Below are 288,358 nucleotides of genomic sequence, written 5' to 3'. Positions count from 1 at the left end.
CACAAAAAAGTATGTGGAAAAATGAAATGGCCAACAACACACATGAAAAGGCATCAAAATGACAGCACTAAAAACTTATTTATCTATAATTACGCTGAATGTAAATGGACTAAATGCACCAATAAAGAGACAGAGAGTCACGGACTGGATAAAGAAACACGAGCCATCTATATGCTGCCTACAAGAGACACACCTTAGACTTAGAGACACAAACAAACTAAAACTCAAAGGATGGAAAAAATATATCAAGCAAACAATAAGCAAAAAAGAAGAGGAGTAGCAATATTAATTTCTGACAAAATAGACTTTAGACTTAAATCCACCACAAAGGATAAAGAAGGACACTATATAATGATAAAAGGGACAACTGATCAGGAAGACATAACCATATTAAATATTTATGCACCCAATGACAGGGCTGCAAGATACATAAATCAAATTTTAACAGAATTGAAAAGTGAGATAGACACCTCCACAATTATAGTAGGAGACTTCAACACACCACTATCGGAGAAGGACAGGACATCCAGTAAGAAGCTCAATAGAGACACGGAAGACCTACTTACAACAATCAACCAACTTGACCTCATTGACTTATACACAACTCTCCACCCGAGTGCTGCAAGGTATACTTTTTTTTCTAGCAGACATGGAACATTCTGTAGAATAGACCACATATTAGGTCATAAAACAAACCTTTGCAGAGTCCAAAACATCGAAATATTACAAAGCATCTTCTCAGACCACAAGGCAATGAAACTAGAAATCAATAACAGAAAAACTAGGGAAAAGAAATCAAATACTTGGAAAATGAACAATACCCTCCTGAAAAAAGACTGGGTTATAGAAGACATCAAGGAGGGAATAAGGAAATTCATAGAATGCAACAAGAATGAAAATACTTCCTATCAAAACCTCTGGGACACAGCAAAAGCAGTGCTCAGAGGCCAATTTATATTGATAAATGCACACATACAAAAAGAAGAAAGAGCCAAAAGCAGAGAACTGTCCCTACAACTTGAACAAACAGAAAGTGAGCAACAAAAGAACCCATCAGGCACCAGAAGAAAACAAATAATAAAAATTAGAGCTGAACTAAATGAATTAGAGAACAGAAAAACAATTGAAAGAATTAACAAAGCCAAAAGCTGGTTCTTTGAAAAAATTAACAAAATTGATAAACCATTGGCTAGACTGACTAAAGAAAAACAGGAAAGGAAACAAATAACCCGAATAAGAAACGAGAAGGACCACATCACAACAGAACCAAATGAAATTAAAAGAATCATTTCCGATTACTACGAAAAATTCTACTCTAACAAATTTGAAAACCTAGAAGAAATGGATGAATTCTTGGAAAAACACTACCTACCTAAACTAACACATTCAGAAGTAGAACAACTACATAGACCCATAACAAAAAAAGAGATTGAAACGGTAATCAAAAAACTCCCAACAAAAAAAAGCCCTGGCCCGGACGGCTTCACTGCAGAGTTCTACCAAACTTTCAGAGAAGAGTTAACACCACTACTACTGAAGGTATTTCAAAGCATAGAAAATGACAGAGTACTACCCAACTCATTCTATGAAGCCACCATCTCCCTGATACCAAAACCAGGTAAAGACATTACAAAAAAAGAAAATTATAGACCCATATCCCTCATGAACATAGATGCAAAAATCCTCAACAAAATTCTAGCCAATAGAATCCAACAACACATCAAAAAAATAATTCACCATAATCAAGTGGGATTTATACCAGGTATGCAAGGCTAGTTTAATATCAGAAAAACCATTAATGTAATCCATCACATAAATAAAAAAAAACATAAAAACCACATGATCTTATCAATTGATGCAGAAAAGGCATTTGACAAAGTCCAACACCCATTCATGATAAAAACTCTTACCAAAATAGGAATTGAAGGAAAATTCCTCAACATAATAAAGGGCATCTATGCAAAGCCAACAGCCAATATCACTCTAAATGGAGAGAACCTGAAAGCATTTCCCTTGAGAACGGGAACCAGACAAGGATGCCCTTTATCACCGCTCTTATTCAACATCGTACTTGAAGTCCTAGCCAGGGCAATTAGGCTAGACAAAGAAATAAAGAGTATCCGGATTGGCAAGGAGGAAGTAAAGTTATCACTATTTGCAGATGACATGATCTTATACACAGAAAACCCTAAGGAATCCTCCAGAAAACTACTGAAACTAATAGAAGAGTTTGGCAGAGTCTCAGGTTATAAAATAAACACACAAAAATCACTTGGATTCCTCTACATCAACAAAAAGAACACCGAAGAGGAAATAACCAAATCAATACCATTCACAGTAGCCCCCAAGAAGATAAAATACTTAGGAATAAATCTTACCAAGGATGTAAAAGACCTATACAAAGAAAACTACAAAGCTCTACTACAAGAAATTCAAAAGGACATAATTAAGGGGAAAAACATACCTTGCTCATGGATAGGAAGACTTAACATAGTAAAAATGTCTATTCTACCAAAAGCCATCTATACATTTAACGCACTTCCGATCCAAATTCCAATGTCATATTTTAAGGGGATAGAGAAACAAATCACCAGTTTCATATGGAAGGGAAAGAACCCCCGGATAAGCAAAGCATTACTGAAAAAGAAGAAAGTGGGAAGCCTCACTCTACCTGATTTCAGAACCTATTATACAGCCACAGTAGTCAAAACAGCCTGGTACTGGTACAACAATAGGCACATAGACCAATGGAACAGAATTAAGAACCCAGATATAAATCCATCCATGTATGAGCAGCTGGTATTTGACAAAGGCCCAGTGTCAGTAAATTGGGGAAAAGATAGTCTTTTTAACAAATGGTGCTGGCATAACTGGATATCCATTTGCAAAAGAATGAAACAGGACCCATACCTCACACCATGCACAAAAACTAACTCCAAGTGGATCAAAGACCTAAACATAAAGACTAAAACGATAAAGATCATGGAAGAAAAAATAGGGACAACCCTAGGAGCCCTAATACAAGGCATAAACAGAATACAAAACATTACCAAAAATGAGGAAGAGAAACCCGATAACTGGGAGCTCCTAAAAATCAAACATCTATGCTCATCTAAAGACTTCACCAAAAGAGTAAAAAGACCACCTACAGACTGGGAAAGAATTTTCAGCTATGACATCTCAGACCAGCGCCTGATCTCTAAAATCTACATGATTCTGTCAAAACTCAACCACAAAAAGACAAACAACCCAATCAAGAAGTGGGCAAAGGATATGAACACACATTTCACTAAAGAAGATATTCAGGCAGCCAACAGATACATGAGAAAATGCTCTCGATCATTAGCCATTAGAGAAATGCAAATTAAAACTACGATGAGATTCCATCTCACACCAACAAGGCTGGCATTAATCCAAAAAACACAAAATAATAAATGTTGGAGAGGTTGCAGAGAGATTGGAACTCTTATACACTGCTGGTGGGAATGTAAAATGGTACAACCACTTTGGAAATCTATCTGGCGTTATCTTAAACAGTTAGAAATAGAACTACCATACAACCCAGAAATCCCACTCCTCGGAATATACCCTAGAGATACAAGAGCCTTCACACAAACAGATATATGCACACCCATGTTTATTGCAGCTCTGTTTACAATAGCAAAAAGCTGGAAGCAACCAAGGTGTCCATCAATGGATGAATGGGTAAATAAATTGTGGTATATTCACACAATGGAATACTACGCATCGATAAAGAACAGTGACGAATCTGTGAAACATTTCATAACATGGAGGAACCTGGAAGGCATTATGCTGAGTGAAATTAGTCAGAGGCAAAAGGACAAATATTGTATAAGACCACTATTATAAGATCTTGAGAAATAGTAAAAACTGAGAAGAACACATACTTTTGTGGTTACGAAGGGGGGAGGGAGGGAGGGAGGGAGAGGGTTTTTTATTGATTAATCAGTAGATAAGAACTGCTTTAGGTGAAGGGAAAGACAACACTCAATACATGGAAGGTCAGCACAATTGGTCTGGACCAAAAGGAAAGAAGTTTCCGGGATAAAATGAATGCTTCAAAGGTCAGCGGAGCAGGGGCGGGGGTCTGGGGAAAATGGTTTGAGGGGACTTCTATGTCATTTGGCAAAATAATTCTATTATGAAAACATTCTGCATCCCACTTTGAAATGTGGCGTCTGGGGTCTTAAAGGCTAACAAGCGGCCATCTAAGATGCATCAATTGGTCTCAACCCACCTGGAGCAAAGGAAAATGAAGAACACCAAGGTCACACGACAACTAAGAGCCCAAGAGACAGAAAGGGCCACATGAACCAGAGACCTACATCATCCTGAGACCAGAAGAACTAGTTGGTGCCCGGCCACAATCGATGACTGCCCTGACAGGGAGCACAACAGAGAACCCCTGAGGGAACAGGAGATCAGTGGGATGCAGACCCCAAATTCTCATAAAAAGACCATACTTAATGGTCTGACTGAGACTAGAGGAATCCCGGCGGTCATGGTCCCCAGACTTTCTGTCGGCACAGGACAGGAACCATCCCCGAAGACAACTCATCAGACATGAAAGGGACTGGTCAGCGGGTGGGAGAGAGACGCTGATGAAGAGTGAGCTAATTATATCAGGTGGACACTTGAGAGTGTGTTGGCAGCTCTTGTCTGGAGGGGGGATGGGAGGATAGAGAGAGAGGGAAGCTGGCAAAATTGTCACTAAAGGAGAGACTGAAAGGGCTGACTCAATAGGGGAAGAGCAGGTGGGAGTACGGAGTAAGATGTATGTAAATTTATATGTGACAGACTGATTGGATTTGTAAACGTTCACTTGAAGCTTAATAAAAGTTAATAATAAAAAAAAAAAACTAATGGATAGACATGATCCAGCAAACAGAGGGCTTATCTCAAAAAAACTGCTAGGAAAAGAAGTTCCCTCAAAGACAGCAAGGTCCACGCTTAACATTGCAGGGTCCTGGGCAAGATTACAAATAAGACCTACACAATTTATACCTAATTATTTAAAAGATATGAATCAAGCAACAAACCGTTCGGTAAATATGTACACTACCACCTTAGCAAATACAACCACATAACAACCTTATGTAAGAGAATGTCCTCATTTTTAAGAAACACATACTGAAGTATTTAGACAAAGAGAAGTAGCATGAATAACTATTTATATCTACCCAGAGAGAGGGAGCCCTGGTGGTGTAGTGGTTAAGAGCTCAGCTGCTAACCAAAAGGCCAGCAGTTTGAATCCACCAGCTGCTCCTTGGAAACCCAATGGAGCAGTTCTACTCTGTCCTATAGGGTGGCTATGAGTCAGAATCAACTCTACGGCAATGGGGGAGCCAATGATAGCCCTAACAGATATTCTTACGTTCATTCAAGTAAAACAGTGATGCTGGGGTCGGAGGAGTAGGGGGATCTCCTTTCCCGTGACTTCATGTTTCCAGGTAAAGGGTCTTCTGCTCTAGGAGCACTCCTGCCACCCTGACCCCCACCTTCACAGAGGAGGAGAAAGGTAAGCGTAATGGAGGAGTGACACCCACCGGCCCCCAGTTCTCGTTGAGTAGAGATAATATGAGAAATGGCTGCAAGCACTGGACATCTTTCTGTGTTTCTACCTTTCACCCTAGTTAGATGCCAGGACTTTATCCTGGGTAATTGTATCTGTTCTGCAGGCACGAACTGTCTCTCAGCTATCTAAAGCAGGAGGAGGGGGGTCAGGGAATAGTGTGGTTTTGTGGCCCCAAATCTAAAGCCACATTGTCCACGGAGAGTTGGGGGATTCATGAGCAACATGAAGGAAGCTGACTGGGCGCAACACGGTGCTAGCTAGAGGCAGTCCCCAGCCTCCACCCAGTCTTCCCACCTACAGGGCTCTTGGGATGGTTCCTTTCTTCTTAAGAGTAAGGGCAACATTTAAAATGTTTGGAAGCACCTTGTCCCTGACTAATATTCATATCTTCCCCAGCCCAGGGACACCAGAGAAAGAAACAATTGTAGGAAATAAAATCTAAGAATACCGGTAGGCTTGGAAGATGTCCCCTCTCTCCCGGTGCCTCGAAGGCTTGGAGGGAGTCTGGCTGTTCTCAGCTCTGGCTGTACACTGGAATCATGGGAGCAACTGCCTCAGACATTTTGGGTGGTAAGACCCAGAGAGGACATTTTCTTTAAATCTGCCCAAGGATTGAGAAAGCCTGGGTTCTCCGAGTTGTCCGGTGCTCAGACACCCAGAATGGCGTTACCCTCTTCTAGCAAATGTCCAAGAAGGAGGGCTCACCTCAATTCTTCCCATGCTTCTCCTGATACCCAGCTGCAGTTTCTCATCTCCGAAGTGTAAGCACATTAGAATAAAGCTACTAGATGTTGTCGGGAGACATGTGGCACTTTGACCCTTTCCACATTTGCTTTCTGGTCTCTGAGTTGGACTCAAGCCTGAGAGTTCCCAGCAAGGGTCAGAAAGGAAGGACCCATCTGTCTACAGCACACAGATGAACGTACAATTCTGTCGTCTGAATCACCCAGTTAAACAACTCTGTTTGAGGTAAAAACCATCCACTGGTGGCAACAGCTGAAACAAGAGAGGATACAATCCAGCATCCTGCCTCAGCTCTTCAACTTGGCTTTTACCTTGCACTCTGCTAGTTTAAAGCTATGTGCTTTTGTTTATTCCCCAGTTTCATTCTGCAGGACCATCTTCAAGGCTGGGTTGACGTGCCACATGAGTAAGTCCTAGACCAGCTGGCATGTCCCTTTGAAAGCCACTTTTCATAAGGCCCTGAAAAGTTTTGCCCAAGGTGATCTGGCTGTTCATACCATTTCCCAGATACAGAAGGCTGCTGATACACAGGGAATTCCCTTCCAGAGCAGAGTGGCCTCCTGGTGGAGAAATTCTGGGCAACAGTAAAGAATGCAAGGAGAATAACCATGTTGTAAAAATGCATTTGTCAATGAGCATGACTACAGAGTTCTGAGAAGTCTAGGTATTTTGTGGCTTGATTTCCTTCCTGAATGTCATAAATTGAATTATGTCCCCCAAAAAATGTGTGTATCAATTGGGCTGGGCCATGATTCCTGGTATTGTGTGATTCTCCTGTATGTTGCAAATCCTGCCTCTATGACGTTAATGAGGGAGGATGGGCGGCAGTTGTGTTAGTGAGACAAGACTCAACCTACAGGATTAGAATTTGTCTTGAGGCAATCACTTGAGATATAAAAGATAGAAGCAAGCAGAGAGACAGGGGGACCTCATACCACCAAGAAAGTAGCACTGGGAGTAGGGCATATCCTTTGGACCCAGGGTCCCCGTGTCTGAGAAGCTCCTCGACCAGGGGAAGATGGATGACAAGGAAACTTCCTCCAGAACCTACAGAGGGAGAAAGCCATCCTCTCAAGCTGACACCCTGAATTTGGACTTGTAACCTACTAGACTGTGAGGACATAAACTTCTCTTTGTTAAAGCCATCCACTTGTGGTATTTCCAGATGACTATACACTGATTAATATGCTGGAGAAAGCACGGGAGAACTCTTTCACTCAAAAACTGTATTTCCTTAATTGCCTGAACACATTTCAAACCATGGAGCATTACTGTTGAGGAGCTCATTTATTTCAAACCCCTAATTTTTCTTCCTGGTAAGACAGGGTGCCCCACCTCTTGTCAGTTTTGCTCCCCATGTGGATCACTTTCAACATTTCCCTGAAACCTATGCAAATGCAACCCAGTCAGGAACGCTGTGATCCATCACAAGGTGTTCCTTGAAGCCCAGAGAAAGCGTGCCGGGAGAGATCCCATTGAGAAAAGTGTCAACAGCCATTTCAAAACATGGCCAGATGGTTTTTTATCTTGCTCAAATCAGTCTAACACTCAGATAGGTTAAGCACTCTGCTAATCTCTCCTTTCAATGTCTTGTGGCAAAAATCAAATTGCATAGGATGCTAGAAGAACTCCAGAATGGAGCATTATGAAAAACTACGGTTCTCAATTCACCAGTTTCAACTCAAGGTGGGGGCTTTCCCACCTTGGAGTTATTTTTCTAGAATTGAGAAATAAGGAGAGGGGAGAATGAAGGAAAGTTTAGGACGATAGGCAGGCAGCTGTAAGGACCCACTGGAGGTTTGTGGATAGAATTTAAAGTGGGACCAATCAGCTTTGATGTGTTTTTCACCAGCCATGATCAACTGCATGGGTGCAATGGAGGAGAAGAATTTGGTATAACCTGAGTTGTGGTTTTGTAAAGCAAGTAAAAAGTAAGAAAGGGCAGGGGAATTAAGCTGTATACAAGGAGGGGTTAAAATTAATTATTGTAGAATTAAAGCTGGATGAGAATGGGAGTGAAGACAGTGGGAACAAAGGATAAAATCAGGATTGGGGTCCCAGAGGGAGTCAGCTGGGAAGATGAAACTTGTGGTCAGAGAGTAAGATATACAAAATTGAGATTATGGAGACATTATTGTTGTTGCTATTAATTCATTTGATCCTCATTAACAACTCCACTATTATACCCATTTTATAGATGGGTAAATGGAGTCACAAACATGTTAAGTAACTCCCAAGGTCACATGGCTGGTAGGAGGCTGAGTCTGGATTTGAACCCAGGCATTTTAAGTTTGACTCCAGAACTCATGCTCATAACCACTACACTACTCTTAGATCAAGAAAGAAGAGTACTTCAGGATTTTCAAAAACAGCCCCAGAAAGATTTCTTGGAACTAAAAACAATATTTGCATCAGGCAAATCTGCTGCAAAAGACCTCTTTAAGGTGTTAAAAAGCAAGGATGTCACCTTGAAGACTAAGATGTGCCTGACACAAGCCATGGTGTTTTCAATTGCCTCATACACATGAGAAAGCTGGAAAATGAATAAGGAAGACTGAAGAAGAATTGACTCCTTTTTTCATTGTACTTTAGATGAAGGTATACAGAGCAAACTAGTTTCTCATTAAACAGTTAGTACATATATTGCTTTATGACCTCTGTTAACAACACCACGACATGTCAACATTCTGTCTTCTTGACCTTGGGTTCCCTATTACCAGCTTTCCTATTCCCTCTTGCCTTCTAGTCCTTGCCCCTGGGCTGGTGTGCCCATTTAGTCTTGTTTTGTTTTATGGACCTGTCTAATCTTTGACTGAAGGGTGAGCCTCAGGAGTGACTTCATTACTGAGCTAAAAGGGTGTGCTAGGGCCATACTCTTGGGGTTTCTCCAGTCTCTTACAGGCCAGTAAGTTTTTTTGTGAGTTAGAATTTTGTTCTACATTTTTCTCCAGCTCTGTCCAGGACCCTCTATTGTGATTCCCGTCAGAGCAGTCAGCGGTGGTAGCCAGGCACCATCTAGTTGTACTGAACTCAGTTTGGTGGAGACCCAGGTAGATGTGATCCATTAGTCTTTTGGACTAATCTTTCTCTCGCATCTTTAGTTTTCTTCATTCTTCCTTGCTCCCTAAGGGGTGAGACTGGTGGAGTATCTCAGATGGCCACACACACGCTTTTAAGACAGCAGATGCTACTCTCCAAAGTAGAACGTACAGCATTTTCTTTATAAACTGTGTTATGCCAATTGAGCTAGATGTTCCCCAAGACCATGGTCCCCACAGCCCTCAGCCCAGCAATTTGGTCCCTCAGGGAGCTTGAATGTATCTGTGGAGCTTCCATGACCTTGCCTTGTACAAGTTGTGCTGGCTTCCGCAGTATGGTGTACTGTCTAATCCTTCACCAAAGTTACCACTTATCTATTGGAATTGATGTCTTTGAATTACGGTGTTGGCAAAGAATATTGAATATAACCTTGGACTGCCAGAGGAACAACAAATCTGTCTTGGAAGAAATGAGACAGATAGGGTTAACTGTGCTGACGGAACATAAAGGGTTGTTAAAAGATTACCATCTAGAAGTTGGGAAAACAGGAATCACATCCTGCCAACATAAGATTGAAACAACCTGTGAATCACTATCTCCTTCTTAGTGTTTTCTAGTCCCCCCCACCCCACAGGCTCCACATGCGCAAAAGAACAAAGTGTGAATGCTGTTTAACCTTCCTTAGCGTGCCAAAGATGGTGGTGTAGTGCCGAAGATCAGCGCGCAAGGGCTGCCAAGAGGACTCCGTTTTGAATATCTGTGGGTTCCGTCTTGGATTCCAGATGTATGTGTAACCTAATTAGTATGCGCTGCAATTCTGAGAAGTACCCACCCTTTGAAAGAAACCCACGAAATATTCATTATTCTATTGTTTCCACCAAACCCATATAAGCCCTAGCCTTCCCTTTTTGAATCAGTCTTTTGGAGAGGCATAAGACCCCACTGACTCCTTTTACTTGTCACAAGTAAAATAAATCTGTTAGAGCTGAACCCAAAATTGTCTTCTCTGTGTATTCTTACAAGAGAAAGACAAGGACCCACTGAGCCCAGAGGGCCTCTGTTCTCTCAGCGGTAACAGAAGTACAGCCAGAATGCACGTTAGAAGCAAGGATGGCAAGACGAAGTCTCACATAATTTGGACATATTATCAGGAGGGATCAGTCCCTGGAGAAGGATATCATGCTTGACAGAGGGTCAGAGAAAAAGAGGAAAACCCTCAACGAGGTGGATTGACACAGTGATTGCAACAACGGGCTCAAGCATAACAACGATTTTGAGGATGGCACAAGACCAAGCAGTGTTTCGTTCTTTTGTACATACGGTTGCTATGAGTCAGAACCAACTTGACGGCACCTAACAACAACAACAAAAACAATATTTCCAAGCCCCGAATTCAGTAGCCAAATTGAAGGAGAAGGTAGTCACCGTTGAAAACTGGAGTAGGTGAGCTGGTCGCTATTGGTGCCATGGAAAGTCAAGTGGAACGAACAGTTCAAATTGTTGAAGTTGTTAGTTAGTTACCAGAGTCAGTTCCCATTCATGGCCACCTTATGTATAACTGAATGAAGCATTGCACGGTCCTGAACCACCCTCACAATTGTTGGTGTGTTTGAGCCCATTGTTGTAACTTTAGTGTCAGTTTATCTCATGGAGAGCTTCCCTCATTTTCACTGACCCTGTACTTTACTAAGCATGATGTCCTTTTCTAGCAATTGGTTTTTCCTGATGACATGTTAAAGGTAAGCAAGGCAAATCTCATTTCTAAGGAGCATTCTGGCTGTACTTCCTCCAAAACTGATCTGTTCATTCTTCTGACAGCCCAGGGTGTACTCAATATCCTTCACCAACACCACAGCTCAAATGTGTCAATTCTCCTATCCTCCTTTTTCATTGTCCAGCTTTTACATGAATACAAGACAATTGAAAAGATCATGGCTTGGGTCAGGCACACCTTAGTTTTCAAAGTGACGTTTTGCTTTTTAACACTTTAAAGAGGTCAAACTATGGAATCCAAACATAAAGGGATGAAGCTCATTAGGAGACTCAAAAGAGGGCTGGAGGGCAGATGCAGGGTAACTAACATGCATGGATAGGAGTTCCCAAAGGAGGGACAGGGACATATGGAAGAAAGAGTAAACAGAGAGTAAGGAATTGTTTTCCTGAATTGAAAAAAAAGACTTATGTATGAGGAACGAAAACCTTCAGTGAGTCGCAGGGAAGATTTCTCAGAAAAGGTGCATGTCCAAGCACACGCTGGTAAAACTCATGAACTCCATGGGCAACGCTTACAAGCTTCCAGATGAAAAATCGAATTACTTAAAAAGGAAAAAATATATATATATAAAACTGATATTGGGCCTTCCTTTTCTCTGCAACCTTGGAAGCTGGACCACCATGGAATACCATCTACCGATTACCGAGAGAGAAAAACCACCTGCTAGAATCCTACACCCAGCCAAGACGTCCATCACACATTAGACAGAAAGAAAGATGTTTGCAGATAATGCAAGGAGGAGGAGGCCTCCTCATCCATGTGCCTAATTTGAACAGGAACCTCTCCACAGGCAACAGACAATAATCTCTAAAGATACAGAAAACAGTGCTGATCAATAAATCTCATGGCATGTGTATGTAATATTCTGCCTGGGAATTTAGGATAAAAGGTTTCCACATAAGAATTCTTGAAATAGAAAATATGTGTTCCAGGAAAATTCCAATTATTGTCTACAACTAGAATTACTAAATGGTTTCAGATAAACCTAGTTGTTGGAGGTTGGAGGAACAGAAGGGAAGGAAAAGCATGTCAAATCTCTTACCTAGTCTCATGGGAGGAGAATGGGAAGGTGAACATATTCTAAAGGTCTCATCCCTGGGGTTGGCAGCAAACAGAAAATGGAGATTTGGGCAAGGAAATAGTTGGTATATTATTTTCGTAGACAGTAAAGACATGTTTGAATATGAATGTCAAGCAGGAAAAGGGAAGACTGGTAGAAAGGAAATATACAGTAGAATGCCCAAATTAACGAAGGGTGAAAAAGAAATATATATACACTAATCACTGAGTCGATTCTGACTCATAGCGACCCCATATGGCAGAATAGAACTGCTCCACAGAGTTTCCAAGGAGTGGCTGGTGGATTCAAACTGCAGACCTTTTGGTTAGCAGCTGAGGTCTTAACTACTGTGCCACCAGAAAAAAAACTTCCAGCAAAAATAAGGAAGAGAAGAAATAGTAAATAACAGAACAAAATAAATAATAAGCATGAAGTTACATTAAAGCACTAAAATAAAATGGCAATTGTTCTACCAAATGTGAATAAAGTAAAATCTCCAAATGAAAGGGAGCTTGCCAGATGGAGTTAAAAACAAAATTCAGCCATATGCTGCTGATAAAACACTCTATAAACAAAAAGTTAAAGAACAGTTGAGAGTAAAGGAAAGGACAAAGCGATAGATTAACGTAGAAATGCGAACAACAAACAAAAAGAATGTGGCAATTTTTGTTCAGGAAAGGGTTAACTCAGCAGGCCTGGGCTACTTAAACTCTGTCCATTCACAAGAAAGGCCTTTCTTCAGGACTGGCCCTTGGCTGGCTCCTGGAGAGATGTTGTGTTTCTGATCTCAGGAGGAAAGCTTTCATTGAGCATAATGTTAAAAAAACAAACCCAGGTGACTTCAAATCAATCCCAACTCATGGCAACCCTATTTGTCTTTTTCCATCCTTTCAATTTTGAACTATTTATGTCTTTGGATCTTGTAGACAGGGAATTTCTTTTAGATAGTATACATAAATATATATACATATATATGTAATTATGATTATTATTATTAATCCATTCTGCCAAACTCTGCCTTTTAATTAGAAAGTTTAATCTATTTATATTTAAGGTAATTTCTGATATGGAAGAACTTACTCCTGCCATTTTGACATCTGTTTTCTATATTTCTTATATCTTTTTGTTTTTGAATTCCTCCTTTACTGGTTTTTTTTTTTTTCAAATGATTAATTGGTTTTCTGTAATATACCACTTTTATTTCCTTCTCATTTTTTTGTTTTGTTTTGTTTTGTTTTAGTGGTTACCCTGGGAAATACAATTAACACCTTAAGGTTATAACAATCAAGTATGAATTAACACCAATTTAGTTCCATTAGTACTCTTCGGCACTGGGTTTAGCATACAAAAACTCTTCTCATTTACAGCTTCATCCCCCCTTTATGTTGTTATAGTCACAATTTATATCTTAATACATTGTGTATCCAGTAACATAGATTTATAATTATTGTTTACGCATTTGTCTTTTAAATCATACAGGAAAAAAATAGCAGTGACATTTCCAAAAATACAATAATATTGGCTTTTATATTTACCTATCTAGCTACCTTTACCATTGTTCTTTATTTCTTTGTATGCTTTCTGTTATTGACTAGGGCCCTTTCACCAGAAAGGACTAAAGAACTCTCATTACTGAAGTATCCTTTCATGTCAGCCTGAAAGACACCTTTTAGCATTTCTTGTAGGGCAGGCTGACTGGTAATGAACTCTCTCAGTTTTTGTTTATCTGGCAGTGTCTTTGCTTCTTCATTTTTGAAGAAGAGTTTTTCTGAATATAGAATACTTAGTTGACATTTTTTTTTTCTTCAACACTTTACGTGTCATCCAACTGCCTCCTGACTTCTACGGTTTCTGAAGGGAAATTGACTGTAATCTGATGGAGAATCCCTTGTATGTGATGTGTGACTTCTCTCTAGCTGCTTTCAAAATTCTTTGTTTTGGCTTTCAACATGTCAACTATAATGTGTTTCTTTGAGTTTATCCTGCTTGGAGTTATTTGAGCATCTTGGATGTCTAGAATTTTCTTAAATTAGATTTGGGAAGTTTTGGTCATTATTTCATCAAATATTCTTTCTGTCCCTTTCTCTCTCTCCTCTGCCTCTGGGACTCCTATTATGCATATTTTAGTATGAGTGATGGTGTCCTACAAGTCCCTTAGACTTTGTTCATTTTTCTTCATTGTTTCTCTTTCAGATCATCAGACAGGATAATGTCAATGGAATTATTTTCAAGTCCACTGATTCCTTCTGACTGATCAAATCTGCTATAGAATGCCTCTAATAAAATTTTCATTTCAGTTATTGTACTTTTTAGTTCCAAAGTCTCTATTTGGTTGCTTTTTGTAATTTCTCTTGATGGATAGTCTCTCTTTGTGAGTTATTATTTTCCTGGTTTCCTTCATTTCTTTGTCCATAGTTTCTATAGCTCTTTGATCATATTTAAGACAGTTGATTTAAAATCATTTACTGGCAAGTCCATTGCCTGGACTTCCTTAGAGGTAAAAAAGTTTCTATTAATTTCCTTTTTTCCTATGAATGAGCCATACTTTCTTTTTCTTCTCCTTCTTCTTCTTTCATCTTGTCTTTATCTTCATCATCTTCTTCTTTTCTTTCTTTCTTTTTTTTTTTTTTTTTTTTTTGCATGCCTGGTAAATGTTCTGAAAACTGGGAAGTTGGAATAATATGACGTGTCAACCCTGGAAGTCAGACTCTCCCTCCTCACTAGGGCTTGTTGCAGGTTGTTGTGTGTTTGTTTAGTGACATTTCTAAACTACTTTTGTAAAATCTGTATTTTGCTGTATGTCCATTGAATTGTGTGCCATTAGCTTTGTGGTCAGCAAGTGCTTTGACGGAGCTTTCTTAAATGCCTGGAGCCAAAAAAATGCAAAAGAAAAAATAATATTCTCCCCGTCTTTCCACATTGGTGGTGTCTTAAGGAACTCATTCAACAATTAACCAGGCCACTTACAACTCTGTCTTGGCCTTCACTCCTGATTGCATGGAGCCTGAAGGTCAGCCAGAAGAGAAAACTTAGGGTATTCTCAGCTTAGGAGATGTCAAGCATGTACCCAGCATGTTCTGAGCATGTGCTCAGCTCTTGGATTGCATATAGCCTACTCAGTTCCCCAATATATATGAGGATTCTTAAAAAGACCTTATTCTCCTACATATCTCCTTTTCCAGCCTCTTCTTTTCCAAGCTTTTCTTCTCTGTCCTGACTTATCGTTTGCCCCAGGCTGCTACACTCAATACTTTCAGCAAATGCCCACCAGAAAGCCACGATAGAAATAGAATGGACTTGGGTGAAACAATGGCAAGACCTTGTGCTGGTCCTTTAGGCAACTATCAGTTTAAAAAACACAACCACGATTCTTGAAAATAAGGTCTGTATTGCTCCCTTTGGCACTAGCAACCTACACAAGGAGTGTCAGATGCTGTTTTTGTGGCTTGCTTCAATATGGGCAGAGGGAAATGTTAGGTGGGCAATTTAAAATGCCACAGCACACTCTTACCACAATGCAGCACCTTGTTTCTTCATTAAGCTTTTCCCAATTAACGTACATTTTAAACTAGATTCCAGAGTCCTGTAAAAGTTCAACCTGACAGGTTTTGCTAGCTTATGAATTGTTTTTGTGGAGGGATGGAGACTTGACATCCCTTACTCAACCATTTTTGATGATGTCACTCCTCTGTATTGTTCCTTACAACTGCTTGTGAATCTAGAATTATCACAAGTAAATTAATCTATTTTAAATAAATTAAAATATTATTTAAAAAAGGAGATTCTAAAATACCTGTTACAAAATTGAACAAGTTATAGTAAATAAGGACATAGACAAATTTAATAAAATAGGAAAGTCAGTTAGTAGATGCATATGGAATGTTAGATTCCTCAAAGAGAGAATATACATTATTTTAATTTGTCCATATAATACTGACAAAAATTAAGTTCTTGGGGCACAGATTAGGGATTTGACAGACCACATGTTCTGATAATATTCCAACAAAATTAGAAATTATTAATAAAAGGATAAAATTTATGAACTTCTTAACTACTTTGAAATTATGAAACACAGTGCTGAAGTTTGGATTAAAGAAAAAAACTGAAAGCACAATCCATACAAAAAATGAAACCTCAACAACTCACATTAAAAGCCAAGCTTACTCAGAATTAAATTTAAAATCTTAAGTATTTTCATTGTTGAAGTAGAAAAACTAAAAATAAATACACTTAATACTCATTTCAAGAAATTAGTAAAGAAAAAACAAACTAAACCACAAAAAGTGAAAGAGGAAGCTAATAATGATAAGGGCTAAAACTGAGCAAATAGAAACTAATACATAATGGAAAGGATAAAAACAAACAAACAAAAAACCTACCAGTCACCATCCAGTTGATTCAAACTCATGGTAACCCTGTATGAGTCAGAGGAGAACAGTGCTCCACAGAGTTTTCTTTTCTTTTTCTTTCTTTTCTTCGGCACATTTTTCTTTATTTATATTATGCTTTAATATAAAGTAAAAGCTATGAAACTATGGTCATCAAACAAACCTTGTAAGACAACCAACACTTAAAATCCTGTTACAAGGAAATGGAAACCGTATTTCCTCCTAATTTCCTTCAATGATACCCTGCCTTCCATAAGTGGGAAGAAAGAAAGCAAGGCATTTTGGACATTTAAATTTTATGTCCCTTTTTATCCTGTTTGTTGTTGTTGTTATGTGCCATCAAGCTGATTCCCACTCATAGCAACCCTATATGACAGCTCCATAGGGCTTTCAGTGGCTGATTTTTCAGAGGAAACCCTGTTGGTGTAGTGGTTAAGTGCTATAGCTGCTAACCAAGACTTTGGCAGTTCAAATCCACCAGGTGCTCCTTGGAAACTCTATTGGGCAGTTCTACTCTGTCCTATAGGGTCGGTATGGGTTGGAACTGAGTCAATGGCAGCGGGTTTTTTGGGTTTTTGATTTTTTTCAGAAGTAAATCACCAGGGATACAACTCCAAAAGCATTTCATTGAAAACACCCATAATTTAGATAAATACCATGTGAGACTGATAAAGGTAAAAAGAAAAATGGCAAAGATATGCACGAGTAGAATAAGAGTCAGATAATCATGGATATGGGGACCTGTGAAACAACTGTAAAAGAATAGTACTTACAACCCTATGGCAACTTCTGGAAATGGATGGTTTGCTTGCAAAATATAAATTACCAAAATTAAAGCAAGAAGTGGAAGCCCTGAATAAACCAATTACCACAGATGAGCCTGAAAATGTGATCAAAAATATACCATTGAAAAGGGCACCAGGGACCGGATGGTTTCACAACAGAGTCCCAGCTGCCAGATAATTGCAGTATTATTTAATTTATTCTAAACTATGGAAAAGAGAAACGTGGCTATACCTCCAATCCATTTTATAAAGCTAGTATAAACAGCTACTATACACATCGACCTCACCAGATGGAATACACAGGAATCAAATTGACTAGTCTGTGGAAAGAAACCATGGAGAAGCTCAATATCATCAGTCAAAACAAGGCCGGGGTCATCTGCGGAACAGACAGCCAATTGCTCACGTACAAGTTGAAATTGAAGTTGAAGAAAGTTAAAACAAGTCCACGAGAGCCAAAATATGACCTGGAGTATATCCCACCTGAATTTAGAGACCATCTCAAGATTTTACACACTGAACACTAATGGCCAAAGATCAGACAAATGCCTACCAGGAAGCCACCACAGAAATAGAATGGACTCAGGTGAAACAATGGCAAGACCTTGTGCTGGTCCTTTAGGCAACTATCAGGTCAAAAAACACAACCACGATTCTTGGTACTAGCAACCTACACCAGGGGTGTCAGATGCTGTTTTTGTGGCTTCCTCCAATATGGTCAGAGGGAAATGCTAGGTGGGCAATTTAAAATGCCACAGCACACTCTTACCACAATGCAGCAACTCTTTCTTCATTAAGCTTTTCCCAATTGATGTAAGTTTTAAATTAGATTCAGTTATGATGTCCTTGAAGGACATCATAGATGAAGAAAGCAAACAGTCATTCAAAAGACAGGAGAGAAAGAAAAGATCAAAATGAATGTCAGAACAGATTCTGAAACTTGCTCTTGAACATAGAGTAGCTAAAGCAAAAGGAAGAAACAATCATGTAAAAAAGCTAAAAAGAAAATTGCAAAGGGCAGCTAGAGAAGACAAAGTATCATAGTGAAATGTGCAAAGAACTGGAGTTAGAAAACCAAAAGAGAAGAACGCACTCAGCATTTCTGAAGCTGAAAGAATTGAAGAAAACATTCAAGCCATGAGTTGCAATACTGAAGGATTTTATGGGCAAAATATTGAACAATGCAAGAAGCATCAAAAGAAGATGGAAGGACTACAGAGAGTCACTGTACCAAAAAAAATTTGTCGACTTTCAACCATTTCAGGAAGTAGCATATAATCAAGAATCAATGGTGTTGGAGGAAGAAGTCCAAGCTACGCTAAAAGCACTGGTGAAAAACAAGGCTCCATGAGTTGACAGAACACCAGCTGAGATGTTTCAACAAACAGAAAGCTGGAAGCACTCACTTGCCTATGCCAAGAAATTTGGAGGACAGCTGCCTGGACAACAGACAGGAAGAGATTCCTATTTGTGCCCATTCCAGAGAAAGGTGATCCAACAGAATGCAGAAATTATTGACAATATCATTAATATTACATGCAAGTAAAATTTTGCTGAAGATCATTCAAAAGCTGCCGTAGCAATAGTTCAACAGGGAACTGCCAGAAATTCAAGCTGGATTCAGAAGAGGTTGTGGAGTGAAGGGCATCATTGCTGATGTCAGGTGGATGTTGGCTGAAAGCACAGAATACCAGAAAGATGTTTATCTGTGGTTTATTGATGATTGCTAGGTATTTGACTGTGTGGATAATAACAAATTAGGGGTAACTTTGTGAAGAATGGGAATTTCAGGACACTTGATTGTGCTCATGTGGAACCTGTACACAGAACAAGTGGCAGTCGTTCAAACAGAACTGGGAAATACTGTGTGGTTTAAAATCAGGAAATGTGTGTATCAGGGTTGTTTTCACCATACTTATTCAGTTTGTATGCTGAGGAAATACTCCAAGAAGGTGGATTATATGAAGAAGAATGGGGCATCAAGACTGGAGGAAGGTTCATTAACAACCAGTGATATGCAGATATCACAACATTGCTTTTTGAAAATGAAGATGACTCGAAGCATTTACTGATAAAGATCAAAGACTACATCCTTCAGTATGGATTACACCTTAAACCTTAACATAACAAAAATTCTCACAGAAGGCGGAGCCAAGATGGCAGAATAGACAGACGTTTCCCATGAGCCCTCTTCACAGCAAAGACCCGAAAAAACAATTGAAACAAATACACTTGTGACAAGCTCGGAGCTCTGAGCTTCAAAGGCAAGCTTAGAGAACGAACTGAGGGGCAAGAGGAGGAAGAGACCGTTCAGAAGCAGAGAGGGGTTACCAGACCTGAATCACAGGGAGCCCTCAGGCACCATTCCCAGAGTGGTGGCCATAGTTTCCTCAGGGAGAAGCAGCCAGCCTCATAGCCTGCTCACACGTCAGGAACCTGAGAAGAATTGTGCTCTCGGCAAAAGCTAAGAACTTGCGTATATTTTACTGCGCCCCCCATCCCCCATCCCCAAGCCGGCTTCAGCGCCTGAATTCCCTGGGCCTGAGATAGGCACTGTTCAGCACCTAGAGCCATCCTCCCAGCCTTGGGGAAGGAAAAAATTTATAATTGGAGGAAAAGATAATTTGCTAGCTCCACTAACCGGGGGAGCTCAGGACAGAAGCAGCTCCTGTCCAGGCATAAACCATCCGTGGACTTTGAGCATCTTTCCCTTCTGAACGGACCTGTGTGGGCCTATTTTGGGAGAACAGGCCCTTGTTGGCGGACTCCAACCGTTTCAGCTGTGCGGTGGAGAGGTGGGTATTTGATGTTTGACATTGCTTTGCTTATTAAACAAGGTCCTCGCCTACCCACATCAGGGACCTAAGGACTGGTGGCTTCACTCAGGTCACCTGGCCACCCGCGACAGGGGTCCAAAGATAACTGGTACCTCCCAGTCCTCACAACCAAAAACACTGGGTGCCCATGGTCCGTCTGCAGAACACACCCACCTGCACGGTTCAGGGAACAAGGACACGCTTTCCTCAGAGACACTCGGAGGTCGGTTCTCAGCTCCCTGCCTTGTTCAGGGCATGACCCCCTGCTGCAATCAGATACCGGTATATATGCCAATCACCCCTGCCCCTCTAAGACTGTAGGACAGAGCCTGTACCACACACTTGAGGATCAGCACCTGGAAACCTGAGCTGAATTCATACAAGAAAATGGAATGGATAAAAAAAAAAAAAAAAAAAAAAACCCACTGGAAGGGATTCTATTTAGTCCTTCTTACCAAACCGTGTGCAACAAAATTGAAGAAGCCAAACTCTGAATCCATCTATCCCAACTTAAGAAGACCAAAGCACCTTTCAGGACTGTTCAGTCTACCGAAGGACTTAAGCTACAATTCAAACGCTCTTATGACCAGAAGCAGAATAGTGCAGAAGTAAACAACTAGTCGCAAGATCACCAATCAAAACCTCATTCAAGTTGCTAAAAATCATAAACTTTGCTTGGTGATTGTAGCTATTCTTATGTTAATGGTCTTATCGTATAAGTGTAACCTTATTTCCTACTAGTTTTGTTTAATATACAAAGCCATTTTAGCCCTTTTTCTTTTCTGTTTAACCACTTCTTCTGGTGTTTAAAAAGAAAACACATTTGTCAAACAATTTAAACACCCTTACTTGTCACAAAAGGAATATTGCAAGAATTATTTTTGTACTGATCAAATTTTATATGACTGTTTTTCTAACATTTTGTAATGAAAGGATTATTTACTGTAAAAAAAGAAAAAAAACCAATCGTCAAAAGATATCAGCCTTATTCCTTGAATAAGCCCTTTTTGAATGCCAAGCTGTTTCTCTTAATGCGACCTTGGTCATTACATTCCCCATGCAGGAAGATCACAGAAGCAGAGTGTCTTAGCTATGGCATGGTGAAGAGTGGATAACTAGATGGTGCCTGGCTACCGCTTTTTAGTGAGGGATGTCTGGGATCTTAAAAACTTGCAAGCAGTCATCTAAAACCAACACAACAAAAAGCCCATGCTGAATAAAAAAATCTTAAAATAGTGGGCAAGGGATCTCTACAGATAGATTCAAGATCAGAAGGAGGAAATGAGATAGACCACTTCAAGTTTTAAGGTGCTTAGCATTACTGAAGGGGTTAAAGAAGTAGACCAAAACTCATTTTAGTTCTGTTCCTCTTTGTATTGCTTTGTTTAAAATTAACGTCTATATTGGTTTCACAAGTAACAGAAGGGATGTAGCAAGAATATGATTATGCTTAAGCCAGGAGAAAATGTTGCAGGAAATATATGATAATATACATTTTTCTTAAGATTATTTTTGTTCTTAGAAGAAAGTACATGATGAAACCATGTTTTGCCTAAAATTGTTTTGTTTTCAGAAAGTACATACGTAAGATCATGCCTTGCTTAAGATATTTTATGCTAAGACCACTCCCAGGAAGGTGTGTTCATATATGGAATGCGTTCCTGTAAGCAATCATATGTAAAGGTCTTGTGACCAGGACTCATTATTATTTTGTAACTATTTTATAACATCAATCATATCATGTAATTGTTTTCAGAATGTCAACCTATTCTATATAAAAGTCACTGTAAAAATCCTACCCCTGGGGGGCACTTAGCAGGGAGCATTTAGAACCTTGCTTAGTGTTTCCCTTAGCTATGGCTGCTCTATGGCCATGGATGCTCTTTATCCTCAATAAGAACTCCCTTGCTCCTAATTTTAAACAGACTTTGTGATTTTTAGCTCTTTGACATATTGGGGGTCAGAAGTCATGATTTTGAGCTCTACTACACACTTAATTCTTTTAAATACCACTATCTCAATAAAAGCTTCCATTTAGGACCTGAAAAAAAAAAAAAAACTGAATGGACTCCTAGACTGATATACCTGATAACAGCTCTAGCCAGCTGGGGACAGGACACCAGAGCTCCAAAGGTGAAAATAATCAGGCTAGCTCACTCAAGCAATCCATTGGGGTATACCAAAACAAAACAAAGCAAGAAGCTATGACACAGTATCAAGCATAAACTAATACAATAACTTATAGCTGGCTTGGAGACAACAGTCAATATCAAGTCACATAAAGAAACAGACCATGATCACCTCAACAAGCTCTCAGAACAAAGAGCCATGGATCTTCTAGATGAAAGTGCATTCCTGGAAATACCAGATGCAGAATACATAAGTTTAATATACAGAACCCTTCAAGACATTAGGCAGGAAACGAGGAAATAGGTAGAGCAAGCCAAGGAACACACAGATAAAGCAATTGAAGAAATTAGAAAGATTATTCAGGACCATAATGAAAAGTTTAATAAGCTGGAAAAATCCATAGACAGAGAGCAATCAGAAATTCAGAAGATTAACAATAAAATTACAGAAGTAGACAACTCAATAGAAACAGAGGAGCAGAACTGAGCAAGTAGAAGCTAGAATTTCTGAACTCTAAGATAAATCACTTGGTACTAATATATTTGAAGAAAAGTCAGATAAAAGAAATTTAAAAAATGAAGAAACATTAAGAATCATGTGGGACTCTATCAACAGAAATAACCGACAAGTGATTGGAGTACTAGAACACGGAGAGATTACAGAAAATACAGAGAGAATTGTTGAAGATTTGTTGGCAGAAGACTTCCCTAATATCATGAAAGATGAGAAGATATCGATCCAAGATGCTCATCGAACTCCACATAAGGTAGATCTTAAAAGAAAGTCACTAAGACATAATCCAGCTTGCCAAAACCAAAGGTAAAGACAGAATTATAAGAATAGTGAGGGATAAAAGAAAAGTCACCTACAAAGGAGAGCCAATAAGAATAAGCTCGGACTACTCGGCAGAAACCACGCAGGCAAGAAGGCAATGGGATGACATATTTTAAAAATTGAAGGAAAAAATTGCCTGCCAAGAATCATATATCCAATAAAACTGTCTCTTAAATATGAAGGTGAAATTAAGACATTTCCAGATAAACACAAGTTTAGGGAATTCGTAAAAACTAAACCAAAACTACAAGAAATACTAAAGGGAGTTCTTTGGTTAGAAAAACAATAATATTAGGTATCAACCCAAGACTAGAATACTGGGCAGAGCAACCAGAAGTCAACCCAGACAGGGAAATCCATAAAAAAAACAAAACAAAAAAAAAGCTCAAAACAGGGTAACAGCAATGTTATTACATAAAAGAAGACAACATTAAAATAATAAAGAAGGACTAAGAAATGTAATCATACACCTTCCATATGGAGAAGATTACACGGCCATGCAAAGAAATAAAAGTTAGATTTAAATTTAGAAAAACAGGGGTAAATAATAAGGTAACCACAAAGGAGACAAACTATCCTATTCATCAAAATATAATACAAGAAAAAAATAAAGACTCAGCAGAAAAAAATCGACAGCAACAAATATGAGGAAAGGACAATATATAAAGATAAGCTACTTAGCACATAAAATTAAGTGGGCAAAAGAAACTGTCAACAACACACACAAAAAAACATTAAAGTGATAGCACTAAGTACCTATCCATAATTACTCTGAATGTAAATGGACTAAATGCACCAATAAAGAGACAGAGAGTGGCAGAATGGATTAAAAAACAAGATCCATCTATATGCTGCCTACAGGAGACACACCTTAGACTTAGAGACACAAACAAACTAAAACTCAAAGGATGGAAACAAATATGTCAAGCAAACAACAATCAAAAAAGAGCAGCAGTGGCAATATTAATTTCTGACAAAATAGACTTTAAACTTAAATCCATCAGAAAGGAAAAGGAAGGACACTATATAATGATTAAAGGGACAACACACCAAGCAGAAATAACCATATCAAATATTTATGCACCCAATGACAAGGCTGCGAGATACATAAAACAAACTCCATCAGCATTGAAAAGTGAGACAGACAGCTCCACAATAATAGTAGGAGACTTCAACACACCACTTTTGGTGAAGGACAGGACATCCAGAAAGAAGCTCAATAAAGACATGGAAGATCTAAATGCCACAATCAACCAAACTGACCTCATAGACATATACAGAACACTCCACTCAACAGCAACCAAGCATGCTTTCTTTTCTAGTGCACATGGAACATTCTCTAGAATAGACCACATATTAGGTCATAAAGCAAGCCTTAGCAGAATCCAAAACACTGAAATATTACAAAGCATCTTCTCTGACCATAAGGCCATAAAAGTGGAAATCAATAACAGGAAAAGCAGGGGAAAAAAATCAAACATTTGGAGACTGAACAATACCCTCCTCAAAAAAGACTGGATTATAGAAGACAGTAAGGATGGATTAAAGAAATTCAGAGAATCCAATGAGAATAAAAACACCTCCTATCAGAACCTTTGGGACACTGCAAAAGCAGTGCTCAGAGGCCAATTTATATCAATAAATGCACACGTACAAAAAGAAGAAAGGGTCAAAATCAAAGAATTATCCCTACAACTTGAACAAATAGAAAGACAGCAACAAAGGAAACCCATAGGCACCAGAAGAAAACAAATAATAAAAATTAGAGCTGAACTAAATGAAATAGAAAACAGAAAAACATTTGAAGGAATTAACAAGACCAAGAGCCGGTTATTTGAAAAAATCAACAAAATTGATAAACCACTGGCCAAACTGACAAAAGAAAAACAGGAGAGGAAGCAAATAACCCAAATAAGAAATGAGATGGGTGATATTACAACAGATCCTACTGAAATTAAAAGAAACGTATCAGATTGTTATGAAAAATTGTACTCTAACAAATTTGAAAGCCTAGAAGAAATGGAGGAATTCCTAGAAATGCACTACCCAGCTAAACTAACATAGAGAAAGAACAACTAAACAGACCCATCACAAAAGAAGAGATTGAAAAGGTGATCAAAAAACTCCCAACAAAAAAAAGCCCTGGTCCAGATGGCGTCACTGCAGAGCTCTACCAAACTTTCAGAGAAGAGTTAACACCACTACTACTAAAGGTATTTCAGAGCATAGAAAAGGGTGGAATACTACCAAACTTATTCTACGAAGCCACCATATTCCTGATACCAAAACCAGGTAAAGACACGACAAGAAAAGAAAATTATAGACCTATATCCCTCATGAATGTAGATGCAAAAATCCTCAACAAAATTCTAGCCAATAGGATTCCACAACATATCAAAAAAATAATTCACCGTGGCCAAGTGGGATTCATACCAGGTATGCAGGGATGGTTCAACATTAGAAAAACAGTTAACGAAATCCACCACATAAATAAAACAAAAGACAAGAATCACATGATTTTATCGATTGATGCAGAATATGCATTTGACAAAGTTCAACACCAATTCATGGTAAAAACTCTCAGCAAAATGGGAATAGAAGGAAAATTCCCCAACATAATACAAAACCAAAACCAAAACCAAACCCAATGCCGTCGAGTCAATTCCCACCTATAGCAATCCTACAGGACAGAGTAGAACTGCCCCATAGAGTTTCCAAGGAGCACCTGGCAGATTCGAACTGCCGACATTTTGATTAGCAACCGCAGGACTTAACCACTACGCCACCAGGGTTTCCCCTCAACATAATAAGGGGCATTTATATGAAGCCAACAGCCAATGTCACCTTAAATGGAGAGGGCCTGAAAGCCTTCCCATTGAGATCGGGAACCTGACAAGGATGTGCCCTTTATTGCCACTCTTATTCAACATTGTGCTGGACGTCCTAGCCAGAGCAATTAGGCTAGATAAAGAAATAAAGGGCATCCAGATTGGCAAGGAAGAAGTCAAAGTATCTCTATTTGCAGATGACATGATCTTATACACAGAAAACCCTAAGGAATCCTCCAGAAAACTACTGAAACTAATAGAAGAGCTCAGCAGAGTATCAGGATACAAGATAAACATACAAAAATCTGTTGGATTCCTCTACACCAACAAAAAGAACATCAAAGAGGAAATCATAAAAGCAATGCCATTTACAGTAGCCCCCAAGAAGATAAAATACTTAGGAATAAATCTTACCAGAGATGTAAAAGGCTTATACAAAGAAAACTACGGTACACTATTGCAAGAAACCAAAAGAGACTTACATAAGTGGAAAAACATACCTTGCTCATAGATAGGAAGACTTAACATTATAAAAATGTCTATTCTACCAAAAGCAATCTATACATTTAATGCAATTCCAATCCAAATCCCAACGGCATTCTTTAACGGGATGGAGAAACAAATCACCAACTTCATATGGAAGAGAAAGAGGCCCCGGATAAATAAGGCATTACTGAAAAAGAAGAACAAAGTGGGAGGCCTTACTTTAACTGATTTTAGAACCTATTATACCGCCACAGTAGTCAAAACAGCCTGGTACTGGTACAACAACAGATACATGGACCTATGGAACAGAATTGAGAATCCAGACATAAATCCATCCACGTATGAGTGGTCGATATTTGACAAAGGCCCCAAAACAGTTAAATGGGGAAAAGGCAGTCTTGTTAACAAATGGTGCTGGCATAACTGGATATCCATCTGCAAAAAAATGAAACAAGACCCATACCTCACTCCATGCACAAAAACTAACTCAAAATGGATCAAAGACCTAAATATCAAGTCTAAAACGATAAAGATCATGGAAGAAAAAACAGGGACAATGTTAGGAGCCCTAATACATGGCATAAACAGCATACAAAACATTATAAAGAATGTAGAAGGAAAACTAGATAACTAGGAGCTCCTAAAAATCAAACACTTATGCTCATCCAAGGACTTCACCAGAAGAGTAAAAAGACTACCTACAGACTGGGAAAAAGTTTTTAGCTATGACATTTCTGATCAGCACCTGATCTCTAAAATCTACATGATACTGCAAAAACTCAAGTGCAAAAAGACAAATAACCCAATTAAAAAATGGGCAAAAGATATGAATAGACACTTCACTAAAGAAGACATTCAGGTAGCTAACAGATATATGAGGAAATGTTCACGATCATTAGCCATTAGAGAAATGCAGATCAAAACTACAATGAGGTTTCATCTCACTCCAACAAGGCTGGCATTAATCCAAAAAACGCAAAATAATAAATGTTGGAGAGGCTGTGGAGAGATTGGAACACTTCTACACTGCTGGTGGGAACGTCAAATGGTACAACCACTTTGGGAATCGATTTGGCGCTTTCTTAAAAAGCTAGAAATAGAACTACCATACGATCCAGCAATCCCACTCCTTGGCATATATCTTAGAGAAATAAGAGCCGTTACACAAACCATATATGCACACCCATGTTCATTGCAGCACTGTTTACAACAGCAAAAAGATGGAAGCAACCAAGGTGTTCACCAACAGATGAATGGATAAATAAACTATGGTATAGTCACACAATGGAATACTATGCATCGATAAAGAACAGTGAGGAATCTGGGAAACATTACATAACATTGAGGAACCTGGAAGGCATTATGCTGAGTGAAATTAATCAGTTGCAAAAGGACAAATATTGTATAAGACCACTATTATAAGAACTTGAGAAACAGTTTAAACTGAGAAGAAAACACTCTTTTGTAGTTACAAGACAGGGGAGGGAGGGAGGGTGGGAGAGGGGTATTCACTAATTAGATAGTAGATAAGAACTACTTTAGGTGAAGGGAAAGACAACACACAATACAGGGAAGGTCAGCACAACTGGACTAAACCAAAAGCAAAGAAGTTTCCTGAATAAACTGAACGCTTCGAAGGCCAGTGTAGCAGGGGCAGGGGTTTGGGGACCACGGTTTCAGGGGACATCTAAGTCAATTGGCATAATAAAATCTATTAAGAAAACATTCTGCATCCCACTTTGAAGAGTGGCATCTGGGGTCTTAAACACTAGCAAGCAGCCATCTAAGATGCATCAGTGAGTCTCAACCCACCTGGATCAAAGGAGAATGAACATCAAGGACACAATGTAATTACGAGCCCAAGAGACAGAAAGGGCCACATGAACCAGAGACTACGTCATCCTGAGACCAGAGGAACTAGATGGTGCCTGGCTACAATCGATGACTGCCCTGACAGGGAACACAACAGAGAACCCCTGAGGGAGCAGGAGAGCAATGGGATGCAGACCCCATATTCTCATAAAAAGACCAGACTTAATGGCCTGACTGAGACTGGAAGGACCCTGGTGGTCATGGCCCCCAGACCTTCTGTTGCCCCAGGAAAGGAACCATTCCTGAAGCCAACTCTTCCGACACGGATTGGACTGGACAATGGGTTGGAGAGGGATGCTGGTGAGGAGTGAGCTTCTTGGATCAGGTAGACACTTGAGACTATGTTGTCATCTCCTGCCTGGAAGGAGATGAGAGGGTGGAGGGGGTTAGAAGCTGGTGCGATGGACAAGAAAAGAGAGAGTGGAGGGAGACAGCGGGCTGTCTCATTAGGGGAAGAGTAATTGGGGGTATGTTTTTTTTTTTTTTTATAGCAAGGTGTATATAAGTTTTTTGTGTGAGAGACTGACTTGATTTGTAAACTTTCACTTAAAGCAAAATAAAAATTAAAAAAAAAAAATCCTCACAACTGGACCAATAAGCAACATCATGATAAATGGAGAAAATATTGAAGTTGTCAAGGATTTCATTTTACTTGGATCCACAATCAATACCCATGGGAGCTGCAGTGAAGAAATCAAAAGACGTATTACATTGGGCAAAGCTGATGGAAAACAACTTTTCAAAGTGTCAAAAAGTAAAGATGTTACTTTGAGGACTAAGGTGCACCTGAACCAAACCATGGTATTTTCAGCCACCTCTTAATGTGAAAACTGAACAGTAAGGAAGACCGAAGAAGAATTGATGCCTTTGAATTATGGTGTTGACCAAAAATATCGAATATACCATGGACTGCCCGAAGAAGGAACAAATCTGCCTTGGAAGAAGTACAGGCAGAACGCTCCTTAGAAGAGAGGATGGCAAGACTTTATCTCATGTACTTGGGACGTGTTATCAGAGGGACCAGTCAGTCCCTGGAAGAGGGCATCATGTTTGGTAAAGTAGAAGTTCAGTGAAAAAGAAAAAAAAGTCAATCTTTAATGAGATGGATTGACATGATGGCTGCAACAATGGGCTCAAACATATCATCGATTGGGAGGGTGGAGCAGGATCGGGCCATGTTTCCTTCTGTTGTACATAATGTGGCTATGAGTGGGAACCAACTCAACAGCACCTATCAACAGCAATGACAATGGTATCGTTTTACTATAAAACTGTATAATAATATCCACATTAAAAAGAAAAAGTAGACCAATGTCTCTTATAATTATAGGTGGAAACATTTTTAATTTAATATTCAAAATATAATCCAAATAATAAAGGAAGGTGCTAGCACAACTGCCTATCATCTGGAAAAAATTAAAGCTGTATCCCCTATCTCACTATATACAAAAATAAACTCCAGATGGATTGAAAACCTAAATAAAAAATAATAATAATAAAACAATTGCAAACGCAAGAAGAAAAGCCAGGAGATTCAATGTACATCCTAATTGTCTAGGAGACCTCGCTAAGAAAGAACCCCTTCCTTCTCAGTTGGCAATGTGAGCCCAGTGGAGCATGACAGACCATCTAACCACAGGCACCCTGGCCTGGGCATTGCACTAATCTCTTGTTTTGAAATTGGGCTCTCGGATTGGCCTGGTGAAATCTGTTGTTTCTGCAAGGTGCTGGGTTGTCTTTCATTTCCTCCTTTTGGACAAGGTGGAGAAATGTGGATCTGATGACCTTACTCTGAGAAGGATTTTTATCAATTAAACAGTGAGGAAGGGATTTCTGCTGACAGGCTACAAAGCTCCATCCTTGACCTTCTCCCATGAAGTCTTACTTCATGATTTGCCTCACAACCAAAACAACGTACCCATTTCTCAAACATGCACGTGACACACACAAAAGAAATGAAATTTTTGGATGGCAGCCTCAGAAGCCAGACATATTCTGATAAATTAGGATTATGGGCCTCAATCAACAAGACTGAATTTACCAAATCCCACATTTCACATTAAAGAGGCAAAAAAAAAAAAAAACAAAAAACTCACTGTTGTGTCTACATTGATGGTCACAAAACGTTTATGAATATAATCTCACTCTTGGACATCTGTCTAACAAAAATTCAAAGCAATAATAATGTACTTGCATAAAGGCAATCATTTGTATAATTATTAAATGAGTTTTCTATGAAATATGAAATAAAGTTACGGTTTAGTTCGAATCTGCCAGGCGCTCCTTGGAAACTCTGTGGGGCAGTTCTACTCCGTCCTAGAGGGTCGCTATGAGTTGGAATCGACTCGAGGTCACTGGGTTGTCTGGGTTTTATGATCAAACCATGAGTGTGTTGTTTTCTTGTAGTTAAAATTTTTAATGACAGATAATTTTTTCTCCCCTTGTTGATGTACCGAATGGGAGAGACCAGCTTGAAGGCAGCTGAAGTGAAAAAGCCTTAGGTATTTGATTTCAGAGATGGAGTCCCTGAGTGGTATAAAAAGTTAACTGAAAGGTTGGAGGTCCAAGGCCACCCAGAAGTAACTTGGAAGAAAGGCCTGGTGATTTATTTCCAAAAAGCCAGATATTGAAAACCCGATGGAGCACAGGCCTACTCTGACACACATGGGGTTGTCGTGGGTTGGAATTGACTCTGCTGCAGCTGATAATCTCGGAGACAGCCTGCTGTATGGTGTAGACACTCTAAGAACAGAGGCAAACACAGGTTGCATTGTTAACAACACATTGTTAGGATGGGAAAATTGAATCTTTTACTGGTTGGAACAGGTCTTGGGTGCTGTGGCACAGTGAATAACTTAAACATGGCCCTTCTAGCCATAGTCTTTGTAACTCCCACCAAATGACTGGGTGGGACTATGCAAATGAAGTGCTTGTGGCCTACCAAGGGGATTGGATAGCTTGCTAATAATGTAAATAAGGTATATGGCGCCCTTGTGGGGATGGGACCATGCAAATAAGATGTATGAAACCCTAAGAAGGAGATTGGCCAGTTTTGCCATCCCACTAAGCTTAAAGGGAGACATGGAGAGTGACAGGGAGGAGCTGTTCTAACAGAAGACAGCGAGAGATGGTGGCACGAGTCAGCGGAAACCAGGAGACTGGCTGCGGGCCCAGGAGGTGTGACACTGGCAAGACCTCAGCAGGGTCCAGCAGCAGCAAGGTCCCACCAGGTCCTGGCAGCAGAGGGCGAGAAGAAGCTGTCCTGATGGAGAAACTGCACCCTGAGTTGTTCCTGTTACTTCTAAGTTGATCCCGATCTCGATCCCGGTTTGTACCGTTACTTCCCTAATAAACCGCTTAAGTGTAAGTACGATCCATGAGCTCTGCGAGACGCTGCAGAGAATTGTGGAACCCAAAGAGAGTACTGAGAGGAGGCGGAATACTTAGTGTTACGGACAGAGTGGTCCAGCAGTTTGGAAAAGTTGGGCCTTTGGGACGCCTTTAACCTCTGCTTCATGGGAACCAGCTTTGTGCTGACCCTTATGAAAGAAATGACGCATTTAGGTGCTGTGTCCAAATATGAGCAGGGCCTTGGTAGCACTTCACGGCCAGGCCGGACACACAGCTTGCATGGAACAATGAGCCACAGTCAGGAGCGGCTGCTTCTTTAGGTGGGCCACCCTCCCAGCTGGCCACGGGCCCCAACATATCTGCACCAGCTATTTTTCTCCTGGTCCTCACCTGCCTATCATCTGGGGACATTTGCATTTGCCCTTACTGCTGGACACATCCATGCAGACACTCAGCGCTCTAACCGTTTTCTTTAGGGCCTGTCATGGCGGAGTTCATGATCCGACCACCTGGTTTTAGAGAACAAAGTGTCACTTGATGGCGATTCTGGGCCTTCTCACACCTCCCCTCGGTTCATTAAAAATAAATATCCTTAAAAGGTGGGGATGTTTGCACAACATGATGAACGTAACCAATTCATTGAATGATACGTGCAAAATGTGTCCAGTTAGCAAATGTTCTGGTATATATTTTCACCACAATAAAAAACAATGCTACGCAGAGGATTTTAAAAAATAAATATCCTCGCTCCAGAAAACACATGAAACACCTTAAGTTCCATGTAATACATATATTTTCCAGGAAGGAAAACTGGCAACTACCATCTGCTTACTGGTCTCAAATCTGCTGAGCCTAAATCACTTCCTGGAGCTTCAGGTTGGATTGAAGAAAGAAAATTTTATCAAATGGTCGACAGCAGCAAAGACTTCAGAAGGATCCAATGTTGGTTTGGATGTTTCAGGATGAAAGAAACAGAGACAGAAAGAAAGAGAAAGCCTGACTCAAATTGATCTGAACATGAAGGACAGGTGTCACATGACTGGATGGCCAGGCCCCGGGGCTGGAGCATCCTGAGGCTGGGCCACTCCCTGAGACTCTCTTGGTTGCTCTTTGAGGGTACTGAATCCTGTAATGGCAATAGCAGTGGCAGGCCTCTCATCTGCCACAAAGGCACTAAAGGAACAGAAATTAGCCGTCTCTTTTTGCAGCTCTTGCTTAAAAGTGAAGAGCTTTTGAGCTCTTTCCAGAAATCTCCAGCAAGTCTCCTTGTCCAGGGTTGGCCAGATGCCCATTCCTGATCAGTCCCCTGCAGAGATGGGGCACCCTCACCCACTCAAGCCCATGCCCCATGTGGGGTGGGGTCAGCTGCCTCTGCCGCCCCTTGATCTGCATGGGGTCAGATACTTGAACCAAATCGGGTTCAGTTTGGAAAGAGAAAAGGTAGGTGACTAGAAATATTCCCTCACATCTTTTGTACCAAGGGAATTGTTAACATTTTTTTCTAAGTTACAAATTCTATGTATCCTTACTGTAGAAAATGTGGAAAACCCAGAACAGCACCAAAAATGTGATAAAAATCCCTCAACGAAGAAAACAGCTTTGTAAATATGCTAGTTGTATAGTTCTTTAGTTTTTTTTTTTCTATGAATATATAGACATGTTTTACAAAACTCAAAACACCTTCTACACACTGCTGGTAACCTACATTATTCAATAAATAATACAGGGTACCCAGAAGTCTTAGCACTGCGTCAGGGTTTAGTAACTTCAGATGTTTAGTGCTATATATACACTTATGCAATAGCATCAGCTGAAAGATTGGGTTTTTTTTTAATTGTACTTTAGACAAATGTTTACAGAGCAAACTAGTTTCTCATTAAACAATTAATACACTTATTGTTTTGTGACATTGCTTACCAAACCCATGACATGTCAACGCTCTCCTTCTCGACCTTAGGTTCCCTGTTACCAGCTTTCCTGTCCCTTCCTGCCTCCTTGTCCTTGCCCTTGGTCTGGTATCCCCATCTAGTCTTGTTTTGTTTTATGGGTCTGTCTAATCTTTGGCTGAAGGGTGAACCTCAGGAGTGACTTCATTACTGAGCTATAGGGGTGTCCAAGGGCCATACTCTTGGGGTTTCTTCAGTCTCTTTCAGACTAGTAAGTCTGGTCATTTTTTTTGTTTGTTTTTGTAAGTTAGAATTTTGTTCTACATTTTTTTTCCAGCTCTGTCTGGGACCCTGTACTGTGATCCCTGTCAGAGCAGTCAGTGGTGGGCACCATCTAGTTTTCCTGGACTCAGTCTGGTGGAGGTTGTGGTAGTTGTGTTCCGTTAGTTCTTTGGACAAATCTTTCCCGAGTCTTTGGTTTTCTTCATTCTCCCTTGCTCCAAACAGTGTGAGACCAGTGGAATATCTTAGATGGCCGCTCACAAGCTTTTAAGACTCCAGAGTCTACTCACCAAAGTAGGATGTGGAACGTTTTCTTTATAAATTACGTTATGCCAATTGAGTTAGATGTCTCTGGAGTGAAAGATTTATTATTTAAACTTATTTTGTACTTATTTGGGAACCCTGGTGGCGTAGTGGTTAAGTACTACGGCTGCTAACCAAAAGATCAGCAGTTCGAATCGACCAGGTACTCCTTGGAGACTCTATGGGGCAGTTCTGCTGTATCCTATAGGGTTGCTATGAGTCAGAATCAATTCGACGGCAACAGGTTTGGGTTTGGTTTTGTACTTATTTATTTTGTAAGTAATAAACTTTGATTTTTTACTAAGTACCTCTGACTGGAGATGGCAAAATATTGACTAAAACAAAAAATTAAAAACTGATCTTCCAAATTCTCCAGTGCTTAAAACCACACTAAAACTGTTGCCAAGTATTTTCCTGTAATTCAGTTGTATTGGTGCATAATATTCCACCAGGATTTACTTAGCTGGTATCATTTACCAGATGTTTATATTGTCTTTTCCCACATCACATACGATGTAATGTGGTCCTGGGGAAAGTGGTTTAATTATAATTCAGTACAAATTCCAAGGAAAAGAACTATGAATTTTGTTACTGAAGACCTCAGCTTCCAAATCTTCTTCTTCACTCTTTACTTCTCTTTCCCCATTAGCCAGGGTGGCTCCGTTGTCAATTTAAAAAGCCAATTGAAGAGATCTCAGTAGGAATGCTGTATGTGAACAGCTCTGGTAGTGCAACCATTAAACGCTTGGCTGCTAACCGAAAGGTTGGCAGTTCAAACCCACCCAGCAGCTTCACAGGAAAAAGACTTGAAATCTGTTCCTATAAAGGGTACAGCCTAGAAAACCCTAAGAGGCAATTATACTCTGTCAAATAGTGTCACTATGAGTAGAAGTCAACTCTATGACACCCAACAACAATAACAATGTTGTATATGGTGATATGTTCAAGGGAAGCCTGGGGAAATGGCCGATCCCCTCTACTGATGAATTTGCGTTTTTGAAATAAAACATGTCGTTAAATGTAGTCCCTATTCCCCTATGAAATGGAAACGTCAAACTAATGGTTTCCCTAAGGGTTTTCTTTTTGTCATCAAATATTTCAACAGGGGACAAGGAATGTGGCAATAATTATTATTTTCTTTTCCTTCCAGCATTACTTTATTTATTATTATTATTATTGAACATTTTATTGTGGTTTGGATGAAAGTTTACTGAGCAAATTAGTTCCCCATTCAACAATTTATACACATTTTGTTCGGTGACATTCGTTGTACTCCCCTCAATGGGTTAGCACTCTACTCGCTCCCTCCCTGGGTTCCCCATTTCCATTCGCCCATCTTTCCTGCCCCTTCTTGCTTTCTAAGTTTTGTTTTTTGGCCAATGCTGCCCTTTTTCTCTTGCGTCATTAATTGTTCTGAGAAGCACATTCCTCATGGGTGTTATTGATCACTTTATAGGCCTGTCTATTGTTTGGCTGAAAGGTGATCTCCAGAAGTGGGTTCAGTTCCCGGTCTGCGGGGCGTCTAAGGGTCATAGTCTTGGGGTTCCGCCAGTCTCTAGCAGACCAATAAGCCTGGTCTTCTTTATGAATTTTAACTTTGTTCTACATTTTCCCCCCACTCTGTTCAGTACCTTCCACTGTGACCCCAGTCAGAGAGGTCTAGTGGGAGCCAGGCATCATCTAGTTCTTCTGGTCACAGGCTAGTGGAGGCTATGGTTCATGTGGTCCATTAGTCCTTTGAGCTAATTGTTTCCTTGAGTCTTTTATTTTCTTCACTCTTTTTTGCTCCTGATGGAAGAGACCAATTGTTGAATCTTAGATGGCATTTGCTGAATAAGTAGGAGGGCACCTGTGGCAGGTGTGGCTGGCTAGTAAGGACGAAGTCACCACCTCCTGCCAGATGGGAGGATGAGTGGCAGGCAGGTGTGTGCTTAGTGGCACTGCCACTGTGTCCCACATAGTGGGAAGGTGTGTGTGGCAGTTGGTTGTGCTGCCCCCACCTCTCACTGGATGTGGTGGGGGGAAGGAGAGGGAGTTGAGTTGGGTCGGAGGGCAGGAGGGGCAGGGTGAGCAGCCACCACTGCCCTGAAACAGCCTGCCACTGCTCAACCCAGTTGTCAGGTGGGGGAGGGGTGGCGGTCAGGGGGCAGGGAGGGTACGGGTCAGGGTGTGTGGGTTGTGGGGGAGGTTGGCAGTCGAGGTTGAGTGTGGGGGAAGGGATGGCTCCTACCTTGGTCCTCGGCAGTCGAGGCTGCAGGGATGGGGGTGTTTGTGCTGCTAATCACCAGGAGGGTGGAGAGAGGCAGAGTGTTCTCTGGTCACCAGGCAAGGGTGCCTGGACTCTTACCATTGGCTGCAGCTAGCAATTGGAACCTTATTTCACTCTAGGTATGTCTACACAGTTACTCTGTGTCCTGTTGGGAATTCCCTGAAGCTGCCTTCTGTGCTCCTCACTCAGGATGGTGGGTGTCTTTGTCTCAAGATGGCCACGCTGTGCTGGACCAGCTGGCAGGGCCCCTTGGCTCTGTCTCTTCTCATTCACTGTTTTCAGTCACTTTCTCCTGCCAGTCAGTGATTGGTCTAGTTCTTTATACTTCATTTGATGATCAGGGTTTCAGGGTTTCCTTCCATATATGCTTCACTTGGTTTCTTGGGTCTTTGCTGTAGAGAGATAGTGTGGTGTGTCTGGCTAAACATTCAGTGATTATTTTTTAAAGCAACATATTTTTTAAAAATTGAAACCCAAGTAAAAATTGCTCAAAGTCTGAGAATACTGTCACAATGTGGGATTAGATTCTGATTGTATTGTTTAATCTATACAATCATAGACATTATATTACCATATATCTACATTTAAACATCATAGTTTGGTCAGGTTTTCTTATATTTGTTTTCCCTTTGACAAACATTTAGACCTTGACTGTTCCTAAAAGGTTTTTGAGATGCCTCACCAAAGGATTTAGTAACAAAAAGTTAAATAAAATCAAAACAATAAGAATATGCAAAGAGGAAGGAAGTCAATATGCAAATCACAGAGGTTGACAATTTTGCTATGACTGAGTCCCCATAATCATTGCTATTGACTCAGAGTTTCCTTGAGCAAAAAGAGAAACGAGAAGTTACATTGCTTGGTTCATCACAAAGGGAAAAGCGTGCCAGTTCCCACACACCCATTCTGTCCAAATCCTGAAAGAAGCTTGTTATGTAGTGTATTGAACAATAAGTACCATAACAGATCCTTTTTTTTTTTTTCTTCCAACAGCATTGCATTGTGTAACAAACGTAGAATAGCTTTCCTGTGTGCTTCTGGTTCCTCAACAAGGTGCCCAGAGTCTAATACTTTGGGAAAAGGGTGGTTTAAACCAAGTTAAACAGGGTGGTTCCTTATCCCACCCAGTGCCGTTGAGTTGATTCCGACTCAGAACAGAGTAAAACTGCCCCACAGAGTTTCCAAGGAGCATCTGGTGGATTTGAACTGCCGACCCTTTGGTTAGCAACCATAGCACTTAACCACTACGCCACCAGGGTTTCCTGATTCCTTATGCATTTGGTTAATCGTGAAACTCCTTCTGTTCCTGAGGATCTACTAAGATCTGATAGAAATGGTTTTCCACAGAACAGAGCTTGGCAAATGCTATTTAGAAGATCTTACTCAAGATTGTTTTTCCTCGGCTGGATTGTGTGTGTGTGTGTGAAGTATGTATGTAACAGTGACGTTAATTATCTTCATCATGTTGTTCAACCATCAACCTTACCTGTTCCCAAATTATACCATCACCCTTAATGGAAGCTCAGTGTTTCCCAAGCACTGAGTCCTCTTTTCCACCGCCCTTCTGACCGAACCTGGTAACCACCAGTAAACTTTGGTCTTTATCACTTGCCTATTCTAGATAAAAAAAAAAAAAAAAAAATTTTTTTTTTTTTAATTTCATGTAAATGGGATCGAACAATATTTGTCGTTTTGTGACTGACCTATTTCACTCACATAATGTTTTAAGGTTCATCCATGTTGTAGCATATACCAGGACTTCATTTCTCTTCTGAGTAATATTCTATTTTTATGTATATGCCACATTTTGTTCATTCATCTGTTGATGGGCGTTCAGTCTGTTCCCAACTTTTGACCCTTGTGAATAGTGCTACAACAAACACTGATGTACAAGCACCTATTTGTCTTCCTGCTTTCAATTATTTGGGGTATATGCCTAGGAGTAGAATTTCTGGGGTGCTCTGGTGGGGCAGTGGTTAAGCACTTGGCTGATAACCAAAAGGTCAGCAGTTTGAACTCATCAGCCACCCTGTGGCAGAAAGATGCGGTAGTCTGCTTCATTAAAGATTACGGCTTTGGAAACCCTATGGGGCAGTTCTACTCTGTTCAGTAAGATTGCTATGAGTCATAAGCAACTCAACAGCAACCAGTTTCAGTGGGTTTTGTTGTTGTTGTTTTTGGAATTGCTGTGTCTTATGGTAATTCTATGTTTAACTTTTTAAGGAAACACCAAACTGTTTTCACATTGACTGTACCACTTTACAAACCCACCAGCAGTAGATGAGAATTCCTATTTCTTCACGTACATCCTCACCAACACCTGTTGTCTTCTTCTTTTTTTTTTTTTAATCATAGCCATCCTGGTGGGTGTGGCGTGATATCCATTGTGGTTTTGATTCGTACTTCCCTAATGGTTAATGACACTGAGCATCTTTTCATGTACTTGTTAGCCATTCGTGTATCTTCTTTGGTGAAATGTCTGTTGAAGCCCTTTGTCCATATTTTGATTGGGTTATCTTTTTTTATTAAACTGTAAGAGTTCTTTATATACCCTGGATGGTCAACACTTATCCAATACATGGTTTCCAAAAATTTTCTCTCAATCTGTAGGCTGTCTCTTTACTTCCTTGATAAAGTTCTTCCATGAATAAAAGTTTTTAATATTTAAATTTTAATATTTATGAGGTCCTATTTATCTATTTTGTCTTTTCTTGCTTGAGCTTTTGGTGTCATATCTAAGACTCCATTTTTAAAAACTAGATTCTAAAACATTACTCCTATGTTTTCTTCTAAGAGTTTTATGGTTTCAGTTCTTACATTTAAGTCTTTGATCCATTTTGAGTTAGTTTTAATATATGGTGTGAGGTATGGGCCCAGTTTCATTCTTTCACTTCTGGAAATCCTATTGTCCTACCTTGCTGGATTTTGATCAGAGTTGCATAGCTAAAACAAGTCAATATTATACTCTGTGATGCGGGCCAAGTGTTCTCTTTCACCTAGCTGAGTGAAGGCAATGAGATAGAGTTGAGAACTGATAGGTGGAAAGGTAAGTTAGCAATCTTTTCTGAAAATTTTGAAGCATAACCAGTGTTCTAGCCCTGCAGAGAATTGAGTTACAGGTGTAAGAGTGGACAAAACCTGAGTTTTTGCTGAAGCAGCTTTAGATTTGCTTTTCTGTTGCTGTTGTTAGGTGCAGTCAAGTCAGTTCTGACTCATAGCAACTCTATGTACAATAGAACGAAACACTGCCTAGCCCTGCCCCATCCTTGCAATCATTGCTATCTATTTTTGAGCCCATTGTTGAAGCCACTGTTTCAATCCATCATGTTGAGGGTCTTCCTCTTTTTCGCTGACCCTCTAATATACCACGCATGACGTCCCTTTCCAGAGACTGATCCTTCCTGATAATATGTCCAAAGTACATGAGACAAAGTCTCACTATCCTCACTTCTAAGGAGCTTCTGGTTGTACTTCTTCCAAGACACATTTGTTCATTCCTCTGGCAGTCCATGGTATATTCAATATTCTTCGCCAACGCCACAATTCGAATGCATCAGTTCTTCTTTGGTCTTCCTTATTCATTGTCCAGCTTTCACATGCATGTGTTGTTGTTGTTGTTGTTAGGTGCCAACAAGTTGGTTCTGACTCATAGCAATTGTATGTAGAACAGAACAAAACACTGTCCAGTCCTGCAACATTCTCATGATCCTTGTTATGTTTGAGTCCATTGTTGCAGCCACTGTGTTAATCCATCTAATTGAGGCTCTTCCTCATTTTTCACTGACCCTCTACTTTACTATGCATAATGTCCTTCTCTATTGACTGGTCCCTCCTGATAACACGTCCAAAGTATGTGAGATGAAGACTCTCCATTCTTGCTTCTAAGGAGCATTCTGGCTGTACTTCTTCCAAGACAGATGTATTCCTTCTTTTGGCAGTCCATGGTATGTTCTATATTCTTCACCTACACCATAATTCAAAGGCGTCAATTCTTCTTTGGTCTTCCTTATTCATAGTCCAGCTTTCACATGTATATGAGGCAATTGCAAACACCATGGCTTGGGTCAGGCTCAACTTAGTCTTCAAGGTGGCATTTTTGCTTTTTAACAGTTGAAAGAGTTCTTTTGCAATAGATTTGCCCAATGCGATGCATCGTCTGATTTCGTGACTGCTGCTTCTATGGGATTTCCCTGGTGGAAACACTGGTGGCATAGTAGTTAAGAGCTACAGCTGCTAACCAAAAGATCGGTGATTCAAATCCACCAGGCATTTCTTGGAAACTCTATGGGGGTGGCTCTTCTCTGTCCTATAGGGTCGTTGTGAGTCGGAATCAACGCGACTGCGAAAGGTTTTTTTTTTTTTTTGGCTTCCATGGGTGTTGATTGTGGATCCAAGGAAAATGAAATCCTTGACAACATCAATATTTTCTCCTTTTATCATGATGTTGCTTATTGGTCCACTTGTGAGGATTTTTGTTTTCTTTGTGTTCAGGTGTAATCCATACTGAAGGGTGTAGTCTTTGATCTTCATCAGTAAGTGCTTCAAGTCCTCCACTTTCAGCAAGCAAGGTTGCGTCGTCTGCATATCACAGGTTGTTAATGAGTCATTCTCCAATCCTAATATTGCATTCTTCTTCATATACTCCAGCCTCTTGGATTATTTGCTCAGTATACAGATTGAATAAGTATCGTGAAAGAATATAACCCTGATGCAAACCTTTCCTGATTTTAAAGCACGAAGTATTCCCTAGTTCTATTCTAACAACTGCTTCTTGGTCTATGTACAGGTTCCACACGAGTACGATTAAGTGTTCTGGAATGCCCATTCTTCACAATGTTATACATAATTTGTTACGATCCACAGAGTAGAATATCGTTGGATAGTCAATAAAACACAGGTAAACATCTTTCTGGTATCCTCTGCTTTCAGCCAAGATCTATCTGACATTAGCAGTGATATTCCTGGTTACATGTCCTCTTCTGAATCCAGTTTGAATTTCTGGCAGTTCCCTGTTGATGTACTGCTGGAATCATTTTTGGATTATCTACAGCAAAGTTTTACATACATGTGATATTAATGATGCTGTTTGATAATTTCCACAGTCTAATGCCTTCATTGCAGCTTTGACTTCTTCCTTCAACACCAATGTTTTTTTTTTCATTTTTTTTAATTAACTTTTATTGAGCTTCAAGTGAACGTTTACAAATCAAGTCAGTCTGTCACATATAAGTTTATATACACCTTACTCCGTACTCCCACATGCTCTCCCCCTAATGAGTCAGCCCTTCCAGTCTCTCCTTTCGTGACAATTTTGCCAGCTTCCAACTCTCTCTATCCTCCCATTCCCCCTCCAGACAGGAGATGCCAACACACTCTCAAGTGTCCACCTGATATAATTAGCTCACTCTTCTTCAGCCTCTCTCTCCTACCCACTGTGCAGTCCCTTTCATGTCTGATGATTTGTCTTCGGGAATGGTTCCTGTCCTGTGCCAACAGAAGGTTTGGGGACCATGCCCGCCAGGATTCATCTAGTCACAGTCAGACCATTAAGTATGGTCTTTTTATGAGAATTTGGGGTCTGCATCCCACTGATCTCCTGCTCCCTCAGGGTTTCTCTATTGTGCTCCCTGTCAGGGCAGTCATTGATTGTGGCCGGGCACCAACTAGTTCTTCTGGTCTCAGGATAATGTAGGTCTCTGGTTCATGTGGCCCTTTCTGTCTCTTGGGCTCTTAGTTGTCGTGTGACCTTGGTGTTCTTCATTCTCCTTTGCTCCAGGTGGGTTGAGACCAATTGATGCATCTTAGATGGCCGCTTGTTAGCATTTAAGACCCCAGATGCCACATTTCAAAGTGGGATGCAGAATGTTTTCATAACAGAATTATTTTGCCAATTGACTTAGAAGTCCCCTTAGAGCATGGTTCCCAAACCCCGGCCCTTGCTCCGCTGACCTTTGAAGCATTCATTTTATCCCGGAAACTTCTTTGCTTTTGGTCCAGTCCAATTGTGCTAACACCATTGGTTCTTGATCATATGCTACTTCCTGAAATGGTTGAACATTGACCAATTCTTTTTGGAACACTGACTCTGTGTATTCCTTCCATCTTCTTTTGATATCTCATACATCATTAAATATTTTGCCCGTGGAATCCTTCTGTATTATAGCTTGAAGCTTGGATTTTTTCTTCAGTTCTTTCAGCTTGAGAGATGCTGTGTTCTTCCCTAGACTTGGTAAAACTACTCAGTTGTTGAGATTTTCACCCCAGGGTTATGAGCATGATGATGCCTTCACTCCTATACTGAAACATGTAGCACGATGAAAAGTCCTACAAATGCGGATGCTGAGCTGGTTTTCTCCATAAAGGATACACGATTTTTTTTGTGTGGTAAGTATATGTAAGAAAACATTTGTCTTTTCAACAATCTTCATACGAGGTACAAGACTTTTAATCCTCTTAATGAGGTAGCACTCTTCCCACCATCTCCTCAAATCTATATAAAACACAATTTCTAAATGCATGTTCCATTTAGATGTCAATAGGATCCTATAGTCAAATAATTTTTACCAAACATTAGGCTGTTTTTGTTGTTAGATGCCGTTGAGTCGGTTCTGACTCATTTTGACCCTATAGGATAGCACAGAACTGCCGCTTAGGGTTTCCAAGGAGCAGCTGGTGGATTCAAACAGCCGACCTTTCGGTTAGCAGCTGAGCTCTTAACCACTACACCACCCAGGTTCCAAAAAGCATTAGGTTAAGGAAGTTAAAAGATGGATGAGTTAGAATATTCCTTTTCAAGGTGGAACATTTTTCTCCCTCAGCACCATTAAATAACAAAAAAAATGGGGCCTTGGTCTTCAGGGGATGAGAGAATGTAGCATATTTCTGGGAGAAGAATAGTGGATGGGAGTATGATAGTAGAAGAAATAGAGTGAAGGAAGCCTATACACAAAAGAAGGTTGCAACGGGTGAGGGAGCAGGTCTTTCTGGAGAAACTCAGGGAGGTTCAGACTCAGAAATGGCAGTTCCAAGGGATTTGCTATCTGGTGTTTATCACCACGCGGAGGAGACAGAGAGGTCTTCTCTAGAGGAACGGGCATGATTGCCTGTGGCTGGACAGCTGGTATAGAAATTGGTTTCCTATTCTGGCATTTGGAAGATTCTCAGCAAAAGGGTTGTCAGTCCAGCCATATTTCAGAGTTCACCATCAGCTTTCCTATCTGGAACTAATGAGGAAACAAACCTACCTATACAATAAGAGAGGAAACCTATACAAGCCACGTATAATAAACAATCAAGTGTTAGGAAGACCTAGAATCATCAGATGCATGTGGACAACCAGGAATATAAAAAAGTAAACAAACAAAATAAGTAAGCCTAGAAAGATTTTATTATTATAAAACATTAATTAAAAGGTTCTGATTCATATCACCATCAAGAAGATATACCCATACAACCAGATAAAGAGGCTATGAAAAAGGAATAAAAACCTATAAAGCCCTCATAAATATTTTACTTGCATGTGATATTAACAACAACAAAAAAAAAAAAACACGCCATCTTGTTGATTCCAACTCAGAGTGACCCTATAGGATAGAGTAGAACTGCCCCATAGGTTTTCCAAGGAGTGGCTAGTGGATTTGAACTGCTGACCTTTTGGTTAACAGGCGAGCTCTTAACTACTGTCCTAGGTCCCAATTATTTTCTCCTATGTTTTCTTCTAAAAGTTTATATTTTTATGTTTTACATGGAAATCTGTGATGCATTTTGATCTAAATTTTTAAAGGTGTGACTTTTGGGTCAAGGTTCTTTTTTATTCCTTTGTTGTCCAATTATTTTAACACTGTTGAAAAGACTACCCATCCTCCATTGAATTGCTATTGCACTTTTGTCAAAAATTAGTTGCACATAATTGTGTGGATCTATTTCTGGGTTCTCTCTTCTGTTGCATTGACCTATGTGTCTGTTCCTCCACCAGCATCACACTGTCTTGATTACTGAGGCGATACAGAAAGTCTTAAAATCAGATAAAGTGAGATTTTCCACTTTTATACTTTCCTTTTTGTTTCAAAAAAATTTTTAGCTGTTCCAGCTCCTTGGCTTTTCCATATAAAATTTGAAATAAGCTTGTCTAAATCTATAAAAATTTTGCTGGGATTTTGATAGGAATAGCATTAAACCTATGGATAAATTTGGGAAGAATTACCATCTTTACTGTGTTGAGTCTCCCAGTCCAAGAGCATGGTACCTTTCTCCATTTATATAGATCTTTCATTTCTTTCATTGGCATTTTATAGTTTTCAGCCTACCAGTTCCCTGCAAGACTCATTAGATTGTAGATGGCTTTGTGTATTTGAGTTCAGTTTCCACATATTCATTGCTAGTATATGGGATACTTGGATCCACAATCAACAGCCATGGAAGCAGCAGTCAAGAAATCAAAAGACGCATTGTATTGGGCAAATCTGCTACAAAGAACCTCTTCAAAGTGTTGAAGAGCAAAGATGTCACCCTGAAGACTAAGGTGCACCTGACCCAAGCCATGGTATTTTCAATTACATCATATATATGTGAAAGCTGGGCAATGAATAAGGAAGACCTAAGAAGAGTTAACGCCTTTGAATTGTGGTGTTAGCAAAGAATATTGAATATACCATGGACTGCCAAAAGAACGAACAAATCTGTCTTGGAGGAAGTGCGGCCAGAATGCTCCTTAGAGGCAAGGATGGCGAGACTGCGTCTTACATACTTTGGACATGTTGTCAAGAGGGATCAGCCCCTGGAGAAGGACATCATGCTTGGCAGAGTACAGGGTCAGTAGTAAAGAGGAAGACCCTTAATGAGGTTGGTTGACACAGTGGCCGCAACAATGAGCTCAAGCATAACAACGATTGTGAGGATGGCTGAGGACCGGGCAGTGTTTCATTCCGTTGTGCATAGGGTCGCTATGAGTTGGAACCGACTCGACGGCACCTAACAACAACAACAACATATGGGAATACATTTGTTTGTTGCATGTTGATCTGGTATTCTGAAACCTTCCTTGCTGAACTCAATTATTAGTTCTAGGATATTTTTAAACTACAAATACAATTTCTTTAGTAATGATCTATCTCCTAATGGATAAGTTTCTAGTAATTTGTATCGTTCAAGGAATTAGCCCATTTCATTTAAGATGCTGAATTAATGTGTGTAGAGTTTTTCTTGGTATTCCCTTATTATAATCAGGAAAAATAGCTGAACCTGGTTGCTGGGTCTGTAGTGATATATCCCATTTTATTTCTAATATCGGTAATTTGTGTTTTTTCTCTTCTTTCTTTGTCAGTCTTGTTAGAGGTATTTCAATCTTATAAATCTTTTCAAAGAACCAGATTTTTCTTTCATTGATTTTCTCTGTTATTTTTCTTTTTTCAGTTTCATTGATTTGTTGTCCTTCCTTCTGCTTCCTTTGGGCTTATTTTGTTCTTCCATTTCTAATTTCTTGAGTTAGCAAATAAGATTAACATTTTGAAATCTTTTCTCTTCTTAAATGTAAGCATTTAGTGCTATAAATTTCCCTCTCAGCACTGCTTTAACTGTGACCCACATTTTGATATTTTGTGTTTATATTCAGATCAGTACATTTTTGTTATTTTTGTTTGTTTAAGACTCTGCTTTGACCCCTGGATTATTTAGATGTGTGTCATTTATTTTCCAACTGTTTAGAAATTCTTCTATTACCTTCAGTTATTGAGTTTGACTTTGATATTATATGGTCGGGGAACATATTCAATGATTTAAACTCTTTTAAATTTGCTAAGGTTTATTTTGGAACCCTGGTGGTGCAGTGGTTAAGCGTTCAGCTTCTAACCAAAAGGTCAGCAATTCGAATCCACTCCTTGGAAACCCTATGGGGCAGTCCTACTCTGTCCCTGAAAATATTGTGTATTCTGCTATTGTTGGGTAGACTGTTCTGTATATGTCAATTAGATCCTGTTGGTAAGTGGTGGTGTTAAGCTCTTCTACATCCTTCTTGCTTTTCTGTGTAGTAGTTCTATCAGTTTCTGAGGGGTGTGTCCCAACTATAATTAGATTCATCTATTTCTCCTTTCAGCTATATCAGTTTTTCCTTCAAATATTTTGAGACTCCTTTTTTTGTTTTGTTGTTGTTTGTGCATAAACATTTAAGATCATTGTGCCTTCCTGGTATATTGATCCTTTTATCATTATGTAATATCTCACTTTGTTTCTAGTAATTTTCTTTGCTCTTAAATCTACTCTGTCTAATAGAAATATAGCCACTTCTTCTTTGGTTAATGTTTGCATGGTATATTTTTCCATCCTTTTACTTTCAAACTAACTTTGTTATTGCATTGGAAGTGAGTTTCTTTTGAACAGCACATAGTTGAGGTGTGTTGGTTTTATCTACTCTGCCAATCCCTGTCTTTTAATTGGTGTAATTGGACCACTTACATTTCAGGTAGTCGTTGATATGTCAGGCTATTTTGCTGTTTGTTTTCTGTTTGTGTCTCGTTTCTCCTGTCTTGCCTTTCTGTGGGTTATTTGAAGGTTTTTTAAGACTTACAGAGTTTTGGGGTGTTATCATTTTGTACATAGTTTTCTTAGTGGTTGTCCTGTTTTGTGGGAAGGTTTTTCAACTAAAAACTAAGTTTCTTTAATAGGTTTAGGACTACTCAAGTTATCTGTCTCCTCTTGAATGAGTTTTGGTAGTTTGTGACTTTCAAAAAATTGGTCTATTTCATCTAAGTTGTCAAATTTATGGCTATAGATTTGGTCATACCTTATTATGCTTTTAATGTCTGTGTGCTCTGTAGTGATAACCCTTCTTTATTTCTTGATATTAGTGATTTATCCTTTCTTTTTTCTTGGTCAGTGTGGCTAGAGGTTTATCAATTTTACTGATTTTTTTTCTCAAGACACCAGCTTTTTTGTTTCAATAATTTTTTCTACCCTTTTTACATTTTCGATTTTACCAATTTCTGCTATCATTATTTCTGTTCTTTTGTTTGCTTTAGACTTAATTTGCTTAAATTATTCTTATTACATAGGGTGGAAAAAGCTTTATTCTTTTCTAATGTAAGCATTAATGCTATGCACTTTGCTAAATACTGCTTTTGCAATACCCATTCATGATAAAACTTTTAGCAAGTTAGGAGTAGAGGGGAGCTAACTGAACTTGATAAAGAATATCTATAAAATATCTCCAGCCAACATCATACTTCATAGTGAAAGACTGAATGCTTTCCCCATAAGACAAAGGACAAGGAGGTTCACTTTCACCATTCTTATTCAACATTGGGCTGGAAGTTCTAGCAACTACAATAAGATTAGAAAAAGAAATAAAAAGTATAGATATTCAAAAGGAAAGAAACACTGTCCCTATTTGCACATGACATGGTTGTCTACATAGGAACCCTAAGCAATCCATAATAAAACTTCCTAAAAGTAGTGAGTTCAGCAAGGTTGCAGGATGCAAGATCAACACAGTCAATCACATTTCTATGTACAAAAAATAAGTACATGGAAGCTTAAAAATACAATAACCATTTACTATTGGTCCAAAGAAAATAAAATTGTTAGATATAGAGTCCCTGGTGGAGCAGGAGAAAAGTGGGATGTAGACCTCAAATTCTAGTAAAAAGACCAGACTCAATGGTCTGACCGAGACTGAAAGAATCCTAGAGGCCATGGCCCCCAGACTCTCTGTTAGCCCAAAACTAAAACCATTCGCGAAGCCAACTCTTCAGACAAAGATTAAACTGGACTACAAGACAAAAAAAGATACTTAGCTCAAGTAGACACATGAGACTATGTGGGCAGATCCTGTCTGGAGGCGAGCTGAGAAGGCAGGGGGGGACAGGAACTGATTGAATGGTCACAGGAAATACAGAGTGGAGAGACGGAGTATGCTGTCACATTGTAGTGAGAGCAACTAGGGTCATATAACAATGCGTGTATAAGTTTTTGTATGAGAAACTGACTTCAATTGTAAACTTTCACTTAAAGCAAAACTAAAAGAAATTGTTAGATATAAATCTAGCAAAACATGTACATGCTCTCTATGCTTAAAACTATAAAAGGCCAATGAAAGAACTCAAGGAAGATCTGAATAATTGGAAAGGCATACTGTGTTTGTTGGTATTGGAAGACTCAAACAGTAAAGATGTCAATTATCCCCAATTTAATCTAATGCAGTTCCTAAATGAGAGTGAGGTTTTTTTGTAGACATAGACAAGGTTATTTGAAAGTTTATGTGAAAAGGCACAAGTTCTATCATAGCTAAAATAATCATAAAAAATATATAAGGCAGGAGGAATCATTCCACCTAATACTAAGGTCTACTACACAGCTACAGTAATCATGACAGTGTGGTGTTGTTGGCAGCACAGACACATAGATTAATGGAACAGAGTAGAAGCACTACAGAATACTGGCATCACCTGTATGCACTTCTCTTTTCTCGAGGATCGTGGCCTCTCAAGTTCTTTCTGTATTGGTAGCTTTCCAGTGCTTTCAAGGTTTGTTTTGTTTTTCTTTGTTTTTTAGCATTTCTAATTGTTCTCGGGGGTCTGCAGCATGCTTTCTATCACTACCTGATGCCTCTACCTGACTTTATAAAAATAAAAAAATCACTGTGAAAATGTAAAAACAAAAAACAAAGTTAGCAGACAGGTTAAAAGTCAGAGTTAAGCAAATCAGTAAACAAGTAGAATGACAACCTCAGAAACTTTAAACAGAAGAAAATAAGAAAATATTATAAAAAAATGAAACAGGTTCAATCTACCAGATTTTCAGAACTTCTGTAGAGAATGAAATAATAGAAAAATAATGCCCCAGTGTCAATAAAATCACCAGACTTCAGATTGAAAGAGACCACTGAATGTCAAGTAGGATAACTGAAAAAAGGTCCAATAAATTAAAGAAGACTCAAGACTATTCAGAACACCAAAAACCAAACCAAACCCTTTGTACTCAAGTAGATTCTGACTCATAGCAACCCTACAGAACACCAAAGGTAAAGAAAAATCCTAGATGTTTTCAGATAGGGAAAAAAGTGTAAAGTACCAGAGAATGAGAATCCCACTAGTACCGGTCTTCACACCAGCAACAAACGATAGAAGACAATGGAAAGTCTTCACAATTCTGGCCGAAATGTATGTCAGCCCTTCATTTTATTCCTAGGCAAACTATCAATCAAATATGAGTGATGGAATGAATACAGACATTTTCAGAAAGACAAAGACCTAAATTTACCTTCCATGCACCCATCCTGAGGAAGTACTCAAGGATGTGCTTCAAGAAAATAAGGAAGAAAGAGAAGGAAGTAAAATCCAAAAACAGTTGCTGTAAGCTGGGGGGAGGAGGGAAGTAACTGGCCTGTGAAAGGAAGTCCCAGAATGAGAGTTAGTCACAGTCCTAGACAGCAACCCATCCAGGCTAGAGCAGGAAGTTCTATGTGCTAAAAAGATGATTGTAGGAAAAATGGATTGCATTGTATAAGTGGTGTCAATGGTACCCTGTTTGATTTGGAAGGTAAGATGAAAATAAGTCCTTTTTTTTTTTAAGCCACTCAGAATTTCAAGGAAAACATGGTATTTTAAAAAAAAAAAAGCACGGTTAAATTATAAAGCATGGTTTGAGCAATTAATAGAGTATAGGAAAAGAGAATACATTTAATCCAGATACCAGAAACACTCTCCATTTAAGGGCATACCGGTCATAACATTTGACTGTAAAGTGGGAAAGGTAGTCCCAGCAACCCTCTGACTAGGCAGAGAACCGTATTTAGAGTTAGAATAATGTAAACACACAATATCTATTTTCAACTTTCATAATCGACCCATAGACAAACATGAAATGCATAAATATGGTAAAAGAACAGAATTTAAATGTCATCAAATGTGAAATTGTAAAAAAAAAATGAAAATCATAACGACAGTGTTATGGATCGAATTGTTTCCCCCCAAACTATGTGTCATAAATCTTAACTGCTATGCCTACAGTTGTAATCTCACCTGGGAATGGGTTGTCCATGTTATATTAATGAGGCAGGATTACTGTAGGATGAATCTTGAGTCAATCTCTTTTGAGAATATGAAAGAGATTAAATAAGCAAGTAAGAAGAGATCAGGGAAGAAAGACACCAAGCCACATGATGATCACCCAGGAGCAGCCATTCAAAGAGACAAGGACCTTCCTCCCAGCCCACAGAAAGCCTTCCCCTAGAGCTTGCACCCCGAATTCGAACTTCTAGCATCCTAACTATGAAAAAAATTTGTTTTTTCTGTTTGCTAAAGCCACCCACTGTGATATTTCTGTTATAGCAGCACTAGATAATCGAGACAAAATTACCTGCGAGGTGGAAGATGGAAAGAAGCGGTAAGGGGTAGAGTGTGGAGCTACTGCCCTCATCTCTTACACTGTGAAGAATTTACTGATAAATTTGATTCAATAAATCTCGCAGTATATATACCGTATATATGTGGTATATAAGTTTGTCAAAACTCATCAAAAGGTGCATTTAGAAGGTTCGCAATTTATTACGTGTAAATCATACCTCAGAAAGGTTGCTTTAAAAAAAGTGGTTTCAGAATCTAAACTGCCATTTAAATTTAAGATGTAACTGAAAAAAGAATTAAAAATATATATAATTCTAAAAAGCTGGGGGGAGAGGAATAAGAAATAAGGGGTAAATTAGCAAACGTCTTATCTTTCTTAACAGGGAGTTAATAAATCTGTAAACCTGATGAACCAAGTAAAAAATAACTTGAACATGTTGTAAAGTCTCTGGAGCACTGGTGGTGCAGCAGTTAAGAGCTCAGCTGCTAACCAGAAGGTTGGCAGTTCGAATCCACCAGATGCTACTTGGAAACCCTATGGGGCAGTTCTACTCTGTCCTGTAGGGTCGCTATGAGCTGCAACCAACTGGACGGCAATGGGTGTGGTTTTTTTTTTTAAGCGTGGCATTTAAAAGTCTTGAGTAAATATACGAATTTGGTATACGATAAAGACGTCATCTCAAATTAGTGGAGGTAAGATGAGTTTTTTAATATGTTATGGGATATCAGGGTAGGCATATGAGCAAGGGTAAAATGGAATCTGTTCCTCACAATGCACATCTGAATAAATTCCAGAGAAACTAGAAAATGAAATGCTAACCAACGAAAAGTACAAGAGACCATGCAAACACCAGAAGCAAACAGGAGTGAATTCCTCTGTGACTGGAACGGGAGAAACTTTCCTGACTCAAAATCCAGATAAAATAAGGGAAATAATTGATTATTGACTATATAAAAATGAAGTTTTTATTTATTTTAAAAAACCACCTTTAGAAAAATAAAAGGATAAATAACAGGTTACAGTATTTGTAACTTATAACACACAAGCACACACACACACACAAAAAAACTATCTTGAAAATAAATTTTCTAAAATAGTGAAGAAAAAGAATAGAGAAATGGGTGAGAGATATGAGTACATATTCCACGGAAAAAACAAGCATAAATGTCTCTTAAGCTCATGGGTAAATGTTCAACTTTCTTTGTAATAAGAGGAATACAAATTAAAACTCTACCTAGATGTAATTTCTAACCTATCAGCTTGTCAAAAATCTCAAAGTGTGACGACACACTCTGTTGGTGATGCTGTGGGGGAAAGACGCTCACACGTTACCGGTGGGAAGGTAAAATGGTCTGACCCCTTCAGAGGGGGGCTTGGTGTTATTTAGGGAAATTACATATTCGCTTACTGTTGGACTCGGCAATCCTTCTAGGATCTATTCTGAAGGTATGCTGGCTGGCAAACATTCAAAAGAGACAGGTGCACTATTCACTGAAGGACTATCTGAAGGGCAAAAGACTAGAAACCACCAAATGTCCATGGATAGGGGCTGGCTAATTCTGGTACATCCACAGGGTGGAACACTAGGCAGGGGTCAACAGCTATTCGAAAAGCTTTGCTGGGACCGGGGTGGAAGGATGGATTAACTACAAGGGGGTCGGAGTGGAGTTTCTCGGGTGATGGAAGCGTTCTAAAATTGGACTGTGGTGAAGACTACATACATTTACTAAAACTCATCAAGCTGTACCCTTAACCAGTTGCCGTTGAGTCAGTTCCGACTCAGGGTGACCCCAGGTGTGTCTGAGTAGAACTGTGCTCCATAGAGTTTTTAATGCCTAACTTGTCATAAGTAAATCACAGACCTTTTTTTTCTGAGATGCCTCTGGGTGGACTCGAACCACCAACCTCTCAGTTAACAGCCAAGTGTTTAACCATTTGTGCCTCCCAGGGTCTCCAAACCCTTAAGTAGAGGGAAATCTGTGCTATATAAATTATACCTCAAGCTGTTTTTAAAAAGGAATACATACCTTTATACATAGCTACGGACTGACCTCTGGGGTAGCTTATTAAATAAAAAAACAGGTGGAGAAAAGCAAGCTGGGCAAGGGAGTGAATACAATAATACAAGCCTATTAGCTTATAGATAAATTTTGTAAATAGGATAAACCTGAAACTAATAAAAATAGTTACTTATAAGCATAGGGAGGGAACAGGGTGAAGGAGAGAGGAAGGTAGAATTCTTTGAATATATTTTGTCTCGTAGATTTGACTTTGGGACAATGTAAATGATTGATGTGATTATGAAACAAAGTCGGGGTTGCTGATGGTGGCACAGTGGTTAAGTGCTATGGCTGTCTGCCAGAAGGTCAGCTGTTCGAATCCACCAGCAGCTCCTTGGAAACCATATGGGGTGAAGGAGAGAGGAATTTAGAATTCTTTTAATATATTTTGTTTTGTAGATTTGACTTTGGAACATGGTAAATGTTTTACATCATTATAAAACTAAGTTTAATTGAAAAAGCAATCTTGAAAAATCTGAAGCAAAATGAAATATCAGGCTGGTGACATTATCACACTAAGAACAAAAATAATGAACCCAAATCTATTATTTTAATTATAACAATAATGATAAATCATTTTCATTAATCACATTGTTGATAATAGTGCTGATATGATTATTCTGAACCTGCTGGGTAGGCACTGAGGCAACGAATAATGTTGGTGTCATTGGGAACAGATTTTCAGTAGGAGATACAGACATAAGACCAACAACATTAAGGCAAATTCTTATCCTCTTGAGTTTCAGTTATAAATTCATGAAGCATTTTCACTCATTAAAAAAAAAAAATCCTAGAAAAGCAACCAACTTTGTAGCAATGAGCAGCACTGGCTCCAGACTGTGGTTGCTAAATAACGTTTCGCATTAAAAGGATCCAGAGCCTCTTGGAGAGGGATGACTGATTCCAAGGGCTGGGATAGGAAATGAAAAAAATGAGCCTGGAAGTTGTCACCCCAGAAAGCAGAACTGTCAAGGACGACTACCAAATCCAAACCAAACCGTTGCTGTCAAGTCCATTCTGGCCTGTGGCAACCGCACAGCACAGAGTAGAGCTGCCCCGTAGGGTTTCCCAAGAGCAGCTGGTGGATTCTAACCGCCAGCCTTTTGGTTAGCAGCCACAGCTCTTAACCACTGTGCCACCAGGGTATAGTCATGTCTTAAATGCTCAGGAGCCAACTGGAAGAGTCTCTCCCTGGCCAAAGATAGGTCAATTTGAGCATCAATAATAAACCTGATTAAAAAAAAAAAAGAAGACCTAGAAGGTGTATCAAGTAAATGCTCGAATTTATTTAGATCCTGATTCAAACATGCTGTTAAAAAAAAAAAAAATTACTGGACAATCAGGGAAATTTGAATACTGAACGTAAATCCAGCAAAATTAAGGGATTTTTGTTAGTGTTTTAGGTGTGATAATGGTTTGGTGGTTATGTTTTTTACGAGTCCTAGTCATTTGGAAATACTGAAATATTTATGGATGAAATGATATGTCTGGGGACTATTTTAAAATAATCTGAAGATAATGGGTGGAAGAGTAGATGAAAAAAGATGGCCATAAATTGATAAAAGTTGAAGCGGGACTGATTGGGAGGACTGTGAACAAGACGGGTCCTGCCCACAATGGACCCTAGGGAAGCATCACAGTACCTCATCAACAGTGAGCTGGGCCAGGAAAAAATACAACACCTGACTAACATCACCTGGAGCCCATTAACTGACACAAAAACAGCTCCATCCATCATAGATTAGACATGTTTTTTCCTGATGCCCCTGCCCATATCCTTGCACATATAGCACTAGGCATACAAACTGACACCCACACCGCCCTGCAAGGGCCTCTCCCAGGTGACTCTAGGTGTGTGCCGAGATTTCTGGCACAGACTTCTGTCTGTGAATTCCCTAATAGTCTTGTCTTATCAACCTGCTTGTTCTGCCTCTTTTTTCACAACCCAACCTATGCCTCTCGAAGCCACTCCTGAGGCTGCCTTGGTGGGGTGTGACAAGGATGGATACGTGGGGGTCCATCCTTTTGACTACTATTGTACATGTTTAAAATGTCCTGTAATTGTCTTAGTTATCTACAGCTGCTTTAACAGAAATACCACACATGGATGGCTTTATAAGACAAATGTATTCTGTCACAGTCTAGGAGGCTAGAAGTCCAAAGTCAGGGCACCTGCTCCAGGAGAAGCTTTTCTCTGTCTACAATCTTCCCCTGGTCTAGGAGCTTCTCAGCACAGGGTCCCTGGGTCCAAAGGACACGCTAGGCTCCTGGCTGTACTTTCTTGGTGGTATGAGGTCCCCTCTGTTTCTCTGCTTGCTTCTCTCTTTTATATCTCAAAAGAGATTGACTCAAGATACAACCTAATCCTGTAGATTGAGCCCTGCCTGATTAACGTAACTGTCTCTAATCCAGTCTCATTAACATCATAGAGGAAGGATTTACAACCCATAGGAAAATCACATCAGATGACAAAATGGTGGACTATCACACAATACTGGGAATCATGGCCTAGCCAGGTAGACACACATTGTAGGGGAACACAATTCAATCCCTAACAATAATAAAACATTTTTTTAAAGTGTTATATGTTTATTACTTTTTACACTGTAAAATAGTTATGAATTTGTTCCACATCACTCAGGACAAGAAGTGGCAAGTTGTTATTATCAGATACAATCTACTCTAAGTCCCCTTGGTTAAGGTCTAGAGAAATTTGGGCGGTGGCCTTCTTCTCTCTAGGATTGTACAAGAATCTCTGGGGCATATGAGTCATCTGAAACAGGAGATAGTTCTCAAGACACCTAGTCCATGGAGATACTCATTGTTCAAGCTTGTAAGATGTCTCTTGAATGGCTATCTTTGGCTCTGCCTCCTGTGACCACGGCTTTTCACACTCAATTTCCACGGCATCTGCACTTCACCTCTATGAAGGTCTGTCAACACGTGGGAACTGGACAAGTCTCCACTTTTGGAACCCCCACCTAAACTGGATCCCTTCACCAGGTTTGGGAAGCTCACTTTCTCAGCTCTCTGGGTGGACCCCTCCCCTACCTCCCCCGACCAATCTTTCCCTGTGGGCCTGGACTCTTTAACAGAAGTCTTAGTGGTGAAGTTGTCTTCCAGGTGCTTGGAAACTTTTGTTTGGGGCCCCGAAATGCAAAACCCATCACTGATCCCCTGAGACAAGAGAACCTAGACACCAAAGGCCTGGCTGACTAGGGTGAGAAGAACCAATATAACCGTACTAGTATCTCTACAGCTGCGAGAGCAAGACACAAAATATACCCGTGAATATACCTGTTGCCATAGAGTCGATTCTGACTCATAGTGACCCTAAAGGACAGAGTAGAACTGCCTCATCGGGTTTCCAAGGAGCATCTGGTAGATTCAAACTGCTGACCTTTTGGTTAGCAGCTCAACTCTTAATCATTGTGCCACCAAGGATCCACATACATATACAAAATAAGCCACAAAAGACAATGGATTCAGATGTCAGTCTCAAATTCCTCCTCATTAAGAAGTGCTCTAGTAAGGATCAAGGAGTGTGGGCACGGTGAACTGTCTCTCCTCTCGGTCTGTACCCTCTCCTCTGGGAGTTCTCTTTGCTTCTATTTGATCTTGGAACTCAGCCATATTTATCTTCCTTATATATTTTTCCAGGTCCCCTGGGTGGTACAAACGGTTTGCGCTCAGCTGCTAACTGAATGTTTAGCACTTTGAACTCACCCAGTGGCACCGAGGAAGAATTGCCTGGCAATCTACTTGTGAAAGATCACAGACATTGAAAACCCTATGGAGCACAGTTCCACTCTTGACACATGCAGCCGCCATGAATCAAAATGGATGGCAATGTGTTTTATACATTTTTCCAAAGTCCTTAATTTTCACATTTTTACCAACAATTTCTATAATGGTTCTATAGTGGTTCTCAACGTATGGTCCCCAGACCAGCAGCATCAGCACTACCTGGAAATGGGTTGGAGACGTAACTTCTCCTCTTGAATAAGTAACTCTGGGGTTGAGCCCCAGGAATCTGTTTTAACAAGCCCACCAGGTGATTGGATGGATGCTCAAGGTTTGAAAACCACTAATCGAGGTCTTGCTTCCATCCAACAGTGCAAGGGACTGGCTGCCTAAGTGTTAATACCAGGAAAGGCTGTGCAGCCTTCCAGTTCTGTCTAATCTGAGCCGCAACAGGGCACACTCTTCTTCAGTTTTCTAAATTCCTTATAGTGAACTTCCTTTTGGAATCTGAGCTAAAATCAGGCCCTCTTTCCTCACAAGGGACCACAGGGATTCGTAGGAAATACGTTCAGAAGCTATTTTATCCATGCAATCCAGGCCCCTACCAGCTTTTTTGACAGCCACATTGCTATTTTAAACTTTTACATATGCACCGCTATTCAAGGTTCTTCTTTAACTTCTAGAATACACTAAGCACCGCTTTCAAAGTTACCTGCTTAGGTAACTCCCAAGCATTTCACCAAAGGAACATCACACCCAAGACTGAGCTCAGCACAGAGTGGTTGCTCAATTTGTCACACTGACTCAAAGGTCACCAAGTTCCCAGAAGTTTACTAGCGTCCACACTTACTCAATGGTGTACCTTACAAGGGAGGTCGGGGGGTAACGGAAGGGCTTCTAGGAGGCAGCACGGAAGCCATGTCCCAATGTCCCAATGCCTGTGAGAACAGACAAGGCCCTTCAGAGAGGTGACAGCTGCATGCAGTCGCCTAGAATGAAGGAAGGATCCTAGCTCAGCAAGGTCAGCTTTTCTCTCCCTTCCTTGGGGCTAGCACACTTTAGGGGAGACGACCTGAGTACTCCGATCTAGGCCTTGGACCCCCAAGAACCCCACTAGCCCCAGCCTTTCCGTGGGTCGGAAGTGCACTCTTCCTGGGCTGGCAGGGTCTATGTCTGCAGACATGGCAGGCTGCACTTCCAGGGTGGTCCCCCAGGTCCAAAATATGACACCCCGCATCTGGCCTATGATAAGCCTCATGTTTAGCATCAAGATCATTGGTGGGGGAAGGGATATCACTGGTTCCTAAGAGCTCAAACTGAAAAAGCTTCAGTAGGAAGCCATTTCTAGGGTGGTTTTTTGGGGTTTCGTTTCTGAGAAATACAAGGTTAACTCCCACAGCTTTAGTTTGAGGCTGTCAGCAAGGTGGTGGTGTTAGGTGCCATCAAGACAGTTCTGATTCATAGTGACTCCGTGTACAACAAAACACTGCCCGGTTCTTCACCATCCTCACAATCGTTATGCTTGAGCCCACTGTTGCAGCCACTGTGTCAATCCATCTCGTTGAGGGTCTTCCTCTTTTTCGCTGACCCTCTACTTTACCAAGCATGATGTCCTTCTCCAGGGGCCAATCCCTCCCGATAACATGTCCAAAGTATGTGAGACGAACTCTCGCCATCCTCACTTCTAAGGAGCATTCATGCTGTACTCCTAAGACAGACCTGTTTGTTCTCTTGGCAGTCCATGGTATATTCAGTATATGCCATGTATATGTATCAGTGAGACAGATGGTCCCAAAGCTGAAGGCTGGCAGCAAGGATTCTAATAAAAAGAAACGAAGTGTTGATATACACTGTAACATGGATGAACCTCGAAAATGCTATGAAGTGAAAGAAGCCAGTCACAAAAGTCCACATGTAGTCAAATCCAAAAAAACCCACTGCCGTCGAGTCCATCCCAACTCATAGCGACCCTATAGGACAGAGTAGAACTGCCCCATAGAGTCTCCGCGGAGTGCCTGGTGGATTTGAACTGCCCACCTCTTGGTTAGCAGCTGTAGTACTTAAACCACTATGCCACCAAGGTTTCCCCCACATGTAGTACAATCCATTTATATGAAATGTCCAAGAAAAGGCAAATTCACAGACAGAAAGCAGATCAGTGGTTGCCTGTGGCTAGGGGATGGGGAGGCGGAGGACCTGGGAGGGACGGCTAAAGGGTGCAGGTCATCTTCTCGGGTAATAAAAACGTTCTAAATTGACGGCAGTGATGGATGAGCACCTCTGTGACTACAACATAAGCCATTTAATGATGCTACACTTCCACATTTTCAAAAGATCAGTTGTATGGTATATAAATTTTATGTCAATAAAGGTGTTAAGAATGTTTAATATTTATTGTGAAAAAACTAATATTGGCTTCTAAGAGTTATAGTTCTGACCAATTTCCAAACAAATTTACGGAAGCGGCAGGGTTGCCTTGTTCAAGCCCTATCCACATCCCTCCACAAAACTCCATCACAAGTGGTGGGCAAGGTGCTGGAATTTGACAACTTAGATCAAAATATAAACAAGAATTTTGTATCCTTTTGTGCTTGGACATCTACTTCAAAGTCTTACTATAACCAAGCTAACTAGGAGACAGGCCTGAGCAATCAGGGCCTTGTGAAGTTACCACAACCACGAAAGATCACTCTGGTGTGGCTGGCAATGACTGCAAGCCTGTTGAGGTGGGATGGACACATCCTCTGTGGGTGAAGTGCCGCTCCCCTCGTGGGGCTGGGCTAGACCAGTGCCCTTACAAGTTCACACTGCACAGAAGATCTAGTTTTTCTTGGATTTTTATCTCATGCTATTTAAAGAAGCCACTGGGAATTTCCAAGCACCTGCTCCGGGCCCACAATGTTTCATACTTCTGAGAAGCACTAAGGATTTAATAAATGTTTGTTGAACCTGAGAAATGATCTCAGCTCACATGCAGGCTTCGTATCCAGACAGAAAATAGTCAACAGAACATATCACGTCATCGGGTAGTAGGACAGGATAAAACAGGTTGAGTGTAAGCATAGTGAAATCAGGCAAACCAGAAAACTAAACCCGTTGCCTTCCAGTCGATTCCAACTCCTAGCAACCGTATACAACAAAGCAGAACTGCCCTATAGGGTTTCCAGGGAATGGCTGGTGGATTCCAACTGCCAACCTTTTGGTTAGCAGCTGAGCTTTTAACTACAAGGCAGAGACAAATACTGGGCAGTTTCAGAAGATTTTAAAACATGGATAAGGTAAGGTTCATCGACCATAAGATAAAGGGTAAGGGAGACCAGGTATGAGAACCTAGTATTTGCACACACATTCTTTCTTCCGTAAGAAAATGTAACAACCAACTTTTCCCAACTTTTAATTCCTTAGCAGATGTTATGGATTGAATTGTGCCCTCCCCACCCCCAAATGTGTTATAAATCCTAACCTTGATGCCTCTGGTTAAAGGAGCCCTGGTGATGCAGTGGTTAAAGTACTTGGCTGCTAACGAAAAGGCTGGTGGGTTCAAACTCATCAGCTGCTCCCCCAGGAGAAGGATGTGGCAGTAGGCTTCCTTAAAGATTTACAGTCTTGGAAACCCTAGGGGACTGCTGAGTCGGAAAAGACTCAATGGCACTGGTTTGGGGTTGACGCCTGTGGCTATAATCCCATTTGGGAATGGTTCTTTGTTAATGAGGCAAGTTTAGAGTAGGATGTATTTTGAGTCAATCTCTTTTCAGATACATGGGATTAAATGCAAGATAGCAAGCAGAGATGGGAGAAGAGAGATGCCAAGCCATATGAAGACAGACAAGGAGCAGAAACTGAAGAGATAAGGACATTCCTCCAGAGCAGATGGAGAGAAAGCCTTCCTTTAGAGCTGGTGCCCTGAATTCAGATTTCTAGCCTCCTAAACCGTGAGGAAATGTTAAAGCCACCCCCTTGCAGTCTGTAACTAAAACACCAACTTGCTGTATAAAGCATACCATCTACTTCCCCTAGAGTGAAGCACAAGCTTTTTTTTTTTTTTTTGAAAACAAGTGATAGATGGTGGAGAGCGCCATTTTACTGTATCCTTTCACACGATGCCAAGGCACGGAGCTGGTGCTGGCTACAGGGGTGGATTTCATCTTAGTTGCTTCCTCTGGTTTTTTCTTTTTTCTGTGCTTCCCAAACAGGGACGAAAACTGGAACATGAGGGACGAATGACAATCCCAAGGAAGGCAACACTCACGTGTTTTTATTCCTGATCATCCACTGCTGCAACGCACACAATGTTGCAACCAACACAATAACGTTTTCTAAACTTAGAAAGTACAAAGGAGTTTATTAACATATTTCAACTGATAACGCAGCATGGGCTCAGGAGTGGACGGCCATGACTGGCCATCCCCAGGGACAGGGGCTGAGGCCAGGCATCTGACCTGAGCGTGTTCACAGCTCAAATCTAGACCATGCCTACGAGACCTATGGGGGATCAGTGGGGATACAACCTAAGGGTTTATCCATAATCTTATTCTGAAGGAGCTCCAGTTATTAGGGAAGGTTGTTGCTGTGAGTCGGAATCGACTTGATGGCAACGGGTTTGTTTTTTTTGTTGTTACTGTACTTACAAGCCAATGGTCTCTGGGTGGCACAAATGGGATAACGTGCTTGGCTGCTTATCCAAATGTTGGAGGGTCAAGTCTCCCAGAGATGCCTCAGCATACAGGCCTGGCAATCTTGTCCTGAAAAATGAGGCACTGAAAATCCTAGGGAGCACAGCTCTACTCTGACACACATGGGGTCACGAAGAGTCGGAATCCACTTGACAGCAATTATATGCGCCAATTTGAGAAAGGACGACTTTAACTGTTGTATTAGACAGGAAGCTATTTTATTTCTGATCCAGTTCAGACTTCCAAAAGTAACCCCTTATTTCTTCGGTAAGGATCAGCCTTCTCCATGTTGGCTTCAGGAACGGGCAACGGAGAGTTCATCAATCATTTCATCATTGAGATCTTTGGACAAACAGTGGCAATTTTCACAACCCGTGCCTGGAGATCCCTTGGGTGAGCCTGTTTGATCTGGTAGCTGCCCACCATAACCTCGGACGGAGTGGCCCAGGGGAAGGAGGTGTGCAAAAAACACAGATACATACAGGAAGCAAACATTCTGAAGGATGACAACATACTTGAAACTCATGCCACATCCAACAGGTGTCATTTTTACTTTATTTAAGGAAAAAAAGGGGGGGGCAACAATAATTTTCATAATACACAGAAGACAAGTCAGCACTGCACCAAAAAAAAAAAAAAAAAAAAGGCTGAGTGTGTCCTTCCACCAGGAGGCTCTGCAGCTCCATAATTGGTGAATTTAATGCAGTTTGTCATTTGTGTTACTACTTAGCCAATTTACAGTTGGCAGAATTAGGGATTACGAATCACCAGAAGTACACTATAACTACGAGGAAAACCTAAATAACCCATTAAAAAAATCACTTACAAATAAACCATAAATATGTGATGCACATTAGTGTAACAAAACCATTCTTGTAAACATTTTCTGCAACAAGCATGTGCATGAGAAAAAAAAAAAAAGTAAAAACACCACACTCAATAGAGAAAGAGTTACTCTGATTTAAATGCACAAAGGTATTATTTATTAAAGCTTTAACTAAGCCTAGAGACCAATTTGTGTGTGTGTTTTGCCTTGTTTTGAGGAACACTGCTTCAATAAGAGTTCCATGTTCCATATGTAACATAGTATCACCATAATACTGTTTTTTTTTGTAATTCTGCCATCTTGGCACTTCTGTGGAAAAGTCACTACCCTGTAAAAGGGGGAAAAAGGTATTTTGTCTCTAAAAGCATCCGAAATTCCAATGGTTCACAATCTTTCATGGAGAAACCCAAGGGGGTACCTGCATCAAGCTTGCCCAGCAACCTGGTTTGCCAGGCAGCAACCCAAGAAGGGAATAAGGGCCACACCAGCCAAGCCAAGCACCACCAGGAACCCAGTCCTACAAGGAAGAACGAACGGCTGTCTGGCTTCAGTACGTTAAGCCCAACAATGAAGTTCAACTCAAACGCCGAGAGTGTGCCATCTGGGTGCCTGGCACTGGGAAAGGCCCAATAGGTACAGTTCCTACTTGAGGTCAAACCCCATTGCCGTGGCCTTGTTAAGGGAAATCCAGTTTTTGTCAGGCTCTAAATACTCACTAATCCCAATGAAACACCATTTCCATTATTTGTATACAGCCACTTGATTTACACACACGGAAGGGCAGGTCTGTGGATAACGTAAGACAAGGGTGCCGCGCTGCCATATCCCTTTTCAGTTTTCATTATCGGCATCAGAAATTTAGTATTTCTTCAAACACAGCTGCTCGCCTTTTATTTCCCTCTGGGAAGGGGCCACAATGAACCACGCCATCCGGTTCTTCTTCCTCTTGGTTTGTGCACGGTGTTTTCCCAGTGGCACACTTCATCTTCCCAAAGCCAACACACGCACTTACAGGAAACCATCAGCAGGAACCTGCTTTTGACCAAAGTCCTATGGTAATGGAATCTACCCTATTTCAAGTCCTTCCAAAGGTGGGATTAACTGTTTCTATATTAAGTATAAATTAGCAGAAAACACCTAATTTATAATAAGTATAAATTAGTGCTTAGCACTACCCCAAAGTCGCACCAATAGAAAGAACTATTCCCATCTCCTTGTCCAAAAGAAAGTAAAGCTTTCTCTGGTCTTTACGGGTGTATAGCAACCATTGTTGTGCTTGCGTTTGTGAGTCCATGTATTTTTAGTCTGTGTGCTGCTGAAGTGAGCACAGTGAGTGTCCATATTTTTTACCAGAATCTCTTGCCATTCAAAGAAGAGCCTTTGGGCAAAATGCTAAACCAGAAGAAAGGAATGATAGCAGTTGGAATGGATGCAAAAATGGGCCAAGAAAGCTGGGCACAGACTTGGCAAATAGGTGTAAATGATTGCTACATTTTGGCGGGGAGGGGAAAGAAAAATCCCCCAAATTTCATGTCATAAAAGAAAATTAACCACAAGGGAGGAAGGTTAAGCCTATGAGACACCAAGCTCCTGTTGGTGGACCGAACAGTTTAGAGCACCTAACACTCCCACTCAAAACTCAACCAGAGGAAAAACAAGACGGTGGAGTCATGGCACTGTGCATTGCTGCAGTATCTAGAGATTAATATACTCAAAGGAACTGAGTAATGATCATGAAGCCATTGAACAAATTATTACTCAAGACATTTATTACAAATGCCATGGACATTTTCATAAAGTAAAACTGGTTTAAAAAACAGAGAACAAGAGCGCAAGTGAGAGAAAGAGAGACGCCAGGGCTTGGCTATTATACCTAAAACACAGAAGATGCCGTTTTATGAATAAGCAGTATTAACTACATTCTTAAAATAGTTTTAGTGCATTGCATTTTTAGAAAACGGACCTACCCCCCCCGCCCCGAAAAAGTTCCTACAACACTGAAGTTTGCGCGACTATTCTAATGTGACCACCTGTCTGCTACCAAACCCCGAACTGAGACCAAGGAGATTTCTGTGTTGTAGGCTACCATCACACATCAACCACGAATCTGGTAAAAACCAAGCATTCTGCTTTCCAAGCTTAGGAAGTAAATTGCATTAGTCAGCATCAGAAAGCCGTAAGGCTATTTCCCCAACATCATGGACAATTTTTCTCGTGCCTGCTGAGACTTGTGACATATCAACAGGCAAACTTCAATCTGATAGTTTTGGTATTAAGATTAAATTAAACATGAAGGTTTTCCTCCAAAAACACATAAACTAAACCACCTCTTAATGCATTAAAAACAATGAGGTAGGCAAAAAAATAAACATGTGGTTTGGAATTTTTTTTTTTTTTTCCCCTCCCGCAAGTGCAGACTGTGGTCAAATAAAACTACTGTTGCACTTCTAGGTTTAAACAAAAATTAAACCTTAGCCGAGGCAGTGCTAATACTGTGAGACAGCGCAGTTCTGGCCAATAAACAAAATGCACACATTTTCTTTTCTCTCTTTTTTAAAGAACCATCTGCACATGATTTAGGCAAAACCTGGTACACAGAAAATGACTGAGTTCTTGGCCAGGCCAAAAAAAAAAAACAAGAAACAAAATGGGACCCCCTTAACCCACCCGCCCCACCTCCCAAGTCCCACCCACAGAAAAAGTTATCCTAGTAACTGTGTCTTTCACATTTTATAAATATTAACTTCTTAAACCTGCACCTTCTTTGTCCACATATTGTCACATTACAAAAAAGAAATGTCAATTAAATACATTGTTAATGTTACTATATTAAATCTGCTCTCTGCTTCGGCAAACCACTTTTTATACCACCACATTTCACCTCCTTGTGCCCACTTCCAATGAAACCAACAGCATGTTTGCAGTCTCAAGCTTCAGACACCCATGAGACAGAGTCATTCAGAGACAAGGAATTCTGGAGCTGAAGGAAAGGTGTTTGCTCTCTAGTCTGATGCTCAATCCCCAACACTCATAGCACCTGATGGTAGAATCGGAACAGCACCAGCTGCATTGCAGCCTTGATTTATTTTTCAGTAAGGAAAAGAAGAGAAGGGGTGATCAACTGGGAAGAGAGGAGTAGAAAGGAAAGGAGAGAAAGGACCCAACGCAGAAGGTGTGCACACACAGCTGTCCCGGGCTGCACCGGTGCAGGTCTGAGCTCCAGTTGCAAGGAATTCCAAGTTCTCAGGATCGTGAAGACTCCGGAGGCCAGTACTCCTCTGACCACGCCGCTTCTACCAGCTCAGAAGAGAAGTCCTGCCTAAGGTCATGAAGTAAACCTGACTGCTGCCACCAGACCGGACAGAGGCAAAGAACACCTGCAAGAGCAAGACAGAAAGTAGAGGGGTGCTTATCAGGGTGATACAACACATTCCTTGGGGGCAATGCTTTCTATGGCTCCCCATTAAAGTTACCTAAAGCCACCCCTCAAGACCTCCAAGTGCAAGAAGCTTAACATCTCAGAGAGTCTGTTCCAAAGGAAATCCATGATGTTGTTGATTTTATAAAGAGTGACCATTTGTGGTCAATTGTTATTACAACTAACAGGGCTTATTCACTCAATAGCTCCTTGTACCATTCTATCCTGTGAGAACTCAAAGGGAAAAAAAAATGGTGTTTCTGAAAATGGGTTATTTCTTTTCACTTCTACTGTTAATACCTTCTAAAAGATAAATGTGCTTAAAAAACTCAGTGGGCAATAAGGATGACTTCAGCAACCTAATTTTCTCTCTCTTTTTAAAAATTAAGCTAAAATATGTCAGTTACTTCATTTGACTCTATAGTCAAAGTAATATACACCCAACTCCTCACTTACCGACATGGTTAGGTTCCAAAGACCAGGTCATTACGTGAAAATAGGCATTATGTGAAAATGGAGGATGACTACATCATTACATAACTGCCAAACCACTGAGATTCATGGCCCAGCCAAGTTGACACGTAATCTTAACTAACCATCACAGCCAGTATTATTCTTGCCTCACACCTCAGCATTTGTTACTGCCAGATGTACAGTGTTAACATGCAAAATCATCAGACAGTAGATTCTGTACTATTGGCATAAATGCAAAACGTCGAATAACGAGACAGTCGATAAGTGAAGAGTAAAGGTGTAGTTTACTTTTATGCCTTTTGTTAATAAATCTTAAAGGATACAACATTATAAAGAATAAAAATATTTAAATGCCTGAAATTCAAAGAATATTATAGTTACGGCTACATTAAATATACTCAGGAAAAAATAAGCCAAAAAACTGATAAAATCCTGAATTAGGTATGAGGTTGTACAGATTTTCTAAGGTGACACATTTGGGAAATATTATACAGGAAAAAGACGTAGACTCCATTAGCAAATGAGATGGAGACCTGCAGCAGAAAGAGGGCTGGCAGAGAGGGAGCTTTGGTGTTTAGTACGTGGTTGGGCAGGCAGGAGGACCAACTGCCAAGGGAAGATGTGCTTAGCTCTTCTTCCCTACAATGAATCTGTACGCTCAACTGGAGAAGCCAACCTACAGGATGGTTGCTAGGATGTTTAATATATTTTAACGTGAGGTAAGGGGGTGGAGATGTTTCTAAGCTTGTGTTGTGGAGTGACAGGTACAAAGACACACCTTTACCTAGCTGGGCAGAAGAGAGAGAATGCTGGCCTTGTTAAAAATCAGCTCCAACTTTGATGTCCTTTCCAAAGCAGGCCGGGATAGGTCAATAACCTTGACCATCTACCTCTTCCACTCCAAGGCTGGTTTTGGGAGGGACTTATGGAAAGTAGTCCCTGGAGAAGCAAGGATGTGGCCAGTTTTGAACAGCAAAGGTTTTAACTGGGGCTTTGTCACCTGCAGGGTTCAGCTGTAGGGGGTGCTGGCGATTTCTGCATAAAATGATTTATGTTGTCGGGCATTTGTGATGTGTAAAACTATAAGGCAATTTCACTAAAGGCAGACTAACAAGCAGTATCTTTCTGATACATATCTGGGGAGAGAAACCATAATCTCCCAATTGCATGGGCAGTTCCTTCCATACCCAAAATAATCCCATCCACCTAAATTGACAGCTTTGGCCTTTCTACCCCTAAGCTGCAGTCCCTGGCTGGTACAAAAGGTTAACATGCTTCGCTGCTAACCAAGAGACTGGAGGTTCAAGTTTACCAACAGGGGCCTTGGAAGAATGGCCTGGAAATCCACTTCTGAAAAATCAGGCACTGGAAACCCTGCGGAGCAGTTCTGCTACGACACACATGGGGTCACCATGAGTTGGAACAGGAAATGGTCCCCCCCCCACCAGCCAGTTATCCCTAAACCAAACATGGGCCAGACAAGTCAGGTAATGAGGTTTAAAAACAACAAACCAACATACAGTAATTTCTACAGAGGCAAATACCTCATTCCCTTAAGGCAAAACCAAAATAAAACACACCCCAATTCCCACAAACATGTCTAAAAAGCAACTTCTAAAAAGTCCCTTGATGAATTTGGAGCCCTGGTGGCTCAGTGGTTAAGCTGCTAACCAAAAGGTTGGCAGTTTGAATCCACCAGCCGCTCCTGGTAACCCTATGGGGCAGTTCTACTCTGTCCTATAGGGCTGCTATAAGTCGGAGTTGATTCGATGGCAACGGGTTGGTTTCGTTTTTTTTTTTAATGAATTTATTTCAGAATCGATCAAACCTGCAAGGAAAGGCTTCACCAATTCCAAGGATAAAAGACAGTGGCAACAAAGAAGAAGTTGGACGGAGACCATTACCTTGTCATTACGTTCACATAAGAATTTTAGCCTTTGGGCCCTTTTGTGCATGAACACACCATCCAAGTGACCGGTTTCCACAGATCGGATCTCTATGGCCTTCTCTCCCCAGCCCATAGTCTGATTGGATCGGATATAAGCTTTGCGGGAAAGGGAAAAACACACGTTGTTAAAGTGAAACACCCCTGAGAAGATGTTGCTTACGTAATATACGGACACACACGAATGCCTAGCATTTCAGGGTTTCTTGTTTTTTTTAAGGAACTTGGCTAGTGTTGTGTTTGGAACCTCCTAGTGTATCCAGGGCAATGGTAAACTGAATCCAAGGCTGCAACTATTAGTTTCCCTGAGGCAAGCATATTTTTCAAATCTAGACATGAGGGAAAGCAAGAAGAAAAAATGACCAATAGAGACGGTAACTTTAACTGGAATAAAAACAAAGTAACTCGGGGATTCAAACTTAAAAACCATGTACATGTCAAATATCAGTCTATTTCCTTTCTTCCTGAATACAGACCCGGTAGGCACGTAACAAGCTGTGGGTCTAGGCACAGCTTTGCCACCTGTGAGACTAAATCTCTTCCTTTCTTCCGTCTCACTTTACTTTCACAAATTAGTCAACAAAAAAAATCTGGCCTATTCTCCCCGGATATCTTAAGGATTAAACGAGAGATTATGAAGACAGTTTTAAAAAGCGTAATAATATACTTACTTGGATTTTGTTCACGACACAGTTATCACTAATGCCACAGTCTACAATCTAACTTTCTACTATTGATGGCCAACCACTCTGTTAAATGGCCAAAGACCTGAACAACATGCAAAATTGGCCTCATAAACATATGCGACCTTAGAGAAGACTCCAGTCTTAAGAATACTGCCTTTCCCTTGACTGACACATACCTACAGAGGTTGGCATCTCTCCCCACTGCAGAACCACATCCTTGGTGATCCTGCCATATGTATTCACATAAACCCCTTCATCTTCATAACACACCAGAAGCTCCATTCCATCTGTGTTAGGGAGGATGATGATTGCATGGGGTTTGATGCTACACTGGATCTACAGAAGAGGAACAAAGCACAGGGAACCATGTTCGTGGCTATTTCCAGCCCAATGAAAGACTGCCTTAGTGATGCACTGCTATCATATTCCTGTGATAAATACAGCAACAGTATAACATTTTGAAAAACCCATGAGCTATATATCCCAAAGTTTATCTTTAACAGGTCATACACTCCATGACTCGTGTTTTTTGAGGTCCCGGAACATATTTGGTTGTAGGCCCCGTTTGGGAAGTTATGTTCTTAGAACCGCTCCCAACCTAGGAGCCTTCTGGCCTGTCAGCACCTGCCCCATATCCATCCCATGTTAGTCAAAGCAAGGGCTTCACAGAGCTTGGAGAGTGAATTTCTACTTGTCTTAGAACATGGACCTATTCAAAATGGCGCTTCATTTAAATACTCACCCCCGCACCACGGGGAGGTGAGGAATCCCTGCTCGTGTTAGTTCACTAAAGCAGAGTAAAGAAAAAGTCAAAACAAAATGAAGCCAGTCAACCAACCATAGAGTGTGGGTTCTTTCTTACGTGTGTTGGTAGATAAATGTCATAGACTGATCCTGAATCCACATCAACCGCATGGAATCCAGCACAGGATCCATAGATCACTTTCAACCTCTGGCCTTCCTCAACGGTGAGATCAACCAGTAATGGCTTATGTAACAATTCTCCAAACGACTACAAAGGAGTAATTGAGAGAGAAATAGTAAGAAATAAGTGGTAAGCAGAACTGACTTCTCATCACTCAAACTAGATAAGCTAGACCCCAGGTGCTCAGTTTATTCAATTACCGAGCCACACTAGCAGCCACCGTCAGTCAGTCTTTTGTCTATTAATCAGCCTCTGGGAGATGTTCCTTCCAGATACCACATTCCAAATTCCCTCATCCCAGCCAGGAATTCTGCCCTGTCGCTTACTGTTCTCTTGTTTGTCCTGATCAGAAAATGCATAAAAATGAAATATGGAGGACTTGCCATAGCATACTATTCAACTATTTAAATGCAGACAATGGAGACAGAGAAGTTGTAGGAGTTACACGCTGAGGATTTATCAGTATTATGTTGTAGTCAAGGAACCCCAGTGGCATAACAGTTCAGTGCTCGGCTGCTAACTGAAAGGTCAGCAGTTTGTGGTTCAAAACCACCAGCAGCTTCTTGGGAGAAAAGACCTGGTGATCCGCTCCCACGAAGATTACCACCTTAGAAATCCTATGGGGCAATTCTACCCTGTCTCACAGGGCTGCTATGAGTCAGAATTCACTCGACAGCAATGGGTTTGGTTTTCCTTTTTTTGTGGATCTTTGTAGTCACTATTTCAAGCTATACAGACTTAATTCTTTGACAAAAGTAATATGATGACAAAGGTCACGATGTACTGTAATAGCCTGTAGGTTCTTCGTTCACATGATATCCACAGCTCACATGACTGGGATGATAATGATGACACAGAGTAAAATAAAAAAGACAGCACTTACCAAAGTTTACAGAACCTGGTACATAAGGGAAACCAAAACCACATCTCAGAAGACAATTGTAGTTTTACAACCAATTTGAGTCTGTAACGCTTAAACAGGGTAACCCTGTATTATCTCCCACTTCTTTGGGGAATCAGGCAACTTAAATACATAAATTTTCTAAATAACTGAAGCTTGTAGAGTCGCTATGAGTCGGAATTGACTCGACAGCAATGGGATGGGTTTTATCCTTCTAGTAAAACATTCGAACTATTTTTTAAAAAAATAAGTAAATGGAACCATTTTAGAGGTAAAGTCTTTGTTTTTTGCCCTGCACTAAAATGGCCTCAAGGGTTATGCTGAAGGGCTATGTCTAGTATCAGAAATGATATTATTAAATCATTTATGATATTGAACACCACAGTAACACTATTTAAGAAATTCATAACTATGTATTTACTTGAAACTCTAGAATTAAAAATACCCACAGATGATAACTTCTACTATTTTTTCTATGAACAATTATTTTCTTTCAACAAAAATGGGATCACACTATCCATGTTTTTAACTTGTTTTTTGCATTTATTATATAATACCCATTCCTTTTGTCATTTAAGTATTTCTATAATTTAATTTTTAATTGGCACTCAATTATATAGCTACACCTTAAAATTGCCTCTTACTGAACTCCTTTTTATTACTAAAAACTTTCCTAACTCTCTGTATACATTCATGACTTCAGGTGGAAGGTCTGCTCCTTAAATTAAATGGAGGGTTGAGTGTGTTTTGTCTTTTCCTCTGTTATCACGTTGGCACATCAGTCAAAGCCTTCAGTTCACATGATATCCACAGCTCACATGACTGGGATGACAATGATGACACAGAGTAAAATAAAGAAGACAGCACTTACGAAAGGTTACAGAAACTGGTACGTAAGGGAAATCAAAGCCACATCTCAGAAGACAACTGTAGTTTTACAACCAATTTGAGTCAGTAACACTTAAACAAATAGGGTAACCCTGTATTATTTCCCGGTCCTCTGGGGAAATCAGGCAACCTAAATATGTAAATTTTCTAAATAACTAAAGCTTATAGAGTCACTATGAGTCTGTCCAGCCTTCAGTTCTCTCCTCCCTACACCCTGAGGGCTTGGAAAGCAGGCACCTAAGCTAAAAAAAGGCTAATTACACTGAAATAAAATACGTCCTTAGGAACAGCCTCTTTTATGATCAGAGTTATATATTAGCAGGCAGTTTTTGTATTACCAATTTGAACTGTTCAGAGTTTTTAAACTTAGGCCCCGGCTCTTGGTCACAGCCAGCATGGTTGATGTTACTTTTAAATGGACTTGATTTATACCTTAAAGGCCATAAATTTGTGATACGGCTTGGGTGCCCAAGCGTAGACTTCCACAGAACTCTTCAAAGCAATGACCAGAAATTTGATTCTTTCATATTTTACTGGGGAAAAAAGAGAGAGAGAAGCACAGGTCAGTATCAACATGGAATTCTAACTTCTTTTAGTTGAAATCTCCTGTAAACTTTATATAAACAAGTCTTCCCTTTAATCTACCAAACCAACAGGTGAAAATGGTGATAGAGATCAAGCCTCAGTTTCCCTTTCCAGTTCTTTAAAGCAGAATCCAGCTGTCCCCATTTTTCTCAATGTTGCGCTAGGCTCAACTCTAATATTCTTCGAAGTATGGTGTTAGCGTGGACTGCCAAAAGAATGAACAAATCTGTCTTGGAAGAAGTACAACTAGAATGCGCCTTAGAAGCAAGGATGGCGAGACTATTTCTCACATACTTTGGACATGTTATCAGGAGGGACCAGTCCTTGGAGAAGGACATCACGCTTGATAAAGTACAGGGTCAGCAAAAAAGAGGAAGACCCTCAATGAGACACACTGACAACAGTGGCTGCAACGACTGGCTCAAGCATAACAATTGTGAGGATGGAGCAGGGCCAGGCAGTGTTTCGCTGTTGTATACAGGGCTGCTGTGAGTTGTAGTGGACTCACAACAGCACCTAACAACAACAACTAATATTCTAGCTCCCATCCATAAATACTTTCTCTAATGTTACTAATCTTCTTAGAATGCGAGTATTTTATAATCAACAATGCCAGGCATGCCACTCTGAAGTCTAGAGGGCTCGGTATTTCTTTAAAAGGACAACAACATGCTTAACCAGCCAAGAGGCTCCTAGATAAGAGAGAGAGATCGAGATCTTCCAAGCAGCTTTCCCGAGTCCCACTTGGGGCTGACACAGGCTGAGGAACACAGACAAAACACTCATTAAGTCTCAAATACTATCTAGTTCTACGCATAAGACCAAGTTATCACACCAAACCATTTATTTGCTGATCTACAGAGGCAGTAATTTCTAGAATTCTGTGTAACATTCTCCACCATAGGAGCAGTGGTAAAACAAATCTCTTTTTTTCAACTATAAGGTAACTGCCACCTTTACCACACTGCTTCGATTCTCTTAGACCCAGGTCCCTTGGCTTAAAGCAGGGCTCCCTGTCCACACATGGCTTACCAGTCTGATGGGGACCTGCAGTTCCTTTCTAAGCTATCTAACGCTGCAATACCATTTAATCTTTCCTCTGTGCACGAAAGATGGGTTGTTAACCTGATAACTCTCCCTGTGAAACTCTACATGTTGTCATTGTTAAAATCAATCATGGACATAAATATGAAGACACGAAGGATCTACTTCCAACAGAAAATCCTGGTGTGGTGGAAACCCTCCTCATCCACACCGTCACGGTGACAGCCGCTAGTTACCTTCGGCCAGTAAGTACGTGAAAGGTGCCAGTGCCACTGGGAAACCAATCTTAAATTTTATTTAATTTTCATGAATCCCAAATTTAAATATATAAATACTCGGTGGCTACCACATTATACAGCGCCAGTCTCAATGAAGTGAAAAAAAAAGTTCCTAAAAGCATAATGATTGAATGATATCACATACTCTTATCTCCAGAAAACGCTGTGATTTGTTCTGTAGTCTTAAGACTGCCGTCTCATCCTCTAGCTCCCCCTGCAGGATAACCTAGTCGTGTACACTTCAGCCATTATGACTTGTTTCATTAAACAACTTGTTTCATTTAACCTAGAAGATTATGGTCATACCTCAACAAACAAAAATGCCGTATCTAAACACAGAAAATCCTAATCCCAGAATCTCTATCAAAGAGACAGCACTACTTTCCAGTATCACTCAGTCATTCCAGATAAATTTTGGGGTGGCTCCTGCAGTCACTAACCAACAAGCTGGAGCTGTGAACTGGCCTTACTAACTAGACAATCACCGGCGGGTCTGTATTACTCCACCTGATTATGGTGGATCTCTTCATAAACACAGAAAAAAGGAAAAGGAAAACACGCCAGCATAAATCAACATTCAAGAGGTCCCTCACACTAGTCAGTCTTAGGTATATAAATTATTTGCTGACCCCAATTTAGTATTTCGAATTCTACCAGCCTATATGATCTTTCCCATTAAGCTTTCACTTGGCTACAGCCCCTACTTTCCTCTTCATTTCCATCATTAGTACCACTATTTTGATTTTTTTTTCCCCATACATAAAAAACGTGTTTTGGTTTTGTTTTTGTTGAGTTTTTTGTTTCATGAGAATCAATGCATGTATGCCAAGAAAGAAAAGCAAAACAAAACAAAAAAACCCAGTTGCCATGAACACTGCTGGCCAGCTAGTTAGACTCATTTACTAGTAAAAGCTCAGCAGCTCTGCACAGCGCATGTAATTGAAAATGACAAGTCATCATTCTTTGGGTCAAACGCTCAAGCTTTCTATCAGTGACTTCCAAGGACCCAGAGCAGTCTACATGGAGAATATACCCAGAGTATAAAGGAATCCAAGTCGCTGGCTTTCGCTGGCCAGGGCTTCCTTAAAGAGGTTATCATCTTGAACCACACCTTGAAGAGAAGAATGTGGCCCATCAAAGGGAAGAGGTAAAAAGATTCTCTTCCAAGATAATTACTGTGGAGTGAGACTATGGACAGAGAAAGCTAAGGGAACAAACTGCATGCATGCCTACAAGTGCACATATGTAGTAAGACATAGCATACTATGCTTACAGGTACGCATATGTAGCGAGACACTGCGTGCTATGCTTACAGGTGCACATATATAGTGAGACACTGCGTGCTATGCTTATAGGTGCAAGTATGTTGTGACACAGTGTGTGCTATGCTTACAGGTGCACGTATGTAGCGAGACACTGCATGTTATGCTTACAGGTACACATGTAGCGAGACACTGCGTGCTATGCTTACAGGTGCACGTATGTAGCGAGACACCGCATGCTATGCTTACAGGTGCACGTATGTAGTGAGACAGTGTGCTATGCTTACAGATGCACGTATGTAGTGAGACACAGCATACTATGCTTATAGGTACACATATGTAGTGAGACACTGCGTGCTATGCTTACAGGTACACATATGTAGTGAGACACCGCGTGCTATGCTTACAAGTGCACATACATAGTGAGACAATGTCTAGATAAGACTACAGAATTAGAAGATGGCTTAAAAACAGAATATGAGAAATGACCTATAGATACCAAAATCAAGTTTATTGTAAGTGTCATGGAACACTAATTAAGCTGTAGAAAAACACAACCCTTATGACCCTCCTAGGACTTACCAACTTTATAGTGTACACATCCTTCCAAATCTCCCACAGTTGTCCATCCCTGCTTCTTCTCAACTTCTGGATCGTTGTGAAGTATTTTATTTCTTAACCAGGACAAATAGTAGACCCGTAACTTATCCTTTTTGCCTAGCAAAATAAATATATTTTAAATGCACGTTCAAAATTAGGTATCATCTTTAGTAATAATACAGAATAAAGAACTCACACCTATAGAAATAGGTGGTATCAATAAACCGCAAAGGAATACAAACAGCTGCAAAATAATACAACCAATACAGTTTACAAGATGTTTTCACATCTATTATTACCTTGTCTGCTTTTCAAAAACCTTTACAGTAGCTCTTATCTCTCATTTGACAGATGAGGAAACGAAGCACAAAAAGCTTTAATAAATTACCCATGTAGGGACACAAATCTAGCAGAAGGCAAGCACCAAACGAGATGCACAAAGCTTAGACAAGGACCTGCATCTAGAATACGTACAGAAATCCCATCATTAGAGAGAGAGAGAGAACACAACAGGAAAACTGGGCAAGCAACCAGAACAGGCCCTTCACAAAAGAAGATTCCCATAAAGACATAAAAAGGTGTTTGATTTCAACAGTCAGTAGGGACGTGTATATTAAAACCATAAAAGATATGATTTTATACACCTATTAGACTGTCTACAATTAAAGACTGTGGTTCAGTTACCAAAGGTAGCTGTGGAGCTACCAGGAATCTCATAAAAAAGGGTTAGAAACTGTCAGAGCCACTTAGAAAGGTTTGGTATTATCCGCTGAAGTGTGAATTTACACAGCCTATGCACGGCCCAGTAATTGCCCTCCTAACATAAACGCGTGGACGCAAGCCCCCAAATACGTGAACAGGAACAGGTGGAGCTGCGCTGCTCAGAGTGGCCCCAAACAGGAAGTGACACGAATGTCTATCAACAGTAAAATGAGTAAATGAACTGTGGTGTGGTCATATATAGGAATAAAAAGGAACGAACCCTAGCTACAAGCAACAAAAATACATAATGTTGAACAAAAGAAGCCTAATACAAAAGCACGCCTCCTATTTACATGAATGCAGTTCAGCCAGGGCAAAGCCAATCTAAAGCACCCAACACCAGGACGGTGGTTCCCTCGGGGGAGGTGGGAAGGGGGTGGGCAGTGGCATCGAGTCAGAGCTATCGGGAGCTTCTGGGTGCTGGGAATGCCAGCCCTTCACGGGGTAGGGGGCCTTATATGGGTGTGTTCATTTTGTGATCATTTAATGCACTGAACTGTAGGTACATAATCTGTGTGCTTTCAGTGTGTGTCTTACACTTTGATACTTCTTCACGTTTTGAGAAATTTTTTAAAGTGGGAAATGTCTTTCTAGTATGTTAAGTAAAAGAAAGGTTACATAATTTTCTGCATCGTGTTTTATTCCTGTATCGTGAGGCAGATTTATAGAAGAAAATATACTAAGATGTTACCAATAGTTAACTGTGAGACAGAAAAAAATTTTTGTTTTATTCTTATGAATTTTTTTTCTGTTTTTGAACATTTCAATCAATACATGTTACTTTTAGAGTCGTGAAGACCATTAAAAGCTATGAGAGTGGGAAGAATGCAGAGAAGCAGCACAACAAACCCCCTCTGGTATCAGCTGATCACTGCCACGGCCAACTGTCTGCTTTCTCTGCATCAAAAATCGAAGCTTTAACTACTTTTAGCTGCAGATCTCTTATTTTTTTCTCCAATTTTAAAACCTACCTCACCCACACTCAAGTTTCAAATGGCTATTTTCTAAGTATGATATAAGCTGGGGACATTTTTTGTATTTCAACAAACTTTTTCACTTACAACCAAAAGCATATTTGAAATCTAAAATAAATAACTGCGAGGAAACAGAAGAAAATCTGTACATATAAACAAACATAACAAACTTCAGATAGCAGATAATTAAATCAAAATTGCAGCTGGTATTACAAAAACCAAAAAAACCAACCCCACTGCCATCGAGTCGATTCCAACTCACGGTGACCCTATAGGACACAGTAGAACTGCCCCCCATAGGGTGTCCAAGGAGCAGCTGGTGGATTCGAACTGCCAACCTTTTGGTTACCAGCCTAGCTTTTAACCACAGAGTCTTACAATTCTGCATATCCTTTGACCCAGCAATAACTCTATGGGGCAGTTCTACTCTGTCCTATAGGGTCACTATGAGTCAGAATCGACTTGATGGCAACCAGTTTGGTGTTTGGTTTTTAACCCAGCAATAATATAAAGTATCAGAAAATTATGATCTATGCAACACGGACATGCCCAAAGGTATTCAAAATGTTTACATAAGGAAAAAAAAAAAGTGGGATAAATCTAAAGACTAGTAACAGGAGGGCAGTTAATAAATTTAAGACACCTATTTTTTATTTAAGAAAACCCTCTGTAGCCGTGTGAAATGGTTATCATGGAGTACTTAATGACATGGAAAAGCAGGCTGCATGGATACACACGAATGCAGTACAAGATGGAAACTCGCATGGGTACGACACACCCCAACTTTATGGATGGTGGTTCCCGCGGGCGGGTGGTGGGGGCGAGGATGCTGACTGAATTTTCAACAGTATATTTTAACATTTGTTAAAACTACCTATGGCACGTGGGCATCATGTTATTCTTTCATTATTACTCTCTTAACGTTTGAAACACTGCACGGCCACTATTCACCGCAGACTTTCCCCCTCAGGTGTGTACTGAGGCGTGGTGTGTGCCTGAGAGATTGGAAGTCATTTTCCCTACTGCTCTTCTGCACCAGTTTCTCTTTTCTACAATCAGCATGTTTATACTAAGAAAAATGCTGTTTTTAAAAAAGAATAAACATATTCCAAGTATTAATTATTTTAAGAAAAAAACATTTAATGCAATACTTGTATAATCATGGCAAGGAATAGTTCCTTCTGCATGTAAAAGTTAGTTCTATGCCAGGAGGCGGGCACTTAGCCAACACCCTGAATGAGCCAAATTAAACCTAACAAGCAAGGGGCAGCAGAGAGTTGTACCCTCCAAGCGTGGCATGGTGGTGGGGCACGTGGGAGACGTCAATTAGAAAACATACATATGTACGCTTTTCACGGCTGCTCTTTAGAAGAGCCGGTGTTTAAGCATGTACATGTGTGTCACTCCAGAATACATCTTTCTATCATGTTATTTTATTTTTTATCACGTTATTATAAAATCATGTCATAGCTGTACGTCACGGAACCATTACATCAGAGAATGAACTAAATGAAGGTTATTATTTTAAAAGCACTCTGTTTTTTTAATACATCTCTGTAGACACACTCCTAAAACATTCTAGGTTCTGCTTTATTAAACAATCACTAAGAAAGCACCTTACCAGATATTGTCACCAAGACGTTCAAGCCTTCAAGTACATCCATTTGCTGAAACCGCCTTCGGTTGATGAGAGGATAGACCTTTCCTTGGCCACTTCTGTCCAGCAGCATCAGGCCACTCTCTGTACCTACTAACAAATTCACTCCTGTGTGAAGAACACAAAAAAAGGCCTAAATTTTACATTCTGCTTTACAAACACCCCGTCTGCGAAGGACAACTTGGAAAAGACAGGTTTTCTTTAATTCACCCAGAAAGGTTAAAGCCAACAAACTTAACAAATTACAAATATTATGTCTAGAAGGGTAACGGTTAAATATTTACACATAAAAAAAGGGTACGAGGGGAAAAAACGAAGACGCTTCAGCCCCCCAATTTCTTTCACAGTCCATCGTTGTCAGTTCTTCCTCAGTTGCCCCAGAATGTTCAAGCCTATCATCTCCTTGGCTTTACAGATTCTACATATCCTTAACCACACCAGAGACTCAGACAAACCTTCATCTGATACCCTGGACTCTCTTCTTGCTTCCTTTATCATTTGTTATTCTCACTGGCAAACTTCTGGAATGAACTATATACGTAGTTGTTATTAGTTCCATCAAGTCAGCTCTGACTCATGGCAACCCTATGTGTCACAGAATAGAACTGCTCCATAGGGTTTTCTTGGCTGTAATCTTAGTGGAGGCAGATCAACGGCGTTCTTCCACAGAGCCTCCAGGTGGGTTAGAACCACCAACCTTTGGGTTAGCGACTAAGCACAGACCATTTGTGCTACCCAGGGCCTGATACGTTGTTGTTGTGTGTCACTGAGTCAATTCTGACTCACAGTGACCCTATATGACAGAGTCAAACTGTCCTATAGTTTGCTGTGCTATAATCTCTACAGAAGCAGACTGCCACATCCTTTTCCCACAGAGCAGCTGGTGGGTTTGAACTGCCAACCTTTTGGTTAGCAGCTAGTAACCACTGCGCCACCAGGGCTACATATCATGTTGTTGTTAGGTGCTGTCGAGTCGGTCATAACTCATAGCAGCCCTATGTACAACAGAAAGAAACACTGCCTGGTCCTGCGCCACCCTTACAATCATTGCTATGTTTGAGCCCACTGTTGCAGCCACTGTGTCAATCCATCTCGTTGAGGGTTGAGGGTCCCCCTCTTTTTCTCTGACCCTCTACTAGCATGATGTCCTTCTTCAGGGGCTGGTACTGCCTGACATATATATATATCTATCAAAAACCATTAAAAAAAAAAAAAAACTGTTGCCATCAAGCCAGTTCTGACTCAAAGTGACCCTACAGGACAGAACAGAACTGCCCCATCAGGTTTCTAAGAAGTGGCTGGTGGATTCAAACTGCTGACCTTTTGGTTAGCAGCTGTGCTCTTAACCACTGCTCCACCAGAGCTCCATAGAGACATACAGTACCCCTCAAAACCTTAACAGCTTAAAATTTGGCTTCTATCATCCAGCTTAAGCTTTCCTCAAAGACCACTCTCCATCATCATAAAATCCCAAGAAGGAACTGCCCTCGGTCCTCTTGCCCCTCAATTTCCTAAGAATGCTTCACAGGTGCCTTCCTCTGACCCACCTTGGCTCTCCTGGCCATGCACTGTCTTCCCGCTGTTCTCCAGCTGCTTTCTGAAGTCTCTGTCCTTGTCCCCAGACACACTGTCTGGTTCTTAGATAACATACAGGGTATCTCCTCTGCTGTGTGTTTACCTGCCTGATAGCACACCCCAACCTACTCCACCTCCCCACCTCCTGCTTTTCTACATGCTACAGCTTTCCACTGACACTTCCCAACATTTGCTATGGCTATCAAGAACACCTGGTAGCATGGTGGTTAAGAGCTCTGCTGTGGACCAAAAGGTCGGCAGATGGAATATACCAGCCACTCCCTGGAAATCCTACAAGACAGCTCTACTCTGTTCTGTAGGGTCGTTATGAGTCTGAATGGTCTCTCTTGTTTTGGTATCAAGAGCATCATCACCTTCTCTGCTTCAAAACTAGTCAAAACCAAAACCAGATAACACCCCCTCTTATCTATCATTTGCTTCCCCTTCCCTCTGTTCTCACTCTACTTCAGGCTTCTGCATTCTTATACCTGATGGACTGAGATCTTAACTGAAATTGTTAACAACAGTTTCTCTCTACATTCTTATGATATACACATCAAAATAACCCTACTCTCCCTAAAATACTTACTGAGTCAGGCCATAGCTTCCTCAACAACTACACACTCCTGGCAAGAGAAGGTCAGAAGCCTGAGTCCGGCACCCGAGACGCTCTCCTCTTTGAGCCAGATTCTCCCTCTTCATTTTCACTCACTTCCCTGAACTCCCTGCTGCCTTGGTCTGTGACCTCGATGGTCTAAACCACTTTTGTAGCGTGTAGCATAGATGGCCTGATTGTCCTAGGAGATTGCACATGTATACATTTGTATTCATGCCTTAAACTGGGCACTAAACTCACCGAGACATGGAGTAAAGCCTGTGTGCTTTCGCAGATAATTGCTCCATCCGTATTTTCACGGAGATGGGATGAGCAGGAAGAACGGGAAATACCGAATTTTTATGCCAATTAATGTGACCATCTTCAGTTCTGGTTTTTGCTTTTTTGCCAGCCACACCCCTCCCCAGGGTATTTTCTTAAGCGCTACACTAATTTTTTTTTTTTTTTTTAACAGCAATATGTTGAACAGGATTAGTGTGATGGGCACTCGTGAGGATGTCTGGGGCAGAGGCGGGGGTGGACAGGGGAAATGACAGCCACCAAAGAAATGAACTCCCTTTTAAGAAAAGTATGCCTCAATAGCAGGGAATGTGTAGATTTAAACTGCTGACCTTTCAGTTAGTAGCCAAGCTCTTAACCACTGGGCTCCCAGGGCTCTGACCCGATAAAACTGCCCCATTAAAAATCTACCAGCGGGCACAGAGCGTGGGTCTCTTTGACTCTTGTCAAAATAGCGCACGTTTTACAAGAGCAGACGCCGCATTCTGCCTCAGCTAGATCTCTGCCCTCAGGTGCTCAGCCCGAGAGGGCCTGCACTGCCCAGTCCACCTCAAGAAGACTGAGGGCACCCCACCTGAGCTGCTTAGATGCTTCCCTGCCCTTTAACAACCCTGCACCTGTGTCCTCATCCACTCCTCCCTGCACCGTCTCTAATGTCGACCCCTCCACGGCACAGATGGCAACTCTTCACTCTCACCCTAACCTTGGGAGGCCTTCCGTGCTTCACTAGCTCCTTCCCCTCAATTTCCACATAATCTGAAGTCGTTTCTTGCTGATACAAAACCTACCCAGCCCCTGCTACTTCTGAAACTACTATTTTGGTTCTCTCCCTTTTTCCCAAATTCTTTGTTTAACTGGCCCTCGTTTTTCTTTAGAAATTCTGCATCAGCTCCACTACTAAACACCTGGCAATGGAACTTCCTCCTGTCCTGTGAATGTACCAGAAGACTGCTGTCAGTGGTCACCAAGGATTTACGGCCATACCAGCTGGGCTTTCTGGAGCCTGCAGTCTCTTCGACTTCTGCGGTTTCTCACGCTGCTAACCGCCCCATCTTCTTCAACTGTGTCCGTGGGCTGGTTCTCTGCTGTGCTATGCTAACGGTTCTCCCACTCTCCCTTAGTTGTCGCTTCTACTTTTCTTCCATTCACCTTCTGCCCCCAGCCCACCACGGCTCTGTTTGTACTCCTTCTTATGGCTCCAAACTTCATCTCTTAAAAACATATAAAAACACATCCCCCAACCTCCCCTCTCACGTAAACTCTTCCTGTCTCTAATTTTTAAACACAAATTTCCATTTTATCTGTTAACAACCCTTCAAAAAAATTCCCAAACTATTCAAAATAGTACTTCTTTATGAGACCAGCCAATCCCGCTCAGAATAACAACAAAAGGATCAGAGAAACAGCAAGAAACTTACCCCATAAGGCAGCACACAGAATCTCAGAGTTAAATCTCTTCTTGTATTTACGGATCTCGGGGGTGTCACTCTGTGGCCTAGTGTTGGTGGGATTCACATTGACCACTGAGCCCTTCCGGGTAGGATCTTGCCTTATGGCTTCCGGTCTCATTCCATCACAGGAAAATCCCACTACAACACAGTACACTGGGAATTATCTTCCAGCCACACCAATGCCATGCCTCCCTGCCCCACTTTATCTAAGTATCTGTAAGCCACAACCAGTACTTTGTTAAGGAAAAGAAATCTGAAAGGAATGTATATGGAAAAAGGAAATCGACTATGCAGTTCGTTGCAAATAAGGTAATACAAGCATGATGGGAACGGTTTCTGTACCCGGAGTCTGTGCCTGCCAACGGTCACCATGCCATGCCTAGACCACTTTAAAGGGCAACTCAAAGTGAGTGAGCCCTGCTTTTCAGCTGCTTTCCAGCTGCTTTCCTGCTGCCACTTTACTTACCCACAGAGGTCACTGTCGTCCCACTAGATGGAGAAATTTGTAGTAATCTGGGGTCTATAAAAGGCGTAAAGGAGGAGGAAGCTTTGTGTTTCTGGAGTGTACTACTAGCGGACTGAGTCTGCAATGTAAATTTCAATTTTATTAATACAAATGACATCAAAAGATGAATACAGAAAACATTTGTAATCCACTGCTCTACTACACTAAGCCCCCATTACACAGCCCCTGCGCCTCTGCCATCATTTCCCAAATCTGCATTAAGGGCTCTCCCAGGTGGGCATGCCCCACCCCCAGGGACAGGTCACTTAACCTGGAACCGCTGGAAGGAAGAGTCACACCTCTTTTCTGAGACAGGTATCTGTCACCCCAAACAAGAAGTGTTGTAAGCTACTAGTACAATCTATATTTCAAGCACCTAGCTTTAAAATAAAAAAATAAAAATTATAATTGAAACTTCTAAAGGAGGGCTGAACGTCTTTGACCTCAATTCACCAATTTCTAATTTTCTCTCTTGTCCAAAAAAACCCAATTTATCTTTATTGGAATGTTGGCAAATCTTCATTTTAAGTTATTTTTTTTTAATTGAGCCTCTTGCCAGAAAGCTACAGAAGTGTCGGCTACCATTTTAGGTGTGTTAACCATTAAACCCGGATCAAAAAGGGCTCATTAGTGAACCGTGCAAATAACAAAGTAAGGCATATCCTTCTGTTCTTCTAGGAACGCTAGTGTTTTGGTTAATAATGTAACTTAAGACAAAAAGAAAAAGAAAAAAACACAAAGTGAAACAAATTGTTAAGTGAACATGTAATGATGATTAAAGCAAAACAAACATAAAAATAAACTTGCCGGTTTAGTGCGTTAAGAGTTATAGTAAAATACTGCACGTTAGAGCAAAATGGAGCAAGGTTTAAAATACAAATATAAGGAGGAATGTGAGTGTAGGTGAAATATATCACTGGAGAAAAAAGAAAATGTCTCACTTAGTGGCTTCTGTCTGGCCCCACTTCGCCCCTTCTCCCCACGGGCACCTCAAGGTCCGCGCTCGCTGGGCCACAGCCCCGCCCACCTGAGCTCCCCAGGCTGCGTTCTTCTCACCTGACACACCTGCCTCCTTGCAGGCTTCCCTCCCCAGAACCACAAGCCTGTGGCCAATCCAGCCGATGGCCAATCTAATGCTAAGTCTGCCTAGGAAGCAGTCCCCGCTCCTGAAGGGGAGAGGGTTATTCTGATTCTCTCCAACAAGGGAACCAAAACAGGAGCGGGTGGGCAGTTCAGTGACACGATTGGCTGAAGCCACATGTCAGTTCCAACCTCCCTCGGCTGTCAGGGAAATGCACCATTTAATTCAAACCTCCCGTGACATGGCACCACTGGTTTCAGTACAGGCCCTCAAGCGGGGGTCAGGCACTCTGCCTGGGGCATAACCCTGTTCCAAAGAGCAAGCCAGCACCCCAGCCATGCAGCACAGTCAGGCCTTCCAACAAGCACGCAGGATTTCCCCTACGAAATTTTCAATGAGAAGCACTCCCAGGCCTTTACCCTTCTTGCTTAACCTGAGATCCCTGTACAGGACAACAGGACAACGAGCTTGTCCAGATAAGGCCAAATTCTCCTGTCCTTTATTTGTTGGATATAAAATAATAATAAAACAAAAACAAAAAGGCAGATTCCACAAACGAATGTAAGAATTTCATGCCGAATTCACAAGGGGTCTGAGAACACAGCAATTATTTTATCGATAGTTTTTAAAAATAAATTGAATAAAGAAAGCCATGCAACTAAACTCATCTAGAGAAAACTAAATAGTGAATTGGCAGGTTTGGAGGGAAACTGATCTAAGGTTAAGGGACTTGTATGCAGATCTGAAACTTGTTACTCAGGGGATGAGGGGAAGGGGTGGTGACAGGAGAAAGCAGGGCGGGGAGGGAAGGGGTGAGGGCGCTGGAAAGATCTCCTCTGCAAACTAGCGACTAGGCAGTGCCGGTCTAACCCTAAGAAAGCAGCCAGCTGTGGTGCAAGACATACCTCATTAGTAGTGAGCTTGTCCTGGGGTGTCTGTGGGGACATGGTGGGTGTCGGCTGGCTGGAGGATGGGGAAGAGGAGGTGGAGGAAGTGGAGGAGGAATGGCTTTGCTGTAAGAGATCTGGCAAGAGGTGAATGCGACCCGCAAAGCCATTGCTCTCATGATGGCTGGCACGCTTTTGGTCAACTGTACTCTGCAGAAAAAACAGGCACACTTGTCTCGTTCAAGTGCTGCTGAAGTTGCCTATGACCCTACTGATAACTGACTCTGCTGCTGGTGTTGTGTTGCTTTCAAATTCTGCTATGTTATTGAGAAAGAGCCTGGAGAGATTTGCCTGAGTTGCTCACACTTCCTCACTGAATGCCTACGTTGAGCCAAGAGAATTCAAAGCACCCCATCTGGTGGCCGCAGGACTCAGAGCAGGGAGCGCTCAACCTGGTTTATCTGCCCCACTTGCTGCTGTCACCAAAACTATTATTTCCCTTCCCCCCCGCCTTTTTTTCTTTTTTATTAATCTTTCTGCTTAAAGCTCTAGAAAGTACCCTTGCTGTTGCTTTGAATCCTGGTCTTTTCCATGTTCTTCCCACTTTCCATCCAGATACACGGCCATATCAACAAACCCACTCAGGGAAAAATCCAAATGCTAGATTGGAGCCCTGCTCTATTTAAGAAGCACAACACCTCTGTCAAGTTTAAGCTAAGAAATGAACAGACAGTTGTAACACTCAGTAATCCAAACTGAACACGTCTGGGTGATACACATTCAATTAATTGACATGTGAGGAAACTAACGTTTGGGCCCACAGAAGACAGACCTGCCACCAGACTGTGCTAAAGCCTGTGCTAGCCGTCTCTCTGGAGTGTGGCGAGGCTCACCCACACCTTAGCGGCCTCTGCCTACCGTGCTCCCGACGCAGCGCTGCGCAGACACACAGGGCTGGGAGCTCTCTGCAGGACAAAACACGGCCGCGCTGCTGTGGACTCTGGTGTTGCTGCCTCGCTCTGTGAGTCTGTTTAAGGACTCCCTGTGGCTTTTCTACCGCTCAGACACAGACCGTGAGACTCAGCGTGGTGCCTGAATGAGGGCGGCCGCAGAACATGCAGAGGAGCTGCGACGTAGGTGGAAGACTGACTACCAGCTAACTTCTCGGCATGCAGCACACACCTGCCTCCCTGGCCCCGGACACGCTACACCCTGGGTCTTGTTAACATGGAAACAGATGACGATGGAGAAACAGCGTGAGTGAGTGAATGAGCAAGTGGGTTAATGACTACAGGAAGAGTTCAGTTCTGACGACAGAGAGGACGTAGGTACCTGGCAGACAATGAGCGTGCCCTCCTTGGACGGGGTCATGGCAGGTTCACTTTCTACATCGTCATGGACGATCATGGTTTTCACCGATTCCGTTTCACCATTGCTCAAATTCAGAGACGATCTATTAAGACAAAAATCCAGAAGCTAAGGGCCAAAATTCCACTCGTCGAAGATATTCTGTGGGAATTGTTCACCTTCTCAAAGTCCTAAGATGAGATCAGGATATAGGTATAAGTTTCCTCGAGGAAAACAAGGGCTTAGCCATGTCCTTTTAACAAGGGAAGTTCCTGTCAGCACAGTTTGTTTCTGAGCAAAAACTTAAAAGTTAGTTAAGGTAATTAAACCCAACTGAAATTACCCTGTTACCATCGCCTGAAACTGCAAAGAAAAAACAAAGTACATGTTGGGGCATGTGAGGAAGTATTGAAATACACATGGATTACAAACGAAGAGAAGGGGTGAAAACCAAAGGCTGGCTGCTGCCTAATCCATGATGAGTGAATGTTAAATGCTCATGGAAACATATGTCTAGGAAAACACGTCAGAAGAGGGCTGGAAGGGCATGCCCTCGTCCTCCCTAAAATGGACCAAGGACTGACACTGCTCTGGTGTCCTCTGCTCCTGAGGTGGACTCATCAGCACCCTCCTGCTCAACGTCGTCATCTTCTTCATCTGTCGTCCCCGACTCCTCACTGGATGAGGAGTAGTCGGTCACTTTGTGAGGTGGCCGCACGTCTTCCACGGCTCGAAGCTCCTTGGCCAGTGCTGTCAAATCCTGAAGCACAGGGCAGAAAGGAGAGAATAAGGCCAAGGGAAGAGTGGGGAGAAAACAGAAAAGAATGAGAAGTTCTTTACTGGGACCAGCGATAAAGAGCCATGATGTCAGTTTTGTACGACTGTTTTATAGAGCGTTTACCAGAGTTTGATATTTGATACGAAGGTGGGCTCTGACAGCTTTTGAAAGAAAAGACAGCCAAGGATACTGAATACAGGTCAAACCCCACAACAACAAAAAATACAATAATCTGCTTATGATAGCCTGATTGTATTTTTTTTTCCAAATACATCATTCTAGATCAACAAACCTATGTAGACAGATGCTTGGGCTTTGTTGTAAAGATGCCTGTCTAGATGACAAAGTCTTCTTTCAAGGGGAATGTCTAGAAAGCAAGCTTCTAATTAAACAGGCTCAATTTAAAGTATATTTTTTTTAAGTTCTTATTTTTACTTCTTTTATTTTTAAACATTTGAAACCTACACAAAACGTGAAAGTAGAGAAGCGAGTGCTAGTATACTATTTAACACATCTTGTTTGACCACCTGTTAACAACATGCTATGTTCATTTAAAAGCTGATGATAAGGCGGTTGACTGCTGCGGGCTGGAGGCGAGGTGGCCTTAACTGTCTTCCCCTTTGCGCCTTCCCCACATTTCCTCATAGTACCTCCGATGACTATGGACGTTAAACCAAAAACCAAACCAAACCCACTGCCATCGAGTCGATTCCAACTTATAGCCACCCTACAGGGCAGAGTAGAACTGCCCCACAGAGTTTCCATGGAGCACCTGGTGGATTCTCACTGTGACCTTTAGGAAAGCAGCCATAGCTCTTAACTACTACGCCACCAGGGTTTCCTGTGGACATTAGAAAGAGAAAAAATCCATAGTTAAAGTTATTTTTAAAGGGCTTCCCTTCCCTTTACTCTTCTACATTGAGATACTTTAAGACTTGATCAATTGGCCAAACACAGCTTTCAAGATGGCTTGTTATTTCTACTCTACATTTTTATATAAAACTCCAAAGTACATCTACTTGGGAATTTTATTTTAAAATTATGACTTTTTTTTCTTTTTTCTAAAAAAGCAGGGTATCTTGCTAATTTTTTTTAGTAGTTACAACTTATTTTTCTTCTTTTCCACAGTTAAGAACAGCTTTGTGTCTTTGAGCTTGAGCCTCTGAGTAACAGTGATCAAGCGCTGTACCTTGAGCCTTGCTATTATTTCATGATTATAACTGGCATTTTAAGAAGTGACTCAAAAGATGCATTTGATAACTTAAAAAATTCATGTTAACAAATTTTGTGTTAAAAAAAGCTGAAGCAAAAGCTTAAAGTTTTGAAATTCTAGAAAAGAGAAAAGCATCAAGTAGAGGAAAGCAAAGATGTACACTGAAAACAAGCTAAGTGTAAAAGGCAATCAGGACGGTGCTGAGGAAGAATATTTCAGACATGGGGCTTACCACTTCACCCTTTGGTACAGCAGTGGTTTCATTGAGTCCGAAAAGTCATCATTGACGAAGAATGCACAGGATGAGGGAGTGTGGTAGGAAGAGAGGAGAGAGGAGAAGCACAGAGATCAGTTCAAGTAGGAAATCAAAATTCTGATGGACTTAAAACCCCACCCCACGTGCAGTTACATGGCCAGTGAACACTACAAGGATTACAGGAGAAGTATGAGAAGTAGGTACAGCTACCACCCCAGGTACAAAAAGGCAGCATTTAAGCAACAGAGTTAAGAAGGTGATTAAAAAAAAATTATTCTAAAAACTAGTATTGTAAATGCCCAACTCATTAACAGTAAGTGAAGCTTAATGTCAAGCGAATAGATAAAAAGGCTTTTCTTTCTTCTGTGTGTTTTTACCTCTTGCCGTCGAGTCAATTCCAACTCATAGCAACCCTGTAGGACAGAGAACTGCCTCACAGGGTTTCCAAGGAGTGGCTGGTGGAATCGAACTGCTAACCCTTTAGTTAGCAGCTGAGCTCTTAGCCACTGCGCCACCCGGGCTCCCTGTGTGTGTGGGTGTGTTTTTCCAATTACTAATAATTTTATTATTTTTCTTCTTTAATTTTTAAATTTTTATTGTGCTTTAAGTGAAAGTTTACAAATCAAGTCAGTCTCTCATTCAAAAATTTATATACACCTTGCTATATACTTCTACTAGTTGCTCTCCTCCCAATGACACGGCACACTCCTTCCCTCCACTCTCTGTTTTCGTGTCCATTTTGCCAGCTTCGGACATCCTCTGCCCTTTCATCTCTCCACCAGACAAGAGATGCCCACATAGTCTCATGTGTCTACTTGATCGAAGAAGCTCATTCTTCACCAGCATCATTTTCTATCCCATAGTCCAGTCCAATCCCTGTTTGAAGAGTTGCCTTTGGGAATGGTTCCTGTCTTGGGCTAACAGAAGGTCTGAGGACCATGACCTCTGGGGTCCTTCTAGTCTCAGTCAGACCATTAAGTCTAGACTTTTTACGAGAACTTGGGGTCTGCATCCCAGTGCTCTCCTGCTCCCTCTGGGGTTCTCTGTTGTGTTCCCTGTCAGGGCAGTCATCAGTTGTAGCCGGGCACCATCTAGTTCTTCTGGTCTCAGGCTAATGTAGTCTCTGCTCTGTGTCCCTTTCTGTCTCTTGGTTCATAATTACCTCGTGTCTTTGGTGTTCTTCATTCTCTTTTGCTCCAGGTGGGTTGAGACCAACTGACGTATCTTAGATGGCCACTTGCTAGTATTTAAGACCCCAGATGCCACTCTCCAAAGCGGGATGCAGAATGTTTTCTTAATAGATTTTATTATGCCAATTGACTTAGATGTCCCCTGAAACCATGGTCCCCAAACCTTTGCCCCTACTACGCTGGCCTTCAAAGTGTTCAGTTTATTCAGGAAACTTCTTTGCTTTCCGTTTAGTCCAGTGGTGCTGACCTCTCCTGTATTGTGTGTTGTCTTTCCGTTCAGCTCAAATAGTTCTTATCTACTATCTAATTAGTAAAAACCCCTCTCCCTCCCTCCTGCCTTCCCCACTCTCATAAGCATCAAAGAATATTTTCTTCTCTGTTTAAGATATTTCTCAAGTTCTTATAATAGTGATCTCATACAATATTTGTCCTCTTGCAACTAATTTCACTCAGCATAATGCCTTCCAGATTCCTCCATTTATGAAATCTTTCACGGATTCATCATTGTTCTTTATTGACACGTAGTATTCCACTGTGTGAATATACCACAACTTATTTATCCACTCATCCGATGACGGGCACCTTGGTTGCTTCCATCTTTTCGCTATTGTAAACAGTGCTGCAGTGAACATGGGTGTGCGTGCATCTGTCCGTGTAAAGGTTCTTATGTCTTCCTTGTGTGTTTTTAAATGTCTATTTTCTTAGAAGAAAACTTCACTCAACAAAAGCTACACTTTGTATTGTTTCTATATGAGGCTGGCTGTACATAAAATGTACAGCTGAAACCCTATAAAAAAGTATTACTCTACTAGATGCTTTCTACAGGACCTAAATCGAGTAAGACAGCAAGGCTCAGATGTGTCTGGGGTTTACGCCATTCCCTCTAATTCGTCAAATATGTTAAGGGGGCTAACAAAAAGGATTGCAGACCTCTCAACTATTTATTTTTACCAGAAAGATCTCACTCAGGCCTGAAATAAATAAAACTGATTTTATGTAATCCTTACAGCAGGTTTGAGAGGTCTGAAGACTTCTTTTTTATCTTCAGGTTTTTTCGCTACATTTTCCAGGCGCTGAGATGGAGAGCCTTCAGACTTGGACGATGCTGTTCAGTTCAAAAGAGACAAAGGCAGACATGTGTTAATGTATTCTAAGTGCTACAAAGCTGTTCTAGCCTATCCAGACACATGCTGGCGTATTCTAAGTGCTACAAAGCCGTTCTAAACCTATCCAGACACATGCTGGCGTATTCTAAGTGCTACAAAGCCGTTCTAAACCTATCCAGACACATGCTGGCGTATTCTAAGTGCTACAAAGCCGTTCTAGCCTATCCAGACACATGCTGGCATATTCTAAGTGCTACAAAGCCATTCTAGCCTATGCAACCCTTTGTTGCCTTTCTCTCCACCCCTGCCCTGAACTGCAGGGCAAAAGGGAGACCTAGGAGATCTCTGGCAGTCTTTCTGATTCCTGTCTTAGAATCCTCCATTACCACTGTCTATCTACTTACCATGTGTTCACAATCAATACCTAGGTATGTTACGTCAATAACATCACAGAGGGCATTTTGACTAATCTTCTATATGAGTAAGTTAAAATCACCAATACTGATGACAGTATAGGCCCTCGAGTCTGAAAGAAGTGGGTTCAAATCTCACCTCTGACATTTAGCTAATTACCTTACACAAGTTACTTCATCTCACTAAACCATGGTTTCTTTAATCTGTGAAATGGGGATATAATAATATATATCTCTTGGGGCTCCTGTGAGAATTAAATGAGATAATGCGTGCAAAGTGCTCACAGTGCTAGGCCCTTGTAAGCTCTCAAAATTAAAAAAAAAAAAAAAAAGAGCTCTTCATAATTAAAGTTATGATTGCTCTCAGTGTTATTAGCAACCTACAATGGAATATCATTTTGTCATGTGCAGCTGTGTGCAAACCACAGCCATCTTTCCATGATTAAAGACTTCCAATGCACTAACCATAGCCCAATATTGCTAAGGGGAAAAGGGAGAAAGAAAGCCACCCTACATCTCACTCTGAAGCGCTCCCCGGAGCCACTCTGAGACCCAGGGTGGGACCCAGGCTGGGACCCTGAGTTGCTGGATCCCGAGGAGCTGCCACTGCCAGGCCTGGGCACCAGTTTCTCCACTCTCTCCCAGAGCAGCCTGGGCTCAATACTGCTGTTGGGGGAGAAAAAGGAAAAAGAGAACTAATGCAGTGTTCCAAGACGTAGGCTCAAACCATAAGCACACATGTGATGTTTGCATTCGACGTCTCTGAACGTAGGTAGGAGACAAACAGCCTGTCAACAGCATCTAACATTAAATTCACCAAACGTTATTACAACGTTATTCTCAAATTTTATCTCCTAGATTAACAAACTAAAAACGTTGAACTATATGCTATCTTTAGCATGTCTAAAATCCCCATTAGGTGTGACAGAAAATGCTACTTGTTCAGTCTAAAAGTAACACTGTTTCTGTCGCAGCTACAAACTTGGTTTTTAATATATATAAAAAAAAATTCCATTTATTTACACACACACAAAGTTATATTATGTTTGCAGGCTGCTCATTCATCCATCAGTGCACTCAAAAACTGACACCTTTCAAGTATACTCCTTGGCAAGAGCCATGATGGCACATGTTACAGAAAGCATGGCCGGTGATGTCAATCTGGCCATGGATATACCCCACTGCAAGTCTGCCAGGTAAGAATTAATAACATAGATTTAATCACAGGAGAATACCATAGTCTGGCTGATCACTTAAGGAATAAGAGGGTTCTCTGTACCTTCTGGATTATCACCCATCTCACTACTTCCAATTATACCAACGTACAATGTGCAGATGTCCAACTTTAGATGTTCAGTGATGATCAAGTTATAAAACACTCAACACCGTGCTCTTTCCTTCCCCTACGTTCTATTACCTGTGCTACACAATACGGCAGCCACTAACTAACCACTAAGGAAGCCAATTTTTATTTTATGTAATTTTAATCAAGTGAAAATTCAAATTTAGGGTCGCTATGAGTCAGAATTAGACTGAACAGTGATGGGTTTGGTTTGTTTGTTTAAGTGGTTAATGGCTGCTGCAGTGGACACAGCAGCTCTAGAACCTAAAACGCTATTATTTGGTTGATTCACTAGTTTGCTGCAGACCGTCAACCACTGACTTTCTTCAGTAACCTATGATTTCTATACCATTCCAAAGAACTAACCAAGCTCTTAGAAAATAAACACCCTCAGATTAAAATTTACAACTATTTTCTCTTCTCTGCTTGTTCCTTCTACTTGTTTTTATACAGGGGATGGTAGTTTTCATTTTAAAATCACTAATACACCCACCCAATTTACATCCTCTTTTTCTATAGATCGATTTGATGTTACTCATGCCAGTGAATATTATGGCAGGTTTTCTCTCACAACTGATACCCTCTTTGGCCCAGAATTTTAATGCTCACGAGCACTGCTGCAAAAACAGATGACATAAGACTGCTGGAGATCAGCCAGTAAACCTGTTCTTAACGTTCACTCTTCTTTTACCTTGTGGAGTTTCTTTGACCTGCTTGGCTGTTCTGTCCACTGCCCTGCAGGGGAGAATCCCGACGGGACAGAACAGGAGAGCGAGATGTCGTTCGCACGGGAACCTTCAGGTAGAAGATACAACAATTAAATTACTGAAAACAGGAGGAGAAACAAAGATTTCCCCACCAAAACATACTTCTTAAAGCAGTCCTAATTATGTTAGCCTTACTATCACCAACCTACTCCCACCCCTGATCCTTCTCTGGTCCTTTTTGGATACAATGGGAAGAGAAAATTTAATCAAATGCATGTAAGGAGCCAGCAGAGACAGCCTTTCTATGCTTTTATAACGTTTAAATGATGTCTGGACCGAAGCTTGGTGGCAGGGGACATATAAAGCATTTTGCTAAGATAATGTGAGAACCAGAAAAATAAGCTCAAAGGAACCAAACAACAATCTACAAACGGATCAGTCGGAAGCCAAGACTGGCAGGAAGCGAGAAAATACTCACAGGAAGCAAATTCCAAGTAGAGGAAAAACAAACTAAAATGTGCCCTTTTTTTGTTTGATTTCACCAGTAAATAATTACATCCCACCACCAAAAAAATACAACAAAATAAACTTAATTTAAAAAGAAAAAAATTCTTTTCTTTGAATCATTTACATCAATGTTTTTCCTTATAAACCCTTTTCTGAACATTCTGATATTGGTTAGTGTTGCGAAATAATCTGCATTTGTTTCGGTCTCAACTTAGAAGCTGCTCAGTAAACTATGATTCAATTTGGTCTACAAGCACACATGTTACAAATTTACTCTTCAATGGCTTTGCTACCTTGTGTTTCAGTATCTACAGAACAATAGTAAGAACCTAACTGCCCACTGGCTGAATACAACTGTCTAACTGTGGACTTTCTCCCCACAGTAAAAAGCTCCTTTGACATTTCAGTACCCCTTTCATTCCGGTGAAGTTATCATATCATTAATTACAACAAGTAATTTAAAAAAAAAAAAAAGAAGAAGAAGAAGCACACGTCTGTCTTTCTGCTTCTTACCCTTGGAGGCACCTCGTCACTGTCTGATCTAGACCAAGCCTTTTGGGTGGGGTCGGGTGCTTCCGACTTATAGTCGGAACTCTGACTTAGCACCTCACTGCGTGAAGGTGGACATGGGTCCTGAGAGCGAAGATGGTGGTGTGCAAATTTGGGAGGAGAAGGGTCACTGAAGGAATGGGATCGCGAGACAGGGGAAACATTGTTCTTGAGAGATGCCAGGTGGGACCACTGTACCTTACGAGAAAACAAAACACAAAACATTCAAGGCATCAAACTGGCTTTTCTGGTCAATACCAAATCCAAAGCAGGAACTGCCAAAAGGGGAATGCAAACCGGAGGTGGTACAACATTAGGTCAGCCAAGCAGTAAAACAATTACACTTTTAAGTGAAGAGTGATCTGGGGAACACAACATGTAGAAAAAAGCAAATGTACATTTATAAGGAAAACTCTTCTAATGTCTAGACAAACATATACAGATAGCAGTAAACATGAAGATTGTTTTAAAGAGCTTTACAGACCACCTGTCCTAAAGGGCATGCATACCTATTATGTTAAAGCAGAGAGAAAGGAGAGGCAAACGAAGGTTAAGAGATCCCAGGATAAAGGATGCTACCAAACATGCAAACCTCTCCATCCATCTTCACGATATCTGGCAGTTCAATATTACAGGCCAAGTAACAACAAAACAGCACATTTAACAAGCAAAGACAAACCCCTTAATGTTTTGACAGACCATAATGATATAACTTAAAGACATCTACATTTTTAAATACACCAATGAAATTTCCTTCCCCCTCTGAAGCCTTAAAATCATAACCTTTGAGTTACCTCCATACTTCCTCATACTAATTATAAAAGAAAGAGAAATGTGATTTCTTCAGAAATATTCAGTACCGTGGATTCCCTTAAGTGACTACTGTTGGGGCATCCCTTTTCCTTGACAATTTGAGAAACACAGTAATTACTTATCACCTGAGTTTATCCAGCTGCTTTTAAATTTGGAAAACAACCTTTGAAACAATAAATTATATACTGTTGTAAATAATTCAATGTTGTAATTTACATAATTCTAGCTACATATCTAATACATCAGTGTATTTAATGCCAACAGAAAACACTGGATCTCGTCTGCTTGAACCTTTCCAAATACAAGACTCAGAGCTAGTTCCAGGTCTCCAACTTCTGTATTTTACAGGTGAGATTCACACAGCCTCCAAGCTTCTAAAATGTTCATGATTTTTCAGAGGGAAAGGCATGTCATTTAAAGTATTACCTGTAATTATAATTTAAAAAAATGAGTTCTAAAATAAATGGCCCTATAAGAAAAAAAATTTCCTCCAAAGAATGCTTTCATAGGTGTATGTTTTAGTCAAAAGTAACTTTAGACTAGAAGGAGGAACAGGGAGACTACTTCCAGCTACTACGTTAATTAATCATGACTATAAAAATGAAGTCTACACAATCCAGGAACTCCTATTTTCAAGCTGTTTGCTAGTGCTTAGATAGACAAAGATCTTCTCTATGGTTAAGTTTTAACTTTCAGAACAAAAACTTTTATTCTGGACTCTTCCAATGTGTCCACACCGGGAACCAGTATGATGCTGTTACAGAATAAGTGCTGTCAAACGTACCCAACTAGTCCCTCTTTCCTCTTACCTTCTCCTGTTTTCCTTCCATTCTTTACTCTCTGGGCTTGCCAATTCGCTGAGGGGCCAGCTCTTTACTTCTAGCCTCAAAAAGCTGTTGATCCCATGTAACAATCCCCCCTGCACCCAGATACAAACCCTTTGATTCAATACTGGTTCTTCTCTTTCTTAACCCCCCCATGCTGTGGTTCCTCAACTCATACCTTACAGGTCCAAGGGGATTATTTATCAGGAAGCACCCTCACATCTCATTTGAATTTGTTTTTCAGACACCACGCCTACTTCTATCACAGAAACATGAGCTTTAGTCCCCCAAGGCATGCACACGACAGGGCCAAGTGATTCATACTTAAGAACTTGTTCCCAATAGTCTAGATTTCATAGCTCCAAGAAGGAAAATGCCTAAAAGTTAAAACTATTTTCAGGAAGAGGGCAGGCACAGTGTTTTAAGGGTCTCTGAGATTTTTAACATGGGTGATCTTTGTCTACTTTCTGCTCCAGACAGCAGAGGGTTCTCTTCCAACCGTACTGCCTGACAGTTCTCCCTCACTCAGACAAGGCAGGATGCTGGTACAGACCTAATGAGAAATCTTGACCTTCACCTTGATCCACTTCATGGCAGGCCAATATCAATTCACTAGAGCTTAACCTTTTTTAGACTTTGAACCCTTTGAGGATCTGGTCAAAGGTCTTTCCCCCCAGAAATTATGTACTCTGGGACAAACCAAAAAAAAAAAAAATTCTGCATGAAAACTACTTTAAAACAAGTGGGAGAAAGGCACGTTAAAATAATAATGAAGCCCTGGTTCTCCCTCCATTTACTTATAATAATAACTTCCTTAAAACGAAACTAAAAAACCTTTGTATTAGGGTAAGGAGGCACTCATTTATTAAAATTAATCTGAGTTACAGAAGGTAAAATGTTATGACAGGAAAAGAAATCACTGAATCTAGATGTTCTTAAATACAACAAAAATGAAAGTCCTCCTTTTCCATTATCAACTGAGTGCATGTCCTCTTCAAATTAGTCTAAAATCACTCCTGCGCATCTCTTTCTAAATGCAGAATGAACCAAACTATCACAAGCAGGCCCGGGGCTGGACAAGCTGCCACCGAAGTCTCCACCCACAGCAGAACCGTCTGTGGCTACCTGTGGCTCCGCTGGTCTCTGCAGGGCGGGATGGACAGACTCGGCGTTGCCATTGGAAAAAGACTCTGATCTGGAAGGCACTGGAGGCTCCAAAACTCTGCCTGTCTGCTTAGACTGGGCTTCAGGGGAGCTGTGGTTAGTTTTCCTAAATCTATCTTCCACCTGCATCAGAGAATTAGAAGACATGACCCACTGTTAGTAGGGAAAGCAGCGATACCGAAGCCTGAAGGTGGGAGGGCTCTGAAGAAAAATTTTCTGTTTAACTTCAGCTACAAGAAAAGCATAGCTGGGAAAAGGGGGCGGGGGGGGGCAGATAAAGCAGGGTTACAACGTGACTCAGGAAAGGGAAAATGCTTAAGACAAAAATTAAGCGGGTGGCCTCTCAGATCTCCTGGCCCAGAATTCTGGTTGTATACCATTTTATACTGGTAAAAAATTAATCTGCCACAACCAACTAAACGAATGGGTTAAAGACTATCATCAGAAACCCAAAACACACTTTATTCCACCAAAAATAAAGCCACTCCAGAGTAAGCAAAACACTTTTTCCCCAGAAGCCACTCTCTGTGAAGGTCAGACACAGTGAAGGGCGCCACCTACTGGCCGGGATTCAACATACTGTGGAGGCATATCAGCTCCCTAATCTGCCTCGTAAAAGAGCCCAGGTAGCTCAGTGGTTAAACACCTGGCTGCTAACTCAAAGGTCAGCAGTTCAAACCCTCCAGCTGCTCCTCGGGAGAAAGATCTGGTATATTGTTTCCATAAAAATTACAGCCTTGGGAACCCTGCGGGGCAGTTCTACTCTGTCCCATAGGGTCGCTATGAGTCGGATCTTCCTAGTATCCCTGAACAGTTACGGGTTTGCCACCTCCTTGTTAGTCTGAGGCTCTGGGCAGCCCGAATGCACCATGTGGGTAACTCATCACGATAGCTGAAAAGTCAGCAACTTGGGCTATAGGCACACATCCTCATCCTATTTTTGGAAAAACAGTTGACCATTCCCTTCATTTAGATTTTTGAGAACGATTTCGCCAAACACGCTTCTGTTTAGTTTCCAATTCATCTGAGATTTGTTAACTGAGGCACTGCGATCCTCGATGGAAAAAAACCCAACTAGTCACAAGGCCCCCCACGCAAGCCCCTCCACCACTCCTCTGAAAACAAAGAAAAAGCTAGAAAACAATGAGGGTGGATCATTACCTGATCTCTGTGCCCATTCTAGCATTAATATCAGACAATTCTCAAGAGTCATCGCATTACTTTCCAGAGAAGGACCAAAACAGGACCGATGGCCAAGCAACAAAGGAGAGGCTACCTCTCGAGCTCTGTCGGCAGGCTCGTAATGGGGTTTGGGCTCTGGGGCATGATAGCTGGGCTTGCTTCTCTCCTGCGGCGGCGGCGGCGGCTGCGGGTGCTGCTGCGGGAGCGGCCTCCGGTGGTCATGCTGTAGAGACAGGAGATAGGCTTGTTCTTGTTGTAACTGCCTCTGGAGCCTCTCTGCCTGCCGGTGCTCCTCCATCTCCCGCCAACGGTACTCCTTGGAGAGGGAGAGGATATTAACACTAAATACACCGACCGCGGAGACCTCGCCTCCTCCTCTGTATTCCTCAAGTTTTTTTTTTTTTTCTTTAAAGATCATACTTTTTCCCCCCTGCTTTTTAATAAAGTATAATGGCTGGAATTTTAAATAGCATATTACCTGTGGGAAAATCTGACAGCTTGTTGCTAAGGGTAATAATCACTGAACAGAGTAAAAGAGAATTCAATTAAATGTCGGTTTCAGTGGCAAGAGATAATTATAGTACACCAGGTAAAAATCCTAAACTAGCATTCCCGACGAAGTTTTACTATATGGCGTGTGCTTTGAATCTACGGCCCCAGGCGTTCTAGTTTGTTCACTGGGCGACAAGTTCAAAGCATTGTCCAGCTACCAAACGAGAACAGTTAACTTACTAACGGAAAATAAGCAGATGCGTAAAAGCCACCTCTCAAGTTGCCCAAAATAGGAAGATCACAGAGGATGTCTCCATTTGAGCCGGTCAGCCCACAGCGCTAACCACAATGGCCTGGTCATCACCACGGCTGTGCCCAACTCAGGGAAGGGGTGTGTGAGCCCTAACGCTAGAGAAGAAGACAGACGCGGTGCGTTACCAGTAACATGGCCTGCTCCTGGAGCAGCTGCTGCTGAAGGATTTCCAGGTGCCGCTGCTCCTCCTCCAGCTGTCTCCTGATATACTCCTGTCACACAGAAATCACCCAGCAATCAATTTCCCCAAAGGAAATCTTCAGAACCACCTCAACAGAGCACCAAGAACTGCCTGCCCCAATTGTCTGTGGTGGTAATTCATTAATGATAAAGACAGGCAGTCCCTTAAGATCCATTCCTAAGGGTGCCTTTAAGTTGAATTTGTAGGTAAGCTGGAACCTACGATTCTTAGTTAGCATCAGTCACACGTTTGTCTTCGTATATAGTATATATTTTACCTTTCTATGTATATAAAACGCTTAAGAAACACTTCCAAGCCGAGGAACATTTTCATGAGCATCACAAAGCAATGCGTGCATTTGTTATTACAAACCACTCTATGTCTTTAGCTCAAATTTTTAATATAATAGGCTTTATGGCAGTTCTTTCTTAAGTTATGAGTTGTTAGTCTGACGTTCATAACCCGGGGACTGCCTGTACCTAAAACAAACAAAAAAACTATCGCTAAGGATTTTTCCAAAGCCTTGAAATTGGCCAATAAGACCTAATAAATGATGACACGCACCTCAATGATATACCTGTAGGCACTGAAAGCTTTTCTGTCAGAACACAGGATTTTAAAGGAGCACGCCATTCCTCTTAAGGATGGCAGACTTCAGAGAAATCAAGAGTTTAATTAAATAGGAAACCAGAAGGTTCTGCTTCTAATTATTAGTTATTGTTTATACCAAGCACAGACCACCCATGTTGGATATCTAAAACCAAAACCTGTATAATATTAAAACAAGAATAAACACCATTTGTACTTTCTCTGACTCAGAAGGAACATGGGTTGACTACATTCTAGAAGCCATGGTCTGGGAACACCAGAGTTGGAAGGCTTCCTGCAAATGAACAGGCCCAGGCTCTTCCATGACGAGGCTGTGTGTCTTTGGGAATAGTGGTGGTGGTGGTGGTTTTCAGTGGAAGAGGGTGATCAACCTTCCTAACAAGGAAAACCGGTCAACATTTCCAAAATATGTCAGGTGAAGAGGTAAAAATCCTGCCTTGAAGTTGCCTGCACATTAATGGGCTGGGAAATCAGGAGGCCTGGACTGTAATCTCAGCCCCACCATGTAACAGCTTTATAATCTCTACCAAGCCCTCAACCTCCCTTTTCTCAGTCTCCTCATTTGAGAAATGAGCATCAAGAATCTATTCTCCCAACTCTCAGTTCTTTTGTTTTTGTTTTGAGGGTCAAACATCAGATAGGAAATAACTCTGCAAAGTTGGGAACATTCCGTAGGCAACAATCTTCCTTCCTTTTCAATGGTGAAAAAAGCTGACTGTTCTAGAAAGGGAGGAAATCGAAGGGTCACTGAGGAGAAATTTTATTCCGAAATTCAGAGGATTTTTTCTAGAGTGTCTACTGTCGACCGACCACTTGTACCGTGGCACACCTTTAAAAAACAGAAGAGCCACATGTATGGGTTGAGCACAAGTTTTACTTAACCAGTAACTCTCACTGGGAGAATATGAGGTAACAGAGGAATCATGGCATATAATTTCCTTATGAACTTGTAACCTACAAAGCAAATTCAGCCAAAAAACCAGTCTGTGAGAAGCTTACCTTGGAAGAGGTACCCTGCTTCTGACCTGGGCTCCAAGTCCCATTCATTTAACCCTAAACTTTCACAGCACATGCTATGGCAATAACTGCACTCGCGGTAATAGCCTTACCCAGTGATCGCTACACGAAGGACTCTGGCTCCAACTTGTTTCTTCTTTGAACTAAGTAGAATTAAACCATAACTTCAAAGACAGAGTGAGGACACTTATTTGGTTTCTGCCTTCATGACACAAGTACAACTAGAAAAATCACATCCTATCCCAATCACAAAGATTCTAACACAGAGTCAATGAACGTACAGAATACAGTCACACATGTATACGAACCCAGTCTCAGAAAACCTAAGGCATATAATTAGCATCGAGAACAATAGCTGAGTAAGCAAACTGGAAGCTGACTCCACAGTTTATAAGTATTTTAAATATGAACTTCAAATATTATTTTAATTAGTCCCCATTCTTTATTTTTTTCCCCCTAATTCAAAGCTGATAACAAAGAGTGATCAATCCAAAGACATAAAAGGCCAAGGGGTTAGTGACTGGAATCCTACCAACACCACACACAGATGAAGGCACAGTTAATTTTTCTTTGCACAGGTTGCTCAGGAAACAAAAAAAATTCTAAATAAAACTATACGTGGCATTAATAAAATGCTGTAAGTATTATTGACACCTGGCCATTAATGGCTGAACATGCTACAGAAACACTATTAGTTCTTCTAATGCTATATATACGTACATACTGAACTATATGCAAATATATTACAATATTCATTTAACCACTGGATTATTTCAAACTGTTCCCTCAGAAAATTCCTTATAGCAGGTAACAAAATTAATTACCATCCTGGTGTTTGGGGTTCACGGCATTTCAGCCAAATTCTAGAAGATATATTCAGCTATCTTTCAGATATTATACTACTAGGACATGACTTAGCTGGTTTCGAGAGGTTTCTAAAGTATGATGATTCTCGTATTTTTTTAAGACAAGAGACTGAATGTATTGTGCTTTCAACTGCATGTTTCAGCATTTTTAAACCTCTAAAGTCCTGAGTGTGTGGTATGTGTGTGTGTGTGTGTGCGTGCACCCGTGCACACAAAGTAACAAATCTCACAAACAGGCTGGAACGGTCTTTGTGAACTAACCTGTTCTCTTTCAACTCTCCGCTTTTCTTCTTCTGCCCGTCTCCTCTCTTCTTCTTCTTTACGTCTTCTCTCCAGTTCCTCTAGACGCCTCTTCTCTTCCTGTTCTCTCCTTCGCTGTTCACGTTCCTGCTGCCTTCTAGCTTCACGTTCTCTCCTTTGTTGCTATATAAATGAAGATGTACAATCACCAGGGATCCTCTAGTTATAGGTTTCATGATAGCTTGCTAATCAGTTACAGAATGCTAATGAGAAGTTCATGGACCCCATCCTTACTAGTCTGTTACCTCCAACTTGTCCCTTAGCCCCCAAATACACCAGGCTTCCTCATAAATGTTGGTCAAAAGAGCTACATTTATGTGACTTCTTACAGGGTTTGGTTTCATTTTGATGGAAATTATTCCCTGCTATCCACAGTAGCACAGCAACTAGGGGAAAAAGAATCCTTTATCCTTTGGTATCACTAACAGTTATCCAGGACGCTTGAGACAAAAGAAAAAGACAGAAGAGACAGGAATAAAGGACTCAAGAAGCTGGGCAAAGAAAAGGAGACAAAGAAGAAAAAAGAACCACACACCAGGGCAAGAAGAACCGATATCAAGAAGAATAACAAGCACCATTATTACCGCTACAAAACAAAAAAAAAACCAACGAGCACATGCTTACAGTGTATGTGGCACTGTGCTAAGTATACGACATTGTTCATTTTATTTACCTCATCTAATCCTCACAACAACCCAGGAAGTACTTAATCCCTGGCTCCACAGATGAGAAAACAGGTTCCAAAACTTAGGTGTTCTGCTCAAGGTTACCAAGCTAGCAAATCCCAAGCTATGTTGGTGTAGTTAGCAGCCATTGAGTCGATTCCAGTACATGGCAACCCCATGTGTACAGAGTAGATCTGCTCCATAGAGTTTTCAAGGCTGTGGCCATTTGGAAGGAGATCGCCAGGCCTGTCTCCCAAGGTGCCACTTGGCGGATTCAAACCGCTGACTTTTCGGCTAGTAGTGGACTGCCTAATTGTACTAACCAGGGACCCTGCCCCAAGCTTAACAACCCTGAAGTCCAGACCCTTAACCATACAACATTCTGCCACCCATTGAGACATGCATAAAGTGCTCCTGAATGACCAGACTGGTTCTGTCAGCCTTTCTAAGTCCAGGCTGTTCACAGTGATCTCGCAGCGCACCTTTTCCTAATCCAACTGTTCTATGTAACTCCACAGTACAGAGCAATGCAACACACACCACTGATAACTTGTCTTATCTAGCACCAGACTGTTCGTCAGTAAAGCACTCGTAGTTGGGACTAGGTGCCATTAAGTTGGTTCTGACCTTAAGTACAACAGAATGAAACACGGCCTGGTCCTGAGCCATCCTCACAATTGTTGCTATGTTTGAGCTCATTGTTGGAACCTCCGCAGCAATCCATCTCGTTGAGAGTCTTCCTCCTATTTGCTGACCCTCTACTTCACCAAACATAACGTCCTTGTCCAGGAACTAATCCCTCCTCATTACATGTCCAAAGTACATGAGATAAAGTCTCACCATCCTCATTTCTAGGATGATTCTGACTGTACTTCTTCCAAGACAGATTTGCTCACTCTTCTGTCAGTCCATGGTATATTCAATATTCTTCACCAACACCATAATTCAAAGGCAACAATTCTTTCGCAGTCTTCCTTATTTATTGTTTAGCTTTTGCATGCATATGAAGCAACTGAAAATATCATGGCTTGGGTCAGGCGCACCTTAGTCCTCAAAGTGACATCTTTGCTTTTTAACACTTTAAAGAGGTTTTCTGCAGCTGATTTGTCCAATGCAGTATGTCGTTTCATTTCTTCAACATCAGTTCCATGGGTGTTGACTGTGGTTCCAAATAAAATGAAATTCTTCACAACTTCAATATTTCCTCCATTTATCGTGCTGTTGCTTAACGAGGATTTTTGTTTTCTTTAAGTTGAGGTGTAATCCATACAGAAGGTTGTAGTCTTTGATCGTCACCGGTAAATGCTTCAAGTCCTCTTCAGTTTCAGCAAGCAAGGTTGTGTCATCTGTATAACGCAGGTTGTTACTGAGTGTTCTTCCAATCCTGATGCCCTGTTCTTCATATAGTCCAGCTTCTCGGGTTATCTGCTCAGCATACAGATTGAATAAGTATAGTGAAAGGACACAACCCTGATGCGTACCTTTCCTGACTTTAAACCACACAGCATCCCCTTGTTCTGTCTGAACAACTGCCCCTTGGTCTAGGTATGGGTTCCTCATGAGCACAATTAAGTGTTCTGGAACTCCTATTCTTCACAATGTTATCCGTATTTTGGTATGATCCACACAGTCTAATGCCATTGCATAGTCAGTAAAACACAGGTAAATGCCTTTCGGTATTCTCTGCTTTTAGTCAAGATCCGTCTGAAGTCAGCAATGACATGCCTTGTTCCATGTTCTCTTCTGAATCTAACTTGAATTTCTGCCAGTTCCCTGTCAATGTAGTGCTGCAACCGTTTTTGAACCTGTGTGTGATATTAATGATATTACTGGATTCTGCTGGATTACGTTTCTTTGAGATGGGTGTAAATATGGAGCTCTTCCAGTCAGTTGGCTAGGTAGCACTTCCAGCGTTGCATCTGTTTATTGAAACATCTCGATTGGTATTCTGTCAATTCCCGAAGACTTGTTTTTCACCAGTGCAACTTGGATACCAGCCTTCGACACTATCAGTTCTTGATCATAAGCTACCTTCTGAAATGGTGGAACACAGACCAATTCTCTTGGTACAGTGACGGTGTACTCCCTTTCATCTTTTTTGGATGCTTCCTACATCATTCCATTTTTTTTTTGCTCATAGAATTCTTCCATCAATTCTTTCAGCTTGAGAAATGCAGAGCATATTCTTCCCTTTTGGTTTTCTACCTCCAGGTATTTGCACATTTCATTACAACGCTTTACTTTGTCTTCTCAAGCTGCCCTTTGAAATATTCGGCTCAGCACTTTTACTTCATCATTTTTTCAGTTCGCTTTAGCTACTCTACATTCAAGAGCAAGTCTGAGCCGCTTCTAACATCTGTTTTGGTCTTTTCAATGACCTTTGTTTTCTTCATGTATGATGTCCTTCCACAACTTGTCTGGTTTTCAGTCATTACTGTTCAATGGATCAAATTTATTCTTGAGATGGTCTCTAAATTCGGGGGTGGGGGGGGTGGTATATTCAAAGTTGTGCTTTGATTCTAGTTTATTTGTTTTAATTTTCTTCAGCTTCAACTTGAACATGCATATGAGCAACAAACAGATGGTATGTTCCACAGCCAGCCCCTGGCCTCGTTCTGACTGATAATATCAGGCTTCTTTTTCCACACAGGTAGTCCATTTGGTTCCTATGTATTTCATCTGGTGAGGTCCATGTGTACGGTCACTGTTCATGTTGTTGAAATAAGTTATTTCCAATGAATAGGTCCTTGGTATTGCAAAATTCTATCATGCAACCTCTGGTGTCGTTTCTATCACCAAGGCCATATTTTCCAACTACCGATCCTTCTTCACTGTTTCCAACTTTCACATTCCAATCACCAATAATTATCAATGCATCTTGACTGCATGTCTGATCAATTTCCGAATGCAAAATTTGGTAAAAATCTTCCATTTCTTCATCTTTGGCCTTAGCAGTTGGTGTGTAAATTTGAATAATAAACATTAACTGATCTTCCTGGTAGATGTATGGATAGCATCCTATTACTGAGAGCGTTGTACTTCAGGAGAGGTACTGAAATGTTCTTTTTGACAATGAATACTTACATAGTACAAAGTATAAAACTAAACAATTTTTCCCATGAATATGAAAAAATGCTAGCCTGAAGACCTCTGCTATCCAACAGCACTCTCTGAAATACCGAAAATATATCTGCACTACCCCCACATACAGTCATTAGCCACATGTTGCTGCTAAGCGTATGAGAAACTTAGTTTAATTTTATTATACTTAATTTAAATTTAAACAGCCACATGTGGCTAGTGGCTACTCTGTTGGAAAGCACAGATCTAGAGGACACAGAGTTAGCAAATTTCTCTTATTTGTTACATTAACTCTTCAACAGGTAAGAAAGTTCAAGGTAAAGTTATTGGGGATATCAGTCACAAATATTTATAATGGGTACACAAAGTTGGCATTTATCATGGTTTATGTATTCCTTCTCGGTTTTTCTTCCACCCTCAGCTAGCATCTTAGTTACCTAGTGCTGCTATAACAGAAATACCAAACATGAATGGCTTTAACAAACAGAAATTTATTCTTTCACAGTATAAAAGTCTAGAAGTCGGCATTCAGGGTGTCAGCTCCAGCAGAAGGCTTTCTCTCTGTCAGCTCGGGGGGTAGGTCCTGTCCATCAATCTTTCCTGGTCTAGGAGTTTCTCAGAGTAGGGACCCCAGGTCCAAAGGATACGCTCTGTCTGCTTCCAGTGCTTCTCTCTTGATGGCATGAGGTTCCCCTCCTCTCTGTTTGATTTTGTCTTTCATATCTCAAAAGAGATTGACTCAAGATACAACTCAGTCCTATAGATTGTGCCCTGACTCATTAACAAAACAGCCTCTAATCTTGCCTTATTAACATCATAACAGCAACAACAACAAAAAGCCACTGCTGTCCAGTGGATTCCAACTCATTGTGACCCATAGGACAGAGGAGAACTGCTCCATAGGGTTTCCAAGGAGTGCCTCGTGGACTTGACCTGCCAACCTTTTTGGTTAGCAGCCAAGCTCTTAACCACCAGATTTACAACCCAATGGATAATCACATCAGATCACAAAACATGGTGGACCACCAAACAATACTGGGAATCACAGCCTAGCCAAGCTGATACACATTTTGGGGGGACACAATTCAATCCGTAACAGCTAGCATTCAATTTCAGAGAAGACATATAAAAATGACTCCCTGAGAGATCTAAAGAAAAGCCTTACACGTGCAATAACTGGAGAAAAATGATTATTTGGTATTCTAGTCTCTCTCAATTGAGTATTACATTACCATTATTTTCAATGAAGATCTGAGTTAGCTTTTAGTCCCACTTCTGCTCTTACTCCATTTGTTTTGTTCTTTTTTCTACTGCCTGCTCTTAGAATTCAATGCACAAAATTTACTAGCTTCCCCCGTGGGGGTGTAGGTCATAAAAAGAATGGAGCTCCCATCATGGTATTTAAAAGCTGCAACTTTAACGGCTAAGGCATCCTTACTAAATCAGAACACAAACACTGCCCCTATACCATGTACTTCCTGCCTGCCTCTTGCTTCTAATGCCTTTACACTTTTTTTCAAAAACTTTTCGAAAAAGAGTAAAGTAAGACACTGAAGTCTGTGTTCAAAACCAAATCTAAGAAGACAACTGAGAACAACTGTCCATGTGCCAAGGTTCTCAAAGCCCGGGGCTTTCCTATACCGATGCCATTCTCTTCCAGTAGTATTTTGGTTTTCACTCAGGTGCCAGTGGGAATGTGGGCACGAGTCTCTAACACCACGCACGTCCCCGCTTCACTTAGAAGGAAGGATGCTTCTGAATGCAGAGATCATGCCCACGTTGTTTCCGAAGAGCTAGCATCTTGCTCCTTCTTGTTTATGAATTAGCTGTTGTTGTTAGGCACCACTGAGTTGGTTCCAACTCACGGCAATTCCACGTACAACAGAATGAAACGCTGCCTGGTCCCGGTCCATCCTCACAATCGTTGTTATGCTTGAGCGCACTGTTGCAGCCACTGTGACAATCCGTCTCATCAAGAGTCTCCCTCTTTTTCGCTGACTCTCTACTTTACCAAGCATCATGTCATTCTCCAGGGAACGTTCCCTCCTGACAACATATCCAAAGTATGTGAGATGTCTCGCCATCCTTGCTTCCAAGGAGCATTCTGGTTGTACTTCTTCCCAGACAAATTTGTTCATTCTTTTGGCAGTCCATGGTATATTCAATACTCTTCACCAACACCACAACTCAAAGACATTGATTCTTCTTCGGTCTTCCTTATTCATTGTCCAGCTTCCACATGCATATGAGGCGACTGAAAACGCCATGACTTGGGTCAGACACTTCAAGGTGACATCTTTGCTTTTCAACACTTTACAGAGGTCTTTTGCAGCAGATTTGCCCAATGCAATGCGTCTTTTGATTTCTTGACCGCTGCTTTCATGGGTGTTGACTGTGGACTCAAGGACAATGAAATCCTTGACAATGTCAACATTATCAGAGTTTATCATGATGTTGCTTATTGGTCCAGTTGTGAGGATTTTTGTTTTCTTTATGTTGAGGTGCAATCCACACTGAAGGTTGTGGTCTTTGATCTTCACCAGTAAGCACTTCAATACTCTTCACTTTCAGCAAGGAAGGTTGTGTCACCTGTGTATCACTGGTTGTTAATGAGTCGTCCTTTAATCTTGATGCTGCGTTCTTCTTCATACAGTCCAGCTTCTTGGATTATTTGTTCAGCATACAGATTGAATAGGTATGGTGAAAGGATACAACCTTGGCGCACACCTTTCCTGACTTGACTGCACACGAATTAGCTATCAACCAGAAAATTAAACAAACAAAACCACTTCCCTCCACTCTAGGACTCCCTAAACAACACAATACAGAAACTTGAGGCAACAAATTTGAGTATCTTGGCCACGCAGTGTTTCTGAAGTGTTTCCCCTTTAAAATAAATTAAGCCAAGACCTTTCATTTCATATCTTTTGATGTTCTTCCATACAGGAGCACAAAGAACAGACTGGTTTTTATCAGTAGATCTCAATTAAAGTAAATACACCAGAGTTCTAGGAACATGATAATTTTTCTAACACTAGTAATAAAAAAAAAATTATGTTTTGCCAACTGGGGAAAATGGGTGCCTTTGCTTTAAACTAAAAGTGTTTAATTCCATCAAATATTCCTGCCTAGCCATGTTTCCCAAAGAGAAACATCCTTGAAACTTTTCTCTTGAGTAAAATCATTAAAAATAATATAAAAATGAAAAGGCTTCTAATAAAGGTACAGTTGGTCTCTATCTGCTTGGAGCAAGGCAGGAAGAAGGAGAGTCAGGAATAGGAGGAGGAAACAGAATGTGTGGCAAACTGTCTCCTTTGCTATGAGACCGAAGAACTGGATGGTGTCCAGCTACCATTACTGAACGTTTTGATCAAAAGTTCTATAGAAGAATCCTGATCAAAAGGTGGATAAATGAAGAACAAAATTTCAAATTCTCATGGAATCCATATTTTTTGGAGGCATGGAGGATGAACACACGCCTGAAACTACTGCCCTGAGAAAATCTTTAAAAAAAAAAATCCCCTGAATTGTAAAAACCAAACAATAGTATAACTGGTAAAGGATGTCTACCTTCAGCACTGTGCTCTTATAAGAACTATCTACATGGGGTCAAACTGACAACAGCAACTCAAAAAAATTAGATAGGAAACTTAGGGGGCAGTAAGTATATGTTAATGAGGGAGGGTGAAAATGCTTACACAACTCGAAGAATGCAATCAATGTCACTGAATGGCACATGCAGAAATTTGAATCGGTGTATGCTTTGCTGTACGTATTCTCAACAATAAAAACAAAATAAATAAAGCTATATATAAATGCAAGTCGGTTGCATTTATATATATTTATATATATGTGCAAGTCGGTTGCATTTATATATATATATTTATATATATATATTTTTTTACAACTCTCAGAGATATAAAATAGCCAAGACAGGTTAAAAGAACTGTTTGGAAAGTTTTAGAACATATCATGGAATCCAAGAAAGGGAAATGAAATTACTCAAAGGACGGGGGCCCGGGTCCTCATTCTGCTCCCCTGGAAACAAGTCATTTCACATCTATGAGGCACAGTTACCTGACTTGTCAAAATGGTGGTGTGGGTGGGGAAGGGCTTAGAGTGTGGGTGAGGCAGTCTGTTCTAGAAATCCAGAAATGGGAGAAGTGGTGCAGTGGATAGTCTTTGGAAGATGTCAACAGATGATGCCTAAAGTGAGGGAGAAAAGTCTTATAAGCCATGAATGGAAGTCATTCCTCTTTAAAGGTCTGAACTTTTCTCTCCCTTGCCCACCACCCAAGAGAGTGTGCCATGATGCAGTAAAAGGAGAAACACGAAGAACTGAGGTGCTATGTTTCTTCCATTTCAGTGCTCTGGGTTGCTGTTGTTAGGTGCCGTCGAGTGGATTTTGGCTCAGAGCGGCCCCATGAGACAGAGCAGAACTGCCCCACAGGGTTTTCTAGGCTGTACGGGTGCAGATCACCAGGCCTTTCTCCCACAGAGCCACTGGGTGAGTTCAAACTACCAACCTTTTGGTTAGCAGCCAAATTCTCCATTAGAGTATAGGAAAAAAATACTAAACACTTTATTTATATTTTTGGCACATCTTTTAAAAATTGGTCTATTTGATGTTTTATAAAGTACACGCTCAATTTTTTTTACTGATAGGATACCTGATCAAAAAACATTCAAGGCTACTGCATTGTCTTAACAATGGCAATGACCATGGACACACCCCACAACAGCCTTACAGATGTGCTTACTGCCATTTCCTTTATACCATGCAGGCTACTGAAAATGCTGTAATTTGAAAGCAAATTCTGTTCCTATCTCTGCTGATGACTCTGCTGGTCTCCAGCTGCTAAAATCAGAGAAGAATCCTCCAGAAAAGAGGCAGCCTGTAGCCATGCTGAAGTCTGGAAGAAATGACTGGTTGCCCACTATACCCTGGCTGACATACAATTAGAGGTCCAGGTACAGTCTAGTATTCAACTCAAACCAGCCTCAAGATTCAAATTTCCATTGTGTCTCCAAAGAAGAAAAAGCCACAGAGGAAAATGAGAGGTAGGAGGTGAAGGTTTAGGTACTGAACTAGCATCAGAGCTGGCATTCCACAAACCGGCTGGCCCTCTCATCTAGAAAGACTACTTCATCTACCTATGGATACTAAGATCTCAGGTCTACCTCCATTCCTGAGACCCACTTCTCATCACATATGCCTTCTACTCTCCATCCTGAGCTGCTGGCATCTGGAGTCTCAGGGAATGACAGAACCTTGGTACACATCCTCTGGTCATACGGGCTTTGAGTCCTAAGGGACAACACTCACTGCCTCACAGGTTGTAAGCTACAAAGTGCCATGTTCTGTGGAATCCATTTTCTCGGCTATTTCCAGGGCTCCCATCCCAGTGGGAAACCTTGAGTGTTCATCTAAATAAATACTAAGAGGTAAATTTAATGTTCTCACAAGTAGTTCAAGTGTTTTCCTTTTTAATCAAAGTAATAAGTAGGTACTCAAAAAACGAACAAAAACACATATAAGGCTTATGTCAAAAAAGCTGTTCGACTCCATCTAACTCCAAATTCTTACTCCGAAAAGGCAACATTTTCAATGCTTTGAGTTTCTTCCTATACCATTTACGTCCGTATTTTTAAATAACATGATAGAGATTTTTTCTCCCACTTTAGACACCATCTATTGACTTTTTCCAAAAAATATTTGTTGCACCGCCCCAACCAACACTCCCAATATAGTCATGTGACAATTTCTGATTAAATGAAAACCACACTCATGGCTTGTATTTACCCATGAGTAAATTTCCTTTCCCTCCCCAAGGAATTATTGTCTCTGTATTTTCTGTTTGACTGGTTTTCTATCAGGTATTCTTTTTTTTGTAGTATTAACCCCCTTGAAGACCTTTGTTCTCATGGACTGTATAATCTAGACTGATTGCTCTTCAGTCATCCTGTCTTCTGTTCACCAACTTCGTGGGACCCTCTCCTGATGAGGATCCAGTTTCCTGGAGTCCTTGTCTTACTTCTAATCTCGTTGAAACACATCCTCTAGGTACCTTCTTGAGAAAGGGTGAAGTAAAAAAAAAATCTGAGACTCTGCAGCAGAGTCTGAAAATCTTTATTCACCTTACATTGTAGATCTAATTTCAGCTGAGGTAAATAATTTTCCCTGAGAATTTCCAAGGCATTACTACATCATCTTCTGGTTTCTGGCGCTGTTCCTGGATAGTCTGAGACCATGCAGTGTCTTGGTAGTTAGTATGTGACCCAGCCTGCACCCTCTCCGCCCCCATCCCCCGCCTCCTCCCCACACCACCACAGCTTTTAGAAGACTCTCTTCATCACTAGGGACCCTGGTGGCACAGCGGTTAAGCATTCAGCTGCTCACCAAAAGGCTGGCAGTTCAAATCCATCGGCTGCTCCTTTGAAACACTATGAGGCAGTCTCTACTCTGTCCTATAGGGTTGCTAAGAGTCGGAATTGACTCAATGGCAATGGGTTTGGTTTTTTGGTTCATCCTGATATCCTAAAATTTTAAGATGGTGTATTTGTGTGTTTTTCATACATTGTCCTGGGTACTCAGTGAGCTTCTTCAATCCAGAAACTCGTATTTTTTTAGTTCTGGAAATTTTTCTTGAATTATCCCTATATGTTCCCCCTACAGTATTCACATCCTGGAACACATTTTGGAACTGCTGGTTTGATTCTGTTAAGTTCTTCTTCCGTTCTATCATTCATTATCTTGTCTCCCCCTGCCCCTACTTTTTGGGAGTTTTTTTTTTTTTTTTTTTCCAACAACTCTTATTTTCTGAAGTCTTGCTTCACAAATATGGTATCTTTTCTTTTCCTTAGGATATTAAAGATTTTGTATATGTATGTAAAACATTTGTCTCTGTCACTACATTGTCTCTATTTCCCTCAAATGTCTTTATTCTATTTACTCTAGAATCTATCATGTCAAATATTTCCTTAGTGTCTTTGATCTTGACTGTTGATTCATATTTAAAACACTGAAAAGCACACTGTAAGGCCTGTGTAAATAGACAGCACTAGGAAACTAGCTTTAGAGTAAGGTGGCTGGGAGATATCCTGGTTACTTCCTTGGGGCCTTACTTCCTTTGAGCTGGTCAGCAGATCTTCCCAATATCCAGTCTAAGCGGGAAAACAGAGTAGGAAAAGCAGGCAGAATTTGTAGTAAGTGTAGCTGCCAGCATTTTGGGGAGATGAGTGAGGTAAGGGTGCTTGCAGCCACAATAATTAGTATTTAGACTTTTACTTAATGCCCTTAGTTTTCAGTGCATCTCCCTCCATGTACTCGATTGTGCCTGATTTATCCAAACCCTGTGTTTCTGAGACTCACTTTTCCCAGGTAGTATATATCCACTTGGGGAACCCAGTAACCTGGCTGCACAGGGTGGGACAGTCTAAGTGCCCCTCGCATAGATATATTCAGCCCATCTTCTTCCTTTAGCCCCACCTGGTACCTCCCATTTCTGACTCTTTTCTGAAGACTGATGATAAAGAATCAGCTTTCTTAGAGTCTTAGCTCTTCATCCACCAGCTAATTTCCACAATTTGGTCTCCCTTCCTTGTTCTTATTATCCTTGTCGTTTGTATCGTTCATATTTTTTCAGTCATTTCATTGAAATTCCTCAATGAAAGTGAAGTAAGCGTATGTTCGATCCATCAAGTTGTTTTTGTTCAATTGCTTTTCAAACACAAAATCTATTATGACTTAGCTTAACTCAAAATGCAGCCATCATAAAATAAAGAAGAAGCAAACGACATCTTGCACAAAATAGCAGGCTGCCTAAAAAATCTCAATTGCCAAATAAGGGCTGCCTCTGAGAAGCATTTTCTTCTTAGTTTTATGTGAAAGGACCATACTTCCAGTTACTAGATCAACATTTTTAAAAAAGACCGTAAGCTCCTAGACAGCAGGAATCATGTCTCACTCGTCTTTTCCCCTCTGTATCACACACTGCCTTCATAAGAGGCATGCAAAACATACTTTTTTTGATTAAATCTAACACACGTACACTTTGTCCAATGCATGACACACCCAAGACAAAAATTGCTGTTATTTTGCCCCACGATTTAATCAAGGATTCAACAATCCATTCATGACTCTAGGCCATACAAAACCTAATCAAATCCTAAAGCAATCTTCTAAAGATCACCTAGTAAGTGCATAAAGGCTTGGACAATAACTGTTGCATTTGGATAGTGTCTCATACTTGACAAAACACACCCTTTACTCCTCAGGAAATCCTGTAAAGTCCCTTGAAACACTTTCAAGTGGCTCCAGGAATCAAACCAGAGATCCCAAGCTCAAAGGTCAATTTTTAAAACGGGCATAAATTTTGAGAACAAGCCTTTTCTTTCCGGATATACAACAGAACTACAAAGGACTGATTCGTCCATTTCAGAAATATTTATTAAGTGTCAGGTATATACAAAGATGGTATGACACAGTCCTTCTCCTCTAGGTCTTTTAGGAAAGATTGGACACATACATAAATAACCATAAGACAAGGTGGAGTGTTCAATTTCCCAGGGCTAGCCCACGAAGCAGACCATAATGGCTGATGACACCAATGGCCGGGACAAAGGACACTGCAGTTGCCAGGTGCTCTTCTACGTTATGCTCTAATATTTGGATTTGTCAATTGTACTAAGAGCAAAATGACTACCAACCATAAAACGCACTGCCATCAGAACAGGTCCTGACAGGGTAGATGTGAGGCAATGGAGAGAAGGATAATTAAAAGCTAAAATAAAGCCATTAGTCAGTACAGTGTAATAGATGATGAATGTGAAAAGGGAAACGCTTGCCTCTTGGACTAGATCCTTCAAAGAAACTGGCAAAAAATAAAACATATTTAAGTCATCAACTAAATAAACAACACCAATCCATACTTTACGCCTATGATTTCAAATGACAAAGCCTAGGAGATCGTTAGGAACATGACTCAGATGTACCGTGCTAAAAATGATAAATATGATACAATCCTTTCAAGACCTAGCTTTTGCAAACTGATGTTATCATTATTTTTTTAAATCATTTTTTTAAAAACAAAATCAAACAAATTGAAAAACTGCATGATGCTGTTAAAAAAAAAAAAAAAAAAAACTTGTTGCCGTCAAGTCGATTCTGACTCATAGCAACCCTAGAGAACAGTGTAGAACTGCCCCATAGCGTTTCCAAGGAGCGCCTGGTGGATCTGAACTGCTGACCTTTTGGTAAGCAGCCGTAGCTCTTAACCACTATGCGACCAGGGTTTCTTGATGCTGTAAAGAGGTTTCCAAATCTCCCAAATGATAAAGAGATTTCCATCATTTCTTAAATATCCCCAAGCACGCCTGAGTAAACGTGAACTTTTCCAGCTATGTTTTAATTATCTTTAACTTCCCTTTCTATATATTCTGGCAGTTAAAAGCAGTGCTTTCATCTCACAGTTCTAAAAACTTTTCTAAAGTCATTCTGATAGTGAGGCCCATTTAAATATTCTCCACGGGATCTACTGGCTTTTACTGGAAACTAACAGACTTCAATGACCCAGTCTACTCTTCAGATTCACCCATTTCCAAGAACTTCTGAGTTCCTGTCATTGCACATTTATCAACTACCAACTCTTCAGATTTTTGATATGTAAGTTCCCATGAAACCACAGTCAGAAACCATTTGTTTCTTCCCCAAAGAGGACTCTTCCCCACCTTTAGGCAACAAATACCATTTGCTAAACCAAACTAACTTTTCATAAGACTTAACCGTAAATATAACCAAACATCAGATGGGGATGCCAAGAGAATACCTAAGAATTTATAAGGAGTTCTTAAAAGCGAGACAGCCACCCTTAACAACTGAGCTGCTGACTTGACAGAAAGAAAGCAAGGCCTTGGCTGTAGGGTACTACCCTGCCATGTCTACGATTACTGCACATATGAACTCTGGAACTGTAAAAAAAAAAAAAAAGGTAGCCTTGTGCTGATAGGTCCTCCTGATGTCAGGCACTTATGATTTGCAAAACAAAGGCCATACTGTAGGGGTGAGGAAATGGTTCCTATTTCTTCAAAATGCATTGAAACATTGCTGGAAAGTCCTTGGGGTAAGGGAATTCACCACTCCTGCCTTCTAAGGTCTCACAGGCAAAAAACAGACAAGCAGCACATGGCAAAGTCGATTTTTTTTTTTTCTTACAAAATTTTAAGTTTTCACTATTACAATTTAACTTCTGTACTAATTCCACTCTACACAGAAAACATTTTTTTTTCTCTCTCTTGCTTTCATTTGTTTTTAAATTTTTTCCACTTCCACCCACCGGTCTAAAATTTAACGTTCACACTTTGGAATTTGTATAAACAATAGAAATGAACACAAGTGAATGTAATCATGGTAGAAGGAAAAGCAAAGGAAAAAAAAAAAACTGCTGGGGTTCACACTAACATTTACCCCTCACTTGAAGGAGAGAGGTTCCCCCAGATCACAAAGGGGCAACTATGACTCCACAGCTGAAAACTGAGAAAGGAAAGATCATAAAGGAAGATTAATGTTTTTCAAATATCACAGAAAGATTAACAGTTGTTGTTGTTGTTGTTGTTCTCAGGTGCCATCAACCACATTCACAACAGAATGAAACACTGTCCAGTCCTGTCCCATCTTCACAATTGTTGCTATGCTTGAGCCCATTGTTGTAGCCACTGGGTCAATCCATCTCATTGAGGGTCATCCTCTTTTCTGCTGACCCTCTATTTTACCAAGCATGATGTCCTTCTCCAGGGTCTGATCCCTCCTGACAACATGTCCAAAGTATGTGAGAAGTAGTCTCTCCATCCTTGCTTCTAAGGAGCGTTCTGGTTGTACTTCTTCCAAAACAGATCTTTTCGTTCTTTTGGCAGTCCATGGTATATTCGATATTCTTCACCAACACCTCAATTCTTCTTCAGTCTTCCTTAGTCATCGTCCAGCTTTCCCATGCATACGAGGCAACTGAGAACACCATAGCTTGGGTCAGGTGCACCTTAGTCCTCACACCATTTCTGATTTTGCACCACTCAGTATCCCCTTGTTCTGTTCAAACGACTGCCTCCTGATTTATGTACAGGTTCTTCATGAGCACAATTAAGCGTTCCTGAATTCCCATAATTTGTTATGATTCCCACAGTCCAGTACCCTTGCATAGTCAACAAAACACAGGTAAACATCTTTCTTATATTCTCTGCTTTCAGCTAAGATCCATCTGACATCAGCAATGATGTGTGTTTCACATCCTCCTCTGAATTCGGCTTGAATTTCTGGCAGTTGCCAATCGATGTACTGCTGCACCATTTTTGAACTATTTTCACCAAAATTTTACTTGTGATATTAAAGATATTTGTTCAATAATTTCCACATTCTGTTGACTCACCTTTCTTTGGAATGGGCAGGAATATGGATCCCTTCCAGGTGCTTGGCAAGGAAGCTGGCTTCCAAATTTCTTGACACAGACGAGTGAGCACTTCCAGTGTTGCATCTGTTTCTTGAAGCTTCTCAATTGGTATTCCATCAATTCCTGGAGCCTTGTGTTTTGCCAATGCCTCCAGTGCAACCTGGACTCTTTCCTTCAGTATCATTGGTTCTTACCATATGCTACCTCCTGAAACAGTTGAAAGTCAACCAGTTCATTTTTGTTCAGTGACTGTATTCCTTCCATCTTCTTTTGATGCTTCCTGTGTCATTCAGTATTTTGCCCATAATCCTTCAACACCGCAATTTAAGGCTTGATTTTTTTCTTCAGTTCTTTCTTTAAGCTTGAGAAATGCCAAGCATGTTCTTCCTTCTCGGTTTTCTATATCCAGGTCTTTGCACACGTCATCATAATACTTTGTCTTCTTGAGCTGCCCTTTGAAATCTTCTGTTCAGCTATTTTATCATTTTTTTCCTTTTGTTTTAGCTACTGAACATTCAAGAACAAGTTTCAGACTCTCTGCTCAGAGTCTTTTCTGCTCTTTTCTTTTTTTACTGCCTTTTTAATGACCTTTTGCTTTCCTCATGTATGATGCCCTTGATGTCATTCCACAACTCATGTGCTCTTCAGTCATTAGTGTTCAATGCTTCAAATCTCTTCTTGAGATGGTCTCTAAATTCAGGTGGGATATGCTCGAGGTCATACTTTGACTCTCATGGCTTGTTTTAATTTTCTTCAGTTTCAACTTGAACTTGCATATGAGCAACTGATGGTCTGTTCTGCAGTCAGCCCCTGGCTTTGTTCTGACTGATACTGAACTTCTCCATTGTCTCTTTCCACGGATGTAGTCAATTTGATTCCTGTGTATTCCATCCAAGGAGGTCCATGTGTACATCTGCCATTTATGTTTTTGAGAAAAGGTATTTGCAATAAACAAGCTGCTCATCTTGCAAAATTCTCTCACGTGATCTCCACTGTCATTTGTACCACCAAGGCCGTATTTACCAACTACTGATCCTTCTTCTTTGTTTCCTATGTTATCATAAACTCACAAAAAATAAATGTTCTTTAAGAATTTTATTTTACTTTTTTAGTTTAATAGAGTAGCAGACCAAACCACAGATAAATGTATCTTATTTCCTTTCTCTGTTCATAACATAAGGAATCCCCAAACAATTCTGACTGAAACTTTAAAATCAATAAAGGGCCACACCCTGTTATGGCTTATTTATTCCCAAATTACCTTTCTGAGACTTAGGATATAGGCAATTATTAATTACCCAGTCTAATAAAAAGGAGCTAGGTCACCAAGACTCCCAACTAGTGGATAAATCAGCAGTCCCATCTATCCATTCAAATGTTCCCCTATTCAGTGCCCAGCTACATCTTTTCTTATTAAAAGAGTTAGTAAGAGATGACCCTGACTTTGAACTTTTACTGAGAGGCTGAAATTAAAGGGCTAATTAAAACATATAAAGTACAAAAATCTTATGCTGGCTCACATCCCTAATTCAGCATCTACATAGCTAATAAAACAAAATAACTCTAAAACTTCAGTTCTTTCCTTGAGTCATCTGTTCACCTCACACCCGAAAGTCCTCATTGCCTAGACTGGATACAGGCTGAATAATAGACATTGTTGTCTCACTACCACAGGGCCTGATGGTCATTCCCAAGGCCTCTGTTACAAATGAGCTCTAAAGGACCCCGTGCTTAGCATTCCAATTTATAAACCACCAAAGTAAGGTGCATCACCTTCTTAAGGAAAACACAGCCCTTTATCTGAAGAGACAGTGGAGAACACAATATAAAGAAAACTAGGAACTCCCAGAGTCTCAGGACACAAGTATTCTAATATAATAAGTATAATAATCAATATGGAGCCCTGGTGGTGTAGTGGTTAAGAGCTTGGCTGCTAACCAAAAGGTCGGCAGGTCAAATTTACCAGCCGCTCCTTGGAAACCCTATGGGGCTGTTCTACTCTGCCCTGTAGGCTTGCTATGAGTCGGAATTGACTGGACGGCAACAGGTTTGGTTTCGTTTGGTTTGTTTTAATAGTCAACATGCAACTTGAGCAAACCTCTGAATACACTCAGCGTTCCTGTTATGTTCAAAGAACAAGTCATAAAAAAAAATTACAAATTTACAAACTATAAAGAGTTACATAAATGGTCACACTGTCCCTACTACAGGGGAATGTATGTCCCGTGTTCTCTCAAAAAGCCCTGGCTTATTTCTTCCAGTCTCTTTAGTGAGGTAGACATTGATTTTCTACACAAGGGATAGGTTACTACAAAGAGTTATCAGAATCCAGATTACGAATACACAAAATGAACCCCCTACACACACACACGCCACCACCCACACACAGCTCACCAAACACACACACGCACACACCACCACCACCACCACACATACTCTTAAATAACTTGGGGAACAGCAGGCGTCGTTAGTTAAATTAAAGTCCACTGTATGATATCAATACGGGGCTTTATTGTTGTTGAGTTCTTAGGAGGTAAACCAATGAGGTGTAAGGATTAAGTGGAAACAGAAATAATAATGAAAGAGAAATTTGGAGTTTGAAATAAAAAGCAAAAGGGAGTCAGGAAAATGAAGTCAAAAGGCTTTTCTCACCCCTAAGTGACAAGAGAAGTAACATGTTTCTTTGAATTAAAAATGAAAAATCTGTGGGTAACCACACCACCAACATTAGAAGTATTAATGAGTTAAAGGAGTGGGTGTAGTTCAAAACGTCCTTCTCCACCACAGGACACAACTCACTCCACGTTAACTACTACAGAACAGCATTTGTAGTGCACCCAATAAAAACCAAAAACCCGTTGCCGTCGAGCCGATTCCAACTCATAGCAACCCTATAGGACAGAGTAGAAATGCCCCATAGGGTTTCCGAGGAGTGCCTGATGGATTTGAACTGCCAACCTTTTGGTTAGCAGCCGTAGCTCTTAACCACTACACAACCAGGGTTACCGTGTACCCAACAGACACGTTAAATATACCTAAAGTTAAAGCACTTGCAGAAAAATGTTTTTCCTGTGAAAAAGTCTGAAGTTTCAGAAAAATGCGTACACGTATACTTGGACCCAGAGGCCAAGAGTGTAAAAGTAGTCAGGTCAAGCCTGAGCAAGCCACCAAAAACCACAATGGGGAACAGACTCCACAAAACCAGGAGACGGTCTGTGGGACAGTGCCACTCTTCATCTAACACAATACACCGATGAGTAACCGTGGGGCAGGTCTTCAAAGTTTTCACAAGCAAAGAAAACATCTCTAAGGCCTCAAGGAATGTGAAAGCCTGCCAGTCTGAAAGCATAAGCTTTCCTTCAGAAGTTACTTGAACAGCGAAGCCAGGGGTTAGGTATTACCTCAGGAGGCTACAGAGACTATTCCTTTGAATGTTTGCTACCAACGTAAATAAAGAAAGAAGAAAAGACCAAGTTGGGCATTTTCCTTTTCGTACCTCTTCTAGTCGCCGCCTCTGTTCTTTCTGCTGCTCGATCCGTTTTTGTCTCTCTGCTAGCAACTGCCTTTTATATTCTTCCTGCTCTCGGAGCTGTTGCTCCTGCAGCAGCTGCTGTCTCCGAAGAGCCTCAGAACGTTCCTTGTTCTCCTGCTGCAGCCTCAAAAAATCCCGTCGGAGAGTAGACTCACCAGGCACGTTAACAATGGAACTATAGGAGGGAGCAAGAGTGATAAGGGATGTGTCCAAATGGCCCAAAAACAAAAAAACCAAACCCATTGCTGTCGAGTCGATTGCAACTCAGAGTGACCCTAGAGCACATAGTAGAACTGCCCCATAGCTGGTGGATCTGAACTGACAACCTGCTGGTTAGCAGTCACACTCTTAACCACTTTGCCACCAGGGCTCAGTGTCCAAGTGGCACTGCCCTTTAAATGAGAGAGCTGCACTGGCATTCTGTTCTTCTACACTCATTCTCTTAAGTTACTCCCAGTCTGGCATCTACAACTCAACAACAGTCCCATGTCTCCCTTTATTCATTTGGTAAATCCTTTAAAACTCTGTCCTGGGTGTTTGTCTGCCAACTATTTTCATTATCTCTCTACTTAGGATTCTCACGTGAATTCTCCCTTTGCCTTATTTTCCACCAGCGAGAGGTACATCATTTTCCTACCCTGCTAGGCTATAAATATCAGCGTGCTGTTCAGTATTTGCCTTTGGTTCACCTTCTTTGTCAGATCAACCATCAAGTCTTGTCACGTATTCTCCTCCCACTGCCTCTATTTCCAGGGTCCCATGAATTAGCCATTGCACAGATACATTAAATAGCATCAATTCCTAGCTGGGCTCTGTGCTGCGAGTCACTGCTCTACTTCCAAACCAACCAGAATAACATGCCCAACAAATCTCCTTATATGGTCTCTTACTACATCATGCTCTTATTCAAGGGTTATATCGCATATGAAATCAGTTCAAATTTCTCAAAAATTTTTAGTCTAAAATCAATTTAATTCTACTCCTGCATAAGAAGAACAAGATATCATGGAGTTTCTTTAGGAAGTTTTCGTTCATCTCTTGATATGACACACTCTCTCCAAACTTGCATTCTCTGGGGTATAGGTCCCCACAGGTTTCTCAACATTCCCTTCCACCCTCCTTTTGTTCAATTAATCAGTCATGTGTAGCGGCAACATGAACGACTGCCAGGCAAACCTTGCTAAAATCCAAAAATCCTGTTCCCTGATTAATCATCTAGTATGAGTGAAACCCTGGTGGTGTAGTGGTTAAGTGCTATGGCTGCTAACCGATAGGTTTGCAGTTCAAATCCACCAGGCACTCCTTGGAAACTCTATGGGGCAGTTCTACTCTGTCCTATAGGGTCACTATGAGTTGGAATCGACCCGACGGCAGTGGATTTGGGTGAGTCCATCTAGGAGCCCTGGTGGTGAAGTGGTTAAGAGCTCAGCTGCTAACCAAAAGGTTGACAGTTTGGATCCACCAGCTGCTCCTTGAAAGCCCTATGGGGCAGTTGAGTCAGTTTCTGCTCATATGGACTCTACAGGGCAGAGCAGAGCCCAACTCTGTTCTACGGGGTCACTACGAGTTGCAATCAGCTCAGCAGCAACGTATTTTTTGGTTATGGGTCCACCTACCAATTTCAGCTCTTTGATCTCTGCTTCACTGTACCTCATAAAGCCAGAGATAAACCAAAACACAGATCAGAGTGGGCACAGGACAGAATACATCTTAGCAAAGGAAAGAAATGCAGGTAAAGGTACCTGTCAGAAGAGCCCCCCACAATAAATAAATAAATTTGTTTTGAGAAAGACTGTGCTAGGTACAGCGTTTTCCATGACAAGTCCTACATCACATAAAAAGTACAACTCTTCCTGTGCAGGACTATCCTATAACCAAGGAGCCCTGGTAGCGCAGTGGTTAAAAACATTCAGCTGCCAACCAAAAGGTGAGCGGTTCAAATCCACCAGCCGCTCCACAGGATAAAGACGTGACAGTAGGATTCTTTAAAGATTTACAGCTTTGCAAACTCTAGGGCAGTTTTACTCTGTCCTGTAGAGTCCATATGAGCAGGAACCAACTCAACTGCGTTTTTTGGTATCTGTCCTATACACCACAAGGCACTTCCCATCTGTGGCTCCTGGAGAATTAAATGCCAGCACAACCCCACATTTTCAAACGACTGGGTGAGCAGAGCACATGTAATCCTCATTAAAGAACCACTGGGCCAGAGGATCCCAACGGGAAGAATGTTTGTGGGGATCTTTCAAATAACAGAGAAGAGTGAAAGACACTAAGGCACTTTTAAATTAATGTAAGGTTCCTTCATACTATGTAGGAGCTCTGAAATCCTGGCATCGGCAGGAAACGTAATGTCTCCATCAAGCAGGAAGTTGAACACTGGGCTGTATTGTTACCTCGGCTCTCCTTCCTGTTCAGGCACCTCCTCCTCCTCTTCCTCGCTTCCACTGTACTCATACTCTGTCTCATCTACAAAGAAAAGCACAAAACACACAGGGTAGCGCATGAATCACGACACATGCGTGTACAGGCAAGTCTCTCCCACCTTAGGACAGAAAAGAAATAAGATGTCCTCTGTGAAAATACCAACGTGCACCGGAGAACTTGGGTGGGTGGGTGGGGGGATGCCACTCCAAATTCCCACAGTCAACTGTGGCGATTTTCTGGGCGAGCCTAACTACAACCCAGAGAAGACTAGATTCCACTGCACTCAAGACACCCCTTGGCGGGGTGAACTGCTGAAGAAGTACAGAACCATGAGAAAGGACCTCAGAGCACATGACACCTCAGGTAAAGTCGGCCAAGAGTGCAGCCAATTCAGAAAGTCCACTTTGATGCCAAAACTCAAGTGATATAGCTGCTGAAACTAACTAATGCAACTAATGGAATTTATTTGGTTATTGTGAGCAATCAGGGACCCACTGAGCAGGCAACGGAGAGAAAAGTCTGCCAGTCTGACAAGAAGGAAAACATTAAGTAGGTACTTAGAGCAGAAAACAAAAATCAAATGTCCCCACAAATTATAAAAAGGCCCACGAAAAAACTAATGGAACAACAGAGCAAGAGAACAAAACAAAAACTGCTCTATTTAAATGAGATTGCACAAAAAGGTTTCAAGGTGAGTATCTTATTTTCACTTCAATAGGCTTTATACCTTTTTCCCAAAAGTAAGAGGCCATTTTTATTGATCCCTTCACTCAATGTCAGTATCCAACTGTAACAGAACAACTTTACTCCAGGGAGCCATCAAAACCAGACAAGTGGAAGAGATTTAAAAAACAAATATTGTTCACAAACTAGAAATGCATTTCTAATTTTTGTAGAGACTTAACAGATGAAAATCAATTTTCTGGTAAGATGAGTATTAGGGATTGAATTGTTTCCTCCAAAAATCTCTTAGCTTGGCTAGGCCATGATTCCCAGTATTTTGTGGCTGTCCACCATTATGTGATCTAATGTGATTTTTCTATGTTGTAAATCCTACTGTCTTAGTCATCTACTACTGCTGTAACAGAAATACCACGAATGGATGGCTTTAACAAGAAGAAACTTATTCTCTTACAGTGTAGGAGGTTAAAAGTCCAAATTTAGGGTGACAGCTTGAGGGGAAGACTTTCTCTGTCAGCTCTGGGGGAAGGTCCTTGTCAGTTTTCCCCTGGACTAGCAGCTTCTCAGGTGCAGGGATCCTAGGTTCAAAGGACATGCTCTGCTCCTGGCACTGCTTTCTTGGTGGTATGAGGTCCTCCGTCTCTCTTGCTTGCTTCTCTCCTTCATATCTTAAAATACACTGACTTAAGACCCAACCTAATCTTGCAGATTGAATCCTGCCTCATCTGCATAACTGTCTCTAATCCCACCTCAAGTGTAACAACAACTGTAAGGATGGTGCAGAGCTAGACAGTGTTTCGTTCTGTTGTACACAGGGTTGCTATGAGTCGGTGCCAACTCAATGATACCTAACAACAACAATTCTACCTCATTAAACATCGCAGAGGTAGAACTTATAACACATAGGAAAATCACATCAGATGACAAAATGATGGACAATCTCACAATACTGGGAATCATGGACTAGCCAGGTTGGCACACCTTTTTGGGGGGACACAATTCAATTCACAACGCCTACCTCTACGATGTTAATGAGGCAGTTATGTTGAAGCAGGACTCAATCTAAAGGATCAGGTTGTATATTGAGTCAATCTCTTTTGAGATATAAAACAGAGAATCAAGCAAAGGGGAGAGGGACGTCATGCCACCAAGAATGAAGAACCAGGAGGGGAGCCTGTCCTCTGAACCCAGGGTCCCGGCACTGAGAAGCTACAGACCAGGGGAAGATTGATGACAAAGCCCTTCCCCGACAACCGACAGAAAGCCTTCCCCTGGAGCTGGCACCCTCAAATTCAGACTTGTAGTCTCCTAGACTGTGAGAGAATAAATTTCTCTTTGTTAAAGCCAACCCTGTGGCATTTCTGTTATAGCAGCACTAGATAACTAAGATGATGAGACTGAGAATTCAAAATATGATTCAAGACAAATTCATTACAGATACGGCATTAGTTCTCTTCTATGCCAGATGCAGAATGGATATAGAAAAAAAAAATCAAAGCTAATAGATAATTTCAATGGATATACAGAGATATGCTAATGTTTAATGGGAATTTCAACCCATATGATCTCTGGAATCCTTTAAATATATACTCTGATATGTTTAAAATTTTGCACTACGAACTGTTAATTACTAATAAGAGACGGTAAGGGTACTTGAAAGGTGAATGCGAAGAGAAAACAAAGTGGCCACAGGGACTTGGAGATGATGGGAAAACGGTCCAATATGAAATAACTTTCTCCAAAAAGAGAGCTACCACGTTAATTGACAGTGCAGCAAAAAGGTTGTCTTACTTTCTTTTCAACCTTTTGTTCACTCTGTTACAATTGTTTAACTTAACATACAATGCTTAATTACATTTATGACTCAATATATGAGAGCAAAATGTTACTGTGAAAATCAGTGAAGACTTAACTATGAATACGGAAGTTATTTAAGGCTAAAATGAACATGTAAAAAGTTCAGTACACAGTCCAAAGGGTAATTGTTCAATCAACTCTTTCACTGCCCTGAACTGGCTCTTCATAGTTTCTTCTTTTGCCCTGAAATTTGAGTGTCAAAAAAAAAAAAAAAATTCCTGGGATGCCAGTTATCCAAATGTTCTTCTATGAAATTGCTGTAAGAGTTCACAAAACAGAAGGGTTAACAGGAGGTACAGCCTTCAGAGAAGGTTTGGTGAAGATGGTGACGGCGTCTGACCTACACCTTGCTGGAAAAGAAAAGCAGAGGGCCCAGCTGGCAGGTGGACACAGTGTGCAAGGAAACAAAACCAAGAATCAGGGCATGACACACTGAGGATAGAAAGGAACCATAGGTAATAAGCATAACAGCGTGCCTGTGTCGTGCAGCGATGAGGGACAAGAAGGGCAGGTGGCCCGTGCCTAACCACACAACATGTACAGGCCTCAGCAGTAAAAAACCCTTGTGGCTTCTTGAGCAGGAGAATAACACGATGGAAGACTGATGATGCTGCTCACCACTGATGCTCAGTAAAGCCTGAGTGGAGTATGCCATGAACACAACAATCATAATGAAGAAGAGAGGGAAAAAAAAAGTATCAAAGGCAACAAAGATGCGCTCCTGAACAACCAGAAATATAGCCCACCATGCTGACATGCCAGGGGGCCTGTATTTGGTCCTGGAGCTTGGCGACACACCACGCAGCTCAGTTCAACCTCGCCTGGAGCCAGGCTGGGTCCTACACCCCATCACTAAACTGCATGGCAGAGACAAACTATTAATCAAAACAGATGTGGTACCTTTCTCTCCTCTCTTCTTTCTGGTCCGGTCTATATGGTCCTTAAGCTGGATTCTAACTTGCCTTTCGTTTGGCTGATCCCTTATAAAAGGATGTTTCAAAAGCTGCTCTGTGGAAGGCCGCTGCATGTAATTCTTCACCAGGCACCCCTCTATAAAACTAAAAAATTTCTTTGACCTGTAAGAGGAAGTAAAAAAGAACATCAAATTTCTACTATGAAGAGCTCTAAATTATCAGTAAAGTGACAAGCCTAAAACAATGAAGAGCCTCAGAATTCACCACGAACATTCTGCAAGTACACAGGAATAACTGTGGCTGTTAGGTGCTGCTGAGTTGCTTCCAGCTCATAGTGACCCTACGTACAACAGAACGCAACACTGCCCGGTCCTGGGCCATCCTCACAATCGTTGCTATGTTTGAGCCCTCGGTGCAGTCCATCTCTGTTGATGAGGGTATTTAGAAGGTAAATGGAAACAGAAAATAAACAGGCCACTGGGACTTGGAAATAATGGAGAAAATGATCCAATATAACTTTTTCCAAAAAGAGAGCTACAGGGTCAACTGACAGTTACCCAAAAAGGGCGTCTTACTTTCTTTTCAACTTTTAGTTCACTTTTTGATGCCTGTTTATAAATTAATGTACAATGCTTAATTGCTTTTACGACTGAAATAGAGCTCAGGACCTTTGGGGATCAAGAGCATTAATTAAACAAAGTTTAAAAGTTATTCCATCTCACCAACATACTACAATGATGGAAATCGGATTTAAATGAGCTGGGTTTAAATCAGAGCCCTGGTGGCACAATGGTTAAGCATTGAGCTGCTAACCAAAAGGATGGCAGTTCAAATGCACCAGCCTCTCCTTGGAAACCCTATGGGGCAGCTCTACTCTGTCCTATAGGGTTGTTATGAGTCGGAATTGACTGGACAGCAGTGGGTTTTTTTTTATGGTTTGTTTTTTGGGCGGGGAGGGTGGTTTAAATCTAACGTTGCTTATTAATCACTTAATCTAGGCGTGGAGGAGGCAAGGAGATAGAGGAAGGTTTCCACAAAAACGAAGGCAGAGAGTGGATAGCTGTCTGGTGCCCAGAAGAGAATGACAGGCACAGAAAGGAGTCCAGCCGGTGACCAAACGTTGGGACTCTGGAACCTACTAATGTCACTTCAATTAGAACTTCAAACTAGTTTGTTCACTCAAAGACATTTATCAGCTCTGTATGCTTAATGCACAGAGGTAGAAACTGAAAGTTTTGACAGAAGCTGTGATTCTGTCAGCTACACTCACTTCTATTTTCGCCTATTTCTACATGCCTGGCTCAGGATGACCCCCATCCCTAGCCTTGGCTAAGCCACTGGGACCCATCCTACCCTGTGAAACTCAGCTTAGGAATCACCTCTTCTGGGAAGCCTTTTCCCCACCCACCCCATTAGGAGGCCTTCCTCTGGGGTCATCTGCACAGAACAGACTGTACACTGTATGCCTCTGTCTCCCTTGCTGGTCTGAAATGGTAGCAATCAGGGACTGGTTCCTATTTTTCAAGTTGTCACCCATGTCCAACACTGGGTAGGACACATCACAATAGATGTGTAATAAATGTTTGTTGAATGAATGAATGACTGTTCAGTCTTTAAAAACGTGATTTAGAAAATTACTTCAGTTCTTTCCAATTACTTCACTGCTTTTAAGAAACATTTCTATTGTCTTGCAGTTTCATTCAAACTTAGTATTTTTTTTTTCAATTCAACAAATATTTATGTACCAATTATTTGTATTTTGTTATGTTAGACCCTGTAGGAAATATACATAGGAACTAAAGTAAATGAAATTTAATAGGTATACACAATAACAAGATATATAATCAAACTTTACAGAGGAAGGAAAAAATAACAACTGTTACAGGGGTTGAACATGAAAAAAAAAAAAAAAAAAGTAGGATATCTGACAGTCCAAAGATGGGGCAGAGAATACAGCATCCCACGGTAAAGGAACAAAGCAGACAAAGGTAGAAAAGTATTAGAGTATAATGAATAATTTTCTGTGGCTAGTAGGAAAGGTGGAAAAGACTGAATAAAATAGGTTAGGGTCAGCTCAGAGAAGTCCCTCAAAGTCATGCAAAGAAGTTGTTACTTTATTCCATGGTCAAGTGGAGCATCAAAGATTTTACACAGTGTAGAGGAATGCTCTAACACAGAGATTCCCCCAATCCCGCTGTCCGCCAGAAACATTTTGGGGAGTTTATTAAAAATACAAATACTTGGGTCACTCCCCGGGCCTAATGAATCAGAGCTCTGAATTAAAAGAGCCCAAAGGGATCCTCACGCACCATGCCCACAGGAGCTATAGTATATTCTTTAAAATCAACTCTCAGGTTCTGCTGGAAAAGAGTTCACTGGTCCTCTTTCGGAAGGTCCCTTCTCCAAAATAGCAGAAATGTATGTCTGGTGGACAGGAAGACAGAAAATCCCAAAGGAAAAAGAGCTTTATGTCTATAATCATCTAGCCCGTGTCAGAATGCTTGGGTAAAATGAGAGCAATGATGCAAATGGATAAACATGGCACCTAATCGAGTTTAGTTAAAGAACATCCGGCGTAAGAAAGGAACGTAAGCAGCATTCACTGTCGTCTATGTCTGTCTCGCCACATCATTGTGTGTTGTATACACAGCGGTTAACCCACAGCTACAATTAAAAAGTGAGGCCAGGTGATAAACTCAAAGCTGGTGAGGTATCCTGAAGACAAAGCAATAATTTAGCAATCCTTCCAGTACAGATTTCCTTCTATAAAACCTGACAGAAATGGAAAAGCTAATATTACTTAGATTATATGCTCCAGAAAAGGTGTTATCAAAGTCCCATAGCTTATTCTGGAGGATGTTCATTATACGCATTTGGGTTCCCTAGGGTTGACTGCCCATGGATACCCAGAGCTATCATGTCTTAACACAAGAGACCAACCACTTGGTGCTAGAATCTTTGCAACTGTGTGGACCTTGAAGAGGGGCCATGGTGGCGCAGCAGTTAGGTGTTTGGCTGCTAACCAAAAGGTCGGCAGTTGGAATCCACCAGCTGCTCCTTAGAAACCCTACAGGGCAGTTCTATAGAGTCACTATGAATCGGAATCGACTCAACAGCAACGGATTTGGTTTGGTTTTTGGCCTTGAAGAACCTCTCAAAAAGCTGGTAAATGGAATTAAGGCAGCTTCAGTCATCTGGAGTCGAATGTGGTTACAGACAGTATGTAAAGAATGAGAAAAATCCTGCAAACGGAAGAAAGGTGGAGAAAGGATGATGAAATGTGTTGGGGGTAAGGATAGTGGGGAAACAGGGCAAAGCATGAAAGAAAGTAAAAAAGGTATGTGTGCATGTGTATGCCCATGGATGGGAAAGAAAACTGGAGACCATCAGTCCAAGAAGACAAAAGCATGCAGCTAAAAGACAATACCCAGAATAGAAAGCTTAAATTGAGATCTCTTGCATATTTCAGAGTTAAGAGTAAAGAATCTAAAATAAGAGAAGACAACATTAATTGGAAAATGAGTAAGAATAGCTCCAGAAAAAAAAAGGGGAAAAAATAAAAGTATGCAGGCACTAACAAGATCAGCCCATGAAGAGAAACGGAGATGGTAAAAGGAGGATGGTAGGGCCCACGAGCACGGTGCGCTTGGGTGCAGACAAGAGCTGACAGGGAAGAATTTAGGAAAAAGAGATCAAGAGGGAACCAGTGGACAAAACTCCCAGGCAAAAAAAAGTACAGGCTCACTTCCTCTCCACAAGATTTTTGTAGTAACTAACCCGGCGGTTCTACTCTGTTCTGTAGGGTCGCTATGAGTCAGAGCTGACTTGATGGCACACAACAGCAACAACCCCAACCTGCATTTTCCCACAACACTGCAATTCTAAAGTCTTCCATTAATGAAGGTTTTCATCCCTGTCCACAGATATCAACACTCTGGTAGCAAATGTACGGGAGTTACAGCAGACAGAAAGGTGGCAGGCCAAAAAAAGAGGACAATTTTTTAATGTGCTCTTCTGGAAAGAAAAAGGATATATCTAACTTCCACTGTGTAATAATTACAGTAAACACCTCCATTAATTTTAAAATCCTATTTCACCTGAGGAACTGCAAGTCAATACGGTTCTGTTTCTTCAATGTAAAGATGTCTACAAACATAACACCCTTAAAAGGGTGTTTACATATTGAAATTAAATGTGGTGTTTCATATGGTCACCTTGTCACTACTTTGTAATTCAAAGAGAATTTATCAAGGGAAAAAAAATTGAAAAAAAAAAAAGCAAATGCACTTTTTATTTGGTGTTTTGGGGGCACTGGCTCATGTGCTCTTGAAAAGGAGAATGGCTAGAATTTTGACTCAGAGGAAAGTAAACCCAAAAAAAGAAACATTAAAAGTAAAAAGGAAAAGAAGAACGACAACAAAAACCATACACAGCTTACCATTTTTTTGACTTCAGCCGGGGAGGAGGGTTTCTGGGAATGAGAAACAGTGCTCTCATTGGATGCATGTCACAGAGAGCTGGGGAGAGGAGACGGTCGTGTGAGTATGACAGGTATTTCACTTATTCTTGATTTCTAGGGCTCACTCATTAACATCAAATGCTCTGTCCCACCATCCACCTGATACACTTTACGTCAACAAGCCTAGACATCTGGTTATGACCGCTCTGACATGCCCAGTTGAACTTCCCATTAAAAAACCAGCAAAATATATAAGGAGAACAAGAGCAGCAAGAATACACCATTTCAAATAGACATTGGAAAGTTTTCATAAATCAAAGATAAATAGTCACAGAGTCTTAAAGGAACTAACACCTTAAGCTTTTAAGTCATTTATAACATTACAATTAAAACTGTATTTTCATAGGGCTGTTGTGAGGATTAAATAAGGCAATGCCTGCAAAGGCCTTCAACATGATGCCCGGCACAGAATAAACACATATTAAGCTCTTAAAAATGTTACATGTTGTTGTTATATCTAATAGTACCGTGAAAGAGCAAAAAACGTGAGTCTAATGCTAAATCGTTTAATTCTGTGCAACTACTGTTTGTACTTTAATCAACTGCCCCAAAAAGGCCCTTTAGGTAAACCCGTCGTGCGTTAACATGTCACAATAGGCCATGCGCATTTCATGTGTTTATTTGCCTTCAAGAGAACCTTACAAGGCAGCTGGGAAATGAGGCGGAGAAGCAGACAATACTAGTCCCATTGTGAAAGCAGACTGAGAAAGGTCGGGGTATACTTCCCCATCTCAAAGGCTTAGAGGATAGGGGAAACGCGGAGGGAAAGTGTGGTTTTCAAAGCAGACATCCGATTCTGAATTACAGACTAATTTTTTGCTGTTGATAAGATATTTTCATTCATTCAACAAGTATTTATTCAGTGCCAACTATATACCGATGGTTATGTCTTCTTTGTGTATACCTTTGATTGGGGGAGGGGGGCAGCAGAAAATGCCACTTTAGCTTTTGTTCTCTGCTAGTATGCCCGTCTCTGATCAAAAATCAATATTATGAAGTTTCCACCTGATTTAATCCAAAGGAGAAGCAAATATTCTTAGAAAAGGCAGAAAAATGTCACAGGTAATAGAAAAAATTATTCTATAGATAAAAAGTTATGCCTCTATTTGTCAAGTCAAAACATTAACGATACTAAAGTATCACGTGACCGAACAAGTTTCACAGAATACAAAGTTTAAAAAGAAAATTTACTGGCTAGTATCTGAACTCAGCATAATTTCAGGTCACACCTGTTGACAGAGCTTAAATAAAATATGTAGGCTACGGACTTCAGGGAGACCTCCAAAAGGAAGAGTAATTCCAAGAATTCCTTTTACATCCAAAACCTTGATGATTCATTCCCTCATCAAAACCCCCCACCAGGAATGGCTTTATCCACGGAGCCAGTTTTTCTGAAGCCTTGAGACTAGGTTTAAGTGACATTAAAAAAGTACACGAAAAAGGAGAGACAGTTACTTACGGGGAGCACCTTCTGCCATCTCAATGGCTGTAATGCCACAAGACCAAAGGTCACTCTGCAAAAATAAGACAGTATGTTATGAACACTGTACTAGATACGAAGCCGCTCACTTACAATTGCTGGTATTCATGCAAATGAAATGAAGGTGACCTTTGCTGTATAAACCAAGACGGAGTTTCCCAGAAAATTAAAAAGAACACATTTGTAAGAATGCCTCACAAAGAAACAATAAAGACAAAATTGATTTGCTGATTAAAATCATTCCTATCTATGAATTAGAGATAGTCTACATAAAAGCCCCTAAACGCCCACCGCATGGTCTATCACTTAGCATATCTGTTTCTTTACAAACATTCAATAGTTTAGACCCTGGCCCAAATTTAAGTTTATTCTTATGTTTAGTTTCTCACACTAAATTACAATTTTAAAAGTTTAAAGGCCAGAAACCACTCTTGTTCCACAGGTGAATTCTTAACTCATTCACCAATTCATATCATGTTATTGAACATCTCCCAAATTAATTGACAGGTGAGCTATAAATGAAGTATCTTCCTGTGCATGGAATCATTTCCTTCTCATTTCCCTGAAATATTAATTTTAAAAACGGAATTTTAGGAGGCAGGGCCAACATGGCACGATAGGCAGAAGGACCACGCCGTCCCTCCACAGCAAAGACCTGAAAAACTAAGTAAAACAGAGACAAACCTCAATTCTGGAGCCCTAAGCATCACATGAAAAGATAAAGAACTCAACCAAGCACCGAACAGAATAAGAAGCTGAGAGAGAACAGGGAGCAAGGAGACAGAGTGAGCACAGGTCCCTCATCAGCACAGGTTCGCCATCCTGGACTCCTGCTGGAGATCGGTGGACAGACCACAGCCTGAATCCAGGATGCAAAATCACACCAGCCAGATACCAACCGAGGAAAGGAATTCTCAAAGACTATCCAAAACCGAAAAGAATTACAACAGGGATAGAGGGAGGTTAATCTCTAAATGACAACAATGAGAGAACAATAAAATAAGGACTAAAGGGTATAGGTATAGAACTTTGTAATGGAGAGGAAGGCAAGGCAATACCAAGTAACAATAGACTGGTTCGAACCTAGGAAGATACGGATAAATTTCAAGGTACCTGCAAAGAAAGTTAACAAACCTACTCAACAAAATAAAGAAGAAAAACAAAGTCTCAGTTAAAAACAAAAGAAATGAAATAAAAATCCACAAAAGGAATTGAGCACAGAAGAGGAACAAAGAAAACGTCAGGACCACGATAAAAAGCACTACGAAATGACAGCAATAAACTCACACCTATCGATAATTACAATGAATGTAAATGGCCTAAACGCACCCATACAGAGACAGATAAGAAACCAGGAGCTATCCATATGCTGTCTACAAGAGACACACCTTAGAAATAAAGACGTAAATTTATTAAAAATCAAAGAACGGAAAAAATATATCAAGCAAACGGCTACCAAAAATGAGCAGGAGTGGCAATACTAATCTCAGATAAAACACTTTAAAACAAAATTCACCATGAAAGACAAAAAAGGGCACTATATAATGATTATGGGGATGATCCATCATGAAGGCTTAACCATAAAAAACACCTATGTATCCAATGCCAGGGCTCCAAAATATATAAAACAAACTCAAACGGCACTGAAAAGAGAAACTAACACTTCCACAATAACACTAGGAGATTTCAACACGCCTCTCTCAATAAAGGACAGAACATCTAAAAAGAAACACACATGGAACGTTCTCCAGAACAGACCACATCTTAGGCCACAGAGCAACCCTCAACAAAATCCAAAACACTGAGATAATACAAAGTATCTTTTCTGACAACGACACCATCAAAGTAGAAATTAACAACAAAAGAGCAAGGAAAAGAAATCAGTTACATGGAAACTGAATAACACCCTGCTTAAAAACCACTGGGTAACAGAAGAAACCAAAGATGGAATCAAACAATTCCTAGAATCAAATGAGAATGAAAACACATCATACCCAAACCTTTGGGACACAGCAAAGGCAGTGCTCAGAGGTCAATTTATAGCAATAGATGCACACATCAAAAAAGAAAGAGGACAAAAATCAAAATATTTGCTACAAAACTTGAATAAGTAGAAAGAGAACAGCAAAAGAAGCCCATAGCCACTAGAAGAAAGAAAATAACAAAGATCAGAGCAGAAATAAATGAAATAGAGAGTAGCAAAACAACAGGAAAAAAAAAAAAATTCAACAAAACCAGAAGTTAGTTCTTTGAAAAGATCAACAAAATCGACCAACCACTGGCCAAATAAAATAAAAACAGGAGAGGACGCAAATGACCCAAATAAGAAATGAAATGGGGGACATTACAACAGACCCAACTGAAATAAAAAGGATCATAACAGAGTTTTATGAAAAACTACACTCCAACAAATTTGAAAACCTAGAGGAATGGACCAATTTCTAGAAACGCACTACCTACCCAAGCTAACACAAAATGATGTTGAAAATCTGAACAGACCCATAACAAGGGAAGAGACTGAGAAGGTAATTTAAAAAATTCCCAACCAAAAAAACCCCTGGCCCAGATGGCTCCAGTGGAGAATTCTACCAAACATCAGAGAAGAGCTTACACAAGTATTACTCAAACTATTTCAGAACACAAAAAAGAAAGGGATATTTTCGAATTCATTCTATGAAATCAGAGTAACCCTGATACCAAAACCAGGCAAAGACACCACCAAAAAAAGAAAATTACGGACCAATACCTCTCATGAATATAGATGCAAAAATTCTCAACAAAATTCTAGCCAACACAATTCAGCATCATATCAAAAAAATAATACATCATGACCAAGTAGGATTCATACCAGGCATACAAGTATGGTTCAACATTAGCAAATAAACCACCACATAAATAAAAGAATCACATGATCGTCTCAATCAACGCAGAAAAGGCATTCGACAAAGTCTAATACCCATTCCTGATAATAACTCTTAATAAAACAGGTATACAATGGAAATTCCTCAACACAATAAAGGGCATCTATACAAAACCAACAGGAAACATCATTCTTAATGGAGAGAGGCTGAAAATATTCCCCTCAAGAACAGGAACAAGACAAGGATGCCCTTTACCACCACTCCTATTTAACACTGTGCTGGAAGCCCTAGCTAGAGCAATAAGCCAAGAAAAAGAAATAAAGGGCATTTAAATTGGTAAAGAAGAAGTAAAACTGTCCCTATTTGCAAATGATATGATACTATACATAGAAAACCCAAAAGACTCCAAAAGAAAACTACTGGAACTAATAGAAAGATTTAACGGTGTAGCAGGATACAAGATAAACATACTTAGACAAGAAGCCAGCACAACTTGTCCAAGGCAAGGTCAAGGAACCTCCAGACACATCCAAACTCCCTGAGTGACCAAATTACCACGCTGAGGGCTGTAGGGATCATGGTCTCAGGGAACATCTAGATCAACTGGCCTAACATAGTTTATAAAGAAAATGTTCTACATTGGTGAGTAACATCTGGAGTCATTAAAGATTGTGAGCGGTCATCTAATATACTCCAATGGTCTCACACCATCTGGAGCAAAGGAGAATGAAGAAAACTAAAGACACAAGGGAAAGATTAGTCCAAAGGACTAATGGAACACAACTACCACAGCCTCCACCAGACTGAGTCCAGCACAATTAGATGGTGCCTGGGTCCCACCACCGACTACTCTGACAGGGTTCACAATAGAGGGTCCCCGGACAGAGGTGGAAAAAAATGTAGAACAAAATTCTAACTCACAAAAAAAGACCAGATTTGCTGGCCTGACAGAGACTGGAGAAACCCTGGGAGTATGGCCCACCAGACATCCTTTTAGCTTAGTAATGAAGTCACTCCTGAGGTTCATCCTTTAGCCAAAGATTAGACAGGCCCATAAAACAAAAAGAGACAAAAAGGGCACACCAGCCCTGGGGCAAGGACTAGAAGGCAGAAAGGGACAGGAAAGCTGGTAATAGGGAACACAAGGTCAAGAAGGGAGAGGGCTGACATGTCATGGGGTTGTTAAACAATGTCATAAATCAATACGTGTACTAACTGTTTAATGAGAAGCTAGTTCGTTCTGTAAACCTTCATCTAAAGTACAATTTAGAAAAAAAAGAAATCTGAATTTTAACTTTATTCTCTACTCAAACATAAGTTCCATGAGAGCAGGCAATTTCTGTCTGTTCATTCACTTTTGTACCCCTAGAATCAGAATGGCCTAGGGCAGACAGTCAATAAGCATTGGTTGATGAGTAAATGAAATCTTATCACCCAATATGTCTTAAAATCCAAATAAGATTTTAAAGAAGCAGGTAACCTGTTTACTTTCCTAAGTATCCTTTCATTTATATGCTATTCAAACCAAGGAATTACTTAAACTGACTCAGCTTAAGTGGTTTCTAAATAACCTATAATTATGTTAAAAACAAAGTTCAGACACGTATGTTTGAACGCAGAATAAGAACAGGCCTATGAATTTCTTCATTGTTTTTATGAAGTTTCCTAGTCTATAGTGGTACGAACGAGGGGTCATCACCCTAACCCAGTGACCAGTCTTCATGGTGGGACAAGAGATGGTACCCAATCCCTGATGTGATGTAACACAAAGCACCCCCATCATCTGTGAGGCCATTTTGCTAATTAAAAAGGTTTTCCTTGATACTAATTGAGCCTGTCCAGTTTACAGAAAACAAGCTAAATGATATCACAAAGAAGTAAACAGACAAATCCAGAGGGTAGAAATTTTGTAAGAGGCCCAGCATTTTCAGACAGTCAATACCATGGAAGAAAAAAAAAAGTATATTCTAGATTGGGAGACTCAATGAACAAAACAACCCAATACAATTGAAATAAGGAATTATTTTTAAGTAACTTAGGTATGATGGTAGTTTGGGTATGTTCAAAAACATTCTCAAATTTTAGAGATAAGTATTGATGTATGGGAGCCCTGGTGGCGTAGTGCTTAAGAGTTCAGCTGCTAACCAAAAGGTCAGCAGTTTGAATTTACCATCCAGTTTTTGGAAACCCTATGGGGTGGTTCTACTCTGTCCTATAGGGTCGCTATGAGTCGGGATTGACTTGATGGGAACAGGTTTGGTTTTGGTTTAATGACTTATTAAAGAGTCACAAAATCTGTAACCCATTTTAAAATACTTCAACACATAAAAAAATAAAAATTCCTCTGCATCATAGGTTTAATTTGAGTTGCACTGAGTGTATGTAATAAATACTGAAATACATTGGAGTGTACTGAGACAAACTCAATTCCGAATATTATTACCAGCCACATTAACCACTCTGGCTCGTTTAATGAAGACAAAGGGATTTTGTTAAAATAAGTTCTGTCAACATATTCAACCTGAGTCTCAAATATGGGTTTTATACCAGCATCAAAGAAGTATTACTGATTCAGGTTCCTGGAGATCAGTCCAATACCTTAAAAATATTTGTGTACCAACTCCAAGCTGTAAAGCTCTTGAACAAGAATACTCTATCAACTTTGCATTGGTCAAACTGTTGCTACATATTGTGACACCATTTTAAAGAGAGTAAATATCCGACGTTAACATATTCTTCGAATTTAAAAGGATAGCAAACAGCAGAAGCATTTAGTTTACCCACAACAAAAAAGTTCTATATATACAAAGTGGCCCAGGCTGCCTTGAAGCCAGTATATTCTTTATTATGGACAACATAGGTGACGCAGAATGGGCAAAAAAATGACAGCATCAAAATGTATTTCTGGCAAACTGAAAATTTCTCAGGGAAAAAGCAGATAGAGATAAGGAGTGTGCTATTTGTAAGCAAGGCCCCCATTCCTCAAAAATGTCAGTGACACTGAAGCAAGAAGGCCAACTGAGCAGCCGCCTCTTACCCTGTAATCGTAGGTGGCATCTGGGTTCTCGTCACAGGCGATGACCTCGGGAGCCATCCAGTAGGGGGTGCCTATGAACGTATTTCTTCTCCCCACCGTCCTGTCCAGCTGAGCACTCACACCAAAATCGACTGTGGGGGGAAGAGAAAGGAAGGAAAAGTAGAACAATGAGCAAACAAAATTAAAAAGGGGATTTAAAAATGGGAGGAGGAAGTGTCTTCAGAGCGAACTTAAACAATGATGCTTCACGCACGTGCAATTCTCCTCAAGGCAGGCGACATCGGTAAGGAGTGTGCTTTCCAGAGCAAAGCCACTAAGGCCGTAGGATCCTCCACTAGTGTGTAAGCTCCGGGGAGGCCTGGACGTGCTGCCTCCCCGAGCTTCCCCCACAGTGACCAGCAGAGGGCCTTCTGAATGAGTAACGATTTTCAGCGCTTTCAAAGAACATGATTGCCACGAACAATCAAGTGATAGAAAGCCCCAAGTTCGGAACTGACTGAGACCCACTTGATTTAGCTTCTTAAGCAGTAGAAATATCTACATAAAGATAAGAAAGCCACAAAGGTTTTCTTGAGAAGAAGAGAGTACTGCATTAAATCAAAGGAGTCAAGCTAAATCTCAATTATACTAGGAAACAACCCCCAAAACACTTGGGGCTTCTGCTCATTTTTCAGAGCAACTACTACACTCCACCCCAGTTAATGATGGTGGTGGCCGCGGGGAGAGCCCAAGGTTGGGAGGTAGAGTTGGCAGGAAAACCACAGATCTCTAGTGGAAGGCCAGTATCATCCCTACATACGCTGCCATCATACCCAGCAGGGGTGCACAAAGGTGGGGGATTTCATGCAGAACTGCCTACAAGGTGCTGAGATAATTCACAGGGGTGATGGATTCAACCTCTGAGAATAGAACATGCTCAGGAACTAGCTGGCCAGAGGGTGGGCTCACTTGCTGAATGCGCTTCTTGAGACAGACACACAGGCCATGCGGTGCAGAAACCTACTCAAGCTTCACTGCAGCTTGTATATAGATGACTAGGTGACGCAGGGACTATTATGGGCCTAGCACCACGAGGCCAGTGCAGGGAAGACGTGCAGCTCACTGAATCGTCCATGTGTGAGAACAATCAGAACGCCTATCTTAGCTGCCAGGGGACTTTCCAATTGGGCAGACTATTCCTCCAAAGATGGACCAATAAATGTAGACACTATGCAAGGAAGCAACTATTAAGATTTTTATTTTTAAAAGTAAACTGTACCTAAGATTTTTGAAAGAAACAAACTATTCTTTTTTTTTTTTTTCCTGGTGATGCCTTAGTGGAAGAAGAGTTAATGTGAGTTCTGTTTAAAAATTTGACGGAACCATTAGGACAGTGGAATAGAAACAGAACCAGCTGAGGGGAACAAGAACTATTTAAAAAAAAAAAAAAGAATCCGTAAAGTCATCTCCAGGAAGACACTGTGGGCTCCATCCACCCACTCGTTCATGTATTTATGGGGCAGCTACTACAATTCAAGGCACTCTGCTAGGTGCTAGAGAAGAATGCACTGGTGAATAAAATAAGCCTGGTCACTGCACTTCCAGAGCTTATATTCTGGTAACAGAGACAGAGCTATAAGTAAATAATTATATAGAGTCATGTGTCACTTAACATCCATGACACATTCTGTGAAATAAGACGGTGTGTGATTGGGATGTTGTGAGTACACCTGAGTGGTCAGCTGGATCCCACCGGAGTACAGCCCTGCAGCCCAGTGACGGGCATGATGGGGAGGTTCTGGCCGAGGGCTGGGGCACCAGGTGAGCGGTCTTGGGGACGCAGTGCCCTCGCCCCAGCTGGGCCCCGTGATGTCTGACAACCTAGGGCACTCAGGAGCAGGATCGGGCGACCACTCCTCCCAGCGGCAGGGGCGCTTGTTTGCGTGGGCGGGGGTGGCAGGGCGGGCTCCCTGCCAAGTGGGGATGCTGAAGGGCACGTGCTGGAACATGGACATACGTGCTGGGACACGGACAGACACACGGTCACACGTTACCCGAACGGATGTTATCGATGCGTGACTGTAATTATAAATTGCGGTCAGTACTATGAAGGAAACAAGCAGGGGGGTCTTTAAGCAGGGGAGTGACATGATGCGATTTACAGGTTAGTCTGGCTTCTGCATGGAGAATAGAGCAGAAGGGAGAATGGCGGGGAGGGAGAAGGTCTGGAGATAGGCTAAGCAATAAGCCCAGTTCCCATATTCTTAAACAGAACATATAAATAAATAAATAAATAAAACGTGGGTAACAAGCTAAATGACAAACGGGGCAGAGCGTATTGCTGGTCTGCTCGAGGGGCAAGTGTCAGGTCAGGCAGCACATGGTCACATACCTAGCTTCACCTCTGCATTCTCGGTCAGCAGGACGTTCTGGCCCTTGATGTCCCGGTGAATCACGTGGTGAATGTGAAGATGTGCCAGCCCCTGAGCAGGGAACACAGAACTGAGTTTTAGTTCTTTGTTGCTGTAAGCAACCAGCCGGGAACACACCTTTCATAACAAAGTGTGCACGTGGTCCAAAAGTTTTTGTGAACTCCTATTTTGTACGTTTCCAGCAAGGCAACAGACAGACAGACAGAAGCCTCCTCTTACCCCCACATTTCAACTGGGTAGGTTCCCCACGGGAGCAACATCGCTGTCCTCCAGCTCTGCCTTTAAGACGCACTTTAGATTCCATCTGCGGCTTCTCGGCTGTAATTTATGCTATTTATGTACAGGGTGGTTCCTTTCCCACGCTGAATGCCTATCTTCCAGTCGGTGACCCCGTGGGTATATCTGCACTAGATACATCCCAGGGGAAGGAGGAAGGGCTAGAGCAGGGTTTAAAATTTGGCTTTTGGACACTGGAGAGTTTTCCCACTGCACAGTGACAAACTGCTAACTGCTGATCAATCCGACCTTTCTGCCAAACAGAAAATACACTTCTGCTGTCGCGAGGGCTTTGTGTTCAAATGAAATATACTGCTTCCCCAAGGAAACAAGCCTATTGGGTATAGAGCCATTTTTGATGACCTTGTTTCTGAAACGAAGCTCAGAAGCATGTCTCTCATGAGAGGTGGTGGAGAACATGACCACCTGCTGCGTCCAAACTCGATCCACAAGACAGAAGTGCCTCCTTCGTACAACACGCTCACTTGCTCTGTCCTTCACCAGAGAAGCAAAGCCACACCTCGCCTCCTTAGGACACAAGCAACCTATTTACCCTGAAACGTCTCAACTCAAAAAGGCTAAATTAGAAGTAAGGGTTTGTTCTATTTAATTTTGTGGGGGTTTTATTGTCATCATTACTCTGTAGATGAATTATATAGAACAGCTGCTCTAGAACACGGATTTTTCTAACATAGGGGTTTTTAAACAATCACAAGTCTGCTTGTGAAACACAGTACAGTCTATTTGATGGCTCTGTTCATTCTTCTGCAACACAGGATGTGCAGTGTCACACCACAAAGCCCTGACGAGGCGAAAAAGCACTAAAAATACATGGTATCTTAGTGCTATAATTAGGAAGAAAGTTTCTTCTTTGAGTCTGGTATAACTTCCAACACTCTTTATCCTTGCAAAAAAAAAAAAGAGACAAGAAAATGTAGCTTCCTTAATGCTTTCATTAATTCTGACTTCAATTACTTTTGTTCATTTTCAGTCTCTAATTTGCACAAACCGCCTTATACTTTCACAAAATTATCTTAGCAACAAGCACAAACGCTTCTCAAACAAAGGCAGTACACCAATGCATGCAGGTATTTTTTTTCTCTCTGCGAGCAGTAAATATAAGGAAAAAATGTCTCCACCTCTGCCCAGACTGCTCAAGGGCTGTTGCTTCTGCACGTAGAATGGTTTAAGGTGTACCCGACAGTTCTTTGAAAGGATACCCAACGCTAACCTGAGTTGTGACTATTCCAAACAATGAATGCATTTTGCTCTATGAAGGTCCTGGGATGAGACAACTTGAGTTTGGTTCAACTACTCCATGCCCACAGCTGGCCACCATTACTCCTCCTTAGCAGAGATGCCAAGCCCAGACCCTCAGCCAACACCCCAATCTAGAGCAAACCAATTTGTCTTTAAATTAGGAAACACTTTTCCTGCAACTCTATCTCGCTGATGGACACAGAACACAGCGCTAGTCGAGGCTGTCCCTTATTACCGGTTATGGAAGGTTGTTGAGCATTCATGTTCATTATGAAACACTGGTTTCTACAAAAACACTACCATATAGAATGTGAATATGGACGTGGTTGGAATAAACATGCTGGCTTGTTGGTAAACTTTTTGATCCTGAGGGTTTTAGTGGGTTAGCCAAAGTCAGCATTTCTACTGATATTTAAAGCCTATAAGCTCATAACTCGTACCCTTTTGAGGAGCTAGCATCTAAACTAAACATCTACCGAAGTATGAGCACAAGGTTTCTCACTACAACAATCAGATCCCATTAACCATGTCTCGAGAACCCAGGTTTTCTGCTTTGGGGTGGCTGTCTACATTTCCCATGAGGCCTCACCTCCTACTTACCATCTTGCTTTCTCTTTATCAAAACTGACTCTTAGTAACTGCTATAATGAACGCACACTAGGGTATGCTATGTTAACTCTTTCAGAGGCTTTTTATTCCTGTTTAATTTAAACTTTTGTCACACAAGAAGGCCCCATTTTAGCTAAAGGAAGCTTTTGTTTCAGGTGCCTACCAACATGAAAAAGATTTTCTGCATCTCAGAAAAATGTCCATTGACCTACCATACTCAAGCCAATGAGAGGCCTCAAACGACCTAGTCTTCCTTTAAATGTTGCCTGAGATCAGTGGTGGTTATTGCTGTTCTTAGGTTCCAAATCACAGCTACCGTATATACAACAGAATGAAACACTGCCTGGTCCCGCACCATCCTCACAATCGTTGCAGCCACTGTGTCAATCCATCTAGTCAAGGGTCTTCCTCTTTTTTTGCTAATCCTCAACCTTACCAAGTATGATGTCCTTTTCCAGGGACCAGTCCCTCTTGATAATGTGTCCAAAACACATGAGACGAAGTCTTGCCATCCTTGCTTCTAAGGAGCATTCTGGCTGTACTTCTTCCCAGACTGATTTGTTCATTCTTCTGGCAGTCCACGGTATATTCGATATTCTTTGCCAGCACCATAATGAAAGGCATCAATTATTTAGTCTTCCTTATTCACTGTCCATCTTTCACATGCATATGAGGTGACTGAAAATATCATGGCTTCGGTCAAATGTACCTTAGGCCTCAAAGTGACATCTTTGCTTTTCAACACTTTAAAGAGGTCTTTTGCAGCCAATTTGCCCAATGCAATATATTGATTTCTTGACTGCTGCTTCCACGGGTGTTGATGGTGAAGCCAAGTAAAATGAAATCCTTGACAACTTCAATCTTTCCTCCATTCATTATGATGTTGCTTATTGGACCAGTTGTGAGGATTTTTGTTTCCTTGATGTTGGGGTGTAACCCATACTGAAGGCTGTGGTCTTTGATCTTCATCAGTAAGTGCTTCAAGTCCTCTTCGCTTTCAGCAAACAAGGTTGTATCATTTGTATATTGTAGGTTGTTAATGAGTCTTCCACCAATTTTGATGCTGAGTTCTTCCTCATGCAGTCCAGCTTCTCAGATTATTTGCTTAGCATACAGGTTGAATAAGTATGGTGAAAGGATACAACCCTGATTGCATGTTTTCCTGATTTTAAACCACGCAGTATCCCTTTGTTCTGCTCAAACAATTGTCTCTTGTCTATGGACAGGTTCTGCACAGGCACAATTAAGTGTTTGAAGAATTCCCATTCTTTGCAATGTTATCCATAATTTGTCACGATCCACACTGTTGAATATCTTTGCACAGTCAATAAAACACATGTAAATATCTTTCTGGTATTGTCTGCTTCCAGCCAAGATGCACCTGACATCACCAGTGATATCCTTCTTTTCACGTCTTCTGAATCTGGCTTGAATTTTTGGCAGTTCCCTATCAATGTACTGCTACAACCATTTTTGAATTATCTTCAGCAGAATTTTGCTTATGTATGATATTGTTCAATAATTTCCACATTCTGTTTGTAACACCTTTCTTTGGAATGGACACAAATATGGATCTCTTCTAGTGGGTTGGCCAGCAGGCTGTCTTCCAAATTACTTGGAATAGGTGAGTGAGTGAGTGAGTGCCTCTAGTGCTGCATCCATTTGTTGAAACATCTCAAACTGGTATTCCTTCAATTCCTGGAGCCTTTTTTATCTCCAATGCCTTCAGTGCAACTAGGACTTCTTCCTTCAACGCCATCGATTCCTGATCATATGCTACCTTCTGAAATGGCTGAACGCTGACAAATTCTTTTTGGTACAGTGACTCTACGTATTCCTTCCATCTTCTTTTGATGCTTCCTGCGTCGTTCAGTATTTTGCCCATAGAACGGTGGTAAAATATATATATTACATATTATAGGTAGACGCTGCTTACCTGTGCATATAAAAACGTGTAAATTTGTCTTCGATAACTGAAATACATTTAATGCCTAGGGCATTATACTGAAAGCTAGTTCTCTGCTTGAGAAATCTTATACTGGAATTATATGTAGGAAAGATGTGTGAATATAAAACCATAACGATAGCAACTAATATTAACTGAAAGGCTGCTGTGTGGCCTATTACATTAAATGATTCAAATACACCAGCTGATTTAATTCTCATACTAATAGTATTTCGCTCTTAAGGCTGTTATCTAAAATTTACAGATGAGGAAAACAAGTCCTCCAAGTTGAGTAACTTTGCCGGTGGTCTATAATAAATAAGTAGCAGACCGAGGACTCAAATCCAAGTCTGACTAACTCCTGTGTGCAACTTCTTACCTACTGTGGTCGCCTGCCTACCATGCTAAGAGGCTTAGCTATTAATATAATAAATACCTCTGCTCATTTACTAAACTCCTTTATAGTAGCTTACGACAGGAGACTTACTCTCCCACTTTTAGGCTCTGCTTCCTATAATCATCATAAAAGATAGGACCCTGATATTTTAATAATGAAGTTTAAGTGTGATTATTTAATAAAAAAAAAAAGAAAAAAAGATGGTTTCCTCCACCCCCACAACTAGTTTTCTTAAGGGAATTGCTTAGTATTTTCAAGGGCTCCATAAAACACATAAATAAAAAGAAATTCCATGTTTTTCTAGGAATTCTCGAGGACATTTTTAAAACCTGCAATGCTCTATTAATCTTACATACACAAAAATAAACCACCTACTTATAAGACTTGTTTTAATTAGTGGCAGAAGCACAGAACCAGATTTCAGTTTTAACTTCCACAGTTTTTATTTTAAAAATATGCTGGGAAAATGAAATGCAACCAAGTAACTTCAGCGTGCAATCTGCACATGAAGTGGAGAGAAGACATGTGATGGCTGACTAACGGTGCAGAGACACGCTGGTAACTCACGAGCATTCTTCAGATATGAAATCTAAAAAGCCTCTCCCGTGCTGGCAGCGTGGCTCTATTCCTGAAAGGGATCATTTGAAAGCTGCTCGAATAGCAGCTGGGAAACTTACTCTAAGATCCTAAGCCAGCTTTCCAACTGGCTGTAAATAACATTAAGCATTAGAACTTCTCCTCATAAATATTACAACAGATTCTAACGGTTAACGCCGAGGTTCACGGGATGGCTGCGAAAGCCAGCGTTTAGTATCGATTTCATAAGCTTACAGGCAGAGTTGCTACAAAAATAGTAATAGTTAGAGATCGTTTCTCTTCCCCATCCCTCCAATTCTCTTTCTAACATCCAAGGAAAGATGCTATTTGGTGGTGTCGTGATGGCTTGGAAGATAAACTTTCAGGAAATAGGGAAGAACTATTTTTATGTAAGTCCACTTTCTTTAAGCACTTGCCAGAGTCACAACCATGATGCAGTTACACCACCAGGCTAGCTCTACAGAGACACTGCTTGTCAAGAACAGAATAATCTGTACAGGCACTACTAACGCACAGACACACTCCAGGCTAGGAAAATGAAAAGGTGAGCACAAGGATACCTATTAGGGCCCTACAGCTGGGGCCTTTCCTTACCCTCAGGATTTCTCTGGAGATGTAAGCGATCCAGTCTTCTTTAAGCGTATTCCCTTTGGTGTTCTTTACGAGGTCTGTAATGGACCCAGCCCCGCAGAATTCCATAACAAGCTACAGGGCAGACAAGATGTACTGTGACTAACACACTCCAGCAGTCAAAGAGAGCATCACAGATTTCAGAACACAGCAGAGAAGTTATTCAAACGCAGTCTGACCCACCCCACCTTTCCTAAAGACCTAGGCATAGGGTTCCTTTGAAGATTTCTGAATTATTTAGAGCTCAGTCACTGTCCAGTGTATCCACTATGTCTACTTGGTCCAGGAGACTGAGATTTTCTGCAATACCACTGCACAGACCCCAGTGCGGAGGTTCCAGAATGTCCACACACTGTTGTAAGCGTATGGGCCTTGGAGGGCCAGTGTGGTCTTATTCTCCACCATCGCCCAACTATCAGAAATCTGATTCAAATACTCGCCAACATTCTTTCCCATTCAGCCTCGAAAAAGTTCCATTTCCCTCACACTATGATCTTCAATCTATTTTATATTAACTGGGTTTAGTACAAAAGAGAAATGCTGTTACTAAGACGTATACACTTTTTAAAAATGTATTATTTACAGTATCTAAATATTTATACAATATGGTCACAACTACATTTTAAAAGTACTTAGAACTATTCCAAAGCTTTAACTATGATTGGATTTTGGTGATGGGAATTGGGATGATTTCTTTTCCTTCTACTTTCTCAATTTTACAAGTTTTCTACAATAGAAAAAAAAAAGCCTTAGAAGAGAAAGTAATACTCCATCTTCCTGCTTCGTAAGCTCAACACCGTGAGCATAACTAACGTGATAACCATAGATCTGACGGTATCTCAGGGTCACCGTATTGAATATAAATGTATGCAGTCAGAGATAAGGTTTTTAATGCGTGAATTCCAGAAATGCTCCTGGAACTTACTGGTTTAATTAATATGATCCTTAATATTATTAATGAATCACTGCCAGAAGCATGTTTTCTGGAGAGATCTCTCTCACTTCCAGGTGGTAAAGAAAGTGGCAATTAATTGAGCTAGCCAGTTCCTATACAGCTTTTATTGTACCACTTTTATTTCCAAGCCCCTTGCTCTTTTCTTCTTTGCTATTTCCTCACAAACCTTTTAAAACATACCACTTTATTCTTGAAATACAGAATTAATTATCTTCTGTGCAATGTGAAATCAACAAGAAAATAAGCATCCAGTACCCCTTCCAACAACACAGAGGCCAACGAAGCCTTCAGAATCTTCCAGCTATGGCCCCATTCTTCTTCCCTTCTCTCTGCCCCTCCCTTTGAAAACTACTTAGCACCCTTATCACACAGCCAATGAAGAACACCCTACACAACGTTCAGGGAACACCCGCCTACCCAGAGTTGGTCATCATGTCCTGGAGGACTCTTTTTAATGAAAGCACCGTAATACGTTGCGATATTTCTATGATGTGAGTATCTCTTCAGCATATTGATCTCCAGTTTGATTTCTTCCTCTTCATCCTTGAGAATAAAAATAAATACATAAAACGCATTGCTTTTGAACGGAGCATGACTTTACTTTCCCCCCTCCCCCCACACAGCCCATCACAAAAGGAACACAACTTCCCAGTCCTGTCAGAAGTAAAGGTGGTGTATACACTCACCTTTAGCCTCATACCAAGAGTTAGGGATCTTAAGGGGACCTACCCTTTGAAATGAGACTACAGGTTATGCAAGAAATACACCAAGTACAGAAGATAAAGATGTGTACGGGAAAGGGCACGGGGGCAGTGTGCAGGGCAGGGACGCAGTCCCAGCTCAGCTACCAGGTGGCCTCAGGCAATGTTCTCCATTTCATGGGGCCTCAATTTGCTCATCAAAGTGGGGGCAAAAAACCAGAATCAACTGACACTACTTTAACTAGTCACTAGGAAAGATTTTTTCTTTTCTGGTGAACATTTATGAATATAAATCACCTGGCACACTTAAGGCCAGATAACATCCACTTTCAACAAGCCTTCACAGCAGCAGCCCCTCTAAGGGGGCCCTGGGCTGATAGGTTCACAGGCCAGCTGTGGGGGCCCTAGGTGGCATGTTCAATGGGAATCTGCACCCTAAAAGAGATTTGGATGAGTCCAATAACTTTCAGTAATAAAACGTCACTCAGTGATAAAGTTTCTGCAGGCTTGGCTTCTCTCCTAGCTTTTGGCTTTATTAAAATAATACGAGCAGAGCAACAACACAGCGTTTGTATGAGAAGATCAGGTGGGGAGTGAAGGGCAGAGATGGTGACACAGGTCTGTAAAATAAAAACAAGCCGCCCTTCTGAGTGCCAAGGCCTGAGAAGTCTGCAGAGCCTCCACCCATCTCTCACATACACCTGGGGAAGGAACGGGACCAGCCTGGGCGCTCTGTTTCTTGTTGTACATACACTTGACATAGAGAAAGCCCCACCATACTACCTGTGAAGAGTCATGTCCACAAAGATTTTTAGGTCACAAGGGAATAATGGAAAGGCGGAATTAAAATGAGACTGAAGAGAGAACGTACCGGCAAAGAGGAAAATCAGCCTTGGTTAGAAAGCAGTGTTAGAGAGAAGGTAATGGTATTCCCAGAGCCCTGTGGCGCAGTGGTTAAGAGCTCAGCTGCTAACCAAAAGGGCGGCCGTTCGAATCCACCAGCTGTTCCTCGGAAACCCTATGGGGCGGTTCTACTCTGTCCTATTGGGTCACTATGAGTCGAAATCGGCTCAACAGCAATGAGTTTTTTAAAGGTATTCAGGAAAAATGTGCAGGTCAGATCTCTAAAATACCCTATACTATACACATATTTTCAAAAGGAAATGACTGTCTCCCTTAAAAGGGCTCTGCACTCTGTTTCTCTAGGCAGACACATTCATTCCGCTCATGACTGACGCTCTTCCCCTTCAGGGTTTCCGAGTAGCCCAGGACACATGCGACAGAGGGGAGCGTATGTGAAGGTGCTCACACGTGTACAGCTGGAGGAAAACAGGGAAGGAAGATGTTACCTGTGCAAAATAAAGTCAAACACACACAGCCCTTAGAAAAAGCCTACCGTTTCAGCCTAGCATGTCTAAAACCACCTGAAGGCCACACTCTCAAGTAAGAAGGCCTCGAGCAGTAAAATCCCAGGAAGGTACAAAATTCAACTACTGAAACTACTGAGGGGCAAGCACGTTCTCCTTACAAATAACTCTTTCAGGGCAAGGCTTATGCATACTTCACATTCCTTCTCGTGCTTCCATGATTTTAAAATAGGTGACTAGTAACAGATCTTATAAAATAAAAAGGCATTTAACACAGCTAATTGTCATTTACTGTCTAGTTAGGAGTGCCCATCTTGGAGAAAAAGCGTCAGAATTGCAGAATTTGCCAAAGGCTTTGAGCCAACTACAACTGGAATCTAATTATGACCAATGCTTATTATACACTGTTTCATGTTGCCTTTAAAGTAACAAATCAACTTCTGCATTCAAATCTCCCTTTGGTCATTAACACGTTTGGTGGTCTCATTCCAGCACTTAAAAACATACACACACATCCCACTGCCACCACCACCAAAAAGAAGCACCTCGTTCAGCCTGAGAAGGTAGAGCAGAAAACAGACTTGGGGTGGGCCTGAACTGAAATTTTAAAACAACACAAATCCCACACGTGAAAAGAAAACTGAACTGGCAGAACTACGCAGAGGAAGTTTACTATCCCATGTGTGTAGGCCGGTCCAAACTACCTTGCCCTTTGGAAAGTCAGTGGTTCAAACCCACCAGCCGCCTCCATGGGACAAAGCTGTGGCGGTCTGCTTCCACGAAGATTACCGCGTTGGAAATCCTATGGGGCAGTTCTACCGTGTCTTACAGGGTCACTATGAGCTGGATCGCAATGTTTGGTCTAAGAGGGGAGAGAGACCTTCTTGGTGAGAAAGCAAAGGTACCCTCCGGTTTCTCTTCAGTGGTAAGGAAGCTGCTAAGCCCCCTTAGTGACTTAGTGCAGCTGATGCTAATTAGCATTTTGGACTCTAACCAGTGGGAGCAAAAAAAGGCCTTTGTCTCGGGCTGGGATTTGACTGGGCAATGCAGTTGCCTGCACTGACGGTTACCCCATGGGGGAGGGGAGAACATCTGAATAGTGGTAATTTTTTAAAGCAGCTACGGTTTGTAAATGAGTCGTGTGACAAGCCCAGGGCACGCCACCATCTGAGCACACAGGCGTGCATATGATTGCTTTGTTTTTAAATGACCCCTTAAAAGGCTGTTTAGGCTCTGGTTAGCTAAATCCTCTCACCTTCCATGAATGGCAGTAACTATATGTAGTGTGTGAGAGACAGGTCAACTTTGGATAAACTCACTGGGATCCAAGATTGGAAGACGTTCCGAGATAATCATCTTTCCATCCAGCATACATACCCTCCTTACCGAATTAAATGTCTACTCAGTAACCATCGAACGACAGAAGGGTAATTAACTGTTCACTCTCTTTGTCCGCTGGAAGGAGGACTGATGAAATGAGACATGCAAATATCTCTGGCAGATTCCAGCACCAAAATGTATAAAGGAATATACATTTAAATGCAATGTTTATGAAATTTTCTTTCTAAAAACCTGTTTACAAATTTGTTCTTTTGTTTTAGTAAACTACTACTGAACCCTTCTCTATGTGACTAAACTGGAAAAAAAGAGATTATCTTTTACCCGGCAGCTCCCAGTTACATCTGAGAGGGTTATCCAGTACCACACCGAGTCTACGGCAACACAGAATCGATCACATTTGATTGTTCCTGGGCTCAGACACATGAGAGAGTTCTATAACTTAAATTCACTGACTATCCCACTAATGCGGGGCCCTGGTGGTGCAGTGGTTAAGCATTTGGCTGCTAGCCAAAAGGCTAGCAGTTCGAATCCACCAGCCGCTCCTTGGAAACCCTGTGGGGCAGTACCAGTTGTACTGTGTCCTATAGGGTCGCTATGAGTCAGAATCAACTCAACGCAACAGGTTTTTTTAACGGGTTATGCACCGTTAGAAAATGTCCTCCATTAAAAACCTAAATGTAGGTGAACAGAATTATGCAGGACAGAACAAAATGAAGGTTACAGGATCTGGCCAAAAGGAAGGAACAGCACATCCTTTATCAAATTAATCAGTCCTGCCTCCCAAAGACTGATCAGTCCCGGAATCAAAGCCCAACTGAAAAGTTTAAAAATTAACATTAAAAAATAAAATGGAAACCAAGGACTCAAGACATCTGCTCAAGAACACACTGGAACACTTTTCAAACAGACACACTCTCTCTAGTTTTGTTACAGAATCAATTAACTTCTGGGATTCCAAACTAATAGCCCTGAAGTCCTAAACCTGCTCTTTCTGTCCTTTCTCTCTGAAGATGACACCAAATAGAATTTTTACTAAAGTCCTCAGAGAACCTTCTAACTTCTCCATCCTTTAGAAAATTCACCAGGCCACATCACTTGCTGAATATTCCAATGAGGTTCTATTGCTCAGGTAGCGTCTAAAAAGAATGTGGTAAGAAAGAATTACGTAGTAACACCACTCACCTGGGTGGACAAGAGGGGCAGGGCGCTGATGGGGAAAAACCTGTGACTGAGTGATGTAGGATGGTAAACAAGAGCCATCCCATTTCCCGCAACATCACTCATTTATGAAGAACCTTGGGAATCTGGTGTTTTCCATGAATGATGCCAAGAATCATAAGGAGACTACAATACATCTCTGTGGCAAGCCTCCCCACCCCCCCCAAAAAAGGCACAACACGACAAATAAATAATGAAGGTGGTGGTGATCTTACTCAAACTATAAAGCCAAATAAGTAAGACAAACCACTATTTTCTCTAGGATCAAAATTGAACTGTTAGAACTTTTCAAAGTTTCCTGTCACTATCCAGAGATACACATAAAAATAGCAGTACCTCCTTGGGAGGCCCCTAGAACATGGAAACCTAAAGCAGGGCCTGAAACTTCCAAACTTACTGAGATGTAAGAAAAGCCCAAATTAAAGCTGGAACATAATCTAACTATCAACTTACAATTATGAGACCAAAAAGGGCCCGGTAATCAAAATGCTCAGAAGATGAAACTGTATACAACAGCCCCCCTTATCCATGGATGGTGCATTCCAAGCACCTATCCCCGTGGATGCCTGAAACCTCAGATAGTACCAAGCCCTACATACACTATGATGTGTCCTATACATACACACCTACGGTAAAGTTTAATTTATACATTAGGCACAGCAAGTGATTAACTACAATAATAAAATAGAACAATTATAACCATATAGTGCAATAAAAGTTATGTGAACGATGGAGTGAGAGCATGAATTTCATCATGCTGTGGACTCATTTAACATTTTCGAACCATAGTTGACCGCAGGCAACTGAAATCGAGGAAAGCAAAACAGCGGATAAGGGGGGCTACCATATTCCTGTGTTCCATTGGGCAAAACTGCTGCAAAAGACATCTTTAACCTGTTAAAAAGCAAAGAGATCACCTTGAAGACTAAGGTGCACCTGACCAAGCCATGGTATTGCCAACTGCCTCATACGCATGCATAAGCTGGGCAGTGAAAAAGGAAGACCAAAGAAGAATTGACGGCTTTGAATTACGATGTTGGCAAAGAATACTGAATATATCTTGGACTGCCAAAAGAATGAACAAATCTGTCTTGGAAGAAGTACAACCAGAATGCTCCTTACAAGTGAGGATGCTGAGACTTCGTCTCACATACTTCGGACATGTTTATCAGGAGGGATCAGTCCCTGGAGAAGGGTATCATGCTTGGTAGAGGGTCAGCAAAAAAGAGGAAGATCCTTGATTAGATGCGCTGACAGTGGCTGCAACAATGGGCTCAGGCATAGCAACGATTTTGAGGATGGTGCAGGACAGAGCAGTGTTTTGTTGTATTGTATACAGGGTCGCTATGAGTCAGAATCGACTCGACAGCACCTAACAATGACTGTATTCCTGACATCAACATTTTGCCACACACAACTTAAGTGTATATATGTGCAAATAACTACATAATACTTAAATGAAAGCATAGGAAAAAAAAAAAAGAAAGAAAAAATGTTACTGAATATTATCTTTAGATAATAGGTATTTTCTTCTTTAACTTTCCTAATTTTCTACAACTGACATGTACTACTTACATAATTAGGAAAAAAAATTAGAAAAGTTTCAGATACAGGAGTTAGCCCCAGAAGAATTCAAAATGAGTTTTTTTCTGGCAGCACATGCAGGCCGGCTCCCTTTGTCACTGGACTGAGGTCCTCGGCCCTCCCTCCTTGCTGTTCTAGGATCATTGCCACCTTCCCTGCTTGGCTTGCTTCCACCAATGGCTGCTTGTGCAAGGGGCTGATGGGACTTGACGAGCTAGAACCTTGCTGGTTCATCTGCCTTTTATGGGGCCAGTGGGGCCACACAGCTCTGGCCTCCGCCTCATGGTGTCTTCCTGTCTGCTACAATGTACTCATCCAAACCCACAACTTGAGACTGGCTCTTTCTATGCTTAAATCTTCCCTGGAGCAAAGAAGTGGAGGCCAAGATCACTCATCACGATCTGGCCCCATCTTCCTGACCTGCCAGAGGGCCCCTTAAGGGATATCTTGCCTCAGCCCATAACTTACCCCTCCCTAAGCCAATGGCAAACTTTATGAAGCATCCTGTAGTAGAAACAGAAGAAGAGTATTATATACACTCAATAGCTGAGCTCTTAGCTCAATAAAAACCAAACCCAACCCACTGCCTTCAAGGCGACCCTACAGGACGGAGTATAACCGCCCCACAGGGTTTGCAAGGAATGCGTGGTGGATTTGAACTGCCAACCTTTTGGTTAGCAGCCACAGCTCTTAACCACTACACCACCAGGGCTCCAATAGCAGGACAAAATTAGCTTAAACTGAATGCTGCTCTGGTCCTACCAAACCAATCTTAAAATAATGTAACTGTTTCCAAGTAACTTAACTGCACTCCAGAACAGAGCTCAAGAATATCAAAGGAGCGCAAACTATCCAGAGCCTAGCAACAAAGTAAAATTCAGTCTGGCTCCCAACTGGAGCCCTGGTGGTGCAGTAGTTAAGAGCTCAGGGGCTAATCAAAAGGTCGACAATTCGAATCCACCAGCTGCTCCTTGGAAATCCTATGGGGCAGCTCTACTCTGTCCTATAGGGTCACTCTGAGTCAGAATCAGCTCGATGGCAACAGGGTTTGGTTTTTGGTACCCAATTAAAACCTACCAGGGATGTGAAGCAGCAGAAACATAACCCCACAAGGAAAAAAATGTGTGTGTATATATATATATATATATCTCAACCTCAACTACGTAACCCAGAACTGACACAGGTGATAAAATTAGCAGACAAAGTCATTAAACCAACTACTGACCTACACCTTTGTAGGTAGTAACTGTTACGCCTTTTGGGTATCTGCCCATGAAGGAACCTGAGACCCAATTTGCCTTATATGGTCCATTAAATTAGAACCCAGCTCATTTAGAAAGCCAACAACTTGCATTCACAAATGTTTCCATTCCTTGACCAGGAAAAAAAAAAAAAAAAACTCATACAAGATATAGACCATCTGTTCCCACTTTCCTACCACTAAAAAAAAAAATCATAATTATATATATTTTTTAAAAGCCTTAAATCACACATAGAAAAAAACCTCAACAGAATTAGTATGAGAAATCACCCTGCTTTTGATCAAATGATTAAAATAATTTTTGTTTACTCTCAATTGCTATAAGCAAATTATTAGTTTATGCCTCAAACGTACAGACGTTGCCAAAATGAAACAACTACTCGCTAAAGGCTAGTATTTACATAGCTCGGTAACTTCTAATTCTAAACCTGAGGATATTAGAGGCCAAGCACTTAAAGTATCTAATGGTTTTACCTCAATCTTTCCCTCACGCTTCCTGTCTCCCCCATTGCCCCCTTAACTTACCCTGACTCCTGCGTGTATTATTTTGATGTTTCATGATACAACACAGTAGGTGAGTGAAAAAACAAAGAAATCAAGCAACAGTCACCTAGAGAGTAATACAACCTTCCCTTGGTGGTTACCTTTCATGTGTCACGGTGTTAACCAAAAAATAAGTAGTACTTCAGACCTGGCTCTTGGCTCTCGCTTCAACAATAGAACATTGCTGTAGTGTGCCAATTAGGCAGAAAGTAAATAAATGTTGGTTTAAATGAATATACATTGTGATTTTTGTTACTTTAAAATAATTCTCTTCATTGTGGGTAATTCACGTATTTGGAAAAGGATCCTCCCACTCCCTTTCTTCTGAAATGGCAGTTTCCATCCAAAAACAATTGCATGGCCTCTGACTCAAATTTCACACACCCAGACTAACGGACCACATACCACAGCCTCCACCAGAATGAGTCCAGCACAAGTAGATGGTTCCTGGCTACCACCACCGACTGCTCTGACAGGGATCACAATACAGGGTCCCAGAGAGAGCAGGAGAAAATGTAGAACAAAATTCAAACTCACAAAAAAAGACCAGACTTACTGATCTGACAGTGACTGGAGAAACCCCGAGAGTATGGCCCCCAGACACTCTTTTAATTCACTACTGACGACCCTCCTGGGGTTCGCCCTTTAGCCAAAGATTAGACAGGCCCATAAAACAAACAATAACACATGTCAACCATGTATACAAGACTAAATGGGCACACCAGCCCAGGGGCAAGGATGAGAGGGCAGGGAGGGACAGAAAAGCCAGAAGAATGGAAAAGAGGAACCCGAGGCTGAGAAGGGGAGAGTGTCGACACATCACAGGGTCAGCAACCAATGTCACAAATAAATATGTGTATTAATTGTTTAACGAAAAACTAATTTGCTTGGTAAACTTTCACCTAAAGCACAATAAAACAAATAAAGTACTTTTAGATGAAAAAAAACTTTTACATGTCTGAAGAAGCTCTCTGGAAGGTCCTCATGGAAACCATACGCGAAGACCCATTCCCTTTGCTCTGAGTATTCCAAGACGCTTTCCATAGGGAAGTTATCACACAACAGGAAGTAACTCTAGAAGACAATGACTACGTTTCACAGGTCTTTGTGCAAAACAGAAAATAGTCAATATATTTTAATTCTTGACAGTCATCCTTCATTTTAGAGGTTTTAGGTGTCCAAGGTCAGGCTGAAGCATGCCTTCGTATTAGCAATATCACATCTACATTCTGGGGAAGGAGTGATGTAGCAGGCACATGGAGCCCACTCCAAAACTTCTCCTAGCCTCTTCAATCTATGTGTGTGAGCTATTTCTTACAACCATGGCACAGACGAAGGCTACAGTATGGCACCAGGAATGATGCCTAAAGTATTAAACCTTCGCCTCCTTATTTTTCAATCCCAACTAGGAAAATAACTAAAAATGTCTCTCCTTCCCAGTTTTCTCTACTTTTTAGGTACATATCATATCATCTGAAGGGAGACAATGAGAGGAATACAGAATCAGAAGCTTCGGCGTCCCAACCAAAAAACCATCACAATTGAACAGCTTATGTGGGACATGCATCTTACAGGGTCACCACATTTGCACTAGCCTAAGTGTGTAAAGCTGACCTCAGATCACTTAGCAAAACCCAAAACGGACATTTTGCTCTGAACCAAGCCAGTATATTCAGTTCTAACCCACTGCGTAATTGGTCCTTTTTAGGAAAGTCGTGTTGGATGCTTTATGCTCTGCCATAGAAATTCATAAAAACGTGTCCTCTAGCCTCCCTGCCAGAGAAACCCACTCTCCTGCAAAAGCCTGGCTCCAAATCTGCCCTACAGCGTGACAACTACATTCTCGAGCTCCAGAAAAACCTAGAAAGGCAATGAAAAAAATGCAACGGCATAAAAATCAACTGCTCTGGAGTCATATAACTGTCTTTCATTGCACTCACTGCCCCAAAATGATTAGTTTAAAATTCACCTTTTCTGTGAGACCTAAGCTCCAGGAAGGCATCTCCACGCCCCTCTACAGAGCCTGCCACGCTACATGTGTTCAACCGTATACATCTGAAAGCTGATAAGATGTGTAATCTTTTGTTGTTAAATCACTTTATATAAAACTTGAGGACAGTCTACTACATACACATTTCACAAAACTGTAGTCGGTAGTTTTGATATAAAAACAGTGCACTAACTTGAGATCCCTTTCCTTAATCCATTTTCCTCCTTCTACAAACACACATGCAAACCAAGGTGAAGTGGATACTGGAGGAGCCACTCAAACAGACCTTGAAAGGAAGGCATCAAGAGGCTACAGATGTTATCTGTCTGCCAACAGTTCAACAGCACCACTCCCTAAAGAAAAATTTAACACTCCCTTTCTCATGGTCATCACCTCCCTGTGTTCTGAATGATTGTGAAGCAAAACACATGGTAAGAGTTTGTGTGGAGGCTTCTGAATCAGGCTGGCCAAGCCACAGTAATTATTACCAAACTGGAATTCTCACAGAGGACAAGAAAAAGCAATGCAGCTGTCAGAGAAGGTGACCACAAACTACCACACACCTATCTTCAAGGTAAGGGGAGGCTGATTTCTGCACAAAAGGAAAGAAAGTAACCCTATCACCATCACGAACACACATACAACTTGAATCTCCTGCTCTGAGAGTACAGGTGGATTTACTGCTGCTGTTAGGTGCTGTCGAGGCCGCTCCAACTCACAGTGACCCTATGGAAACACGACCCGGTCCTGCACTATCCACACTATTATTGCTATGCTTGAGCCCACTGCTGCAACCACTGTGTCAATCCAACTCTTTGAGGGTCTTCCTCTTTTTCACTGACCAGAGGGTCTACTTTGCCAAGCATGATGTTCTTCTCCAGGGATTGGCGCCTCCTGATAACATGTCCAAAGTATGTGAGACAAAGTCTTGCCATCCTTGCTGCTAAGGAGCATTCTGGCTACACTTCTTCTCAGACAGATTTGTTCACTCTTCTGGCAGTCCATGGTATATTCCATATTCTTCACCAATACTGTAATTCAAATGCGTCAATTCTTTGGTCTTCCTTACTCATAGTCGAGCTTTCGCATGCATATGAGGCGACTGAAAACACCACAGCTTGGCTCCGGTGCACCTTAGTCCTCAAAGTGACATCTTTGCTTTTTACATTTATAGAGACCAACATTTAAACCAGTTAGTTACTTGTTCAAATAAATATCTCAGTGAAGACCCTGGAAGATCACACACAGCTCAAACCATAAGCACAAAGAAGGATATTAACGTGTTGGACCCTTCTCAGCTCATCCTCCCCTCAGCCAGCAACACAAACCACTGATTCTGCCATCTGCCATCGCCCAAAAAATGAAGGCTAAGAAGTCGCTATGTCACTTTCCTTGACAGCCTTTTAGCAAGAGCCACATACATATACCACCCATTCATTGGTACAAATTCACTCAATCAACAGGTACTGACACTGTTCATGTGCCCTAGCAGACACTGTGCTGGGCACTAGAACGACAAAGAGCAGAACAGGACATGGCGATCAACAGGTAGTGATGGAGACAGGTGGGGACCAAAAATTACAGAGATGGACAGAGCATGGTGACAAGAAAGCACAGTGACAAGAAAGCACAGAGGAAAGGGCAACTAGCCATCCCCAGAGGGTGAGGACAAGACCTCCCAAGGTGCACTCAGGGAGTCGTTGAGGAAGAGCCATGGGCAGCTGGGAAGAGCCAGCATAAAAGAAAAACCAGACAAGAGATATCACATAGACTATAAAAGGAGGCAAGAAAACTCACCGCCCACCAAATTATTTTCACATTCTCAGAACCTAGACTAACCAGGCTGCCAATAAAATAACATAAATCTGTAAGAGAAATCAAGAAAAGCTCTTCTCCTCCCAGGCTTAGTGTAAACTGCTAACCTCACATTTAAGACCTTGAACACTGCACGTATTAAGGCTCCTTGTACAGAGATGTTTACACACTTCTACATCACACACTTGAATAATTTCTCTATTGAAGATTATTGGCCTAAAAGTGGCACAAGACAGTATTCAAAAATAATTGGGTTTCTCTAGCCAAAGACAGATACAGAATGGGGAAAAGGGCGAGTTTAAAATTTAAGGTCCCTAAGGTTTACAACCTTAAAAAGAAAACCTCAAAATCAAAGGAAACCAAAAGAGATGCCCCTTGAGTTGGAAAGTCCAGAGTTAAAAAAAAAAAAAGGTTAATTTGGGGTCTGCTATCAGGGCCTAAGATCTCTCAGTGATTAATTTAACTGAAGACAATGACATCCTTAATTAATTACCTGGGAAAAATATCATAAAATCTTAAGTAACAAATCCTGGAGACTTTTGTGTTTTAAATTTTTCAGATATTATAAAAATAAGTACCAATCCAGAAAAGAGGCTTCCCCAAATGCCGAAGCAAGAGCTAATTAGGTTAACTATGCACTAATTATGTACATGTATGTCTATACTGGAGCCCTGGTGGCACAGTGGTTAAGACCTCAGCTGCTAACCAAAAGTAAGCAGTTTGAATCCACTAGCCACTCCTTGGAAACCCTACAGGGCAGTTCTACAATTTCCTATAGGGTCACTATGTCCTATAGGGTCAGAATCGACTCGAAAGCAACAGGTTTGGTTTTTGGTGCATGTATTATGTGCACATATATGTACAGAAGAGCTGATACATTCGAACTGTGCTGTTGCTGAAGAATGCAGAACATACCATGGACTGCCAAAAGAACAGAAAGAACAAATCAGTCTTAGGAGAAATACAACCAGAATGTTCTTACAAATGGAGATGACAAGACTTTGGGTTGCTTACTTTGGACATGTAATCAGGAAAGACCAACCGCTAGAAAAGGACATCACGTTTGGTAAAGTAGAGGGCCAACGAAAATGAGGGAACCCCTCCATGAGATGGATTAACACAATAGCCACCAGGATGGATTCAAACATACCAACCATCGTGAAAATGGTGCTGGACCAGCCAACATTTCGTTCTGTTACACATACGGTCACCACGAGTTGAAGCCAATTTGACAGCAACTAACACCAGCATAAACCTGTTGCTGTCGAGTCGATTCCGACTTATGGCAACCCTACAGGACAGAGTAGAACTGCCCCATAGTTTCCAAGGAGCGTCTGGTAGATTCAAACTGCCGACCTTTTGGTTAGCAGCTGCAGCACTTAACCACTACGCCACCAGGGTTTCTGCCAACAATAACATAGAGAAATTAAAAGATGAATGATCGCCAGGGGCTCAAAGATGGGGGCGGGAGAAGAATGAACAGGTTGCACAAGGCAACATGTACATAAATTAACTATAATATATAAATCCACAATACATCATGTAAAAGATATACATATTAATTACGTATATAAGGGGAAAAAGTCACACAGTGATACTGTGGAATGTTCTCTAAACATTCTCTCTAAATACACACAGGAGCTGCTGAGAAATGCATCTCAAACACAGTGATAATTCTGAAATTTGATTCAAACAAATTCGCCCTGATGGTCTGGTCAAAGACTTTGCTGCTATTTCTTGCTATCTGTTATACCGAAAGGTCCATTTCTTTAACTGAGAATTAAGAAAAACTAGTACGTAACCCTGCTATACAAACACAGGCACTGGATTAAATGATAAAGTCCACCCAATAAGACAATTATACTTTCAATTAATAGAAATCTTCAGGTCTGCATAGAAAACCATCCTGGGCTCCTGAATCACTTGTATCTTCTGTTTAAATATATTTGGCATTATTCCAATTTGCACCAAACAATTTTCATACAGTTGCAGCTGAAGAGAATAGCCTTCTTAGACCAGATGTTTTTGGTGTCAGTACAGCCAAGGGCACATAAAAACCCCACAGCTGTGTCCATCAATCACAGACGTGACATCACAGTCCAGCTTAGAGACAGGATGGATAGTCAGCTATCTTCCCTTCTACACAAATGAAGTAACAAATGCTGAAAAGGATGCAAGAACTACTGGGCCAAGCCACCTTAATTAACCCACAGATGGAGGGTTTAACTTAATTATCAGTAGAAGTATAAAAATCTATCAAAGACGTTTACTACTAGTTCACAGATTCCAATAGTACCTAAGTTTCAAACAGGTTTTTTTTTTTTAAGTCATTTACTGCTTCCTAACTTTAGTTTTATTGAGATGAGTTAAAATGATACAGGTAATGACAAATAGCTTAGCGTTTAAGGAGCACTTGTCAGGAAAAAATACTGATAAGTAACCATTAAGTACACTGGGTTAGTGTCCACCTTTCAAGCTCTTATGAACCACCTGGAAAAACAACTAAAAATAAAAAGCATTTTCTAGCACTTCTGTTCACACAGTATCAGGCAGTCGTTTAAACGACCCATTCTGTGTGCATTACAATCTAAAGGCCACACTGTCCACAGTTAACAGGCAGAAGAATTAACAACTACGTGCATATGACAAGAGTATACAAGTACTACTTACAAGCTCCAAGGAAGAAGTGCACCATGAGGGAGTCAGCTGGGAAAAAGGTACATGAAGTGTATATCTGACACCACAAAGGGAGCAAGGAATTTACTTTCTGAATTATACAGGAAAAATCTTCCTAGAATAAAACGTATTTTTAAACTAAACATAGCCATTATAGATAAACACACGTGTTCAACTGAGGGTCCCTTCAGTGACGAGCAGCAACATGCAATATAGTTTTAGCTTTGGGGACTCTATTATTTCTGCTTTGATTTTTTTTTTTTTGATACCATCTGCTTTCATTAATGGAAATATGCTAAGTCATACGGTGTGTTTCAATTTTCGGTCAGTAATATGGATTTTGAGAAATGTTGAGACTACACAGTTACCACTGAACTCTTTGTATTCTTAGGCCTGCTAATTGATGGGCGACCGTCTGTTCCAATGAACCCTAGTTGCAGAAAATATGCTGAGGTGCCTGTAATTACGTTACATGGGGAATCTCCAGTTTTCCAAATATCTCACACACACACACACACACACACACAAGCTCCCTAACTATCACACAGGAAACCATAAATATGCTTACAAGGCTTACCTAGGGCTACAAAAGCCAAAAGAGGCAAAATTTTTACCCAACCACACTTCCTGGTTGTATACCTTACCTGTAAGCCTCATACTCCAGGTATTTTATTTTGCTTCAGCTAATGTTTCTTTCACTGTTAAGCAAATCCTCACTGAAAAGCAGCAAATACTTTCAGTGGGAAAAATATACTCCCAAAGAACTCCACCTGCTGCGCTTGAATGGACTCCAACTCATAGAGACCCTATGGGACAGAGCAGAACTCCCCCATAGGGTTTCCAAAAAGCAGCTGATGGATTCAAACTGCTGACCGTTTGGTTAGCAGCCGAACTCCTAACCACTATGCCACCAGGGTTTCTAGAGACATAAAAAGTGGTTGGGATATTTTATGCCCATGGATCACCAAAGGGTTAATCCTCAAAAGACTGAAAACACAACAAAAAAAATCAATCATAGTTATTTGGGGGGTAGGGGGGTGGCAGCAATATAAGGATTTTTTTTTTCCAGTTTCCAATTTTCTAGATGAGTATATTCTTTTTAATGTTAGAAAATAATATTTTTTAAAATAATTTCATGTGTATATGTACATATATATCTATATGAAGGAAACACTGGTGGCATAGTGGTTAAGAGCTACAGCTGCTAACCAAAAGGCCGGCAGTTTGAAACCACCGGCTGCTCCCTGGATACCCTATGGGCCAGTTCCACTCTGTCCTATAGGGTAGCCTTGAGTCAGAATCAACTCGATGGCAACAGGTTTGGTTTTCTGGTTTATCTGTACAAAACTAGGACAATATACATTAGCATGTTAACAGTGTTTAGGTGAGGGTGATGAAATTATGAGTGCTTTTTTCCTTTACCTTATTTTCTGTGTTGTTACCTGAAATAATCTTTCATCAAAAAAGGAAAAAAAAAAAAACCTACTACAGAAGTCATTTAAACTTTGGAAAACTAGCTTTTCCAACTAGTTTTACTGAGCTATAATTTATGGACCATAAGACTCACCCATTGTAAAAGTACTAAATGTTATTTTTCTAGGTAAATTTTAATTTTCTCACCATCCAAGAGAATCCAAAGGCCCAAAAGACCTTGAGCTTTTAAGCTAACAGGAAGACAGCTGTTAAAATATTCACCATCTACGAGGGCCTCAGCTTTACCTGAAGCAGCATCACCTGTGAGTATTTCCTGTATTAAAAGCCAGAAGTAGGACGACAGCCATGAACTCTGTAAGTTAAAAGGGAGAGGCGGTGTCCTGGCATCTGTACAATGCCAGCAAGTCCTCTCCACCAACTCCCAGGCCACAGACTCACCGTGGAGAATTCACCCTCCAGAGCACTCATCTCTAGTTACCCATCAGCCCCACCTGTGAAGTATGGAAAAGGGGATGTTCTTCTCCCCATTCTATTAATAGGGAGAATAAGAAGGCACAGAGGAAGGTAGCTTGAACTGATGGTCACTAGTAAGACGGTGGGCTTATCTCGAAGAAAATCACAACTCGCTTCACTGAACTTTACTATAAAGGGTCTCCTTAGTCACACGTTTTTTATCACCATCTCATCCCTCCTGCCTCTTGGCTGACTAAACCAGAACAGCAACGCAGGATTTACATTCACTTTACCCAAATAATTTGGTCTTTTATCCTCGATTACTGAGAGATTTAAAAAAAAAAAAAACAACTCAGAATTCAAATGTCTTAGACGAGGCTTCCAGATCACACCTAACTAACCAAAAAAACCAAACCAATCCCGTTGCCGTCGACTCAATTTCCGACTCATAGTGACCCTATAGATCAGCGTAGAACTGCCCCCATAGAGTTTTCACGGAATGCCTGGTGGATCTGAACTGCTGACCTTTTGGTTCGCAGCTGTAGCACTTAACCACGGTCAGGTAAAATAGTAAGAAGACTCTAGAGGGGGTGGCTAACCAGGCCATCGTAATGCCTCATGATTACCTCGTGACACCAACCAACCTCAACAGGGAGGAATCTGTCAGGCCAGAAAGACCACTTCATGATGTCAGCCAACCTGGGGCTTGGGGGGCATGGCCCACTTAATCATGCCTATGTCAAGAGGCTACAGTAAAGGCTCAGGGCAGGGAAGCTCCATGAGCGTCCTGGTGGGTGAACGACATCGATGCATGTGAGACAACAGTGCATCTTTTGGGACATGGAAGCTCCGTGGTGGGAACCCTCTCAGAATGAAGAGTCATGTGTATCCTTTTTTGCTATAATAAAGCTGTAACTGTAAGTATAGCACTTTTTGTGAATTTTGTGAGTCGTTCCAGCAAATCGCCAAACCCAGGGGAACAGTGCAAGCCAGCAGATTAAAAGTGAGGAGGCTGGGAACCTTCAAATTTGTATCCAGCAGGTCAGAAACAGGAGGAGCCCTGGGGACTCCAAAGCTTGCAGCTGGTATCTGATATCTTGGGCCTACTTAGCAGGCTGAAGGACGGTGTCTTTTTAGCTTGTGAGGTCTGACCCAGCTCCAGGTGTCTAGGGTCAGAGAATGAAGTGCCGCATAGACAGCTGCTGTCAGAACTGAACGAAGTGAAAAGTGGGGATGTTATGATTCGTGTTGATTTGCTCATCCTCCTCAGAGTGATGTCAGAAAAAGTAAATCTGGTGTTTATATATTTATTTATCCACTCAGGCAGTAACGAACTATGGCATTGCCATAAAGCACCCTGATCTATCACTTCCACAAACAAAGCAAGACTTGATATTAGTCCAGCTACTCACACCATCATAAAGGAGTGCCATGTTTCATTAAAAGGAGGGCAAGGGGAAAAGGCTGACAGCGGTTTGAATAATCTCATTCTACACGTACCAAACCATACAGAAGAACCTGGGCCAATCAGTCTGCTGCTCTTACAACAACCAAGGGAGACGCTGCTGCTTTACCCTCCAGCTGATTCCATGTTCTCATCTATCTCAGTGCCTCCTCTTCTCTTTCCCTTTTGAACAAACAACATCTGTACAGTCACTTTCCAAATAAACTGCTTTGTTTCTCAACAACCTAAGTTGGAAAAATAACCAAGGAGTCTCCTTCAATTTTTGCCTCGGGGGGAGAAAAATCTCCCATCTTCGGTAAGGGCAAGAAAGTGAGAAGACACTCAAAGGTTGCCAAGTTTACCATTTAAAAGTAACACAGCTATAAAGAAGGCATTCACTCTTTTCTTGTATTGACACCTTCCCTACTAACTCGTTCACAAGAGAAATCATCGCCATGGGGTCCCATGGGAAGAAGATTCATCTTCAGAAGATACCACAAGACTACACATTCCCTCAACTTAAGAGGTACCACTGTTATCGCTGCTCTCAGCTAAGACAAAGCATCATACCAAAGACTGTGTTTTTAAAATATCCTTGTCATTACAAACAAGGAGTGGAATTTAACAGGGTCGTCCTATGAGGGTCTGGAAGGTGTGTATATGGGGGCAGGGGATGTGGGTGAGATGGGCTGGAGCAAGAACACAGGCTTGCTTGGAATTTTACATTAGTCCTTATCTCTATTCCCCCCAGCCATCCACTGTCGCATGGAAGGACAGCCTGATAAGTGTAGCAGGGTCAGGAGAAAGGCTAACCCCTCACAAACAGGATGGGAATTTTAAAGAGAGTATGACATCACTGCTAAGTGGCATGCCAAGCAGTTCCCAGCAGCACTGTATACATTTCTGCTGAAGGCCTATAACAGCAGACAAAATGGTAAGCCAACAAAGATTAGAGTCCTGAAAGAAGTTCCCAAGTCAAACTTTATTTCTAGTCAGCAGAAGTTAGTAGCAATATCCACCCTCTTCCTCATGACTTCTGCAGTTAAGCAAATAAAATTAAGTCAACCTTTTTTTTATTGTGCTTTAGACAAGGTTTACAAGCAAATTAGTCTGTCATTAAACTATCGATACACATACTGTTTTGTGACATTGGTTGCCAACCCCGTGACGTGTCAACACTCTCCCCTTCTTGACCTTGGGTGCCCCATTTCCATTCGTCCAGCCTTCCTGTCCCCTCCTGCTATCTCATCCTTGCCCCGGGCTGGCGTGCCCCTTCAGTCTCGTATACGTGGTTGAGCTATGCGTATTACTGTTTGTTTTACAGGCCTGTCTAACCATCGGCTGAAGGGTGAACCTCAGGAGTGACTTCAGTACTGAGTTAAAAGGGTGTCCGGGGAAGCAGCAGATATCTGTGCTCAAAACATGATAAAAAAAAGTGAAGGTTTTTCTATAACCTCAACTACACAAAACCAATCTTACCATCAACAAGGCTCCTGCTTTAGGTAAATTTCCTTCAATTTTTGCAGTAATTCAATTCAGTGCCTCTTGTTGTTAACTGCTGTGGAGTGGGCACAAAACATTGCCCAGTCCTGTGCCATCCTCATGACCAGCTGCAAATCAGACCATTGTGATCTACTGGGTTCTCACTGGCTGATTTTCAGAAGTAGATCACCAGGCAGGCCTTGCTTCCTAGTTGATCTTAGTCTGGAAACCTTGCTGAAACCTGTTCAGCATCACAGCGCCACGCAAATCTCCACTGACAGGTAGTGGCTGTGCATTGGCCAGGAAATCGAACCCAGGTCTCCCACATGGAAGGCAAGAATTCTACCCCTAAACCACCACTGCTTCATCAATTCGGCACCTACAGCATGCAGAACAGTGCTAGGCTGTGTGATCAATTCTGTACTGGACACCACAGATGGAGTCAGCTGGAAAGTAATGGAAGACAAGAGAATACCATAATCACAAGAATAAACTGTACATAACAATACGGGTGAATCTCACAGGCAGAATGGTAAGTGAAAGAAGAAAGACAGAAAACAGTACTGTATGGCTCCATCTGCATGGAATATAAACACAGGCAAAAATAACGTATTGTGTTAGAAGTCAGGACAGTGGTTACCCTTTGCAGGAAGGGGTGAGTGACTGGAAGGGGGGCCAAGGGGTAGTCCTGGGTGCTGGTAATGTTCCCTTTCTAGATCTAGGTGCTGAGTACATGGTGGGGTATGTTAAGTTTTTGGAAATATACTGAGCATATAATCTGTGCACTTTTCTGTATGCATGTTAAATGTCCACAAAAAGCTCAAAATACATAAATCTAAGAGCGAGTGAGGGTTGTACTTATGAAGAAACTTTTCTTAAATCAGCTCACAGACAGACAAAGGCAGGCAGACACTGCCACCGTTGAGGAGTGGCTTCTTCAAGACCGGTAAGCTACACTGCCACTGGACAGGTGTTTTAAGAAGAGAGAAAAAATCGTGTACAGAAAGCAGTTTAGAGGATCTGAGAATGTCTACACAGACAGGCAACTAGGGAAAAGGAGATCTGCCTCGGCAGGGGGAAAAGCCCCCAGACCTCCCAGTTCCAAGGACACCATGACAGCAATCAGAAAAGCAGGAAAGCTGCAGTATGGCTTTTAGACAGTGGTTCCTCTCTACCTTCAGGGTTTGCATTTTGCATCATAGTTGGAGACCAAGAAAGCAGTGCTGAGTGCTAGGGAAATAAACGAATAATTTCTTTCCTAAGGATTAGGACAAAGCTGGTTCCTACGAGGCAGAGGCTAAAGATGTCCCAAATGTCCACCTTTTCCAGGCTGCTGTCCCACTCCATCTCTCTAACATCAACTACTCCCTCTCCCCTCAGCACTTTCCCTCCAGTCTGTGGATTCCCTAATTCGCTGCAACGTCTCACAGATCTCACGAACCATGGCTCATGTGGTGTGGAGGCTGGTAAGTCTCAAATTCATGAGCCAGGCGTAGACTTCTCTCTGGCTCTGCGTCTCTGCCCATAGGCACTCAGCTTTCTTGCTTCATGGGCTGGGAAGCCCACTGCACAGTCTGCTGCCGGTCTCTCCTCCTTTGGTGGTGGTGGGCTCTCCTCTCTGCTCTGGAGTCTGCTGTCTTTTAAAGCAAAACTCACCAGTGCCCTCAGTGGGCCGCAATTATCTTATCTGCGTAGCCGCACACCATCACCTGGGTAGGAGTCACAAGACCATGGCTACAAGGGCCACACACAGAAGTAATTAATCGCACCACAGAAGGCGAGCCAGGAGGTAAATTTCTTTCACTACAACATGGTTTTAAATAAAAGTTAAATAATTTTAATGATTCTGCAGGTCATTTAGAAGCCCTGGTGGTACAATGGTTAAAGCACTCGGCTGTGAACCGAAAGGCTGGAGGGTCAAGGTGTGTGGCAGTCTGCTTCCATAAAGACTACAGCCTTGGAAACTCTATGGGACAATTCTACTCTGTCCTATAGGGTTGCTATGAGTCAGAATCGACTCGACAACAGTGGGTTTTTTGTTTTTTTTTTTTTTTAAGATAACTTAAAACCTTTAATGCATACTGAACTACATCTTAAGCCGAAGCTTTAAGGGACAATTTTGAGTTTGTAAAACTTAACAATTAAAGCAAACAAGAGCTCTAAGGCAGGATTACAGCCGTATTGTAATGCGGGTTTCATCAGGCCACGAGAGTTAAAATCCAGGGGATAAAATCTGATCTGTGGTGCAGCCAGGGCATCACAAGGCTCTAACGGGGAAGCTGGGCAGAGGGGCTGCTGTCTCAGAGTCCACTGATTCACCAAAAGACGGCTTCTTAAAGGTGTTTTCTGCCCTTGAAGTAGAAACAGCCCAGCTTCCTGCATCATTCACAGGCCATTGATGGATTCCTAGCGCACCCACAATACTGCAGACACATTTACCAGGCTACAGAAGCTGGAAACTTAGCCACACATCTATGTGACTCCCTCCCTCATCAACCACACCGAAGTCGGCCCTCTTTCCTATACGCTTAGTACAAAAGTAAGAATGATTAATTATTGGGTAGGGATTCTGGCACTCAAGATTTCTCGCTTTTCTTCTCTCAGGGTATGACAGTGATGGAAGGGACTGTGTTGGTTTCCCCAACAAGACAATTAAAGCTTTTATTCTTGAAACTCTCTCACTGCCATATAAAATTTAAAGAACCATGTATGTTGCTGCCCCAGACTTTCACGGGACACTGAAAGGCTAATAAAACGAGCAATTCGAGAAAGTGTTGTTATACAGCAGTTCAATTTTGTTAATTTAGTTCAACTGATACTCAGGTCCCATGAAGAGATTTTAATGGAAAGCAGTTATTGGAATTAAATTCAGAAAAAAATAAAGGGCAAAGTGTGCTAATGAGGTCCTTTTCAAAGAATTTACTGTTTCAAAAGGTACAACACTTCACCAGAATGGGCACGGGGTATTTTAAATCTTTCCTTTCCAACCACACTGCTTTCCCACTTTACCAAATTTCAAAGGGTATGTAAAACCAAAACACCAAACGCGTTGCTGTGGAGTCCATTCCGAATCATAGTGACCCCATAGGACAGAACAGAACTGTCCCATAGGGTTTCCAAGGCTGCATCTTTACGAAAGCAGACTGCCACATCTTGCTCTCACAGAGCCACCCACTGGTGGGTTCCAACCACCAATCTTTCGGTTAGCAGCTGAGCACTTAACCACTGTGCCACTAAAGAATATCTAACCATATATAATTAAAAGACTATTTAAAAGTTTAATTTTCAAATAGTTCCATAAACAAAAGCTCAGCAAAAAAAGTTCATCAACCAACCATATGTAACTTCTTTGGGCTCTGGGTTCCTCACATACAAAAAAAAAAAGAAGGAAAGCGGGTCCCATAGTAGAGCTCTAATATGTCTCCAGTATTGACACTACTCATTCATCCCACAAATACTCATGAAATGCCTACTATATGCCAGGCACTGGATTGGTAAAATGATACCTCACTGGAAAAAAAAAAAAACACTGAAAAATTCCTGTCATCATGGAGCTTACATTCTTGGGGGAGGGGTAGGTGGGAACAGCGGTAAAGGCAGATGAGTTATGTTAAGTCTAACACGTGAGCAAGTTGTACACTGTGACATGTGGTACCCAGTACTCATGGCTGTAGAGTCAACTCTGACTCATAACAACCCTACAGGACAGAGGAGAACTGCCCCATACAGTCTCCAACGAGTGCCCGGGGGATTTGAACTGCCGACCTTTTGGTTAGCAGTCGTAGCTCTGAACCACTATGCCACCAGGGTTTCCGATCTGTGGTAAGTGCTATGGAAAGAGGAAATATCAAGCAGAGTAAAGCATTAGGAAGAGAAGGTGCCATCTGCGAAAAAGGATGAAGAAGGTGAGGGAGTGAGCCGTGCAGCCATGTAAGCGAATGGCACTCCAGGAAGAGGCAGCTAACATCAAGGTCTTTAGTCAGAAGCATGTTGGCACGTTGGAGGAGGGACACTGAGGGTCCTGTGCATTTGGAGTGAAGGGTTAGGGTTAAATAGGAGAGGAGGTGTGAGAAGGAACCAGTCATGTAGAGCACTGTAGCCCATGGTAAGAACCCCGGGTTTTATTCTGTGTTACATAAGCAGCCAACACAAGACTCATCTGATTTTAAAAAAGATCACTGGCACTGGGCTGTTATGTTGAGAAGAGACTGGTGAAAAGCACAGAAGCAGGAAGACATGTCAGAGGCTACTCCAACAACCCAGGCAAGAGATGATGGTGGCTGAAAGCAGGGTGGTGGCGGGATAGGTTGTGGCGAGAAGGGGTCAGATACACGTCTGCGTTATTTTCTTACAGACTCACGGATTTGATGAGTTTATCAGTATCCTTATAATGTTAGTATTATGCATTTCAAACATAGGAATGTAGAAAAAATGTTACAATCAACTCTCTTATGTCCATAATGAAGACTCAACAGTTATTAACTCAGAGGGTAATTAACACATAGGCTATCAACCCCCACCCACTGTTCACCACCTGCCAAGATGATTCTGACAAACTGGATACTGGGAGCACTGACCGGATTTCCTGACAGACTAGACGAGTGGTATAGGACAGAAAGAGGGAGAGTCACAGATGACTCCAATGCTTTTGGAGTCTGAGCAACTAGAAGGCTAGAGCTGCCACCAACTGAGGAAGGGGAAGGCTACGGTTGGAACAGGTTTATGAAGGAAGACTAGGAACTCACATGGAAATGCTGAACTTGGGCTATCTACAGATGGCCAAGCAAAAACACTGAGTGGACAGTTGACAAACAAATGCAAAGTTCAGGAGAGGAGTCTGGTCTGGATATACAAATCTGGAAGTCATCGGCATTGGATGGTGTTCATAGTCATGAAAATGTATGAGACGACCCAGGGAGTAAGGTGAAGACAAGACTTTGCTAAATCCTCAGGCCCCTGTACATTAAGAAGTTAGGGAGATCCAGAAAACTAGCTGGTGCCCAGCTACCACTACCATCCTCTGACAAGGATCACAATAGAGGGTCCCGAAAAGAGCAAGAGAAAAACAAAAGAACAAAATTCTAACTCACAAAAACAGACCAGACTTACTGGTCCAACAGAGACTGGAGGAAGCCCAAGAGTATGGCCCCCAGACACCCTTTTAACTCAGAACTGAAGTTACTCTCGAAATTCACCCTTCAGTCAAAGATGAGACAGTTCTATAAAACAAAAAACACACAAGAGGAACGCGCTTCTTAGTTCTATCATGTCAAAGAGACCAATGGGCAGCACCTGCCCAAAAACAAAGGCAAGATGGCAGGAAGGGACAGGAAAACAGGACGAATAGAAATGGGGAACCCAGGGTAGACAAGGAAAAGCGTTGACACATCGCGGGGATTGCAATCAATGTCACAAAACAATTTGTGTATAAATTGTTGAATGAGAAACTAATTTGCTCTGCACACTTTCACCTACAGTGTAATTAAATTAAAAAGAAAGAAAGTTAGGGACAAAGCAACTAGCAAAAGAAGACCGAGAGGGGGCCAAGGGAGCAGCGTGGTGTCCTGAAAGCCAAGTGGAGAAACGTATCAAGGAGGAAGCAGGGAGGCTATGTCAACGCAGCTGAAGCGTCAAGAAAAATGAGAACTAAGAATCACTCAGTGCATCTCACGATGTGGAGGTCTGTGGTGACCTTGATAAGAGCAATTTTGGTAAAACTGCAGGGGCAAACCCTGACTGGGGGGGTTTGAGAAGAAACGGTAGACAGGACCTGTGACAGCAAGACAACTATTTCAAAGACAGGTTTCGTGCAAAGAAGAGCAAAGAAATGCACCATTGCTACAAGGCGAAGCAGGGTCAAGAAAAGTTTTCCTAAGATGTGGGGAAATTACAGAGGGAAGCATAAAGCGAATGAAGTAAAATGTTAATATTTGGAGAACCTGGGTGAAGGGTACTGAGAATTCTTTGTATTTTTCTGTAAGTCTGAAATTCTGTTAGAATGAAAAACTTAAAAATATAAGTTTTCTCTTTTTTCTATGTTTCGTATGGTCACCCAGCTTAGTATTAACACTGTCTACATTCATGTCCTTCCTGCCCATTGTGGAACCTAAGTCCTGTAAGTAAGCTAATGCTGACAATACCTGGCACAGGTATATGTACACAATTACTAGGTGAATTCATACTCTGCTCTGGCCAATAAAAGGGCCATGCTGCCCACAGAGAAGAGAACTGCGACCTTCTTCAAATTTGTTTACTTACTTTTTAAGAAAACAAACTACAAATTGACAAGCCAAAGATCGTTCTTTTCCAAGAGCCTCCTCATTGCTTACGCCCCAGTGCAACTAAGAAAAGTGCTGAAAAAGTGCTCAAAATACCTGCAAGGTACTTCTCTGTACCAGTCTGCCTGGGTTCTAACTGCTGTAACATCCACACACAACGGAGTGAACACGTTTACCTGTCCCTTCCTGCCATGCAGTCCCACACCTATACAACAACTGTGCAGAAGAGAATTCACACAGCAGGCCTAAGACTCCTGTCCTTAGAAAGGCCTACTTGCAAGGTTGGCCCTGGCTGGTGTTTGGGAAATTAGGTCTCAGGAGGATTTTTTCCACCTTTCCCAAAACTGTTAAGAGTGGCTCACTGGGCCTAAACGGTTTGTGCGAACAATGTGGTTTATGCCAAACATCTGCTTTCCGTCTGGGAGGGTGAAATTTTGGTGTGTGTCATGTGGAGGGTGCTTAAGTGACCAGCTTCCCTGGTAGACAACATTTCACACACATTGCTACAGCTAACTGCAGGAGGAACTGGTGCAGTGGTTAAGAGCTCGGCAGCTAACCAAAAGGTCAACAGTTCGAATCCATAGCTGCTCACTGGAAGCCCTATGGGGCAGTTCTACTCTGTCCTCCAGGATCACTATGAGTTGGAATCGACTCAATGGCAACGGGTTTGGTTTTTCTTGGTACCATCTGTGTGAGGCCTCTGTGACAAGCTTGGAGGGCTGTAGGAATCCGAAAGGGGTTAGCTCTCCACAGAGTTTATAATCTAGCACAGAATAAGACGAACATGATATAGACATGTGGAACCTGTCTTCTAGTTAACAATAAAAACAGCAATAGAAGATAGCTCACAGCACAGTACAGAATCAGTAGACAAGGGATCAGACAGTGACAACCGCCGAAGCAGAGAGGACAAAGAAGTCACCTGATGTAGGAGCCTGTAGCAAGGAAAGGCACTGAGGAGAGCCATCTGAGAGGGTCATGAGAAGCTGTGGCTGAGGACAGCATTGTGCGTGGGTTAACCAAATCTTCACCAAAAGTGAGGAGATATTTTAACATCTTTAATGAGAAGGGGAAAAGGAAACTACACTTATCATGTAAAAATCAGACGCTAGAAACGTCACATTATGTAATTTTAACCTGAAAAAAGCCTATGAGGAAGGAATTACTATTCCATTTTACAGATGAGGAAAATAAAGCTTTATGACATCTAATTCTAGGCCTGAGGCTAATAAAGTATATCATACTGTCTTGGAGTAACAGCCAGGACAAGACTATTAAATAATGAGGCAGACTTTCTGCGAGGTTCATATACTATAAATTCACCTTGAAAATATTTACGGGTCTCCAATGTATATTCATAGGAAACAGGAGAAAAAGGTTAAATCATTTTTATTAGTTCAGTGACAATTCTCAAAAAGCAGAAATGTTCTCACTCTTTGTAACCACTAATAATTTTTAAAGGCTCGTGTATTTTCTTCCGTAGAAGATGAAATTTAAGTGTAAAAATAAGGAGGGCAGGTGTTGCTATTATTTATTTAGGATTAATGTATAATACACTAATTTTAATATTTTTTTACAAAAAAGCAAGAATGATATTAAACACGGTATCTCGAGTCTTCTAGTGCACCATTATATTACTGTAATTTTCTTGGACAATGAGACCAATAATGTACGTTTATCATACATTTTTTTCTAAATGTCTGGAATTAACACCACTTCCCCAAAATGGACCATCCTATTCAATAATCAGACACTTGAATACGTGCTACTTACAAGGCATTGTAGCTTATTAATTCTCACTACCTGAAAGCCCAAACATGGAATTCCACCGCGAGGCTCCTGAACTGACCTAGGCGATGCCATGAACGTGCTGAACGAAGACACTGGGACACTATGCTGGCAACCAGCTATGGGACACAGGGCAGGTCAGTGTCTCCTCTGGGCTCCATAAGTCAAGAAATCGTCTGAGGTACACAGCTAACCTAGTCTTAACCTTCCTCTGCTTATTTACTTACTAATAGACAAGAATGACGAGGAGGAATTTTCAGGTTTTTTTAAAATACCAGCTGCATTCTTAAAATGAGTTAATCCAAGTACATTCTATCCCTGCCAGAAACAAATGACCAAAAAAAGAATTCTTTAAAAAATTTCACTATCCTCTTCAGCCCAAGATTAGACAGCCCCATGAAACAAACAATAATACACGTAGCTCAACCATGTATATGAAATTAAACGGGCACACCAGCCCAGAGGCACAAACAAGAAGGCAGGAGGGGACAGGAAAGCCGGACGAATGCAAATGGAGAACCGGAGGCCAAGAAGCGGAGAGTGTTGACACATCGAGGGATTGGCAAGTAATGTCACAAAACAATATGTGTATTAATTATTTATGACAAACTAATTTGCTCTGTAAACCTTCATCTAAAGCACAATTTAAAAAAAAAAATCACTACCACACCATCACCAGCATAGCTATTTTTAAAACTTGTTGAGCTGTTCAACCTTGGCCCTAAATTAACTTTTTATTACTTTCAGAGACAGAGAACAGCAGGATCAGAATAAAGACGTGTAGGCTTTTCAACTAGAAAAGCCCACATTTTAGTCCCGGCCTTGCTCTCTCACCTCTATAGGGGAACAATGACACCTGTCTCAAAGGCCGCTGTGTGAACTGACATAGCTAAAAGTGTCTGTGTGATTCCTCACACAAGGCCTGGCACACAGTCTTTTAAAAAATATCAGATCACTTCACTCACTCTACACTTTCCCAGCCAAGTTATCTTCTTTATCACTGAATAAATCTATTATCTAGTCAATTAAAATATATACACAGGCACACACACACACACACATATATATATACATACATATGTGTGTGTGTGTGTGTGTGTGTGTGTCACAAACAGCACACAGGTTAATCTAGCTCATTTATAAAACTCTATGTTTATATTACTCTTTCTCAGGCATTCTCATTGGGGGTGATTCTGCCCCCACAGGTATGAAAAGTGGTTCTTAGAGGTGGCGGGGGGGGTACTACACTTCTCCGTATAAAGCTAACACACACACACACAATACAATAAACAGATAGATAAACAGCCTATCTGTGGTACTAAAATTTCACTGGCAGGAAACAATTAAAAACAGTGCTATCAAGTCGTTTCTGACTCACAGCGACTCTATGCAACGCCCCATAGGGTTTAGGGGGGAAAAATGTCTAAGTGGCTCCTTACAGAAGCAATATAAAAAAAAAATTGAGAAATACCACTATATTCTAGAGACACAGTGAACTATTAGTTCTGAAAACATGACTATATTTTTAATTAAAATAAACCAGAATGTAATTGCTTTCTCATGGATTTTAAGAGCTTTTCTGCAATGAGTCGTCTTATAAAAATATCCCACAAGAATAAGTACAACTTGTGACTTTTACTCAATCTACAGAAAGACTGAGTAAGGACATAATCAAAACGGGAAGTTAAGAATCTAAGGTAAATTCATTTAAATCAGGTTAGACGTCACCTATGGCAAGAAAACGTCCAATAAAGAAACTCAGCGTCCCTCATACCCGGCCCCTAAGTTTCTCTCATTAGCTAAGACAGAGGGGGGAGTTCACTCAGAATGTGTAATTAGAAACAATGGCATAAAAGGTAAAAAGCAGAAGAGGAGAAGGCCAAAAAGAGGGTAAAACTGCCTCATAGGGCTTTCAAGGCTGTAATCTTTATGGGAGCAGATCGCCAGGTCTTCCTCTGGCAGCGCAGCTGGTGCGTTCAAATCACCGACCTTCTGGTTAGCAGCCACGCGCTTAGCCACTGCCACCACCAGGGCTCCTTAGAAATACGGAAGTAAAAGGTAAAAAGCAGAAGAGGACGAGGTGAGAGAGAATACAGAGGAGGAAAAAGAGAGTAACACTCTCAAACCTGACAGCTGAACACGACCTCGTAGTTGCACTGCGGCTCACCCTGACAACCCCGAGTAAGGCTATGGTGAGTCTGTCAGAGCCATGGAGGACCGCGTGGCACAACACAGGAGCAGGAAGCAGGTGCCACCAGAGCCTGAAACTGAACAAGTCTGTAGTAAGACCAGAAGCATTTAACGGGCCGCCTGGGAACAAAAGGATGGAACAATAGGTCACAAAGCCCACAGTGAGCTCTTGCTCCCTTCCTTTTGTTCACAGTTTCAGTCTAGACAGGAACAGCACATTCATTACAATGTGCTCCTCTCCAACTGAAAAAGCGGTAAAATGGTTAGGACTTCAGGCACCTGTGCAGGGCTGGGCTTTGCCACTGCAATGTACTTGCTTAGCTCCCTGTTGTTACAGCACACACTCCCCAAGAGTTTAGGTAAATCATCTGGATGACAAAACCAAAAAAACCAAACCCACTGCCATCGAGTCGATTCCGACTCCTAGCGACCCCATAGGACAGAGCGGAACTGCCCCGTAGAGTTTCCAAGGAGCACCTGGCGGATTTGAACTACCGACCTTTTGGTTAGCAGCTGTAGCACTTAATCACTACGCCACCAGGGTTGCCTCTGGATGACAAGACCACCTTATTCCCAAACCTTGCTATGCAATTTCGGTTCCTACATTTCTGTTTGTTATTGCACTGCTGTTAAGGATTGAATTGTGTCCCCCAAAACTGTGTATCAATTTGGGTAGGCCATGATTCCCAGCACTGTATGGCTGCCCACCATTTTGCCATCTGATGTACTTATCCTATGTGTTGTAAACCCTAACCTCTATGACGTTGTTAATGAGGCAGGATTAGGGGCAGCTATGTTAAGGAGCCAGGATTCAATCTAAAGGATTAGGTTGTATCTTGAGTCAATCTCTTCTGAGATATAAAAGAGAAGTGAGCAGAGACGAGAGGGCCCTCATTACCACCAAGCAAGAAGTGCCAGGACTGGAGCATGTCCTTTGGACCCAGGAGTCCTTGTGCTGAGAAGCTCTTAGACCAGGGGAAGATTGATTACAAGGACCTCCCCCAACAGCCAACAGGGGGAGAAAGACTTCCGCTGGAGCTGGTGCCCTGAATTCAGGCTTCTAACCTCCTTCTTGTTGTTGTTAGGTGCTGTCGAGTCGGTTCCAACTCATAAGGACCCTATGCACATCAGAACGAAACACTGCCCAGTCCTGCACCATCCTTACAATCATTGTTATGGTTGAGCTCATTGTTGCAGCCACTGTCAATCCACCTCGTTGAGGGTCTTCCTCTTTTCCGCTGATGCTGTACTCTGCCAAGCATGATGTCCTTCTCCAGGGACTGATCCCTCCTGACATGTCCAAAGTATATAAGACACAGTCTTGCCATCCTTGCCTCTAAGGAGCATTCTGGATGCACTTCTTCCAAGACAGATTTGTTCGTTCTTTTGGCAGTCCATGGTGTATTCAATATTCTTCGCCAACAGCACAATTCAAAGGCGTCAATTCTTCTTCGGTCTTCCTTATTCATTGTTCAGCTTTCACATGCATATGATGCGATTGAAAATACCATGGCTTGGGTCAGGAGCAAGCACCTTAGTCTTCAAGGTGACACCTTTGCTCTTCAACACTTTAAAGAGGTCCTTTGCAGCAGATTTACCCAATGGAATATGTCTTTTAATTTCCTGACTGCTGCTTCCACGGCTGTTGATTGTGGATCCAAGTAAAATGAAATCCTTGACAACTTCAGTCTTTTCTCCGTTTATCATGATGTTGCTCACTGGTCCAGTTGTGAGGATTTTTGTTTTCTGTATGTTGAGGTGCAATCCATACTGAAGGCTATGGTCTCTGATCTTCATTAGTAAGTGCTTCAAGTCCTCTTCACTTTCAGCAAGCAAGGTTGTGTCATCTGCATAATAGGTTGTAAATGAGTCTTCCTCCAATCCTGATGCCCCGTTCTTCTTCATATAGTTCAGCTTCTCACATTATTTGCTCAGTATACAGATTGACTAGGTATGGTGAAAGAATACAACCCTGATGCACACCTTTCCTGACTTTAAACCAATCAGTATCCCCTTGTTCTGTCCGAACAACTGCCTCTTGATCTATGTAAAGTTTCCTCAGGAGCACAATTAAGTGTTCTGGAATTCCCATTCTTCTAACCTCCCAGACAGACTTTGGGAAAATAAATTTCTCTATGTTAAAGCCATCCACTTGAGATATTTCTGCTATAGCAGCACTAGATAACTAAGACAGTTGTCATCCTGATGATTTACCTAAGTTTGAGAAATTGTTCTTCAAAATGAATACTTTTTCATATAGTTTTGACTTTTGAACCTTATAGATGATTTACATATTCAAACATTACATTCAATCAGGGGGAAAGAGAAAACCCTGTAATTGAATCAAAACTGAAACTAGCTACATAGCAAACTGACAAACCATCCAGAGAAAAGAATTATTTCAGGAAACTTCTGAACACAGAACTCTGACTTTAAGCCCTTAACCAAGTCTAAAGACAAGAACTTCAGAGAAACCTTCAGCTTCACGCCATACCTACTGTAAGCACTAACACTGTTATTTTAACTCTGAAATGATTTTATGTTCACTGAAGGATAAGGCAAGTAAGTAAATGCATTATTTTATTTAGAACAAAGACTTTTCAGTCTAGAAAAAAATTGAAGGAAATATTATACATATTAAGGAAAAACCCTGATTTTTAAAAAATACATTTCCTAGCTTCGTGCACTGAAAGGACTTAGAAGCATAACACCCTAGTAACAACAAGCACATTTAGCATCCAGATAAACCCAAAGCCATTGCCGTGGGGTTGAAACCGACTCACAGCAACCCTACAGGACAGAGTAGAGCTGCCCCATACGGTTTCCAAGGAGCGGCTGGTGGATTTGATCTGCCGACCTTCTGGTTAGCGGCAGAGCTCTTAACCACTGCACCCCAGGGCTCCAGTACTCAGATACTGGTTTCTAAATACATTACCACTAAGGGAAACTAAGCGTCCTCAGAGGAATAGATTCCAAGCTCTGACAGGTGAGCTTCAAACACGGAGTTGTGCCTGAAAACAAGGAAGTACTCAAAAACTACTTAGGGCTCAGGCCAAAAGAACACAGAAGCCGGTCTGAAAGAGCTCCCAATGGTCAGTTTGATACAATTTGATCTGATGATAGCCATCATAAATAGTTTATTTTTGAAAAATGAAGAAAAGAAGAAGAGGGGCATGGTTAGGCAAGAAAGGAAATTTCTTTACACACTGATGCTGACCAATAAAGACAGAAGGAAAGAGAGAATCTGAAAATCACCATTTTGCAACCTCTAAAATAATAACTCAGGCAAGGATCTTCAAATGAGTGCCAACACCACTAGCTGAAAGGTTGCTGGTAAAAAGAATATTTCACACGATGCCAAGTATTACCCTAGGGATTATTTACCATTTCTAAAGCCAATAATGTACCTTGAAAGTACCACACCCTAGCAGTGACCAAGTTCATCGGGCCATCAAACTTGGCTTCACTAATAATGGGACAACTAGAATTGATATGGCCTCTACGTGGTGCAATGTGAAGTGCCTAACACCTCCAATAAGGCAGTGTTGTCAAAAATATTCAATCAGTATCTGACCAGTTTCTCGACCATATTTCCAGTAGAAAGGAAATACAGGAGAAATGGGTAAGAGTTAAAGTGTAACACGAAGAAGCTATCAGACAAATCCAGAATGTGGGACATTTTATAAAACAATTGGTTGGACTCTTCCAAGAGTCAACCTCTTTAAAAAAATAAATGTATGACTCAAAAAAAAAAGTAGCGATGAAAATGTTCTTGGCACAAGTAAAGACTGACCATCAGGTGAAATTCCAGAATTATTGTCCTACATGGAGTTTCAGTAACTGTATTTTTATGTAAATAACACACATCTTCACGTTTGTTTGCCAGTTCTGCCCTCCCCCTGTAGTATTTGAACACATCCTTAACTGCTGTTTAACCCTTCCCAAAACCAATCAGATAAATTACATGCTTTCTTTCAAAAGAGGCCTTCAAAATCCTAAGGAATGTCAATTTTTATAAACTGTTAGTCTGAGAAGAACTATACAGAGATTTTCACATGTCTCCCATTAATTTCCTACACCGGTCCCTGTTGCCTTACCCCAGAGTGAAATCTGAATTCTCAGTTGGTTTTGCTTCCCAAGGTTCATGTCATCAAGTGAAGCAGGTGAAGTGGGCCCACGTTTTCTGCGCCCACATGCAGCCCAGCTCTACAGCGGATTCAATCAGAGCTGCTGCTTGGCTCTCAGCTGGGAGAGAAGAGCAGCCACTCCAGCCACTTCCCACACCCACTGCTCTTCTTATCTGTAGCCCAAAGAATAACTAGTAGCCTGGTAATTGCCTCTTCAATGCAGCTAAAAAGCAGGCTCAAGAGTCAAGAAAGCGGTGATTTTTTTTCCCCAAGAATAAGCATTCACACCTTTTGCTCCTGAAACCAAATTGAGTGAAGAAACCGTGCAGAATCCGGCTCTCATCAAGAGAACCCTTCCCAACAGCCTCTCCTGCTGCAAAATCAATCTCCCTTCCACCAGCCTGCTCCCGGGTCGCACCCGAACCAATGCCTAGGACGTTGTAAGAGCTGAGAAGTCCTTGATAAGGAGGGGCAGCAAGAGCGCGTCTCCCAGGGCCAGGCTGTACCAGGTTCTCTCTCCATAACCCATACTTGCTCTGGGTCCCGACTGTGCCTCAAGCTACAGCAGAGGTTACTGCACGAAAACAGGGCACAAGAGACACTGCTGAGAGGCCAATATGTAAATGGATGACTGGTTCTAAAGACTTGCCATCTGGTTTTCCTTTTACCTGAATACATGAATTCTACATAATTGTTTTTAAAGTAGCCCTGCAAATATTTTTTATCATGCATTTGTCCAACGTTGCCTGATTTTTCAGGCAAGGAAATAACTCTTGCATACAACTGAACAAAAGTGGAACACAAAAGCATCCGTTACATATAAAGTATGTGTGCATTTCATAGGTATGCTCATACCAAAACCCAAACCAAACCCAGTGCCGTCGAGTCAATTCTGACTCACAGCAACCCTATAGGACAGAGTAGAATTGCCCCATAGTTTCCAAGGAGCGCCTGGCAGATTCGAACTGCCAACCCCTTGGTTAGCAGCTGTAGCACTTAACCCCTATGCCACCGGGATTTCCGGTATGCTCACAGATGACTGAAATACAGCAAAGCACCTACAATGGTTGTTACAAGGTGGTGAAGTATGAGGATTTTACTTTTTCTCCATAATTTCCTATATTTTACACTTTTATAAGGAATCATGTATTGCATGATCAGAGCCAGGCTCGGAGGAAGAAGGCCTCTACAGAGAAGACAAACCCCGTTTAGATGCCACTTGAGATGTAAAAGGAAATATCCTGGCTGACCACCAACAGCTGGCTCAGCAAGGCCAGCATAGGCTGCAGGACACCATGAGGAAAGAAACTGAACTCTCAGGACTTCCAAACGCTTCATCAAATTCCCAAAACTTTTACGTCAAGTGTGACAGTAAACACATCAGGAAGTGTTTTTAGTAAAGGGGCAAAGAATACGGGCTCCAGCTGCACCGTTTCTCTATGAGGCGCTGGCAATGCACACAAGAGCGGGAACGGAGACTTTGGTATGAAGGTGTCAGTCATTCCTTTAACGGAGGCAACACTTCATAAGTAACTCAACTATTTTAAAGTACAGCAAGATGAAAAAAATAATAAACTACAGCAAGTTGAAATTTGCTGCTCCTTCACCATTCTTTAAAAATAATCTTAAAAATACTATTTAACTGGGAAAGCATCCAATTTTCTGCTGAGTTGCACATCAAGATAGGATCACTGTGGTGCACCAGAACAGTCCATATCAAAGTACGTTATGAGAACCTTTTGGCCATTCAACCAAACAATGGTATTTTTTCATTATAAAGTTTCCATTAGCCTCTATGACAGAGAAAAAAGAGCAGGCACCTCATAAAATGTCACATCTTCAAATATTTGTACAAAGCGCCACGAGCTGTCCTGTAGTCTAAAGACTACAATGTTTTCTGATTCTTACCAACAAATACCAAGGAAGAAAAGGACATTATGGAACTGAGCATGCAAGCTGGAGATGATCAGACTGTTAGAGACAAAGAAGAGAACAAGGCAGAGAGAGATCTTGCCCCATTACTCAACCGTACACCTGAAACAGGTATAGCCATTAGGCCCCTCTGAAGACTCCAGGCTTGGGGAAATTATGGTTTAATTTGAAAGGTTAACCCAATTTCCAAGGCTGCTGGTTGTTCCTAGAGTCTGTACCATATGATGTTGAACCCTTTTCATAATTAGGCAAGTTAGATGCAATCATGAGAGCATATAGTAAAATTTCAGATAAAAATAATTGAAAATAAGATGGATTTAGTTCATTGTAATCTATGGCTATTTAAAAATAATTACGGACTTATGCACACACACACACACACACTCTTTGTCTGGCTTAATTTCTGCTCTTTCCCATCTAAAAGCTGCCAGCAAATCCTCCCGCAACCATCTCAAGAACTATTTTTTGCTACTAAATTTTGCCAACAATCTGCTCAGCATTCTAGCAGATGTTTCTGTTTTCGAACCTCTGGGAACTTCGCTGGATCTGTTTTCCTTCCCCGTGTTAAAAATAAAAGAAATGGCACAAACGTGGCCTAATACCCCAGAGACGCCTTTCTCAATCCCCACCCCTCAACCTCCCAATTCACGTGACCTTTGTGGTCCCTACTCAATTCTTTTCCATTAGAGAAGATGTTTCCAATTATGGTCCATTATGTTGCCAAGGATGACATCACTCAGATGTGTCTTTTAAAAGGAAACGCTACTGATTCTTAGTTACTTGGGACCATCTGCAACAATTTAAGTCAAACCGTCTCTGGATCTTATGAACTACAGTATCACAGGAGGGCAATTTGCTTCTAAACAGACTTTTCCAAACAGAACAATACTCTTACGGGTGGGTATGTGTGCACACACGTGCATGTGTGTACACAGAGGGAGAGAGGGGCCCCTTGTATTTTATCTAACGATTTATTTAAAAACTCTTGCGACCCAACCTTACCTCAGTAACATCCATAACTTTGATGGCCGCCAGCTGACCGGTTTTAACATGTCGACCCTGAAAGAACAGAGAAGAGAAAAATGAATTGGTGCCAAAGCTTTGCACAATCATCAGTAGAACAGAATGTTTGAAGCTTCCAACGAATCACGTCGCTCCTGCACTTCTCTCAGACTAACAAAAAGCGATGATGAAATAGTCTCGTGCTCTTCAAGGGAACAATATGGCTTGTGATGCCAGCGCACCGCACTTCATAAACAAGACGATTATCAGAACAAATGAGTTCTGATTAGGCGTGAATTCCCCCTTTCTTTCACAGGTTTAATTTACATACCATTTCTCAAGCCAAGCAACTTAAACACTGACTTCAATAGATCAGATTGGCCACGCTTGCTTTCTTAACATTCTACATCAGGGGAAAAAAATGATGCCAAAAAAACCCAACCTCAGATATTTATTCTCATTGTCATAAATGAATAACAGCAGCTATGGCCCCTCAGTGTACTCTTATTATCCATTACTTGATTTTACAGGAGTTATACAGAGATCTTCTTTGAAGCTTTCTTGTCTTAATGTAGGAGACAAGAATAATTATTTAGAAAAAGGGGGAAGTGAATGGGGTAACAGCTACATTATAATTCCAGATCTAGGACCTGAACACATTTAATCCATTTATATCAGTAGGTATGTCAAACAAATGTGATGCCTTCTCTCACCCAGCTGAGGACTGTTGGATTTCGTTACTGTCAGCCTGTAATGTGTCAGCCCTTCTTGGTAATGCCCTACTGGACATTCTCACACCATAACAAAGAGCCACTGGAGTACAATCTACTTAAGGACTTTATGAAAAATGGGTCTTCCGCAATCCATGTAAAACAGAAAGAACTTTCTTATATTTTCCAAGAAACTGTCTCTCTTATAGTCTTATGAGGACAGACCTGTGAACTTTAAAACTTCAAACCTGAGGAAAGCTCTATCCATTTCTTTCTACAGAGCTAATGTAGGAACTCAAGTTACAACCTGGACACAGTAACTCCAGGAAAATGACACTGTATTACAATTTTGTTTCAATTATGTGTGGAGAGGGCAGGATGGAGACCAGCAATGGCCTAGCAGATGACCAGCGGGCACTGCGTGACAACTTACTACGCAGTAAACCGGGACAAGTAACAGCCACGGGCCAAGAACCTTATTGGACAACTCATCTACCTGCACACATGCCATCACCTCTGCTGCCTCCCACGTGCACTGCCTTCCCAGTCTTCGAGAGTAATTCCCAGTCTTCAAGAGTAATGCTGCCACGTGGTGTCGGTGCCACCTCCCAGATCTGCAGTTCAGTTCACAGCTCTGCTGCTGAGCAAGGTGCCAGGGAACTCTGCCTTCCTGCCCTTTCAGCTATTTCCCAACTACCGTTGCACAAGTATGCTTCAAGAACTGGTAGGTTTCCATGCCCCTTCCACCATGCCCAGCCTCAGCTGACCTGAACAACTGCACCCCATTATCACCCCTTCTCTAACATCCCTTAGAGTCCTGAGTAAGAGTCTGGCACTACTTCACCACTCACCGATGGGTAACCTATAAGCTAGAAAGGAAAAAAAAGTATCCTGTTTTTACACAGCACGCAAAATTACCTAAGAAGTTATTTGACGTTTTAGAAGCTACATCCTGGATATACGCAGAGTTAGATACTACTATGGTCTTTTTGGAGCCCTGGTGGTGCAGTGGTTAAAAAACTCTGACTGCTAACCAAAAGGTCAGCAGATCAAACCCACCAGCCACTCCTTGGAAGCCTTATGGGGCAGTTCTACTCTGTAGTATAGGGTTGCTATAAATGGGAATCGACTCAATGACAACGGGTTAAGTTTTTTTGTTTCTTTCTTAGCTCCCCAAATTAGGTCATTTTAAATTTAAATCAGAAAATTGTCTAAGAATTCTCCCTCCCTCCTTTCTAAGAAATAAGACAATTAATTGGTTCCTCTACCATCTGATCGCCGTATCTCCTTGTGAGCCATGTTTCTGAGATCACTGAAGACCCAATGTGTTCAGTTGCCTTTAACTCCTTTCCAGAATAAGGCAGGTAAGAAACAGAGTACATGGAGCATCGGCCATCATGCTTGGCACATAGCAGGCATTCAACTGAGCTTCCTCCTCTCCCCGCCCCTCCAGGGGCATTCCACGCTGGTTCCTGCCCCTTTCTCCCTAATTTAGCTTGCCACTACCTTAAACCTTACTCAGTTTAGGCCCATTCCTAGTTTTCAAAAGGCATGGCCAATAGGGAGAGAATACTGGGGTGGGGCGTGGGGGTATTAAAAGCAATGTACTTCCCTAATTATTTTAAAAAGCAAATCTTTACATTGAAACTAACAGAAATAATCATCTATTTGCTAAGATGGGCCATCTTTGAGGTAAAGTAACCAAAATGGCCAGCAGAGTAACCAGAGGTGAAAAACTCAAGTTCGGACTGAATGTACTGAATTTTAATAGGTATGTTTTAAATGTGAACTAAAACAGGCTACATCAAGAGTTATAAAAAGGGTAAAGATCTGTGATTTCCTCAACACTGTCCAACAGAGAATCATTTAATGACGCCCCCCGCCTCAAGGTGGGCTACAAGTTTAGCCTGAGCCCCCACCCCATGAGAGAGCCCCTAACTACACACCCCGCAGGCCTCACCTACACATGGGCCCCTCCACACTGCTTACCGAGCAGATGAAGACAAAACACCCGTGATTGTAACCGAGCCGCAAGGAGCTGGGGACGTAAGCATACAGGAAAAGCCCTCCACTCAAGTTTGAGGCTATCCATCAATTATACTGTCCTATTTTAACCTATGTAACGTTTCTTACAGGCCCCCGGGTGATGCAAAACAGTTAAGAGGCTCAGCTGGTAACCCTGGGAAAATAGGTCTGGTGTTTTGGCTGCTAACCAAAAGGTTGCCAGTTCAAATCCACCAGGCATTCCTTAGAAACCCTATGGGGCAGTTCTACTCTGTCCTATAGGGTTGCTATGAGTCAAAATCAACTCGATGGCAATGGGCTTGGTTTTGTGTTTTTTTTTTTTTTTTTTTGGTTCTACTTCAAAAAAAAATCAGCCACTGAAAACCTTACAGAGCACAGCTGTACTGACATACATGGGTCCCAAGAGGCGGAACTGGCTTGAAAGGAATTGGTTTAACATTTCTTAAATGCTGCTTCCTACAGTCTGCTCATTACAGACAAACAACAGGACGACCTTCTCTCACCTAACCCTAGGCTTCGCACACAGCGTCACTGAAACCCCCAGCCTGGGCGTGGAAAGCTAATCATCTATTTTTAACTTAATAGTCAGAGGACCTTTTCCCCCTTTTATCATCCATTCTTAAAGTACCCTGTTAAACGACTGGGTTAATGTTAAATGCACATATTTTAACATCCATTTATAAACTTTACTCTTCTATCTTACTATCTACATTTCTTCGTCCAGGTCTCTCAGCCAGGGTTATGAAATGCCAGAAGGCAGAGATAAAGCGTCCTGGCAGGCCTGGCGGCACGGTGGTTAAGAGCTCAGGCTGCTAACCAAAAGGCTAGCAGTTCAAATCTACCAGCTGCTCCTTGGAAATCCCACGGGGCAGTTCTATTCTGTCCTACAGGGTCGCTATGAGCCGGAATCAACTCTACAGTAACAGGACTATAAACACTAATACACTTAGTGACATTTACTGATGAAAGATCCCCAAATACTACTCACATCTATTTTCTCAAACGTCTGAAAACCCGTGAGGACAGCGAAGCAGGCCACCGCCCTACTCTACAGATGAGGAATCCTGATTGAACTTTATCCTTCAATTATCCGCCTGAGGTACAAGGGCAGGAAGGCCCCTTTTCCTCAGTGATCACGTCAAATGCAAGCAATGGACCCCACTGTTCCTACCAACATGTCAACTTCCTGCTATCAAGGCGCTTTGCTTTTAAAGAGCTTAAATTATTTCTCCTCTGTGATCTCAAGGAGTTGGCACCACAGCCAAATTTACAATTTTTACTCTAATCGATACTGTTTCAGGGAAAGTTATATGGCAGCAACTGTGAACCAGCTCACACGAACCAGAATCACCCCCTCCAGCAGAGCAGCCGTTGTGGCATTTGATTCATTTTTCGTCTTTAAATACATTTTTCTTTTTTCAAAGGAAAACGTAAACTATTTTTGGCAAAGGTCCAAGTTAAGGAAACTACCCTAATTTTCAACACAAGTCAAAACTGCCAGCTTTCACTTGCAAATATGCAATTTATAACCAAGTTCTATGTTCCAAGAAAAATCAAGCCACATCACAGTTTTTAAATGTAGGGCACTGTGGCTGCCTGTCTGTCTGCCCCTACTAAAGTCTATCCCAAACCCACAGAGCAGTGCAGTGGTAGAAAGAACTGCATTTAAGGAAGCTTTCAAATTCTAAGAGAAAAAGTCAACAACGAAAACTTCCCTATCTTCTTAATTTTTCTATTGTCACCAAGTACTAGGTAATTAACTCATAATCTTTACTGAGATCCCAACAGCGCCGTTAAAATATGGTTCGTTATGTTTACCGAGAAGCAAATTCTGGTGACCTCCTTCACATTAAGAGGAAAGCTGGAGGGGGTGGGAATGAATCAAAGGAATGGAAGAGTCCGATCCTGATGACTCCAACCCTAATTGTCCAATATCAACTACCCAGTCAGAAAACCTGACCACTCTTCCTGCACCTTGTCCTCCAAGCTCCACTGGCCATCTCCTTGTTACGAATGGTACCCCGACCTCATGCCTTAACAAGAAAACGCGTTGCAAACGACAGCGTCTTTTCTGTTTATAGCACTTCCTATTTAAATCTCACCTTTCTTCACAGAATCAGAAAGCTTTTGGTACTCATTCGCCCTGACAGAGAACAGACAGACAGAGTATTAGAGATGACAATTCTATTAAGTTGATGATACTATGGAAGGTAAGTCAACATACAATTTAGGAATATCATGTTTTCTTCCCTTGGCAGCCCAGGGTGGGCGCGCCTACACCCTAAACTCCAGCCAGCACGGCACCTGTGGCACCTGGGGTGCAAGGAACCGTGACTGCCCCATTCTTGGGACATTCAGTGAACAAGTGCTTTAGACACTCTCTCATTTATTCCTCACACAACCCAACGTAAGTATCATTACTCCCATTTTATAAATGGAGAAACCGTGGCATCAGCTAGCCAAGAGTCACTTGTTCCCTACACCAGGCTGTGGAACTTTCAGATAGAAATCACCACAAGTGTTCCGCTTAGCCAACTTACATAGGAACTGCCAAGTACAATATTCAAAAGCGTAAGTATATTCAGTGATTGTAACCAAACACAGCAGCAGAGTAACTGGTAATAAAACTGACATTCAATTCCTGGCTTTTGCCCTCCTATGAAAAATCAGAAAGAGCCGAACAAAGAACATCTTCATCGACATCCGGGGATTCCAAAGGCTTCTTTAGAGAAACCAGGAGGCAGGTTTGAGGAGATTCAGAGCCATGCACATATGGCTTTCTGCAAACTGACACAAGGAAGGTGTGGTTTGCTACTTCCTTTATCTCATCATAAATGTTCTTTCAATAAATAGTAGGAGATCAAAATACTTCTTTCTGCTGTGTTAAATCTGAAACAATTTTTTTTAGAGATAATCTGCCTTAATATTGTCTGAAACAGGAAAAAAAAAAAAAAAGAAGAAGAGGACAAACCCTTTGCTGTTAAGCTGATTCTGACTCATGGTGACCCCACGTATTAGAGTAATGGCTCCATAAGGTTTTCTTGGCTGTAATCTTTACAGGAACAGATCACCAGGCCTTTCTTCCATGGTACCTCTGGGTGGCCTTGAACTGCCAACTTTTTGGTTAGTAGTTGAACACAAACCATTGTACCACCCAGAACCAAAACCAAAACCAAACCCGTTGCCATCAAGTCAATGCCAACTCATAGGGGCCCTATAGGACAGAGCAGAACTGCTCCATAGGGTTTTTAAAACTATAAATCTTTACAGAGGCAGACTGCCACATCCTTCCCCAGCTAAGTAGCTGGCGGGTTTGAACCACCAACCTTTGGGTTAGCAGCCAAGTATTTGAGCACTGTGCCAACCAGGGCTCCTTTCATACCTGGGACCTCTAAAATTCTCTAAATGCTGTGTATTGACTTAACTGCAACACCTATTCATGTAAATATCTGTAAGCTTAAGACCGACGACATTCACTATACTATACCTATACTGCATATATTATTATACCTACACTGCAAAGGGCTTCTGCCTTCAGGGAGCTTGTAATTTAAAAAACCAAAAACCAAACACATTGCCATCGAATCGATTCTGACTTATAGTGACCCTGTCATTTAGAGGGGTGTTAAAAAAAAATGCCCACAAGAAGGGCATTAAAGGTAGTAGAGAAGGATTGCACTCTACAGAATAAAGAACTGGGGGAAACTGCAAAAGGAGCTGTTAGGGCAAACATCACTAGCGGGCCGGTGGTGTGGGCCCCGGGGCAGAGTGAAGCTGGGCCCTCAAGGATTGCCTTAACGGCCATGAAGATCATCAAAAGTCAGGACGTGGATCCCTCCAGCTCTGAGCTGCAAAGATACCTGGGCCAGCCCCAGAAGGTGAGAGGCACACAGGTCGTGGCAGGCCAGGAGGAAAAAGGAAGAACACAACGATTCACCCGTGACTAGCAGCGGTGTCACAAAACCCCGTCACCTCTCTCCAGACATGCAAGGGCAAGAGCACCTTTGCCAACACTGCCCTGGACCAGGAGGATGCCAGGCTCCCTCTGTGAGAAGGAAGAGGGCATTTCGTCATGGTGAGAAATGCCTATTACTGCTGCCTATTACATGGCAAGAAGTGCCTATTACAACCCGCCTGGTTGCTTCTCCTTGTCCATCCACCTCGGAAGCTTTATTCCTTGTTTGTTGGCTTAAGAGTGTTAGCACTGTGGATTTAAGAGGTTTGTGGGGTGAGGGGTGTTATGTTTTTCTATTAAGCAAGTCAAGTTCAGTTACAAAAGTCACTCATTTTCGCCCGGGATGTGCTGACTTACAGGCTCCATCCTAGACCCAAACCTGAGAGTTCTGTGAATGGGGTACAGCTGTCATCCACAACTTTCTAAGCCAGCCTCTCTACAGATTCTTTCGCACTCTCAAGTGTGGGAGTCACTTTGCCAAACTTCAACGAAAAGGCCCACACTCGAGCTCTCTTACCGTCTCTGACTATACAGTACATATTATAATAATGAACGCATCCACTGTCTTAGCTACTGTTTGGGTGTGTGAAGGTTAGATTTATAACAATTATAATAAATGTCGATTTATGTTATTCATCAATGCATATAACTTACATTCTGAAATGCTGAGGAGCTCAAAGGACAGGCAAGCCCAATTAAACAAATAGCTCGTTTTATAGCTGAGAAACTATAGCCCAAGAGACCTAGAAGGACACACAGCTAGTGGCTAAGCCAAGCCGGGTGCTAATTATCTCGCCAGAATTTTTCACCCGTATCGCTCAGCTTAACTTAACACTTCCAACCCACCCCTCCTCCCCTTTCCAAATGTCCTTCTTTATACCAGCCAATATGGAACCCACGTGGCTATTCGGTGAACAGCATGAGATCAGCACTAGGGAAACCACTGACCACTCTTTCTATTGTTCTACATCCACCCATCCTAAAGGCAAAGACCAGCCTAACCGGTTCTGCCCTGGAAACCCAGAAACCACAGCCTCTTTCCTAAGCGCTCTCTTCCAGGAAGTGTCTGCGGAAAAATCCAAAAATCAACCAAAGAGGGACGGCATAGCAGCCAGGCGGCACCCCGTGAGCCATCTAAGATAACTAACCCTGTAATTAGCTTGGGAGACAGACAGCTCAGACCACTTCACAAACATCCCAGTCTTCCAAACATCTCCCTCCGATAGAACAGGAATTATGGCACCAGGATGTCATCACACTCCTCCAAAACCGAAAGGAGTTTGGGGTGAGCAGGCTCATATTTTGACACATTTCATCCTCGTAGCTACTTTACGAGGTACCACAGCCAGCATCTGCTCGTCTGCTTCTCCCTTCTGTGTTCCGCCATGCCTCTCGTCTATTACACGTTGCTGCTGTTAACTGCTGTCTAGTAGATTCAGCCTCACGGGCTCATACAGGGTGGTGTATGCCACTAGCAATCATGATGTGGACCAGCAAAAAGAAGAAAGCAGGAATATGTAAATGTTATGAGATTAGTCCAGACCTGCAATTCAATAAGAAGAGAGTGCTTCTAGTCCCAAAAGAGTTGAAAATTAAAGGCCTCGATATAGAATCATGCCTTCCTTAGGTCTAAGTGGAGCCCTGGTGGCACACTGGTTAAGAGCTGAGATGCTAACCGAAAGGTTGGCAGTTGGAACGCACCAGCCGCTCCCTGGAAACCCTATGGGGCAGCTCTACTCTGTCTTATGGGGTCGCTATGAGTTGGAATCGATTCAATGGCAACGGGTTTGGTTTTTAGGTCTAAGCTACCTTATCTGGAATAACACTCCCTTTTTTTTTTTTTTTTTTTAAGAAAAGTATGCCTCAATAACACGGCATAAAAAAGAAAACCAAACCCACTGCTGTTGAGTCGATTCCGACTCATAGCGACCCTATAGGACAGAGTAGAACTGCCCCATAGAGTTTCCAAGGAGCACCTGGAGGATTCAAACTGCCGACCCTTTGGTTAGCAGCCGTAGCACTTAACTACGTAGGCTTAACTTCCACCAAGAAGGAAGCCAAATGGACAGCACTGCAGCACCTCGACTGCCTAATACCACCCTACTCCCCAAATAAACAGCAGAGCTGAGTCAGCAGAGAGCTAAAAGTAAAGCAATCTATGTATCATATTTTTAAGGGACTCATCTGGATGAAAACCCTTCTAGACTCCGAAGACCTGAGTACATTAAAGACACTCTTCATAATGGCTCAGGGAAATCATTATGGACATCAATTACTCTCCTGTCCTTGCAAGTAAATGACAGCCTCAGGGAACATTACGTCAGGCAGTAAATACTCTGACTCCCACACAGGACCCAGCACCTGGGCTTCTGCATTCTTGTTCTGCTGTGTTCTAAGCTGACCAGGGGTTGGGGGGAGCCAGCTTCCAGGTAAGTGAGGCATCACTGCTGCAAAAACCACCTCTATGTTGAGAAGCAGGACACAGAACGAGAGGATGCTGGAGAAGAAACATGGCAGAGAGGGTTTATGAATAATTCATCCCTTCAAAAGGGGGAGTGGCTTACCTGCTGGGGCAGTAGGTGCGGGGGACAGCTGATTCTTAAAGGGATATGGTGAAGAAGCGGCATTACTATAAACCCAGTGCCCCTCCCAAGGGAGGTAACAGCCCTGCTGTGAGCCAGCATCTGCGCTACGATAATAAGTTTGATGAACTATGTTTTAAGAGGGAGACTGACAAATTCTCTTATCCTGGGGAAAAAAAAAATCTGTTCCGAAAGACAAAGAATTAGCATATCCATTCTCCCGTTAACATTAAAAGGCAATCCTTCATAGCAAACACCTAAAACAATAGAGAACTCACACTCTGCAAGCAGCGGTCAGTGATGCTTATTACAACTTTTCTCTACTCACTTGAAAAACCCAACTGAACTTCAAGATGCAACAATTTTAGTCTAAAACAAAACAAAAGAAAATTCAGTAGCAGGAAAAACACCAAGTCCAGTACTACGGCCAAACATACGCATACTTATTCTTCTATTTTAGACACTAAGAGTTATGACACGCCACATTCAACAGCTAAGTAATAGGTCTATCCGGTAACGTGAGACCTGAAATTCAATCAGGTGACCCTGTCAAGATCCATTAAGAATAAACACTATACCACTGGAAGTACCTGAGCTCAGCACTGGATAAAAGGTGACTGAGCGATGGGAGACCCACACACAACCCACAAAACAGGAATCCCCTCTTCAGCTCTCTCAGCAAGAACTGCACATAAAACTCATCTTTTCATATCCGTTCACTCTCTGAAGCTGCTAAAAATAACGAGTTTATCTTTGTTTTCTCTACTTTTCTACATTATCGGCATCTTCCATGGTGAAAAATTGACGTTAAGAGAGGGAGAAAAAAGAAATTTTCTTTATATCCTTTATTTCACATATTAAGGTATTTAAACACTGCATGATGGTAACCAAAAGGGCCACTGCAACCCCACAACTCCATCACACACTAGGTGGGTGAACTCGGCCAGTTCTTACCCTCTCCTGGACCACATTTTCTTTCCCCGGAAAATGGTGATAACAACAACATTCCACCACATGGCCTGTTAACTACAGAAAATAGCACTGAAGCGGCGGTCCTAGAGCCGGGAGACAGCACTCCCGGGGGTGGTTCAGTAGTGGTAGCAATAACACCAAATCACAGTATCTGAGAGACCAGCTTTAAAATTAGCAGAGGGCAGCCCTCTAAGTGCAAATCTTTCAAAGATCAAACTACCATGGATGAGTGTTTCCTTCCAATGTGACAGATCTTCAAGAGAAAAAAATATATGAACCTCCTAGTTATACAAGCAACTTGGCAGCTACGAGTTTGGCTTTTTTTGGTTTTAGTTACACAAGCTTGATCACAAAATCGTGTCTTCACTTAGATTTCAAATAAAATATATAACCAGAATTATCTCCTTGGCACCCCTACTAATGAACCACTCCTATAATTACTATGGAAACCCTGGTGGTGTAGCAGTTAAATGCTACGGCCGCTAACCAAAAGGTCAGCAGTTCAAATCCACCAGGTGCTCCTTGGAAACTCTATAGGGCAGTTCTACTCTGTCCTATAGGGTCGCTGTGAGTCGGAATCAACTCGACAGCAATGGATTTAGTTTTTGTTTATAATCATTGTAAGTACCCCTTGTGAGGCCCTTAGCTGGTAACTGAAAGGTCAGCAATTCGAACTCACCACCCGTTCCAAGGGAGAAAGATGTGGCAATCTGCTTCCCTGAAGATTCACAGCCTTGGAAACCCTATGGGGCAGTTCAAGTCTGTCCTACAGGGTCGCTGTGAGTTGGAATCAACTCAATGGCAATAGGTACTTATTAAAAGATACGGTATATTTCCTGGCTCACTTAAAACCAAGACATATGCCACATTTTATTATATTATTACAAAATCAGTAATCCGCACTTACCGACATCATTCTCAGCCTGAACTTCCTCATTCTTCAACCTTGCCTTGGCAAGCACTAGGTGTAGGGTGAGCATATGTCCCTACTCCAGAGCAAGGAATCATGTATTTTTATCTATTTATTTTTTTTGTATACACACAACTTTTTAATTTCTCCAATGAAAAGGGAAGAATGAATCTGGAAGGAGCTATTTATTACTGAGTAGTGATCTAATGAATGGAACCTCCTGACCGACCATTTGGGGAACCCAACGTTGCATGATGAAAACAACAGACACGGGTTAAAATACACCAACCAACGTGAAGCCACAGCAGACGGTGCTGGAAACTAAGAGTCCTATAAGTGTCTATTACCCTAGGAGGCATCATAAACAGAATAAAACAATTAATTTTAATAAAAAATAAACCTATTTTAATGGTTAATGATTTTCACAGAACACAACAAAGACACAGAATTCTGTGGGTTCCCTACCTCCTTCCATCACTAATCCCTCCCTCAAAGGCGTTTCCCTGTATTTCCTCTCCCGTGACACCATGGGGTACACTCGGTTTTTAGAATTACACCCACAGCATAATCCCAGTATCGTTTCAGGCACCGTTAAAGCCCTCCAATGGAACTCTTTCATTGGCTTAGAGAAAAAAGCTGAAGTTCTCAGACACATATCAAAAGGCGAGAGAGCACGTGATGAAAGGGATTCTGACTCCATTCTGGGCTCCTGATCCACTATGGTCCCCTCCTGCTCGCCACCAACCCAACCTTCAATTAAAGTTTTCAAATTGTTCCTTATTTCTTTCTCAGCACAAGAAGCTGACTCTAAAATAATGCTGTCCCTTGAACCCAGGTATGTTTACACTCTTCCTATAAAAGTCAAACTACAACTGCTTTAGGTGAAGGGAAAGACAACACTCAATACATGGAAGGTCAGCTCAATTGGACTGGATCAAAAGCAAAGAAGTTTCCGGGATAAAATGAATGCTTCAAAGGTCAGCGGAGCAAGGGCGGGGGTCTGGGGAACATGGTTTGCGGGGACTTCTAAATCAATTGGCAATATAATTCTATTATGAAATCATTCTGCATCCCACTTTGAAATGTGGCATCTGGGGTCTTAAATGCTAACAAGCGGCCATCTAAGATGCATCAGTTGGTCTCAACCCACCTGGAGCAAAGGAAAATGAAGAACACCAAGGTCACACGACAACTAAGAGCCCAAGAGACAGAAAGGGCCACATGAACCAGAGACCTACATCATCCTGAGACCAGAAGAACTAGATGGTGCCTGGCCACAACCGATGACTGCCCTGACAGGGAGCACAGCAGAGAACCCCTGAGGGAGCAGGAGATCAGTGGGATGCAGACCCCAAATTCTCATAAAAAGACCAAACTTAATGGTCTGACTGAGACTAGAGGAATCCCGGCGGCCATGCTCCCCAGACCTTCTGTTGGCACAGGACAGGAACCATCCCCGAAGACAACTCATCAGACATGAAAGGGACTGGTCAGCGGGTGGGAGAGAGATGCTGATGAAGAGTGAGCTAATTATATCAGGTGGACACTTGAGAGTGTGTTGGCAACTCTTGTCTGGAGGGGGGATGGGAGGATAGAGAGAGAGGGAAGCTGGCAAAATTGTCACGAAAGGAGAGACTGAAAGGGCTGACTCAAGAGGGGGAGAGCAAGTGGGAGTAGGGAGTGAGATGTATGTAAACTTATATGTGACAGACTGATGGGATTTGTAAACGTTTACTTGAAGCTTAATAAAAGTTAATAAAAAAAAAAAAAAGTCAAACTACAAGCAGCTTTGTGTCTCCCCGAACTGTTTCTAACTACAAGGACAATTAAGCAGGTTTCTGATCCTGAACTACCTCTGTTGGTGTGCTGGCCCTGGCACACCCGAGGAGACATAATCCTTCCCTGATGTTGTCTCTGCCAGAAATACTTTTTCCTTCTTGTATTCAGGGTCTATATGCAACTCTTAGTTCGCCTGTGCTGAATATTCATATTTCATTCATTAACCATAACTCCACCATTCCACCCCCAAAAGAGAGGCAGAAGAGAAAAGCCACCTTCTGTTTCCCTTCCAGGTTCCATCTGATTAAAAAATGCTTTGCTGTCAAGTCAATTCCGACTCCTAGCAACCCTATGGTATCCCTTAACACAAACAACGCACCCATCCCATGCTACCAAGTAAAGTTTTCAAAGTCAAAGCACCTTTAAGCAAACTCATACATACCATGTCCATTAAAATTTAACTTAGTCAAAAGAAAAAACTGTCTTAAAAGGTATTTCCACAGAAGATACGGAGAGCTCCTGCCTCAACATCTGAAAAAGAAACTCCCTTCTCAAAGCATTTTTTGTTGAAAGCACGATCTACTATGAAGAATTGCACTATAATAAAAACAGACAGGTTTCCACCGTTTTTATATAGCCTTACCTTTTAGAGTTGTACAAACCCATTATCACTTCCTCAGAACAAGACTCACAATGAAAGACTTTGAGGACAAGCAAATACAATAAAAGAGCAGTTTTATAGCTTTTCTAAGGCTTTAATCCTAAACCAAAAAGAAAACCAAGCCCACTGGAGTCAAGTCAATTTTGACTCATAGCAACCCTATAGGACAGAGTAGAACTGTCCCGCAGAGTTCCCAAAGAGTGCCATCTGGATTCGAATGGCCGAGCTTTTGGTTAGCAGCCATAGCTCTTAACCACTGTACCACCAGGGTTTCCAAGGTGCTGATAAAGTGAGTGATCTAACCACCCTCCCTCATCTCTCTATATGATGAGGCCCTAAAATAACCACATTACAAAACTAAATGAACAGGCTAAGGGAAAACTGGATGAAATTCATGCTTCCCTCTCTTCTTCAGTTCCTACTTCTCCTACATCCTGCCAATGAATAAACCTCCTCTCCCAACCCACAAAGGAAGGGGCTATAAAGACACACCTCTGTGTTTACTCTTTCAACATATATTTTTAATATTTGTTTATTTACCGTACCTGGTACAAAAATGTGTACACACACTTTAAGGCATAAAACATGAATTCCTCACAACAACCACACAAAGAAAAACAGCGTTTCTATTTTGCAGTCCTACGTGTTTCGTTCTGTTGTGCACAGGGTCGCTATGAGTCGGAACCACCTCGATGGCACCTAACAACAACAACAAGTGGCCAAGTGGTGAAGCGTTTGGCTGCTCACCAGAGGGTGAGCAGTCTGAATCCACCAGCCGCTCCTTGGAAACCCTATGGGGCAGTTCTACACTGTCCTATAGGGTCGCTATGAGTCTGGATCAACTCGATAGCAATGGGCTTGGTGTTCTGATTATTTTGCAGAAGAGAAGTGGAGGTTTTGTGAGATCAGAAAACGGGGGGGGGGGAGGGGCGCAAGGGAGAGGAAGACCTGGCTTCAAAGCTCTCAGTACCTAAAGCCCCGATTTGGGTCAGCACCAAATTCCGCACCTTACAGGCTACTGTGATTTAACAGTCTAAGGTCTGAGTTCCAGAACCTCCCCCACCCCACTCAGTCACTGACAACAGCCTGAGGGTGAGAGACCGTTGCTGTTATTGGCCATGAGTAGCTCCCCTTCCCTACTCATGGCAACCCCATGCACAAAAGGATAATGATTATGATCCCTATTATGATCCATAGGGTTTTCGCTGGCTGATCCACAGAAGTAGCTCCCCAGGCCTTTCCTCCTAGTCAGTCTTAGTCTGGGAGCTCTGCTGAAGCTTGTTCTGCATCCCAACAGCACACATGCCTTGGCTGACGGACAGGCGGTGGCTGCCCGTGGGAGCACTGGCTAGGAGTGGAACCCGAGTCTCCTGCACAGAAGGTGAGAATTCTCCCAGTGAACCACAACTGCCCCACGGACAGAAGACAGGATGGAAACACTGGTGAACAAGGAGCATCTGTGGGCAGTCAAGGGTACACCCCCTTCACATAACTTTATCTGCCCTTCCCCGCATGCCACCTGAGGCAGTGGGAAGCTTCTAGAGAACTGTTTTCTTAAGGCCCCCTCCCCTCAACTCCTCCTAACCTGACTGCCACGGGCTGAACTGTTGCCCAAAAATATCTGTCCACTTGGCTAGGTCATGATTCCCAGTATCATACGACCGTCTACCATTTTGTCATCTGATGTGATTTCCCTACGTGTTGTAAATCTTATCACTGTGATGTAATGAGGTGGATTAGTGGCAGTTATACTGATGAGGTCTATAAGGTTAGTGTCTTAGGCCAATCTCTTTTGAGATATAAAAGACAAAAGCACACAAAGAGACATGGGGACCTCATGCCACCAAGAAACCAGCACCGGGAGCAAAGTGCATCCTCTGGACCTAAGGGTCCTGCGCTGAGATGCTCCCAGACCAAGGGGAGATTGATGACATGGACCTTCCTCCAGAGCCCACAAAGAAAGTCTTCCCCAGGAGCTGACGCCCTAAATTTGGACTTCAGGCCTACCAGAATGTGAGAGAATAAATTTCTCTTTGTTAAAGCTGTCCGCTTGTGGTATTTCCGTTAGAGCACTACTAAATGACTACGACACCCACCTCCAGCCAATCACAGACTCAGTCCACAAGCCTCTGCGTTGCAACCAAGGTGCCCTGAAAAATCTGGCACCTGCCAAGGCATCACCCCAAAGCACTGACCACCACCACCCCAGCGGAGGCACCACCTACCTATAAGCTGCCCACTCTGCAGAAGCCTAAGAACCCCGTCAGGGTCTGGGCAAAGCTTGGGACTATCAGTGTAAAGGGAAATGAGGTGGAAAATGACAAAGGAGAAAGAACTAAGACTTCAAAACTACCCAGGGGATCCAAAGCAGTGGCCCCCACACACACCGTGCTGGTCAAGCAAGTCACAGATAACTGAATGTGAGCGCCCAGAAATCCACGTAACTGCCTGATTAGCTGGGGGTGGTAGGGGAAACGCCCAGCGCTGCTCCTTGCTTCCCCGGGATACAAACCATGTCAATCAGCCCAAATCCACCAGTTTCCTTTCGCCAAGCCCCTGATGAGACAAAGTTTGCCAATGACTTGCTATCTAAGGAAGTCACTCTCTTCATCCTACAGCCACAAGCATCCAAAATTACCCTACAGAACTGTGTGGAGAAAGAGAACACTAGCTTGAAACTCTTCAAGCCACAAGTATACTAAATCCATGATATTAAAAGTAAGATGGAATTAAAAAAAAATTTTTTTAATTGTTCTTTAGGTAGTTCGAGACCTGGTGGCACAGTGGTTAAGTTCAGCCGCTAACCAAGAGGTTGGCAGTTCGAATTCACCAGCCACTCCTTGGTAACCCTACAGGGCAGTTCTACTTTGCCCTATAGGGTCACTATGAGCCAGGATCACCTCGATGGCAGCAGGTTTGGTTTTTTTTCAGTTTTGGGTCTGGACACTAGGGTTACAACAGCGAACAAAGCAGAAGGTTGTACTTTCATTCTGGGGCGGGGCACAGTGACAAACAAAGGGGCACACTTGTTACAGCTATGCCTACATTCTTCTCATGGTTTAAAAAAAAAAAAAAAAAGCTACAGGGATCACCTTAGTGGAGCAGAGAAGAGGGCGTCCCAAGAGCGGAGGTTGCTATTTTAAGCTGGGTGGTCAGGGAGCCTCTCTGACACCCTGTCATTTGGGCAGAGGGCCGATGGGTGTGATGAGTGACTTGCCTTGCCACTTAGAACCTTATGAGCCGGAAATAATCTACACGGAAAAGCTCACGAGGCACGAAGGGTGGGCCCCACTTGCTGCTCCGCTGCCTCGGCCGCGCCTTCTCCCCGGCTGCTTGCAGGCAGCCAGTCATTCCGTTCAAGCTTCAACAACAGTGAAACACTAAGCTCCCTCTTGTTGAAGACAGACACAGCCACCTACCCAAAGGACACCCCAGTGCAAGGTGTCTTGGGGGGAAAAGGCATCATTCGGGATATTCAAAGAGCAGGGGACCCTCTCTCTGGGCACATTCTCAGTGCTGGCCACCTCCTCGTGCAGGGTTCAAGCTTGAGTGACAGAGAGAGCTGCAATAGGCAAATCCAGAGCCTCGGGCTGGAAACAGCTGCAAGGCTCCTCCATTCGTGCCTGACTTCACATCTGCTCTTTCCCAGAGAACGTGGGTCATTTTTCAAGCAAACCTCAGACTCTAAGTTAGGGCCTGGAGCCTCCATTGGTACAACCTGGCTACAATTTTCTATTAAGCCCTGAAAACAAATCCTTCTTTCTTTAACAACAATAATCATGGGAAATGGGGGGAAAATTTAATTTAAAAATAAATCATGGTGTGCATTGCTGACTATTAATGATTCCCCTGTGGCTACCTGGGCTGTAGGGTTACAAAATTCAAGTACTGAACAATATGAAGGAAAGTCAATTAACAGAACAATATTAAAAACAGCCCCCTCAAGCCCAGGAAGGCCCTCCAGCAACTTGACACAGCCCTGGACGCTCAGAGTACACGCATGCGCCCTCGCAGGCAAGGACCAAGCACCCGTGACTGGAGTCTAAAATAGTCTCCATGTGCTGCAATGGTTCTTCAAACCCAGCTGACAGTCACTGGAGAGAGTCTTGCTGTTGTTGCTGGGTGTTCTTTATTGTGTGTCTCATTACACGTGCGTGGGCCTCGCCCAGACCTACTGGATCAAAGTTCCCAGCAGTGGGGCCTGAGCAACTGTATTTCTTAACTGCCCCCAGATAGTAATGCAGAATAACTACCACCATGGCTCCATGGGGAGTAACCTCAGAAAGAGTCTAGTATGTACCACCAAAACCCACATCCTCAATAAAAACTGGTACGCACCCCCTTCCAAACACCGCCACCTGGGTCACCTGTGAATAAGTTACGCATCACATGGCAGCTATCACATGGTCGTTACCTCCTGGACATGTACAACACACAGGTGTGGCCCTGACAGCGTGGGAGAAGGCCAACAGCAGACGCTACATAACTAACACACCAACAGAGACACTGGCTGTTAAGTGTCCCATCTTCTTTGCCCCGTCACCAAGGTGACCAGACTAATGTGTCATCCAAACAGGACACCTGAGATTGAATGCGGCGCTGATAATAATTATGCCTGGACAACAGGTGTGAACCAGGGCTGCTGTGGGTGAAGAGAAGGTAGGGTCACCCCTCCCTTCATCGGGCTTCAAGAACTTTCATTTTATGGGGAAAAAAAAAAACAGACGGCAAATCATGAATTATTAGATTCTAAGTTCTCACAGGCAGTGACAGCAGCATCCCCAGCACCTAACCCAGTGCCTGGCACACAGCAGACCCTCATTAAATGTGTCTTCAGTGAATAATGAGGACTCTTAATGAAGGCTGAGTTGGGAGTAGCAGGTGCTTGTGTGATCAATCTGTTCTTTAACAACAATCTCATATAGGAGATGGTGTCGTTAGGTGCCGTGGAGTGGGTTCTGACTCATGGCAACCCTAGGTACAACAGAACAGAACACTGCCTGGTCCTGTGCCATCCTCACAACTGTTGCCATGTTTGAGCCCACTGTTGTAGCCACTGTGTCAATCCATCTCAATGAAGGTCTCTCTTTTTCGCTGAACCTGTACTTTACCAAGGATGATGTCCTTCTCCAGGGACTGGTCCCTCCTGAGAACATACCCAACGTATGTGAGACCAAGTCTCGCCATCCTTGCTTCTAATGAGCATTCTAGCTGTATGTCTTCCAAGACATTTGTTTGCTCTTCTGGCAATCTATTGTACATTCGATATTCTTCTCCAACACCATAATTCAAAGACACTGGTTCTTCTTTGGTCTTCCTTATTCATTGGCCAGCTTTCCCAGCAGATTAGGTAACTGAAAACACCACGGCTTGGATCAGGCACACCTTAGTCCTCAAAGTGACCTCTTTGCTTTTCAACACCTTAAAGAGGTCTCTTGCAGCAGATTCGCTCAATGCGATGTGTCATCTGATTTCTTGACTGCTGCCTCCATGGGTGCTGACTGTGGATCCAAGGAAAAGGAAATCCTTGACAACCTCAATATTTTCGCCATTTATCACGATGCTGCTCACTGGTCCAATTGTGAGAATTTCGGTTTTCTTTATGTTGAGGTGCAATCCATATTAAAGGCTGTCTTTGATCTTCATCAATAAGTGCCTCAAGTCCTCTTCACTTTCAGCAAGGAAGGTTGTGTCATCTGCATGATGCGGGTTGTTAATGAGTCTTTCTCCAACCCTGATGATAGGAGGTACTACTTTCAAACCTCTAAGAAGATAACTCCTTCTCAGAAGGCTTCCTGGCAAGCACAACACCAGAAGTTTCCCCACTTCAGTGACCACCCAGGAATAAACTGGGTGAGATGCATATTATTCACAGGATATACAATCAAACAGAGGAGGCCAGATATGACCTGAGAGCTGACCCACTTCTGAGGTGCACAACTATCCCTCGCCTGCCTCTAGGACAGACAGCTTTTCCTTTTCCAAGGCCAGGTGCCCATGCTGTTCCTTACGGATATAAGCCAGCTGCCCCGAGGAACTCACCTTTCTAAACTGTAACAGATAATAGCCCTTGAAAGCCTCTCAACAACAATACATAGGAAGCTGGAAGAGTTCATTCTGATGGGGGAAGTCCTGAAATGCTAATACAAAACCTGTTGCTGTCAAGTTGATTCTGACTCACAGGGACCCTATGGGACAGAGTAGAACTGCCCCATACAGTTTCCAAGGAACAGCTGGTAGATATGAGCTGCTGATCTTTTGGTTAGCAGCTGAGCTCTTAACCACTGCACCACCAGGGCTCCTATAGAACCTAGAACCTATAAATGCCGACGATAAGCCAAATGAACAGTGATAAAAGGAGCAATGAGACCTGGATCTGACACATACACACACACACCCCCCATCATCAACCCTGAAGAGAAGCCTCAAGCTTGCCTGAGAGTAAACTCTACCAAGTACTGGCATGGGGGGTGGGGGGTACCCACATTCAGTCCCGCCTGCGCCCCTCCACAGCCCCCTTCCTGGGTCCTAGCAAGGAGCCTGCCCCGGAAGAGCACAGGTCTCCCAGGCATTAAGACACTACTTCAAAATCTGAACTGAAAGACAGCACACGGAGCTTTTTGTTCTGTATTCTGATGGCGACTGTGGTTACGTGAATCTACGCATGTGTTAAAATTCACAGGCTTATACGCCAAAAGGAAGCAAGTCAATTTTACTTTATGATGACTTTGACGATTAAAATAAAAAAAGGAAACAAAACCCTGAAGGGAAGCAGCAATTATTCAAACCCCAGGCTGCCTCTTTCTTGGACTTCGGCCCCTTTCCTGTTAGCTCAGCGGTGGGCCTCTCAGACCCACACATCCGCTTAGCTTAGGGATTCTGCTTTGTTGGCAGTGTCTTCATTCCGTCCCCCTTGCTGCCTACCCTTGTCCTATTCTTAACCCACTGCCATGCAACGAAGTTGCCAGTCAGGGTCTCCAACAGGGGAAACTATAAAAGCAAAAAAAAAAAAAAAATTCTTGCCTTGGGTGCTACAGTCAAGGAAGATGTGCTAGGCCACCAAGGGTCCATTGGGGCACAAAGAAGCACAAGAAAGGGGGTCTCTGATTCAGCAGAACTCGTGAGGCACTATCCTACACCAATGTGAGGCAGTCTCCACTTCCTAAACACACAATGCAAAAAAACTGAACCTTGCCAAACCAGATAAATCAAGGCAGAATTAGTAACATGGAAGTGGGAGGGTAAACAGCCTGGGCTCAGCTCTAGGTGCCAATTCCCGGCTGAGAGGCCAGGCCCTGAGCAATGTGACTTAACTTTCCAGAACCCAGTCTCCTCATCTGTACCTACACCTCAGAATGAAGATGAGGGCTGGACCACAATGACGTGTGTAAAGCCTAACACAGTGCTTGGCATATCTCCAGACATATTAATTAACATGCTTGCATAAACCATTCTTCACATTACAGGAAACTGATGGAACAATTCCAAAAAGGACTTCATTCACAAAGTTTTTATTTATGCGCTACTTCTTCCATCTACTGTTGACAGTGCCCAAAACCCACTGCCGTCGAGTCAATTCCAACTCGTAGCAACCCTATAGGACAGAGTAGAACTGCCCCACAGGGTTTCCAAGAGCGGCTGGTGGACTCCAACTGCTGACCTTCTGGTTAGCAGCTGAGCTCTTAACCAGTGTGCTACCAGGGCTCTGTTTACAGTGAGGCACTGTAATTTGAGACTAGGGGGTAACTGAGAAAGCTCATCAGCAAATTCCCTTTTCAACTTTTCTTGGATGGAGACATACAAAATCATCTCATCCAGGTCTTTGGAAAGGGAGTCACAAAAGCCCACAATTTAAAAGGGGCAAAATTCATGGAGAGACAAATATTTCTACAGCTATGCCTCCTTTCAATTAGTAGGTGGCTTCTGAAGCTGGTACTTGGAGCAAAGATATTTTTGTAACACTCGCCAAGGTTCACCAAGTTTTAAAGAAATCTTACTAGGTATGGTTTTCCCTGTGAATAAACCACATATTCTGATATAATGTTTGCTTAAAATGGGGGAGGTCTCACTGTAAGCCCTGCGGAGACATGGAATTCGTTTCTGACCAATTTTCAGATGGCTGAGATGCTGAACAAAGCTGTTGGGCCTTTCCCCCAGGCCTTTCCCCCAGAGGTCACGCCCAAGCAGAGGCCAAGGAAAACAATGTGTATCTTGGCAATATCCTTTCCACACACCTGGCGAATGGAATTTTGCACCTTAGCAAAGCAATCACACAGGGGCAGTTTAAGTCCTGCCTGTGGCCTGGCCTTGTCATGTGAAGAGTGGGACTTGAGAGGCCGACAGAGGGGCTCTCCCGACACACTGTGGACATCAGAGTCAGGACCGCCGGCAGTTAGGTTTCTAAACCATCAATCATAAGGCATCACGCTACAGAGTTGCACTCTTCGTACTTTTGTAAATTATGTAGGGATTCTGCCTCTATATAAAGGATGACAGTGAACAGGCTCAATTAGGAGCCTTCTCGTCATAGTTTCCAATTCTTCCAATTATCCTGTCCATCCTGGAGCGCTGTGCATTTCAAATCATCATGGGAACAAGGCAGCAGCCGTGGCGGGCCTGGCCTCATTAACTACTGGAGGCAGAGTAAGCCAATGGGTTTGTCTGCCATCTGCAAGGCCTCCATACAGCTGTAAATACAGGGGTAGGGATGAAATTCAACCAGGGAGGTCAAGGGCTAGGAAACAATGTTAAGTGGAAAAACACTCCCCCTCCTTTCCAGCAGGTATCCGAATCTCAATGGAAATTGAGTAGCTGGTTGAGAGGAAGACTTAAAAGGAAAACAGGCTTACAAGGCTGGGCAGGAACACAAGAGCGGGGGCTCATATAGTCAAAGAAGACTTGGCCCTAAGTATAAGAGATACGGAGAGCGTTGCTGTAACTTACTAAAATGGCATGGTTCCAAAGTCATCTTATCTCACTTTGGATCCCAATAGTCTAGAAAGTTCTCCTGTCCCCAGCAAATTAACCAAGACCCAGAAAGGTACAAGAAGGTTTGCTTTTTTAATTAAATTTTTCTGCTCCTTTCCCAATTCTTATCACCCAATTCAGCATCGGCCATCTCCTTCTCACTGTACATCACGAATTTCCGGGTATCCCAAGTGGCTCCTCCATGGTGCCCCGGCCTTGAGATAGTTCACAGCCTCAGGGCTTAAAGACACCAAAGAGAGAAAAAGCTTGGAAAGCTCAGTATGACAACATGTGTTGTAACATGTCACAACTACAGTTTTACTACTTTTAAAAAGTGTACTTCCGTCAGCTGTTCAACAAATAATAGCAAAACTCTGTAAACGGGGTCTAAAACATTCAATCTTGTAAGAGGCAGAGCTGCTCTTTGTTGAGGTGGTCATCAAGTGAGGTGACCAGGATGCATCTATACAGATGGCAGGAGGGACACTCAGCAATCCATGTCCATATGGACCCCGGCCCCAATCTGGCACCACCTGCTGACAGCTGTCCACTCCAGCTTACAATTCTGGTCCTATGGCTAGCTGGGAAACCCTGGCTGTGTAGTGGTTAAGTGCTACGGCTGCTAACCAAAGGGCTGGCAGTTCTAATCCTCCAGGCACTCCATGGAAACTCGATGGGGCAGTTCTACTCTGTCGCTATAGGGTCGCTATGAGTCAGAGTCAACTTGGCAGCACTGGGTTGTTTGTTATAGCTAGCTGACATGCAAGACAAATCTAAATCTGCTTTACCATGGAGCTTTATAAATCATTTGTAAATCATTTTATAAAAATCAAAATGAACAAAAATCTATTTTTGTGTAAAATTTAGACCTAAGATATAATTTTAAGTAATCATCTTGAGGGCTCAAACCACATGCATGTTAACATCTTGTTACTATGAAATAAACTACCCGCAACTCTGAAGTCTAAAACTTACTTGTCGAAAAACAACTGATTATGATAAATCAATAATAACTGAAGAGATGGGAATTCAGCCAAGTTCATTCTCCATGTAAATGTTGTTTATGAAAATTAATTTTGCTAATAACAAATTAATAAAAACCAGAAAACTTCATCTCACTGATACGAGTGAGCCATTCAGGTTGTGGTGCAATGGAATCTTTTTATATGACTTTCTAGCCAAGGTCTTATAACTCCCTCAAAGTGACTGGCCGGGACTATGCAAACTGAGTGACTTACAGTCTACTGAAGGGATTGATCAGTTCGTGGTCCTGCTGGGAGGGCCATGCCTTGAAATTGACAAGGACTAGGCTTACGGAGCCCTGATGGCACAGTGGTTAAGAGCTCAGCAGTTAATCAAAAGGTTCACAAAAGGCCACCAGTTCAAATCCACCAACTACTCCTTGGAAACCCTGTGGGGCAGTTTTACTGCTTCCTATAGGCTCGCTATGAGTCGAAATGACTCAACAAGTTTTTTCTTTTAGGCTTATGTAAAAGCCAACCCTACAGAGGGTCATTGGGGGCCTCACTACCCTCAGAAAGTGTCTGGAACAGAGTGCATCCTTTGGACCTGTGGTCCCTACACTGAGAACCACCTAGACCCAGAAGAGAGCACTATAACACTGAAGATGGCATGAGACAGTAACAGGCAAGAGCAGTGGACTTGCTGGCCCACAGAGCAAGGCAGCTGCGGTGGGCTTGGGCCCTTGCAGCGAGGTGTCTGCAGAGGGCTTGGGCTCTTGGAGTGAGAGCTGAGTACCTTCGGGCTGGAGGCTTGCTAGCAGAGCTAAAAGAGCTGTAATGCTTGTGCAGGGCAAAGGAAGCCTGGGCGTGCCCCGTGCTGGGTTGCACACCTTCCCTCTGGGGAGTAGGAGCCCAGATAGCATGGTGGCAAGAAAGCCCCACAGGCCCGAGTGGCACGGCTGGAGCCAGCACCAGCGGCCAGTGAGGCCCAGCAGCTGAGTGGAAGCATCAGGAGCTGTGCTGGCCCCCCATGCAGCATGGAGGCAGCTGGGGGTAGTGGCAATATGAACACAGCATCTGACCTGGACCACAGTGCATCCGCCCAACAACATAAGAATGGACGTGGGTAATTTGGGGAAGGGTAAGAGTGTCCTCTTCAAGAATCTGTTGTTGTTTACTGTTTGCTTTCTACGTTCTTGCTGTTGTTAGGTGCCGTTGAGGCAGTTCAGACTCATAGCAACCCTATAATAATAGCAACCCTATATCCAACAGAACAAAACAGTGCCCTGTCCTGTGCCACCCTCACAATCACTGCTGTGTTTGAGACCGTTGTTGGCAGCCACTATGTCAATCCATCTCACTGAGGGTCTTCCTGTTTTTCCCTGAGACCCTCTACTTTACCAAGCATGATGCCCTTCTCTAGGGACTGGTCCCTCCTGATAACATGCCCAAAGTACATGAGATAAAGTCTCGCTATCCTCACTTCTAAGGAGCATTCTGGCTTTCACTTTACCAACACTGTGTAAGTGCCTCACGTGTCAGGCTCAGTCACAGATGAACGTAGCACCCACAGAATGGCTGATGCCAGTGGATGCACGCATCTCGTTCCCAGCAGTCTCTGGCTGCCTGGAAGTTTGAAGTACAGCCTGTCTGAATGTGCAGTGCAGACAGACACACAATGCACACAGGGATGCTGGTCATCCCATCGTTTTCTCCAGGCTTTCGTTTAAATATACAACCAACGAATGGCTCAAAATCTTGACTCAGAAACTCAGACATTTCTCGATAAGCATCACAATATCCAGTTGTTATTGAGTTGACTCTGGCGACCCCAAGTATGTCAGAGTAGAACTGTGCCCCACAGGGTTTTCAATGGCTGATTTTTCCCAAGTAGATAGATCATCAAGCTTTTTTCCAAGGCACCTCTGGGTGGACTCAAACTTCCAACCTTTCGGTCAAAAACTGAGCACATTAACCATTCACAAAGCATCACAATCACACCCTTATTATAGTTTAATGTCTAAACACATAAGAGAGAAGGCAATTCATTTCAAATAAACCGCAAAAGTACAGACCACAAAAATCTCGAATAATTTCCAAGCCCCACTCCAGTCCCATTAACTTATCCTTGTTTCTCTCAAAAATCTATCCGCCATGACTCCCCCTTTATTTAAGAATGAACTGGCAAGTCTACAAGCCCCAGGAGGCCAGGGACCTGCTGACTCTTCACTCTTAAAACTGGAGCAGCAGCCGGCTCACACTCAGGAAATACCTGTCGACGGGAGCAGAAACTCACTCTATTTAAATTGACACACAAGAGCAAAGAAGATTCTAAAATAATCAACCAGTTAATTTTCCCATCCAAAAAAAAAAAAAAAGCCAAGTCACTTAGCAACACTTAGGATCCAGTGAATTGTAGTTATTTCTTAGAAGCCGTACAAGATTTCTGCAAAAGCAAAAAGTAAAGATTTTCTTTTTCATCTGAAAAATTTTTTTTACAAAATTAGCACCTACTAAATAAACCCTCACAGATTTCTTTCTCTGTGTAGCTTTTATAACCAAATCCCACTACAGCTTTAAATTAGAAGAATTTGAGCAGGTTTATAACTGAGGAGTCCTGGTGGCACAGCGGTTAAGAGCACAGCTGCTCCTTGAAAACCCTATGGGGCAGTTCTACTCTGTCCTGTAGGGTCGCTGTTGAGTCAGAATCGACTCAAAGGCAACCATTCAACCGGATGCCAACTGTGGCCATCGATATCCTGTGCCTGCTGAGAACTGACACCTCTTTACCATGGAGTAAATAAAAGGCATTCATTCCCTTATGGCGAAAGGAGGCAGCAGCATGCGCTGAAAAAGTCCAGGAGAGGGTGTTTCCATCAACAGACATTTCACGAGTCGCTCCGAAAACCCTGAGGTTTAGTTGCCCAAGCACAACATCAACAGTGTCGGCTAAAGACACACCTGCTCTGGGAAAAACCTATCTGCTGCTCACCTAGCCCCAGCCCGTCCCAGCAGGAGGGAAAGAAACACACACGTTGCCAACTAATATTCTGGGGACAACAGGGCAAAAACGAGGGTGTTTCTGCATTACTTTCAGGTCTGCGCAAGGGAACAGTGAACTGTGTGGTTTGCACGGACCAACGTTAAGGAATACCATACAACATCTAAAATGGCAGAGAATAACCAAAAGCACATAAAAGTTGAACAAAACCTTAATACTGAAGACCCGAACCCACTGCCGTACAGCACTGCCGTATCTCAGGGCTGAATGCTGTTGACATTGTTAGCTGCTGTCAGGATGATTTCGACACACTGGCAACCCCGTGAGTGCAGAGTAAAACGACTCCATAGAGTTCACAAGGCTTTGACTTTCGGAAGCAGATCACCAGGCCTGTCTTCCAAGGCACCTCTGGCTGAGTTCAAACCGCCAGCCTTTCAGCTAGTAGTTGAGGGCTCTGCGCCATCCAAGACTCCTTCAGGACTGAATGAAGCACTCTTTTTGCCCTCGAGAGGCCCACCTTGTCTTTTCTAACTCAATACTTTATTATTTGGTAAAAGCAGTTACTATAATTAAAAGAAAGGCAGAATGGATCAGTGATGTTTTCTGTTATCCTCCAAGCCCACTGGTCAATTACAGAGGCAACAGATCAAAATCTTACTTTTCTGGAAAAAAAAAAGGGTTCAGAAATGCAAACAGAAACTCACTTTAGTGCCCCAACTCATTATGATGTTAAAATATTACAGTGATTACGATGCGAAATAATCATACACGTAGAGAAGCAGACTGCAGTGATAAGCCATGTGTAAAGGGGAAGGACACAAATAAGTAACAATTAAGGAAAAACTAAAGAAACTCTGTGTTTCAATTATCAACTCCAAAATAGTCTGAAACCCCATCTTTTATTGGAACACCAGTGCCAATTTATAAGAGGCCACCAAATCCAAAAGGCAGCTTTATTTGTGGGAGAATAAGAAAAAGGGAAAAAAAAAATACTAACAGGTCTGAGTACAAGCAAGAGAATATTACAGCTCGTTTTAACCCAGTTATTAGCAAGCCTAGCTGTCACAGCAATTATTAAACAGAATTTCCTGCCTGATGAAAGGCTAAGACAACGTGCCATACGCCCTGCGTATGGTGACATTTAAGGGGAACATCTTCTCAGGAGAGACCAGTCTGAAGGCAGCAGCGTGGGAACTCCGCCTACTGAGTACTCTGATTTGGATAAAAACAGGAGGAGAAACATGTACAAAGGTGCGGCGTTTGTCCACACCCAGTGATCGGCACTGGTGTACCTTCCCGAGGTCTGAGAGCTAAGCCACAGGACCACTCTGGAGATAAAACCAAAAGCTGAAGACATGCCAAGGCAATCCAGCCTAAGGGAACCCTCAGCGTTCAAAAGAAAGGAATTCCAAACCGAAGAGCTTCTGCAGAGCCACACTTGTGAGGAAGAAACAAAGTCTTAACAATTTTAAACAAATTAAAAAAAAAAAAACTTCATAAAACCCAACCTGAATTACTGGACCTCTCCACCCAATTTCCAATGAGCATGTGTCTGCAAACCTGGCTCTTTGTTTGTGCTTCCTAAAGGAGTCTCTCAAACACGGGATCATGTCCCTCCCCCAGACCCAGCCACGTCTTCAGGGTTCCACTTGGCTCCCTTTTTATCGTCGGCAAGAGGGAAAAAAACTGCCTCGACCTATGCAACCAGACAGAATTTGAAAGAATGATTTTCTAGTTCAGGAAACATAAAGGGAAATGAGAGATCCTGAAGCCGGAAACAAGTTAGGAAAAAACACTCAATGTTAATTTTTTTTTTTTTTTTTAAAGAAAACTTTAAAATGACCCCCGCAACCACACAAAAAAAATCTCTTAGCTCTAAATCTGAACACAGAAATTGGAGTTGTAAGGTTTATTTCCTTCAAAACCGCCCAATCAATTCAAACTGCTTGTTTATACTGCCTGGAAGTAACTTGAAAAAGATCTGTGGGGACATCCCCAAAGATGCAAGAGCCAGAGACTGCTCTTAGGATCCAGAACCCTCCAACAGTCCTCCTTTAAGAATGTAACGCTTATCATCTGGTGAAAATCACATCAATTCACCTGACGCACAAACCCCACACATTGCTTCCGTCCTTCCAATATATTAAGCCAGCTTCCTCCTGTCCAGCCCACTAAGCCTTCAAAAAAAGGAAATGAAAAAAAAATCAGTCCACTAACTTCATTTTTGTATAACTTCAAAGATTCTCAAACAAGTAATAATAAAGTAGAAACTGGGCACTTACATTAGTTTGATTTAGCAAGCGAGAGAACGTTCTCCCAGAAATAGTCTGGGACACCAACCCCTGGCATTAACCCAGTCTGTTGTTAGCTACCACGCGTCAGCCCCCAACGCACGGAGACCCCACGTACAACAGAACAAACCGTGCTTCATCCCCACGACCAGTTGCCCATCAGACCATTGTGATCCATAGGCTTTTTGTTGACTGATTTTTTGGAAGGTCGCCAGGCCTTTCTTCCGCACCTGTCTTAGTCTTGAAGCTCCCCTGACACCTGTAGGGCACCACAGCAACATGCAAAACACTGACAGGTGGGTGGTGGCTGCGCCTGAGGTGTAGGAGCTGGGAATCAAACCCAGGTCTCCCATACGGGAGGCAAGAATTCTACCACTGAGCCACCACTGCCACTAACAGCCCGGGCTGTTAAAGGTACGTGCGTGGTAAGGATCACCGTGAAGCCCATCCCTGAAAGTGTGGAGAATGAGCCAGTCCCTCCATTCCAACTTCTCCATTCTCGATGCCAGCTACACACCTGCCACTCTCTGTCTCTGACCCTAGCCACTCAGAGCTCCATCACAGCTCGCAAGTTAAAGGACACCATCCCGCAGATGCCAAATAGGCAGATGTCAGCCCGAAGTTTGGGGAGTCCACGCAGCATCCCAACCGTATGACCTGCTGGCCACAAGTTCAAGGCTGATTTCCCATTATTCCTTCAGGATGCCAGCCGCAAGCTCAGGAGTCCACAGGACACCCTAACTTTCTGACCTGCTGGCTCCACAGCCCCTTTGGGTTCAATAATTGGCTGGAATGACTTGCAGAATTCAGAGAGTGCACCATACATTTATTATAGCCAAAAAGGATACAAATGAAGTGACCCACAGGGCGAGGTCTTCAAGGGTTCCCAACAAGAAGCTTCCATGTCCCGTGGAATGCGCTAGCCTCCCGAGAACAGGTGTTCCTGTCAACCAGGAAGCTCTCTGAACCTTGGCATTCCAGGTTTTCATCCACCAGCCCTGCATGATAAGCTAATTGTGCCTCCTCGGCCTGGATGATATCAGCCTCCCAGGTGAGTCTTCTCTGGTCTAGCCAGCCCCACTCGCCAACACAAATCCTCAGGTGTGGCGTGGAAGTCCCAGACCAAAGCATCCCAGTTACTCAAAGGGTGATTTCCCTGGAACCAAGGACAGAGGTCAACTTACAGAGGATAAAATGAGGTCTTTTACAGCACAGTACATTAACCTCAGTGCTGGCAAAGGTGCAGCCTGTTAGACAGCCACAGGGTCAGGGCCAAGGGCATCAACAGAATTCACAAGCAATGCTCTAATATCAAATGCCTTGAATTGTGGTATGCAAGTTTTTAATAATGCTTAAACTGATCGAGCCCTGGTGGTGAAGTGGTGAAGAGCTTGGCTGCTAACCAAAAGGTCAGCAGTTTGAATCCACCAGCCACTCCTTGGAGACCCTATGGGGTAGTTCTACTCTGTCTTACAGGGTTACTATGAGTCAGAATCAACTCAGTGACAACAGGTTGGGTTGGGTTGGGTTGGGTTTTTCAGTAGGTATTAAACAAGCAAGCTGAAAAAAAGTCAAAAAAGATCACTATGAGAAAGAAAGCAATTCATGTGGGTATACATCTTAAAATGTAACTTGTAGAATAACTGCCTTAGAAATGAAAATACTTTTTATTCAACTTTTAATGTGTGAAATTCCCCAAACGTACAGAAAAGAAGGAACAGTACTAAATACTATGAGTATCTGATTAACCTAGTACCTGTATTCAACATCTGTTAATATTTTGACATATTTATCTATTTCTCTTGATAAGACAGACTCCTGATTGAATGACTTCAAAAACAAACTGCCAACATCAAGAGGCCCTATTACCATACCTGAGAAAAATAATTTTTTTATCAAAAAATAAAAACAAATAAAAAATTATCAATACCCACCCCATATTCAGATTTCCCCAATGCCCCATTTTTGTTCCACTTGTTTCTGTAACAGTCCCTCCCAGCATCCCTTTGATACCCAAGACTTTGGTTTTGAAGAGACCAGCCAGTTGCCTTATAGAATATCTCACATTTTGGATTTACCTGTTATTTCCCTGATGTTACTTGTGTTGTTAACTTGTTCCTCTAAGCCCAACCTTACCTTAGACTCTGGTTAACACTTTCTGGAAGAACATTTCATGAGCGGCACTGTGTACTTCTACAATATTGCAAGAGGTCTAGAACGTCAGGTTGCCCAACTATCAGGGATGGGAAGTTTGATCACTTGCTTAAAGTAATGAAATATTTTAATCTGAGACGCATTTATTTCACTTAAAAGCGTTAAGGATTTCCCGAATACATCTGTAAATAAGTAAGGGAGAATGCAGGTCAATCAGAACGAGGCAGACAGATAAGCTAAAAGGTGGAAGAAATCTGGAGATCCAAGTCTTTGGCTTACTTCCACTAGATCATCTGACGTCCTGAGAGGCAAATGTGACTGGAAAGAGCAGAGTTTGTAGTATAAAGGTATAATCTTCTTTAGAAAAATTTAAGAGCTTTAAAACAGACACAATCACTACATGATGGGTAATATTTCAAAACTATCCATACAAGTAGCTCCTTGGCTATCGCTGAAATGTATCTGATAACGCAGTATGTATGGCATACCATCTGCTAAGTCATTAACCACTTTCAAACATGCCTTCCTGTATATACTCACAATGGATTATCATAAAAACGCCAGAGAGCTCTCCTCTTCATTTTACCACCAGGAATTTGAGCTCAGAGGTAAAGATTCAGTCAGGATCACAGTTCATGTCAAAACTAAGACTCAAGTTCAGGTCATCTGACATACAATATAATGATCTTTCCCAAAAAATGGGTTATGATTTAACTGCAAGATTCAAATTTTTAGAAACACCCTTAAGTCTACTACAGTACAATGTTATACATACACAGACAATACTCAAATTTTACATATAATATATAGCTTTCTGCATATATGTATCTACAGTGCTATAAATACAGGAAGCATCAAAAAAAGATGAAAAAAATACAGAGTCACTGTACCAAAAAGAACCTGGTTGAGGTTGAACCATTTCAGGAGGCAGCATATGATCAAGAGCCAATGATACCGAAGGAAGAAGTGAAAGCTTCACTGAGAGCAATGGCAAAAAACAAGGCCCCAGGAATTGACAGAATGCCAACTGAGATATTTCAACAAACAGATGCAATGCTGGAAGCACCCACTCATCTATGCCAAGAAATCTGGAAGACAGCTGCCTGGCCAACCAACTGGAAGAGATCCGTATTTCTGCCCATTCCAAAGAAAAGTGATCTAAGAGAATGTGGAAATTATGGAACAATGTCACTAATATCACACACAAGTAAAATTTTGTTGAAGATAATTCAAAACCGGTTGCAGCAGTATGTCAAGAAGTAACTGCTGGAAATTCAAGCCAGATTCAGAAGGGAATGTTCAATGAGAGAGACCACGGCGAACGTCAGAGGGATCCTGGCTGAAAGCAGACAATACCAGAAAGGCATTTACCTGTGTTTCATCGACTATGTAAAGGCATTCGACTGCGTAAATCATAACAATTATGGATAATATTGCAAAGGATGGGAATTCCAGAACACTTAATTGTGCTCATGAGGAACCTGTACATAGATCAAGAGGCAGTCATTTGAACGTAACAATGAGATACTGGTTTAAAATCAGGAAAGGTGTGCGTCAGGGCTGTAAACTGAGCATATAATCCAAGAAGCTGGCCTAAGTGAAGAATGAAGCAATCGGAAGCATCGGCACTGGAGGAAGACTCATTAACAACCTGTGTTATGCAGATGACACAACCTTGCTTGCCGAAAGTGAAGAGGACTTGAAGCACTTACTAATGAAGATCAAAGACCACAGCCTTCAGTATGGATTACACCCCAACATAAAGAAAACAAAAACCCTCACAACTGGACCAACAGGCAACATCATGATAAACGGAGAAAATAGTGAAGTTGTCAAGGATTTCATTTTACTTGGATCCACAATCAATGCCTGTGGAAGCAGCAGTCAAGAAATCAAATGACGTATTGCACTGGGCAGATCTGTTGCAAAAGACTTCTTTAAAGTGTTTTTTAAATAGCAAAGATGTCACTTTGAGGAGTAAGGTGCACCTGATCCAAGCCATGATACTTTCAATCACCTTATATGCATGAGAAAGCTGGACAATGAATAAGGAAGACTGAAGAATCAACACCTTTTAATTATGGTGTTGGCGAAGAATACCGAATAGACCATGGACTGCCAGAAGAAATGAAAAAATCTGTCCCGGAGGAAGTACAGCTAAAATGCTCCTGAGAAGCAAGACTTTGTCTCACATACTTTGGACACGTTATCAGGAAGGAACATTCCCTGGAGAAGGATATCATGCTTAGTAAAGTAGAAGGCCAGTGACAAAGAGGAAGACCCTCAAGGAGATGGACTGACACCGTGGCTGCAACAACGGGATCAAGCATAACAACAACTATAAGGGTGGGACAGGATTGGGCAATGTTTTGTTCTGTTGTGCACAGGGTCGCTATGAGTCAGCACCGACTCGACCACTCCTAACAATAAATGCAGATATAGACATTTATCTCCTTGTTCCTTTACTTGAGTAATATTTATAAGTGTGCAAAATAAATCCTCTCTGAGGAACACCAAACCCACACCGACTTCCCACGTAAGTAAAATTGTGTCACTATACCCCACATGGCAAACAATAAGAGACGTGACTGTCGTTACGTGCGGTCGGTCGGGGTGTGACAGCAATACCGTAACCGATTCCTATTTGCTCAGACAAAATAGCATTTAAAGCTAACAGGGTGTCCGGCCTGGCTCCCTCTGCGTCTGGTCCCTCCCCAGCCCTGTCTCTGCCACACCATCCACAGCCTCGTGTTGGCTGGCCCAGCAGCTGTGCACAGTGATTTTTTTCTGGAAGTCAGACTGTGTTTTAAATGCACCAGGAGAATTCTCTGTTAAAGGGGATTTCCAAAATTACAAAACAATACTATTTTATGAAATATTCACATGAGAATTCTATTAATTCCTCTCCTTCGCTTCTCATATAAATTTTTACGAGCTACTTTCCAAGCTGCTATGTAAAAAAAAAAAAAAAATTTTTTTTTTTTTTTTTTAATGTATTCTAGGATCACAAACGCCTTCTCTGCCAATGCTGGTGGATTTAAAAGTTTATGAAAATGGTTACTTTCCTTGCATTTTGTTTCATGTAATTTTTTTGCACACTCATAATGACTTTGGTTATTCTCCAATCAAGAAAAAATGAGCAGAAAACTTATATACCCATTCACTTGGCTACCCCGAACCTAGAAAAACCACAACCATCAAGATAAAGCTAAAAAGAAAATTTTATACACACGCACACATGAAATACATGTGTGTCACTTTTCCACACATGGCAGCCACTCAAATTCTCTACTACGCACACAACACCCCACTTCCCCTACCCTCCACCAGCCCGAAACAGCTGCTGGGAACTAGCAGAAAGCAGACTATTGCTTTTCAGAATCCCCTTTCTTTTCCCAGTTCCAGTTACACCCACATAGAGAACACCAGGCACTGAAACGCCAAGGAGAGGGGGGTTTTACCGAGTCAGGGAACGCCTCACAGCCCTCTGCTAGACCCCAGTTAGACAACAGTAAAGCTTTGTGCAACACATGCTTGGGGCTTTCTTCACAGCCATTCAGAATGAGGAAATTCAGTTTATTGCCAGACTTTTGTTAAAGAGCTTCCATTTAGATGGCCATGCCCTTAGTAGTCTTCCCCTGAGCCACTGTAGCTGTTTTACCTCCAGGAGAGCTGACAACTCAGCAGATGGTATCAAAAGTACTTCTGTACTCAGGGCTGAATGGGGGGATGAGGGCTCTGGGCCGGACAGAGGTTCCATTCAAAAGTGCCTCCTTTGAAAACCCCTCTGGTGTTCCAAATCCCAGGAATTCAAATCTCTGCAAGCAAGGGAAACCTTCCATGCCCGGGAGACATGCACACAGACACAGACACACACACACACACAGACACACACGCACACACAGACACACACGCACACACAGACACACACACACACACGGGGGTGGGGCACCACCAATGGTGCTACCTGTGCCAGACATGAATGCTTCACCACAGTGAAGTCTGAGTCAATTAAACAGTTTATCGAGGCATGGCAATTTGCCAGATTCCACACTGTCTTAATGACATTTAAAACGAGGCCCCTTTAAATGGGGGACACAATTCCTGAAGCCAAAGGTCATCGCCCAGATTATAACGCCACCAAGCTTGGCCAAAACCCACTGCCGTAGACCCTACGGGACAGGGCAGAAGTGCCCCACAGGGTTTCCGAGGCTGTAATCTTTACGGAAGCAGACTGCCACATCTCTCTCCTGCAGAGTGGGCAGCTGGTGGTTTCAAACCATCGACCTTCCGGTTAGCAGCCACGTGCTTAACCACCGTGCCACAGGGCTCCTTCCTGCCCAAGCTTACAGATCGATTAAGCAGCTGACTAAGAGGTCAACCCAGACTACACAATCACAGTCTAACCCACTGCCTTCCAACCAGTTTTCCCCACCTCTGCCTACTTTAAGCTAAGATGGTGACAGTATAGAAACCACAGCGGGAGGCCTTCACTCTGGGTCCAGGTGCCGCGTGCACCTAGGTGAGGGGGCAATGTGGCAGAAAGGAGGATTAAAGTATTGCTTTCTCCTCTGAGCTCCCACTCGCACTCTAATTTCATTGTTGTTAGTTGCAGTCCAGTCGATTCCGAGTCACGGCGACCCTGTGTGTGCAAAGTAGAACTGCTCCACGGGATTTTCAAGATTGTGACCTTTCGGACGCAGATCACCAGGCCCTGCTTCCAAGGCACCTCTGGTGGGTTTGAGCTGCTAACCGTTCAGCTGTAGCCCAGCATTTAACTGTTTGCTTCACCCTGGGACTCCTATAATTACCTGGCTACGAAGTAAGATGATCTCGAGGGTAAGGGCTATCTTACTCATCTCTATATTCCCAGCACCTAGTGTGATATCAAACACTGAACACTCGGGACAGATGTTTGCTGATGACCGTGCCCAAGCAAAATCGCAGGCAAGTCACCGGACCTAACAAAGGCCAAGCAGCACTATCTATACAGTCATCAGATACATACACACATATGTCTAACAGCAGACCCCCCCAAACCTTAATTTACACACCTTAAATATGAAGTATCTCATTTATGCCAAAAAAAAAAAAAAACCCGTTGCTGTCAATTCTGACTCATAGTGACTCTATGGGACAGAGCAGAACTGCACCGTGTGGTTTCCAAGGAGCGGCTGATGGATTTGAACTGCCAACCTTTTGGTTAGCAGCCGTAGCACTTAAACCACTACGCCACTAGGGCTTCCTTTATGCCAAAATCAAGTGAAAAACACATTGCCGTAACAGTACCTTTAACCTCAGGAGCAAGTTCATAAAACATAAATGCTTTACTTTAAAACTCTGGTGATGATTGCCCAGTTCCCAGGAGACCTGCAATTCCAAGGATAAAAAGTTGGTTCTTTAGATTCAATCTAATCTTTTTTATCTAACAACTGCCAACATGGTAAAACACTTCAGTTTTGAGCCAAAAAAAAGAAATTATATCATTTTGACAAACCTCTGCCTCTCAACCGCTTTTATTTTTGAAGTGGCCTATCTAGCTTAAATAACAGATGTCTCAGGAATGATGGGGAGCCAGGTTAAGAACCTAAAAGTACGAAAACAGGGAAATATTTTCAAGGCTTAAGCAAAATAGTCTAAAGATTTTTTTTTTTTTAAGGATTTAAAGACACGGTTGCTTTAATTTTCACTTACATTACAGATGCCCTTTGCAAACAAACCCCTTCCTCTTGATGGAGGAATTCAAGACGGCAAAGTCTAAGGAAATGCCAAGGAGGTAGTGTCATGCAAGCCCCATTAAGGAAAACAAAAATAGATAAGATCACTTTCTAAGAGAAAAATGCCCACAGAAGCCAAAGGAAGCAAAGTTTATTCAAATAAAGAGAGAAGCCTAATCTAATTTTAAGAGCCTTCACAATTGAAGGCTAAAAGGAGAACCAAAAATATCTGAAGCTGAAATGGCAATCTTTTTTTATCATGTCAAACATCCAAGAAAGAGAAAAAAATTTTAAGTCAAAAAGAACACACTGCCCACGGCACCCGTGTGTGATTATTTTTAATGCTGTATTCCTGACTTGTGCCAGATCTCTCCAGTGTTCTCTTCCCTGTCTTCAGACCGCATGCTCCCTCCTAAAGGGATGACCATCTAAAGCAGAGCTATCGGATTGGACAGGAGTTATCAAAGGAACTCTCATTGTTGTTAGGTGCCACGGAGTCGGTTCCAGCTCACAGCCACCCCAAGTACAACAGAAAGAAACACTGCCGGGTCCTGCGCCAGCCTCACAACCGTTGTTATGCTTGAGTCCGTTGCTGCAGCCACTGTGTCAATCCATCTCGTTGAGGGTCTTCCTCTTTTTCATTGACCCTCTACTTTACCAAGCGCAATGTCCTTCCCCAGGGACTGGTCCCTCCCGATAACATGTCCAAAGAATGTGAGACGAAGTGCTTCTAAGAACCATTCCAGCTGTTATTTCTTCCAAGACAGATATGTTCGTTCTTCAAGCCATCCATGGTCTATCCAATATTCTTCACCAACACCGTAATTCAAAGGCATCAATTCTTCGGTGTTCCTTATCAAAGGAGAGTGGTTGGAAAACCTAAAGTCTGAGAGAAGTTTAGTAAATAAAGTACTTTATTGCCCTTGGTCACTGAACTGCCCCATATACACACACACGCGCACATGCGCGCACACACATAAAACAGAGCTGGTAATGTTCCCCAAGTCTTCAGTCTTCCGTAGCACTCCTCATAAAGTGAAGGGGTAGAACAGCTATGGGAACCACGATTTTGACATATACGTCCCTCTGATTTATTATCGTCCAAGAATATCGAGGGTTCAACGGCTACATTCATGACTATAAAAGAAAAACTTTTTTAAAAAAAGTTTGGTTTTTCTAGAGTCTATATTTAAAAACCTGTCACAATTGTTGTATGTCAGGTTTACTGGAAAAAAAGAAATGGACTGGATTCAAGTCTTGATTTTTACCATTTGTAATTACAGAATATTTTTCTGTACATCCAATCTATGTACTTACTATTTATTTGCTTACTATTTACTGGGAAGGTGTTCTCAAATTTAATAGAGAGAAAGAGAGACACAGAGACAGAAATATAGATTTTATACATACAGCTATTTTTAAAAATCTATACCAAGTATTCTGGAGTTACCAACAGAGAATAATTTTAAAATGAGTAACTATAGTCAATGTATCATTATTTCAAGAAGCACATGTCAAACTGTAATTAATTCAAGGATTTTCAACGGCACTGTAATTGTATAAAACAAAGACCCAAGGCTCTTCATGCCCTAAGCTTCCCACATGAAAGAAGTTCCCCTCCTGCTCACCCCTTAGCCCAGAGCAACAGAGATACTTTGAAAAGATCACAAGAGTTAAGAGAGACCTTAGAAGTCCAAGGAACCCTGTCCCACTGCAGTCTTAGGAAAGTGGAACGGAGGTACTAAATTTCCGAAGTATACAAACAGCAATGGCATTAAGTAACCTACCCAAACGCACCCCCCCACCCCGCCAATAAATACTTGGGTGAAACCTTTTCAGAGCAGAACAGGGTAATTTATTTGTGATGGAGGCACCCTGGTAATAAAGCCCACCTGTGGCAAAGATGAATGGAGGGGGATCCAGAAGATACAGGTAAGAGTCCAGTCCTGTCACTAACCACCTGAGCCCCTCTGAATGTCAACAATATTTCAACGGTATTCTCCAGCTGCTACGGAGTGGGCACTGGTGTTCCCAGCTGCCAATACAGGAACAGACTGGAGATGGCATTGACTCAGCTTCCAGATTCTCTTTTGCCTTTCCTGGAGTTTTATTAACGCCCACATTACAATCTTACAGGAGGTTTAAGAAGCAGCACTTGGGATCCAATAATTTCATGAAGGTCAAGGTGTCTTCATGATTTCCTGAAACACAGCTGATCCAGGAATAGGTACACAGTGGTATGCATTATTCTGCTTATAAGTTTCAGCTAAAAGTGAACATACCTTTCTACGCAAAATTCATTTTCTTGAGTTTACTTTAACCTTTTCAACTGCAATGACATTTCCTCTTCCCACCCCATTCCTGCCAAAAACCAAACAAAAACTCTAAGGCAAGCAAAATCCAGGAAGTAACTATTATGTGCCCAGGAAACCTGGGTGCATACCCAGCTCAGCACAATAAACAGAAGGCAGCCCCCCATCCCAGTGTACCGTTCTGGCGCCAAAGCCGAGAAGGCGCATTACTACAACACTTCACAGTAAACAAAAGAGAAAAGTACTACTGTTTGGATTTGCTTCAAATGCCTACTCCAGTCAACGAGCTAAGATAAACTGCCAGGAACTATTATTTCATGTATCAGTGCCCTGGTGGCACAGTGGTTAAGAGCTATGGCTGCTAACCAAAAGGTCGGCAGTTCAAATCCACCAGCCGCTCCGTGGAAACCCTTGAGGCAGTTCTACTCTGTCCTATAGGGTCGCTAGGAGTCTGAATCTATGTGCTTATGGGTTCAAAACTTCAAAATGTTCATGATGACAAATATTTTTCCTTCAATAACAAGTATTAAGTTGTATTTGAATACCTCTTTCCTACTAAAGAAAAGGAAGTTAGGAGCGTGCTGCAATCCAATCCTTCTCAAAGATGAACAGTAAAGCTCAGAGATTCACCATCTGATTGAAAGGACACCACTGGGTTTTAAGTACTCTCATATTATCTTCATGAAATAAGTTTTTTAAATCCCCCCAATATGCAGTGATCTATTAGAATGTCTAAATTAGAAGCACCTTATTAGAAATAAACACTTACCTAAAACTGTTAAGAAAAACTAGAAGGACGTCTGGAAATTTCATAACCTGTAATTCTGGCCTAGAGCAGCAGACTTTGCTAATATACAGCTTGGATAAAGTGATCAAAAGAGTGGCCAATTTTAGAAACACACACACCTCAGAACCTGTAACATGAGAATTCACACAATGAACTGTCTCCCTGCAATACACAGAAATGTGACAGTTATTACAGACAGGTGGTTCTTATGTGCACATAAAAAACACACCTAGTGAAAGAAGAGGCAGACAGTAAACAGTGCTTGCTTGTACAGACTGCCCTGGCTAGCAATACAAAGTGCCTAAGACAAGTGCATTAAAACATAGGTCTCCGTTATTAATTCAAGGACCAAAAACCCACTGCCGTCAAGTCAATTCCTAGTGACCCTATAGGAAAACCTATAGGACAGAGTAGAACTGCCCCATAGGGTTAGTTTTCCAGGAGCAGCTGGTGGATTCGAACTGCTGACGTTTTGGTTAGCAGCCAAACGCTTAACCACTTCACCACCAGGGCTCCAATTCAAGCACAGAACAGCCTAATTAATCGGATTAATGGAGAAATTTAAGAGGCAGATGAGAAGGAGCTGGGATGGGAAAGAGGGGATTAATAGGAGAGAAGGAAAAAGAGAGAGAAAGGGTGGGTTAGGGAGAGGGATACCAAAAACTTTCAATCTGTGCAGACAGAGACACAACTCCAGTTATGTTCTGGGGTCACTGTTCCTTCAGCAGTTGTCTCAAGCCACCTACTCATTTGGGTAAAGCTTATCTTTCAGAAGAGTCTGACTTGGGGAAGGGGATAATTGGAGAGAGATTCAAACACCCAAGGTAGGGGAGAAACAAGTATGAAAGGAACAAGAAGACAGGCTAACTTTCCCCTCTGCTTCCATGTAAACAGTCACTGATTTCCCTTGCACTGGTCATGTGAATTCAGAGTCTAACTAGGAAGTCAAAGAAACTTTGAAAACTTTTAGCCCAGAATACAAGAATTTTTCTACTCTATTTTATTTTAAAAAAAAGTCAAAAATTAAATTTTAAAGAAGGAGTTGATAAACCTTGTTAGTCATTAGTGATTTCCAAATCTGGCAAACAAGGCTAACTCCTCACCAGGTTTTCTGAGTTAATAGACTGGAAAGGTAGCAGCTGCCCAGACCCATCATTGTTGAGCTACCACGATAGGTCAACCTAGGGAGTTAATAAAAAACCAAAAACCAAACCCATTGCCGTCGAGTGGAGTCCAACTCATAGCAACCCTATAGTAAAAAGTAGAGTAAATACTATATACATATTATATATATATATATAATATATATTATATAAACAAACAAAAAAACCAAACCTGTTGTCGTTGAGTTGATCCCAATTCATAGAGACCCTGTAGGACACAGTAGTACTGCCCTATAGGACTCCTAAGGAGTGCCTGATGCATCTGAGCTGCTGACTTTTTGGTTAGCAGCCAAACCCTTAACCACTACACTACCAGGGTTTCCATATGTTATATAAATATTATAATATATAACATAGATTATATATACACAGATAGTAAATATTCACCTTAAATTCTTTCTGGAGCAACGCGTACATAACCAAACCAAACCAAACCAAACCCACTGCCATCGAGTCGATTCCGACTCATAGCGACCCTATGGGACAGAGCAGAACTGCCCCATAGAGTTTCCAAGGAGTGCCTGGTGGATTCGAACCACCAACCTCTTGGTTAACAGCTGTAGCACTTAAGCACTACGCCACCAGGGTTTCCAATGCATACACAAGAGATATTTAACCACATCATGTTAGTTCACTCACTTGAGCCAGCATACAACTCACTGGGTTTTTGCAGCAATTGTTAAAATTAGAACTCTGGACCTCTCCAATCCCCAGCCCCGCCTCAGATCCTTCCCTTCCTATCTCCATACCTGCCCCTCATAAAAATTCATAACGCAACAAAGTCACCAGGCTTGCCCTTTCCACCATGGAGTTGCTGAGGACTGAGAAGTTGCTGTTACTTCTAGTACCAACCCATCTGCCACCACATATGGTGGCGCAGTGGTTAAGAGCTACAGCTGCTAACCAAAAGGTTGGCACTGAGAATCCACCAGCCACCTCTTGGAAATCCTATGGGGTAGTTCTATAGGGTCACTATGAGTCGGAATTGACTTCACGGCCACTGGGGTTTTTGGTTTTTATTCTCTCACAGCATTTACCTGGGGCTTTGTTTTAACTTACTCTGCTTAATGAAAACTTCCATCAGCAATGCTTTCCCCCAAGTGGAAGCTTCCAACATACTGACTAGAATGATGTCAGGCCCCACACCTCTAACGTGACAGATTTGGGTAGTAACTACTTCCTGAATTTGATAAAGACATGAAAACACATTTAGTGCTAAGAAAAGCCCTGCAGATTAAGTTGGTGACTTTTGTTCTCCACTTGAATGTACTTAACATGCACATAAACAAATGTAAAATGCATACTACATGAAGTTAATCTAATACTGAAAAACAACAGCACCATGATTTCTTTGATTGAGCCTTTCAAATTAAGAGAAAGAAAACAAAGTACCACACTTGGCTGGTCATTGATTCCCCTACTCTTTACTTCACCAGAATAGCAATTAATAATAAGGGCAGTCCCCCAGTTCGAGAGCTGGCTCCCCACCCTCTGGTGGGTGGCCTCGGTAGGAGGCTGTGCTTCACTGGCTCCAGCAAGCCCCAGAGAGAAGGCCCAGAGGAGCCGGAGCCAAGATGCCCACATAAAACAGTGTTCACACCAGCATGTTTTAACGCTTTAAGCCACACAAGGTCCATGTGACTTTCTAAAAAGCGCATACCAGATTAAATCCAAAGCACCCACCGAAATCCCTTAGAGTGCTGGCAACTTCTGGAATGAATATAGTTTGAAATAAACAGACTGCTTTCTAGACTAGAGTTTGGAAATATTTTTATTGAATGCCCTACAGTTATCCATTTGGATTGAACAAAACTTCCGCAGGCACTTGTAGACCAAACATCTGGAAGGATATACATGTTTTAAAAGTGGTTCATGTATTTTTTGAAGTTCATACCTTATTTCATAAATCACAGCTAGATGGGTCCCTCAGATGCCATTTACTTGATTCTCAGACTCCAAGATCTCAAAAAAAAGGACATCTACCCTGTTTTGCCAAGTTCCCCAGAGAATGCAATTCCACAGCCTCCGGTCGGCAGCACAATGAGAATGTTTATATTCAAAATGCCAAAGGCACATTTCAAAAACTTTTATTTTAAACAAAGATTTCCTTTCAAAAAGGGGGGGGGGGTGCAGTGTAGAAACTGATTTAATGGTTTTAATCAAAAGCCAATCTTGGGAGGGGTGTAAGCACAGCAAGGACATCAGGTCACAGCTCTGACACTGACGAGCTCTATACAACCCAGGCAAACACACAGCATCTCCTAGCCTCATTTTCATCATGCAAAATGGAGATGAGAATAGTGCCTGCTGCGTGGCATTAATGTGAAGGATTAAATGAGATGGTGTGTGTACAAGTACTCTCCACAATTCCTGACGTGTGTAAGATGCGTGATAAATGCTGGCTATTGTTATCATCATCATTTACTCTGCAACGAGCACAGAGCTGGCATTGTCCTCTGGTCCGTTTCTGCCCTCAAATGCCATGACTCTATTTATGGACAGCTGCCAATACCCCTGCAGTTGGAGCCTGGCACCAGCTGAAATAGGACTGGGTCTCCTGAGCTTGACACGGTTTCATAAGCAGACACGGGACAGAAGCCGGCCAGCGATTACAATGTAGACATGGCCAGTAAAGTTATTGATGCTGTTCAGTTGAATAAGCTTCAGCTTTGGGTTTGAGTTCCAACTCACCACCTCCAAGCTGGAGGCCCTTGGTGGCGTAAAAGGGTAAGTGCTTGACCAAGTAGCCTAAAGGTTGGCGGTTCCAAACAGAGGTGCCTCAGTGGAGACAGGCCTGGCAATCTGCTTCTGAAAGGTCACAGCCTTGAAAACCCTATGGAGTGGTTCTACTCTGTTTGAAAGGGGTCGCCATGAATTGGAATCAACTCGTTGGCAGCGAACAACCTTCAAACTATATGGCGACAAGACAGGTTTTTTTAAGCCTCCAGCTTTCTCTTCACCTAAATGGGACTGTGATATTATCTCAGTTAACCCCTGCACAGTGCCTGGCTCACGGGACCAACCAAACCTGTTGCCATCAAGTTGATTCTGACTCATGGTGACCCCATGTGTATCAGAGTAGAACTGTGCTTCACTGTTTTCAATGGCTGATTTTCCAGAAGTAGGTCTCCAGGTCTGTTCCTTCCAAGGCGCCTCTGAGTGGACTCGAACCTCCAACCTTCAGCTGTTTGCACCACCCAGCGGGTCCGGCTCACAGAAGGTGCACCGTATCTATCATCCTCTTCCTTTCACTACCCCTTTATCCTATAACTTCCTGATACTAAGTGACTTCCTGCATGAAGTGTGAGCTTGTGAACCGTGATAATCAGAAAACAGGTTGGGTGTTATGTGAATATGGACGTGAGAAAATTTAGGTTGGTACCACAGGAAGTGGTATTTTCTCTCGAGCCAAGAATGGACTAATGAGATGACACCTTTCAGATAAGAACATTAATCTCTGAAAAACTAACTGTTCAATAAAAGGCAAGCTGGTGTTTTGTGAACACAGCCTGAGAAATTTAAAAAACTGTGTAGCCACATGTGATCCCTATGCTATTTTATTCTCAGGGGCTTTGAGATATTCATTCACAGACAAGGTTTTTCAATATCTTCTGGTGACTTCCTTTACCCTGGGGCATGTCATAAAACTTTCTATGTCCATATAAAATTAATTTTCATCCACTTTACAACCCTGGAGGGAAGGGGAGGTTCAGAAGAAACAGATAATGAAAAACAAATAGGGAAGGGAAAGGTTGTGAAGTTTGGAGATCGCTGTCCTACAGTCTCCTCAGAGAATGTTCACTCGGTCCACTCTCCAGAGAGTCAGGTCACCTGTCCTATGAGGGTGAAAACTCTCTGAACTAAAATATAAAAACACTGAGAAGGAAACAGGTAAGTAACAGTTGACACTTCCCTCTGGTTGATGAATACTGTGCTGAGTTCTTTGAATCCAAACTGAGGCAAGACGACAGGATAAATGAAAAGCAACCCGAGTGAATAAGTAAATGTGATACGCGCCTGGCCAGACCACAGTCAAGAGTCATATATGTAAATCTGTTAAAGGTTCAAATAACCCAGTGTATGAAATGAAGTTTAAAGGATCTTTCTGAATCAGTTTATAAATATGTTTTCTCTCCTTTCTTCTTTTCTCTCCATTCTCCTCCACCCCTCAATGGCCACGTTTCACCCAACTCTCTTCTAACCCCTTTCAGGGAGACTAAGCAAGAATATTAAAAAAGGAAAAACACTGAAAAAGGGAAATGAACTGCCTATTATTCCATGATCATCTCCCCTCTGTCCCCCGATGTAGGCATTGGGGAAAGAGAGGGCTTGGCAAAGTAAGCATCGCATACGAAACACAAGTACCAGCCAGGCCAGGAAGCTGCTGCTCAGGCGACAAGACTTAGGAGGACCCTTTTGGGGATATCCTGACCACAGACAGCACTTAAGCCCGACAAATGACTGTTACCACCCCCAAAGGGTTACTCCTCAAAAATATGTGTATAGACTTAAAAACAGGAACACATAAACACAGACGTATTACTGCTGAGATTGCTTAGCCCAGAACCAGCCAGGTCTCACGGTGCTTTTGTGTCAACCAAGGGAACTATGGGTAGTCCCTGGGTTCCATTCCCATGACTCTGTCCTAAGTTGGTTCTGACTTAAGTCAAATATCTCATCCTTTAAAAGTTTTCATTATTATTGCATTTAATTACCAGTATCTTTATAAATCTAATCTTTGTCTTCGGGGGTTGGCATAAGAACTATAAAATCAGCAAATTACACACTGCAACACTGTATGTAGTATACACACTGTTGTTGTTAGGTGCCCTCGAGTTCGCTCCAACACAAAGCGACACTGTGTACAACAGAACGAAACACTGCCGGGCCCTGCCCCATCCTCACAATCGTTATTATGCTTGAGCCCATTGTTGTAGTCGCTATGTCAATCCATCTCGTTGAGGGTCTTCCTCTTTTTCAGCGACCCTCTACTTTACCCCAACCATGATGTCCCTCTCCAGGGACTGGTCCTTCCTGAAAAAATGTCCACTATCCTCTGGTGGTGCAGTGGTTAGGAGCTCAGGCTGCTAACCAAAGGGTCAGCAGTTCAAATCCACCAGCCACTCCTTGGAAACCCTATGGGGGTAGTTCTACTCTGTCCTATAGGATCACTATGAGTCTGAATCCACTCAACGGCAACGGGTAGTACATATTACTAATGATAAAATACACACAAAAAAAAAAAGGATGGTCGTAAGTGCAGTTCATCATAACTCAAATAAGTTGGGGACTACCTGAAATAGAATCCCTCACTACAGACAACAAAATCCCCAGGGCAATGAAGAAGTTAGTCACAGTGAATGATCGTTTCTACCCATCTACACTGTACTCTAGCACCCTGGTGGTACAGCGGTTAAGACCTAGGGCTGCTAACCAAAAGGTTGGCAGTTCGAATCCACCAGGCCCTCCTTGGAAACCCTATGGGGCAGTTCTACTCCATAGGGTGGCTATGAGTCGAAATTAATTCGATGACAAGGGGCTTGGGTTTTTTTATACTGTACTCTAAGGAGCCCTTGGTAGCACAACAGTCAAGCACTCAGCTCCTAACCGGTATGTTGGTGGTTCAAACCCACCCAGCTGCTCCACAAGATAAAAGACCACGTGAACTGCTCCAGTGAAGTTTACAGTACCTAGGGAACCCTATGGGGCAGTTCTACTCTGTCACATGGAGTCACTCTAAGCTGAAAATCAACTCAGAGACACCTAACGACATACCGTCCTCTACTGCTTACAGAGCTCCTTCCTTTCTGCTTTGATCACCCTTCTGAGAGGCACACAGATCAAGTATCTCCATTAGTTTTTCCAGTGTAGAAACTGAGACTTGAGAGGTTTTGTTTGCTCAAAGATTCCTCAGATGGGAACCTGGGCTGCAAAGCCCTAGCCGGTTCCTCTCTGGCTCGCATCACACGGCATTCCCACAGTGTGCCAGGACAGGCCACCACCCATACAGACGCTCAATATATAATTGTTACAGACTCTACAGATGTGACAAGAAAGCCCCTTTGCCCATGTGGATTTATAGGTTTATGGATTGCAACATTTTCATTCCAAAGCAAACTTAACACTAATATTTCAACTTTTATGACCTCCAGACAGTTCTGCAAATCTTTTTTTCCTAAGCTGTGTAACTTCATGCTTCAAATCAACCTGAAAAAAAAAAAAAAGAAGGGGGAGGGGAATCCAGCAACAAACGTCTATTAGCTAAAAACTAATGGGCTGCAACTCAGAAAAAGAGGAACCTTCAAAAGTAACCTGCATATAGAACAGTCTGAACAGGTCCGGCCAACCCTGAGAATCCCAGAAAACATCTCCATTTTGACAAAACCTGAAACAGAAACTTCACATGCATGCAAGCCTGGGGTACCCAACTAGAACAGGGCACACGCAATTCAAAAGGAGCCCTGGTGGCGCGGCGGCTAAGAGCTCAGGCCGCTAACTAAAAGGTCAGCAGTACGAATCCACCAGCCATTCCTTGGTAACCCTATGGGGCAGCTCTACTCTCCTATAGGGTTGCTATGAGTCGGAATCAACTCAACGGCAACGGGTTTGGTTTTTTTGGTTTAATGCTCATCAAAGCTTCCAGATTTTGATTCTAGTCAACTCTGCCTGCAGCTGTCTCTGGTCAGGCCCCTGTTTGGAAGAAAAGCTTGTTTTACATAAAAGCCAGTCTCAGCACCTCCCTTAATTTACATGTGATACACTCATGGATTTTAGCATTTAATGTAATGCTCATTTTCTCCACCATACTATTTGCTCCAGGAAGACAAAAGCCATTTTTTTCCCTCAGATATGAATACCCAGAAACAGCTCAGTGCCCACTGCACAGTAGGTACTCAATACCTATCTGCAAAATGAACAAAGGGACCTTAAGGTATCAGACACTCTGGCCTTCTCTCTGATCCCCATTTCACAGATGACACATTGTAGACTCTAGGGATTAAGCTACTTGTTTTCACGGTCGCAGGGCTGGTGAAGGATTACGAAGCAGGACCGAATCAAGCTTCTTGTCTTGGTATTCTGCCTCTCAGTTGCATAAAAATAAAAGGAGATGGGAAGGGCATTTTCCACAAAGTTAGTATCCTTTCTAATATACTTCACTGAAAAGTCTCAAGTCTGCTTTCTTCTTTGTGAGTTGACTTTCTACTCCTTGACCTGAAAAGGCTGTGTAAATGCACAACTGTGAAATACTGAATTCTCCACAGAAATGCTCATTCATACTGAACAGCTGTCATTAAAACTCTGTCATACTTTCCAACACACCATCAGGGAGGTGAAAGTGACACACCAATAAAACAAGAAAGGCTACCTCCCTCCCCGTCAGCAGGTATCAGCCCACAGAGCTTCTCCCAAGCTGCAGACAGGCCACCAGCATCAAAACAAAAGGAATTGAAATGAAAAGATAATTACGGGGAGAGGGCTTACAGCAGAAAATAACGTTTAATTCTGACAACTCCCCTCCTTTCTGAGACCATGGTCCTAGACATGTCTTTTGTTCCTTTTTTCTAAGAGCAGGAAGTCTCATTGTATTTCAAGTTCAGAGTCAAAAAATGGTAAATAAAAATTAGGTGGGCATATAACACTTCAAAAAAATTCATCATCTAATAAAACACAACTCTGATTTCAGTCCCAGAGCAGAACCATGGACGTTCCTTTTTGTTTTGTTTTGCTTTGCTTGCTTTTAAAAGGTAAACACCCGGAGCATGTGTGACATCCATATACACAGAAGCACACACCCACTCACATTTATTTTTTTAAAGGTGGGCAAATGGTAACTGATTTAGGGTGTTTCCCTGCTTGAATGACTTCACTTGGTGAGGTTCAGGCTTTTTTCAAAAGTCAAAGCAAGGTCTATTATTTACATACAGTACACGCCAGCTTTGTCTGGAAAACCCCGTAAAAAAGCTGAAGCTCTATTTTACGCCAACGACTCAGACTCGGTATAACAGTCCTTTGAACTATTAGACTATCTAGAAAAGACATGGCAATATACCCAATATATGAACATGCCAGACAGACACTAAACGTCACTCTGTTTCTCCAAAAGAAATACCTCTAACCTTAGCTTTGCCGGTGCTATAATCACTGCCCCACCCCGCCACCCCCACCCCCCGCTCCCAGGCGCCTACAAAGAGCCCTCACTAGAATCAATCACAAGCAGCAATGCCACTCACAGGCAGCACAGGCTGCTTCCCTCCTTAGTGTCCCCAGTTTTTTCCGAGCGCTGCCGCCAAGATTAGCCACACCACTCCTTGTACCAAATCGGGCGCTCAGGCCGCTTCCCTCCTTAGTGTCCCCAGTCTTTTCCGAGCGCTGCCGCCAAGATTAGCCACACCACTCCTTGTACCAAATCGGGCGCAACTAGTATTGAAATGGCTTTGAGGGGCTTTTATTCTTAGTTGGTTTGTTCAATTCCTCAGGCAACTTTTCTAATTACTTATGTACAGCTTAAGGAGCCCCAGTGACGCGGTGGTTAAGCGCTGGGCTGCTAACCAAAGGCTGGTAGTTCAAACCCACCAGCCGCTCCTCAGGAGAAAGATGCGGCCGTCTACTTCTGTGAAACATTTCTTGGAAACCCCGTGGGGGCAGTATCCTACTCTGTCCTATAAGGTCATTAGCAGGCCGAATCGACTCGACGGCAATGGGTATCTACGGCTTAGAAAGGAAAACAATTGCCTTGGAGGAAGAGAGATGTTGGACAGGGTTGTTGGAACAAGGCGTCCGATCTCCTGTTCCAACTGAGCTGTTTTCATGTGTGGCCACCTGTGGTGCAGACCTCTAATTAGAAGGTGGAAATATTACCTGTTCCTTTAAAGAAGTCTTTCATTACTCCACCCAGGAACTGTCTAGCCCTGCTACAGGCACCAGGCTCATCCCTCTCCACTTCTCAAGCCTAGAAGAAACGCACACCATTCTTGACCAAGGATGCGTACACAAAAGCAGCCCCAGGGCAAGCTTTCAGACCTCTCTCCTGGGCTGACCCTAAACTCCCATGATCTGCGGCTCTACTTTAGGATCACAAAATGCCTTTGAGGAGAAAGAGGGTAGAAGGCAGTACATGATATGTTGTTAACTTAATGTAGTTGCTATAAAATCCTTGTGTAAAACCTGTGTTCCTAGGTGTTACCTATGTTTTGGCACCCTATGCTAGAAACGTTAGCTTTCTAGAAAGAATTAAGGGAAAGGAAAACAAAAAAAAGATGGGATGGATCTAAAAATCAAAAACTACCTACCTAAACCAAGAGCTGTACCCTCGTGGTACAGTGGTTAAGAGCTAAGGTTACTAACCAAAAGGTCAGAGTTCAAACCCACCTGCCGCTCCCTGGAAACCCTATGGGGGAGTTCTCTCTGTCCTATAAGGTTGCTATGAGTCGGAATCCACTCAATGGCAATGGAGTTTTTTAACCAAGGGCGGGGGGGACTTATAGGAGCAGGTCCACATTTGGCCTAAAGACTTTTTCCCCTCAAAGGGCTCTAAGGCTCTCAGAAGCGAAACGTAAATTAGTGTTTTGTTTTTTCTTTTCCTGACTTTGCACAGAAGCCCAGTTTTGTTTTTAATAATTTTATTGGGGTACAATATATATAACAAAATACTTGTCATGTTCACCATTTTTAAGTGCACAATTCAGGGACACCCATCGCAGTCACTGTATTGTGCACTGACCACCGCTATTTCCAAGAGTTCTCCAACATCTCACACTGAAGTTCAATAGCTCTGAAATAGTAACTCCTTGCTCCCCTGCCCCGGCCCCTGGAAAGTCCAAGGAAACTCCTGTCTGTGTGCATCTGCCAATTCTCCATGTTTCATACAAGCGAGATCATACGGCATTTGTCCTTTCTGTCCTTGTAGCAAGCTTGAAAAGAAGAGTTACTACAGACATCAAGGTCAAAAAGCACTGCCACGAGCAAGGTTTGATTTTGCTGGAGACAGTAACTGACTTCCTTTGTATGGGGCTTCAGTTTTACATAATAAATCTGAGGCACGTTACAATCAACTAGGCTTTAAATTACGATGGTTAGAGGGAAAAAAAAATCAAGATAATCTAAATCACTTCTGAAACCAAAGAAATAAAGAGGGAAGTTCTACTTAAGGCTCATTAGCATTTTCCATCCTCCCAGGACACTCAGTGATTGGCATCTTGAGACCTACTGCCTATGATCAACGTAATCACAGCTTCAGCAACTCTTCCTGTCCCGGCCCCCCCTCGGTGTAAATAATGGGTGGGCCTCCCAGACAGCACAGGAAGGGTCAGAGTCTCAGAGATGAGGGGGAAGAGGCCGACGGCCGTACTGACAAATGATTTAATGAGCTCTTCATTTATAGAGTAACAGGCAGAAGCCACACTGACAGTTCCCAGTACTGGTTCCTCCAATACTTCTATGCAGCTGATTCCTCAAATAAAGTTGGCCGAACAAATACGTGATTAACAACTCTACTCTGAGTGGGTTTTGAATTCATTTCTGGGGTTCTGTTTAGACATTCCCTCCTGGAAATTCTCATATCTGCCATGCCGTAAAGGAAACAAGTTTCCAAGAGTCAGAATGTTTTTCTAATTCAGTAAGGCACAGAAAGGTCAGACAGAGTAGTAGTAGAGAACCTCCAGCCCGCTGTTCCTTGGAATCAATTCTGACTCATAGCGACCCTACAGGACAGAGGAGAACTGCCCACAGGGTTTCCAAGGCTGTAATCTTTACAGGAACAAACTGCCACATCCTTCTCCCACAGAGCAACTGGTGGGCTCAAACCACGGCCTTCTGGTTAGCAGCCTAGCGCTTAACCACTATGTCACCAGGGCTCCTTAGAGAGCCTCCAAACCAAAAACCAAAGCCATTGTCATCGATTCCGACTCATAGTGACCCTATAGGACAGAGCAGAACTGCCCCATAGGGTTTTCAGGGAGCAGATGGTGGATCTGAACTGCTGACCTTTTGGTTAGTGGCCAAAGGCTTAACCACTGTGCCACCAAGGCCCCAGTGAACCTCCAGGGAACCTAAATTACAACCATTAACTATCCAAAGTCTAGCACACCCACTATTACAGCTGAATCCTTTCCTTTACATTCCTCACAGTGTACTGAATTATTATAAAAGCAGATAGCAAAAAGTGAGGGACGCAACATCCCTCACCAACAAAACTGGGTGCTACAGCTGAAGCCCTTTCACGGCTGACTCACTGCACCTAAACTGTGATCTCCAAAAACGGTTCATATACAGCAGGATGTGGTACGACCCACAAATCTATATCCCTCACTGATACTTTGAAAACAGCACCGCCTCCTCGTTTAACGAATCTGTTTATTTGCTCAACATCAACTGCATGCAAAGAAGGAAAGTACTGCGCTGACTGCCAGCTTTGAGGACTAACTTGCAAGAGACACTGGCAAAACCCACCGCCACAGTGGCTTCACCCTCATCCTGTCTACCAGATGCTGCACTATGCACAGCTTCTGCCTTCCAAGAGTTCCAGCGCAACAGTGGACGACCCTGGTTAACGGAACAACATGGCGGATGCCCTGCCACAGGTACCAAGGAACGAGGAAGGCTGGCGGCGACCACACATGGCACACCTTAACTGATGTGTGTCCGTAAATTCTAAACACTTCATGAACACTATTTCATTTAACCCCGACAACCACCCCATGAAACAGGCACTACTGTAACTGGCCCTATTTTACAGCTGAGAAAACTGATTCTTAGCGAGGCTAAGTAACTTTCCAAAGGTCATCACCTATCTGGATAGACAATAATCTTTCCATCACACCATTCTACTTCCTTTAAGAATGAACAAAAGGAGAAGCAAAAAGTAAGGCAGAGGGCGGCAGGGACAAAGAAAGAAAAGGTCATCAGACAAGGCAAAGAGAAGCCAGCGCCTGAGTTAAGGTCCCTAAAACCAAAAACCCCATTGCCGTCGGGTCGATTCTAACTCATAGTGACCCTATAAGCAGAGCAGAACTGCCCCATAGGGTTTCCGAGGCTGTAATCCTTCCGGAAGCAGACTGCCACATCTTTCTCCTAAGGGGCAGCAGTGGGTTCAAGCCACCGACTTTCTGGTTGACCGCCGAGCGCTTTAACCGCTGTGTCACCAGAGCTCTCAGGTCCCTAGGACACTTCGAAAGCTCGGGTGAATGGTGGAGGAACAAGACAGATTCAATGTGTCCCCCCAAAAAATCAGTCAGCCAAAAAGAACTTCTGCATGTCATTATCCTGTCTGTTTCACTCTACAGATTTCAAAGCACTCAGTTGCCTCCCCAGGGCAATTATTACCAATTTTGTTCAACCCAAGAATCCTTAGAATTAACTGACTTTAACACCCTTATTAAAATAGACACTCTACCACCTTTTTTTTTTTTTTTTAATCTGCATGTAAGTTATCTCTAGTATTGACCGCGGCATTTCCTTCTCAATAGCCTAAGACTGTTTTATCGCTCAGGTTGCCCCCTAGGTTCATCAAGAGTCCTAGTCAGTTTCTGGACAGAAGCTGTTTTTCTAATTACTATTGTTCCATGGGTTAAGAGAGAATCTAGGTTTCTCTGGAGCCCTGGTGGCACAGTGGTTAAGAGCTCAGCTGCTTACCAAAAGGTCGGCAGTTCGAATCCACCAGTTGCTCCTTGGAAACCCGATGGGGCAGTTCTACTCTGTCCTACAGGGTCGCTATGAGTTGGAATCAACTTGATGGCAATGGGATCTTTTTGGTTTAGGTTTATCTAGATCTAGACAGATACTCTTCGGTGTTTGGGGTATTCCAGCCTTTACGTAGGAATCCATTTTTAGTGACTTAGAGGAAAAAGAAGTAAAATGTGGCTTTTCCCGTTTTTCCTTCCACGAGACATGTGGAGGGGGCCTGTGGGCTGTCTTTTTTTTTTTTGCTCAAGTTAATTTCTCATACAAAAATTTACACACATTTTATGATGTTAGGTCCAATGCCCACAATGTGACAGTACACTCCCCCTTTCCTCCCCAGCTTCCCCGTGTCCATTTGACCAGTTCTTATCCCTTCCTGCCTTCTCACCCAGCTTTTGGACAGGAGCTGCCCATTTGGTCTCGTGTATTATGTGACTGAACTAAGAAGCACTGTCCTCACGTGTATTATTGCTTGTTTTCTAGTCCTGTCTTACTCTTTATTGGAAGAGTGGGCTTTGGGAATGGTTTCAGTTCTGGGTTAACAGTGCATCTGGGGGCCAGAGTTGTTAACTTTTAGGCAATTTTCCCAATTTTATCCAAAATGAGAAGGCCATGGGGGGAACCGTGGTCCAGAAATGCGCTGTAAATCAAACAGTGGCTCCAACACAGCTTTGCCACCTGAACCCTGTGATCCTGGGACATCAGTCAACCTCTCTAAATCTCCTAATGATACCTTGCAAGCCTGTCACACAGCAGGGTGTCAACAAATACTAATTCATGGTATTCCTTCCCATTTCCATTTGGTCCTGGTGAACTGAAAGTGAGGTGAGAAGGTTAAAGGAGACTTGAATGGGGGGTAGGGGGAGGAGGGAGGCGAGAAAAGGCATAATTTGGGCCCGGAATGATGGTGAGTAACCAGAAGACGGCAGCTTTGTTCCTTTTCAAGCTTTCTTTCATCTGAGTCACCTGTTCCAGACACAGGATCCCGGCTGTGAGCAATTCAAAAGGAGTGGCAGAGAAAGGAAAAAGCAGCACACGTTACGTTTAAGTGTGTGTTCATCAGCATGCTTAATAAAACACGCAGCTGCCCTACCTACGGGCTACTCCGGGCCTGTCTCTTCCAGATGATACTGCTGAACACTCCCCAGCCTTATAATCTCACCCGTCGAATGAAACAATTAGTAATAGCAATAAAGAAAGGAACACCTCACATTAGGGTAAGTCCTAACTTAGGTAAGTTTAAACACTAATGTGTATTCAGTTCTTTGGGGCAATGTAACCAACATAATTTAATCAAAGTAAATTAGGATTTAAAAGCAGGCACAGTTCTCATTACCAAAGTAAGTGCGGTGGCCAGGACCTGCTGTAACGAACCCACAGCCCAAACCTCACCTGAACTCCTGCTCAGAACCATCCACTTACAGGGGTGAACACAGTTACAGTTTGGGACCAACACACAAACCCGAATGATTTTCAAAAAAGTACTAAGTATTAAATGTCAGAATGGCAGCTCGTCCAGGTGACAAATAATTTCACAAGATTCAATTTTATTAGCATCCTTATCATCTGTGTTTCATTGATTTGTCATAATGACTAACTTTTCATAATCAAAACTCTAATTGCTCAATAACCCTTTTCCTGCCTGTGGACAGCTCATGACAGTGCACGGAGCTGGCAATAATTTGAGAGTCAAAATGAGTCCTCTAAGGGGAGGGGAAGAAGGCAGGAAAAGGGAGGGTGGAAGAAGGAGGGAGGACACAGGAAAGAGAGGGGGGCAGGGCGGGGAAGAGACTGATTAACCCTTTCGATGCCAGAGTTTTGCTTTTATTTTAATGGTTATCTTTCTAAAGCATTCTTTCAGCCAACAAACTCCTATTAAGCATACACCAGATGCCAAGTGGAAACCCTGGTAGCATAGTGGTTAAGTACTATGGTTGCTAACCAAAAGGTCGGCAGTTCGAATCCACCAGGCGCTCCTTGGAAACTCTACGGGGCAGTTCTACTCTGTCCTATAGAGTCGCTATGAGTCGGAATCGACTCGACAGCAACGGGTTTGGTTTTTTTTTTGGTTAGCTGCCAAGTACTATAGGTGGCATCAGTACTAACACTGAGGCCCTCACCGAACTGACATTCTGGCAGAAAGGGTCAACAATTACAGGGAATCATGAAGCCTGTCACAAAGTAGGGACAGGGGAGCAGGGAACAAAAGGGTGTATTTGTGTAAGTCTATTAAAAAGCATCGTAAATACAGATTTTTTTGAATGACCGAGGGTCAACAACAGAATGAGTTATCATAAAGGATGAGAGATATAAGTAGAAAATAGAAACATTCAAAATATATTCCAAGGACCAGGCACTGTGATACACAAGGTGACACTGGCTGATGACCCCACTTAACGTTAATCAAAGGTTACACAAAGAAGTATAAAACCACAACTGCGGCACATGTGCTATGACTACAGGGGAAACGCTGCCAGAGGCACCTACACTGGTGACTAGGTCCCGGCTGGGGAGGTCAGGGAGGGGCCTGCAGAAGTCTCAGGTGCCTGGCAGGAGAGACCACCACAGACAGAAGGCCACCATGGCATCAGCACCGAGATGAAAACTGTGCCCGATGAGGCCTGGACCAGACAGGGCCTAGAGTCACATTAAAGCTTGGGCTTCGTCCAATGAGAATGAGCAAGCCACTGAAGGAGGTGGCATGATGAGATAAACAGAGATAGGGCTTGCAAAAACATTGAGTCAGGAAGTCTGCCATGGGTAACGCATTTTCCCCTGCAAGACTGCCCCCAAAGTCCCAACATCCTCTCTGCTCCCTCTTTATGCCTTTGTACCATCCTGCTATCATAACAAAGATCTCCTTTACAGGCAACCCCTCCTCTGCTCACAAAGGAGGCTCAGACTTAAGCTCGACTTGCATTGCCCTTTAATGTTATGTGAATTTGCCCTCACTTTTAAAAGACTGAACCAACCCCGACTGCAACAAATTCTTCATCGTCTTCACTTGCAACTTTATTATGCACTAAAAAAAAAAAACAAACCCATCGCTACCCTGTGCCACCAGGGCTCCTCTAGGTGGTGGAAAGGATATTTAAACCCTGTCTGCCTGGTTTCCATCTGTCATCTGTTCCTTCCACTGCCCCATGTATTCTCCATACATCTGCCCTATGACCCAAGAAACTGAGCGCCAACTACCTACACACACCTCCCCTGACTCAGGTCCAGGATCCAACTCCTCTCTTCTCAAGGCAGGATCCCTACTGCTCAACACCAGAGCATCGCTGCCCCTACACCAACCACCACACCTAATAACTCCTGCTCTCTCCTCACTGCCAGCTTTCAGAGAGACCCACATTCTAACTCCAGACTTGACACCAACTTGTTGGGTGACCTCATGCAAAAAAACTAACCGGTCTGGGCCTTATGAGGCTAATGGACCAGAAGACCTCAGAAGTCTTTAGAGGCTGACATTTGGTGGTTTTGTGACATCCTTTCCTTTCTGTGGAGCCCTGGTGGTACAGTGGTTAAGAGCTCGGCTGCTAACCAAAAGGCCGGCAGTTCAAAACTACCAGCCACTCCTCGGAAACCCTACGGGGCAGTTCTACTCTGTCGTACAGGGTCACTATGAGTGGGAATCTACTCTACAGCAATGGGTTTGCTTTTTGGTTTTGGTTTTGGTTTTTCCTTTCTGCCGTCCCCTCAAGAATTCCTAACCATCCCTACGCCATCACCATCTCCAGTGTTCTTTTCCTTCCTCTGTCTAAGAGACTAGGCTTTCATCTTTCCAAGTCCCTCAGCACCTAGGATTTGTTTGGGAGGGGAGAGATGACCACCAGCTACCTGAAATCACTCTACACAACCCAGAAAGAACAGGCAGGACTTGCCTTTCTCTCAATACAGCCAGGGTAGAAGGGAATTGTAGTTGAATGGGGAAATGAAAGGGACCCCCAACAGAGCACTGGATAAGAGCTTGGCTGCTAACCAAAGAAACCAAAAGGTCGGTAGTTTGAAGCTACCAGCTGTGCCTTGGAAACCCTACAGGGCAGTTCTGCTCTGTCCTATAGGGTCACTATAAGTTGGAGTCGGCTCGACAGCAATGGGTTTTGGGGGGTAAGGAAGGGAGATAAAAAGGGGTAAAGAAAAAACCTCCCTGAGTTCTATAACTAATTCATTTTCTGAGTAGCTAAACTTTAAGCATTACTCACCGCAAGGCTATAAAACCACTTTTTCTGACCATGGTCGCCTGCCATTTTTCCTTCAGCTCCACCTCACACAAACCTGTCTTGATTACACTCCTTAAGGGTAATCAGTTCTCAAAGGAATAAAATCAACATTAAATAAATAAATTCTTGAAAGTTTATGCAGGACGGGTGTGTGGGTTACTTCAGCCCCAGGGCCACGGTAAATTACACACCAGCGACGTTTGTGGGCTTTCTCTGCCCATTCCATCTCCCGCAGAGTTTAAGAAATAATAAAAAAAATATATTAAAATCTGCACTTACTCCTTCAATGTGGTTTTGCTATTCCGTAGACATTACCATGGAAACCTGCAGAGCTAGCTCCCCCTCCCCCAACTTGGAAAAACAGGTCAAAATTAGACAGAGGATTGACACTACTGATGAGGACACACAAAATTAGTGGGACTTTTCATAATTTTCCTAGGCTTTTTCCAAGAGAGGGGAAGAAAGGTAAAAATCACCGACAGGAACAAAAATTGATTTCATTTGAAAAGAATCTCAAGTGACTAAAAAATAGAGACAAGGCACAATGTTCACATACAGTTTCCAAAATCCTCTCCCCTACTCTCCAAACAAAGCAATGCAAATGTACTGGTCAACATATTTCTGAGTTGAAGTGAATCGTAACAATTAAGTTTTAAGAATTTATGATATCCTCAGGGAAAAACAAAAAAGTATTCTCGAACATACTAAAACCATCTCAATACATTCTGGAGCATTACTCAGACAACCCCTACTGAAGCCATCCCCAGTCCTCAGGGACTTTCATTCCATCACAGTTCTGAAGTCAATGATCTGGTATCTGTGATATGCAACAGTGGTCCACCAGGACCACAGGGTGGCTACAAGCCAGCACGATCAACTCCTTCCCCCCCTTAGCCTTTTTAAATAAGGTCTTCTCTACAGCTGTACTAACTTCTCTGCAGTTGTACTAACTAGCCACAGGAGTTTAACTTCTCCTGCCCTCTTTTGCTCTGAGATAGCCAACACAGAATCTGAAAAACCGTCCCCACGCTATGAAAAACCCAGCGGGGCAGGGAAGGGTGAGCCCTTCAGTAACGGAGAGCTGGCCTACCATTCAACTTTACACACCTCTACCCCAGACTCATAATTATAATTCCTCGTATAATAACTCATCATAATAAAAACCTCACAACAGAAGAAAAACAGGAAAAGGAGTTCTAAGTCATGAATATAAGCCCCGAGTGAATCATCTACCAAACTTTAATATCACAACCATAGAATGCTGATAGAATACGAGGCAGCCATCTCAAATTATAGTAAGACTAAGAAGAAACAGGAAAATAAAAATGTTTGGGATACAAAGTACAGGAATAAAGCAGAATCCAAGCCAAAGAAGCCTTTTCTTTTCTTCCCTGTGCTAGGTCCATAAAGACATTTTAAAGGGCTGGACCCCTTGGCCCCCACATCCCAGTCTACGGCTCCCCAAGGAAGACACTGGATCTCATTCTGGGGCATTCACAGAGGCCTCATCCAGCTGCAGGATGAGAAGGTGAGAGGAAGTTACCATGCTGGGCAGAGAGAGACTGAGGCCCAGAGCCAAACAAAAGAGGACCACTTTGCAGAGACCAAAAAAATCCATTGCCCATAGGATCCCGAATCACAGCGACCCTATAGGACAGAGAACTGCCCCACAGGGTTTTCTAAGGAGTGGCTGGTGGACTCGAACTGTGGACCTTTTGGTTAACTGCCCAGCTCTTAACCACTGCGTGACAATGTGGCTGGATTTCATTTCAAAAGTACTGTCGATTCAGTTGTTAAAAGTTTATTGTATAACCCATTCCTCATTTCTGCTAACAGAAACTCAGCTCCTCCTAGTCCAGCAGGGTCCAAATTATCTTGACTACAACCTATGATAAAAGTTACTTTAAAATCACCACCCAGTACACCTGTAACACACATTGATGATGAAAATGTTTCACAAAACACCCTCTGTACATGTGATGCCTTCTATTTGCTATTCAATTACAAGATGCTAGTTTTCACCAATACAGCTGACTGTGCTCCCACTAATGTGCTTGTACCCCAGTCACAGAAACACTGTCCTGCTTTGTCATTTTATGAAAAGCAGGCCTAAAAAATAGAAAATAAGAGACTGCAAGTATAATATTAAACAAAGAATTACATTTTCTGAACATAATGTCCTCACAGTATTAAGCAGATTATTTTCTGAGAAATCCTGGGGAAAAAAAAGAAAGGACAGAGAGGAACACAGGCAGATGAGAACCCACAAATCATTTTCTGAGGCATTAACTCTTACGTTGTGTCTGCCTTCATCTGTTCTTTCATTTTTAGCTTCTTTCACAGATTCATAATAGCTGAACATTTGTGCGACTCACACCAGTTTTTCTTCTTGTCGGAGACTGATTTATTTCTTAAGTTTGCCAGATTTCCAAATATAAATCAATTTCTTTCACATACTCCAGAAAATAGAAGCATCTAGAGCAGTGGTCTCCCAACGCGGCTGAGCATTAAGATTACTTGAGGGGTGTTGTGAGAAACACCAAGCCTGGGCTCCGACCCGGATCAACCCACGGGGCCTGGGGAACCAGCCGTTTTCAAAAGCTTCCAGGTAGGATGGTAATGGTCTATATTTTGACAGAGCTTTGGCTTACACAGGTATGTATGTTTGTCAAAACTCATTGCTATCCATGCATGTCATTACATCTAAAGTTTCCCTTAAAAAAATTAAAAAAAAAAAAAAGCTACCAAGAAATACTGCACTCCATTTAATAGTATGCACGATGAAGTGTTTTAGGTAAAAAGGTACTAATCTCAGCAACTTATTTTGAAATGCCTCAAATACATACACACACACATACCCACAGGATGAACTGATGGGTTGGTGGACATTATGTGATAAAACAAATATAATAAAACGCTCACTGTAAAATCTAGAAGAATGGTACTCATGTTCATTATACATTCTTTCAACTTTTCAGGAGGTATGGAAGTTTTTGTCAAATGCTGAGGGGACGCTTCCTAGGCGATTATAACATACAGCTGTTACCTACCCTAGTGGGCTCTCAAAGTGGAGTTTCCAGGTCAGCAGCTCTGGCATGAAAGGCAGAGTCTCAATCCCACCCCAGGCCTACCGGACCAGAAACTCTGGTGTGGGGCCCATCAATCCATGGCCAACAAGCCCGATGGGGGAGAAGAACCGCTCAGCCTGGCCTTGCTAGCGCGCTGCAGAGAAACATGCTATGGCAGTGTGTACTTCTGGGCCAAAATGCCGATGACGTGCTACTCTGGGAAATCAGGGGACTTGGACTTTAATCTTAAGATTAGCAACACTGATAAAAAAGACCAGACTTCATGGTCTGACTGAGACTGGAGAAGCCCCCGAAGCCATGGCCCCCAGGCACTCTGTTAGCCCAGAACTGAAACCACTCCCGAAGCCCACTCTTCAGACAAACAGTAGACTGGACTATAAAACTCATGACGAGCGTGCTTCTTAGTTCAAGCAGATACACGAGACCAAATGGGCGGCTCCTGTCCAGAGGTAGGATGAGAAGGCAGGAAGGGACTGGAACTGGTCAAATGGACACAGGGAACCCAGGGTGGAAAGGGGGAGTGTGCTGTCACATCGTGGGGATTGCAACTAACGTCACAGAATAATACGTATATAAATTTTAGTATAAGGAATTTACCTTAGCTGTAAACTTTTACCTAAAGCATAATTTAAAAAAAAAAAAAAAAGATTAACAATGCTGAGTGTTTCCTCAATTATTTAATATGAGGATTGAACTTGATGCTCTTCTAACTCTTCGGTTCTACCGAGGAGCCCTAAATACGCTCCTTATCCTGCCTCACCACCGTCTTTTGTTTTACAATCAACATAAGCACTAACTGCAAAATAAACATTTAAGTTTCTCTGATTTGTCTTTCATCTTATATTAATCTGTTGTTGTTAGTTATGACTGAGTCGGCCGCCAACTCACGACAACCCACTGGCACATCAGAATGGAACGCTGCCCGGTCCTGTGCCATCCCCTTGATCAGGTGTAGATCAGACTGTTGTGAACCATAGGGTTGTCACTGGCTGATTTTCAGAATTAGATTGCCAGGCCTCTCTTCCTACTCCATCTTAGTCTAGAGGCTCCGTTGAAATCTGTTCATCATATAGCAACATGTAAGCCTCCTCGGACAGATGAATGGTCTCTGGGCATGAGGTGCACTTGCCAGGAATCGAAGCTGGGTCTTCCGCATGGAAGATGAGAATTCTACCACTAAACCTCCGTTGCCCTCATATATTAATCTGTACTTGCTAACAAAAATAAATAAGTAATTTAGTTCTACAACAAGCTACTTATTTGGTAAGCTGTGCCCATGAAAAATAATTTTATTTCCGATAAAACTGGTTTTATCTTTTAGGAGTTCTGCAATTTCAAACAGAAGACAACCTCATGATCCTACAAGGTTCTTTATACTTCTGAGTATTTTGACATAATAGTATTTGTTAAAATATTGTTTGTTTTTTTTTAAAGCTCACCTTTAAAATACATTCCGCTGAGCTTTACAAGCAAATCCTTTTCCTTTTGAAGACAGCAGCTATGTGAGTAAACCCTAAATGATTTTTAACTGTGTGTTTCTATGTCATCTGTATACTATCCAAATATATATCATTAGAAAGCTGCAAGAGGTGCAAACTGAATTCCTCTTCCAGCTCATGGAAAACAGGCCAAACAAAACACGAGTATGTTTCACTCCTGCCAACATAGTTTAAATCTGGTATATAAGAATTATAATGAACTAGGCTATCAACTGATAGTTTAAGTTTTCTTATTGTCAAGTTTTTATACAGTTTTACGACCTAAAGTTCAAAACGCAACGAACGCATGTATATTTTTTAATGATCTTCATTGAGAAAAAATCCGAATTTGTCAACAGAGTTTACCGGTTCGGAACAGGTGCTTTAGCACACAGAAGTGCTTCATAAAAACAAAGGAGCAGTAAGTCTGAAGAAATGGGTACCGGAGATAAAGGTGACACGAATACAAAGGGGAATCAGGAATCCAGTACTTTGGCGGCTGACTAGCTGCCTGCTGAGGGCCTAATTTAACTGTTTCATGGTGGTTTAAAAAAAATTCAAAAACGCATCTCTTTTCTGTGACATGAAAATGGAGACAAAGAAATGATGGACAAGTGACAGCAATATGTCTTAGAAATCCGTGGCTGCTACAGAAAAGGCACGTCTCTATAATCTCATCCGCTAAGGAGCTTTAACACCAAAACGCAGGTCTTCATGTTCTAAGTAAAAGGTGAAGCCTTGGTGATGGCATGTGAAAACATTCAGGGAGGCCAAATCCAGGACTGAAGGATTTACAGAAGCCCTTTCCTAGCAGCCATTAAAAGCACACAATTACCTCCAAAATAACTAGCTAATATTAGCTAGTTATTTAACTAACGTTAATGGATTTTTAGCCAACAATAAAACCAAAACTAAAATTCTGAAGAAGAACGTCTCCTAAACTAGGTAATTGCTGGTCATTTGTTCTCTCTGGCACAGCTTCCGTCTCTACCCACCTGTAACGGATCACACAGCCTGTGATATCAAAGTGGTGCTTATGTTAGTTTTTAAGTCCCACACTAATTGGAAGCAGCCTTTGTGATAATTCCTCCAAAGTCCTTGAATCACCAGAAATAAAAAGAAGCCTCAAAGACTCTAATTCTGAATTCTCACTCAAAGGTAATAAAGCTGTTTCCAAACTCTTAAATTTACAACTTACCAACATATAAAAGGGAAACCCTGGTGGTAACCAAAAAGTAAGCAGTTCAAATCCACCAGGCGCTCCTTGGAAACTCTACAGGGCAGTTCTACTCTGTCCTATAGGGTCGCTATGAGTCGGAATCAACTCAACAATAACAGGTTCGGTTTTTTAACATATAAACAAAGTCCCTGGGTAGCACAAACTGCATTCAGCTACTAACCAAAAAGTTGGTGGTTCGAATCCACCCAGCTGTGTGATAGAAATGCCTGGCACTCAGCCTGTTGATCTATTTCTCTAAGATTACAGCCACTGAAAACCCTATGGAGTACAGTTCTACTCTGACACACACAGGGTTGCTACTGAGTCAAAATCGACTCAATAACAAAGGTTAACATATAAACAGATCTGACTGGCTTCTCTTCACAGGATGAAGTGGCTAAATGGGTTACCCCAAGCCAGAGTCAATTCCAGCAGTATCATCCAAAACTGAAGAAGCTCAGAAACTGAAAAACTACAGAATCAAGGATTCCCCACACCAGTCAGCGAGCACTCAGTGGCCTCACCAAGACATTCAGCTTTTACCAAGACTTCTGTCAACAGAAATACGTGGTGGCCACAAAGTTACAGGCTCTAAGGAGAAAACAAGATTAAAAGAGGCGAAATCCACAATATAAACTACCAAGTTAACAAGCACAAAAGGCCTAATGCCATAGGCGAATACCACAGGACCACACGTGTCCTGGATTCTCCCCAAATCATCAACCACAAATGCCACCCACCAGTTTTCCTTTCACATCCTAATAGTGTTGAGATGCTGATCTTGGCCCAGGGGTACCTTGTGAGAGAATGTCTCTTTTCATGTTATCTTGTAGACTTGAAGCCAAAATGGTGACCAGTTTTTTTAGTCATCATTTCATTTGTTAATGAACCCTGAAGCTCTAGTAAACCTGAGCAGGGGCTGAGGGAAAGGTTTGGTTGATTATCTGAGGAATCTACTCAAGAAAGTCTTAAAATCATGGTGCACACCGAATCATCTGCCTTCTGTATCTACAGAATAAACACAACACCGGTTGCGAGTTGATTCCGACTTGTAAACGCAATAAACCAAGAAACCAAACCCACTGCCGTCAAGTGGATTCTGACTCATAGTGATCCTCCAAGGAGCGCCTGGTGGATTCGAACTGCCGAACTGCTGACCTTTTGGTTTGCAGCCATAGCACTTAACCACTATGCCATCAGGGTTTCCATAAACACAACAGGCAAGAGTAAATGGTTTCAAAAGGCAAGACATCCTTTTTGGGGGGGGGGGGTGGAGGTGAGGGGACTTATCCTTTTATCCTGGAAAACTTCAAACACAAACCACAAAATTAGGCAGTAGAATAAATCCCTGTCCAATTATCACTGGCATGAACAACCAGCAAAGCATGGTCAATCTTGTTTCATCGCTACCCCACCCACCTTCCCCTCCTACTCACACTGAGCTACACCGAAATAAATCCCAGGTGTATATCACTTCATATGCAAATACTTCACTACGTAAAAAGCAAATAGTTTTGAAGCCTGTTGTTGTATGCCATGGCGTTGATTCTGACTCATGACCCCATTGAGGTTGAGTAGATTCCAACTGATGGAGACCCTGTAGGACAGAGTAGAGCCGCTCCCTTTGTAGGGTTTCCAAGGAGCGGCTAGTAGATTCAAACTGCCAACCTTCTGGTTAGCAGCCGAGCTCTTAAATACTGTGCCGCCAAGGCTCCATCCATACAGACCCTACAGGACACAGTAGAACTGCCCCCATAGGGTTTCCTAGGCTGTAATCTTTGTGGGAGCAGGTCGCCAGGTCTTTTCTCCCATGGAGCTGATGGTGAGCTCGAACTGCTAACTTTTGGGTTGGGAGCTGAGGGATTAACCACTGTGCCACCAGGGCTCCTCCTTTTCAAACTAGTACTTCTCAAACTTGGCTACAGAGTCGCTTGCAGAGCTTTAAAGAAAAGTACAGGTTTCTGGGTACAGTATCGGAATCAGTTTATTTCATCATCTCTCAGGGTGCCTCTCCAACAGCTGAGAGAAAACTATTCCTTAAGTTCTAGACCTAAAGTTGATGAAGTTTCATTCCCTCCAGAAAGATTCTTCAGAATGTGGAAAAAGTGGCAAAAATATCAATGGCAGAAACCAGTAAAAGCCTGAAATACTGTCTGATGTAAGCCTGTGAATGGGCCGGGTGCCCTAGGAATCCTGGTCACCTTCTAATGAATCCACGTGCTACAGGTTTCAAAACACCTGCCTTCGGAAAGAACTCAAAATTTTAGAGACGGATGAGCCCACACTGACCAACCCACCCCTTCCTTTGGACAAAAGAAGAGGCCAAAGAGATGAAATGATCACGTAAGTGCCTCCTTGGAAGGAAATCTCTTCTGGCCCCCTGAGGAGCTGTCCAAAACCTGACAAGCAATGTTACAGGGCATCTCACACAGGCTAGAGACCTAGGCTACCAAGTCCCTCCCCCTAATACTACCTTTTTAGGTCATTATCAGGCTGAAGGGGCATATCCCAAGGTATATATCAAGAACAAACATAAAAAGAATTGTGAAAGGACTAAGTCTAAAGCTAAGAAGACTTTAGGGACACATAACTGAGGTCTCTGGGACTGCAGCACAGGTATCCTCCCCGCCCCCTGCAACCTCCCCAGGTGAGGGAAATGCACAGCCAAGGCTGAGACTCACTGATTTAGTGTGAGGCTTTAAAGTTCCCCAAGTGATTCCATGTGTACCTCCGTACACGGCATTTCCTTCAGATTTCCCACCACCAGCATCTCCCTCTCTCCCAAGGGCGGACTATCCAATAAGCAAGGTAGAACGGGCTTACGTGCGCTTACTTACTAATCTGGAGTAAACAATGTCGTGAAAGACATGTGAAATTGTTCAGTGACCCTACATACAACAGAGCGAAACACTGCCCAGTCCTGCGCCATCCTCACAATCGTTGCTATGCTTGAGCCCACTGTTGCGGCCACTGTGTCAATCCATTTTATTGAGGGTCTTCCTCTTTTTTTCGATGACCCTCTACCAAGCATTATGTCCTTCTCCAGGGACTCATCCCTCCTGATAACATGTCCAAAGTATGTGCGACTAGTCTCGCCATCCCTGCTTCTAAGAAGCATTCTGGCTGTACTTATTCCGAGACAGATTTGTTTGTTCTTTTGGCAGTCCATGATATATTCAGTATTCTTCACCAACACCATAACCCAAAGGTTTCAATTCTTCCTTATTCATTGCCCAGCTTTCGCATGCATATGAGGCTACTGAAAATACCATAGCTTGGGTCAGGTGCACCTTAGTGTTCAAGGTGTAGTCTTTGCTTTTTAACACTTTCAAATCCACCAGCCACTCCTTGGAAGCTCTGTGGGGCAGTTCTACTCTGTCCTATAAGGTCGCTGTCAGTCAGAATCGACTCAACAGCAACAGGTTGGCTTTTTGTTGTTGTTTGTTTGTTTGTTTTTAAGGCTAGTTGCAGCCCTGGTCACACAGTGGTTAAGAGCTTGGTTGCTAACCAAAAGGTCAGCTGTTCAAATACACCATACATTCCTTGGAAACCCTATGGCACAGTTCTCTGTCCTACAGGGTCACTGTGAATCAGAATCAACTCGATGGCAATGCGTTGGGTTTGTTTTGAAGACTAGTTGACACTGGCCTCCCAGGTGAGTCTTTTCTGGTCTAGCCAACCCCATTACCTTTACTTACCTGTTGCGGTCGAGTCAATTCCGACTCATAGCAACCCTACAGGACAGAGTAGAACTGCCCCATAGAGTTTCCAACTCCCGACCTTTTGGTTAGCAGCTGTAGCTCTTAACCACTATGCCACCAGGGTTTCCAGCCAACCCCATTAGCCAGCATAAATCCTCAGGTGTGGCCTGGAAGTCCCAGACCAAGGCACCACAGTTACTCCAAGGGTTATTTCTCCGGAGCCAAGGACAAAGTCTACCTTACTGAGGGTAAAACTAGGTTCCTCACCCCACAGTGCTTTTAAAGGACAAATTTTTAAATGTGTTTTATATTAATGTGACTCACAGGAAAAGGGAGTATTAAAAATGATATTCTCTGAAGACTGACCAGATGCAACAAACTGCAAAATTTATCAACTCTGCCAAAACTAGAAATTCGGCAATAATTCAGCTTGTTTTTCCAAACTAAATTAAGTTCAATGACAGATAATCTAGTAATTATCCCCATAAGAAAACGACAACAAAAGATTAGCTAATTAAATATCTGGATTTTCAAAAAGCACAATCTAAAAATCAAAGGAAAACAATAAAAACAATGTTTACAAGCCTGCACACAATAGACACTCGGTAAAAGTGGATTTTTTTCAAACTGAGATGAAAGAAAGACAGTGTCATCAAGTCATTTTAGGCTAAAGTGTAAAGTCCACTTGGGCAGTCTTCTATGGAGCTGGCTACTCTTGGGTTCCTTCCAAAAAGATCATTCTACCATTTCGAGACTTCAACATAAGCAACACTAACCTTACCCACCATCCTCCCCTAAAGACACACACAATTAATTACAACTGTGTTATACAAATCTCTTTCCAGCCTGATTTTTTTTCCTCACTTCTTTCTCTACAGTACTTCAAATCTTCAAGCTGTTCCTACCTTCCAACCGTCAGCCCCCCTTTTATAGAATTTCCTCGTTTTCACAATCAGACTTTTGAATTTCATGTTCCAACAATGACATCTTCTGCTGTCTGTTTCCCCAGGCACAAGAGGGAACATGTAATCAAGAACCAAAAAGCGTGCCTAAATAAGTCTTTCCCTCGTTATCCACTTGGTTATATTTACACCTGCCCACTTTTCCTCGCTTGACTCAAAACACAGCTGCTGTCTGAAAGGTCTGCCGCTGTGTGGGTCGGCCAGCCTTCTCCACACCAGCACAATGATGTCATCTATTTTCAGTAGAAACTTACTGCCATGACTTAGATGGGAGCCCTGGTCCTTGACCCTCTCTGTGCCCTGCCTTGCCCAGAAACCAGTCCCTCCCTTGGCAGTCTTTTTGTTTGTTGCTTTATTCATTCACTCTCTCAAACACTCATGGGACAGGAAATGCACTAAAAGTTCAAAGGGAATTCTGACTCGTGTCATGTCACCAAGTCACCAAACGGGTGGGGGAGGGCCCAGCACTTCACTGCCTTCCAATCCAACAGACACAGAGGGAATCCGCATAGGAGAGCAAGGCTGGGGAGCTCTGTGTGATCCTAGTCCTGTCCAGGACACAAAGTCCCTCACCCCTCCCTCATCATAAATTCTGGGGTTGGACCACAAGGTCTCTAACACCCTTTGCTACATAAAAACATCCTACGATCCTCAGGGAGACTAGAATCCCAAGTGGAAGTTATGGTCTGTTCCCACAATCATCCACCTGATATACAGGTGGGCAAGACACTTTACACCACACAGATAAAACACAACCCCAGCAAATGAAGCCACCCTAACACTGTTCCAAAACCCAAAAAACCCATTGCCGGTGAATCGATTCCGACTCATAGCAACCCTATAGGACAGGGCAGAACTGCCCCACAGAGTTTCCAAGGAGTGCCTGGTGGATCTGAACTGCTGACCTTTTGGTTAGCAGCCATAAGCACTTAACCGTTATGCCACCAGGGTTTCCCAATGAAATGTCTAAATCGGTTAACAACTACCAACACTTCCCACTTCTTTACCTTCCTAGATCCTTGCTATTCACAGTGCAGAACTAAATGCAGAATCTCTGCCCCACCCAGATCTGCTTAATTAGAATTGTATTTTTGGAAGCACTCAACTAAATGCAGTAAACTAGGGAAACAGGAAGGCTTCAGGGCTGGCCACTTCTGCTCCTTTCTTCCATCACCTTCTCCCCTCCCCACCCCACCCCACCGCCGCCCTTCACCCCCATACAGGCCTATCTTCCCATTAATTCGTGGTTCCAATCCCTCCTAGCTACATCTTGCCTATCACCTCAACCCATCAAGACTGAAATGACTCAGGACCTGTCTTCACCCGTACTAACTGTGTGGCTTTAGGTAAGTTATTTAACCTCTCCGAGCATATATAAGGAGCCCTGGTGACTCAGTGGATAAGTGATATGGCTGCTAACCAGAAGGTCAGCAGTTCGAATCTACCAGCCACTCCTTGGAAACCCTATGGAGCAGTTCTACTCTGTCCTATAGGGTCGCTAAAGGTGGGAACCAACTCGACAGCCAGGGGTTTGCGTCAAGCATATGTAAAATAAGGAGAATACCACCTAACTCCAGGTGACAATAAAGGGACTGTATATGAAAGATCTCATGGATGAAGGTGGCTATTTTTTTTAACGTATTTCAAGGCCCAAGTCCCTCTGTCTTGTACTAACTCAAAGCATATTAGTTCCAAAAGCCACAAATCAGTCCAGCCTCTAGTGTCAGCAATTTTTTTCCTATTCTTCTAAGTCTTCACCTCTCCGTTTCCACTAATTTATATAATTAGTTATCAAAGGTTAACGAGTCCGCACTGAGTCGAGCACATCTTGATTCTTTTCTAAACTCACCAAAGTCATTGCTTGTGGAATACCCTCCAACTCTCTACAAAATGGCCTGTCCATTCCAGACGGCATTCCTCAGACATTCCCCATATGCCAAACCCACTGAAGCTTAAAAATCACCTGGTAATGGTATCAGTTGGAGTCCCTGGGTGGTGCAAATGGTGAAGTACAAGACTACTAGCTGAAAGGTTAGAAGTTTGAACCCACCCAGAGGCACATCAGCAGACAGACCTGGCAATCTGCTTCTGAAAGGTCACACAGCCTTGGAAACCCTATGGGGCAGTTCTACTTGCACACGCTGGGTTCTCGCCATGAGTTGGAATCAACTGAACCGCAACTATCAACAACAACAATGGAATCGCTACGCACTCCTCTAACAAGAAAAGAATATAAAAATATAAACTCTTAAGATAACTGATAAATTTAAGCCGAGAGTTAACTTACGAGAAAGTTAAGCTCACTTACAACCTCAAATCCACTATTTGTTTGTTTCATTCCTTCCTAAGAAGTGAATCTCTCTTCAAACTTCATTTTCCGATACAAAACCAGCAGATACAATCTGGTTAGGTTACCTGTAGCTGTAGCTCATTTCCCCTTCACAATCATCATGTCTGGGAAGGAGATAACCTTCACTTGTTCTCCTACACGACCAATGAGAAACCAGCAAACGGAAAGCCAGGTATGCATGCCTTCTTCCTGAGAGCTCCACGCTAGCAGGTCTCGTGTTGCCGTCCATGAACGGAGGCATCTGAGCAGCTAAAACCAAGGCGAACTTTAAGAATTACTCGTCATTCTGCTACTACCATCCTAGCCAAATGAATGGATGAAAAATCCTAACTCCTGGCTACAAAACAGGATAGGCAGTAACACTGCAATCGGTGGTGATCAGGATCTTTGGTAAAACTAAGGTATTAAAAGAGGGAGCGTTGCATCTCCATCTAGTATCTGCCACAATATCCAAAACTCTCTTAACGTTCATTAATGAAGAGCAAAATCAAGAGAGAGAGACAGAGAGGCTGATTTGAGATAATGCAAAGAAAACCGTGATCAAAGAAAATGCCAGAGTGCTTACAAAGTTTGCCACCCCTGTCTTAAACCATCCAACCCCTTCTTAGCTGCCAGGTAACTGCAGCTGCTCAAGCGGCCCTACGCAAGACCAGACGAAGAAATGCCACGGGAGGCTAACCCCAGTACAAATTGCTCCTGCGCTGAATGATGAACAAATAAAACAGTGGTCGTTAAGTTTTGGGGGTGGTTTCTTACCCAGCAAAGGCCAACTGACATAGGTGTTTATTACCACCTGATAGATTTGTTTTCCGTCATCTTATACTCCGGAAAACATGGACTTTGCCTTTTTTGTCAATTCTCTTATCTCTATCATCTAGAAGCCCTGGTGGCAAGTGGTTAAGAGTTCGGCTCCTAACCAAAAGGTCGGCAGTTCAAATCCACCAGGCACTCCTTGGAAACCCTATGGGGCAGTTCTATTCTGTCCTATAGGATCGCCATGAGTTGGAAACGACTCGACAGCAATGCGTTTGTTTGTTTGAATCATCTAGAATAGTGTGTAGTATTTTTGTGTTGAATGAATATGCTACAGGTAGTCCCCAACTTACAACAGGGTTCCATTCCAATGACTCGGCCCTAAGTCAGTTCTGACGTAAGTTGAATGAATACCTCATTTTTGTTTGTTTTCATTATTATTGCCTTTTATTATCACTATCTTTACAAATCTGATCTTTGGGGGTTGGAAACATTACTTATAAACTTACAGATATATTTTAATACATACGTATATGCATAAAAAAATACACAAATCGTAAAATTTACTCCGGTGATGAAGAACTGGATGACACTGGCATTTTGTCAGCAGCAGTAATAACTCCACTTGTGGAAGGTTCTGGACCATCTGGATTATCCCGAGGGATGGGGATGCAGTTTCTAACCAGAAAATTAGAGTACCTGTATGGTCTCTTTCTTCTTTTTTCTTCATATATTTCATAGTAACATCTCACTGCTTCCTGAATCTGCCTATCAACTTTAGCAAAGCAATCAGTGTTTGTGTCCATGCTTTCAGGCAACTGAACCCCGACTTAATTTAGAAAAAACTGCAGCTAATCTTTTCACTGTAAAAACTTCTGACATCTTCTCCCCTTCCTTTTGGTTATGTCATTCTTCTTCAGCATTTCTTTCCTCTTCAAAACCCATTAAGTCCTGATCTGTCAATTCCCCTTCTCCATGATCTTTGAGCTATTCAACCGCTGTAACAACAAGTTCTAAATTCAGCATTTTTGCCGAACGGATGATTTTTCCACTGATCTCTTCTATCAGACTGTTCTGATCAAAGCCTTGGCGTGTGGCCACTTAACTAAGCATTTTTGCCATATCCCCTGCAGTATACATGGGCATAATTAATCAGAGTGTTCAAATTAATTCTGCAAATTATTTTAAAAGGAGTTTCCACTTCCATTTTTATTCAGGGTTGGTTGCTATCCGTGCTGCACTTCACAGAACGAATAGTTTTCTCACAGCTGTTGATAAAGCAGAAGACAGAGCTCTTGCAAATAGTTTATATAAGACAGTTTTAGAATACATTTCTTACACTCTTTTAGGGGAGGTGGTATGAAGACTGAACCCTGCTGTTTTCTTCAGAGAACCCCTTGTGAAATGTAAGACAATGCTGTTGAAGTACAAACATTTTGCAGAGAAATGGCATCATTTTCTCAGAGTTAATGTTCATTTCTCAACTGAGGTTTCATCACAAGTGTAGGAAACGCATTTGGGCAAAACCTTCCTTCCCCGTCATTCTGTCTAAAGAGGTTCCTTGGATGATATCTGTGTTCAGAGCAGTTCCTCTTTTGCTAATATTTACACTTATAAATAAATTCCTCTTTTGCTAATATTTATACTTTACAAATAAGAATTTGAAAAAAGGTGAGTAAAAACTATGTTGAAAGTATAGGACTGCTAAGTATGAAAGTAAACCTGGTAAGGCTTGACTGCTTAGCATGTATGCAGCACCATTCAATTTCCAAAGTGTCTTAACGTCACCACTGCTCCTGGAAGAGATGCTCTGACTGGATTCGTGGTTTTATCTGCATTGTAGGAGTGAGGTTCTAAGACAAAGATAGGAAATGACTTGCTCTTGTCACAAGACAGGTGAGTCTGGGGCTTGCAACTGAAATGGAAAGCTCCTTGGGTATTTGTTACCTTTGGGGGAGGTCCAAATGTATTATTAGGGCACCAAAACCCATTTTTCCTCTTAAATGAAATATTTTAAGCATAATAAAGATTTTGGTTGAATAGGAATTTTTTTATCAATACCCTTGAAGTTCAAGGCAAACTGTTTTAGTGGTTCAAGGCCAGAGCTCTTGATCTTCCTTAATGTATCTCTCTATACTTCTATGATAATGACAGCATGTATCTGGGTATATAATCTGTACATGTTCCGGTGTAGATATTTTTACAATTGACATTTTTATAGGAAATGTTAAGTAATCTAGGGAAAGTTATTTTGCTTCTAGAGATCCTGACTTGTCACCTTGAAGACTAAGTTGCGCCTGGCCCAAGCCATGGTGTTTTCAATCACCTCACATGCATGCAAAAGCTGGACAATGAATAAGAAAGACCAAAGATGAACTGATGCCTCTGAATTAAGGTGGTGGTGAAAGATACTGAAGATACCACGGACTCTTAAAAGAACGAACAAATCTGTCTTGGAATAAGTACAGCCAGAATGCTCCTTACAAGCAAGGATGGAGAGACTACGTCTCACATACTTTGGACATGTTATCAGGAGGGATCAGTCCCTGGATAAGGACAGCAAGCTTGGTCAGTGAAAAAGAAGAAGACCTTCAACAAGATGGACTGACACAGTGGATGCAACAATGGGCTCAGGCATGACAAATATTGTGAGGATGATGCAGGACCGGGCAGTGTTTCGTTCTGTTGTACATAGGGTCGCTGTAAGTTGGAACCAACTCGACAGCAACGAACAACAATTTTGCTTCTAGATATCCTGACTTGGTTCCCTTTCCTTAGATTTTTTATTTTTTTCCTCCTTTCTTTCCTGTGGTATATGGTTCTAATTTAAAGAATCACTAAGATTCTGAAAGAATCAGAGACCTAAAAGAATTCAGAGATTCTGAAATAATCACTAAGATTCTGAAAGACTATCAAGTTCGTGTTTAACACATTTTCAGAGGGAGGAAAATTCAGGAAGGTCTCGATTTTCCTTCACAAACATGTGGGGTCTACTGTGCACAATACGTACATTTGAGTCAATAAACATCCTGGCAAAAAAGTAGAGACTAATTCTGAGGAGGAAGTCACAATTCACAAAGCTTTTAGAAACTGCAAAGGAACTTCTTGAAAATATATGCTAAGGTCAGGCATTACCATATTTTTTCACAAAGAGCGCTCCCACATAAATAACACACCCACACATACAACCACAGCATAGCATGCATACAAAAATAGCACTGGGCATCGCAAGATTGGCAAAAAATGTGTAAGTGCATGCATTATCTGTATAAAAATACAGCAGTTAAAAATTTAGCAAAATCAATAGGCTCTTTTGAAGATTGAAGTTGGAAGTTTCATACTTCTTGATCTCAAACTTGCTAAAATGTGCAGTAAATCCTAGGTACTGGCCTAGGATAGACATATATATATCAGTGGAATAGAATTAAAAGTCCAAAAATAAGTTCTCACATTTATGGTCAATTGATTTTCAGCAATTAAACAGGAAAAGAACAGTCCCTGCAACAAATGGTGCTGAAATGTACATTCACATGCAAAATGAATTTGGCAGCCTACTTCACACCATATATAAAAATTAATTCAAAATGGGTGAAAGGTCTAAGTGTCAGAGGTATGACTATAAAACTTAGAAAAGAATATAGGAGTAAATCATCATAACCTTGGATTAGGTAATTTTTAGATAATGACATCAAAAACACAAGTAACAAAAGAAATAATACAGACTAGACTTCATCAAAACTAAAAACTTCCGGCCTTCAAAAGTATACCTTTAAGAAAACGAAAAGACAACCCACAGAATGGGAGGCAAATTTTGCAAATTATGTATCTGACAAAGGACTTGTAATCAGACTACATAAAGCTCTCCTGTAACTCAAGAGAAAGGCAGTAACTCCACTAAAAAATGGCAGAGGAACCGCATAAGCCTTCCTCTAAAGAAAACACACAAGTGGCCACCACGTGCATGAAAAGGTGCTCAACATCATCAGTCATCAGGGAAACGCAAATCAAAGCCACTAGGACAGCTGTAATCAAAAACTTAATTCCAAGACTTGAGAAAAATGTGTAGAAATGGAAACCTTCATATACCGCTGACAGGGATGTAAAATGATGCACCTGCTTTGAAAAACTGTCTGGCTGTTCCTCAAAAGATCACACATCGATGAACCTGAAAATACTACGCTAAGTCATACACATATTGTATGACTCCTTTACATAAATGTCCAGAACAGGCCAATTTATACAGGCACAAAGTAGATTTATCAGTGGCCATGGGCTGGGGACCAGGAAACTAATGGGAAAGTCTAGGAGGTAATAGCTAAAGTTTATGGGGGGGCAGGGGGAGAGGGGTTCTTTGTAGGGTGATGAAAACGTTAATGGCCCAAGCTTACTTCCTTTACGGACTTTTTAGCCTCAACACAGGGAGAGGAAACCCAAGCAGAATCCCACCAACTCCTCTGGCTGAGGAGAAGGAGCTGAGAGCCCAGGTAGGCCAAGGGGGCTAAAGTTCCAGGTCCCAGTTCCAAAGACAAGAGGTATACAGAGAGAGAAGAACAGCAGAAATCTACAGGGGACCTGCCACGACTGGTACTCATACAAGAATGGGAATAGTGCCTGTTACCAGCAGACAGCCTGGAACAACTCGTAAATCATGTAAAATTGGGTAGAGTACTCAGATAGGCCTTGCCTGAGTAGTGGAAGACAATAATTGCTAGACTGAGCACTACTCCACACCTGCCTAACAAATCCTAAAAGCAATATCCCCTCTCCAAAAAAAAAAAATCCAATTGTTTCCAGGTAACTGTACCCCAGAACAAAGCTCAAAAATACTTATAGGAATACAAAAATATCCAGCACCGAACAAGGTAAAACTCACAGCATCTGGTATCCAGTAAACCAAAAACAAACCTTCCTAAAGAGGCAAAGAGGCAGAAAAACATCACGAGTCATGAGACTAAGCAATCAAAACCAGCACAGAACTGACACAGAAACTAGAATTACAGAAAAGACATTAGTTACTTCAACTGTATTCTGTATGTTCAAAAAGTTAAGGCCTGGAAAATATAAAAAAGGCCCAAATCAAAAACGTCTAAAGAAAAAAAAAAAAATACAATGCCTGAGATGAAAAGTGCACTGGATGAGATTAATAGCAGAGTCAACATTGCAAAAAAAAGTTAATAATTTGTGAACATGAAGTCATAGCAAAATAAATTATCCAAAATGAAACTCAGGAAGAATTTTTTAAAAAGGGGGTGGGCAATCAGTGAGTTGTGAGACAACTTCAAATGCCCTAATACACATGTAATGGGAACCCCTAAGCCTATGAAGAGGAAGAGGGGGGCAAAAAAAAATGTGAAGGAATAACGGCCAAACATTTTCCAAATTTGATGAAACCTCTAAACCCCAGATCCCAGAAGCTCACAAACTCCAAGCACCTGAAGCACAAAGAAAACTGCACTTAAACTCGTTGCCGCTGAGTTGATTCCGACTCACAGAGACCCTATAGGCCAGAGTAGAGCTGTCCCTAGAGTTTCCAAGGAGCAGCTGGTAGATTTGAACTGCCGACCTTCTGGTTAGTAGCCAAGCTCTTAACCACTGCTCCAAAACCGCACTTAAATACATTGTAATCAAATTGCTCCAAAAATGGGAAAAGGGAAAAATCTTAGACAGGAAAAAAAAAAAAAAATGACACGTAACATACAGAGGAACAAGATAAGGATTACAGCAGACATCTCAGTGGAAACAATGCAAGACAGAGGCAACAGGGTAGCCATTCTAAAGTACGAAAAGAAAAAAACTGTCAATATAAAATTATATACCCAGCAAGAATATCTTTCAAATAGGAGCAAAACAATGATGCTGAATGAATTCATCACCAGCAAACCTGCACTACAAAAAAAAAATGTTAAAGGAAGTCCTTTGGGCAGAAGGAAAACAATACCAGATAGAAATATGGATCTAACTACATGGGTACATGTATGCACGTATACATGCTACATTTGTTGTGCCGTTGAGTCAGTTCTGACTCACAGCCACCAGATATACAACAGAATGAAACCCTGCCCAGTCCTGAGCAATCTTCACAATCGTTGTTATGCTTGAGCCCATTGTTGCAGCCACTGTGTCAATCCATCTCATTGAGGGTCTTCCTCTTTTCCAATGACCCTCTACTTTATCAAACACGATGTCCTTCTCCAGGGACATCCTGATAACATGTCCAAAGTATGTGAGACTAGTCTCTCCATCCTTGCTTCTAAGGCACATTCTGGTCTTACTTCTTCCAAGACAGATTTGTTCATGGGTGTCGTTGATAGAAGTAAAATGAAACCCTTGACAACTTCAATCTTTTCTGTTTATCATGATGTTGCTCATTGGTCCAGTTGTGAGGATATTTGTTTTCTTTATGTTGAAGAATAATCCATACTGAAGGCTGTAGTCTTTGATCTTCATCAGTAAGTGCTTCACGTCCTCTTCACTTCCAGCAAGCAAGGTTGTGTCATCTGCATATCGCAGGTTGTTAATGAGTCTTCCTCCAATCCTGATGCCCCATTCTTCTTCATACAGTCCAGCTTCTCAGATTATCTGCTCAGCATACAGGCTGACTAGGTATGGCGAAAGGATACAACCCTGACACACACCTTCCTGACTTTAAGCCACGTGCTTATCCCCTTGTTCTATTCCAATGGCTGCCTCCTGATCTATGTACAGGTTTCTCATGAGCACAATTAAATGTTCTGGAATTCCCATTCTTCACAACATTATCCATAATTTGTTATGATCCACAGAGTCAAATGCCTTTGCACAGTCAATAAAACATAGGTAAACTTCTTTCTGGTATTCTCTGCTTTCAGCCAAGATCCATCTGATATCAGCAATGATATCCGTGGTTCCACGTCCTCTTCTGAATCCAGCTTGAATTTCTGGCAGTTCTCTTGTCGATACATTGCTGCAGCCACTTCTGAATGACTTTCAGCAAACTGAGATGTTTCAACAAACAGATGCAGCACGGGAAGTACTCACTCATTTATGCCAAGAAATTTGGAAGACAGCTACCTGGCCAGCTGACTGGAAGAGATCCCTATTTATGCGTATTCCCTAGAAAGGGGATCCCGCCAAATGTAGAAATTATCCAACAATATCATTAATATTAATATACTACATGGGTACATATTTTTTCCCTTACTACTTAAGTTTCTTTAAAAAATATTTGAACAAAAATAACATCAATGTATTTTAGAGTTTATAACATATATGAAGTTAAAATGTATGACAATGATATCATAAAGGCCAGGTGGGGAGAAATGGAAGGACACTACTGTGAGGTTTGTATATTATCCATGAAGTGTGTAACATTATTTGAGGAGGAGAGAGTGGTAAGTTAAAGATATGTACTATATACTGTAAAGCAACCTACAGAATAATACAAGGAAGACCTATAGCTAATAAACCAATAAAGAAGATAAAATGGAATCATTTTTAAAAACTCAATCCAAAGGAAGGCAAAAAAGAAAGGAAGAAGACTACCAGTGACAGCAAGTCCTCAGAAAACAGAACAGAAATCTAAGAGTATAAAAGTCGAGAGGAAAAAATTAACATCCTATGCAAAATTTAGTTTTACATCAGTGCTGTTTTATTTTTTAATAACAATAAGGCAAGTACAAGAAGAATATATAATTTCAGCTAACGGAGCAGCAAACTCAAGAGATGTCTAAATTCAACTTTGGACTGTTCACCCAATGACTGACAAAGGCTTTGTTTAAACAAAGTAAAAGACAATAAGAATTTCAAATTCTGAATGGAAGCAACAGTAATAAAACAGTCCTGTTTTCCAGTATGATTTGAGAAAACTGAGGAATATTTCACTCCATATTAAATTGTTAAAAAGAAGAAGAAAAGAAAAGGCCCATAAAATCATTTTACATCGTAGGTTCAGGGAAAGAAAGTCTCTTTTGTCAACATATCCAAAAAGCAAATACACCAAACCCACTGGCGTTGAGTCGATTCCGACTCATAGCGACCCTACAGTAGAGAGTAGAACTGCCCCATAGAGTTTCCAAGGAGCACCTGGCAGACTCGAACTGCCAACCTTCTGGTTGGTAGCCACAGCACTTAACCACTGCACCACCAGGGTTTCCAGCAAATACACAGCACCTGAAAAAAAAAGAAATCCAAAGCCTCATCTTTTGAATTGTTTCCTTGTTTAACCTGAGCCCCCAAAACACTTATGAAAAACTATTTAAATACCACAAACCTTTACACCACTGTTCCCATCTCACAGAGGGGTCTCTCCCAGCCCTAAGTTGCCTCGGCAGCTGAGTAAAGCAGTCCTTCCTAGGTGCATAGTGTGGGAAGAACAGGGCCTATTTCGGGCCATCTAAATCAAAACCAAACCTGCTGCCACTGGGTTGATTCCAACTCACAGCAACCCCAAAGGACAGAGCGGAGCTGCCGCACAGGGTTCTAGGGAGCGCCTGGTGGATTTTAACTGCTGATCTTCCGGTTGGCAGCCAAACCCTTAGCCACTACGACACCAGGGCTGGGGCCACTAGTCACCGGGTACTGCTCCCATTCCTGCTCAAGGCACTCACTGAGTGGCCTGATGAGGGCTCCTCCCCAGTCCTCCCTCCCTTTGGGGATGTTCAGGGTGCTGGACAGATAAGCTGATAACTCCTAACTGACAGAGATTCAAAACAGCAATGACACCAAACAGCAAGGATGTAGGATGCAAGGCCTCCCAAGAGATAGCTGGGGCAAGGCAAACTGAATGGAGGCAGTCAGTTACCATAATCTATGAAATACATCCCTCCTATCTTTATTCAAATCTCTATTAACCAAGGTGATGAGTCACAGGCTCAAAGGCTCCTTTTATCTGCAAGGAAGCCTGCTGGTTGCTCCTCAGCCATCTATGCCTCAGCCACTGAATCTCAATTTAAATCACGAAGCTTCAGTGTCCATACCTACTTTATCAAATCCAGCTTTGCTACCGCATCATACACTCCATGGGATCCTGCTCTTCCCCTTGCCGCAATATCATCCTCTTGAAATTGTTTATTATCTGCCTTACACATCAGGCTGTATGCTCCACAAGAGCACAAGCCGATGGCCTTTCTTGTCCGTTGTCACCAGTGAACAAGCCTTGCACGGTGCCTGGCATATATTATGCACACAAAAGGTACTTGCCTAGTGGAGCAGGCTCAAAATACCTATAAAAAGCAAATCACAAAACAGACATTCAGGCCTCAAATCACTGAAGCATAAAGAGCTGAACACCAACAAGTTTTTTTTCTGGAAATTAAAGGAGAGAGTAACAAAGATGGATAAGAAACCATGTGTACGTATATAGAAAGAAATGAGATGCTCTGACATGCCAAGTTCAAATGAAAAACATCCCAGAATTTGAGGTGTGCCCCAGCAGGTACGTTAATGAACCCAGTGAATTGTGTGCCACTTGGATGTACATCCTTAACTTCGGGTAATACCCAGTATCTAACCTGGCATCCCCAATGAATTATGTGTCACTTAGATGCACAGTCCTAACCTAGATAATACTCAAACACTGACACTTGAGATCTCAAAATTGAGTAAATCCTAAGGCAATTACATATACAGGGTCTCAAAAACACATGGCAGAGGGTTCTGGTACTCAAGAGTAGTCTACCACTATCAAAAGCAGGTAAGACTGATAACTGCCAAGTACAAGAATATAAAGATACACTATCATTAAATTTAATTAGATGTGATCTCAATGCAGTAAGTCGCTAATAAAAGAAGCCGAGAAAAATATAGATATATTTGAAGCAAATTAAGATGTGTAACCTTATTCCTGGATTAACTCAGCAAATCATTTATCTAACTTGAGGTGTGTCCTTCTTACCAAAGATAATAGATCTCGTTTTGTTGTTTTCTCAAATCCTGGTGAGTCAATCACTTCTGCTTGGGATAAAGGAAAACTCCAGACTTTAGCATCACATGACAAATGTCTGGGTATTACACAATGGAATCCCCCAAAGGAACAGTGAGAAGGAAAAACAGGTTTGGCCTACTTCCTGATACCAGTGACCTCACTGATACTGAACAGTGTTTTTACAGCCGTAAGAAAGAGGCCATATTGGTGTCCAAAGTAACGATTTACTGTTCACAGTGATGACAAATAACATGAGTAGGGAAGGAAAAGACTTCCAAGAAGCAGAATTTCCAACTTCCTTCCCCTCATCCAGAGGTAGACAAGGCCGTCAGTGTAACAGAGAAGTGGTTACACCAAAGAGATGGGAAGGCCCATGCAGATAAATCACCCCTTCTTTCTCCTTTCCACACAGAGCCCTGTTGGCCCAATGGTTAAGAGCTTGGCTGCTTCCCGAAAGATCAGCAGCTGTAATCCACCAGCCACTCCCTGGAAACCCGATGGGGCAGTTCTACTCTGTCCTATAGGGTCGCTATGAATCGGAGCCAAATTTAGAGCAACAGACACGGTTTAGTTTTTGGTTCTCCTTTCCATGGATGACTTCCAAGGTGCAATTCCACACGCAGCTCTTTTGGAAAAGCAAAGCAAAACGATCCGCTGGATGCATTATTCAAACGGCCAAAAATCAGAGACAAATTCAATGTCCATCCGCGGGTGAATGTTAGACAAGGTGTGGTACAGCCATACGATGGAATATTACTCTGCAGTAAAAAAACAACTACTGACTCGTGCTACGTAGAAGAACCTCGAAGGCATTAGGTGAGGTGAGAGAAACCAGACACGAGACCACGTAGTGTATTCCATTTACACGAGATGTCTAGATAAGGCAAATCTAGAGAGACAGGAAGTAGAACAGCAGCTGTCTCCTCTCGGGGTGTGAATGGGTAGGAGGCACCTTAGTGGGGTGGTGAGAATGCTCTGATTTGTGGTGATGGTACCACCATCCAGTAAATTTACTCAAACCTTGAACTGTTGGCTTGAAATGGGTGAATTTTAAGATATGTAAAATATGCCTCGATAAAGCTGTTTAAAAAAATTTTTTTTTTTAAAAACCAATCCTGCTGAACAAACTTCTATGTCTTTTTAAGGCCTGTTCAAAGTAGTAGCCAGCACAGTAACACATACCATCGGCTACTTCGCATCTTTTCTTGCCTCACTTTCCTTTTTCCTCAGCTTAGGGCCTGCACCTCCCAAATTAAGTACTTCCACTTTAACCCCTGCCTTAAGCTCTGCCTTCTAGGGAGCCCACATAAAGGCACCCACTCACCCCCTTCACTGCTGTTGTTGTTATGGATGAAAAGAAGCAAACACCTGTGCAAAACTCTAAGTTGAAAATCAAAGATACGACTTCTAGTTAAACATGACAGGCTGATCACATGAGTCATGGAGGATAAGTCTCAGACAAAAGGCTATAAGAATAGAAAGTTCAGAATAAAACGATGAAGGGAGGACAGGACTTAAGAGAACTGATACAGGTTTGATGCCTAAAATGTAGACGAAGTGATAATTGATATGGTGGAGAAGAAACAGTTACGACCTAAGGGTCTACTGAGGAAACCAAGAGGAAGTGAGCCCGTGTGCCCCAAAGCACCCTGAGAAACTCAACACTGGAAAGCAATGGAAACCAATGAAGTACAAGGTTAAAACCAGGAGGCTAGGTTAGCCTGCACATTTAGCAGCTGAATGCCCCAGGTCCTTCCCTACCTCACACACTTCCCTACCTCACATCCCTCCACACCGATAACACACCACAGGTTTATTTCTGAAGAAACTGAAAAAGAGATGCTCCAGACAAGAGGCACCAGGCAAAGTGGTGGAGCAGAAGGCTGACAACACAGGGATTAAGTGAAAGTTAAGATATTAAACTACAGGATCCTCAGTCTCTTTCCCCCACCCTGAAACCCATATATGGCCCCTCGGCAGAAAATCCTGAAAGTTATTAGAGAAACCAGCCCCTACTGAGGTTCCCCAACCACCAGAAGGTACTGATGTCTATCTGACCTCCCTACATTCGAGCAGCATCAGTCAACAACCTCCTGCCCATATACACAGAGGCCCCAATTCATTTCCTAGTACCTTACTCTTAAATATGATCAGATAGTCAGGGATCTCCAGGATTTCAAGGAAAACCCACAGCATGAAAGACAAAGACCAAAAATAAGCGAACAGGATAAATAAATCTGGATGGTAGAGAAAAAAGAATGCAGGAGCACAAGAAAACCAGGCGCCTCACAACAGAAGGGCAAAAAGACAAATACTTAACAGAAGAGGAAAGATAAGAAACTAGATCTAAGAGGTGACTAATAGGACTTCCTAAAAAGAAGGCAGAGAAGCTAGAAAGAAGTGTATCAAAAAATGATACAAAAAAATTTCTTAGGGAAAAGAAGACTGCTCCAAACAGAAAGAATGACAACAAGAGACCCTCATAAAATCTAAGAATACCAGGAATAAAGAGACTATCCTAAAAGTTTTCCAAAAGAAGTTTAAAACAGGTCACACTCAAAACAATAGAGCAATGTCTTCAAAATTCCAAGGGAACAATGATATTCAACCTAGAATACTTTTCCGCTAACTTAGATATGCAGGCAAATCCAGTGCAAATTTACAATAAAGACACTGTCTGCCAAGCAAGGACTCAAAACCTTTACACATGTGCACCCTTTCTTACAGAGCTACTGGAGGTTGTGCTTCCGGGAAACAAGACAGTAAACCAGGACAACAGTTGTCCACTGGGTCTAGGGGGCAAACCATATCTGCTCAGCTTAGAACATGAAAACACCAAGTTCTGACATATCTCCAGGAGTGCTGTCCAGGGAGAAAAAATTGAAATCAATGGGTAATTTGCAACAATAAATCATCTGATGTGTTTTAAAAATCACTGACAAAGTTCAACACAACTAGATGGTGCCTGGCTACCACCACGGACTGCTCTGACAGGGATCACAATAGAGGGTCCCAGACATAGCTGGAGAAAAAGGCAGAACAAAATTCTAACTCACGAAAAACAACCAGACTCACTGGCCTGACAGAGGCTGCTGAAACCCCGAGATAATGGCCCCTGGACACCCTTCTAGCTCAATAATGAAGTCACTCCAGAGGTTCACCCTTCAGCCAAATATCAGGCCCATAAAACAAAACGAGACTCATGGGGCACACCAGCCCAGGGGCAAGGACTAGGAGGCAGGAGGGGACAGGAAAGCTGGTAACAGGGAAACCAAAGTTAAGAGAGTGTTGACATGTGGCGGGGTTGATAACCAGTGTCACAATACAGCACGTGTACTGTTTAATGAGAAGCTAGTTTGTCCTGCAAACTTTCACCTAAAGTACAATAACAAGAACAAAAAAAGAAAGATCATTGACAAAGGCTTAATTTTACTAGGCATTTATCTTTTAGAGTACTGGGAGGAGAAAAGGAACAATAGGTACCTAGATCACTAAGCAAATGAAAAAGTCAGGCAATGCAAGGGGACGGTACTGTTTAAATAAGGAAAAGTATTCATATTAGATTGCTTGGGTCAGTGAAAAATGGTATTTCCAGTCGTGATAATATAAACAACCATCATTTTAACACAAAATTATGATATACTCTTTTAAGTGAGAATGCAGACTGAAGAAGGGAGGGGACCAGTTATAAGAGCTGTCTCTACGCTAACAGGAAGTCAATAAATGTCTGAAATTGATAAGAAGAAATAGAAATAGCCACATAAACACATAATGGCAGTAATTATCAGATGAGGTGGCTAAAAGCACTGAGAGTAGACACCTCTGGGGAACTGGGGGGGGCAAGGGAGAGGCCGGCTACAGGATTCCTTCCGAGTTTTGATACAGGCGTTTTTGTGCATTTTGATTGAACGTTCATAACTTTAATAAGTTTTAAAAGGCCTTACTTATCACAAGGAGCCCCGGTGGTGCAGTGGTTAAGAGCTCAGCTGCTAACCAAAAGGTCGGCAGTTCAAACCCACCAGCCGCTGCTTGGAAACCCTGCGGGACAGTTTCACTCTGCCCTATAGGGTCACTGTGAGTGGGAATGGACTGGACAGCAATGGTTTTGGTTTGGTTTATTTATCCTATGGTTAAAATAAAGGTTTTTTAAAGTTACAATGTAAGGGAGTATTTTTTCTTTTAATTATTTATATTTCATACATAACTGGTCAATATTTACCACATGAAAGAGAGTTAAATGCCCGAGGGGTCAAAGGCGCTGAAGCTGCACTGCAGCCCGTGCTCTGACTCCCGACTTCTACAGGTGGGAGAATTCACTGCAGGGCACAGACACCAGCCCCCAGGTCTCCAGCTTGCTAACTCAACAGCCCTGCCCAGAATCAATCCTGCCGGATCAGTGCTTCTCAAAGCGTGGTCAGCTGACCGGTGTACACGAGACAGCTTCAGAAACAGAGAAGACATGTGTGAAATTTCCACAACAATTTGTCTTTTGATGATGAAAAACATAGGCTCCTATTTTGTATGTCTATTTCTTTCATTTTACTTTCCTTGCTTTCACTGTATATTACAAACGTACTGGGGTTTGGGAAACCCTGCTGAGGTTGATCCCGCTTTAGGGCTAAAAGGACCAAACTGAAGTCCAGGCTGTTTGGGCCTGTCACTGCATCGGCTAGAGCCCTGGTGGCGCGGTGGTTAAGAGCTACAGCTGCTAACCAAAAGGTCAACAGTTTGAATCCACCAGCCACTCCTTAGAAACCCTGTGGGGCAGTTCTACTCTGTCCTGTAGGATTGCTGTGAGTCGGAATCTACTCAAAGCCACTGGGTTTAGTGCATTCACTGGGGTAGAGCACCTGGGGAGATGCAGACATTGCAAGACAGAGCTGATATCTGGCCTTTTATCACATGCATCCATGGCCATCTTTCCTAAGTTCCATGAGGTAGACTAGTTGCCCGTTCCATCCACCACTGAACACCTGGCACTTAGAGCTGGACCCAGCGTGGTCACAGCACAACACCCGCTTGTCGCAGGAACCACCTTTTTGTGGTTAATCCTTTTCATCACTTCCTCAGTTCTAAATTCCTCACAACACCACAGAGACGTCAGTTTCTGAGACCCCAGTTTTAAAAAGTTGGCAAGTCCTAGAGCTTTTCAATCTCCCCACTTCCTTTTGAAATTCTTACAGAAAACTGTGCTCCCCAATTCACTACCCCACAACACATCACTTTATTAATTACTCAATCCAAGAGACAGCTCCTCTCCTGAATACCACCAGAGGACGTCTATTACTAAACCAGCCTCATACAGAAACATCACATCCAATTGGGTTTCTCATAAAACCTAAGGACATAATTTGTAACGTTACTTCTAGCCCTTCTCCAATCTCCTAACCATTCCCTCCTTATGTCCAAAGATTTTACCCTGATTCCATTCTTCTGGTGTTATTTCAGTAACATAACTACCAACCAAATCTTTTAGAAGTGAAATAACTTAAGAATCTGTTGTTCGGTTTCTTTGAGTCCATTTAGACTCACAACAACCCCATGTGACAAGAGAAGAACTGCCCCATAGGGTTCTCCAGGCTGTAATCTTTATTGGAGCCGACTGCCAGTTCTTCCCCCTGCAGAGCAGCTGGGTGGGTTTGAACCATCAACCTTTCAGTTAGTAGCCGAGAGCTAAATTATTAAATATGCCTTAATATTTGAAAACTGATAATTCAGCCTACCGTTGCAAAAAAACTAAACTGAATTAAGTGAAAAATCTATCTGCAGTAAATTCTCAAGGCACTTAATAGCAAACGGAGCCCTGGTGGCACAGTGGTTAAGAGCTATAGCTGCTAACCAAATGGTCAGCAGTTCAAATCCACCAGCCACTCCTTGGAAATCCTATGTGGCAGTTCCACTCTGCCCTATAGGGTGGCTATGACTCGACAGCGTTTCGGTATTAGCAAATACTTGGTATAACGACCTGCAGTCCACTAATACCTATCTCCTTGTGATAGAAACAAAGTTTTTAAAACGCTGGCTCAAAACGTTAGAAAGTGACCTAAATCTCCTGCCGACCTCTTAAAACCAGAAATTAGAAGTGTTTGATTTTGAAAATTTACTGTGGAATAAGTTCTTGACTCTAAGAGCCCACTGTCACGCAGTACGCACTCTGGCACGTTTTCCTCGGATGTCAGTGACCGACCTCCATATACGCTGAGGCTGAGCCTCCAGGTTATCACACAGCAGTGCTGCTTCCTAGCCTCCGGCTCTGTTTCTGCAGCTTTATCATCTTTGTCAGAAAAGCAGTAGGTTTGTGCAATTATTTCAGTATTTTATTGCCCCCTGCCAATGTTCTCAAATGATTGGAACATAAGAAAATCAAAAAACTGCTACATCGTTAACTGAATACAACTGAGAGACGCCCCAAGAGTGGGCAATCTTTAACCTGCAGCAGCCATTCACAGACCAGCTGACACATTGTTTACTACTAAAGCAGAGAAATAAATGAACATGTGTGAAATTCGTACAACAAAGTGTCCAAAAGATACTTAGCTTATAACGTTTTCAGTTTCCTGGGAATGAAGCTCCTTAGCTCCATAGCTTAGCACGTATTTTCAGGAATGTCTTCTTTCAAAAGTAGAACGTATCATTTCAAAAAACATCTCTTTGCTCTCCCACAATCAGTCCGTAAAAGTCTACAAACACATACACTGTACCAAAAGTGCCCAGATAATGTTTCTGGTGTATGTCAATTTATGTAGAAATACACATATACTGAATACTAGTTATGTTAAGGAAAAAGGCAAAACAGAAGTTTGCAGCTAAGCCATTGAACATGCATGTGCTACAAAATTTCAAGCTATATGCAATTAAAAACCCAACGGGGTTTTGTCTGACGGCTGGATTTGCTTTTGGACATGTGGGGTTGATATTTAAGAGAGCTACACACCAATATTTGTGAAACAGGGCTTCCTCCCACCTTCTCCAAGTCCAGAATTCTTTCAGCATGAAGGAAATCTGTCTCAGAACAAGTCCGAACATGCCACCTAGGGACAGATCAGCTGACACTAACCCTCCTCCTAACAAAAACATCATTCGTTTTTGGCCCACAAGTTGTCTTTCCCTGAATTAACAACAAAAGACACTCTATTTAGAGACCCTCACACACAAGTTTAAGTGCACACTCTAACACGTTAGACTAATGATTTTTAAAAGCCAGACAATATATATGGCACTCTATCTCCGAGCAAGTGAAAGCAGTTTCAGCACTTTCGGCCTGTTAATCCCAAGGCTCCTCCCCACCTACTGGGCAAACAGGGTACCCATTAAAAGGCCGTCTACAAAGCCTGCAGAGAATGAGTCAAATCAGCAGATCAAATACACAAGGAGGAATGCTCAAGGAACCACACTATTCATGCATCCTTCGAAACCCACCTCAAACTTCAGCCTCTCTTCCTCTCCACGGTCACAAAAGGCCGTCTACAAAGCCTGCAGAGAATGAGTCAAATCAGCAGATCAAATACACAAGGAGGAATGCTCAAGGAACCACACTATTCATGCATCCTTCGAAACCCACCTCAAACTTCAGCCTCTCTTCCTCTCCACGGTCACTGTCTCGGCTGCCCCCACCTCTGCCTCCCCCGCTTCTCTTCCGGTCAGTCCACTGCCAAATGCCAACCATCTCACCTCATCCTTCCCAAAACAAAACCATCCGACCAAGTCCCCTCCTCCCAAGGAACATTAATCCCAAAACTTCCAGTGGCTCTTCACTGTTTAAGAACAAGGTTCCTCCTTCATCTCAAGCCCAAACATCTGTAGGCAGATTCCCACTGCTCCCTCAACCTCCCGTCATTCCCAAAGGCCACCGTCAGCCCTTCTGGCACCCCACAACCTTCCTTCAGTAAATGAGGGGTTGAGCGTTTAGCACAGTGCTTAAGAGGTGGCAGACTCTCATGGCTAGCTCTCCTTACCATGCATTTTTTTTGGCCTGGAGTACCCTCCTCCTTGGAGCCCTGGTGGCGCCTTGCTTAAGTGCTCGGCTGCTTAACCAACAGGCCGGCGGTTCAGATCCACCAGCCACTCCTTGGAAACCCTGTGGGGCCATTCTACTCTGTCCTATAGGGTTGCAATGAGTTAGAATCGACTCGACAGCAAGTTTCATTTGGGTTTGGACTCTCCTCCTCAAGCTCCTTAGTCTACATCCTCCCTTTTACCAGTAACAGTGTCAGAGGTGCCCAACCCTCCACACACCTAACTCCCCTCCCCGGAGCAAGGCCGGACACCTGCCTCTTTGCCTGCTGAATTCTAAACTCCCTGAGGCCCAAGTTACTGTCCCATTGCCCTCTGGCTTCCCAACAGTGCCTGCCTTTCAAGAGGCAGAGCTTTCCTTCTCAGGTAGCCCGTCTTCTCCTATTCGAGCGATTTTGGAACACCAAATACAAGATAACAATACAGTTAGCCATGGAAAAAAACAAAAATGGTCCAATAAATCTTGAAAATAACAATAAAATCCAAACTAACACAGGAACATAGACTTATTACTTCTGGTTTTGACTTCTTATGTTATCACTGTCCTCCTTTGATGAAAAACAGTAAAAATCCTCTATATTTACGCAACCTGGGGGATCAGTAAACCAACATGCACGAAAGCACTCCACACTTACAAATGAGCGGCATTCTGAAAGCAACCCTGCAAACACACATTCACGACATTTTTAAAGTTTTCATTTGAGTCTCCTTCCTTTTGCTCCCTCAAAAACCTAAAGCCGAAAATAAATTTCTCTAAACAGAAAAATCCATTTTCCTAAGATAAAAGTTATATATACCTCAACTATACTCAAACCGTTTACCATGTTTCTCAGAGATATAAGTATCCCCCCCAAAAAAGCCTTTATCAAAACTCAGAAAACTCGCTTTCAATTCAGTCGCTTCACATAAATCTTCTCAAAATAAGTAACCTTATCCGTAAAAAACAGAGCTCATAGAAAAAACAGAAAATGTAACTACAAAATCAATTAGGACTACAGGTTTTTCAGCTTACAGGTGTTTTACCTGAAGTTACAGAAATCGACTTTTTTGTAAATAACAAATAAGTTACACACATCTTCCAAACCCTGATGCTATTCACACTGAAGGATGTTTAGCGGCAATAAACAAACACTAAACAAACAAAAAAAAACCTCCAAACCTGTTGCCTTGGAGTCGATTCCGGCTCACAGCGACCCCATATGATCGAATAGAATTGCTCACAGGGTTTCCAAAAACCGGCTGGTGTATTTGAACTGCTGACCTTTTGGTTAGCAGCCAAGCTCTTAACCACTGAGCCACCAGGGCAAAACCCTAATTCCCAAAACCACCATATGCAAATTATGTCAGCAAAAATCTAAAATAAATCCCCACGCATAAAAATAAATGATTCTAGAAAGTTTACATTTAAAAGGAGAAGAAAACAGAGCTATGACTATTCTCTCTAGTTCCACAATCTCTACTATCTCTACTGAAGTTCCCGGGCCGTACACATTAAAGAACTCCCAGTGACCCTGGTGGTGTACAGCTGCCAACCAAGAGGTCAGCAGTTCGAGTCCGCCAGGCGCCCCTTAGAAACTCTACGGGGCAGTTCTACTCTGTCCTATAGGGTCACTATGAGTCGGAATCAACTCGACAGCAGTGGGTTTGGTTTTTCAGTAGTGACAATTAAGAAAACATTCATGAGATAATCAGGACAATGTGAACACTGGATATCTGACATTAAGGAATTAATTTTTTAGGTGGGATAATGGCTTTGTGAGTAGGTTAAAAAAAAAGAGAGAGAGAGACATACTGAAGAATTTATGGATGAAATGACAAGCTAGCTGGGATTTCCGTAAGGTAACGGCAGAAAGAGGAATACAGATGCAACTACGTTAGTTACATACTGAAGAATTTATGGATGAAATGACAAGCTAGCTGGGATTTCCGTAAGGTAACGGCAGAAAGAGGAATACAGATGCAACTACGTTAGTTACGCGCTGACAACTGTTAAGTTGGGTGCTTTATTCCACTTGAGTATGTCTGAAAATTTCCATCGTAATAATAAAAAATGTAACTGCTTGTGACCAAAATCCTAAGCGATATTTTGTTCTGGATTGTATGCCACTATTGCACAGATTTCTTAATTCCTTACGCTTGCATATTCTGAAAAATTTCTCCTCCACTGTACAGACTTCGTAGTCAGAAAGCAAGCTGTGTCATTATGGATATCCCAAACACTTCCCAATGTCATGGTAGGCATTTCTACTTCAAAAGCTTTTGCATGGTTGGGGGAGGGGGGTGTGCAAAGGGGAAATAAGGAGGGGAGAAAACAATGTCCTTGTCCAAACTGTTACCGGACAGGGCTTCCACCTCTTACAACCAGTTAACACTTGGATTCATTTCTTTTTTCCTTATAGTTTAAAAGCTGACTAACGCCTTCAGCTTACTCTGCTGCACTCAGCACAGATACTGACCGAGTAAGACACAAACAATCCCACCACTGTATAACCAGGTCAAAAACAAGCTCTGGCCACCTCACTTGGAGGAGCGCACTCACCACTTAGATTTGGCCAGAAAAACTGGGTTAGAAAAAACTGGCTGCTGCTTACACAAACACTGGGGCTCCGGAGAATGTCTTTAAAAGCCAGTTACCAAGCCACTCAGCGAGTTGCAACACAATCTCATCCAAAATTTTCCAAACACTTCCAAATTCAGTTGAGCCCAGCAGCCTGAGTTAACAGGGCTCCCTTTCAAATTCAAAAATCTGGCCCCGGCCCCAACAGTTAACCAACAAAACACATGCTAATTTCACTTGGGATCACCTAGAAATACTGCCTCAAGTTCAGACCCCAGGCCTGTACACTGCCCAGGCCAGGCTAAGCTGGGGTAGGGGAGGGGCGTTCAAAGGACAGGCAAACTCTCTCAATAAAGCAGTAAGACACAATAGGATCCACACTTAACCTGGCCTAAGAAAACATCTATGGGCAGCCTCCAAGTATCCCAGCGCCTCTCCGCTTTGTGAATGAGACAATGACAACTCTCCCTGGTGAAAACAGAAACCCTTGCTTCCTAAGGCATTTTCTAACCCTACTCTGCACCCACTCCAACAGCTAGAAAACTACTCCAATACAGATGACTTTTAGAACATCTTAAGAAACAAAACAGGGCAGGAAGAATCTATTGTTTTTTTTCTATTTCCAAGGCCTTGCCCATCCATTACCTGCAGCTCTTCATAACCTTTAGTATGCACACTGGATAAAATGAGAACACTGTTAGTCACACAGGTGTCAGCTACTCATCGCAGATTTATAGTCTCCAGATTTGTTCACTGCATTTACCGGTGGCGGGGGGACGGGGGGGGGGGGCAAAAAAGAGAAAAACCTGGAATGGGTGTGAAACCAGGCATCCTCCTTACCCCTTGCTCTCCCTCTTCCCATTGCACACCTGTCAAACAGGTTATTCCTGGAATTCCGATTTTATAATCTTCACACTGTAATTCTTCCTGCTCCTGTTGCCCAAACGCACACCCCTCCCTTCCCCAAAATACGTATCCATCAGTAGCGTGGACCACAGACGAGAGTTACAAAGGCGTCCCAGTTAGCACCAAACTCCCCACCTTGAGCACCTGGCCAGCGCTCAAACGAGGAAACATGATGACCATTCTCGAGAAGGCCAAGGCACTGATTTAAGAATCATGAGCAAGGCCGGCCTTTTGTGAGTTTTAATTAACAAACACATTCAGAAGGCCGGGTTTGGGAAGAAAAAAAAAATTTAAGGTCGCTTTATGAAAAACGTTTTTCCACTTTGTTACAAAAGTGCTTGCCTAAGGGTGTAGTTTATTTCTTTCTGTCAAAGCCAGGAAACGAGGTCTTTTAAGGCTAATCGGGATGTGGCTGGGGCGGTTGTTGGGTGCCGGCGAGTCCATTTTCGACTCATAGCGACCTCCTGTGACAGAATACAATCTGAATATAAACTGCTTAAAAACAGAGACGCTGCCAAGCGAAAGCCCTTTCCGAACTTCGGCCAAGTGGCGTGGCCTCCAGTCAGAGCGTGTTTATCGCCCTTTTCCTCGTCTCCCAACGCGAAGTTTCAGCACGCCACGGGAAACAAAGAAGGCGCCCCACACCGACCTTATAGACTTGTCCATAGGTGCCATTTCCGACCACTTCCACCAGCTCAAAAATCCCAGCGGGATCCTGGAGAGGAAGGAGGGGAGGGGTTACAATTGAAAAGAAACAAAAAGGAATAAAGGACGCTGGCCCGCTGCGGAGAGGGCGGCTGCGCCCGCGCCGGTCCCCTCGCCCCGCGCCCCGGTCCCCGCGCCCAGGGCCGCGCCTCCGGCAGCGGGCGCGGGCGGCACCGGGCGCATTGGCGGCGCCCCGCGTCCCCGCACATGCCGACACAGGCAGACAAAGGAGCCGCCGCGCCCGCGGCTCTGCCCGCGGCGGCGCCCGAGCGCCCGGCCGGCCCGGGGCGCGGCCCCCGCCCCGCCGCCCCGCCGCCCCGCCGCCCCGCCGCGGCCACTCACCCGCAGCGAGGAGAGGTCGATGTCCACCAGACTTTTTGCAGGGGAGTCGTTCGCCATTTTCCCTTTTTTGCCTCCCAAATAGAACAGCTATCTGTGTCTGCGTGCCGTCGGCCGAGGCCGGGGCGCCACGGCGCCTGCTCGCACGGGGAGCGGGCGGCCGGGACGCCTCTTCGCCGGCCGGGGGCGGGCAGGCGGGCGGCGGCGCGGGCTCGGCCCCGCTCGCGGCTCTCGCCGGCCCCGGGCCGCGCGCCGAGGAGCGGACGGAGCGTGCGCGGGGCGGCGGCGGCGCTCACACCATGGCGCGCCAGCGGCCCGGGCGTCGCCGCGCTCAGGCCCCGCAGCCCGCGCCGCGCGCCGCGCGCATCCAGGCCGCCGCCGTCCGGAACGTGGGCCGCGGCGGCGCCGAGAGTGGAGCAGGCAGCGCGAGGCCGAGACAAAGATAAGCCGGGGGGCGGGGGCGGGGGCGGGGCGGGGGCGGGGAGGGGGGAGGGGGGAGGGAGGAGGCGGCGGCGGCCGCGCGGGAGGAGGGGAAACGGGACACCGAAAATATATTCGGAGCGGAGCGCAAACAGCTCCCCCTCTCCTTCCCCGGCAGGAAAAACGGGCGGAAGCCCACTCGCACCCTGAGTCCTGCTGGCGGTGGCGCGGGGCGCGCCGCCCGCCGCCCGGCGCGTGAATATTCAGCAGGGGTGGGGCCGGAACAATGGCCGGGCCGCCGGCCCAGACCCGGTAGCCGGCGCCCGGGTGGGGCCTCCGAGCCCGACCCCCTCGGTGCCCTCCAAAACGGCCAGAGCCGGGGGGTCGGGAGCGCAGGGATGAAAGGGGCCGTCCTGTCCCCAGGAAGGTGCTAAGAGTAAGGAAACGCCCCTACCTCGCACAAACAATAAATCAAAGAAACAAACTCGGACCCAGACGCCGAGAGGCAGACGAACCCGCCGTCTCTCAGGGAGAGGGTGTGTCCCGCCCTGCTGGGCCGGCCGCGCCCCGGATCGAAGGGGACGCGAGAGGGGATGTATCCAAGCGGAAGAGGGTCCTCTCTTTCTCCTCACCCGCTTTTCTTCCCTGCTGCCTCCAGCACCACTTAGGATACCTTTGAGACCCTCATTTCCGGTTTCCCTACATGGTTTTCTCTTCCTTTATTTTCTGTTCCAGGATAAGTGTGTGACAGGGTTGTAGCTGCGGGATTAGGCGAGCATCACTTGGCTGCCCGGCCCCAAGAGACTCAGTAGCCGAATCCACAACAGCTCTTGTAATGGCCTGGTGCCGCGCCCCTTACTTCGCCCCGTGGGTGAGCACTGTGTTTGGGGCCATAAATACTAAGCCATGTTTTGAGCCTACACATCACTACGATCAACAAATGGGCTTCCTCTTGCAACCTGGATACTAGTCAGTAGTTACGGAGTTTCATCAACCGAGAATATAAGATCTCTCTCTGGGTGGAGTAAGTGGCTTGGGATTGGCTGCTAACCTAAAGGTTGGGGGCTGGAACCCACCCAGTGCCTGCGTGGAAGAAAGGCCTGTTTGGGTGTATGTGTTCAAGGGCCATCTTCATTGCCTCCCTCCACTGTCCAGAATTTTTCAGTTGTTCCCTGTTAACTTACAGCAGGTGTTGTCAAACTTGAGAGGGCGTCAGCACCAGCCGGGGTGGGGGGTGTAAAAGCATGGATTGCAGGGCCGTACCTCAACTTGGATTCTGTAGGTCTGAGGTAAGCCATTGCTGTCTGGTCCATTCCGACTCGTAGCGACCCTCTAGGACAGAGTAGAACTGCCACATAGGTCTGAGGAGAGCCCCAGGAATTTACCTTTGTAACAGGTTCTCAGGAGCCCTGGTGACGCAGCGGCTAAGCCTTCAGTGGCACGCCAAAAGGTCTGCAGTTGGAACCCACCCATTGCTCCTTAGAAACCCTATGGGGCAGTTCTGCTCTGTCCTGTAGGGTGGCTGTGAGTCCGAATTGACTAGACCACAGCGGTTTGTTGTTGTTGTTGTGTTGTGTTGCTGTTTTTGAACAGGTTCTGGAATGACGGTTGTTTTGCTGTCACAGTGATCACACTTTGCGAACAGCTGCCTCACAGGATGAATATATGAGGCCCTTCATAACAGGGCTTCACAAACAGCACCATGATTATCTAGTATCTACCAGTTCTTAGGCGCTTGCTGTGCCCCTGATAATGTTTACTGATTTACATACAGTACCCAATTTAATAAGGAACCCTGGTGACGCAATTGTTAAGAATTCAACTGCTATCTAAAAGGTTGGCAGTTCAAACCCGCCCAGCAGCCCCTCGGGAGAAAGACCTGGTGATTTGCTCTGGTAAGAACTATAGCCTAAAAGACCTCACGGCACAGTTCTACTCCGTCACATGGGGTCTCTCTGCAAACCAACTCCATGGCACCTACCAAGTGGCTCTTCAAACTCACCTAGAAGTGACGCCAAAGAAAGGCTTGGTGATCTGCTTCCAGAAGGTCACAGACTTGAAAACCCTATGGAGTGCAGTTCTGCTCTGCAACACGTGGGGTCGCCATGAGTCAGAATGGACGGCAACAGGTTTGGTTTTTTTGGCTTTATTATTGATGACAGATAGCATGTATTGGATATGCTAAATCCTTTACATGTATTATCCCATTGTTCTTCACAGTAACTCCAAGTGGTAGGTACTATTGTTTTTCCTGATTTGCCCATTAGGAAATCAAGGTCTGAAGACGAACTTGCTCTATGTGCAGAGTTGGACCCTAGACAATAACACGAGGCCCTCCCAGGCCATCCTCCCGCCACAGGTTTATAGCCACATTTCGTTGAGGCTCACCATAGACCAACTCCTTCCTCCCTGCCTATCCAAATACCCTCCGTCACCTCAAGCCCAACTCAGAAACTGCAGTTTTGTATATCACCATTGTGCATTATTTCCCACTTTCAGTTCAGTACCTATTCTTGAAGCACCTACTAAGTGGAAGGAACTGGCTTAGCCATGGCCCGGTATATAAGGAAGATTAAGATAGCCTACCCGCAAAGATCTTACAGTCTGAAAATTGGCATAAGACAGTTTCATAAAGAGCTGTCATAAAAGAACATTGTAAATTCTGGCAACATGGAAAGGACACTAAACAGGTCTAATGAGAAGTATGCTGGATTTGGGGCAAAACCAAAATGGGTTTCAACCCTAGTTCTTGGACATGTTGCTTAATTTCTGACCCTCTGTTTCCTCTTCTATATACTGGATGAAGACTGGAGGTAAAAAGGCCAGTTAGGGGCCATTGCAGGCTCCCAGACCCAGGTAATAAAGCCTGGTGACAGGAAATACAAGACTCTCTAAACTTTGGCATCTGACAGGATAGTCAGAAGACAGTGTAGACAGGAGGTAAAAGATTTTTTGTGTGTGGTTTCAAGCCTTGTTCACACTTGGGAGGAGGCTATTAGTACAGAGGAAAGAGAATTGCCACATGGCAGTGGCAAAGGAATGTCAGGTTTGGTTTTGGACCCGTTTTAAAGCTAGTTAATTTGTATCTGCCCAGCTCCCAACTCCACTCAGTTCTGTAAAAGTAGGAGCCATGTTTTCAGTCAACAGCCATGTTCAATACATGCTTCCAGGAAGTTGGCTTGATTCATGGCCTTACCCTCAAGGGTCTATTTGAAGACATGGTGCCTTGGTGGTGCAGTGGCTAAGAGATAGGCTGCTAACCAAAAGGTCGGCAGTTCGAATCCACCAGCCTCTCATTGAAAATCCTATGGGGACAGTTCAACTCTGTCCTGTAGGGTCCCTATGAGTCGGAATTAACTCGACAGCAACGGGCTTTATTTTCAGATTGAATCTATTTATGTGAGTGTCATGGATTGAATAATGTCACCCCAAAAAAATGTGTGTATCAACTTAGTTAGGCCATGATTCCCAGTATTGTGTGGTTGTTCTCCATTTTGTGACTGTAGGTTTATGTTGAGAGGGTTAGGGTGGGCTTGTAACACTGCCCTTACTTAGGCCACATCCTTGATCCAATGTAAAGGGAGTTTCCCTGGGATGTGGCCTGTACCATCTTTTCTCTCTCAAGAAATGAAAGGAAAGGGAAGCAAGCAGAGAGTTGGGGACCTCATACCACCAAGGAAGCAGCACTAGGAGCAGAGCACGTCCTTTGGTCCTGGGGTCCCTGCTCCTGAGAAGCTTCTCGACCAGGGGAAGATCGAGGACAAGGACCTTCTTCCAGAGCCGGCAGAGAGAGAAAGCCTTCCCCTGGAGCTGACGCCTTGAATTTGGATTTGTAGCCTACTTTACTGTGAGGAAATAAACTTCTCTTTATTAAAGCCATCCACTTGTGGTATTTCTGTTATAGCAGCACTAGATGACTAAGGCGGTGAGACTCTAATGTGTAAATAATAAATTAAGCCTTGAGCTCCCAGGGTCAGAGTTGGGTAGTAAATATTTCCCAAAATAAAACCAGTTGCCATTGAATCGACTCCAACTTCTTCTTGCCTACTTTGGACACATCATCAGGAAAGACAGATCACTAGGAAAAGACTTCGTGCTTGGTAAAGTAGAGGGCCAGGGAAAGAGGGAAACCTTCCATCCGATGGGCAGGCACAAAAGTCACAGCAGTGGCCTCAAACATACCAGCGATTGTAAGTATGGTGCAGGACCGGGCGATGTTTTGTTCTGTTCTATATGAGGTCACTGTCTTAGTCATCTAGTGCTTCAGTAACAGAAATACCACAAGTGGATAACTTCAACAAAGAGAAATTTATTCCCTCACAGTCTAGTAGGCTAAAAGTCCAAATTCAGGATATCAGCTCCAGGGGAAGGCTTTCTCTGTCGGCTCTGGAGGAAGGTCCTTGTCATCAGTCTTCTCCTGGACTAGGAGCTTTTCCTTGCGGGAACCCTGGATCCAAAGGACACACTCTGCTCCCGGCACAGCTTTCTTGGTAGTATGAGGTCCCCACTCTCTGCTTGCTTCCCTTTCCTTTTATCTCTTGTAAGATAAAAGATGGTGCAGGCCACACTTCAGGGAAACTCCCTTTAGGGATGTGACCTTAGTAAGGGTGTTACAATCCAACCCTAATCTTCTTTAACGTAAAATTACAATCACGAAATGGAGGACAACCACACAACACTGGGGAACCACAGCCTAACCAAGTTGACATATAATTTTGGGGGGGACACAGTTCAACCCATGACAGTCTCTGTGTGTCAAAGCCAGTGCAATTAACAACAACAATGGTCACAGATCTGAGTTCTTATTCCTGACGGACAAGGTACAGGGCAAATGCTTACGCTCTCTACCCCTCAGTTTTCTAACATGTAAAATTTGGAGATTGGATGAAATGATCACAAAGGTCTTCTTGGGAGCTAAGAGAATCCGATTTTATGTAACCCTCACTTATTCCTCTCAGCCAGGGCAAAAGAGGGTTGACATGAGCTACAAAAACTGTTAATGAAATGTGTGAAATGCTGTCAATTTGGCAGCAAGGTTCAGCCCTTTAAAGACCGTCTTTGAGCACTAGCAGAGAGAAACAGACTCTTTAACCTGTGTGTCAGTTGAATTAAAAGGAAGTAAACACACTAGTGTAAAGAGGGTAGAAGGCAAGGGATGTAGAGCAGATCAAAAAGCAGCAAAAGAAGAAGTGGACCAGAGGCAGGACAGACATCCTACCCTAGATTTCCAGGACTGTAAATGTTGCCAGTTCTGGGATGAGGAAGTTGTTTTAGCTTGGTCTCCCAGAAACCGATCCTGAGTGAAGGATTTCTATGCAGATAATTTATTTAAGGAGTCCCTGGGTAGTGGTGAGCATGCTCAGCTGCTAACCAAAAACTGATAGTTTAAGTACACCCAGAGGCACCTCAGAAGAAAGGCCTGGCAATGTACCTCTAAAAAATCAGCCATTAAAAACCCTATGGTATACAGTTCTACTCTAACACACATGGGGTCGCCATGAGTTGGAATGAACTCGAGGACAATTGGTAGCTTATTGGGGAGATGATGCCAGGAAGCACAAGTAAAGGGGAAGGGAAAGTGAAACATAGCATAGAGACGAGTCAGTGGATTATATTAATAAGCAGGTTATCACTGTGGGCAGCTGGGCCCACAGTCGTCTTACCTAGCTAGGTTTTAACTCCACCACTAGTCTGTCAGTTTGTTGTACTGTGGTGGCTTGCATGTTGCTGCGATACCGGAGGTTACGCCACTGGTATTTCAAATACCAGCAGGGTCAACTATGTATGAATCAAGGAAAGTTGGAAGTTGTCAAAAAGGAAACGGCTCATGCCTGGCTATCATTACTGAACATTTGATCAAAGATTCCATAGGAGAATTCTGATCAAAATTTAAAATTCTTACAGACTCTAGACTTTCTGGAGGCATGGAAGATGGATGAACCCCTGAAACTATTGCCCTGAGATAATCTTTAAAGTTTAAACCAGAAATATCCCCTGAAGTCATCTTAAAACCGAACAGTAGTTTAGCTAATAAAAAAGTCTGCCTTGAGCATTATGCTCTTTTAAGAACTGTGTATATGGGATCAAACTGACAACAGCAACTTCAACAATTAAATAGGAACTTTAGGGAGCAGAGAATTTATGTTAATGAGGGAGGAACGACTCATAAAATTCTCAGATGAGAATGATTGTACAGCTCAAAGAATGTAATCAATGTCACTAAATTGTACATGTAGAAAGTGTTGAATTGGTGTATATTTTGCTGTGTGTGTTTGCAACCACAGAAGAAACACAATAAAATTCAGAAAAAAGTGAGGGAAAAAAATGAAATGGAACAGTTGAAGATCGATGTTCTAGGCGTTAGTGAGCTGATATGGACTGGTATTGGCCATTTTGAATTGGACAATCAGATGGCCTAATGTGCCACTAATGTCAAATTGAAGAGGAATAGAGTACTATTCATCATCAAAAAAAAAAATTTCACTATGTATGCTGAAACACAAGGCTGCCTGTAATAGGGTAATATCCATACATCTACAAAGAAGACCAGCTAATACGACTATTATTCAAATTTACACATGAACCGGTAATACCAAAGATGAGGAAATGGAAGACTTACCAGCTTCTGCAGTCTGAAATTGATCAAACATGCCATCAAGATGCATTGATAGTTGCTGATAATTGGAATGCCAAAGTTGGAAACAAAGAAGGATCAGTAGCTGATCCATTCTGAAGAAGGATCAATACAGTCTTCGTGAGAGAAACGACACCAGAGATTGTATGATAGAATTTTCTAAGACCAACAACTTATACATCAGAAATACCTTTTTTCAACAACATAAACAACTATACACGTGGACCTCGGCCCGGTGGGAACACACAGGAATCAAGCTGACAACATCTGTGGAAAGAGACGATGGAGAAACTCAATATCATCAGTAGGAACAAGGCTAGGACCTGATTGCAGAACAGACCATCAATTGCCAATAAGCTAGCTCAGGTTGAGACTACAGAAAATTATAGCAAGTCCACAAGAGCCAGAGTACTACCTTAAGTATATCCCACCTGAATTTAGAAACCATCTCAAGAATAGATTTAACACATAGAACACTAATGACCAAAGACCAGACAAGTTGTGGGATGACATTAAAGACATCATGCATGAAGAAAGCAAAAGGTCATTAAAAAGACAGAAAAGAAAAAAAAGACTAAAATGGATGTCAGAAGAGACTCCTTGCTCTTGCATGTAAAGTAGCTAAAGCAAAAGGAAGAAATGATGAAGTAAAAGAGCTGAACAGAAGATTTCAAATACAAAGTATTATACAGTAATGAAATGAGCAAAAACCTGGAATTGGAAAACACTCAGCATTTCTCAAGCTGAAAGAACTGAAGAAAAAATTCAAGAGCCTTGAGTTGCAATATTGATTCTATGGGCAAAAAATTGAAAACACAGGAATCACCAAAAGCAGAAGGAAGGAATACGTAGAGTCACTATACCGAAAAGAAGTTGTTGACGTTCGACTATTTCAGGAGGTAGCATATGACCAAGAAACAATGGTACTGAGGGAGGAAGTCCAAGCTGCACTAAAGGCAATGGTGAAAAAGAAGGCTCTAGAACTGAGCAATACCAGTTGAGATATTTCAACAAATTGGTGCAACATTGGAAGCACTCACTCGTCTTTGCCAAGAAACTTGGAAGACAGCTACCTGGCCAACCGACTGGAAGAGATCCATATTTGTGCCCATTCCAAAGAAAGGTTATCCCAACAGAATGAGGAAATTAAACACTATCATTAATATCACAAGATCATTCAAATACAGTTGTCCAGTGCATTGAGAGGGAGCTGCAGAAATTCGAGCCGGATTCAGAAGAGCACGTAGAACCAGACATATCATTGCTGATGTCAGATGGATCTTGGCTGAAAGCAGAGAATACCAGAAAGATGTTTACTTGTGTTTTATTGACTGTGCAAAGAAATTTCACCTGTCTAGATGATAACAAGTTATGATTAACGTTGCAAAGAATGGGAATCCCAGAACATTTAATTGTGCTCATGAGGAACCTGTACATAGACCAAGAGGCAATTGTTTGAACAGAACAAAGGGATACTACATGGTTTAAAATCAAAACATCAAGAATAGTGTGTGTCAGGGTTGTATCCTTTCACCATACCTATTCAATCCACAGGCTGAGCAAATAATCCCAGAAGCTGGACTATATGAAGAACGGAGCATCGAGATTGGAAGAAGACTTATTAACAACCTGCTGTGTGCAAATGACACAACCTTCTTGCTGAAAGCAAAGAGGGCCTGAAGCACTTACTGATGAAGATCAAAGACTATAGCCTTCAGTATGGATTACACCTTAACATAAAGAAAACAAAAGTCCTCACAGCTGGACAAATAAACATCATGATAAAGGGAGAAAATATTGAAGTTGTCATGGATTTTTTTTTTTTCACTTGGATCGCAATCAACACCCATGGAAGCAGCAGTCAGGAAATTAAACGACACATTACATTGAAAAATCATCTGCAAAAGACCTCTTTAAAGTGTTAAAAAGCAAAGATGGCACTTTGAGGACTAAGGTGCACCTGACCCCAAGACAAGGTGTTTTCAGTTGCCTCATATGCATGTGACAGATGGGCAATGAATAAGGAAGACCGAAGAAGAACTGATGCCTTTGAATGATGATGTTGGCAAAGAATATTGAATATACCATGGACTGCCAGGAGAACGAACAAATCTGTCTTGGAAGAAGTACAGCCAGAATACTCCTTAGAAGCAAAGATGGTGAGACTTTGGACATGTTATCAGGAGGGACTAGTCCCCGGAGAAGCACATCATGCTTGATGAAGGAGAGGGTCGAGGAAAAGGAGGAAGACCTCAACGAGTTGGTCTGACACAGTGGCTGCAGCAATGGGCTAAAGCATGACAATGATTGTGAGGACGGCACGGGACCAGCCAGTGTTTCGTTCCGTTGTACATAGGGCCGCTATGAGTCGGAACTGACTTGAGGGGACCTAACAACAACAAACAAGGTTTTAACTAGATAGGTTTTAGCTACGTTGAAAATGAGAAAATACAGATTTACCTCACGTTTGTGTTCATGTGTTCCCAGAAGAGGTTTTTGCAAACTTTTTTTTTAAAAAACAGAATAGTGTTTTTAATGCAGAGGAACTGGCTTTTTGTAGAAGACATATGATGAAACCTTTTATAAAGGCAATTACTGTCCCTTAACTTACCCTTTTTGTAAATTTATATTTTTATATATAACAACAACAGCAAAAAAAAACCCAAACTCACTCTACTGTGAGTCAATTCCAACTCATAGCGACCCTGTAGAACGGAGTAGAACCGCCTCACAGGGTTTCCAGAGAGTGCCTGGGGATTCGAAGTGCCGACTTTTTGGTTAGCAGCAATAGCTCTTAACCACTACGCCACCAGGGTTTCCATTTTTATATATTAAAAAAAAAAAAAAATAGGACTGGTTAAATCAAGTTAACCTGTGAAAAGTCCTTTACCTGCAAAATCATCAAGGGGCCTCAAAAATGAGGTCAGAGATAGACCTAGCTTCAGAATTCAAGATGGAAACCTTAGAAAGTGGTTGGGAGAAGCTGAATGGGAATGTTAATAGGTTCAGATAGGTCTGTGTCTTGGTCATCTAGTGCTGCAGTAACAGAAATACCCACAAGTGGATGGCTTTAAAAAAGAGAAATCTATTCTCTCACAGTCTAGTAGGTTACAAGTCCAAATACAGGACGTCAGCTCCAGGGGAAGGATTTCCTTCAGCTCTGGAGGAAGATTTCTTGTCATCAGTCTTCCCCTGGTCAAGGAGCTTCCCAAGCGCAGGGACCCCAGGTCCAAAGA

The 288,358-nt window shown here is 42.2% G+C and overlaps 1 protein-coding gene across 48 annotated transcripts; it reads right to left on the bottom strand.

Annotated features, from left to right (window-relative positions):
- Window positions 1–63,834: 63,834 nt before the first annotated feature.
- Window positions 63,835–278,236, bottom strand: MAP4K4 (mitogen-activated protein kinase kinase kinase kinase 4). 48 transcript variants are annotated; one of them, XM_064268519.1, is made up of 33 exons: window positions 278,072–278,236; window positions 277,674–277,739; window positions 184,247–184,303; window positions 148,038–148,163; window positions 146,630–146,740; window positions 140,912–141,002; window positions 138,541–138,671; window positions 132,622–132,676; window positions 131,082–131,160; window positions 126,630–126,805; window positions 123,161–123,233; window positions 120,729–120,939; window positions 102,007–102,168; window positions 99,198–99,284; window positions 98,362–98,583; window positions 97,047–97,208; window positions 94,249–94,482; window positions 93,213–93,316; window positions 91,694–91,842; window positions 90,668–90,765; window positions 88,447–88,455; window positions 86,808–86,983; window positions 86,209–86,329; window positions 84,895–85,086; window positions 82,870–82,987; window positions 82,371–82,541; window positions 78,447–78,590; window positions 75,072–75,206; window positions 71,753–71,853; window positions 69,445–69,618; window positions 68,783–68,942; window positions 67,880–68,019; window positions 63,835–65,460 (listed from the first exon to the last, which is right to left on the bottom strand). In XM_064268519.1, the coding sequence occupies exons 1-33, from the start codon at window positions 278,126–278,128 to the stop codon at window positions 65,377–65,379; spliced, it is 4,176 nt and encodes a 1,391-aa protein (XP_064124589.1). In that variant the 5' UTR covers window positions 278,129–278,236; the 3' UTR covers window positions 63,835–65,376. The 48 variants fall into 48 exon arrangements, with proteins under 48 accessions (XP_064124589.1, XP_064124588.1, XP_064124592.1 ...); XM_064268518.1 differs by having other exon boundaries at window positions 91,694–91,845; window positions 278,072–278,235; XM_064268522.1 differs by having other exon boundaries at window positions 69,469–69,618; window positions 91,694–91,845; window positions 278,072–278,235.
- Between the last annotated feature and the right edge of the window lie 10,122 nt (window positions 278,237–288,358).

The sequence above is a fragment of the Loxodonta africana genome, chromosome 15, assembly GCF_030014295.1.
Source record: "Loxodonta africana isolate mLoxAfr1 chromosome 15, mLoxAfr1.hap2, whole genome shotgun sequence".
Classification (NCBI taxonomy): Eukaryota; Metazoa; Chordata; class Mammalia; order Proboscidea; family Elephantidae; genus Loxodonta; species Loxodonta africana.
This window is presented reverse-complemented; position numbering and strand designations above follow the sequence as displayed.

Excerpts from the sequence above, each read along its gene's own strand:
- MAP4K4 (XM_064268518.1), bottom strand. The coding sequence starts at position 278,128 with ATGGCGAACGACTCCCCTGCAAAAAGTCTGGTGGACATCGACCTCTCC. Across the intron at positions 184,304-277,673 it reads CCTATGGACAAGTCTATAAG|GGTCGACATGTTAAAACCGG; the intron begins GTCGGTGTGGGG and ends CTGTTCTTTCAG. Across the intron at positions 93,317-94,248 it reads GTGACGAGGTGCCTCCAAGG|GTTCCCGTGCGAACGACATC; the intron begins GTAAGAAGCAGA and ends TTCTACCTGAAG.